Source organism: Chelonia mydas, chromosome 12 (assembly GCF_015237465.2).
Source record: "Chelonia mydas isolate rCheMyd1 chromosome 12, rCheMyd1.pri.v2, whole genome shotgun sequence".
Classification (NCBI taxonomy): Eukaryota; Metazoa; Chordata; order Testudines; family Cheloniidae; genus Chelonia; species Chelonia mydas.
The window spans coordinates 1,727,552-1,977,569 of record NC_051252.2 but is presented as its reverse complement, the minus strand read 5'-3'; the positions used below and the strand labels follow the sequence as shown (position 1 = coordinate 1,977,569).

The 250,018-nt window shown below is 51.7% G+C and overlaps 2 protein-coding genes across 13 annotated transcripts; one reads left to right on the top strand and one right to left on the bottom strand.

Moving 5' to 3' along the window:
• The first annotated feature begins 12,146 nt into the window (after positions 1 to 12,146).
• On the top strand, positions 12,147 to 158,726 carry CARMIL2 (capping protein regulator and myosin 1 linker 2). 7 transcript variants are annotated; one of them, XM_037877427.2, is made up of 40 exons: positions 12,147 to 12,299; positions 16,749 to 16,840; positions 17,103 to 17,153; positions 21,925 to 21,984; positions 25,143 to 25,264; positions 26,838 to 26,935; positions 27,900 to 27,970; positions 30,659 to 30,732; positions 46,635 to 46,710; positions 46,801 to 46,889; positions 48,537 to 48,631; positions 52,974 to 53,060; positions 58,541 to 58,650; positions 59,603 to 59,680; positions 61,961 to 62,037; positions 70,048 to 70,152; positions 71,343 to 71,412; positions 72,654 to 72,735; positions 75,527 to 75,623; positions 76,879 to 76,936; positions 80,509 to 80,681; positions 93,908 to 93,976; positions 97,555 to 97,648; positions 97,740 to 97,835; positions 98,805 to 98,933; positions 102,150 to 102,263; positions 104,579 to 104,754; positions 108,874 to 108,961; positions 109,931 to 110,059; positions 110,604 to 110,670; positions 120,441 to 120,709; positions 128,932 to 129,035; positions 133,126 to 133,531; positions 135,032 to 135,151; positions 143,054 to 143,090; positions 147,281 to 147,352; positions 148,476 to 148,796; positions 151,687 to 151,794; positions 154,249 to 154,365; positions 154,782 to 158,726. In XM_037877427.2, exons 1-40 carry the CDS (start codon positions 12,260 to 12,262, stop codon positions 154,934 to 154,936), a joined length of 4,476 nt encoding a protein of 1,491 aa, XP_037733355.1. In that variant the 5' UTR covers positions 12,147 to 12,259; the 3' UTR covers positions 154,937 to 158,726. The 7 variants fall into 7 exon arrangements, 5 of the variants coding, with proteins under 5 accessions (XP_037733355.1, XP_043382005.1, XP_043382006.1 ...); XM_043526070.1 differs by having other exon boundaries at positions 12,157 to 12,299; positions 104,636 to 104,754; XM_043526071.1 differs by having other exon boundaries at positions 12,157 to 12,299; positions 148,476 to 148,601; positions 154,782 to 154,988.
• LOC114021168 lies at positions 156,700 to 198,842 on the bottom strand. Of its 6 annotated transcripts, XM_043526075.1 has the most exons (16): positions 198,544 to 198,826; positions 197,549 to 197,646; positions 195,913 to 196,008; positions 193,676 to 193,805; positions 176,279 to 176,394; positions 174,169 to 174,259; positions 168,600 to 168,679; positions 165,577 to 165,621; positions 164,727 to 164,761; positions 163,238 to 163,401; positions 162,714 to 162,801; positions 162,030 to 162,107; positions 161,821 to 161,916; positions 159,611 to 160,461; positions 158,605 to 158,714; positions 156,700 to 157,636 (listed from the first exon to the last, which is right to left on the bottom strand). In XM_043526075.1, the coding sequence occupies exons 2-16, from the start codon at positions 197,575 to 197,577 to the stop codon at positions 157,576 to 157,578; spliced, it is 2,070 nt and encodes a 689-aa protein (XP_043382010.1). In that variant the 5' UTR covers positions 197,578 to 197,646; positions 198,544 to 198,826; the 3' UTR covers positions 156,700 to 157,575. The 6 variants fall into 6 exon arrangements, with proteins under 6 accessions (XP_043382010.1, XP_037733356.1, XP_043382009.1 ...); XM_037877428.2 differs by lacking the exon at positions 197,549 to 197,646 and having other exon boundaries at positions 158,605 to 158,684; positions 198,544 to 198,842; XM_043526074.1 differs by lacking the exon at positions 197,549 to 197,646.
• Between the last annotated feature and the right edge of the window lie 51,176 nt (positions 198,843 to 250,018).

Genomic DNA, 250,018 nt, shown 5'->3' with positions numbered 1-250,018 from the left:
AGTTCTGGTTTCACATCTTCTGTTTGTTCCAAGCATGATTTCAACACTGTCGTGAAGGCTATTAGTAGTAGGGCTGTAGATTAATAGCAGTTAACTCACTTGATTAACTCAAAAAAATTCATCACAATTAAAAAAAAAATTATCACGATTAATCACACTGTTAAACAACAGAATACCAATTGAAATTTACTAAATATTTTGGACTTTTTTCTACATTTTTGAATATATTGATTTCTATTACAACACAGAATACAATGTGTACAGTGCTCATTTTATATTATTTTTATTACAAATATCTGCACTATAAAAATGATAAACAAAATAGTATTTTTCAATTCACCTCATACAAGTTCTGTAGTGCAATCTCTTTATCATGACAGTATAACTTACAAATGTAGATTTTTTTTGTTACATAACTGCACTCAAAAATAAAACAATGTAAAACTTTGGAGCCTACAAGTCCACTCAGTCCTACTTCTTGTTCAGCCAATCGCTCAGACAAACAAGTTTGTTTACATTTACGAGAGATACTGCTGCCTGCTTCTTATTTACAATGTTACCTGAAAGTGAGAACACGGATTCACATGGCACTTTTATAGCTGGCGTTGCAAGGTATTTACATGCCAGATATGCTAAATGTTCATGTGCACATTCATGCTTCAGCCACCATTCTAGAGGACATGGTTCCATGCTGATGATGCTCGGTTAAAAGAAAAATGTGTTAATTAAATTTGTGACTGAACTCCTTGGGGGAGAATTGTGTGTCTCCTGTTCTGTTTTACCTGCATTCTGCCATATGTTTCATGTTATAGCCGTCCCTGATGATGACCGAAGACATGTTCGTTTTAAGAACACCTTCACAGCAGATTCAACAAAATGCAAAGAAGGTACCAATGTGAGATTTCTAAGGATAGATACATCACTCGACCCAAGGTTTAAGAATCTGAAGTGCCTTCCTAAATCTGAGAGGGACGAGGTGTGGAGCATGCTTTCAGATATCTTAAAGGAGCAACACTCCAATGTGGAAACTACAGAACCGAAACCACCAAAAAAGAAAATCAACCTTCTGCTGGTGGCATCCGACTCAGATGATGAAAATGAATGTGCGTCGGTCTGCTCTGCTTTGGATCATTATTGAACAGAACCCGTCATCAGCATGGACACATGTCCTGTGGAATGGTGGTTGAAGCATAAAGGGACATATGAATCTTTAGCACATCTGGCACATAAATATCTTGCGATGCTGGCTACAACAGTGCCATGCAAACATCTGTTCTCACTTTCAGGTGACACTGTAAACAAGATGAGGGCAGCATTATCTCCTGCAAATTGTAACCAAACGTGATTGACTGAGTGGCCGTGTAGGTTCTAAAGTTTTACATTGTTTTATTTTTGAATGCAGTTATTTTTCATACATAATTCTACATTTTGTAAGTTCAACTTTCATTATAAAGAGATTGCACTACAGTACTTGTATGAGTTGAATTGAAAAATACTATTTCTTTTGTTTTTTACAGTGCAAATATTTGTAATAAAAACAATGATATAAAGCGAGCACTGTACGCTTTGTATTCTGTGTTGTAATTGAAATCAATATATTTGAAAATGTAGACAACGTTCAAAAATATTTAAATAAATGGTATTCTATTATTATTTAACAGCGTGATTAATCTCGCAATTAATTTTTTTAATCACTTGACAGCCCTAATTAGTAGCCTTTTTGCATAGACTAAATCAGTTTTTCTGTCTGGTTTTTCTTGCACCTGTTTATAACATTTTTGATTTAAAAACAACTTGACCTACTTTTGGTGGTTAATTCCCAAGCAGGCAAAAAGTTACAAGCCCAATTGTCACAACAAGCCCTACATGGGGAAGATCTTTTGAGAGCAGAGGGCTCTTTACTCCAGCAGCAAGAGGCATATCGAAGTCCAATGGCTGAAAGCGGAGCTGAGCAAAATTTGGAATTTTTGCCTTGTGGGAAATTCCAATAGTTTCCAACAGTTGTTTGTCCCAAATCAGGAGGAAAAGTTGAAATATCAGGTGTTCTTTCCCCCAAAAAAACAAACAAAAAACCAAAATAGGCTAGAAAAAATCAGTTTGGAAATGTTTCATTTGGACATTCCCAAGATCAAACTGTTTCACTTCAGTGCATTGAACTGACCTGCTGTTCCAATCAGCGTGATAGTAACCTGTATTTCCCTAAAAGGCACTTTGCCTTATGGGAGTTGTAGTCTGGCCAGGGAGCCAAACTACATCTCCCATGATAAGAAAAGGAGGACTTGTGGCACCTTAGAGACTAAACAATTTATTTGAGCATAAGCTTTTGTGAGCTACAGCTCACTTCATCGGATGCATTCAGTGGAAAATACAGTGAGGAGATTTATATACACACAGACCATGAAAAAATACATATTGTAAGGAGAGTGATCACTTAAGATGAACTATTACCAGCAGGAGAATGGGGTGGGGGGAGAGAAAACCTTTTGAAGTGATAATCAAGGTGGGCCATTTCCAGAAGTTAACAAGAACATCTGAGGAACGAGGGGGGGGGGGAATAGTTTCACTTATTATAACGACTCAACCAGTCCCAGTCTCTATTCAAGCCTAAGTTAATTGTATCCAATTTGCAAATTAATTCCAATTCAGCAGTCTCTCGTTGGAGTCTGTTTTCAAAGTTTTTTTGTTGAAGGATAGTCACTTTGAGATCAGAAATTGAGTGACCAGAGAGATTGAAGTGTTCTCCGACTGGTTTATGAATGTTATAATTCTTGACATCTGATTTGTGTCCATTTATTCTTTTACGTATGCAAGGCACTGCATTTAGCCGTATGGAGTGGAAATCTACCAACTTCATGAAAAAACTCGTATAGATACAGACAGACATCATCTTCCTTTCCAAATGCAAAGAGATGGACATCGCACCGAAAGGGCTGAAGGTAAAAAATCCATTACAATCTACCTACCACACAGACTATGCTGACAGCTTGTGCCACACGCTCTCAAAGAAACTGCGGAACCACCTGATCAACATCCTCTACAGCAAACAGGGAAAGATTAAGAATGAGCTCTCAAAACTGGATACTCTCATAAAAAACCAACCTTCCACACAAACTTCCTCGTGGCTGGATTTTACTAAAACTGGACAAGCCATTTACAACACACACTTTGCTTCTCTACAAAAGAAAAAGGACACTAAACTTTCTAAACTACTACATGCCACAAGGGGCCACAGCAATGGTTCCCTCAACCCATCCAGCAATATTGTTAACCTATCCAACTATACTCTTAGCCCAGCAGAAGAATCTGTCCTATCTCGGGGCCTCTCCTTCTGCCCCTCCACCCCCATGAACATGATACAGTTCTATTTTTGACGTCTCTGACTCAAGGAATATTTCCAACACACCTCTGAACAACATACTAATCCACAGAGACCTTCCTACCAAGACTACAAAAAGAAGGATTCTAGGTGGACTCCTCCTGAAGGTTGAGACAGCAGACTGGACTTCTACATAGTGTGCTTCCACCGACGTGCACGGGCTGAAATTGTGGAAAAGCAGCATCACTTGCCCCATAACCTCAGCCGTGTAGAGCACAATGCCATCCACAGCCTCAGAAACAATTCTGACATCATAATCAAAAAGGCTGACAAAGGAGGTGCTGTTGTCATCATGAATAGGTCGGAATATGAACAAGAGGCTGCTCGGCAGCTCTCCAACACCACTTTCTACAAGCCATTACCCTCTGATCCCACTGAGGGTTACCAAAAGAAACTACAGCATTTGCTCAAGAAACTCCCTGAAAAAGCACAAGAACAAATCCGCACAGACACACCCCTGGAACCCCAACCTGGGACATTCTATCTACTACCCAAGATCCATAAACCTGGCAATCCTGGGCGCCCCATCATCTCAGGCATTGGCACCCTGACAGCAGGATTGTCTGGCTATGAAGACTCCCTCCTCAGGCCCTACGCTACCAGCACTCCTAGCTATCTTCGAGACACCACTGACTTCCTGAGGTCACTACAATCGGTGACCTTCCTGATAACACCATCCTGGCCACTATGGATGTAGAAGCCCCCTACACCAACATTCCACACAAAGATGGACTACAAGCCGTCAGGAACAGTATCCCCGATAATGTCACAGCAAACCTGGTGGCTGAACTTTGTGACTTTGTCCTCACCCATAACTATTTCACATTTGGGGACAATGTATAGCTTCAAATCAGCGGCACTGCTATGGGTACCCTCATGGCCCCACAGTATGCCAACATTTTTATGGCTGACTTAGAACAACGCTTCCTCAGCTCTTGTCCCCTAACGCTCCTACTCTACTTGCGCTACATTGATGACATCTTCATCATCTGGACCCATGGAAAAGAAGCCTGTCATAAATATAAAGGGAAGGGTAAACCCCTTTAAAATCCCTCCTGGCCAGAGGAAAAATCCTCTCACCTGTAAAGGGTTAAGAAGCTAAAGGTAACCTCGCTGGCACCTGACCAATGAGGAGACAAGATACTTTCAAAAGCTGGGAGGAGGGAGAGAAACAAAGGGTCTGTGTCTGTCGGTATGCTGCTTTTGCCGGGAATAGAACAGGAATGGAGTCTTAGAACTTTTAGTAAGTAATCTAGCTAGGTATGTGTTACATTATGATTTCTTTAAATGGCTGAGAAAAGAACTGTGCTGAATAGAATGACTATTTCTGTCTGTGTGTCTTTTTTGTAACTTAAGGTTTTGCCTAGAGGGATTCTCTATGTTTTGAATCTAATTACCCTGTAAGGTATCTACCATCCTGATTTTACAGAGGTGATTCCTTTACTTCTATTTACTTCTATTTCTATTAAAAGTCTTCTTGTAAGAAAACTGAATGCTTTTTCATTGTTCTCAGATCCAAGGGTTTGGGTCTGTGGTCACCTATGCAAATTGGTGAGGATTTTTACCAAACCTTTCCCAGGAAGTGGGGTGCAAGGGTTGGGAGGATTTTGGGGGGAAAGACGTGTCCAAGCTACATTTCCCAGTAAACCCAGTTAGAGGTTGGTGGTGGCAGTGCATATTCCAAGGACAAAGGATTAAATTAATCTGTACCTTGGGGAAGTTTTAACCTAAGCTGGTAAAAGTAAGCTCAGGAGGTTTTCATGCAGGTCCCCACATCTGTACCCTAGAGTTCAGAGTGGGGGAGGAACCTTGACAAAGGAATTCCACCATGATTTCAACAATTTCCATCCCACCATCAACCTCAGCCTGGACCAGTCCACACAAGAGATCCACTTCCTGGACACTACAGTGCTAATAAACGATGGTCACATAAACACCACCCTATACCGGAAACCTACTGACCGCTGTTCCTACCTACATGCCTCCAGCTTTCACCCTGACCACACCACACGATCCATCGTCTACAGCCAAGCTCTGCGATACAACCGCATTTCCTCCAACCCCTCAGAGAGAGACAAACACCTACAAGATCTCTATCAAGCATTCTTACAACCATAATACCCACCTGCTAAAGTGAAGAAAAAGATTGACAGAGCCAGAAGAGTACCCAGAAGTCACCTACTACAGGACAAGCCCAACAAAGAAAATAACAGAACGCCACTAGCCATCACTTTCAGCCCCCAACCAACCTCTCCAATGCATTATCAAGTATCTACAACCTATCCTGAAGGACGACCCATCACTCTCACAAATCTTGGGAGACAGGCCAGTCCTTGCCTACAGACAGCCCCCCAACCTGAAGCAAATACTCACCAGCAACCACACACCACACAACAAAACCACTAACCCAGGAACCTATCCTTGCAACAAAGCCCTTTGCCAACTGTGCCCACATATCTATTCAGGGGACACCATCATAGGGCCTAATCACATCAGCCACACTATCAGAGGCTCGTTCACATCTACCAATGCACATCTACCAATGTGATATATGCCATCATGTGCCAGCAATGCCCCTCTGCCATGTACATTGGGCAAACCGGACAGTCTCTACGTAAAAGAATAAATGGACACAAATCAGATGTCAAGAATTATAACATTCATAAACCAGTCGGAGAACACTTCAATCTCTCTGGTCACTCAATTTCTGATCTCAAAGTGACTATCCTTCAACAAAAAAAAACTTTGAAAACAGACTCCAACGAGAGACTGCTGAACTGGAATTAATTTGCAAATTGGATACAATTAACTTGGGCTTGAATAGAGACTGGGACTGGTTGAATCATTATACTAAGTAAAACTATTTCCCCTTGTTTATTCCCCCCTCCCCCTCACTGTTCCTCAGATGTTCTTGTTAACTCCTGGAAATGTGCTGGAAATGGCCCACCTTGATTATCACTTCAAAAGGTTTTCTCTCCCCCGACCCCACTCTCCTGCTGGTAATAGCTCATCTTAAGTGATCACTCTCCTTATAATGTGTATTTTTTCATGGTCTGTGTGTATATAAATCTCCTCACTGTATTTTCCACTGAATGCATCCGATGAAGTGAGCTGTAGCTCACGAAAGCTTATGCTCAAATAAATTGGTTAGTCTCTAAGGTGCCACAAGTACTCCTTTTCTTTTTGCGAATACAGACTAACATGGCTGCTACTCTGAAATCTCCCATGATGTGTCCACAGGTGATGCACCATTCAGCTTGGTGAGGGAGCAGCCGCATTGCTTCATGGAAAATGCAGTCCTCCAGAAGCTCAGCTCATAAGATAGACTGGGGGCCTGAACTACAACTCCTATGAGGCAATGTGCCACAATAGGGAAATGCAGTTTAACATTTGAACTGACCTGAAACAAAATATTCATCTTGATTTTTCCTGATGGAAAATGGAATTTATTTTGTCAAAATCTAAATTTTCGCACAGAAAAGTTTGATTTTGCAGAAACTGCATTTTCCATTGGCAAATCATTTCTATGAGAAATCCCTTACCAGCTCTATGCTTATGTTGGCAGCTGGACAGCTTATTCAGAATAAGGAGCCTGTTGGTAACAATTAAGGTAATTAACCACTGGGACAACACCCAGGGATATGGTGGATTGTCTATTGCTTGCAGCTCTAAACCCAGACAGGTGCCCTTGTCTCAAGGATCTGTCCTAGCTCAGCCAGAAGTAATGGGCTTGAGGCAAGCATCCCTGGGACAGGGTCTCTGGCCTGTGTGAGGTAGAAGCTCAGACTAGAGGGTCAGAATGCTTCTGTCAGGCTGTAAAATCACTGGATCTTGCTGAGGGTCCAATCCTGCCACCGAGCACCGGGGCCTCTGGGTGCCTTGCACCATGTAAACAGCAGCATGGAAAGCCTGGCTGGAGTCTCCAGCATTGTGCCCCTTTAGGGGTAGACACTCTGCTTGGGTTGACATCTGGGGGTTTGTTTGTATTCATGTTGGGTCTGTTTGCTAAGCTTGGTTTGCTCCAGCTGTTTGTCTGGCTGGTTTCTTGGGTAGAAGTGGGATCTGTGAAGGAACCAAATTCCAGAGCCAAGGGCTCCCCACGGCAACGATAGTGCCTGCCTGGCTGTTCCTCCTAGGACTGGCAGCTGGAGGGCCCAGCTGAGCGGAGCTGCCATGGTGGAACATGGGCAGAGGTAGCTGGGAACCAAAACACCCAGGGCTTTGCACATTGAAGGCACGCGATGTTGCCTGCAGAAGCAGCTAGTACATGTCTGTGTTTGCTGTGGTAATAACCTACCCACTGCCAGCCAGCAGGCAGGGCGTCAGCTTTGCAGCAGTGTGCCGGGGCTGGAGCCCGCTGCAGTGACCCAGTCTGGAAGTCATGGAGGGCTGGTTCCCTTGGGCAAGGTCTGGTGCCAAGCATGCAGGCCCCAGTCACCTCACACTGGAGGTGGCCCAAGGACTGTGAGTAACCAACACTCCCTCGGGCTTGGCGAAGGTGGCTGGCTGAGCTGCAGGGTTAGGATGTGCCCACCCCTTCCTGCCATGAGGGGCAGCAGATAGTGTTTGCCAGCCCATAGGGTATCACCTGGCCTCTGGCCCACAGAGGGGACAGGAAAGCCTGCAATAAGCTGCTGCAGCCATAGGCTTGGTGCCAGCTCCAGGGACTCCCCGTGACTGCACAGCCCCAAGGCCCAGGGCAGCTTGGGGCTCTTTGGGCATCAAGGGACGAGGACGTAGGGCAGGGGGCTGCAGAGCTGGTTTGCGGGGCCGTCAAGCTGGGAGGAGACCATGTGCGTCTCTCCAAGCGGGAAGAGCTGCATGCTCAGCTCCTTGGGCGGGGGCTGGGATACCCTCTGTGGAATAACAGTGCCCCAGAGGCTGTGGGGGATGCCCCAATGCCCCAGAGGCCCAGGTGGCCTCTCCCAGGGGCTGCGCTGGGCCTTTGCAGCAGTGGGACATGGGCAGAGATGCCTTGGGGTGGGGGTGGGGGCAGAGGGCTCAGGGCCTGCTCCCGGCCCATTGGGATTGCTGGGGACTGCTGGCCGTAGGGGTTGGGTGCCAGGCTGAGCTGGCCCTCGGGGATATGGCATGGCTCCGTTTGAGGCCTCAGTACATCTGTGAAATCCCAGCTTGCATTTAAAAGAACAATTCCTCTCCTGATGGGCGTGAAGCCCCCACTCCGCCTGGCTGAGCCTGCAGACGGGGGCCTGCAGGGGAGCCGGGGGCTTCAGGAGCCACCTGAGAGGGGAAGGAGGTTGCAGTGCAGCGGGTGGTGACAGGCCTGCCGGGGGAAGCTGGACGGAGAGCCAGGGAGGGTGGCCGCTCGGAGCGGGAAGGGGAGCGCCAGCCCCTGACGGGAGACCAGAGGGGAACGGAGAGGCTGGGTGGGCAGGGCACTGGTGCCCAGCGGAGCAGGCCAGGCTGCTCAGTACAGGGCCCTGGGCTGGAATCAGAGTGCGGGAGAGGAGGTTCCCCCATGGCCCCAAGGAAGGGGATGCACAAGCCTGTCACAAGGGTTATAGAGCCCAGCAGGGGGGCGGCAGGCTGAGGAATAGCCCCCACCAGGGCGGGAGGATTTGGTTTGTGTGAGGGACGGTTGGGGACTTTTAGCTGGGACAGTGGTGACCTGGAAGGGGTGGACGTAAGAGATCGACCTGGCCGGGCAGGGGTTGCTTGTATTGGCGGGAGGCAGGGCTCAGCAGCCCTGGGTCTCTATCCCGGTTTGTCCCAGGTTCCTGTAGCTCATGCTGCAGGGCTTCAGCTGGCCACCATCAGGGGTCAGGAAGGGGTTTTCCACGCCCCACCCCCAGTGTCTTCTGAGGGGGGGTTCAATCTCCTCCTCCTGAAGCAGCAGGTCTGGCCAGAGCTGGGGCTGGCATGCTGGGCGGGGGCAGGGCTCTGCGGTGGCACCCGGTGCTCTCTCCCTCGGGGGCTTGGCTGGCTGGTTCCTGCTCACAGGGTCGGGGCTCACTGTTGGCCATGTGTGGGGGCTGGCCGGAATTTCCCCCAGGTCAGGTTGGCAGGGATGTGGGGGTTTGTTGCCTGGCTTGGCAGCGGGTGGGGGTCACTTGGCAGGATTATTGGGGTGTAGCTCCCTTTGTTGTTTTCCGGCCATTGTGGGGCCTTGGGCACTGGTGACCCTCACTCCCCATTCTCTGCCTGGCACAGGGCAGTCCTCTCCTGAGGGCTGTAACGCTTGGTCTCAGTCCGGTTGTTGGGGTTACTGTGTGGGTGCTGGGGGCCTTTGCTATACAGGGGGTCAGCCAGGATGCTCTGCTGCTCCTTTCTGGCTTTGAACTCCATGACCACAGTCCCAGAGTGATCTTCAGGCGGGGGGCGCACTAGAGAAGTGAGAGCTGCTAGGCCATACCTGGCCACAAGGAGGTGCCTCACAGTAAGTAAACTCGTTTACAGGGAGAACTGCACCAGTCGGCCCAATGGGGATGTTAACTCTGAAACCTAACAATGCCCTCTTCACTGCTGATCAGGCATGTAGCAATGTCCAGCTATTCTGGGATTGTGGGCATGGCTTGTGGTTGGCGGTGGGGTTTGTGTGGAGAGCCTCCCCATTCTGACCCGTGCTAGGTTGATGGCATTATCCAATTTCAGAAACACATTCAAATCCCTTCTAAGAAGGTGCCAGCTCACCATCCCTGCCTTGGCCCTAGCCCCAATTTTCACAGCATCACCAAAAACGTTGCACTGAGATGTCTCACAACGTGCCCGGGGATGGCAAGGCTGGTGCCCAGCCGGACCCCTGCTGCAGTGGGCTCTGTGCCTTGGGACCTGCTGTTGAGGAAGCCCTGCTGCTGCCCCCACTTGCCATCCTGGGTGTGCAGACAACGCTGCTGAGCCGCAAGGCTCTTGGAAGGAGGGGCAACAGAGACAGCCCCTGCCCATGCAAAGGGCGCTGCACACCTTGCACGTTGGTGCAGCTGAGCTTCACCCTGGAGGGACTTGTGAGACAGAGTGTGTCCTTCACTGGCCCCAGCCCAGCTGGGGAGGGTTGTGCTTGGTTGATCGTCTATGCCATTGCACTACGAGCTGTGGTTTGAGTCTCCGGAGGCAGCAGTCCCTGTGGGGAGGTGACTTCCTGCAAAGGTGTGTCTGCTGCTTTCACATGTGAAAAGGGTGAGAAAAGGCCACCTTGCCTGCACAGCCCCACCAGCCCTCTGGGGAAGACCCTGACGTCGCTGCAACCTGGCACGGGTGGCCCTTCTCCAGCCGGCCCCGTGCTCAGGGCGCTGAGCGGCCAGAATCCTCCTTCCCTTTTCCTTTCAAGATGGCTCAGGCTTGGAAGATTCCTGCCCCTTGCTCGGGTGAGACTGTGACCCATGGAGGGCAGTGAACAATTCCAGACCCTGCCCTCATCTGCCCTTCTCTTTGCCTCCCACATCTGTGTGTCTCGTGAGGCCCCCTCCCTTGTGTTAGTGACATGGACGTGCCCCCTGAACACAAGCACCCCCACGCTTCCCAGCTGGCTGCTGCTCCACTGGCTCGGAGCTGGCTGCCCGTCGCTTGGGCTGAGGTTTGCAAAACTTGGCCAGTGACTCTGGGTGTCCTGTTCACACGCATGATGTGGCCCGATAGTCAGCAGTGCGTTAATGGCACCTGCAGCAGTTGAAATCAATAGGAGCTGTGGGTGCTCAGCATGCCTGAGTGGCGGGCCCAAAGCCCCTCCCATTGGCTACCCAAAAACTCAGGGTCCTTCTTTGAAACAGCCAACCTTGGCTTTCTCCTAGTGCAGAGCTGAGGGGAGTGAGGGACTGAGCCTGCCCATGCACCCCAGGACTCCAGCAGGGCGGGCGAAGGCAAATCAGCCACCATCCCCCTCTCATTCTTGTCCTGTCCGACTCCTGGCTGGCAGGAATCCACCAATAACCAGCTGAGGGGCTGGAGAGGGAGGCACGTGGGAGGAGCGGGGAGCAGATATCAGGGTGAACCCCAGGGGAAGAGGCTTGACGCTGGGCGTGTGATGAACAGATGCTGGTCCCCGGCTTGGGAAACGTGTTCCCTGTGCAGACTGTCCCAGCTGCCCTGGGAGATGCAGGTGCCCTTGGCGGGCTGAGCTGAGGCCAAGTCAAGGGGGAGCCGCTTTTTGTGTCCTGAGGTGTGAGTAGCAAAGCAGGAGTTAAGGAAACCCCCTCCACACCCCACTGGAGATCTCAGCCTGGGCTGTGGGGAGGGGGCCCATCAATAGGGGCTCGATATCTGGAAAAAACTCTGCTCAAAAAGCCCCAAGGGCTGGAATAGCAGGGAGCTGAGGGTGGGGCTGGAAGGTCACTGACAGAGCTGTGTGTGAGCGGAGCCCGGGAGCTGGGAGAGCCGGGATTCGGGGCAGCGGCAGGGTTATATGTGTGGGGAGCCCTGGAGTGGAATAGCAGGGGGGCTGTGGGTCAGGATTGAGGAGCGCTGGTAGAGCTGTGGTGTGGGAGAGCTCAGGGCTGGGACAGCAGGGTGAAGGGGGGAGATGGTGGATTAGGATTAAGGGGAAAGGAGAAATAACTGTTTCCGCACTTGTGTTGAGCTCCTCTTCCCTGCCAAGCCAGAGCAGTTTGTGGGCTGCTGTCCCCTGGCGTTTGTCTCCTCGGCAGGGCACTGTTGTTTCGGCGAATGCCGTCGCCGTCTCTGGGCCTGCGTGGGCTGCTAGCTTAGACGCTTTCATTTTGCTCCACTTGCTCTCTGGCTGAATCGTGGCTGAGGGGCAGGAAGAGGCAGCTTGAGGGAGGAGGGGTGCAAAGCGGCGGCACTACCGGTTGGTAAGTAACCTCATCGTTTCCTCTGAGCAGGGCCAGTTTCATTCTGACTGCAGGCTGGGCTGAAAGATGCTGCTCTGGTAGCCCGTGCAGCTACCTTGGCCAGTCTCCCAGGAGCCCCAGGATGGCTCTCTCCCCGGTAGGGATCCCATGCCACCTGCAAGGTAAGCAGCACCCTTTTCAGAGCTTCCCAGAGCCACTGAGGCCACGTGGAAGGTGGTGAGGCCTGGCTTGCTCTCTGTGCCTGCTTTGTCCTGGGGCCAACTGCACAGGGTGGGAGCTGAGTCTTTGTTTCTTTATTTCTCTAGATGTTGTAGAGGGGAAAGCGAGGGGCTGGGACTCAGGACTCCTGGGTTCTCTCCTGGCTCTGATGCTGATGTACTGAGTCTCTAGGAAAGTCTCTAGGACCAAAAATTTCCATTCATTTAGGGTGCCCAGCTTGGGACATGCTCTTCAGAGGAGCTGACGATCCTATTGGTGCTAACGTGATTCACCGGTGCCTAGCCCCGCTGCAGACTGGGCTCTGAGTCCCAGCAGAGTCCCCACAATCCACCCCTGAAGTGGCCGCTTTGGAAAACCTGGCCTTACCAGTATTTGGCTGAGCATGTGAGGGTCTCTCTCTGTTACGTGATAACTTTTGAACACCTCATCTGATCCAGGCCAAAGTTTCAGGGAATCTTCTCGGCATCTGTGGGCAGACCCCGACTGGTCCTCACCAAAATCAGAAGAATGGAAGGGGAAAATTAGACATCACAGGGTGGCTGGCCCCTTTAAATGAGCCAGGCCCAGTGCCCCTGTGCCATGCAGCTGCTCCCAGTTTGGCTAGCTGAAGGGACAGGGCAGCACCTGGGGCTGTGAAGGATCAGGGAAGATTGCAGAGGGAGGTGGTCCCTTGCCGAAGCTGTAGGAGGTTCAGGGGGAAGGGAGGAAGAAGATCAGCAAGAGGGGTTTGCTGGCTGACCTCCCCAGGCTGGAGAGCCGGGGCTGAAGGCCAGGGAGCAGCAAAGGGAGCTGCCTGTGAGGGCTGGAGAGGGCAGAGAGCCAGGGGAACAGTGTCAGGGCCACCTGTGGCTTATCTGAGATAAGGCTAATGGACTGGGGGGTGAGGGGTGCTCCCCTGGTGAGAGGCTGGGGGCTTCCCCCTGGGAAGAGTGGGATGGCACTCCAGCTGGGAGGGCAGGGGTAGCTGTCCTGGGGGAAGGTGGATGGTGCTGGAGTATGGTATGTGCTATATCTGCAAAGTAGATACCATGGGGTGGTAAAGGCTATATGTGCTGGGGATACGTGGACTTGGATTGGGGTTGGCGTGGATTACTTGCACTGCGTTTCTGTAATAAACCCTAACCCCCGTGCTCTGACCCCACTCCCCGGCAGGAGCACTGGGTGGAGGGAGGGAGGGAGACTGCAGGCCAAAGGGGTGGGGAGAAGCCCCCACTTGCTCTGATACAGAGCCCCATAAACTATAATCCGCCTCTGCCAGGGAGGGGCATTATGAAGGCAAGGCCTGCCTGAAGGGCCCTGGGATTAGGGCATCCGGGGAGGAGGGGGAACGGGGAACTGTTCACAAGGGGGCGCACGGAGCCCCTGGCATCTAGGTAGCAGACCCAGCTTCTGCTGCTGCCCCCGGGGTAATAGGGTGCAGATCAAAGGACTAGTTGATAGCAGCCATTAGCACCTTCTTGGTAAGTTACATACTCCTAGTTCCTGTTCATCTTAAAAAGACTATGAGGAGAGGAGTCCTTGTGGCACCTTAGAGACTAACAAATTTATTTGGGCATAAGCTTTTGTGAGCTACAGCTCACTTCATCGGATGCATGGAGTGAAAATATAGGAGCAGGTATAAATACATGAAAGGATGGGGGCTTGCTTTACCAAGCGTGAGGTCAGTCTAAATCAATTAACAGCAGGATACCAAGGGAGGAAAAATAACTTTTGAAGTGGTAAGTGAGTGGCCCATTACAGACAGTTGACAAGAAGGTGTGAGTAACAGTAGGGAGAAATTAGTAGTGGGGAAATTAAGTTTAGGTTTTGTAATGACCCAATCACTCCCAATCTCTATCCAGGCCTAATCTGATGGTATCCAGTTTGCAAATTACTGACACCCTAATCTCCCTAGCAGACAGAAAAGAATTATGAATGGTGCGAAGGATGGGTGGGGGTGGGGGAGTGACAAAACCCTGAGCTGGGGGAAAGAGGAACTGGGGAGCCACACAGAGATCTTTGTATGCAGGGGGGAGAACGGGGGACAGGCCATGGGGGACACAGCCCCTGGCATGGGGGAAAGGTGGAATGGGGACACACCCAGCCCCTGGCATGGGGGAGGACATAGAGGGCATGTGGTGGAGGGGAGAATAGGGGGAGAATAGGGCATTGTGGTATGGGGGGAGGAATGGAGGGCACACACAGAGCTTCTGGCAGGAGGGGTCTGTGCAGTGTGCTCGGATAAGGGAAGCTACAAAGCATCCCCCACTCTGGGGTTTCGGATCTGCACAGACAAAGGCCGTGGTTGCAGACAGTCAGTAGCCGGAGGAGCCATAGCTTAGACCAGCAAGAGCAAGAAGCTTAAACTCCACATCCCCCACGGCCACCAAGCCACGTACCTAAAACAGGGCACCCGCAGCCAGGAGTCTAACGGCAAGCCAGCCAGATCAGAACAAAACACTTGTGAACAGAGCCAGGTCTGATGTCCGCTCCTGCCACTGGAGGAGCTGGCTGTGTAACCCATGAGGCAGGGGTGCAATGGGTCTCTCTCTGGGCCGGGTCACGGAGGGCGTGTGTCTGTGCCAGCCCCCAGGCGGGGAGCCTGGCTCTCTAGTTCAGCCTGTGGATGTGGGTGGAGGCCCCTGGTTCAATCTCTGGTGTTGGCCAAGTTGGCGTCTGTCATAGCTGCAGCCCTTCCAAGTTTTCCTGGCAAAGAGAAATCAGCCAGTTAAGAGAGACCGGGAGGGAGCGGGAAAGGCTGGAAGGAGGGTCCAGAGAAGCCCAGGGTCTCAGAGAGGTGAGATCTCTTCTCCCCCGATCCCCACATGTCTGGGGAGAAGCAAATTCAGACATTATGGTAATATTAGGGTCACGGTGATCAACTGAGTTTCATGTGAGTGCAGCCAATTGGTACAGGAAGATGTGTCTACACAAGAACATTTTCTTTGTGATGTAAGCCAAGGTCTGACCAGACAGCTCAAAACTCTGCACCGCCAATGTCTCTTCGGGCAGATGTAGTGACCTCCCTCTGGGATTGTCTCAGCATCTGAAGTTGCCAAAGCATCTTGTCCCCGATCTTCGCGTATCTGGATGGAATGGACGTAATTGTTGACGATTTAGCAATTGGGGAAAAATGATCACAATGAGAGACTGTGTAGTGATCTGCAGTGTGACGAAGAAAAGGGCTTTAAACTGGACGGGAGCAAACTCCTGGTTGGTCTGAGCAAGATTCCTTACAAAGGACATACAGGGATGAAGGAGGTCGACTGGACACAAGAAAGGTGGAGGCAATTTCACAAATAGCCCCCAGACAAGGAGGCCTCAAAGATCCCAGGAGAGTCAGGGGTCCTCAGGCAACATATCTAAGCAATGCATCCTTGCCATGTTACAATGACATTCTGTGCTTGCGCACTGTCCAAAATGGCACTTGGGTGACCAGCAAGGGAAAAGCTTTTGGGAGTGAAAGAAAAATCCTCACAGAGGCACATTTACGGCAAGTCTGAGATGAAGAGCGAGCCTGAGGGGCTGTCTACCCAGGGTGTTAGCTCCTGGCAAGCCAGGGAGGGACTACAGCACACCAGCTTGCTGAGCAGTAACAGCCTGTGTGGACACTGCTACAATGCATTAACAGTTCTGTATTGCACTGGGACAAACGGCAATGTCCATGTGGGACATTACTTCATGACAAGCTATTGCTCTGTAGAGCTTCACCAGGGCTTCTCGTATGCTAATGTCCCATGTAGACAAGTCCTGAGATCTCCATGTGTTCGAAAACAAGAAGTGGGTGTGTGATCAGAAAGCCCTTGAGGTTCGGTGCTGGAAGGCTATTAATAGATGTCCAAGAAGAGGCAGAATGATCCTCTTGTGTGTCCTGGGTCAGACCATCTCCCCAGACCCCACCCTGGACATCTTCGGGTGTGTCAGCCATTTGTGGTGGTTATTATTGGTTTTGGAGGGTAAGATGTAACGATAGTTATTGCTATCAGTGGATACCAGCCGCTGTCATGTGACAAGGGAATTAATGTATTTCCATGCCATGTGACTGGCAGCAGGACATGAAGAAAAGGTTCAGATTGATACAATGGTTTAGGGGATTGAGATCCATTAAAATCAGCATGTCTAAATCCCCTAGACTGCTTTGAAAATCTCACCCCAGTCTCTCTTACCTGCACCCCCAGGTGTTATCCTCCTGTTACCCCCTCCATGAGCCCCCTGTAGGGGCATGGGGAATTCAGTTGCTGGCCAGACTCTGCTGAGAATGAAAAGCAGGGGTTAGCTAGTGCTGGCTCTGACGTAGATGGCATCTCACAGGGCGCTTTGGGGAGACCTCAGTTTCTTTCACATGGGCCACTGACAGGCTGATCAGTCTCCCTATCTCTGCCAGCTTGTTTGATTGGGTGTTGTCTTTTCAGACAGCATCACCGCCTTGCTGGGGCCGAAGGAAATAATCCTGGTGAAGCCTGTCCAGCTGCAGGTCAAATCCAAGTACGAAGACGACATCTTGGTACGTTCTGGTAACTCAGGAATTGCATCCCAGTGTTCTGGGTCTGAGCCTAGAATTCCCAGGCTTGAGTCTCTGAAATGTTCTGATGTCACCTAACACTCGGTAGTTTTACCCTCCTAAGGTAAAAATGTCCAAGCAGGGGGCTAGAATGGAAACAGTTATGTGCCCTGAACTCCTCCTCCAGGGTTAGTAGGGAGTATAAATGCACAGCACTTACCCTCTCAGTAATCACAGCTGTGACTCTGATTTCCCTCCTGTGCAGGTTTTAACCCCCTGGAGGGCATATGTGCTGCAGGTGATGCTCCCGGTCAGGGTAAGTGCTTTCTCTGCGTGCGACGCTTTGGAGGCTGACATAGAATCATAGAATATCAGGGTTGGAAGGGACCTCAGGAGGTCATCTAGTCCAACCCCCTGCTCAAAGCAGGACCAATCCCCAACTAAATCATCCCAGCCAGGGCTTTGTCAAGTCTGACCTTAAAAACCTCTAAGGAAGGAGATTGCACCACCTCCCTAGGTAACGCATTCCAGTGCTTCACCACCCTCCTAGTGAAAAAGTTTTTCCTAATATCCAACCTAAATCTCCCACACTGCAACTTGAGACCATTACTCCTTGTTCTGTCATCTGCTACCACTGAGAACAGTCTAGAGCCATCCTCTTTGGAACCCCCTTTCAGGTAGTTGAAAGCAGCTATCAAATCCCCCCTCATTCTTCTCTTCCGCAGACTAAACAATCCCAGTTCCCTCAGCCTCTCCTCATAAGTCATGTGTTCCAGTCCCCTCATCATTTTTGTTGCCCTCTGCTGGACTCTTTCTAATTTTTCCACCTCCTTCTTGTAGTGTGGGGCCCAAAACTGGACACAGTACTCCAGATGAGGCCTCACCAATGCTGAATAGAGGGGAACGATCATGTCCCTCGATCTGTTGGCAAAGCTCCTACTTACACATCCCAAAATGCCATTGGCCTTCTTGGCAACAAGGGCACACTGTTGACTCATATCCAGCTTCTTGTCCACTGTAACCCCTAGGTCCTTTTCTACAGAACTGCTGCCTAGCCATTCGGTCCCTAGTCTGTAGCGGTGCATGGGGTTCTTCCGTCCTAAGTGCAGGACTCTGCACTTGTCCTTGTTGAACCTCATCAGATTTCTTTTGGCCCAATCCTCTAATTTCTCGAGGGCCCTCTGTATCCTATCCCTACCCTCCAGCGTATCTACCTCTCCTCCCAGTTTAGTGTCATCTGGAAAGTTGCTGTGGGCGCAATCCATGCCATCATACAGATCATTAATGAAGATATTGAACAAAACCGGCCCGAGGACCGACCCTTGGGGCACTCCACTTGATACCGGCTGCCAACTAGACATAGAACCATTGATCACTACCCGTGGAGCCCGATGATCTAGTCAGCTTTCTATCCACCTTATACTCCATTCATCCAGCCCATACTTCTTTAACTTGCTGGCAAGAATACTGTGGGAGACCGTGTCCCACTAAAGTCAAGGAATAGCACGTCCACTGCTTTCTGTTCATCCACAGAGCCAGTTATCTCGTCATAGAAGGCAATTAGATTAGCCAGGCATGACTTGCCCTTGGTGAATCCATGCTGATTGTTCCTGATCACTTCCCTCTCCTCTAAGTGCTTCAGAATTGATTCCTTGAGGACCTGCTCCATGATTTTTCCAGGGACTGAGGTGAGGCTGACTGACCAGTAGTTCCATGAGCTGCACTTTTCCCGGGAGCATTAAGCTTTTCATGTATCTGGCATATGACCTTTAAAAGCAAAATGGATGGAAGGTGATCTCTAGTGTGGGGGTGGGTGGGGAAGTAGTGGGGCCATGGGGGGAGTTGGGGAGACAGGTAACCTCTTCCAAAGCTAGGAAACTGCGCAGGTACTAATTTTCCAAGCTACAGCCCAGTCAGCATTCAATCCCACAGGCAGAGTGTGGTGAGAAGGCACCTGGAACTAGTCCGTGTCTAGTCCAAACTCCCTCCCCCTGGGGCTTAGCTTTGTTAGGAGTAACACAACAGAAGCCTTGGTCTAAGCTGGGCTGTTCCTAGCATTTCCCTGCAGAACTCTTGATGTCTCTGACCCAGGTCACAGACTCAGAGACTCAGAGAATCTCAGGGTTGGAAGGGACCTCAGGAGGTCCCCTAGTCCCACCCCCTGCTCAAAGCAGGACCAATCCCCACCTAAATCATCCCAGCTAGGGGTTTGTTGAGCCTGACCTTAAAAACCTCTAAGGATGGAGATTCCACCTCCTCCCTAGGTAACCCATTCCAGTGCTTCACCACCCTCCTAGTGAAATAGTTTTTCCTAATATCCAACCTAAACCTTCCCCACTGCAACTTGAGACCATTACTCCTTGTTCTGTCATCTGCCACCACTGAGAACAGTCTAGATCCATCCTCTTTCGAACCCCCTTCAGGTAGTTGAAGGCTGCTATCAAATCACCCCTCGCTCTTCTCTTCTGCAGACTAAATAACCCCAGTTCCCTCAGCGCTCCTCGTAAGTCATTTGCCCGAGCCCCCTAATCATTTTCACTGCCCTCCGCTGGACTCTCTCCAATTTGTCCACATCCCTTTTGTAGCGGGGGGACCAAAACTGGACGCAATACTCCAGGTATGGCTTCACCAGTGCCGAATTGAAGGGAATAATCACGTCCCTTGATCTGCTGGCAATGCTCCTACTAATACGGCCCAATATGCCGCTGGCTTTCTTGGCAACAAGGGCACACTGTTGTCTAACCCAGATTCTCATCCACTGTGATCCCCAGGTCCTTTTCTGCAGAACTGCTGCTTAGCTAGTCGATCCCCAGCCTGTAGCGGTGCATGGGATTCTTCCATCCTAAGTGCAGGACTCTGCACTTGTCCTTGTTGAACCTCATCAGATTTCTTTTGGCCCAGTCCTCCAATTTCTCTAGGTCACTCTGGACCCTATCCCTACCCTCCAGCATATCTACCTCTCCCCCCAGCTTAGTGTCATCTGCAAACTTGCTGAGGGTGCAATCCACACCATCCTCCAGATCATTAATAAAGATGTTGAACAAAACCAGCCCCAGGATCGACCCCTGGGGCACTCCACTGGATATGAGAATGATTGGGAACAATTCTCCAACTTGTCAAGCTCGTTTTGAATTCGAATCCTGTCCTCCAGAGTGTGTGGAACCCCTCCCAGCTTGGTGTATCTGCTCATGATAAAAGCATACTCCACTCCGCTATCCAAGTCATTGATGAAAATACTGACTCGTACCAGACCCAGGGACCCCACTAGAGATGTTATGAGTGGTCAGGAGAAGCTGGTAGCAACAGTTATTGTGTCAAAGGGCTTTGGCCTAGGCCTGTTGAAGTCACTGGGAACTTTGCACAAGCCCATTACCTGAGTAGCCAGGCAGGCTTCTCATAAAGGCCCCCAACGGCTGAACCTTGCCCAGGAGCACGGGTGATATTGCTGGTCTTGCAATGCATTATGGGCTGGAAAAATCTCACCCTCATTGCTCAGCTGGGCCAAACCCACACTCAAGCCTGCTCCTGGCCCCTCTGTGAACACCCTTCATCCCTTGCCCCTTCCCAGAACCAGCATCCCCATGCCCAGCTCCCGCCTTGTCCCTCCCATAAACTACAGCCCCTTGCAGGTCCCAGTGCTTTGTGTAGAACTGACTGCTCCAGTAGTTGCATGACATTCCTGATCTCTGCTGCATCAGCAGGAAGAGCGGGAGTCCCAAGGGCAAGTTCTCAGTAGGAAAGTTCAAGGATTTAGACCCCGGCCTCGCCCTTTCAACTGCACGAGCACAATAAGGGTTTCCCAGTGAAAGCTCCATTGAGCCCCCAGAATTCTTCCTGCTAAAAGGGAGGAGCGGGGCAGCAGGGGAAGCCGCTCTAGGCACTAACACAGCTGGCCTCACATGAAGATGGGAGCTGCGGGAGATGGTCGCTCTCCTTGTCAGCCTGACAAATGCTAACAATGTGGCAGTGAGCAACTCCGCAAAGTTAGCTGTCTGTCAAGCAAAGCAGACAAGGAGGAAGTGCCTGCGGAAGCTGCAGCTGGGTATAAACAAGGGGGCCCTGGCCAGGTGGTGCATCTGTGTGCACTCGGGGTAAACTCATATGCGACTGGGGCGTGCAAACACAACCCCCTGTGTCCAAAGGGAGGGGAGCTGGGGCCAGGTTCCTGGAGCACAACACACGCAGAGCATTGTGTGCAGAGAGGGGCTGAAGAAGGATCTCGAGTTTCTTTTTTAAACTTTCCAAGTTTCCCACGCGCCCACTGAAATCGCCATCGCCTTTCCCCCGCGGAGGAAGTGTAGCAGGGAGCATAATGGAAAGCAAAGGGCTACAGCCTGAGTGATAGCTCTGAGTGGTGTGAACCGCCTGGGTCAGCTCGCTGGCCAGTGACGGGCAAAGCCGGTCATGCCAACGCTGTTCGCTATGTCTCCGCTATCAAAGTGTGTGTGAGGGGGGAGAACTGCTCCTGGCCGGTGTGTGCTCTGGTGGCTCCTTGGCATTGTCTCTGGCCCTCTCTCTGTGACGGGGCACAAAGGCCGGGGAGGGGGTGCTGGCTGGCTGAGGGAACCGAAAGGGCTCAGCATTGCTTGCCCTTGCTGAGATGGGGTTTTTGGGGTGTCCCAGAGGGAAGGTGGGGCATGGACACTGACACCCCGGGGTGTGGTGCACCCACCATGCCCATCAGCTGCTGCTGGATTGGTGGGTGCCTCTGGGAGCCGGGCCCTGGGCTCCAGCACACCACCCTGCATGGGAGACTGGCTCCGTGCTGTTGGGGTGGGTGGGTGGGGAGGGAGCTCAGGCTGGGAATTAGGCGTTCGGTTTGAGGTGACTGGGAGGGGGGTCAGGCTGGGGTTGGGGGCCAGGGTGCGGGGGGCCCAACAGGGAGAGTGGGCTGGTGCTGGGATGGATTTAGGACTGCTGGGGGTAGCTTATGTCCCACTGCTGGCAGGGGCAGGACTGGGTTGGACTCCGGCAGGTCGGGCAGCAGGGGCACTGTGGCACACTTGGCCCCTGGCAGCCCGTGTGGGTGGCAGCCCGTGTGGGGGCTGGGCAGGGGCCTGGCCATGGTCTGACTCTTTTCTCCCCAGGTGTGGAGCAGCTTCAGCTTCCTGGAGGTGAGAGAGATCGCGATCCAGGAGCCCAGCCTGGTGAGTGCAGCCAGGGGCCACCCCTCAGGACCCAAAGTGACAGCCCATCCCCCCCCATCGGGACAGCCCATCCCTGTCTCATCCCTGGCCGTCAGGACAACTCTCCCCCATCCACCTTACTGGGACACCCACCCCCATCAGGACAGCCCCAGGATACTCTCCTGCACCCATCCTGTTGGAACACCCCCACCCCCACCCCCGTCCAATCTTATGGGGACATCCCCAGAGACCCTGGCCTGGCAGGGACCTCCTGGGGAAGCCCCGAGTCCGGGCAGATGGAAGGCGCTGCTGCAGAGGGGGAGATCTGGCACTGGCCAGGTGCCCTCCCCAGGGGAGGGACCTGAGTCTGCCCAGGCCAGCGCCTCCCCTGGTGTCCCAGAGCACTGTGAGTTGAGTAGCGCCCTAGAGCCAGGGATGGGAAGGTGCAAAACATCCATCCCAAGAGAGCGTTCTCCCCACTGCTGCAAAAAGAACCAGTCCCTGCCCATGAGCAGCCCTTGGCAGCACCAGTGAGGAGCAACCTTCCTTCAGTGCTGGGGAGGCAGGACCCCATGGTGCCAGGTGCTGGACAAACGCAGAACACAGAGACAGTGGTGCTGGGGTAGGCTTGAGGTCTCTTGCCAACTGTGATGCTGTGGGTAGTTTCCTGCCTCTCCGTGACTCTGTTTTGGTGACATTAACTGAGCTCTAAGATCTAGACTAAATGTTCATTCCTATTTATTGGCTGGCAAACAAAGCCCCTTACTGAAATGCTATCCTTATATTTCCCAGTACCCTTGCCTCTAGGAGCCAGGGTACAGCCCAAATAAATCTAGAATCAGTCTGAACAGACCTGTGAGCTGCGAGGTCTGAGTCGCAAAGAGAGGGCTGGCTTTGTTTGTCTGAGTGATGCTACTTTCCAGTGGCACTGGAAAAGCTTCAGCTCCATTTGTACCTCTAACTTCAGTAGAACAAAAGGGGCTCGTGCATGTTGCAGGTCATGGCAGTGTAAAATGTTTGGCAGGAAAATAAGAGAGTTCATGTCGTTATTTTTTCTTGCGTCCACAGCTTCTCCTGTGTTGCAGGGTCTTGGTGTGTGTCATGTGTGTCTAGATTATCCAGGCCAATCCAAATTTAGCTGGAGGGTGTGTTAAAACCTGGTAAAGCCTCTTACAGAGGAGATTATGTATCTGGCAAACCTGAACGTTGCCTGACCTGTAAAACAGGCAACATAAGAAGACACCATTCTGAATGCTTTGAATGAAGCCCCAGTCAGACCGCAGCCGCTGTTAGCCAGCACAGTTTGCTATTTGTGTGATTGACGTAAATGTTGCTGCGGCTGTGGATAACCATAGTCTAGAAGTTGCTGCTGTTTGTTGGGAGTTACGTAGTCAGTCCCTTCAGCAATCCGGTTATGTGTTTCACTAGAACCTTGTTTGTGGAGTGGGAAATGGGAAGTCTATTACAAGAATCACACGTATCATTAACAAAGACATTGCTAGAGAGGATTTGCAAAGGATGGTCACAGGAGTAAAAGAAGGAAGGACTTGGGTGGACTGGAAATGTATATTAGAACTAGAAGAAGTACGTTAGTCAAACACGAGTTATTGGACTCGGTAAATGGGTGACATTTTGTGGCCTGTGTAACACAAGGAGTCAAACTAGTTGATCTAATGGTCCCGTCTGGCTTCACAAAGAATTTACTGGACAAAATTCAGATGCAATCTCAGAGTTCAAAGGCTCTGCTCCCTCTGCTATTGGCCTACTGCCCCTGGTGACCCCCCAGAAAAATAGCAATTGACTTGTCTTACAAAGCTGTGGTGAGAATTTGCCAGGCGTAAAATACTCATCATGCTTACCGTGATGACATGTGAAGAACAAATATTTTAGTCATCTGTCAGAAACGTGCGTCCCCAGAACAGCTAGACTTTGGCAAGGCTGGCCTATGAGAATTGTGCTTTTCCAGATTAAGTGCAAAGTATTCCTTTGTTTTTCATGTAGCTAATAATCCTCTGAAACAGATTAGCTACAGGAAGACTGGCTTGGGTGATTTGCTCCTGGCTTCCAGGGGTTACATTTTCCTGGGGATTCTCCAGGCACTTCCCCTGCCTTGGGGGTTTGCTCGGTGGGTGAGGTGCTGGAGCTGCGTCTAGAGGCCTGCAGAGAGCAGCAAGAGGTGAATTTATTGGATTTAGTGCAGTCTTGTGAAATCCTCCTGCCCTGCGGGGCCAGTGAGTTATTCTGATGGGCCAATAAAGCATGATTAATTGTTGTCTTTATTCTCATGGCAAGGGATGGGGGCAGAGTGAGAAGATTTTTATGCATGGGTTTGTACGTTTTCATGAGAAATTTGCCAAACTGCTGTAGCATAAGGATGATTTAGTTGTTTATTTCCTGATGATACGGCTGCTAGTTTATTTCTGACAGTTTGTTATGGAGGCCCCATTTGCAATCTCACCATTAAGACTGTGTTGAGTTCTCCACTGAAAGCCAGGATTCAGCCAGTTTGTTGTGTATGAAAAATCCTCGTCAAAATTACAGCCCTGGCTTGTTGAGTATGGAATGAATTTTCTCAGAATTTAGTGAATCCATTAATTATGTCAGGAGTTAACATTTAATCTAAAAACGGATCCTTTCATAAATGCGACACTCTGTACCTGACCTTTTTATTTAACCCTAATGCTTTTGGTATCAGGGTAACACTGACTGCAAGTAGTGAAGCCAGGAGGGGGGAAATCAAGTCAGGTGTGTCTTAAAATCAGTTTTATCCGGAACCACAAACCAATGGTTATGGCAAGGTGTCACAGCAGGGCAGAGTTAAGGTTGTTTGGGTGCCACAATTGCACATTTCTATCCCTGAACTGGTTTGCATTTCTTTTAAGTTTAGCCTTAACTGAGGATTTCCTGGGTTTATAATACTTTGGCTTTAGAGCACGTACAGCACCTGTAACATATTCTAGGCCAAATTGCTGATAAGTTTTCTCAAGCTTAGCGCCATTGAAACTTAGTCTTTGTCTGAGAATTATAAGTAATAACACTAAGGATATTTAGCACAGCAAGAGCTCGCCATCTTAGCACGCGGCTTCGCTCATTTGCTCCCTTTGTGGTAGCATCTGAGGGGTTTTATGAAATGTATTTTCTGCTTGCTGCCTCAAATGTCATTCATCTCATCCCCTCAGGTTGTCCTAGATACAGATACAGCCTCTTACACCTTCCGGCTTGTGTCGCTGGACGACTTGGAGCAGGTGGTCCGCCATGTCACCATGTCGCTTAAGAAGGTCTTTCCAGACTCTTCCCCTGGGTAAGGCTGTTCCTGAAACGTTTGCTTAGTGGTTATAATGGGACAGCCTGCCTTGTTGCTGGCGGAGCTCTGATGAGATCTCCGAGAGCTCCCCGACCCTATATTTTGCTTGTACAGTAACTCCTTGCTTAACGTTGTAGTTATGTTCCTGACAAATGCTACTTTAAGCGAAACAATGATGAGGAAATTGGATTCACTTAAAAGAATTAATGTAAATGAGGGGGGGGGTTAGGTTCCAGGGAAATGTTTGTACACAGCAATGATGATTGTGAAGCTTGGTTGAGGTGATGAAGTAAGAGGGTAGGATATTTCCCAGGGGATGCCTTACTGCTAAATGATGAACTAGCACTCAGCTGAGCCCTCAAGGGTTAACGCATTGTTGTTAATGTAGCCTCACACTCTACAAGGCAGCATGAATGGAGGGAGGGGAGACAGCATGGCAGAGAAAGACAGAGACATATACTGTGTATGTGAGAGAGACGTGCATTGCCCCTTTAAGTATGCTGACACCACTCTAAGTACATTGCCCTTTTAAGTAGATCAGCAAGTTGAGATAAAAAGAAAAGGAGGACTTGTGGCACCTTAGAGACTAACAAATTTATCTGAGCATAAGATTTCGTGAGCTACAGCTCACTTGAGATAGCAGCTGCTACCAGCAAGCTCCTTCTGTCCTGAGCCCTTTCCTGAACGAACCCCGGCTCTGTGGAGATGGGCTAAAGGAGCAGGGGGGGCAGGAGCAGGGGGGAGCGGGACACCCTGACATTAGCACCCTTCCCCTCCCAACTTCCACAGCAAGCAGGAGGCTCCCAGGAGTGGCTCCCAGGCAGAGGGCAGGAGCAGCACACAGCGGTGGGGGGAGGGACAGCTGAAGTGCCCGGCAATTGTTAGCCTGCTGGGTGGCTGCCGCACAGGGAACTTAGGGGAGCAGGGAGCTGCTGGGGGGCTGCCGGTCCACCCTGGTTCCAAGCCCCCCCAGCTCGCTGCAACGGGCTGCTCTTCCTGCCAGCAGTGGACAAAGCAGGCGGCTGCCAAACAACGTTCTAAGGGAGCATAGCGCAACTTTAAACGAGCATGTTCCCGAATTGATCAGCGAGGTAACAACGAAACAGCGTTAACCGGGACAACGTTAAGTGAGGTGTTACTGTACAGAATTTAAATTTGGGGCCAAATGTATGTGTGTTACAATGTCCCTCTAGTACAAAGGCAGTTGGGCTAGTAGATAGAGCTCTGGACTGGGTTCTATTCCTGGCTCCCCCACTGGCCTGTTGGGTGATCTTGGGCAACTCACTTCACCACTCTGCGTCTCAGTTTCCCCAACTATAAAATGGGGATAATGATACAGCTCTCCTCTGTAAAGTGCTTTGAGATCTGCTAATGGAAAAGTGCTAGATAGGAGCTAGGGATTATAAGAAAGAATGCATAAAGGGTATGCAGGATTACAAAGTAAATTCATATGAAGTGTTCCTAATAGAGTAAGCTCACCTGTTTCCAGTCAATATAGCCAATATGTAGGATTGAGAATGTTTCTACCTAGCACCCCATTTCTTTACTTACCCTGGATTATTTTTCATAGAAAACTGCTCAAAAACTATCCCCCCAGTTTGTTCGAGAGAATTCGAAGGATAACAGACTCCCTGGAGGAAATGCTGCAGAATAACCAAGGACCATGTGGTAATCAGACTGCGCTTTGTGCCCATACCTCGCAGAAAAGAGAAATACTGTGAAGAGCCCTCACACACCAAGGGTTGGGAGACTTAGTGGCTTGGGGTGGAGTTTTCAAAAGCTCTGTTGACATCAGTGGAAGCAGAGCTAGGGCAATGCAAAGTGCTTTTGGAAAAATCCCACCTTTGCTGTTCAGCAATTAACTTTCATCAGGAAGAAAATAAGTGATCGCTAACACCGGTGCCTGCAGCCATCTGCACGTTAGGCACGGTGCATACCCTTGGCAGGAATCTGACCATTTGGAGTAGCTCTGGCCATTGTCATAAGGTGGGAAAAATATTTACATGACATTGGCACCAGTCCTGCAAACACTTCCCTATGTATTGTATTCCCACGAGTAGCCCCATTGAAGTCAGTTGCGTGTCTGAGGCAGGGTTCCTGTGGGGAAAAAATTGTATGTGACCATGTAATTAAAGGTTACCCCATGATTACACACAAGGGGGCATCATTAATGTTGCCTGTGCATTTCCTAACTTTTCCAGGCTTAGCTTTGCAATCTTTTTTTTATATATATTGCAATATTTTCTCCTATAATTTATATAAGAAAAAGTTTGTAAATGGAATTCTGTGATCAAAACATTCTGATTTAAATAAAGGATCATTTAGCCTGAGAAGTTTGTGTATTACAAATAATGTCTAGGTCCAGTAAAAGAGATTAGATAACAATGAGAGAAAGAATCAAGATAAGTAATTAATGAGTCAGTCAGCACCAAACAGAGAGGCACCCAATCCATGATTCAGCATTGTGCTGGGAGAAGCGAGGGTTTAATTGGACTTTTAATTCTAGCCCTCTCTTTTCTGGATTCCAAACTGTATTAGTTTCTATCCTTCCCCAAATGTCCCTTTTTCTCTTTCTACATTCCCTCCATGAGCTGCTGCTAACGTTTCTGTCAATATAATCTTCCATTTGTAGGTGGGTTTTCGGAGACATATGCTGCTTTATGTGACTACAACGGCTTTACCTTCAGAGAGGAGATCCAGTGGGTAAGCCTGTATGGAAGCAATTTCAACAGATCATTTTAAGGTCATAACATTAGGGGAGTTATCAGATGGGTTTTGTACCTATCTGAAACAATACCTGCTGTCTCTCCAGTTGGTTATAAGCTATCCTTTGGGGGGCACAAGGGGGAGAGGGCTACGTTTTTGTTTAATTTAGGCAAATTTTGCCCCCTTTGCTTGTAGTGGAGTGTGCTTGCATGATTGTCAAGGAAATCTCAGCAGCAACACCAGTCACTAAATAATCAGCATTGGAAATTACATTGCACTGTTTGCACTGGAGAGATACAGCTGGACAAAGGGAGCCAAGCAGATGACAATGCTGTATAACAGCATTTGAGAGGATCTCATGAAACCTCCTGAAAATAACTTCATATTAGGTGGGATGTGAGCTCTGTCCAGGGGCTTGGGAACTGGCTGAAGAGCAGTAAATTCCCTGTAAGGAGCTGGGAGGAGGTGCCTAACGACATGGTGCCAAGATCCGTGGGAGGTCGTCTTTTTAGCATCTTTGTTAACTGTCTGGAAGCATGGAACCTTCACCCCACTCGAGATGATACTAAAGACGTTGCAAACAGCAATGTGGAAAGAGCAGTAATTCAAAGGGCTCTGAAATCCAGGAAGAAAATAGGCAAGTGAGATTGAAACCAAGAGAGATTTTTAACTGTTGCCCAAACTATCAAGGGATGCGGTGAACTCTCCATGTCTTGATGTCTTCAGTTCCAGGCTGGCCGCCTCTCTGGAAGATGTGCTTTAGTCCAACACAAAGACTCAATACTGGGGTAGCTGGGTGTTACACGGGGGGTCCAAGTAGATGATCTAATGGTCCCTCCTGGCTGTATGCATCATAATAGTTCTGGGGAAGAATTACATGGAACAGATCCTTGTGGGCAGGGAGGTCCATGGAAAGAGAGCTGGGTGTGATCAGGAAGAATCAGGTTAGACCCAGCTTTGTAAGACAACATGTTGGGTATAAAAGAACTGTGGCATGGCATTTAGGGCTGCGTGCCCTCCATCTAGGAGGGAGATGGCAGCCCTGCCCCTTGCGTGCTGTGTCCGTTTTCAAGCTACTTTGGGCCATCCAGCTAGCAGCAAGCTGATGCTCAGCGAAATGAGAGAACAGATGAAGGGGTTGATTTGATAAGAGATTAAATGAACTCCATCACAGTATTTCATAATGTGCTGACTAAGGGCGGAGGGTGAAGCCTTTGGGGTGAAATTGAACAAAGGGAAACTGAGGCTGACTATGAGGGGAAAGTGTCCGAGTGCTGTGAGATCGGTTGAAGTGTGGAGGAGCCATTCGAGGCCAGCAGGCAGCAGTGAGGAGTCCTCAGGCTTCAGCCTTTCTTTTTTGGGAACGTCTTCAGAGACATGTCCTCCTCCTTCTCCTTCTCCTTCTCATCCTTCCAGCCAGTCCAGGCAGCTTTCAGAGCAGCAATGCCCTGCGTGTCGTGGGGACATGGCTGGGCCCAATCCTTGGCAAGGCCCTGTCCCTAAAATGAATCCCCCAGTCACTGGGCATACTCCTGCCGTCCCCCTGCCCCAGCCCAGGAGGCTTATGGCCAGGGGTGAAAGTAAAACACAGGACTTACTGGTTTGGGGTCCGGTGTCTCTGGCGGAAGGGGCAGGGGTTGGGGGGTCAGCATCCCCCAGCCAGCCCATCTGCGCTGCCTGGCCCGCACCCCCCAGGGCTCCAGCAGCGGTTTAAAGAGCGGTGGCGAGGGGGTGTCAACGACGTTAAAGCGCTTCTGTGGTAGTGCTTTAAAGTCAGCTGGGTACGGGCCGGTACCGGTGGCCACTTTTTACTGGTACACCGTACTGGCCCGTACCGGCTTCCTTGCACCCCTGCTTACGGCACAGGCTAGGCCTCAAGTGGGCCTTGAAGAGTTTTATGGTGATCAGTGTCTGAGGCCTTCCCTCTTTGTGGCCAAGGCCAAACAGCTTCACGCCTAGACACCAGCGCCTGACCCGGGTCTCCCTCAGCAGCCAGATCTTCTCTTAGAGATTCAGGTGCCCACAAAGAAAGGGGCCCAACCTCACAGAGATCAGATGCCCTCATGTTGGCCAGCTCGACACGGTTGGTCTGTGGCAGGCGCATCCTTCAGGCTCCAAGCGGCTGATCTGTGACTTTTTTATGTTGGAGGGAGGTTGGTGGGGATAGTGGGTGTATCAGGGATGGGTTTCCCTTCCTTTGCTGTAACTTCTCACTGCTGGCTGCTTCCCCACTCAGGAGGGTCAGTGGATGGTCTTGTCCCCTGCAGAGAGCTACCTCTTCTCTCTGCTAATTCCTCTTCTCCTAGAAAGCCCAGCAGGTGATCCAGCCGTACTCTGGGACCTCTGCTCTCTTGCTCTGAAATAGCCCCGGTTTTTGTTCTCTCTCCTATGTTCCCATGAGTGTTAAATTCAGCTCTGGATGATGTGATTGTGGAGAGCTCGTGCAGCCCGGTTGATAGCTCTGCTGCTGCCCCCGAGCCTGCTCGGGTGAGGACTCCCCTCTTTCGAGGGGTGCTGGGTCAGCTTTCCAGGAGGAGGTCAAGAATGTCCTGTGGTGTGATGTCTGGCGAATGCAGACTATTCGAAGCTGACGCTCAGCATGTGTCCTGACCAGCGCCATGCTGCGCTGTAATCCGGCTTTGCAGCGTTTCTCTGAGCTAATATGCTAACCTGTCTGTCTGTTAGGATGTGGACAATATCTACCACAGCCAAGACTGCCGAGAGTTCAACCTGTTGGACTTCGCTCACCTAGAGAGCAGGTGAGTTGCTGCTGAAATCTGTGATCAAGATCATGCAAGACAAAGACGAGTAGCAAAATATGTTGTACTTGTAGCTACCCTGAGAATATCATTATACACAGTGGCCGGCGGCCCTTTTAGCTAAATGTGCCTGCAGAGCAGCATTTCCAAGTGGATTTGTACAGTACTCTGAAAAGTGACTCTCTATAAAACTGGCCTCTTCGTACTCCCAGGCTGGCTCCTCATGTGTATTGGAGTCCAGTCAGCTGGCTTTAGTGACTGAGGGCTGATCTACATGCAAACTGGCCTGGAAATAATGAAATGGGGTAATTCACCCCTTTGTATTTTCGCGTGATTCTGTCTGTGTGCACTCTTAGCTCAATCTGTGTGTGTCTTATTTGGATTTAGTTTTGTCAGTGGGGAAAAATAAGATTTAAAATCTTTTGGTTTTTTTCCACTGACAAACTAAATAAAAGGAAGACACTCGTCAGCTGAACTAAGAATGTCCACATGCAAAATTGCCCCAAAAGAACAAAAGCTGTGAGTTACTTTGAGTTATTCTGGTGCCAGTTTGTTTGTAAACAAGCCCTAAGATAAGTGTGTGTTGTTCTTTTTACTCTGGTTATCTCTACAGGGCCAGTCCAGCCATGGAAGAGTAGAAGTGTGAATGAGCATCATTAATTTGCCAAGGTGCCTGTTAGATTTTCAAGCGGCAATTTAACAAGCTCTGTTTACTAATTTGATAAATGCTGTGGCCGCTACTGGGATGGAATTGAAAAAGGATAACCCCTTTTCATAATAATAAGAAATGCTAGAGGAGCTCTTTCATTGGCAGGTCTCAAAGTGCTTTACAGAGGACTCAGGGCCACCATACTTATTTTAGCGATGGGGGAAGTCACAGTCTCACAAGGTCACCCAGCAAGCCAATAGCCCAGCCAGGAATAAAACCCAGGTCTCCCACGTCACAGTCTGTTGCTTTACCCATTAGGCAACACTGCTTAGCACAGTACTTTTACTGAGTTCAGGGAGCACTCATTTGCTAATGTTAGGTTCCTTTCCGTGCTACTTTTGATAGTACTTTTCAAATCAGGGCACTTGGTTGCTCTTAGCCAGTCAATATGATTTTTAATTCACCAAGAATCACTTAGGTCTGCAATTAGTAGGTTTATAGATCAAGTTGATGTACATAAAATATTTGAAGCCTGTACCATGTGCAAGATATACATGCACTCTAGTGAGCAATTAACACCGACCGGTGTCGAGGCCCAGGGGCCAGCAGCTATATACAGGAACAATACAAATCACTGGTCTTTCAGTTGTTCTGCTACTTCTGTTGATATCCAGTAGATGGCGCAGGTGTATAGTAGACTCCTTTGATCTTTTTGTTATCGGAGGCTTTTTATGTTTCATTCATCTCAAGGGTTGTATTATGTAAGTGGGGGAATAGTCCCGCTATTGTGGGGAACTTTTCTGTCTTACACACTACCCCGGTGAAGTGGGCTCGCAAAAGGATCCGAGTCCTCGCTCCCACTCCCTGTACCCAGAAGCCTGCCTGACCTCAAGGGCTCCCCTTCCACTCTCCTGTGTGGCCGAGTCCTCGTAACCCCAACAAGGCTGGGCCCAGGATTCCTGGGGGGCTCGACCCCCAATCTTGTCATGGTCACCTAGGACAGAGGCTAGGGTGTCCCCACTCCGGGATGCTCTCTCTGCACTGGACATTTCCCTGACCCACTGATCATTACATACAGTTCAAAGCAAATACCATTTATTAAACAGCAATCAATTAAAAAAAAAAAGGAAAAACTGGGAAATGTTAAAGGAAAACCCATCACCCTGCTCTTTGGCATGGGGACACCACAACCAGCATCTCTGGGATGTCAGGGAAGTTCAGTCTGTTCCTCACACGTCCCAGGCCTCCTTCTCAGGCCCTGGCTGTGTTGCAGAGATGCTATGGGTCGGACACTTGCTCTGGCAGTGGCCACACACCCTCAGGCTTTAGGTGGCAGGACCCTTCTTCCCAGTGTCAGCACCCCCGTCGGGGTTACGATCCCACTCCGAGTCTGGCCTGCCAGGCCTCTTGGCTGGGCTGTCTCCCTGCACTGAGCCCGCTGCCCAGGGTCCCCTTCGCTCTCCCCAGCTGCTCACTGCACCTGGCTCCAGGCTGCTCCAGCCTGAGCCTCAGCTCCACCACTCTGCCTCAGCACAGCAGCTGCTGCTGCTCTGCCTCCAGCTCCCTGGGCTGCTTCTCTGGCCCCTCTGGCTCTGGTTGCTGCAGCCCTGCTCCCAGCACACGTCTGCTCTGTGGGCTGCTTCTGTGACTGCTCCCAGCACTGAATCATAGAATCATAGGCACCACCAAAAAACCCCTGGGCAGGTCACCTCATCCTACCAAACCAAGCAGTGCTGGGTCTCAGAGAGGCTGACATGGAAGACCCCACTCCTTCATGGAGGTAAGATCCATTTACTAATAGACTCATAGAATCATAGACTTTAAGGTCAGAAGGGACCATTATGATCATCTAGTCTGACCTCCTGCACAACACAGGCCACAGAATCTCGCTCACCCATTCCTGTAACAAACTAATCTATGTCTGAGCTATTAAGTCCTCAAACTGTGGTTTAAAGACTTCAAGGTGCCAGAGAATCCTACAGCAAGCGACACATGCCCCTCGACTCAGGGGAAAGCGAAACCCCCCTGGGGCCTCTGCCAATCTGCCCTGGAGGAAAATTCCTTCCCGACTCCAAATATGGCGATCAGCTAAACCCTGAGCATATGGGCAAGATTCACCAGCCAGACACCCAGGAAAGAATTCTCTGTAGTAACTCAGATCCCACCCATCTAACATCCCATCACAGGCCATTGGGCATATCTACCGCTAATAGTCAAAAATCAATTAATTGCCAAAATTAGGCTATCCCATCATACCATCCCCTCCATAAACTTATCAAGCTTAGTCTTGAAGCCAGATATGTCTTTTGCCCCCACTGCTTCCCTTGGAAGGCTGTTCCAGAACTTCACTCCTCTGACGGTTAGAAACCTTCATCTAATTTCGAGTCTAAACTTCCTGATGGCCAGTTTATATCCATTTGTTCTTGTGTCCACATTGGTACTGAGCTTAAATAATTCTTCTCCCTCCATGGTATTTATCCCTCTGATATATTTATAGATAGCAATCATATCTCCCCTCAGCCTTCTTTTGGTTAGGCTAAACAAGCCAAGCTCTTCGAGTCTCCTTTCATAAGACAGGTTTTCCATTCCTCGGATCATCCTAGTAGCCCTTCTCTGTACCTGTTCCAGTTTGAATTCATCCTTCTTAAACATGGGAGACCAGAACTGCACACAGTATTCCAGATGAGGTCTCACCAGTGCCTTGTATAACGGTACTAACACCTCCTTATCTCTACTGGAAATACCTCACCTGATGCATCCCAAGACCGCATTAGCTTTTTTCATGGCCATATCACATTGGCAGCTCATAGTCATCCTGTGGTCAACCAATACTCCGAGGTCCTTCTCCTCCTCTGTTAATTCCAACTGATGCATCCCCAGTTTATAACAAAAATTCTTGTTATTAATCCCTAAATGCATGACCTTGCACTTTTCGCTATTAAATTTCATCCTATTACTATTACTCCAGTTTACAAGGTCATCCAGATCTTCTTGTATGATATCCTGGTCCATCTCTGTATTGGCAATACCTCCCAGCTTCGTGTCATCCGCAGACTTTAACAACACATTCCTGCTTTTTGTGCCAAGGTCAGTAATAAAAAGATTAAATAAGATTGGTCCCAAAACCGATCCCTGAGGAACTCCACTAGTAATCTCCTTCCAGTCTGACAGTTCACCTTTCAGTGTGACCCCTTGTAGTCTCCCATTTAACCAGTTCCTTATCCACCTTTCAATTTTCATATTGATCCCCATCTTTTCCAATTTAGCTAATAATTCCCCATGTGGAACCGTATCAAATGCCTTATTGAAATCGAGGTAAATTAGATCCACTGCATTTCCTTTGTCTAAAAAATCTGTTATCTTCTCAAAGAAGGAGATCAGGTTGGTTTGGCACGATCTACCTTTTGTAAAACCATGTTGTATTTTGTCCCAATTACCATTGACCTCAATGTCCTTAACTACTTTCTTTCTCAAATTTTTTTCCAAGACCTTGCATACTACAGATGTCAAACTATCAGGCCTGTAGTTACCTGGATCACTTTTTTTCCCTTTCCTAAAAATAGGAACTACATTAGCAATTCTCCAGTTGTATGGTACAACCCCTGAGTTACAGATTCATTAAAAATTCTTGCTAATGGGTTTGCAATTTCATGTGCCAGTTCCTTTAATATTCTTGGATGAAGATTATCTGGGCCCCCCGATTTAGTCCCATTAAGATGTTCGAGTTTGGGTTCTACCTCAGATGTGGTAGTATCTACCTCCATATCCTCATTCCCATTTGTCGCCCTACCATTATCCCTAAGCTCCTCATTAGCCTCATTAAAGACTGAGGCAAAGTATTTGTTTAGATATTGGGCCATGCCTAGATTATCCTTAACCGCCACTCCATCCTCAGTGTTTAGCGGTCCCACTTCTTCTTTCTTTGTTTTCTTCTTATTTATATGGCTTTAGAACCTTTTACTATTGGTTTTAATTCCCTTTGCAAGGTCCAACTCTTCATGGCTTTTGACCTTTCTCACTTTATCCCTACATGTTCTGGCCTCAATAAGGTAGCTTTCCTTGCTGATCCCTCCCATCTTCCACTCCCTGTATGCTTTCTGCTTTTCCTTAATCACCTCTCTGAGATGCTTGGTCTACAACTCCTGCCTCTGAATTTTTTCCCCTTTCTTGGGATGCAGGCTTCCGATAGTTTCTGCAACTTTGATTTGAAATAATTCCAGGCCTTCTCTGTCTTTAGATACACAAGTTCTTCAGTCCAATCCATTTCCCTAACTAATTTCCTTAATTTTTTAAAGTTAGCCCTTTTGAAATCAAAAATCCTAGTCACAGATCTGTTTTTGTTTATCCTTTCATTTTGTTTCAACTGAATTAGCTCATGATAGCTCAAACCAAGGTTGTCCCCTACAACCATTTCTTCTATGAGGTCCTCACTACTCACCAAAACCAAATCTAAAATGGCATCCCCTCTGTTGGTTCAGCAACTACTTGGTGAAAGAATCCATCGGCTACCGCATTCAGGAAAATCTGAGCCTAGTACTTGTCCTCCAGTCTGTATCTGGGAAGTTAAAGTCTCCCATGATCACGTAATTCTCATTAGTATTTACTTCATTAAAAACATTAAAGAGGTCTCTATCCATATCCAAATTAGATCCTGGCTGTCTGTAGCACACCCCAAGCACTATCCCAGGGCAGGCTCTAGTACCTTTCTTCCACAATGTGATTTTTGCCCAGACAGACTCTCTTATCCTTTCCATCACTTCTTATTTCTTTACCGTCTATCTCATCATTGATATACAATGCTACTCCACCACCTTTATTTCTGTCTTTCCTAAACAGCACATACCCTTCAATACCTGTAGTCCAGTCATGACTACTATTCCACCATGTTTCTGTTATCCCTATAATATCTGGTTTCACTTCATGCATCAGTAACTCTAGTTCATAGAATCATAGAATATCAGGGTTGGAAGGGACCTTAGGAGGTCATCTAGTCCAACCCCCTGCTCAAAGCAGGACCAATCCCCAACTAAATCATCCCAGCCAGGGCTTTGTCAAGCCTGACCTTAAAAACTTCAAAGGAAGGAGATTCCACCACCTCCCTAGATAATGCATTCCAGTGCTTCACCACCCTCCTAGTGAAAAAGTTTTTCCCTAAACCTCCCCCACTGCAACTTGAGACCATTTGTCCTTGTTCTGTCATCTGCTGCCACTGAGAACAGTCTAGATCCATCCTCTTTGGAACCCCCTTTCAGGTAGTTGAAAGCAGCTATCAAATCCCCCATCATTCTTCTCTTCCGCAGACTAAACAATCCCAGTTCCCTCAGCCTCTCCTCATAACTCATGTGTTCCAGTCCCCTCATCATTTTTGTTGCCCTCCGCTGGACGTTTTCCAATTTTGTCACATCCTTCTTGTAGTGTGGGGCCCAAAACTGGACATAGTGCTCCGGATGAGGCCTCACCAATGTCGAATAGAGGGGAACGATCATGTCCCTCGATCTGCTGGCAGTGCCCCTACTTATACATCCCAAAATGCCATTGGCCTTCTTGGCAACAAGGGCACAATGTTGACTCATATCCAGCTTCTCGTCCCCTGTAACCCCTAGGTCCTTTTCTGCAGAACTGCTGCCTAGCCATTTGGTCCCTAGTCTGTAGCGGTGCATTGGATTCTTCCGTCCTAAGTGCAGGACTCTGCACTTGTCCTTGTTGAACCTCATCAGATTTCTTTTGGCCCAATCCTCCAATTTGTCTAGGTCCTTCTGTATCCTATCCCTGCCCTCCAGCGTATCTACCTCTCCTCTCAGTTTAGTTCATCTGCAAACTTGCTGAGGGTGCAATCCACGCCATCCTCCAGATCATTAATGAAGATATTGAACAAAACCACCCCAGGACCGACCCTTGGGGCACTCCGCTAGATAGCAGCTGCCAACTAGACATGGAGCCATTGATCACTACCTGTTGAGCCCGACGATCTAGCCACCTTTCTATCCACCTTATAGTCCATTCATCCAGGACATACTTCTTTAATTTACTGGCAAGAATACTATGGGAGACAGTGTCAAAAGCTTTGCTAAAGTCAAGGAATAACACGTCCACTGCTTTCCCTTCATCCACAGAGCCAGTTATCTCATCATAGAAGGCAATTAGATTAGTTAGGCATGACTTGCCCTTGGTGAATCCATGCTGACTGTTCCTGATCACTTTCCTCTCATCTAAGTGCTTCAGAGTTGATTCCTTGAGGACCTGCTCCATGATTTTTCCAGGGACTGAGGTGAGGCTTACTGGCCTGTAGTTCCCCAGATAACGCCTTCTTCCCTTTTTTAAAAGATGGGCACTACATTAGCCTTTTTCCAGTTGTCCGGGACCTCCCCCAATCGCCATGAGTTTTCAAAGATAATGGCCAATGGCTCTGCAATCACATCCGCCAACTCCTTTAGCACTCTTGGATGCAGTGCATCCGGCCCCATGGATTTGTGCTCGTCCAGCTTTTCTAAATAGTCTCAAACCACTTCTTTCTCCACAGAGGGCTGGTCACCTCCTCCCCATGCTGTGCTGCCCAGTGCAGTAGTCTGGGAGCTGACCTTGTTTGTGAAGACAGAGGCAAAAAAAGCATCGAGTACATTAGCTTTCTCCACATCCTGTGTCATTAGGTTGCCTCCCTCATTCAGTGGGACAATCAGTGGATTCTTTCCTGCTCCCGTTAGGATCCTCTTCAGCCTCAGGTCCACATCCCGTATCTTAGCACCCAGCAGACAGCACACCCTTCTGTTCTCTGGATCAGCTCTGGTTACAGGCCTGTATATCCTTCTCAGTAAGGAGTCCCCAGTCATGTAGATCTGCCTTTTCCTGGTGATGGTGTGATTCTCTGGTCTATCCCCTGTTCCCTCTGGCTGCAAGTCCTCTTGATTCCTATTCTCCCTTGCAATCCTCTGCAACCCATCCCGTATCCTCCTGGGGCTCACATTTGGTGTTTTTATCTCCATTGACTCTTCCCCTCTTCCTATAGGACTAGCTGCTGTTCTCTTCTTCCTTGCCCTCTCACCTTCAGTGACCACCTGCTTCATTTTCCAACTCCACAAACCTGTTCCTGAGCTCTATTTCTCCTTCACTAGCCCTTCTTTTCCTCTGGTTCTCTTAGTCACATGCTTCCACTGTTCACTTTCCTCACCCAGCAGTCTCCTCTCAGAGTTCTTTGGTCCTGCTTCCATCTGCAAGTCTGAGCTTTTCCCTTCAGCCTCCTCATGTCTTTGCTCCATCATCCCCTCGAACCCCCTTCTAAACTCAACCAGAGTTTCCACCTGCATCTCCAATCCTCGGATCTTCTGTTCCATCAGCTCTATCAGGTGGCACTTCATGCAGACGAAACTCTTTTCAGGTCCCCCCTCCAGGATCATGGACATACCACAGCTTCCACATCCCATCATCTCCATTGTGTCTTCTACTGCCTGGGTCCCTCCCACTGCTGCCTCTGTGTCTGTCACAGCCTTCCCACCTAAGTCCTGTTAGTCCGGGAAACACAAACCAAACCAAACCAAACCACCACCACCCACAGCAGAACAAACCCCCAATGAGAACCACAACGCTGCCAGATCACCACCCCCACCTTCACTAGCCTGGCTGTTCCTCTGCCTGGCTCTCCTAGTCTTCCCCCCAAACTCCCCTGTTTACAGCTCTGTGTGCTGGCTCCTGGGCTGCTTTTCTAGTTCTCTCTGGCCAGCACGGCTCTGCTCCCCAGACCAGCTTGGGCCCCGGCTCTCTCCTTACCTCAGCCCCACTCTGTCTGGCCCAGGCAATAGCTCACACGGAGGACGGGACCCCCCTGGCCTCTTGACTCCCGCATTAGATAAATTAGATTATTTACCTATAGAGAGACAGATCTGATTAATAAGGCAGACAAATATGCAGTTTTTAACCTTTCACATTTGTCTTTTTCGGCTGTCACTTCTAAAGGATGTGAAATTTAAAGGTGTCTGATATATACACCAATAGTATAGTTCTGCTATACATATATGAATGACTTCTTTGTGGGATCCAGAAGTTTTGACCCCAGAGCCTACAGCTTTCTGGGTCATACAGTGAGCTATTTCTGACTTTCATCCCTCTCTAAAACCTGATGAAATCCTGGAACACAACGGGCCATATGCAGAGGCAAACAGGGCATAGCCTTCTTTGTCATCCTTTGGCTGGTTCTTTGGAGTCGGAGGGAAAGAGGCTATTGCTAGATTTAAAAAACCCACGTACAAGAATTAAGGTTCAAGAATAACCTTGAGGTCCAGTTTTAAAGGTTATAAGCAAAACAAAAGCATTTGGGGTTAGCACAGAGGAGTTCACAAGCTATAAACAAATAAAAGGGATAAACCTAATCCCATCTTCCTAGACATTTCCTGATCTACTTATATATCTGGGGGTTTCAAATGAGTAGTCTCTAGGTATGATTTAGATGATTTTTCATACCTGGCCCCAAGTTTCTTACAGCATAGTTCCAGCCCTGTCTCTGCTTCTCTCCGAGAACAACAACAGACAGACAAAGGGGAAGTTTTTTCCCTATTTTAAAAAGTTCTAGCCTTCCCATTGGCTCTTTTGGTCAGGTGCCCACTCCCTTCCTTCTACCTATGCAGGGAGACTTTTTAACCCTTTACAGGTAAAGCAAGTAGTGAACAACTACTAATAGGGATTTTATAGCTAACTGGCTGGCTGGGTGCCATAAAAGGGAGCTACCCCCTCTCCCCCGGTCATTTATCACTGCTGTCAAGCGATTAAAAACATTAAGTGCAATTAATCACGCTCTTAAACAATAATAGGTATACCTTTTATTTAAATATTTTTGAATGTTTTCTACATTTTCAAATATATTGATTTCAATTACAACACAGAATACAAAGTGCACAGTGCTCACTTTGTAATCAAAAATAAATATAAATATTTGCACTAAAAAAACCAAAAGAAATAGTATTTTTCAATTTTGCTAATACAAGTACTGTGGTACAATCTCTTTATCATGAAAGTTGAACTTACAAATGTAGAATTATGTATGAAAAATAACTGCATTCAACAATTAAACAATGTAAAACTTTAGTGCCTACATGGCCACTCAGTCCTACTTCAACCAATCACTCAGACAAACAAGTTTGGTCACAATTTGCAGGAGATAATGCTGCCCACGTCTTGTTTACAAAGTCACCTGAAAGTGAGAACAGGCATTCACATAGCACTTTTATAGCTGGCATTACAAGGTATGTACGTGCCAGCTATGCTAAACATTCATATGTTCCTTCAGGCTTCAGCCACCATTCCAGAGGATATGTGTCCATGCTGATGACGGGTTCTGCTCAATAACGATCCAAAGCAAAGCGGACCGACGCACATTCATTTTCATCATCTGAGTCAGATGCCACCAGTAGAAGGTTGATTTTCTTTTTCGGTGGTTCGGGTTCTGTAGTTCCCATATCTGAGTGTTGCTCTTTTGAGACTTCTGAAAGTATGCTCCATGCTTCGTCCCTCTCAGATTTTGGAGAACACTTCAGATTTTTAAACCTTGGGTCGACTGCTGTAGCTATTTTTAGAAATCTCACATTGGTACCTTCTTTGTGTTTTGTCCAATCTGCTGTGAAAGTTCTTAAAATGAACATGTGCTGGGTCATCATCCGGGATGGCTATAACATGAAACCTAGGGCAGAATGCGGGTAAAACCGAGCAGGAGGCACACAGTTCTCCCCCAAGAAGTTCAGTCACAAATTTAATTAACACATTTTTTTTTAATGAGCATCATCAGCATGGAAGCATGTCCTCTGGAATGGTGGATGAAGCATGAAGGGGCATATGAATGTTTAGCATATCTGGCACGTAAATACCTTGCAATGCCGGCTATAAAAGTGCCATGCAAATGCCTGTTCTCACTTTCAGGTGACACTGTAAATAAGAAGCAGGCAGCAGTATCTCCCGTATATGTAAATAAGCTTGTTTGTCTGAGCGATTGGCTGAACAAGAAGTAGGACTGAGTGGACTTGTAGGCTCCAAAGTTTTACATTGTTTTGTTTTTGAGTGCAGTTATGTAACAAAAAAAAATCTACATTTGTAAGTTACACTGTCATGATAAAGAGATTGCACTACAGAACTTGTATGAGGTGAATTGAAAAATACTATTTTGTTTATCATTTTTACAGTGCAGATATTTGTAATAAAAATAATATAAAGTGAGCACTGTACACATTGTATTCTGTAGTAGAAATCAATATATTTGAAAATGTAGAAAAACATCCAAAAATATTTAATAAATTTCAAGTGGTATTCTGTTGTTTAACAGTGCGATTCATTTTTCTGAGTTAATTGCATGAGTTAACTGCAATTCATCGACAGCCCTAGTATCTAGTCAAGGCATAGTTAAGATCTCTACCTCTCGCAAGGGGGAACTGGGTTCTGTTCCTGTGGGCCCTACAGGGCCAGCCCTGCCTCAGAGCAGGTGCTGGAGTCTGTTCTGGCCAACACATCATCACCAGAGCTGCTTACTAAGTTCCCTTGCAAACCTGCTGAAGAGAATGTGGCCACATGGAGTACGTCTACACTGCAATAAAAGACCGGCTGGCCTGGGTCAGTTGACATGTTGTGCGGGGCTATAAAATTGCAGTGTAGATATTCGGGCTCCAGCCGGAGCCTGGACTCTGTGACCTACCCCCTTAGCAGGGTCTGAGAGCCTGGATCCCAAACGTTTACACTACTATTTTTAGCCCTGCAGCCTGAGCCCTGTGAGCAGGGGTGAAAGTAAGTCAAGTGACTTACCTGTACACTGGGGCCAGCTCTGGCCCCTGGAAGGAGCGGAGCCTAGCGGAAGGGGCGGGGGCTGAGGGGGTCAGAGCCAGCCCCAGCCCACCCTGTAAGGTAAGTGCCCCCTCCCCTCCCACTGGGGTAGCAGTAGCAGCCCGGGGCTCCGGCGGCTATTTAAAGGGCCTGGGGCTCCCATGCTTCTACTGCCCCGGTCCTTTAAATAGCCCCTGGTGCCCTGGAGTAGCGGTGGCAGGGCTCCAGCGGCTATTTGAAGGGCTGGGACGGTAGAAGTAGGGGCGCCCTGGGCCCTTTAAATAGCCGCCGGAGCCCTGTAGCCGCTACCCCAGGGCTCCAGCAGCGGGGCTCTGGAGGCAATTTAAAGGGCCTGGGGCTCCAGCCACTCCTGGGAGCCCCAGGACCTTTAAATTGCCCCCTGGGGAAGCTGGGCTGCCCCAGTATGGTGCACTAGCTCTTGCCGGTACGTCATATCGGGACGAACAGGCTTACTTTCACCTCTGCCTGTGAGTCAATTGACTGCCCAGTAAATCCTCAGCAGGACCGGCCCACAACATTTTGGCACCTGAGGTAGGGAGTTCAAATGATGCCCCCTCTTTTGGGCCAAAACTTTGAAAGGTCTCAATTCTGCCTTCTTCCCGTTCTACTCCTCTAATGGTGCTGCTCTGCCACCTACCCCAATAAAGGAGAACTCACAACTTAAAATGCCTTGTTCAAAACACTTCACTTTCAAACCCCTGAACAGCAAACGTAACCTTTCTTGTCTGGCATGTTTATCTGTTTGAATAATCAAAGTGGGGCTTTCCGTGCCTTCTTGGTTGCAAAGATTTGAACTGCTTCTTGCTGAAGGTCCACAGTCTGGGCCAGCTCATGCTCTGTTGAGATGGTTGCAAGGCCGACCAGCCTCTCCTGTGTCATTGTGGAGCGTAGATGTGTTTTTCTTAACTTCAGCTTGGAGAAGCTGCGTTCTCCACTGGCAACTGTTACAGGAAGTGTTAGAAGTATGTGCAGAGCAACAAAAGCATTTGGAAAGAGGGTGGTCATCTTATTTGTGCACATATATTCCAGAACAGCCTTTGGAGTTGATCCTGCTGAAATGTATCTTGAAAGGGCTTTCAGTTCATCACCTAAATCACTCGCATCAATATCGCGCACGTCATCATGTGTCTCTAGTGCCCTGCATTGCTGCTGTAGGTCTTCTTCAGGTAGAGTGAGGAGTTTTGGAATATCCTACAACATCCCAAATATACTGCTGTGTTCCTTGAGCTGCATGAAACGTTCTTCAACAGACTGTATTGCACAATCTAGCACCTGGTTAAAGAATTCAACTTTGAATAGTTGTTTGGGGTCTCTTATGAGGCACGGGATAATCCCATAATCAAAATGTCTTCTTCGGTGACTCTTGTATTCTTGAACGGGTGGGAAAATAGCTTCAGTGTGGAGTTCCTCTGCCAACTTCTGTGCATTCTTCAGAACGTTTTGAAATCCCCCATCTGACCAGTAAGACTGTAGGTATGACTTTGCTTTGTCCAGTTGTTCCATTGCTCCAGATATATCAAGGTCAACACCTTGGAGTCTCTTGCTTACAACATTTATTTCAAACAGTCTGTCATGCCACAACACTAAGCCACACAGAAATGTGAAGTTATGTATGTTTCTGGTTTCAGAGTAACAGCCGTGTTAGTCTGTATTCGTAAAAAGAAAAGGAGTACTTGTGGCACCTTAGAGACTAACCAGTTTATTTGAGCATGAGCTTTCGTGAGCTACAGCTCACTTGCATCCGATGAAGTGAGCTGTAGCTCACGAAAGCTCATGCTCAAATAAACTGGTTAGTCTCTAAGGTGCTACAAGTACTCCTTTTCTTTGTATGTTTCTGGTGATTCCATTTCCCTCTGCCACTGTTCTCCCACAAACAGTTCCTGTCATAGCATTATCCTCCATAATGGCAACTATGGCATCATCTATCTTCCCAATTTGGTGTTTGATAGGCTTTATCGCCTCCACTCGACTTTCCCATTGTGTGGCACTCAGTGGTTTCAGTGTCAGGGAGGATGTTCCCAGATGTTCTCTAGAAGCTGATGCTGCATCACTGACCACCAAGTTCAATGAATGAGAACTGCATGGGACAAAAAAAGCTCGAGGGTTTAACTCTCGGATCCGTGTCTGCACTCCTCTGTTCTTTCCTCTCATGTTGGCACCATTATCATAGTCCTGACCTCTCATGTCAGCTATTGCAATTCCTGTATCTTCCAGCTTTTTAAGAAGCACATTTGTCATACCAGCTCCTGTAGTATCATCAATGCCAATAAATTCTAGAAAATGCTCTCTGACAGTCTCCGTTGCAGGGACATTTTCACTAGGTTCTGTTGTTGTTACAAAATGCACCATTAAAGTCATTTGTTCCATATGGCTGATGTCAGGTGTGCCGTCCAGAATAACAGAGTAATATCGTGCTGACTTCAGATCTGCCACAATCTTCTGTTTGACTTTTGTTGCCAGTAACTGTATGGTCTCATTTTGAATTGTTTTTCCAAGGTAGTGGTGTGTGTACCAGGACTTGGGTGGTGACTCTTCTTAGATGCTCCTGGAGCACAGCACCAAACTCAGCCATCAGCTCCACAGTTTTAAGGAAGTTTCCATTGTTTGGCACATACAGCTGATCTGCAGTGCCACGCAAGGCTAGGGTTTGGGTCGCAAGCATTGTCACAACGGCAATGAGCCTTTTCAGAACATTTTGCCAGTAAAGAGACTCTTGACGCAATCTTCTCTTGATGCTGATCATCCACGGTGGCCTTTAACCTTAGTCTCATCTCCAGCTCTTTCCACCTGTGGAATGCTGTCTGGTGATTTGCTGTCTTCTCATGGCATGCCAGATTTCTAGCCAGATTTTTCCAGTCCTTTGTTCCTGTAGAACCCAATGTGGCGGGAACATTAGACTGGAAGAGTTTGCAACAAAACCAGTATGCAGCTTCCTGGGTTTTGAGTACATAAGCCATGGCCTCTCCACTTTGTCACCATTGGGGATTTCACGCCAGTAACGTGCTGGATGGAAACTTCTATTTTCATTGTCTTTGGGGAACATGAAGTTTTTCACTTGCTGTGGCCCATGCAGTACAAGGAAGTCCCTCAGGCTACTGCTCAAGTGGGTCCACAGTCCTGGATCATCTGGTCTCAAGGAATTAAACTCAGCAGCAGCTGTTCCTTGTGCCTCCACCACACTCTTCTCTGATCTACACTTTTCTTCAGGAATGTGCATGGTTACAGCCACTTGAGATGGAGATATGGATGCTGCAGCAGCTGCCAGGTCACCTGCACTCTGACTGACTGGAAGATCAGGCATCTCCTCACCACTCACATCCTCACTGGGGCCGGAAGGCTCACCGTGAACATTTGTGTCTATGTATCTCGGGAGAGCTCCTTCCTGCTTAGATAGAAAAGCTTCCTTTGTTTTCTTTCTTTTTCTGAATGCTGCTCCAGGGGGGCGTTTTCTTCTTTCACTCCTGGCTGCTGTTCTGTGCCAGCTAGAGTGGCTCTCAACGCTCAGTTGAAGGGGAGAAATAAGCAGGCTGGTAGCAGGGCCTGAGTGAGGGAAGAGATCAGCGTCTTAGGCCCTAACTGGCTCCTACTACTCCAGTTGACGGCCTGCTCTCCTCAAGTGGGTTCAGGGAAGCAGCAGGACACAGGAAGCTCCCTGAGAAGCTGGGGTTAATCAGTCCAGACTCCTGGGGGGCTAGAGAGGGACATAAGAGGCTCCTCCTCCTCTCTCTCCCTGCAGCTCCTGCTGCTTTCTGTTATTCCCTCTCCCCTTTTCTCCTGCCTGCCTGTTCTGTCTCTCGTGCCCTCCTCCGTCCAGCACAGCACTCCCCCATCTCTGTGCATCTCGAGCAGAGAAGATACAGATGCACCAGCAGCAGACACCATTTTCTACACTCTGCCCCCCCCCACAGTCTGGCACCTGAGACTGCTGCCTCAGTTCGCCTCATGGTAAGGCCAGTCCTGATCCTTACCCACCTGGCACAGCAGAGCTTTCCCCCTTTGCCATCCTGGACTGGCACTTTCAGGTCGTGCACTCTCGGGGAGCACAAGCATAGCTGGATGTCCTGGTTGTTGAATTGCATACAGCTCCTCTGTGCTTAGCAATGCGGGGGATGTGTCCCACTGTGGATGGCTGGTTCATTAGGGCCATGCCTGGGCTCAACAAACAAACATAGAAGCACTGATGAACTAGGGAAGCACCTAGAGCGGTTGTGATGTGTGGCAGGATTTCACTTGGCTCTCAGCTTGCATCGCCAGGGATGTAGTAGGTCTAGTCCAGCTTTAAAGCAGTGGTCAGAGTGCAGCGTACTCCAGCTTCTATGGGTGAGTCGTGGCTTTAAAACAACATGTGCAGCCTGACTCAGGGGTTAGTCACCATGTCTCCAATCACAGTCAGTCTGTGCGTAACTCTTGCTAATTGTTTTGTTGTTGTGTCCCACTGCAGAGACGTAGCCCTTAGCATCACGGCGCTGTCGTTTAACCTGTGGTTCACGAAGCTGTACTGTAAGGACTTCAGGCTGGTGAGTACGAAGAGCCGTGGCCAGGACGCTAGTGAAATGCTGTCCCTTAAGTGATGACACAGCTTTCAAAGAGTCTTTCCTCTCTCCTAGAATCTGGAGATTTCCGAACAGCTTCTGTACATGCTCAGCAAATCGGTGAAACTGGAGGAGCTGGTGCTGGAAAACAGTGGGTTAAAATGGTAAGGAAAGGGCATTTGTACACGTTCTGCCTCTTGTAAAGGATTCTGGGTAGCATCATAAAAGCCTGCACAGGCAGCAGCTTGCTGCATGTTTTCACCAGCTGTTCTGTGCCTTGTCCATCGTCGGCTGGTAGAATAGCGGAAATGCAGGGCTGACACTGAATTATTGTCTGCATATTAAATTATCAACTGATGCTAAATCACCTGCCCTTGGCTTCTGGTCACCTTTTAAGGCAGGGGAGGGCAAACTACAGCCCGCGGCCTGGATCCTGCCTATCAGGACTTTCAATCCGGCCCGCGGGATTGCCAGTCCTGTGGTGCAGCGGGGCTAAGGCTGGCACCACGGGAACGGCTGGCACCACGTCCCAGAAGCAGCCGGCACCGGAGGGCTGGGGGGGGCGGGGCAGAGAGCTCTGTGCGCTGCCCTTGCCTGCAGGCATTGCACCCCACAGCTTCCATTGGCCGAGAATGGGGAATCGCGGCCAATGGGAGCTTCGGGGGTGGTACCTGCAGGCGAGGGCAGCACACGGCGGAGTTGCCTGCTGCACCCCACCCCCAGAAGCCATTGCCACGCGAGCCCAGAGCAGGGAGGGAGCCTGCCTTAGCCCTGCCCTGAGCCCCCTAACCCCCTGCCTTGAGCCCCCTCCTGCACCCCAACCCCCTGCCCTGAGCCCCTTCCTGCACACCGCACTCCCTCCCACACCCCAAACCCCTGCCACAGCCCTACATTCATGGCCCTGCATACAATTTCTCCACCCAGATGTGGCCCTCGGGCCAAAAAGTTTGCCCATCCCAGTTTTAAGGGGATGAATTTAAATATCCAAAAACTGGGAAAGGGGAAAAAAATTGTCATAATAAAGTAACAATAACTTGCACTGTAGGCATGGATGATGGCTAGATTATTATTATAGCTGGGAATTTCAGAGGTACCCAGCTCCCAGCAAAAATCCATGGGATTAGTGATTTAGGAGCATTTTCAAAAGCTATGTATGTGCTTTAGGTAATGTTAGCTCAGCTGTATGTCTGGATTCATCCATAGGGCTGCTTCGCGTTGGGAAGAGCTCATGGATGTGCCAGGGTGTGGCCCATGAAGGCAAACATCTTTGTTGTGTTCCTGCTGTTGAGTGTTTAAATTTGCAGCCCTGGTTTTGCAGTAATGTATTTGTTTAAATATAATTTTGAGAGAAGAGAGAAACTGCCCGTTCCTCGCAGGGTTCCCCCCTGCATGACTCAGCCAGGCTCTGAAGTTCACCTGACCAGGGAATGGCCCGAGCAGGGGAATTTCACACTTCTGCTACTCTTTGGCTGGAGACGACTTTCTGCTGTGTTACAGGAGAACTGCAGCCAGCATGGCAGAGAAGTGCCACCTCTGGGATGGCGGCACTGCTGAGAGAGCTGGCTGCCACCTTTGCTGCAGCATGAGCGATCGCTCAGCACCCTAGGGACCGATAGGTGTAATGCATCCGGCCTCCACCGCTTAGTGCCTCTCCTCCCCCACCCCCAGCCTGGCGCTGCCCCCGAGGCACCATGTGACCCCAGCGCTATTTTCCTGTGACGGGCTGTGAGACGTTTGGTGCCTGGCGCCTGGCCGTGTTGGGGATACTCGAACGCTGGATGTGTTGTAAAGTGAGATCCATTCCCTTGCAGTGAATTTGCCCAGAGGATGGCCCAGGCGTTAAGAGGAAACCCGGACTCAGCTCTAAGCGCCATCAGCCTGGCTGGCAACCAGCTGGAGGACAGAGGTACCTTACGCTTCCGTCCCAATAGACACGGCCCCTTCAGAGTGTCCCGGCTGCTTCTGACAGTGTGCAGGGTTTATGGCCCGTCCTTTTCAGCCCCTCTGGTTCCTGTCCCGTCTCTGCCCAGAGGCCAGTTGGAGCTGGCTGGGTTTGAAACACACCTCACCCCACATCCAGCCTCCCTCCCACCTTCGCTCTCCTCTTGAAAGCAGCGGCTGCACTTCCCAAGGCAGCGTGTGTGGCCCGTGAATCCCTGATCTCGTCCCCACGTGGAAGCGCTTCCAGCCATGGGCGGCGAGTTCTATAGGCCCATGGTGCCCGGGCACCAGGAATATTCCTGTCCCAGGGGCCCGGCTCCAGCAAAGTTTCCCACCTCCCCTCCCCAACACACACACACTCCCCCCGCGCTTCCCCCCGGCCCCACCTACTGCCCCCGGGCGATTTAAAACAGCCCGGGGGCTCCCGCCACCACCCACAGCGCAGCGGGGCTGAGTGGCTTCCTGTGCGCTCGCTCCATGTGGCTGTCAGCAGGTCCTTGCAGCCCGTGTGAGGGGGTGTGGCACGGCACGCTGCCCCCCCCCAAACACCCCTGCAGCCAATGGGAAGACAGCAGCGTGAGGAGACCCCCCGGCCTGCCCCGCCTAGGAGCTGCTGCCGGAGGGGGTGCCCCAGGTAAGCATCGAACCCCCCCATCCACTTCCAGAGCCTGCACCCACACCCCCTCCGCAAACACACCCTTCGGCCCCCAAATTTCCTCCTGCACTACCACCTCCTCTTGCCCCCAAACTCCCTCCCAGAGCCTGCATCCCTCACCCCCTCCTGCACCCTGCACCCCCTCCCCCCTAACTCCCTCTTGCACTCCCACCCCTCCCCTGCACCTACTTTTGTCCCCAAACTCCCTCCCAGAGCCTGCACACCCACCCCCCCTGCACCCCCGCCCCCTGCCCAGAGCCTGCACCCAGCACCCAAACTTGTTCCCAGAGCCTGCACTCCAGACCCCCTTCCCCACACAAACTCCCTCCCAGAACCCAACCTCTCACCCCTTCTGCACCCAAATTCCCTTCCAGAGTCTGCACCCTGCACCCCTCCTGCACCCCAATCCCCTGCCCCAGCCCAGAGCCTGCACCCAAACTCCATCCCAGAGCCTGCATCCCAGACCCCATCCCCCACCAAACTCCCTCCCAGAGCCTGACCTCTCACCCCTTCTGCACCCAAACTCCCTCTCAGAGCCTGCCTCCCCACCCCCTCGTGCACCCCAATCGCCTGAACCCCAGACGGCCCCCCCAAACTCCCTCCCAGAGCCTTAGGCAGGTGTGTGTGGGGAGTTTGGGGGGGGCATGTTTCTGGGCACCACCAAAATTTCTACAAACCTGCCTCCCCTGCTTCCAGCGAAGGGTTGGGTGTGTGGATAAAGCACAGTAGCTACGCCAGCAAGCCTGTAGCTTGGGGCGCGCGGTGAGGAGCACTGGGACCCACACTCACCCGCTAATGTCTCGCTCCCTGGCCCGCAGCCTCTTCGAGAGGGCAGATGTGTGAAGTGCGTCTTGAGAACAGTGGGCAGGCTCAGTCTGTGCTGCCCCTCACAGGGCTCTTGACCGCCTTCTGCTTCCGGCAGGCCCTCAGCTGAGCATCCCTGAACCAGCAGCCGTGGTGCCCACCCTCCCGTGGGAGCGCAAGGAGGGAGAGAGCGAGTGCTGCAGGCAGGGTCGCTGGGGGGCTGGGGGCTTGATAGATTGTGAGTTTTGTGTATTTAATTAGTGTCACCGCAGGAGAGAGGACCTAAATTCTAACCCTATTTAAAGATATAAATCCTAACGACTTGCTAGAAACCAAGAGATTCCTTTCTGGCTAGGCACGAACTCACATGTTCCTTACAACACAACTAGTGCATCTCCCTCTGAACTGTCCCCTCGCCCTCCCCCGCTGCAGCCTTTCGGCTGCTTGCTCCATTCCTTTTCGATGTGTGACGCCCCCCCTTCCATCACCAAGGCAGGGGTTTGGCTGGATCAGAGCCGGGCATTGCTTCATTGGGTTAGGTACCCTTGCTTTTGGCAAGTGCCTTGTACCTGATGCTTCCTAGGCAGGTAAACCCTCCTGGCGAGCTGCCAGCACTGACCAGTGGGTGGGGGAAGATGCCTTCCCCTCCTTCCCGGCCCTAGCACGAAGGGTAACATCCTCTGGCCTGTTTGACCTCTGGCTCATGTAGCTGCACTTGCATGAATCGACACCGGTTCTTTGCCTGTTACATTTTACTGCCTATTTATCACTTTCTTTGGGCTTGTCTGCATGGGGAATGCAGGGCAAGCTAGTGGGAAGTAATCAGAGTGGGAATTGAAGGCATACTGTCCCCAGCTTTATCCCTCCCTGTGTAGATGAGCCCTTAGTGTTGGCCCCCTAGTGGGGGCTGGTCTGCCCCACCACACTAGCTGTGCCGTGTCCTCGGGAAGAACTCTCTCTCTCTCTCTTTCCCTCTCTCTCAGAGAAGCGGGTGCTGTGAATAGGGGAAGGTGGGAACAAATTGATGAGCATGCCAACGTAACAAATCCCCCAGGTGCTGTGTATATGGGGCAGTCACGGACTGTATGTTGTGGCAGAGAAGGGGCTGGCAAGTGTCTGTTTAGTATGTACATAGATGGTGCACGTGATACTTCTCTGAGCGCTGCCTGCAGGGAATGCTCATGCCTCGGGTGTGGGAGCTGGTAGGGGTCTGGCAAGCAGCGTACATCGGGGCTGTGCATGCCCCTGCTGTGTCCAAGTGCCCTCCTGCCCTGCCCTAGGAACAGAAGACGACCCAGCTCTGGCTGCCCAGTAGCTCTTTCAGCATGTTTTCTGCAGCGCGCAGCACCTGTCCCTGGCCCCGTCAGCCCCTTGCTGGTTGATTTGTGTTTGTCATCCTGCGCGTTACTGTCAGGATCGCTCGGCTCTTGGTCAGACACCGGCTCAGGAGAGCAACCCTGTGAGCTGTACTGAGGCCTGTACTGGAGGCTGCGTCCCCAGTGCTGGCCGCAGGGCCTACGTGGCAATGCCGGGGGAGCCCCTCGCGGCAGTTGCTGCGGCTCTGTGAGACGACCGCCTGTGTGGATCCTGAGCTCACCGCGGCTTGCGGTGTGGTGATGAGGCCTTGCACCATATGCCCTGCTGTGGGGCAGGAGAGATACAGCCCCAAGTCCCTAACTCTCCTGGCCCTGGTGTGTGTGTCACCCAGAGATGCCATGGAAGGCAAGTGTTGGTTTCCCTGCAGCATGCGGAGTCGGGGGTAGCACGTGCCTTGGGCTCTAGGCTGCTGTCTGACCTGCTTTGTGTCTGATTTTAGGGCTGGATCCTGCAAACACATAGGCTTGCTCTACACATAAAACTTATACCAGGATAGCTGTGTTGATCAGGGGTGCAGGACCCCCGCCCCCAGCAAACCCCCGAGTGCAGATGCAGCTCTGCTGACAGAATGTCTCTGCTGACAGAATGTGCCCCCGTCGTTTGGGGCAGTTCCTTCACTGGCAGAGCTCTTCCTGGTGGCGTGTGCTGTGTCTAGACTAGGGAAGTGGCAGCTGGGAGCATGTCTAGCTGGGCTGAGAGACAGACTTGTGCTAGCTTCGCGCAAGCTCAAGTGCGAGCAATAGCAGTGTGGTGGTAGTGACGTGAGTGGTGGTTCGGGCTCGCCACCCAAGTCCAAGCCCACCTGACCCTCCTGGGTCTGAGCTCGGGTGCTAGCTAGCCTGAGCTGCCGCCTGCCACAGCACCTGCTCTGCTGTTTGTAGCATGCCAGCCCAGGCGAAGCCAGCCCAGGTCTGCCTAGCCAGGCTGGAGGCTCGCTTCCAGCTGCAGTGTAGCAAACCCTGAGTGGCCATGCTGACACGGGCTCTGCAGTGGAGAAGTGGCCTTACTCCTGGGCCTGAAGTGCCTGGGACTCGCACAACACCCAGGCTAAGGTGTTTGCAGGATTGATCCTTCTCTTAGAGCAGCAATGCTTGGGGGGCCACGCAGAGTCATGTGCCCCCCCAGATTTCTGCTAGCGTTTGCGGGCCAGGGCCTCTCCGTGTGCAGCAGCTCCTGGAACTGGTGAGCTGCAAGCTGCAGCCGCTGGGAGAGGCGGCAGCAAACAGCTGGGAGCTGCGGGTGGGGCTGCTGAGGGTAAGGGAGGAGTGTGACTCAAGCTTTAAATTGTGCCCCCCCCCATCAGCATGTACCAGTTGTCTCAACTTACAGGCCCCTTGGGATGGGGACTTGTGGCATCAGAGCCAGAAGCATGCAGCCGGTGGCTGACAAGCGATGATGCTCTATGGCTGTGGGTGCAATGGCTGAACCCCTGTCGCCTGTCTGCTCTCAGGCCCCTCTGCTCTCTCCTCAGGGATAACTGCATTCAGCCAGTACATTGAGAAACGCACCAAGGGCCTGCGCAGCCTGAACTTCTCTAGGACTTCGCTGACTGCCAAAGGTATATACAGATACAGAGAAGCATAGATCTGGAAGGGACCTCGAGGGGTCTCTAGTCCAGTCCCCTGCACTCATGGCAGGACCAAGTATTATCTAGACCATCCCTGAGAGGTGTTTGTCCAACCTGATCTTAAAAATCCCCAATGATGGAGATTCAACAACCTCCCTAGGAAATTTATTCCAGTGCTTCACCACCCTGACAGTTAAGAAGTTTTTCCTAATGTCCAACCTAAACCGCCTTTGCTGCAATGTAATCCCATTGCTTCTTGTCCTGTCCTCAGAAGAAATTTTTTTCTCCCTCCTCCTTGTAACAACTTTTTAGGTACTTGAAAACTGTTATCATGTCCCCCCTCAGTCTTCTTTTCTCCAGACTAACCAAACCCAGTTTTTTCAGTCTTCCCTCGTAGGTCATGTTTTCTAGACCTTTAATCATTTTTGTTGCTCTTCTCTGGACTTTCTCCAGTTTGTCCACATCTTTCCTAAAATGTGGTGCCCAGAACTGGACATAATATTCCAGCTGAGGCCTAATTACTTCCAGTGTCTTGCTTATAATACTCCTGCTAATGATGTTCGCTTGTTTTGCAACAGCGTTACACTGTTGACTCATATTGAGCTTGTGGTCCACTCTGACCCCCAGATCCCTTTCCACAGTACTCCTCGTAGGCAGTCATTGCCCATTGTGTATGTCTGCAACTGATCGTTCCTTCCTGTAGTAAGGTAGACACCCACTCCTGCCCTGAGGGGCTTACAACAGTCCTGGAGGGGGCTGAGGCTGTGGGCTAGAAGCTGGGCCGATTGGGGAAGTGGCCACAGCTGGGCCACGCCCCAATCAGGTCACAGCTGGCCTGTATAAGGAGGCCAGGGCAGCTAGGAGTAGACTCTCTCTTCCTCCCTTTAGAGGCAGAAAGGCCTGGTTGCTGGGGAGGGGGAGGGAGAACGAGAACGAACGAACCTGATGTGGAGCAGGGCTGGGGGAAGGCTGGAGGGGCTGGGGAGCTCCAGCCTGAAAACCCCCCAGGCTGCAGGCCAAGAGTAAGGCCAAATAGGTACTGGGGTTGCAGGGGGCAGCCCACGGGTAGGCAGAGGCAGCAGGTCCAAACCCCTTCCCCTGTGATGAGTGGCTGATACACTGCAGTCTGCCCAGGGAGTGGGGCTAAGTGAGGACTGGCAGTAGCCAAGACTGAGGTGAAGTGGGGATAGTGGGTGGGGGATTCCTCTGGGAGGGGAGACCCTGAGACTGAGGGGTTACTGCCAGCACCCCAGACAAAAGGGCACCAGGTCCGGGAGGGATATGGGGGGCCAGTGACAGGTGGGGCACCGACCTGCAGAGAGCGCTCCAGAGGCTGGTGAGCTAATTCCCAAGGATGACCAGCAGGAGGTGCCGCAGGGGTGAGTCCCACCTGCTTAGAAGTGGTGGAGAATGCTGGCAGAGACGGTCCACCCCTGATATAAGGGAAGGCAAGGACTAGGACTAGTGCCTTGAGGGACATTGGGTGGAGAAGATAGAACCCAGACATCCTGGGCTGTATTTTGTGGAGGCCCCAGGGGTTAATGTTGGTTGGAGTCCGGGGTCAGGGCCCGGGGCCAAAGGGGGTTGATGACCCACAGGGACTATGGGAGGAGCAGAAGGCCCTCTGTAGACAGTTGGGGCAGCTGGCGAGGAAGCAGCGGGCCCTAGTAAGACTCCTCCGCCAGGCGTTTCGAGGATGGTGGGGGATGCTGAGTGGCCGGGCCAGGAGGCCAGTGGCAGAACAAAGGACATGTTACGCCTGCAGAAAACAGGGACATTTGAAAAGGGATTGTCTCTACTGGGACGGGGGCAGGGCGCCTCGCCTGGAGGAGAGACAGGGACAATTCCTGCGGACAGTCGCTGGGTGAGGGAACGCGGGTAGCTGCCAACCTCTTGGGCCTGTGGGCAGAAGGGCCACTCGCGGTGGGCATGCCCAGGCCAGAGGGACACGGAAAGGTCCAGGGCAGCGAGGAGGCAGAGGGCCTGTTGGGGCTGCCGGACACTGGGCCACATAAGGATGCACTGCCTCAGGGGAACTGAGGAGAGGCTGGAGGAGGTGCCTGTGGGCCTGGAAGAACCAAAACTGAAGGAGGCGACAGCCCGGATGGAGGGAACCCTGCAGGAGGTGGGCACCCAGACTGTCAAAGGGCCAGTCGCCGAGGATGAGACCCAGACCATGTGGGCCCAGTGGGAGGCCAGGACTCAGGTGGGGGGAGCCCATGTAACAGTGGGAACGCAGACCCAGGGGGAAGAGGGTCTGGAAAACCCGGATGTACAGGCATGGCTGGAGACCGCAGATCGGGCCTGCCGGAGGGTGGAGACCCAGATCCAGGAGATGTCCCAAGCCTGGGAGGCTGCAGAGAAGAGATGCACAAGCCTGGAGGGGTGACCATGGAAGACTAATTTTGGGGAGCCCAGGCTGAGGGGCCCCTCTTCCCCCAGGGGTGGAGGTTTTGAGGGTGTGTGTGTAGCAGGGTAGACACCCGCTCCTGCCCTGAGGGGCTTACAACAGCCCCGGAGAGGCCTGGGGCTGTGGGCTAGAAGCTGGGCTGATTGGGGAAGTGGCCACAGCTGGGCCACACCCCAGTCAGGCCGCAGCTGGCCTGTATAAGAAGGCCAGGGCAGCCAGGAGTAGAGAGTCTCTCTCTGCCTTTAGCAGGAGAAGAGCCTGGTTGCTGGGGAGCTTGAGAGAGTACCTGAGGTGGAGCAGGGCTGGGGAAGGCCAGAGAGGCTGGGGAGCTCCAGCCTGGAAAACCCGCCCCCCAGGCTGCAGGCCAAGAGTAAGGCCAAATAGGTACTGGAGTTGCAGGGGGCAGCCCACGGGTAGGCAGAGGCAGCAGGTCCAAACCCCTTCCCCTGTGATGAGTGGCTGATACACTGCAGTCTGCCCAGGGAATGGGGCTAAGTGGGGACTGGCAGTAGCCAAGACTGAGGTGAAGTGGGGATAGTGGATGGTGGGTTCCCCTGGGTGGGGAGATCCTGAGACTGAGGGGTTACTGCCAGAGGGGCAGCACCCCAGACAAAAGGGCACTGGGTCTGGGAGGGACGCAGGGGGGCCAGTGACAGGCGGGACACCGACCTGCAGAGGGTGCTCTGGAGGCTGGTAAGCTAATTCCCAAGGACGACCAGCAGGAGGTGCCACAGGGGTGAGTCCCACCTGCTTACACTTCCGATGTGGAGTACTTTGCATTTGTCCTTATTGAATTTCATCCTATTTACTTAGACCATTTCTCCAGTTTGTCCAGATCATTTTGAATTTTAATCCTGTCCTCCAAAGCACTTGCAACCCCTCCCAGCTTGGTATCGTCCGCAAACTTTATAAGCGTACTCTCTACGCCATTACTTAAATCATTGATGAAGATATTGAACAGAACCAGAACCGATCCTTGCAGGACTTCACTTGTTATGCCCTTACAGCATGACTGTGAACCGCTGGTAACTACTCTCTGGGAACGATTTTACAACCAGTTATGTACCCACCTTATAGTAGCTCCATCTAGGTTGTATTTCTAAAGTCAAGATATACCACATCTATCGCTCCCCCGCACCCACCCACAAGGCTTGTTATCCTGTCAAAGAAAGCTATCAGGTTGGTTTGTCATGATTTGTTCTTGACAAATCCATGCTGACCATTATTTATCACCTTATTATCATCTAGGTGTTTGCAAATTGATTGCTTAGTTATTTTCTCCATTATCTTTCCTGGTACAGAAGTTAAGCTGGCTGGTCTGTAATTCCCCGGGTTGTCCTTATTTCCCTTTTTATAGATGGGCACTATATTTGCCCTTTTCCAGTCTTCTGGAACATCTTCCATGACTTTTCAAAGATAATTGCTAGTGGCTCAGATATCTCTTCAGTCAGCTCCTTGAGTGTTCTAGGATGCATTTCATCAGACCCTGATGATTTGAAGACATCTAACTTGCCTAAGTAATTTTTGACTTGTTCTTTCCCTGTTTTGGAAATGATCCTACCTCATTTTCACTGGCATTCACTATATTAGACGTTCGGTTTTCACCAAGAAGGTAAGGTTGCTGGTGATGGAAACAAAGAAGTCATTAAGCACCTCTGCCATTTCCACATTTTCTGTTATTGTCTCCCCCCCGCCCCTCCCCCGTGCCCATTGAGAACAGGCCTACTCTGACCTTGGTCTTTCTCTTGCTTCTAATGTATTTGTAGAATGTTTTCTTGTTTCCTTTTATGTCCCTAGCTAGTTTGATTTCATTTTGTGCCTTGGCTTTTCTAATTTTGTCCCTACATACTTGTGTTATTTGTTTATATTCATCCTTTGTATTTTGACTGAGTTTCCACCTTTTGTAGCACTCTTTTTTTGAGTTTTAGATCAATGAAGATCTCCTGGTTAAGCCAGGGTGGTCTCTTGCCGTACTTCTTATCTTTCCCACGCAGTGGAATAGTTTGCTCTTGTGCCCATAATAATGTTTCTTTGAAAAACCGCCAACTGTCTTCAGTTGTTTTTCCCCTTAGACTTGCTTCCCATGGGATTTTACCTACCATTTCCCTGACTTTGCTAAAGTCTGCCTTCTTGAAATCCATTGTCTTTATTGTGCTGTTATCCCTCCTACCATTTTAGAATCATGAACACCACCATTTCATGATCACTTTCACACAAGTTGCCTTCCACTTTCGAATTCTCAACCTGTTCCTCCCTATTCGTCAAAATCAAATCTAGAACAGTCTCCCCCATAGTAGCTTTCTCCACTTTCTGAAATAAAAAATTGTCTCCCATACATTCCAAGAACTCATTGGATGATCTGTGCCCTGCTGTGGTGGTTTCCCAACAGATGTTTGGGTAGTTGAAGTCCCCCATCACCACCAAGTCCTGTGCTTTGGATGTGTCTCCAGGGGGTTTGCGTTGATTTCTGGGATGGGGGCAGGGCTCACAAAACCTCCTCACTGCCTTTGGGACCCTTTACAGGAGCCAGAGGGCTCCAGGCTAACACGGAAAACCTTCCCACAAGAGTGTGAAAGAGGGTGGCGGGGCTACCTTGGCCTGCATTTCCCCTGGAGCCACCATGCTGGGCCCCAGGCCTCTTTGGGCAGTGTCCCTCTGCATTCCTCTTGCCAAGGGGCCAGCCCTCAACAGCCCAGTCTAGCCCTAACTGTGGAATGACTGATCTTGGTCCTGAGCTGGCTCTACCCCCTCTTGCTTGGGCGCTGCCCAAGTGCGTGTGCAGGGGGCCCCTTTTCAAAGTCAGGTGGCCAAAGAGCTCTGGTGGGTGCTGTGGACACTATGTGGGAAGGCTGGCTCTCAGAGTCCCAGCGGCTCCCAGGGGGGTTTAAGGAGAGAATTCTGGTGTGGGATGGTCCCTCTTCACCTGCCATGTCTCGGCAGTCTGAACCAAGCAGGGCTCTGGGATTGCAGGGTTTCTAACATGACAATGTCCTTCTCTGCTCTGCATCCACTCTTGGGTCCCCACCATGCTCACCGGCTTCTCCTCCCTTCCCTCGGGCAGGAGCGAGCACTTTATGCCAGTCCCTTGCATCTAATGGAATCTTCAGCGCCTCACTTCAGCACCTGGATCTCTCGGGGAATCCTGGCATCCTTACCACGGACGATGCCAGCGTACGTATAAATAGCTCCCTGCAGGTAGGAAGGTCCAAGCCAGAGAAACGCAACTAAAACCTGAGCTGCGTGTACAGTGAGCTGAGATGTCTCTTCTCTCTCCCTCTCGCTCCGGGCAATGGGAGGCGTGGCTGCAGCTCAGACATACCTGCTGGGGTGGGGCTAAAAGTAGCAGAGACCACATGGCAGCACAGGGCAGGGCAGGCTTGCTGCATGTGGGTGTGAACTCAGGTTGCTAGCTTCCAGACTTCCACTCCGGGGTCCATGCTGCTCTTGGTCCCCAAGCTAGCTAGGCTAACACTAGTGCAGATAAGCCTCCCCGAGCTGCAGTCACACCTCTGATGGGAGTGAAGACTCTCTCTAGCGTGTGTTGCATTTTCTGTAGGTTTAACGATTTAGGTCAGAAGAGTCTGGCCCATCAGCTGGGTCTATTGTTGGGGTTTGGTCAGGTTTTTGGGCTGCCCCCTTTGCCATTTGATGCCAAAATGTTCAGAAGGGGCTATTGCTTTTTGGGTGCCCAGCTGAGACCCTGTGCCCAGCCCCCACAGCTCCTGTGGACTCCTGTGGGAGCTCAGTGTCTTCAAAAGCCCCCAAATCAGAGGCCACTCTTGGCAAATCTATTGCAGGTCACTTTGGCCAAGCAGCCAACTCCATTTCTGCTTCCCCTGGCCTGGCGCTGCTGCCCAGGAGAAGGGGCTGAGTGGGGAGGAGGAGGTGCTTGGGGGGAAAGAGAGTCTGGGCTCACCCCCAGGCTGGTTTGTTTCCTTCTTGCTTTCTTGGGCTGAACGTTAACCCTGCCAAACCCCAGGAGAAAGGCTGTCTGCCTGTGAGCCAGGCTCGCTCCTGATCTTTGGGCAGGAATGTCCTGCAGTCGGCCCCAGGTGCGAGGAGACGCTGCCTCTAGAAAAACCCTTCCAGCAGACCCTTAAATCCACGTCTTCTCTCCCCACAGAGCTTGCACAGCTTCCTCAGCCACGCGAACTCGGTGTCTCACCTCAACCTGGCCGGCACAGACTGTGCTTTGGATGCAGTAAGTAGCAAGGGGCTGTTCTCCACTCATCTGTGCTGAGGGGTCCTTCCTTCTTGCCATCTGCGTCACTGCAGCCCCTGCCGTGTGCCTGGCCCTGCAAACCAGAGTCACTGTGCAGGGTGTGCAGCCCAAGAGGCAGACGAGTATATTTCTAAAAAAGAAAAGGAGGACTTGTGGCACCTTAGAGACTAACCAATTTATTTGAGCATGCTCATGCTCAAATAAATTGGTTAGTCTCTAAGGTGCCACAAGTCCTCCTTTTCTTTTTGCGAATACAGACTAACACGGCTGTTACTCTGAAACCTGAGTATATTTCTGCCTCCCAGGGCTGGCCCTTCCCATCCCCGGGCCTCGGGCCTCCTTAGGCAGAGGCAATTGAGCTGCTGGTGCCTGCAGAACTCCCAGGCCTGGTCCTAGCCCTAGCTGAGGCAGCATGAAATCGTAGTTTGCTGTGGTGTGCTGGAAGTCTCATGCGTTATTGATCAGGAACGAATGAATGCAGCAGGTACTTCCCCTTTGGATGTAAATCTTGGCACTGGCATCCAAGGTTGGAACAGCCTCGGTACTGTAATTTATGGCTGGACCTTAAATTACATCAGATATTGATGCTTTGGGATCGCTCCCTCTGCCAAAGTCTTGCTTCCAGATGAGCCTTCCAACTCCTTGCATTTCCCTCGCTGTCACTGCTGCACGTAGGTCTGGTTATTTACCTTGGAAAGGGGGCAGGATTGTAAAATGCTGTTCTGCTCTGGAAAGTGGAAAGAAAAGGAGTACTTGTGGCACCTTAGAGACTCTAGTCTTAGCCTCTAAGGTGCCACAAGTCCTCCTTTTCCTTTTGCGAATACAGACTAACACGGCTGCTACTCTGAAATCTGGAAAGTGGGTCTCTGTGATCAGCCAGTGTGCTTATTTAAACAGCCAGCCCTGCAGACTCCTTTGGGGTCTCAGTCAGCTGGTCTCATGTGCTGCCTTCTGCAGGCCAAAACACACCTTGTGGGACCCCTGCCCCATTGCCTCCAGCTGCATTGCACTTTGCACCCTCTAGGTGCGTAGGGCCTGGTTTTCAGTGGGAGCTGCAGGTGCCGATCTCTGAAAATCAGACCGTTAATCACCCATTCTGTGGCTGGCTCAGAGGGACTCTGGCTCCGGCTCCCTCTCCCTGGGCCGGACCTGCCCTGTAAGGCCTGTGGAGTAAAAAGCAGCAAACGTGTACCCAACTCACTCGAGTTGGCAGCTCTGCCCCTGCGATGTGCTGGGAGCCATTTTGGACCGCTGTCGCTTTCTATAGCAGAGCCGCATGTCCTAGCATGCAGGGACTTGTCTGTGTCAGACAACACGATCAGTGGATTGCAGAGAGTTAGTGACAGAGGAAGGCTGGCCTAATGGTGAGAGTGCTAGCCTGGGACTTGGCAACCTGTCTCAATTCCCTCCCCCGCCCCATCCTGCACCTAGGCTCTGTGCCACTATTTCCCCCTGTGTGCAGTGGGGGTAGTAGCCCTGCCCTACCTCACGGGGTGTGCTCAGATACTGTGGTGATGGGGGGGCTGTATAAATTGCTTAGCTGGATGGATAGAGACCACACATGGCCAGGCCTAGTGGTCAGGGTCCTTATCGCCCATCTGTGGTGTGTGATTGGTGCTGTCCAATACCCAGAGGCAGCCTCACCCCCCTTGCCATGACAGCAAGGCTTGTGCCCAGCAGCCTGGCTGAGCAGCAAATGGCTGGTTGAGCCAGGTGAGAGGGGAGCTCAGTTCTGCCAGGGCTAATGCAGCATTTCTGCCTTCGGAGAGTTAGCCCTGGTGGCCTTTGTGGGAGGAGTGGTCTGGGTGGAGAGGGAGGGAGACTCGCTTTGCATGGGAGAAATGACTGAGGAGGGACAGGGACAGCCAACGGGGGAAAGACTTGAAGGTGGGGGGAGCCAGGTGGCCCTTCCTGGTGTCCCCACTGAAGGGGGAGTAGCTGGGGAAAGGAAGCCCTGTAAACAGGGTAGTGTAGTCAGGGGTGGGGAGGACAGCTCCCAGCTGTGCATGGTGCTTGTCAGCAGGGGGCATGGTCCCAGAAACATGAGGATGGGGAGAGCTCAGGACGTCCTGTGGGGAGCAGGATGCCCCAGACCTGTTTTTCCTGCTGTGTTCCATCACTCTGCTGCATGACAGGGGTTGTGTCTAATGTGGGGAGGAGTGTTCATGGCCTGTGGAGCTATGCTGAACACTGCCTGGCTTAGAGCCCGTGCACTGGCCCGGCCTGTTGGTCTCATACACTTCTAATTTCCATTTCAAGCTGTTTGGTGCATTGGCCCTTGGATGCTGTGCCAACCTCGCCCACCTGGATCTCTCCAAAAACGTGTACTCGCACAAGTAAGCCTCAGATTCGCTCCCTCTGTTGTCCGTGTCTAGTGAAGTCTGGCCCCAGAGATTTTGTGTGTGTCTGCTGTAAGCCATTGTGTCTCTGGCTGGATGCAGTGGCTGCCCAGTGCAGTGACCGTGACCTCTTGGAGCAGTGAATCATAGAATATCAGGGTTGGAAGGGATCTCAGGAGATCATCTAGTCCAACCCCCTGCTCAAAGCAGGACCAATCTCCAATTTTTTTGCCCCAGATCCCTAAATGGCCCCCTCAAGGATTGAACTCACAACCCTGGGTTTAGCAGACCCATGCTCAAACCACTGAGCTATCCCTCCCCCCATGGGGGGAACTCCCTTTCCAGGCTGCTGTGGCCGTGCTTAGTAACCTGTTTGAAAATAGCAGGGGGAAAATAAATCCAATCCCTCCCTCTGCATGCACGGCAGCATGCGGTCCTGGGAGCAGACATAACATGCTAATGGGTGCAGCAAAATGACTGATTTCAGTTTAGCTTGAACCTCTTCCTGATCAGTTAAAGCCAAGCCAAAATCAGCCTCGCTAAACTCAAGTAAAAGCGTCCACACGGCCTTTTTGCATCGGCATAACTAAATGGGTTTAGACTCACCCCTTAAATTAAGCCGATGATGCTTCCTCCTGAAGAGCAGCCCATAGGTTGCAAGTCCTTTGGGGGACAGACCCCTGGGAATGTGCTGTGGGAAGAGCAATGTGCGGGACGGAAACGCAAAGGATCTTTGTGAACATTAATTTTGATGACCATCGAAGGGAATTTCAAAAATAATTTACCTATGCATTTTTATATATTCTAGTTTATATATTCCCCCCCAGCCCCCCGCTGGCACCTGCTTGCATTAGAGGGCGGCTTCTCTTGTCTTTTCGACCTTATTTGTGCCTCAGGAGTTGAAGGTTTTCATGCCGGTCTCAGTGTGGCAGCAGGTGTGGTTTGGGGCTGACCAGTGGGAGATGTAGGTTCATTTCCTACCCGGGCCGCCCACACCCTGAGTACGCTGCTGTTTGTAGACACAAATACTTCCCTCCCACGAAAGGTTTGTGCCCTTTTCAGCTTCTTCACATAGCTCCTTTTTCCCCAGGGTTTTTTTTAATCTTAGAACTATCCTGAGTATCAAGTCTTGTTGTCTGTATCTTTGCTGGAGGGCTACCTGGATAACCAGAGAACTGGGGTGGGATCTCTCTCAGCCCAATAATGAAGTGACTGGTCTGTTTGAACCTTTCACAAAGATTTTTTTTCTCCCAACAGTTCCGTGGGCATTTTAGTTCAATAGATATTAGCAAAAACGAGCAGAAAACAAAGCTCTAATGACTCAATTTCCTTGCCCTGCTCAATAGCTCTGCCTTTAGAGTCATAAAAGATTAGCAAAAAGAAAGGAAGACTTGTGGCACCTTAGAGACTAACCAATTTAGTTGAGCATGAGCTTTCGTGAGCTACAGCTCACTTCATCGGCTGCATACTGTGGAAATTACCACTATACATACAGACACCATAAACAATAGCTCCTCCCACCCCACTCTCCTGCTGGTAATAGTTTATCTAAAGTGATCATCAAGATGGGCCATTTCCAGCACAAATCCAGGTTTTCTCACTCTCTGCCCCCCCCCTCAGACAAACTTACTCTCTTGCTGGTAATAGCCCATCCAAAGTGATGCGAGTGGTCACTTTGGATGGGCTATTACCAGCAAGAGAGTAAGTTTGTCTGAGGGGGGGGCAGAGAGTGAGAAAACCTGGATTTGTGCTGGAAATGGCCCATCTTGATGATCACTTTAGATAAACTATTACCAGCAGGAGAGTGGGGTGGGAGGAGCTATTGTTTATGGTGTCTGTATGTATAGTGGTAATTTCCACAGTATGCAGCCGATGAAGTGAGCTGTAGCTCACAAAAGCTCATGCTCAAATAAATTGGTTAGTCTCTAAGGTGCCACAAGTCTTCCTTTCTTTTTGCGAATACAGACTAACATGGCTGTTACTCTGAAACTTGTCATAAAAGATTAGGGTTGCAAGAGACCTCAGGAGGTCATCTAGTCCAACCCCCTGCTCAAAGCAGGACCAACCCCAACTAAATCATCCCAGCCAAGGCTTTGTCAAGTTGGGCCTGTAACAGGGTGCGACTCACCTCTGCGGCGCCTCCTGCTGGTCATCCAGGAATTAGCTCTTTTTACCAGCTCTGGAGACCTCTGCCAATGTCTCACTGTCACTGGCCCCCATGTCCCTCCCAGACCCCGGTGCCCTTTTACCCAGGGTGCTGCCCCTCCAGGCAATACCCTGCAGATCTGGGTCTCCCCACCCCAGGGAACCCCCCACCCTCTATCCCCAACTTGCCTCAGCCTATGCTCTACTGCCAGTCACCATCTAGCCCCCTTTCACTGGGGCCGACTGCAGTCTGTATAAGCCAGTCATCATAGGCAAAAGGGGTTTGGACCTGCTGCCTCTGCCTACCCTTGGGCTGCCCTGATGCAACCCCAGTACCTTGTCTTAGGCTGTCTGCCAGGCCTGCAGGCTGGGGCTTTTCCAGTCTGGAGTCTCCCAGCTCCCATGGCCTTCCCCAGCCCTGCTTCACCTCAGGTACCCTGGTACACTCCCCAGCAGCCAAGCCCATCGCCCTCCACAGCTAGAGGAGACTCTGTGTGCTCCTAGCCCACTGCCCTCTTATAAGGGCCAGCTGGGCCCTGATTAAGCCAGCTTTGGCCTGATTGTGGCGTGGCCCCCAGCAGAGGCTGCTTCTCCCAATCAGCCCCGCTTTTCCTTCCCTGCCACAGCCCTCTCCCCGGGTTGTTTTAAGCCTTTTAAGGCAGGAGCGGGTGACCACCCCGCTACAGGGCCTTAAAAATCTCTGAGGATGGAGATTCCACTAGCTCCCTAGGAGACCCATTCCAGTGCTTCACCACCCTCCTAGTGAAAGTGTTTCCTAATATCCAACCTAAACCTCCCCCACTGCAACTTGAGACCATTGCTCCTTGTTCTGTCATCTGCCACCACTGAGAACAGCTGAGCTCCATCCTCTTTGCAACCCCCCGCCCCTTCAGGCAGTTGAAGGCTGCTATCAAATCCCCCCTCACTCTTCTCTTCTGCAGACTAAATAACCCCAGTTCCCTCAGCCTCTCCTCATAAATCATGTGCTCCAGCCCCCTGATCATTTTCATTGTCCTCCACTGGACTCTCTCTCCAATTTGTTCACATCCCTTCTGTAGTGGGGGGACCAAAACTGGACGCAATACTCCAGGTGTGGCCTCACCAATGCTGAATAGAGGGGAATAATCACGTCCTTCGATCTGCTGGCAACGCTCCTACTTATACAGCCCAATATGCCGTTAGCCTTCTTGGCAACAAGGGCACACTGCTGACTCACCCAGCCATAGGCAGAGTTATATGGGCCCGTGGTGCCCCACAAGCAGCTCCCTGTCCCCGGAGTCACCGCCTGCTGTGGAGAGGCCCCAGCGCTGACCGGCTCCCAGCCCCTAGGCCAGAAACCCCCGCCAATGGGAGCTGCAGGGGCCGACGCCAGAGCTGCCTGGCTGTGCCTCCAGGGCGTGGGGGAAAGGGAGCCGCAGGCAGAGAGAGCAGCAGGAGTCTGTCACTGTCCGACAGACGCAGCCAGGGGATTGTGGGGACAGACAGATGGAGCTGGGGGTGGGGGAAAGGAGCCTCGATGGGCACCCCAGGGCTGGCATAAAATACACAGTACAGAGGGGGCTTCCTGAGGGGGCTATAGCAACACCCCCCCACAGAGCAGACCCAGGCTGTGGCTGGCTCCATCCAAAGACCCCCACAACCCTCTGCCCCCCCTGAGAGGGCCCCAATGGCCTCTGTGCCCCTGTCACCCCTCACCAGAGAGCCCTCCCCTTTGTGCCAGACAACTCCCCTCCCCCACGGCCTCCCCTGCTCCAGAGCTCCCTACAATCTCCCCCTTTGCCTCCCCCCCACCTCCAGCCCATTGGCCGGCAGGCTCCCAGTCTAGTGGCCAGCGCCGCCAATGGGAGCTGCACCTGAGGCAGGGGGCCTGCTTCATAGGCGTGCCCAGCACATTTCATTAGGGTGCGCACCCAGGGAATTCGATTTATTTATTTTTAAGGCGAACATTTAGCACACACTTTTCCACACTGAAAAAAACCAGTAACCTAGTTAATAATTAATTATAATAATAATATCAACTCATAGAATTAATGAAAAATGTGTATACTGTATATGAGATTATTATATGAGAAATGAAAATGAGCTTGCTTTGGGATTCTACAAGGCACTTATCATTTAAATACTTTTGGTACCCTGAGTAATGATAACACTTATTGCAAATCACATAAATAGGGATCTCATGGTCCCCTTCCTTCACCCCATTGCAAAGGCGCAGGTGTTATTGCTGGCTGACCTAGGGCTGCCGAAAACCCTATGGGCAAAACATATGGAAAGAAGAGGATCAATTTATACAGAGGGCTGAAGGGGGACTCCCACAGTGCATTAATTAACACTTAATAAATTCATCAAAATTAAATACATTACTTAGATAAGAACCCATAATGACAACTTTACTTCATGAGAAGCTCCAGAAAAAGAAGACCTAGAGGGAGTAATGGTAGGGGGAATCCCAGGGAAACCAAAGGGGCTGGTAGAGGGAGCAGACAGAGAACAAGGCTGGAGGCAGAGTGGCTGCAGGGTTGGCCCAGTCTTCTGCGTCTCACCTGTGGGTGGAGACACCGATCTCTATCACTGTAAGAGGGAACAATAGAATGCAATGCCCAGAAGAATGAATGACTAGAGTACAATTTCCTGAGGGACCCATACCCCTTGCAGAGCTTTTCTAGCTCTGACATTTACATTTCTACATGGTTTGGCCCACAGAAATAAAAATCTGCACATCTTCCGTGTGTTTTTGGACCAATGGGAAAAAAATCAGTTACAATTCAAGTGACTTTTAAAAGATGCAGACCTGCCTGGCTGTGCCTCCAAAGCACCGGCAGGGGGAGTCACAGGTGAGCAAGCCCCAGTCATCATGACCACAGGCACAGCAATTCTCTGGGCATTTAATTTCACTGAGGCAAGTAATTCAATCTACTCTTCCTTTCCAGACAGTTTGTGGCTTTTCTTGTAAGAAAACTTACAATTTCTTTGCAAAGAAGTCCATTTATAGTTTTTTCACTTGAAGTATATTTTCTGGTTGTTCATAAGGTCATTTATTTTGTTAACTCGGTTTCTTAGACAATTTTAAAAGTCACTTGAATTGTACCTGTTTTTTTCCATTGGTCCAAAAACACATGGAAGATGTGCAGACTTCTCTGTCACTGCCATTTTAAAATGAAGATTGATGTCTTTCTAAGACCTGCTGTCGCTTAGCCAGCTGGTCTGGGCTTGGTGCAGAAGTCACTGGCTAAGGATCTCTGGGCTGGGCTGTGCTGTGCTGGAGGGCAGATTGGCTGGTCTCAAGGGTTCTCTCAAGCCCTAGCAGCTCGGAATGCTGCCAGTGTAGCACTGTTTTGCAGATGCTCCAAATAGGGTTGCCAACTTTCTACTTGCACAAAACCGAACACCCTTGCCCCATCCCTCCTCCAAGGGCCCGCCCCTTCTCTGAGGCCCTACCTCCGCTCACTCCATCCACCTTCACTAACTCGCTTATTTTCACTGGGCTGTGTGACAGGGTCGGGCCAGATGGCTATAGGAGAGTAATAGAAGGCAGATATATTAGCCCCAGATTAAGTATGTCCCTTTTCCCTGGGTAAGATAACAAGGAAGGTTCCAGAACAATCAGGAACCTTCTGGAGACCATTAAGATGACAGGCTGATTAGAACACCTGCAGCCAATCAAGAAGCTGCTAGAATCAATTAAGGCAGGCTAATCAGGGCACCTGGGTTTAAAAAGGAGCTCACTTCAGTTTGTGGTGCACGTGTAAGGAGCTGGGAGCAAGAGGCACTAGGAACTGAGAGTGAGAACGTGGACTGTTGGAGGGCTGAGGTGTACAAGCATTATCAGACACCAGGAGGAAGGTCCTATGGTGAGGATAAAGAAGGTGTTGGGAGGAGGCCATGGGGAAATAGCCCAGGGAGTTGTAGCTGTCGCCCAGCTGTTCCAGGAGGCACTCTAGACAGCTGCATTCCACAGGGCCCTGGGCTGGAACCCGGAGTAGAGGGCGGGCCCGGGTTCCCTCCAAACCTCCCAACTCCTGGTCAGACACAGGAGGAGTCGACCTGGACTGTGGGTTCATGAAAACAGCCAACCTGAGGGCTGCCGTGGAGCTCCAAGGCGAGCAAATCCTTGGCCAATAAGTGCAAGACCCACCAAGGTAGAGGAAGGACTTTGTCACAGCTGGGGCAGGGGGTTTGGGTGCGGGAGGGGGTGAGGGCTCTGGCTTGGGGAGCAAGCTCTAGGTTGAGGCCAGAAATGAGGAGTTCAGGGTGTGGGAGGATGCTCCAGGCTGAGGCTGTGAGTTGGGATGCGGGACAGGGTGAGGGCTCCAGCTGGGGTTGTGGGCTCTGGGTTGGGGCCAGGGATGAGGGATTTGGGGTGCAGGAGGGGGCTTCAGCTGGGGGGTGGAGCTGAGGGTTTCAGAGTATGGGAGGGGTCTCAGGCTGAGGCAGGGAGTTCGGGTATGGGAGGGGGTACAGGCTCTGAGCTGGGGATGTGGGTTCTGGAGTGGGGCCAGAAATGAGGGGTTCAGGGTATGGGAGGGGGATTGGGGCAGGGGGTTGGGGCTTGGGGGTGGGGTGAGGGCTCCAGCTTGGGGTGCAGGCTCTGGGGTGGGACTGGGGATGAGGGATTTGGGATGCAGGAGGGTGCTCTGGGATGGGACTGAGGGGTTCAGAGGGTGGGAGGGGGATCGGGGCTGGGACAGGGGGTTGGGACGTGGGAGGCAGTGAGGGGGACAGGCTCCAGGCAGTGCTTACCTCAGACAGCTCCCAGAAGTAGCTGCATGTACCCCCTCCGGCTTCTACACAGAGGCACGGCCAGGCACCACTGTGTGCTGCCCTGTCCGCAGGCGCCACCTCTGCAGCTCCCATTGGCTGTGGTTCCTGGCCAATGGGTGCTGTGGAGCTGGTGCTTGGGGGAGGGGGGGGGGGACAGTGCGCAGAGCCCCCTGGCTACCCCTAGGCATAAGAGCCGCAGGGGAGACATGCCACTGCTTCTGGGAGCAGCGTGGAGCCACGGCAGGCAGGGAGCCTGCCTTAGCCCTGCTGTGCTCCCAGCTGGACTTAGAATCATGGAAAATTAGGGTTGGAAGAGACCTCAGGAGACCTTCATCTAGCCCAACCCCCTGCTCAAATTAGGGCCAGGGCCAGGACCAACACCAACTAAACCATCCCAGCCAAGCCTTTATCAAACTGGGCCTTGAAAACCTCTAAGGATGGAGATTCTACCACCTCTCTAGGTAACCCATTCCAGTGCTTCAGCACCCTCCTAGTGAACTAGTGTTTCCTAATATCCAACCTAGAGCTCCCCCACTGCAACTTGAGACCATTGCTCCTTGTTCTCTCATCAGCTACCACTGAGAACATGTGACCTCCATTGTCTTTGGAACCACCCTTCAGGCAGTTAAAGGCTGCTATCAAATCCCCCCTCACTCTTCTCTTCTACAGACTAAATAACCCCAGTTCCCTCAGCCTCTCCTCATAAGTCATGTGCCCCAGCCCCCTGATCATTTTTGTTGCCCTCCCGCTGGACTCTCTCCAATTTGTCCACATCCCTTCTGTAGGGGAGCCCCCAAAACTGGACACGGTACTCCAGATGTGGCCTCACCAATGCCAAATAGAGGGGAATAATCACTTCCCTCGATCTGCTGGCAGCAGTGCTGCCCGGAGCTGCCAGGATCCCTTTTCGACCGGGTGTTCCGGTCCAAAACTGGACACCTGGCAACCCTAGCTCCAAACCGACGGACTCTGTGATTTGGGGCTGGTGTCCAGGCCGTGTTACTGTCGACAGAGGCCATGGCTGAGTTGGGGTTAATTGAAATGGCAGAAAGGGGGCTGAGATGATATGCTGGGGTCCGATGCCTCTTCTGTTTGTTTTAGAAAGCTGAGAGATGTCCCTCCGGCCATCAAACTGTTTTTCAGCAAGGCGGCTGCCCTCCGATACGTCGGCCTGGCGTGTACCAAGCTGCCGCCAGAGGCCGTAAGGTAAGGGGCCTGTTTTCCAACGCACTTAGGGACAGAATTGCAAGGGCTCGGCACCCGTAACTGGGGACGGAGGCTAGTCACCGCTGTAAATCTAACATCTCAGCCCTAGTGATGCTCAGCCTGTACTCTGCAAATGAACACAGGTGCGAATAGCAAGGTCCTCGAGAGGGCGCCTTCTGGTTGCTGGTTGCACACATGTATGTAGACAGCGGGTGGGAAAACCAAAGCTGCGGGTGTCCTGGGGAGTCTTAGAGGATTAAATTGCTGTGGTTTGCAGTCGGGGGGTGCCAGGGCCGGCTCTAGGTTTTTTGCCGCCCCAAGTCTGTGTGGTTTTAAAAAAAAAAAAAAGGGTGGCTGGAATGCTGCCCCTGGAATTGTGCCGCCCCACGGATGTGCTTGCTTTGCTGGTGCCTAGAGCTGGTCCTGGGCGGGGAGTGTGTAGGATCCGAGTTACTTGGGCCGGAGATAACCTGCCTGAAACCACAGTCAGAGGGGCTTAGCCGATAACAGGCTATTGATTTAGTAAATCCCTATTTATTAAGCCCAGCTAATACATCTAGCAGCCTCCTCTGGGGCAGGGAGTTCCCCAGACATCCAAGTGCAGGCCGCCGCTGGTTCCAGTCTGATTCACCCTCCCCCATCATTCAGCACTGCCTGTCCTTTCCCCAGCCCCTTCAGTCCTGCTGACAACAGGGCGAGTGAGCGTGCACGAGACAAAGGAACTGAACTGTACTTGTGTCAAGGGGCAGCGGGGGCCCGTAGTGTGACCCCAGACGGGAGTGGTGACAGAGACTCCCTGGAGTCCAGCAGGGCCATTGCAGGTGCTGTGGATTAGCCGCAGAAGGCGCTCAGGTGTCATGCTGGTGGATGGCAGGGGAGAACCTAGGATAGCTAGGGCGGCTGGTGGGATGCACCTTTGGTTCTCCTAGCACCCTGCAGTGTTCCAGAGGGGCTGCAGGGCCAGGGAGCAAGAGCCAAGGCTGCTTCTACCCCCAGCTGCCCCAAGTGACCCCATGTTGTAGCCCCAGTGTGCACCCTGCCCTGCAGGGTGAGTGAGAGGGGAGTCACTGACTGTTCCCGGGGGTGTTTCCATGGGGAGGCTGGCAGCATATCCAGCTCCCTCTGCCTGCTGATGTGAGTGCTGGGTTCACAGCCTCTCGAAACGCTGGTTACTTTCTGGTTCATTGCAGGGCCTTGCTGCAGGGGTTGGCGTATAACTCTCAGATCAGTGACCTGCACCTGGACCTCAGTAGCTGCGAGGTGAGGACATGGCACGTGACCCAGTAAAGCGGAGCGACAGCTGAGTTCCAGCTAAACCATGACACTGCATCTGAGCCCCACGGCCCCGGGTGAAGAACTCCCGGGGCCGGGCAGTAAGTGTAGCTCACCCACCAGAGCACAGAGGCTGGGCAGAGCAGTAGGACTTCATGGACTTGCAGCCTTCCACCAAGGCCGAATTTTCAGCCCATTATCGAGTAGTTTAATTGTTACGCGGATGTTCCGATCTAGGCATTTACGAGGAGTGCCTGGGCAGAAGCCAAGCCAGGGGGGAGAGCATCATCCTGTGTAAGCCCACTGACATGAACAGAGTTAACTGTCTGAAAGGAGCCCCTCCTGCAGTGCCTGTGAGATAGCCAGGGCTGAGCCAGTTTTCTGCTGCTTCTGAGCACTGCCCGGCGCTGGCACCAGGCTGGGGAGCACTGCAGCTACGTATTCTGATTACAAATGGGCACTCCCATGGCAGGTCCTGCGATCCCGAGCCTCTCCCACCTTCCCTCCCGTCTGTGGGCCTCTTTCTGAGGGTTTCCTAGCACTTCTGCAGTGTTCACGATTTCCCCCCAGCGCCTTCGGAGGCTGATGGGAATGAGGATCCTGGCTGCGCTAACGGGAGTGGGAGTCAGATTGGGGTTAATGTCTCAGCTCTGCTGCAGCCACCTTAGGCCCGTCACACAGGGTCAAAGTTTGAAAAGCACCTAGGTGGTTTAGGCACCCTAATTCCCATTGAAAGTCACTGGGATTTAGGCTCCTGAAGGACTTTTGAAAATGGCTCCTCGGTCGCTCCTAAACTGCTTTTTGGAAAGTTACCATGAATCTCTCTGGTCCAGCTCCTCAAAGATAGTTAGGCACCTAACTCCCCTGGATTTCCTGGGCCTCTAGGCCTCAGTTTCCCCATCTATAATAATGCCCACCCACCTTTGGCGACAGCTTTGTGCCCCATGGCTGAAAAGTGCAAAGGGTTTTTATTTATTCCTTCCTCCACATGCTGTGTCTCTGCCCTGTGCTGGCAGTGGTGGCTTTGGTTCTAACCTGAGCCCGGGGCACGCTGTGCGAAAAATCTGCAGGCAGTTCATGGTGGGGTTCTGGGTTAGAATGTTTGCTTTTATTGCAGGATGATCCCAGGGGCACTAAGCGCTGACTCGACTTTCCCAACTGTCATGTTCTTGGTTGTGAAAATCCGAATGTTCCCTTTACTCTTGTTCTGTTTTGTCTTTCATTTAAAGTTGAGATCGGCAGGTGCCCAGGTGATCCAAGATCTGATTTTTGATGCCAATTCAATTAGGAATTTGGATTTATCAGACAATGGTAGGTACATAGTTTCTTTGACTTACAGTGAGCTTTGTCACCGTGGCTGGAAGTGTCTTTTCCTCTTAACCTTGGCACGAGGCTGTGTGCTGCCATTCTACAGAAGCCAAGATAAGTCCCCTGCCAGAACAGTGACTGAGGAGGTCAAGATCCCATCAATTGTTGTTGAAATAACCATTTAAAAGATGAGACTTGTTTTGATGAGGGGTGACTAACTGAGGCTCTCTGAGGTGCCATGTGTGGTTATATACCAGGGGTGGACAAACTTTTTGGCCCGAGGGCCATATCTGGATATGGAAATTTTATGACGGGCCATGAATGCTCATGAAATTGGGATTTGGGTGCAGGAGGGGGTGAGGGCTCTGGCTGGGGGTGTGGGCTCTGGGGTGGGGCTAGAAATGAGGAGTTCAGGGTACAGGAGGGGGCTTCGGGCTGGGGCAGGGGCTTGGGGGGGTTGGATGAGGGCTCTGGCGTGGGGCTGGGAGGTTTGGGGTGCAGGAGGGGGCTCCAGACTGGGACTGAGGGGTTTGGAGGGTGGGAGGGGGATCAGGGCTGGGGCAGGGGTTGAGGTGCAGGGAGTGGTGGTGAGGGCTCCAGCTAGAGGTGCAGGCTGTGGGGTGGGGATGAGGGGTTTGGGGTGCAGGAGGGTGCTCCATGCTAGGACTGAGGTTCAGAGGGTTGGAGGGGGATCAGGGCTGGGACAGGGGGTTCAGGTGCGGAAGGGTTCAGGCGCAGGCTGTGGACAGCGCTTACCTCAAGCAGCTCCCGGAAGCAGCGGCATGTCCCCCCTCCGGCTCGTAGCCCAAGGCATGGCCAGGTGGCTCTGCTGCGCATTGCCCCTTCCTCAGGCGCCGCGCCTGCAGCTCCCATTGGCCGCAGTTCCTGGCCAATGGGAGGTGTGGGGATGGCGCTTGGGGCGGGGGCAGCACGCGGAGCCCCCTGGCTGCCCCTAAACGTAGGTGCCAGCGGGGAGACACGCTGCTGCTTCTGGGAGCTGCGCAGAGCTGCAGCACGTGCGCACGGAGCAGCCGCGGACCCCGCTCCCCGGTTGGAGCATGGTGAACCCCACACCCCGCCCCCCCGTGGGAGCTCGAGGGCCAGATTAAATTGGCACGCGGGCTGGATGTGGCCAGTGGGCCGCAGTTTGCACACCCCGTTATATACGGTATTGCTGCCATCCCTGCCCTTGCTTCTTTGTATCGCTATTCGTAGGCATGCTTCCCCGTTTCCATGGCGTACTTCTTCCATTACTCCAAGACTCCATTGCTTTTGTTTGGTGCTTCTCTTCTGCCCCTATTAGCACTTGTCAGTAACGGGTACAAGGAGCGGCAAGTGGCTGGCTGGCTGGCATGCTGTAGCTGCGTTGTAGCTAGACCTGGCACGTTTTGTCCCGATGGAGCATTTTTCCATCAGAAAATGCCATTTGGCTGAAATAGAAACTATCTGTGGGAACATGTCAATTTCAATGGAATTTTTGACATTCTCCAAATGCTTTGGGTTTTTTAATGAAATCAAAAGCAAAGGTTTCCATTGACCCCAAGTTCATGGGTTTTTTTTAAATTTCATTTCTCGGCAGATTTCTTAATTCTTCGGTTTTGTTTCAATTAGGAACAAAAACCATTTTTGACATGGCAGAATTTCTTGTGGTTCCTGCACTGCTCTGGGAACTCCCTTCTCAAAATTCCCTGTGGCACTTCCCTTTTTATTGTTTCTGATGGAAGATTTCCCAAGTCTCTGCATCTCTTGACCTGCTAATGGGACTTGGGCGAGTAGCGTGGTGACTGGGGCTGACTGGCTTTACCACTCGACATGCCTGTGGAGGGAACGCGTAGAACCCTGCTGGGCTTGTCACAAGGCAGTTGCTTTGGCTGTATTTTCTGTATCTGAATTCTGGCTGGCTGCTGTTTGTTGGTGTTTAAGGGATTCTGTTTTGGGCGGGGAGGCAGACAGCTTTCCCCGTGGGCAAGCCCTGCTTCTTGGTACTCTGAGGGCTCCTGTGCCACCCCGCCATGCTTCCGTTGTCAGAGCCCACCTTCTTGAGCAGACAGCCCTCTCTGAGCTAAGTAACAGTGCGTGTCTGGCGGCCAAGGCGGGGGGCCTGATCTCCTGGGTTGTAGATCCCTTCCCTGCAGTCAGAAGCATCATCTCATTTCACTTCAAGCCAGGAGGGGAAGCACTGGGAGAGAACTGGCACTGTAGGCCCCTCTGTCAGCAGCCAGGAATGCTCCCAGCTGCCAAGCAGCCCCCCCATGCATGATTATGCCCCCCCTCCCCCAGGCTTTATTCCGTCTGTTCAGCCAGGTGCCCTGGGAGGAGCAGAGGCAGGATTGTTCTGCTGGCTCTCTCCACTCCACACAGGAGCTTAACAACCTGCCCTGGAGAAACATGGCCGTCTGAAAGCAGAGCCTGGGATTGGTCAAGCTGCCTGGGGGAATAGCCCACCAGGATCCCCCACATACCCATCCACTCTGCAAGGGCACTACCCTCCTCGGGCCAGCGAGTCACCATCTGCCAAGGCTGTGGTGCCCTGAAGGTGGCCAAGGGCCAGACTGAGTAGTTTGTCCATCTCCGTGGGCCTGTTCAGGTAGGGATGCGCCCCTCAGCATAAGGTTTAGCAGCATCTGGTGCTACGATAGCAAAATCTGGGCTTTTCTCACAACCCTCCTGCTGCAGGTGTGGCCGGCAGTTGCCACGTCTAACTCCTCTCCTCCCTGTTCATGCCAAGTGTCCTTGGGGCATTGGCAGTCAGACACTGGTCACGGATTGTCATTGCTGCTTTTGTGTTTTGTAGGCTTTGATGCTGACATGGTCACGTTGGTGCTGGCGATTGGCCGAAGCAAATCCATTAGGCACGTCTCCTTAGGAAAGAATTTTAACATCAAATCCAAGTAAGTGTCATGTGACTCATGCATGTAATGAAGTGAACTTTAACAGGCCTGGGCCTAATCCCCAATTTTTATACACACTAGGTATGTTGCAGGTAGTCAGATTACATTTATTTACTGCAATGACCGCTCAGACTGTAGCTTTGCGTTGTTAATCACCATTTGGCTTTGTGTGTACTGGCCCTTTAAATTATAATGCTCTTGTAAATCAACAGTATCAAAGCCATGGAATCATCTCCTAGAAATGTGGGGCTGGAACAGACCTGGAAGTCAGCCAGGCCAGCCCCCTGTGCTAAGGCAGGGCCAAGGAAACCTAGACCAGCCCTGAGAGGGCTTTGGCCAATCTGTTCTTAAACACTTCCAGTGACAGGGATTCCACCACCTCCAGTCCAGTCACAGCGGTACTGAATTTCCATGGACTATCATGAGTCCCAAAGGCCTGCGGTGTTTGCCTCAGTACTCAGCCCGATGCAGGTTTAGGGATGAGCTCTTGCTGCCTGAATTCAGACTGGAACCAGGTGCAGAGAGAGGCTTCTGGGGTGATCAGGGGACTGGAGAGAGCCTGTTGTGAGAGGAAACTAAAAGAGCTTGGCTTGCTTAGCCATGAGAGATGGGCTGATTGCTCTCTGTAAATATTGAGAGGGGTGGGACGGGGGAGAAGAGCTGTTTAAGCTAAAGGACAATGTTGGAACCAGGATAAACTGGCCAGGTGTACATTTAGGCTGGAAATTAGAAGGTTTCTTACCATCAGAGGGGAGGCTGTTGCAGCACCTCACCCAGCAGGAGTAGTGGTGCAAAGGACCCAACTAGTTTGAAGATGGGACCTTGATACATTTATGAAGGGGATGATCTGACGGGGTTGCCTGTGATTAGCAGAGGACTGGATTCCATGGCCATCCCTGCCAGTCCTATGTTCTTGGGTTACCGCCCAGTTGACATAATGCAGAGGCGCTGGGGTCTCAGGGGCAGGGACACTGCAGTGTGGTCACCCCCTCTTAGGCCAGCCAACAGGGAGGTGTAATTGAATATCTCTGAGAATGTTGCGGCCTCTCGGGGAAGTGCTCATTGCCACAGGCTGACTGCCACTAGGGAAAGGCTGGTGGCTTGCAGGAGAGAGGGAGGTGCATAGGTGAGCCGTGCGGTCAGAGTAATGTGCAGCCGCAATGGAACACTTCCCCCTTGGTGCTGACTTGAGCCCACGTCAGGCTCTGCTGTGCGATGGGGAAACACAGATAACCCCTCTGTATCTCCTCTGCAGGGACAATCTGGCCGACGTTCTCCACCGGATTGTTCAGCTCACGCAGGAAGACGACTGCGTAAGTGCTTGCTGCGGTGCCTGCCCGGAGCCCCATAACTGAATCATTCGCGCTGTTTCCTCTGAATTATTACTCTTCATTTCAGAATCCCCAGGCCAGCTGTGAGACAACTGGCCATTTTGTGTTTCAGTTCAGATGCAGAACATGGGGGAGTTGCTGTCTCTCTCTTCCATGGAGTCTCTCCCTCTGTGGCTGGTGTTAATCTGAAGGGAATGGTTGGACTGAGAAACAAATGCTTTTCTCTCTGTGTTTGGGAGAATATAGGAAAGGAATCAACAGCTGAGGGAGCAGGAGAGATGTGTGTTGTACGTAGGGGGATGGATAACAGCCCAGAACAAAGGTGATGCCCCTCTGCCGTGTACATTGGTCAAACTGGACAGTCTCTATGTAAAAGAATAAATGGACACAAATCAGATGTCAAGAATTATAACATTCATAAACCAGTCGGAGAACACTTCAGTCTCTCTGGTCACTTGATTATAGACCTAAAAGTCGCAATATTACAACAAAAAGACTTCAAAAACAGACTCCAACAAGAGACTGCTGAATTGGAATTAATTTGCAAACTGGATACAATTAACTTAGGCTTGAATAGAGACTGGGAGTGGATGGGTCATTACACAAAGTAAAACTATTTCCCCATGTTTATCCACCCCCCCCCCCGCCTCGGAGGAGAGGGATAGGATACAGAGGGCCCTAGACAAATTAGAGGATTGGGCCAAAAGAAATCTGATGAGGTTCAACAAGGACAAGTGCAGAGTCCTGCACTTAGGACGGAAGAACCCCATGCACCGCTACAGACTAGGGACCGAATGGCTCAGCAGCAGTTCTGCAGAAAAGGACCTAGGGGTTACAGTAGACGAGAAGCTGGATATGAGTCAACAGTGTGACCTTGTTGCCAAGAAGGCCAATGGCATTTTGGGAGGTATAAGTAGGGGCATTGCCAGCAGATCGAGGGACGTGATCGTTCCCCTCTATTTTACATTGGTGAGGCCTCATCTGGAGTACTGTGTCCAGTTTTGGGCCCCACACTACAAGAAGGATGTGGAAAAATTGGAAAGAGTCCAGTGGAGGGCAACAAAAATGATGAGGGGACTGGAACACATGAGTTATGAGGAGAGGCTGAGGGAACTGGGGATGTTTAGTCTATGGAAGAGAAGAATGAGGGGGGATTTGATAGCTGCTTTCAACTACCTGAAAGGTGGATCCAAAGAGGATGGATCTAGACTGTTCTCAGTGGTAGCTCAGTGTTCTGATGACAGAACAAGGAGTAATGGTCTCAAGTTGCAGTGGGGGAGGTTTAGGTTGGATATTAGGAAAAACTTTTTCACTAGGAGGGTGATGAAACACTGGAATGCATTACCTAGGGAGGTGGTGGAATCTCTTTCCTGAGAGGTTTTCAAGATCAGGCTTGACAAAGCCCTGGCTGGGATGATTTAGTTGGGGATTGGTCCTGCTTTGAGCAGGGGTTGGACTAGATGACCTCCTGAGGTCCCTTCCAACCCTGATATTCTATGATTATCACTACAAAAGGTTTTCTCCCCCCCCCCCCCCGCTCTCCTGCTGGTAATAGCTCACCTTACCTGATCACTCTGGTTACAGTGTGTATGGTAACACCCATTGTTTCATGTTCTCTGTGTATATAAATCTCCCCATTGTATTTTCCACTGAATGCATCCGATGAAGTGAGCTGTAGCTCACGGAAGCGTATGCTCAAATAAATGTGTTAGTCTCTAAGGTGCCACAAGTCCTCCTTTTCTTTTTGCGAATACAGACTAACACGGCTACTACTCTGAAACTGGGCTTCTGAAAATGTCACCTGTTTGGAAGGGCCTAGTCTTTTTAGGACCTCTTCTCAGGGCATTGAAAAGGCAATGAAGATTCATCTAGGCCAGGCAGTGGGTTAATGACCTGGTGCTTCCCCCAACCCCGCCATAACTGGACTTTTGGTTCAGGTGCAAATTAGCATCGAAAACTGGGCACCTGGCAATCCTAAATGGCACCCGGATGCAGAAGCCAAAACCCGGCCTGTCTGGGTATAACCCGGACAGGTGGCAATGCTAGTGTAGACACTTACACAGTGAGACCGACGTAACCTGCCCTGTGACACCCTCACTCTGTAGTTAGCCCGGCCTCAGCTGCTTAGATTTCACTTTTGTTACTCCTCCTTGTCAGCCTGCTAGTCCTCCGGGCATCCATAGCGTCTTCCAGGGAATAGAGGCTAGGCCGGACCTGAATTTCTAATTTGAAGAAACCCCTTTCAGGCCTATCCCCTGTGAAAGAGACACAAAAGGGGCAAGGGCACTGATGTTGTTTAATCTTTGCAGGTCTCCTTTAAAGGAGAAAACCCACTGGTGCATTACAGAATTCCTGCCACAGGCGGAAAAGGTCTATGCAGCCCAAATCCCATTAAACAGGCCTTTCCTGTTAATGTGATTACCAGGCTGTTAGTAGGTAAACGACAGCTTTATCCTCTCGGATTGCCCCCTCCTCCTGCCGAGGTACAGCGGGATCGAGAGGCCAGGAGTGGCTCAGACCTGCCCTGTGTTGTCGTCTCTGCTTTCCTCCCCCGGCTCTTGCAGCTTTTCTGCCTGTGGTAGGGCCAAATGATGTCTGTCTGTCCGTCTATACTTGTCTGGCCCCCATCACAGGAGTATCTGAGTGCCTCACAATCAGGAGTGGGTTCACCCTCGCTGTACTCTGGGGAAGCAGGGCATGCCTAGTGCCCCACAATACAGATGGGAACCTGAGGCACAGAGAGGCTAAGTGACTCACCCAGGGTCACACATGAGTCAGTGGCAGAGCAGGGCTTACTTCACCATCCTTTCCCCTGGCACAGGGACACTGGAACAGGGAAGAGGGCGCACAAATTCCCCTCTCCTTGCCCCTCGGTGTCTTTGTCCAAGGGCAGCTCTGCTTTGGCTTTGTCCATTCCCCAAGCATAGAGAACGCTGGAGCTCCTGAGCAGAGGGCTCTTGGGCAGGGCTACCTGCAGGCCTCTCGCCGGCTCCTGGCCTCATGCAAACCGCTTCCAGGTGCCTCCCTCCATGTCCCACCCCATCTATGAGCCTTGGCCTGGCCCTAGCTTTGTATTCATTAGCTTGTCCCTGCACTGACTGGCTGCCAAGGACTGCAGGCCAACAGAGCTAGAGCACAGCACACGGACCCAGCCCAGAGAGGGCAAAGAGCTCGTGAGCCGCACACGGCACTCTGGGGGGCAGGGATTTCCCAGCTGGTCCCATTACGCAGGTGGCCCAGTCTGTGTAGTTAGATGCGGGGGAGGGCGACCTGCTTCCTGGTAAAAAGAAAAGGAGGACTTGTGGCATCTTAGAGACTAACACATATATTTGAGCATAAGGTTTCGTGAGCTACAGCTCACTTCATCGGATGCAGCTCACGAAAGCTTATGCTCAAATAAATTTGTTAGTCTCTAAGGTGCCACAAGTCCTCCTGTTCTTTCTGCGGATACAGACTAACACGGCTGTTACTCTGAAACCTGCTTCCTGGTAGAGCCCTAGGGCCCCTGCAGCACCAGCACCTGATCATTTCTCCCTCTGGCATTTGTCTTCCAGCCTCTTCAGTCCCTGTCCGTGGCCGAATCGCGACTGAAATTGGGAACCAACGTCCTGCTGAATGCGCTGGGCAGTAACACCAGCCTCAGCACGCTCGACATCAGTGGGAACACCATTGGCGACACTGGAGCCAAGATGCTGGCCAAAGCCTTGCAGATCAATACACAACTCAGGTAATGCGTGTGAGTGTGCACGCGCGTGTGCAAGAGAGAGGCAGGCAGGCGGATGCTGGTAAGTGCTGAGTCTCAGCACAGCATGCCGGCTCTTGTGGGGCGCTGCCGGGCAGCGTTTCCAGAGGAGAGGGGAGGCGTCTGCCTCAGGGGTTTTGCTGAGCAGGAGGAAGGTGCTGTGTAAAGGCCCTAGGAATGCGCGGGGCTTCCATTGAATAGGGCAGGTGGCTGGAGAAATTTCTACCACTTGTTTAATGAAAACATACTGAGACTGATCCTTCATGGCAGATGCTGTCTCCTTCCCGACCCCCAGCCTGCCTCGTACCCACCCTCTCCTCCCAGCACTGCCTTCCCAGCAAGCTCTCCTAGTTCTCATATGCTCCTTGGCTTTGTTTTCACCTCTCAGAGCTGCTCACCTGTCCACGCGGGCCACTTGGCCTCTCTGTCCCCCCGCATGGCTGTCCTGTGTGCTGGGCACTCCCTGGCTCTGAGCCATTGGCACCTCAGCTGCACTGGGACGTCTGCCACCCGCAGTGCCTCGAAGTACAGTGAGCTGTGACATGTGATTGACATGACGTCCCCCCACCCATCTCTTCTTCACCCCCTTCAATTCCTCCCACCCTCAGTGTACTCTCCCCAGCCCCACTCCCCTGAGGATCCCTATAGCCCCTGTCCGGTCACTGCATCTGTCTCATCTCCATCTGTGGTGCTTATCCGGTGCCCTTCACTGTAGTATCTGTGCAGCCTGTAATAGATTTATTCCCCTGCACCCCGGTGCTTTTACCCTCCGAGATAATGGAGAACCGAGGCCTAGAGAAGCTAAGTGACATGCGCAGGGTCACTCGGGATGTTTGAGGTGGACCAGGAATTGAACCTGGATAGCTCACAGCTGCTCTACCCCCTGGGCCGTCCTTTCCCTCTCAGCCATTGGGTGCCCCTCAGTCTCAGCCCTGCAAAGCATTCTCGCTCTCCTATTGTGAACAGCTGCATGACGTCTTCTGTACGCACATCAGTCCTGTGGGGTGTGGGTCTGATCCGGCTGCCCAGGAAGCACCCGTGAATGCTGCCCTTGGGGCAGGTTTACATGTTTGTAACCATCAGCTGGTGTTAAGAGGGTGTGCTGAGCCCCTAGTCTATGCCCATTTAGATGGACCGTTTGTACGTGCTCATGCAATACAAGCTGATTATTGGCAACGTACTCCAGAGGAATGAAGGACCGAGTAAAGGAAACGCCTGGATTATATAATAGCTAAGCCTCCATGCCAGGCGTCTGGCAGATCAGCCTTCTGGTACTCTGCAATTCAATGTCAAGCCAAGTGCCTGTCAGGGCTGATTACTCCATTACCTGGCAGCGCTCTGCACCCTCAGCGTCACAGAGCGGATGAGGCTCTTCGCTGCAAGCTTCAGCAACGTCTCCAAGAAGGAAAAACCAGGGCTGTGTATCCCGGGCTTGCAGGTGCAGGAAGGAAGCTGCACTGTCCTTGTCCCTCTCCAGCGCTGGCCGTGCAGTGATCTACGGTGGCTGGCAGGGAGGGCATGGCCAGCTGGGCTGGGAGGAGAAAGGGGCACTCACTCTCCCTTCTTGGGGTAGTGGTAACACCCGCTCTAGGGCTTCCCTCACTGCAGAGGAGGCTGGGGCCAGCCACAGTAGATCACTGCACGGCCAGTGCTGGAGAGGGACAAGGACAGTGCCTGGCTCTGCACTGCCATTTCCACAGATCTTTGACTTACGCGAAGAGTCCGGCCACGTCCCTCCCTGCATCTTCAGGGGGCGTCACATTGACCATATAGCTCTCCCAGCTGCCCAACTGTTCCTCACCTGTACCAGGGGAGTCTATGACCCCCAATGCCTAATAGGGAGTCAGTGCATGCCCCAGCAATGCCACGGCTTCCTTCCTGCACCTGCAAGCCCGGGATACACAGCCCTGGTTTTCTCTTCTTGGAGACGTTGCTGAAGCTTGCAGCGAAGAGCCTCATCCACACTGTGATACTGAGGGTGCAGAGCGCTGCCAGGTAATGGAGTAATCAGCAGGGCTGGCCTTACCATGAGGTGAACTGAGGCGGCCGCCTCAGGTGCCAGACTGGGCGGCGGGGGGGGCGCCATGAGGACCCAGAGTGTAGAAAATGGTGTCTGCTGCTGGTGCATCTGTATCCTCTCTACTCGAGATGCACAGAGATGTGGGAGTGCTGTGCTGGAGGGAGGAGGGCACAAGAGACAGAACAGGCAGGCAGGAGAAAAGGGGAGCGGGAATAACAGAAGGCAGCAGGAGCTGCAGGGAGAGAGAGGAGGAGGAGGAGCTTCTTATGTACCTCTCTAGCCCCCCAGGAGCCTGGACTGATTAGCCCCAGCTTCTCAGGGAGCTTCCTGTGTCCTGCTGCTTCCCTGAACCCACTTGAGGAGAGCAGGCCGTCAACTGGAGTAGTAGGAGCCAGTTAGGCCCTAAGACGCTGATATCTTCCCTCACTCAGGCCCTGCTACCAGCTTGCTTATTTCTCCCCTTCAACTGAGTGTTGAGAGCCACTCTAGCTGGCACAGAACAGCAGCCATGAGTGAAAGAAGAATACGCCCTCCTGGGGCAGCATTCAGAAAAAGAAAAAAAGCAAAGGAAGCTTTTCTATCTAAGCAGGAAGTAGCTCTCCCGAGATACATAGACACAAATGTTCACGGTGAGCCTTCCGGCCCCAGTGAGGATGTGAGTGGTGAGGAGATGCCTGATCTTCCAGTCAGAGTGCAGGTGACCTGGCAGCTGCTGCAGCATCCATATCTCCATCTCAAGTGGATGTAGCCATGCACATTCCTGAAGAAAAGTGAAGATCAAAGAAGAGTATGGTGGAGGTGCAAGAAACGGCTGCTGCTGAGTTTAGTTCCTTGAGTCCAGAGGATCCAGGACTGTGGACCCGCTTGAGCAGTAGCCTGAGGGACTTCCTTGTACTGCATGGGCCACAGCAAGTGAAAAACGTCATGTTCCCCAAAGACAATGAAAATAGAAGTTTCCATCCAGCACGTTACTGGCGTGAAATCCCCAATGGTGACAAAGTGGAGAGGCCATGGCTTATGTACTCAAAACCCAGGATGCTGCATACTGGTTTTGTTGCAAACTCTTCCAGTCTAATGTTCCAGCCACCTTGGGTTCTACAGGAACAAAGGACTGGAAAAATCTGGCTAGAAATCTGGCATGCCATGAGAAGACAGCAAATCACCAGAGAGCATTCCACAGGCGGAAAGAGCTGGAGATGAGACTAAGGTTAAAGGCCACCAGAGATGATCAGCATCAAGAGAAGATTGCGTCAGGAGTCTCTTTACTGGCAAAATGTTCTGAAAAGGCTCATTGCCGTTGTGACAATGCTTGCGACCGAAACCCTAGCCTTGCGTGGCACTGCAGATTAGCTGTATGTGCCAAACAATGGAAACTTCCTGAAAATTGCGGAGCTGATGGCTGAGTTTGATGCTGTTCTCCAGGAGCATCTAAGAAGAGTCACCACCCAAGTCGTGGTACACACACCACTACCTTGGAAAAACAATTCAAAATGAGATCATGCAGTTACTGGCAACAAAAAAGTCAAACAGAAGATTGTGGCAGATCTGAAGTCAGCACGATATTACTCTGTTATTCTGGACGGCACACCTGACATCAGCCATATGGAACAAATGACTTTAATGGTGCATTTTGTAACAACAACAGAATCTAGTGAAAATGTCCCTGCAACGGTGACTGTCAGAGCATTTTCCAGAATGTATTGACATTGATGATACTACAGGAGCTGGTATGACAATGTGCTTCTTAAAAAGCTGGAAGATACGGGAATTGCAATAGCTGACATGAGAGGTCAGGGCTACGATAATGGTGCCAACATGAGAGGAAAGAACAGAGGAGTGCAGACACGGATCCGAGAGTTAAACCCTCGAGCTTTTTTTGTCCCATGCAGTTCTCATTCATTGAACTTGGTGGTCAGTGATGCAGCATCAGCTTCTAGAGAACATCTGGGAACATCCTGCCTGATACTGAAACCACTGAGTGCCATAGGATGGGAAAGTCGAGTGGAGGCGATAAAGCCTATCAAACACCAAATTGGAAAGATAGATGATGTCACTGTTGCCATTATGGAGGATAATGGTATGACAGGAACTGTTAGTGGGAGAACAGTGGCAGAGGGAAATGGAATCACCAGAAACATACATAACTTCACGTTTCTGTGTGGCTTAGTGTTGTGGCATGACAGACTGTTTGAAATAAATGTTGTAAGCAAGAGACTCCAAGGTGTTGACCTTGATATATCTGGAGCAATGGAACAACTGGACAAAGCAAAGTCATACCTACAGTCTTACTGGTCAGATGGGGGATTTCAAAACGTTCTGAAGAGTGCACCGAAGTTGGCAGAGGAACTGGAGCTGCAGCTAGCAAGAGATGTCAAGAGTAACAAAAAGGGTTTCTTCAGGTATGTTGGCAACAAGAAGAAAGCCAAGGCAAGTGTGGGCCCCGTACTGAATGAGGGAGGCAACCTAGTGACAGAGGATGTGGAAAAAGCTAATGTGCTCAATGCTTTTTTTGCCTCTGTCTTCACTAACAAGGACAGCTCCCAGACTGCTGCGCTGGGCATCACAACATGGGGAGTAGATGGCCAGCCCTCTGTGGAGAAAGAGGTGGTTAGGGACTATTTAGAAAAGCTGGACGTGCACAAGTCCATGGGGCCGGACGAGTTGCATCCGAGAGTGCTAAAGGAATTGGCGGCTGTGATTGCAGAGCCATTGGCCATTATCTTTGAAAACTCATGGTGATCGGGGGAAGTCCCAGATGACTGGAAAAAGGCTAATGTAGTGCCCATCTTTAAAAAAGGGAAGGAGGAGGATCCTGGGAACTACAGGCCAGTCAGCCTCACCTCAGTCCCCGGAAAAATCATGGAGCAGGTCCTCAAGGAATCAATCCTGAAGCACTTACACGAGAGGAAAGTGATCAGGAACAGTCAGCATGGATTCACCAAGGGAAGGTCATGCCTGACTAATCTAATCGCCTTCTATGATGCGATTACTGGTTCTGTGGATGAAGGGAAAGCAGTGGATGTATTGTTTCTTGACTTTAGCAAAGCTTTTGACATGGTCTCCCACAGTTTTCTTGTCAGCAAGTTAAAGAAGTATGGGCTGGATGAATGCACTATAAGGTGGGTAGGAAGTTGGCTAGATTGTCGGGCTCAACGGGTAGTGATCAATAGCTCCATGTCTAGTTGGCAGCCGGTGTCAAGTGGAGTGCCCCAGGGGTCAGTCCTGGGACCGGTTTTGTTCAATATCTTCATAAATGATCTGGAGGATGGTGTGGATTGCACTCTCAGCAAATTTGCGGATGATACTAAACTAGGAGGAGTGGTAGATACGCTGGAGGGCAGGGATAGGATACAGAGGGACCTAGACAAATTGGAGGATTGGGCCAAAAGAAATCTGATGAGGTTCAATAAGGATAAGTGCAGGGTCCTGCACTTAGGACGGAAGAACCCAATGCACAGCTACAGACTAGGGACCGAATGGCTCGGCAGCAGTTCTGCGGAAAAGGACCTAGGGGTGACAGTGGACGAGAAGCTGGATATGAGTCATAGAATCATAGAATATCAGGGTTGGAAGGGACCCCAGAAGGTCATCTAGTCCAACCCCCTGCTCGAAGCAGGACCAAGTCCCAGTTAAATCATCCCAGCCAGGGCTTTGTCAAGCCTGACCTTAAAAACTTCTAAGGAAGGAGATTCTACCACCTCCCTAGGTAACGCATTCCAGTGTTTCACCACCCTCTTAGTGAAAAAATTTTTCCTAATATCCAATCTAATTGCATTGCAACTTGAGACCATTACTCCTCGTTCTGTCATCTGCTACCATTGAGAACAGTCTAGAGCCATCCTCTTTGGAACCCCCTTTCAGGTAGTTGAAAGCAGCTATCAAATCCCCCCCTCATTCTTCTCTTCTGCAGACTAAACAATCCCAGCTCCCTCAGCCTCTCCTCATAAGTCATGTGTTCTAGACCCCTAATCATTTTTGTTGCCCTTCGCTGGACTCTCTCCAATTTATCCACATCCTTCTTGTAGTGTGGGGCCCAAAACTGGACACAGTACTCCAGATGAGGCCTCACCAGTGTCGAATAGAGGGGAACGATCACGTCCCTCGATCTGCTCGCTATGCCCCTACTTATACATCCCAAAATGCCATTGGCCTTCTTGGCAACAAGGGCACACTGCTGACTCATATCCAGCTTCTCGTCCACTGTCACCCCTAGGTCCTTTTCCGCAGAACTGCTGCCTAGCCATTCGGTCCCTAGTCTGTAGCGGTGCATTGGGTTCTTCCGTCCTAAGTGCAGGACCCTGCACTTATCCTTATTGAACCTCATCAGATTTCTTTTGGCCCAATCCTCCAATTTGTCTAGGTCCTTCTGTATCCTATCCCTCCCCTCCAGCGTATCTACCACTCCTCCCAGTTTAGTATCATCCGCAAATTTGCTGAGAGTGCAATCCACACCATCCTCCAGATCATTTATGAAGACATTGAACAAAACCGACCCCTGGGGCACTCCACTTGACACCGGCTGCCAACTAGACATGGAGCCATTGATCACTACCCGTTGAGCCCGACAATCTAGCCAGCTTTCTACCCACCTTATAGTGCATTCATCCATCCCATACTTCCTTAACTTGCTGACAAGAATACTGTGGGAGACCGTGTCAAAAGCTTTGCTAAAGTCAAGAAACAATACATCCACTGCTTTCCCTTCATCCACAGAACCAGTAATCTCATCATAAAAGGCGACTAGATTAGTCAGGCATGACCTTCCCTTGGTGAATCCATGCTGACTGTTCCTGATCACTTTCCTCTCATGTAAGTGCTTCAGGATTGATTCTTTGAGGACCTGCTCCATGATTTTTCCAGGGACTGAGGTGAGGCTGACTGGCCTGTAGTTCCCAGGATCATCCTCCTTCCCTTTTTTAAAGATTGGCACTACATTAGCCTTTTTCCAGTCATCCGGGACTTCCCCCGTTCGCCACGAGTTTTCAAAGATAATGGCCAAGGGCTCTGCAATCACAGCCGCCAATTCCTTCAGCACTCTCGGATGCAACTCGTCCGGCCCCATGGACTTGTGCACGTCCAGCTTTTCTAAATAGTCCCTAACCACCTCTATCTCCACAGAGGGCTGGCCATCTCTTCCCCATTTTGTGATGCCCAGCGCAGCAGTCTGGGAGCTGACCTTGTTAGTGAAAACAGAGGCAAAAAAAGCATTGAGTACATTAGCTTTTTCCACATCCTCTGTCACTAGGTTGCCTCCCTCATTCAGTAAGGGGCCCACACTTTCCTTGGCTTTCTTCTTGTTGCCAACATACCTGAAGAAACCCTTTTTGTTACTCTTGACATCTCTTGCTAGCTGCAGCTCCAGGTGCGATTTGGCCCTCCTGATATCTTTCCTACATGCCCGAGCAATATTTTTATACTCTTCCCTGGTCATATGTCCAACCTTCCACTTCTTGTAAGCTTCTTTTTTATGTTTAAGATCCGCTAGGATTTCACCATTAAGCCAAGCTGGTCGCCTGCCATATTTACTATTCTTTCGACTCATCGGGATGGTTTGTCCCTGTAACCTCAACAGGGATTCCTTGAAATACAGCCAGCTCTCCTGGACTCCCTTCCCCTTCATGTTAGTCCCCCAGGGGATCCTGGCCATCTGTTCCCTGAGGGAGTCAAAGTCAGCAGTGTGCCCTTGTTGCCAAGAAGGCCAATGGCATTTTGGGATGTATAAGTAGGGGCATAGCCAGCAGATCGAGGGACGTGATCGTTCCCCTCTATTCGACATTGGTGAGGCCTCATCTGGAGTACTGTGTCCAGTTTTGGGCCCCACACTACAAGAAGGATGTGGATAAATTGGAGAGAGTCCAGCGAAGGGCAACAAAAATGATGAGGGGTCTGGAACACGTGACTTATGAGGAGAGGCTGAGGGAACTGGGATTGTTTAGTCTGCGAAGAGAAGAATGAGGGGGGATTTGATAGCTGCTTTCAACTACCTGAGAGGTGGTTCCAGAGAGGATGTTTCTAGACTATTCTCAGTGGTAGAAGAGGACAGGACAAGGAGTAATGGTCTCAAGTTGCAGTGGGGGAGGTTTAGGTTGGATATTAGGAAAAAAATTTTCACTAGGAGGGTGGTGAAACACTGGAATGCGTTACCTAGGGAGGTGGTAGAATCTCCTTCCTTAGAAGTTTTTAAGGTCAGGCTTGACAAAGCCCTGGCTGGGATGATTTGATTGGGGATTGGTCCTGCTTTGAGCAGGGGGTTGGACTAGATGACCTCCTGAGGTGCCTTCCAACCCTGATATTCTATGATTCTAACTCCACACTGAAGCTATTTTCCCACCCATTCAAGAATACAAGAGTCACCGAAGAAGACATTTTGATTATGGGATTATCCCGTGCCTCATAAGAGACCCCAAACAATAATTCAAAGTTGAATTCTTTAACCAGGTGCTAGATTGTGCAATACAGTCAGCTGAAGAACGTTTCATGCAGCTCAAGGAACACAGCAGTATATTTGGGATGTTGTAGGATATTCCAAAACTCCTCACTCTACCTGAAGAAGACCTACAGCAGCAATGCAGGGCACTAGAGACATTGTTGACACATGATGACATGCACGATATTGATGCGAGTGATTTAGGTGATGAACTGAAAGCCCTTTTAAGATACATTTCAGCAGGATCAACTCCAAAGGCTGTTCTGGAATATATGTGCACAAATAAGATGACCACCCTCTTTCCAAATGCTTTTGTTGCTCTGCACATACTTCTAACACTTCCTGTAACAGTTGCCAGTGGAGAACGCAGCTTCTCCAAGCTGAAGTTAAGAAAAACACATCTACGCTCCACAATGACACAGGAGAGGCTGGTCGGCCTTGCAACCATCTCAACAGAGCATGAGCTGGCCCAGACTGTGGACCTTCATCAGGAAGCAGTTCAAATCTTTGCAGCCAAGAAGGCACGGAAAGCCCCACTTTGATTATTCAAACAGATAAAAATGCCAGTGTTTACTGTGCAGAGAAGAAACGTTACATTTGCTGTTCAGGTGTTTGAAAGTAAAGTGTTACTTAAAATTTTTGAACAAGGCATTTTAAGTTGAGTTCTCCTTTATCGGGGTCGGTAGCAGAACAGCACCATGAGAGGAGTAGAACTGGCAGAAGGCAGAATTGAGACCTTTCAAAGTTTTGTCCCAGGCGAGGGGGTGTCATTTGAGCTCCCTACCTCAGGTTCCAAAATGTTGTGGGCCGGTCCTGCAGGTGCAGTGTTACTCTCACTGGAGGATGGCTACCAACTTTGGCTCCCCTCTATGCTGCGTGACAGAGGGGAGTGGGCTGGCCAAGTGGTGACAGCCAGCTTTGCTGCCTTCTCTCCGCTGCTTTGGTGCCTATGGGTCACTGGCTCTCTCACTGCAGGGCCACAGGGCTCCAAATCTCCTGTCCAGTGGAGCTGGGAGGTGAAAGACGTGCCTTTACCCAACAGTGGGGCAGAGATTGGGGAGCCTCCCTGATCCAGAGCAGGACCCGTTAGTGATCTCATTGCATTCATTCCTGCATTTCTTCTCTGAGGAGAGCATTGCAAACCTCTGTGGCTGGTCACGTTCTCCAGGCCCGGCAGAGCAACGTGGGAGCTCGGCCTTATGCGTAGATCCCTCATTAGAGTGAGGCAGCTTAATAACCAGCTTCGCTAGCCACAGCGCGAGGCTGGGACTGCTGATCCCTATCTAGCCACCAATAGTTCTGTGTGCCCATTTCTGGCTCTCCAGTTCTCTGGCATGCAGCTCGCTAGCTGTGCCTCCTGGGCCCCGGTCCCTTGAGCGTTCACTCCTTGCCTGGCACCGGCTGACAGACATCCCTTGCCGAAGCAATAGGAACGGTGTCCTGAGCTATATAGCCCAGCCTCAGAGGGGTGGAGCTGGGAGACTACAGGCCCTGCAGGCAGGTGGTGGGAGGGGCTAGGTGGCCAGTGGAGAGCCATTTCCCCCCCAGAGGGGTTCTGGGATTAAGCACCTGGCATTCAGCAGCAGAGTGATCTCCCCTGGGGAGCGGGGTCACCTCTCGCTGCTGTTGCAAGATGAAGTTTGCACATCAAAACAAGGCAAACCTGGGGCTGGCGGGTCTCTCTGAGCTCATGTGCCGCGCTGTATGTCACTGTCTTGTGACCGGCATGGCCATGTCTGCCTGCCTCAGGGGTTAGCCCGGCCCCCAGAACAACTGACAAAAACTCTCCTGGCTGAATCCTGAGCCCCTGGCGAGGGAAGGGAAAGTCACAGCTCCCTCTGTTCAGATCCTTCCCGAGAAGGAAACTCCTGTGGGATGCCTGGGGGTTACAGGGAAAAGATCCTTCTTCATCCCGTGATGTTCGTCCCCCCGCTCTGAAATCTGCATTGGGAGCCTGTAGCCAGCCCACAGCTAGGGCTGGGGCATTCGCAAACTGGCAGCAAGAGAACTCCGTGGGGTTTAATTCACACCTGTCACTTCAGGCTCTGTGTGGGCGCGCTCTGATTGCAGTTTTTCTGTTTCCATTTTGCTCAAGGCAGTGAAAAATCCCAGCCTCTCAGCCCTGTTCTTTAACCCTCTGGTGCCTGGAGCTTACTCACTGCAGTATTGCCAAAGACCTGTCAAAATCAGGGGTCAGGCCCCCAGAATCACAAGATTGGCTTTAAAATCATGAGATTTTGAACTTGTGGGTTTGGTTTCTTTGGTGCCTGGTGTCCAGGCCTGTAGGTGGCATGCAGGCCGCGTTTCCATGCTTTTCTCCACAACCACCAATGCTAGAGTCTTTTAAAAAAAATGTATTTTTAATGCAAGGTGAGATTGTCTATGTAATCGCATGACTCCAGGAGCTGGGGGCTTTAAGAAAGACACCAAAGCTCACAGGATTCATGATGCATCCCACGAATTGGTGACGCTGCTCTTGTGCGATTTGGGCTCTCTTCTCTGCAGTGGGCGATTGGTGAAGCTAACAACCCCAGGCCAGGGATACCTGCTTAGCCCATTGCACATGCCAGCTGAAGGGTCCGAGCTTTCAAAAAGCCACGACCTGAGTTTGGCTTCACCACTTGTGCAGGGCAGCTCATCCGGCCTGTGATATAGTCCCCTGCTTGTGGCTGAGCTGCGGCAATCGCCACAGAGTCTGCCACAGGGCAGGCCTCCCTGACCCAGCCCCTCCAGCGTGGTGAGTGATCACACCAGAGCCCAACAGGGTTGCCTCCTGGGGACGTGCTGTATGGGCAGTTGCAGCAGCTGCCCGGCTCTCCAAGCCCTTGGTGAGATCGTGCTGTGCTGCCGGCACGACAGAGAAGATGCATGTTGCCCTTCTCACTTTCCCGCCTGGCAGGGCAGTGGTGGTGGTTTCACTGCAGCATCCCTTGCTCCCTGGGTGCATTGTCCTTTTACAGCCTCTGCAGGCGACTGGTGGTGGGTTCTCACTGGAAACGGACACAGCAGCCACGCGCTGTGGAGCAAAGAGATCTCAGTGAGACCCCACTCAGCACCCTGCAGCCAGCATGGATGATAACTCACCGGAAAGTCCCTGAATGGGTTGGGCTGCTCCATTTCCCAGAATCACTCCACTTTTCATTTTAGAGGTACTGGGATACTGCAGGGAGGGGCCAGATAAGTCCCCAGAGAGAGATTTGCCAAAGGGATGCGTTCAGCCAGTCCAATAACACCATTCTAAACCCCAGCCAAAACCCTGCTCTCAGCCCCCCAAAACTTGAGGGCAGTTCAGGTCTTTAGTGTCCCTCATGCTGGAGAAGAGACAGGCCTGTGCTCTGTATAAGGAGAATTCCTCATTGACTCAGCCAGCCCCTGGAGTTTTCCAGCTCCCAGACTAACACAGCCTATGGGCCATACAGGATCTCCTTAAACCTTGGCCTGGATTTAGCAGCTCAGGAAGGAGCTGCTCATTACACTAGAGCTGTGGTTCTCAGCCAAGGGTACGCATACCCCTTGGGGTACACAGAGGTCATCCAGAGGGTACAGCATCTCATCTAGTGTGACAGGGTCAGGCCAGATGGCTATAGGAGAGTAATAGAAGGCAGATATATTAGCCCCAGGCTAAGTAGGTCCCTTTTCCCTGGGTAAGGGAACAGAGAAGGTTCCAGAACAATCAGGAACCTTCTGGAGACAATTAAGACTGGCTGCAGATGTTCTAATCAGCCTATTAAGAAGCTGCTAGAATCAATTTAGGCAGGCTAATCAGGGCACCTGGGTTTTAAAAAGGAGCTCACTTCAGTTTGGTGTGTGTGTGTGTGTGAGGAACTGGGAGCAAGAGGCACTAGGAGCTGAGAGTGAGAACGCGGACTGTTGGAGGACTGAGGAGTACAAGCGTCATCAGACACCAGGAGGAAGGTCCTGTGGTGAGGACAAAGAAGGGGTTGGGAGGAGGCAATGGGGAAGTAGCCCAGGGAGTTGTAGCTGTCGCACAGTTGTTCCAGGAGGCACTCTAGACAGCTGCATTCCACAGGGCCCTGGGCTGGAACCCGGAGTAGAGGATGGGCCCGGATTCCCCCCAAATCCTCCCAACTCCTGGTCAGACACGGGAGGAGTCGACCTGGACTGTGGGTTCAGAAAAACGGCCAAGCTGAGGGTTGCCTTGAAGCTCCAAGGCGAGCAAATCCGCCAATAAGCGCAAGACCCACCAAGGTAGAGCAGGAACTTTGTCACACTAGATATTTGCCTAGTTTGACAACAGGCAACATAAAAAGCACTAGTGAAATCAGTACAAACTAAAATTTCATACAGTGGCTTGTTTATACTGCTCTATATACTATACGCTGACATGTAAGTACAGTATTTGTATTCCAATCGATTTATAATTATATAGTAACAATAAGAAACTCAGCAATTTGTCAGTAACAGTGTGCTGTGACCCTTTTGTATGTTTATGTCTGATTGTGTAAGCAAGGAGTTTTTAAGTGAGGTGAAACTTGGGGCTACACAAGACAAATCAACCTGCTGAAAGGCGTATATGGTCTTGAAAGGTTAAGAGCTGCTGGACTAGAGGATCTGACCCAATCTGTGCAGTGAGCCCCCCTCTCTGGAGTGGGCTGAGCCAATCCCCTGCTGAATGTTGGAGAACTTTGTATCTGGAGTGCAACCTCCTGGCTCAGACAAATCTGTACTTCTAATATGCTGAAAGCAAGTGCCTTGCAAGGGGGAATTGTTCATTGGGGTTCACCCTCTTTCTTCTCTTCCCAGGACAGTAATTTGGGACAGAAACAACACCACGGCCCATGGATTCCTTGATGTTGCCCGTGCTTTGGAAAGGTAGGGACGGTGTAAAGCATGTGCTTTAACTCCTCAGTGACATGCAGATTTCATTGCCTAGCAGGGAGTTCTATGTTGGGACCCTGGGATCATTCACGGAAGGGATTCCCGCTAGCCCCTAACCCTGTGAAACTAGACAGGTGATACTAACAGAACCAGCAGGGTCTAAGTCAGATGCCAGGAGGCTAGAGCACAGGTGGGTTCGCCCTTGGGATGAGGGTCGGCCTGTTGGCTTTTCTACCATCAAGGCAGTGGGGACAGGCTGTGTCGAGTGTGTTGCTTCTGGCGAGCAAGGTGCTGGCTGTGGTGGAGTGAAGCCTCGTTAATTGCATGTGGGAAGAGGGTGGGCAGGCAGCTGGTTGGATGCAGGACATGAGCCAGATGCGAGAGGCAACTGAGATGTGCAAGGTGCTGTAGCTAGAAGGCAGGCCTGGGAAGAGCCCGTGTAACCGAGTGCTATGCCCCACCCTTCTCTACCATCTTGCAGCCACAGATCTCAGAGTGCTGCTTGACCATTAATGAGCTAAGCTTCAGCCCGTCCCCTGTTTGGCAGAGAGGATGATCTGAGGGGCTGAGAGTCCGAGCTCCAGCCCCAGCTGGAATTGCTTCATGGCTATTTTTAGCACCACCGTGCAAGCCTGAATCTGTAGGGCTGTACTCTGAGATTGGCAGGCGTGGGGTTTTTGGCAGTGTAGACGTACCCTATGTGTCCGTGTGGACCTGTTGCTGCTTTGCACTAGATGCTCTGCAGTGCGCTTTGATCTGCCTAGCTTTGAAATGGGCATAGATTAAAGCACACTAGGACATTGTTCATGTGCGAGGCAGCGTGGTTCACACTGACAGCTAGTGTGTGACAGGTTAGCACATGGTGGATTTACCTGCCAGCTTGCCGTGAATTAAGTGTTCATGCGGACAAACCCCGAGGTGCTAGTGACGGTGGAGTGCCTCTATCTTTAGATTTCCCAAGACGAGACACCTTAAAAGGTTCTAATTTGCAGCCCTAAAAAGTGGGGCCCTTCAAAGTGTCACAAGCTGGGTGCCCAGTATCACGAGTCACTTGTGAGAATGTGGGCTGATCCGGATGAGGCCTGCAGTCTTGTGCTCCGTGGCTCATGGTGTCAATAACATGTGGCTCTGACACAGTGCGTTTTATCAGTAGCTCTCCCAGCAGCCCTGTGGGCAGGGCACTATTATCCCCATTGCACAGATGGAGAACTCGGGGCTCAGTGACTTGCTGGGGTCATCCTGGCAGTCTGTGATGAGCAGGGACCCTCCGTCTCCCAGGGCCTCAGTTAGTGCGTTACCCACTGGACCAGCCTTCCTGCAAACAATACTGCTGCCTGCATACAGCATGACAGTGAGGTGCCTCCAAAGCTTTACAGAAAAAATGCCCACTTAGACCGTGAAAGGATTTCTTCTCCCACGAGCACTTTGGTCGTGGTGCAGAGCTGGGAAGTGATAACGCATTGGAGAGTGGGGAGGAAGCAAGATCATACAGGCGCTGGGAATCTGAAGTCCTCTACCTTTTTCCTTTGGATTTCTCTGCCTATTACAGTGGGTTTCAACCTTTTTTCATTTACTTCCCCCTAAAAAATTTGGAATGGAGGTGCAGACCCATCTGGAAATGTTAGACATAGTCTGCAGACCCTTGGGGATCTGCGGATCCCCAGGTTGAAAACCACCGCTCTATTACAATGAATAGCACACACTGGAGATGGGGCGGAAGCTGGATCAGAGATTTCTGATCCAAGCCTGGATCCAAAGTTGTGACCCTAAACCATCTATAACCCAAATGCACACAAAGTTGTGATGCCGTCTCACGGCTTCACAGCATAATGTAGTCGGTGCATCCAATCACAGTCTCTCTTTTACATGGGGGAAAGACAGACGTAGTCTGGGTTTGCTTCACTGTCCATTTTTGAGCATTGTGTCCGTGCAATAGAAAATTGGCAGCATTGTGGAGATTTAGGAGAGAGTGGGTCTTGCGGCCAGAGGAGATTCAGGGGTGTATGCCCAGCTCTGACGTTGTCAGGGTTCCTTCCCCGCTCTGAACTCTAGGGTACAGATGAGGGAACCCACATGAAAGACCCCCTAAGCTTATTTCTACCAGTTTAGGTTAAAAATTCCCCAAGGCACAAAGTCTTTGCCCTTGGATTAGGTAAACGCTGCCACCACCAAGTGATTTAACAAATAATCAGGGAAAGGACCACTTGGAGTTCCTATTTCCCCAAAATATCCCCCCAAGCCCTTACACCCCCTTTCCTGGGGAGGCTTGAAAATAAACAAGATGAGCACAAACCAGTCTTGGATTTTTAAGACCCCAAAAACCCAATCAGATTCTTAAACAGAACTTTATTAGAAGAACAAAAAAAGATAAGAGAACAACTCTGTCAAGATCCGAATGGAAGATAATCTTACAGGCAGATTCAAAACAGAGAATCCCTCTAGGCAAAACCTTAAGTTATAAAAAGACACAAAACCAGGAATACACATTTCCTCCAGCACAGTAAATTTCACAAGCCAAAACAAAGAAAACCTAACGCATTTTCTAGCTAGATTACTTACTAACTTTACAGGAGTTGGAGGGCTTGCATCCTTGATCTGTTCCCGGCAAAGGTATCACACAGACAGACAAAAGCCTTTCCCCCGCCTCAGATTTGAAAGTATCTTGTCCCCTCATTGGTCATTTTGGGTCAGGTGCCAGCCAGGTTACCTGAGCTTCTTAACCCTTTACAGCTGAAAGGACTTTGCCTCTGGCCAGGAGGGATTTTCTAGCACTGTATACAGAAAGGTGGTTACCCTTCCCTTTATAGTTATGACAGATGCTGTGTGAACTCAGGTGTGGCGCTGCCCCTCAGATCTAGTCCTGCGAGATGGGGATAAGAATTTCACTCCACGGTGAAGACGCTCTCCCACATGCTTCCTGTGAGACCTTTGGCAAATCACTGAACCGTCCCCCTCACAGTCCAGTCTGCCAATAACTTTCTCCCTGCAGGGACGACTAGGAGCTAACCTCCTTGTTGAGAGGCACTCAGACCGCCTGGGGATGGTGGCCATTTGGGTGCCGAGGCCAATAAAATGGGCAAGCCCCCTGAGAGGGAGAAGGGCTCTGAGCTCCTCAGCGGCCAGGTGCTATAGGAGTGCAGCGTGTCGCTGTTATTTACCCAGGCAATTCTGCAAGACTTTGGAACCAAGTCAGTTTGTTTTCCAGAGGCGAAGTTCACCCTGCGTGGGGCTGCAGCTGAAAGGGGCACAGACGGAGCCATTGTGGGTTGGTGGGGAAATCTCTCTGCCCTTAGTACTGGCCCTTCAGGCTGAAGTTTGCCAAGTGGCCTGTAGGTGTCTGCAAAGGTGCTGAGGGCTCTCTGCCTGGTGGGGGATGAATGCAGCAAGGACCCCCGTCCCCTGTGGGTGGGACGGCAGCACAAGGTGTCGTGGGGATGCAGTGGGCTCAGAATGGACGGGGGCAGGGTGCCCGCCGGACCCATCCCAGCTCTGTTCTCGTTGTGGAGCTGGGGCACGCACAGCCAAGTCCAGGTTGTTCCAGTGACGCTAACTCCAGCTGTGTCACCCCCCAGGAATTACACCCTGCGGTCCATGCCTTTGCCAATGAGCGACATGACTCAGGCTTATCGGAGCAATCCGGAGAAGACGGAGGAGGCTGTCCACAAGGTAGATCTCTGGGGCCGGCATGGGGTGGGAACTGGTCCTTTCAGCCCAGCCTCCAACCCTTCCTGCTAACTGGGCCTCTTGCCTGCTGCAGATACAGTCTTTCCTGGCGAGGAATCAGATGCGGCGGACCCTGCCTAAGCAAACCTTCCGGCTGCAGCAGGGAATTGTCACCAGCTCCTCGGAACAGGTCAGAAGGATTCCGGGCCAGTCACACCTGCCTGCCCCTCTGTAAGGGGTCGGCCAGAGGGTGTGGGCGTTGCCAGCCAAGGCAATGAGCCGTCAAGTCCAGTACCTGCCCGCGCACTGGACATCTGTGCACATGCAGGGCCTGCTGGAAGCCCACGGCAGTGGTGGAAAGCTTCCCCATGGGCTCCAGCGTGCTTTTGACGCTCTGTGTGCATTTCCTTGCAGTCCCTCCAGTGGCCGGGGCTGAGTGCTGTCCCTGCATGTCTGCCATCCTAGTGGCGGTAGTGAGCACACTCCCTGCTGCAGACTTGCCTGGCCAGGGGAGAGTCAGGGACTGGGGTGGGAGGAGGAGGATCGCTGCAGGGTTGGGCGGGGAAAGCAGGCGTGGGAGGTGGCACTAAGGAGGGGTGGGGGAAGAAGGCAGACAGGGCTCTAAGGAAGATCAGGGAAGAGTGGCCCATTGGGAGGGATGGAGGGAAGAGAGTCAGGCCAAGGCTGGGTGAGGCACGAAGCAGGGGAGAGCCTGGAGAAGCCAGGCCAGAGGAGGGACAGCATGGTCTGGGAGAACGGGAAGAACGAGGGATCCCGGCCGGACGAAGAGAGAACTGTGGAATCCCAGGGGTAACTCACGGACACCCCTGCTGATTCTGAGCCTGCTTCCTGCCCATATGCTGGGGCCCCAGCCTGTCTGATCCCGGTTGGAGGGTTCATAGGCTGTCCCATCCAGGCTCTCGGCATGCATTGCACACTAACAAAGGACCATGCCCAGCCTCGGGGCGAGTGCCATGAACCCCATTTTCTGATGGGGAAACTGAGGCACAGAGGGGTTAACTGGCCTTGCCAAGGTCACAGAGCTAGGGAGAGTCTGGGTCTGCTTCCGCCCAGCCCTGTGCCCTGCCACCAAGGCTGGCTTTCCTCAGGGCCTGCGGGTGTGCGTGAGCCACACACTGACGCTAGTGCTGTGCTCTAGATGGTGAATGAGATGTGCACCAGCCTACAGAAGCACGTTGACATCCTGAGTGCCTGTCTGGGCCGAGAGGTGGAAGCCAGTGTCTTCTGTGCAGAAGAAGCAATTCGGGAAGCAAACCTGTCCATCGGCGTGAGTCTCCAAGCTGTGCCTGCTGCTCTGTGTGCTCTGTCCTCCCGCTGCCCAGGCCCAGCCCAGCTGCTCCTTAGCTGCAGGCTGCAGCCAGGCCCAGCCACGCTATTGTCAGCGCAGTCAAATCCTTCCACTACAAACCCCAGACTGGCTCCTTGGCTCTGGTGCCACAGACAAAGGACCATTGGGACGTTAGCTCTGGGGCGGAGGCTGAGTCATTGTTCCAGCTGTGCCATGACCTGGACGATGGCCACCCTCAAAACAGAGAATTTCTCAAGTCTTTGGCCGCAGCCCAGAACCAGCAAGGGATTACCCTAGCCGAGTTCTCCGCAGGGGGCCAAAAGATTAACTCTGATTTAAAAAGCCAGTAAGATTGTGACCAGTAACATGAGCCTGGCTCACAGCTGGTTCAAATAGGATGGCTGCGGGAGAGCAAAACTTTCCTTTGCTTTTAAAGGGAATGGTTAGAGTTAAAGGGAAGGGGAAGGGTTAGGGTTAAAGGGAAGGGTTTATTGGGCTTTTCCCAGGGGGTGCAGGGCTAGAAATGTGACTGGATCAGGGAGGGGGACGGCACAAATCGAGCATAAATGATGATTGGGGGCAATCAGGCAAGCTGCTGGTAAATGAGCCCACTGAGATGAAAGTGCTCGCTACCCGTAACCAGGAGGAGGAGAATTTTCTTTGGCAGATCTTAGCCTGGGCATGGAGAGTGGGGAGCAAATCAAGTTAATTGGATTCATGTATTAATGGGGGAGAGGAGCTTCATGGCTCTTGAGCCCCTGAAGGCCCCTGCCAATCTCAGTACCCGCTCTGCTGGGCCTGCTACGGGGCTGCTTTGTTGGGCTGGAAGCGGGGGAGAGTTTGGGGACAGGGGAAGGACAGATGGGGGGGGGGGGGGGAAGAGCAGAATCCTGGCATTGCACCCCTCCTACGACCCATGCACTGCTCATTAGGGACTCTCTGTGGCGCGGAGGGGGCAAGCCTCCATATCTCTTTGACGCAGCCCCATGCTTACGGGGAGTGGCAGATCCCGAGGAGCCTACAGGGGGTCATTTGGAGGCTGGCGTTCTTCCCAGGCTCGCTGGGTGGCTGGTGGCCCAGGGGGAGGGGCAGCCAGAGAGAGGCTTGTGGGTGGTCCTGGGGTGCACTGGCCTCCTGACTCTCTCACGAGGGGCCCCACCAGCCTCCCTTTATTGTCAAGGACAGACTGGAGGCCCCAGCAAGCTTCTGAAGGCTCATCAGGCGCCGGGTGCCCTATGCAGGGAGTGCCTGCTTCTGTGCGCCCCTGGGATCTGCAGGGACGGGGCTCCCCTCCCACGCAGGGGCTGCCTGTTTCTGTGCGCTGCTGGGATCTGCAGGGACGGGGCTCCCCTCGCACGCAGGGGCTGCCTGCTTCTGTGCGCTGCTGGGATCTGCAGAGATGGGGATCTTCTCATCTGCACCTCAGGAGAGCCACAGAAAGGGCCAGGGGATGCCCGGTATGTGCTGCTCCCCACGGTCACCGTCCGTCCGCCTGCCTCCCTTCCTGCAGACCTTGTCATATCCCTAGGGAGGGACCTTCCTCTCCTGGGCTGGTCCTAAGGAGAGTGACACCACCAGGGGCTTTGCCCCTGCACCCCTTGGGCAGGCAGCTGTGCCCCACAACCCCCCCCGCCATGTTGAAACTACCGAAAAAATGAAGGAAATTCTCGAACTTTGAAGGCTGATCTCAGCAATGGGTGGCGAAAATCCTTCTAAGAATCTTGCCACTAGTAAGACAAACCCCCTTGCTCGGCCAGGAAACCATCGGCGTAACAAACACCAACCAGGACACTCCCATGGCCAGGGCCTTGCCTCTGCCCCCTGCGAGAGGAGTTTGTCAGGGTGGCTGCTCTGGGCCCCTGGCTCCGCAGTGGGGAGCTACCCACCCTGGTTTCCTGGGCTGGAGCAGTGTCTGCACTCTCCTTCAGCTGCACACCGTAATGCAGGAGAGAGGGATCCTAGCTGACATGCTGGCGTGTGTGAACTTCCGGCGCCGTCTGTAGCTTCCCACCTGAGGGGAACTGGCGGGGATTGTTCCTAAGAGGGAAACCCTCCGCTCCGGCTCAGAGTGAGCACAGGGGTCCGTGCAACTCCTGGGGAAGAGCCCCAGAGGTGTCTTTTGGACCTTGTTCCTTGGAGCCAGTCTCGCTCCTGGATAGGCCCATGCAGCAGCATCTCCAGTTCCTGCCTGCTTTACAGTCAGCCCCTTGTACCGTCTGAGAAACAAATTATTGGGAGCTGTAGAAAAACCTCTCGCAGTTCCCGCAGCGAGTCGGACCATCCATTGCCTACAGCAGACACCGGAAGGGGGCCCCGCAGGGAACGGTCCCTGTGTTGGTTCCCACCTGTTTCTGTGGCGGTGATAGTTTTTTCTCTCTGCCTCTCCTGGCACTAAGCCCCCTCTGCTGAGGGCTGGTACTACCCAGGCAGGTTCTCAAACCCCAAGGGATTAATGGCTGTACTCAGTGCCTAGATGTCTCTGCAGTGGGATAATCACAAGAGGATTCTTGTTGGCTTCCGGGGGCAGGCGACGATGAAGGGCTCCAGTGAGACTTAATCCAAGATGATGTTGTCAACGCTGTGAAGAGGCCAGAAGGGATAAGGAGGGGATCAGCATCCAGGGAGCAACGTGGCCTGCCCTCGCGCTATCTGTTAGGGGAAGAGGAATAGGCAGCAGCCAGGAAATAAAGAGCGATCAGCAAAGAGCCAAGAGGGAGTCAGGGATTAAAGAGAGAGCTCAAGACGCAAGAGATGCCGGGAGCGTCTGGAGCGGCAGGTTCAGCTCCCAGCTCAGGGTGACAAGTGGAGATTGCAGGGCACGCCGTGAAGCCGCCCCACCCTTTGACCTTGGGTAGCGCTCCGTGCTTCAGGGAGCCCCACAACCTGCAGCCGCGAGCAGAGCCATGGGAAGCCCAGGGCTGCCACAGCAGGAGGCTGGGGGTCAGGAGTGACAGGTGTTGGCAGAGCCGTGGGAAGCCCAGGACTGGGACAGCAGGGCAGGATTGAGGGCATACTCAGAGCTGTGGGGGAGGGGGAGACCCTGGCTAAGGCTTGCTTACGTGAAGTGGCAAATACTATTGCAGTGAAGGGCTAAGGGTTCAGAGGGTTCTGCTAAATCCCTGATGGGGAAAGCTTCCCGGAGAGAGTGGGGGCTGTCTGTGTCCATTCACCTCTGGGATTTCTCCCCCACCGCAGCTTTTGCCGCTCCTGTATGAGACCGGGAACGCCCCGTACCAGAACTGCCAACTGCAGCACAAGCTGGAATGTCTGACTGAAGCAGCCTTGCAGGCCTGCAGCCGGGAGATCCAGGTGGGTGGCTGGACTGCAGGGGGTGCCGTGGTTCTTGCCCATCAGCCACAAGGTGTTGTACTGGGTGATGCCACCTGCCTTGGCGTGATCAGATGCAACAGGCTGAGCAATGCTTGTAAAGCGGGAGGGCAGCAGCGCGGCTGGTTCCTGGTGCCTCTGCTAGGCTGGAGGAGCTCCTATTGGGAGGGACAATCTCCCTCACCTCACCCCCTTCTCGCACCTTTTGGCCATGCAGAGGGGTGCTGAGCACTCGTCTTTTGCCTCCACGTCACTGCTCGCTTCCCTTCTCCAGGGTGCCTTGAATTAGCCGTGCAGTGAAGGGGGTGAGGCCAGGTGTGAGGGCAGCTGAGTCCATCGGTCTGCCCCTGACTGGGTGCTCAGTGGTGCAGCTGGCAGGCAGAGCTGTGAACACATAGGGGAGCGAGGCTGGGAGCCCGAGGCGGGAGCACTTGCCAGTGCTGGGGGTGATGATGCATTTACTTGGTGCCGTCGCCCATGTCCCCTCAGGATGAAGGGGTTTAGCTCCAGGCTTTTCCTTTATTTTTCTAGCTCCCCCCAGACTTTGTGCTGTATCTATTGTTCTTCCTGTGCCTCCCACCTGCTGTGCGATTGATCCATTTCACCAGCTCCCTGGATCTACGGTGCTGTGAACTCCTGGGCATGAATCTGAAATAATCCCACCGCCCTCCGTAGAGGCTTGCGGATTTACCTGGGCTTTTCAGTGGCATAACAGAGAGAAGAGCCTGGCCCAGGAGACATGCAAGGGCAATTCTGGAGCTAGCCAGAACAGGGCAGGCTCTCAGCCAGCGCTCCCTTCTGCAAGGCTGTCCTGCTGTAGAGGCCGCTGCCTGCTCCCTCCTGCCCTAGGGCTCAGCTCTGGCTAAAAGCACTGAGAGGTGCTATGTAGCAGGGGCTTACCCAGCTGGGGATCAGGCCTGTCTGCTGCCTCTGTTTCTCCTGCTTAAGATCCCCAAGAACCTCACCTAGGCTCATGTGTCCAATAACATCTCCCTGGGGGCTGGTGTATTAACACAGTTCGAAATGAAACACACAAACTCACCCCCGTTGGCTGCAGCTCTCCACAGGCCCTCAGCCAGAGAGCCTAGAGAGAGTCTCTGATCAAACTCCCCAGCAGGCCTGGCTGTGAGTCGCATGCTCCCATCACGTGACCCCTGGACTCACACCCTGCATATGGGAGGTGGGCTACAGCTTGTACAGGTGAGGCTGAGCTCCAGCCTGTGTTGTGACGCCCTATACATTTTACAGAGCCTTTGGCATTGAGGGAAGTGTTAGTTCCGGCTCAAACGGACCTGCTGCTATGCAATCAAATCCACTCTTTGCAGCTGTAGGTGGGGAAGAGCTGACAGAGGGCACATCTGGGGGGGATTTCTTCCTGCAGTAGAAGTGCAAAAATGTGTTGTTCAGGGGTTAAAGCCAGGCCTACAGTACCCATCTGAGGGCACCCTTAGCTTTCCCCCCAACACCCAGGAAAGGAATGAAATGACTCATTCTTTTAAATTCTGAGATCTTGGGCATGGGGGGTGGGGGGGCATGAGGAACAGGCCTGAGCTACAGATACATTTCCTGCACCACGACCTGTTTTATTTAAAAAACCCTCCCCTCTTCGGTGGGCAGGGGATCCACCCATGCTTTGGTCAGCTTGGGGCCATGTGGCAACTTGTTAGCCCAAGGGCCACCTTTTGGCTCCCTTGGAATGGAGATTTCCCCCTCCTCTTTAGGGGTCATTGTGCTTGGGCCCTTTTTGATTGGCTCCTTTATGGCACAGGAAGATGGATTTCTTTCTCTTTAAAGAAGGGTTTTTTGAGCTGTGATGTCATAAACCACTTAGTTCTCCAGACCTCCAGAGAGTCCTCCAGGATAAACAGGAGGACAACACCTGAATTTCAAACAAACAAAAACCCTTCCATTCTGCCCTCAGCCCTCAGAAAGAAGGCACAAGCTCTGTTGGTTTCCTTTGCAGGTCACCTGTAATACAGCAGTATGGAGGGTAGAGGGTACGGGTCCAGCATGCATTGTTCTGTCTTGGACTTGCTGGGAGGCCATTCAAATCAAGATGGAGCATTGCATGATGGGACATGTGGTCTCCATATTAAAAATGAGGAGAGCCCACAATTCAGAACTCAGCGGCTCCTCTGGCTGCTCTTGACACGTTTGCTGTAGAGGACTATTCCTTCGTGGAGTAATGTTTGCATGCAGTGGGTTAGGCACATAGCAGGTGCATAGGCCATTGACCAAGCTGTGTTCGAGAGTGACCCTCCTTCAGTGCCGCTCCTCTGCTTTGATTTATGGCCCAGGCTATTATGCAGGCCGTGCTGGATACCACCCAGAATCTGTGTCCTACAATTCTGCAGAAGAGTGGCCTTCGGGACCGGCTGGTCCACATGATCTGTGAGCGAATCATCCTTCAGGACCACCTCAGCCTGAGCGCTGTCCTGGACCAGCTGGTCACTGATGTGTTCAGCAAGCTAACGTGAGTGAGAGAGTCTCTAGCTTTTGTCACGCATTTGAAATATAACCCACAAAACCAGCCGGGTTAGCCAGGCGCAGCGGCTGCTCCGCTATTGCTTGGGAGCAGCTATGGCACGTAGCTGAGATAAATTATTTCAGCTGGCACCTGGCCTTTGCTTCACTTCTATCCTAGATAGCCGCACCAGAGGAACAAGCTGATACGAAGCATTTCTGGCGTGCTGTGAATTTATGCAGCACTTTACAAAGGTAGATCCGGCCAGTTCCTCGCAGCGTGGGGGCAGGTCGACGCTTACAATGCTGCATTGGCACAGCTCTGCTGCCGAAGTGCTTCAGTGAAGAGGCTCTGTGCCGACCGGCTCAAGGGGGCAGATTTCTCACAGCCCTGAACGACGTCGTTATGCCAGAGTAATTCGTAGTGTAGACCTGCCCTAAATAAGGCAAGCCAAGGCCTGGGGCAGCAAGGGTGTGGGGACTGCTGAAGAGGCAGAGGGAGAGAGCAGGGAAGAGCAGGGAGGGTGTTGGTGCATGCCCTGAAGAGGGAAAAGGAGGCAGAAGGCCAGTCTCTACGCTCACGTGCATGTGTAAATCCAGAGTAGCTCCCTTGTCCTAACTGGGCGCAGGATCGTTGAGTGAGGAGCCTGGGAAGCGCGTGGGGCCAGAGCGGAGCTGTAGAGCGGGCCGATGATGAGGTGGGGCGAGGAGATCGGTGGGAAAGACGTGGAGTTTAATAGTGATTCCCTGGGTGTGCTGCCACCTCCGCTTTTCTCCGGCTGCCTGAGGCCTGGCAGCCGCCCCGAGCCCGGGGAACGTCCTCCACCAGAATCACAGCAGGGCAGCGGGGGCAGCTCCTGCTGCTGCTGAGCTGTAACTAGCCAGGCCTGCTCTCCGGGGCCAGCCTGGCAGCACAGCGAGCGGGCCGCCAGCCAAGCTGTGGCTCTAGGACCTTCCTCTCCGTGGGATTCCCGTCCGGCCCTGTGCTGTCCAGAGCCCTGCCCATTCTGGCTCGGCTCTGCACCAGGTGTCACCCAGCGCTGCCCTGTCTCGCCTCCCCAGGGCAAACCAGGGCCACTGGGAGCAGTGACCCGGCTGGCGGGGCGAGTTGGCACTCGCGTGGGTAACGTTTCATCGCAGTTTTACATCAGCCTGGCCAAAGAGTAGTAGCCCGTGCCTCCGATCTGCTTGCCCGCCTTCCCCCAGGAAGAGAGGGGAGCTGGTGTTTTATTTGTCTGGCAGAAGCGCAGGCTCGCTCCGCGGTGTAGTGAGCAAGTCCAGTGTAGCAGGGACCCCCATGCAGCTCCCTGCCTGGGCCAGCATTCGTTGGCCTCCACTGGGATTTGCAGCTGAAGTCACAGCTGGCTGCCGAAGTAGCATGTTGTATTGGGCAGGCTGCTCCCTGGCACCAGTCTCTCCCCTCTCTGCACGTCAGGGCGTGGGCATCACGGAGGCTCTGCACCGTGCATGTGGGGCAGTCTGTGATGTAGGACTAGTCCCTTCTTCGCACCCTCCACCCCAGCCTCCTGGCCTCGGGACTAGCCCGGTCAGCACCCATCAGAGCAGAGTTCTCAGGCCGGGGCTGCTGCTTCACGGATGAGGTAGCAGGGAAACTGGGTGCGTGAATTCTGTCTGGGAGTCCGACTCCATCAGGCCCTGTGTGGTTGATAACTCACTTCCACCGTAACCTTGGGGGTGGGGGAGAGGGTTGTCTGTTTGCAGGACTAAATCGCTCGGCAGCAGTTCTCAGCTACAGTCATTGGCTCCCCAGCGCCTACAGGGAGGCTGGGCTGCCCTCTCTAGTTTGCTCTCTCTGAGCAAATGTATTTCATGTCCCCTGTGCAAATTTAAAATGCAGGCCCATTCCCCTCTAGCAGGTGTTCCTGGGCATCCTTCTTACAGGATAGCTGGGCCAGGCCCAGGCCTGGGCTTCGCACTCATGCCAGCCTTTGATCTTCCTTTAAGGAACTAGGGGCTTGCTCCTGAAAGGAGTAAAGCATCTACCCCTCAGCACCCTGCAGGGTCGCATCTCAGATCCAAACAGAGAATAACAGCGTCCCTCATGGGGCAGATGTAGCTTCCCAATTCAAGGGGTGCATTATACCACATCTAGCCCTGCTTCCCCCCTCCCCAGTGTCTGTAGGGGGAAACTGCCCTGGCTGGGATGATTTAGTTGGGGATCGGCCCTGCTTTGAGCAGGGGGTTGGACTAGATACCTCCTGAGGTCCCTTCCAGCCCTGATAGTCTGTGATCGCAGCCCAGAGTGGGCAAAGCAAGTGGACGGGGCATCCCTGCCCAAATGGCGGTGGCACAGGCTCCTTGTCCCTCCCCTCGCACCACAGCTCCCTGCCAGATGGACCAGAACAGCCTGGCTTGCACTTCCCCGCCCTGCCCAAATCCTTACCCCTCCCTGCTGGCTCAAGGCTTCCTGCCAGGCCCCAGTGCAGACTCTGGATCTGGGCTCCCAGCCACTTGTGATGCATGTCTGGGAGTTTCCAGGTGAGTGCTAACCAATCGAATAATCCTTGGCGCTCACAATCCTCTCTCCTTGGCAGTCCATACCTGTGTTTCAAAAACTGCTGGAGCTGAGCCCCTGACAAAGGAGTGCAGCATTGTTGTCCCCATTTTATAGAAGGGGAAACAGAGGCAGGGAGGTGCAGTCACATGGTGACCGTGTGGCAGAGTTGGGCCTAGAACCCGGGACTCATAGGTCCCAGTCCTCTGCTCAATGCCGTAGACCAGGCCAGGGTCAAGGTGTCTAGGCCTCAGTTACGGTGTCAGATTGAGACAAGATTGATGCTGGGCCCGCAGTTCACGTTCCCTCCTTGGTTTAATTGCACGGAGGGTCTTGTGGGAGCTGCTTCCTGGGAACCCGTCCCTTCACTTTCCTGCTGTACAGAAGGCTAAGCTGTTCCTCTGCCACAGGGCCTGGGCTGGGGGGGGGTGACTCTGATTCCCCCCTTTTTGCCTGTGCCCCATTGCCTAGGAACCAAGTGCAGGTGATGTGAGGGCAGCAGCTTTGGCACGAGCAGATTGTGTTCAGGCAGCCTCCGCATGGGTCTGCTCGCTCCCAGCGGCTCAGCGGAGCGGTGCCTGGTGCCACTTTCCCTTTGGCGGGGCTGGGGGTCTGTGCTCGGGCCGTATCCTGGTCTTGTGGGTGCCTGTTGTACGGACCCCACATGCCCTTAGGCTGCTTGTCGAATCTGCAAGCTGCTGGAATGGTCTGTTAGCTCTGCGGCTCCTGGCTCACTATCAAAGGTATTTGGGTCTGGAGAGCAGCTGTCCCCCGCTCAGCCCAGCTTGAGCTTGCATATGGGGCAGTACAAGGTCTAGGGCCCTCAGTCCCCTGGCCACCCAAGCGAGGGCAGGATGCGGCGGGGCTCTGGCCTTGTCCTTCCCCCCCTCAGATTAGCCCATGGTGCAGGGCTCCCCTTTGGATGGGGTCGTAAACCTTCCTCCTCCGGCACCCCAGGGGCTCCCTCAGGGTGATGCACCGCCCCCGGCATGGCTGGGGAGCTCTGACCCCCTCCTGTGGGGCTGCCTAGGCAAGGGACTCTGGGCCCCTTGGAGTAATTAGTGCATGCAGAAGAGGCCGGTGTCGCTATCCCCATGATAGGGAGGCTGAGAGGTGCTGGGAGTCTACGGCAGGGCTGGGGACGGATCCCAGGGGCCATGTTCAGCCTGTCAGGGCATTTCCTCTCCGCTTTCCTGGCTTCCTGTCCCGTGCCCTCGCCCCAGCGCCAGCCTTGCCCTCCACACTGCCTGGCAGGCTCTCTCCCAGCACCGGCTGCAGTGGCTAGAGGCTAGCTCGGCTTGTACTTCGATGTGAGCTCTGCGGGGCAGGGGCTGTATGTGCAGCACCTGGTACCACAGGGCCCGGCTCACGATTCCGGCTCCTTAGCATGAGCGCGATGCAGGTGGGGGCCTGGTTAGCCCTGCTTCCTGGCCTGTTCTCTTGCATCTTCCCCGGCTGCAGCACTGGCTTACTGGGATGGGAACTGGCTTCTGTGGCCTTCCCTCTCCCCTCCACTGCTCCCATGGGATGGGGGGCTCAGCCATGCCGAGGGTCGTCGCCCCCCCCCCCCCCCCCCCCCCCGCCGCACACTAACCGCCCTGTCTCTTCTCGCAGCGAAATCAGGCTGTCTGTCATTGCGGCTGTGGCCGACGGGCTGATCCACGAGGTGCTAGAAAACCTGACAAGTATTCAGTGCAGGCTGGTGAGTAGCTATGTTTGTTCTCTCCTCCCTCCGGGGCTCTGCCAGGCAGAGAGGTGCCAGCTTGAGCACACAGCCTCTGCCTTCTGCTCCTAGTGCCGGCGGCCACATGGATGGCCCACTTCCTGGCGCGGCCCAGGGGTCTGAGGGTGCCCACTGTACTGGTGGGGCTAGACTGGGCTTTGCCCGGCATGGGGCAGCTGACTGCAAAGACTCTCCCCTGCTGCAGCCCTAGGCAGCTGCCAGGGCTAGCACCCGCAGCTGAGCCAGCCTTCAAAGAGGGCAAGACTGGAGCTCTGGCTCTTGCCTCCTCTCCAGGGCAGTGGCACACCGTGGTCTGCACAGGGTGAGGCAGCTGTGCCCTTCCAAGGGCCCCGGAGGCACCGGGCCTGCCTCCGACCTGAGTCACTGCTCCACCACACTCCTCACCAAGGGCTCTGATTTAAAGCCACAATTAATCCCTGGCGTGCCAAGGCCATTGACCTCGGGCATTGCCCAGTCTAGTGACGGGGAGCAGCTGTTGTGCAGCCCCTGTTCAGAACTTCCGCTCGCTGCTTTTCTCCTAGGCCGGATTCTCCCCCAGGTATTCCCCTTCCCCAGCAGAGCAGCTGGGCTTGTTGGCCTCCCCTTGCTATGGCACCATCCTGGGATTGACTCTTTGGTGCTATTTGTCTCCTGCCCCTTTTGGTGCGAGGGCCAGGAGCCACCCTGTGGCTGAGAGCAGTAAGGAATCGCCGGGGAAAACCAACACCAGCTGGATTTTTGTGCCAGGTCTCCGTGTCTGAAGTGGTCTTTGCTGGCACCACACCTGGTCTGTGAGGGGGAAGTTTTGGCAGGCCAGAAGCCTGCTAGCAATAGAAACATGGATGGCACGTTACTGGAGCTCATAAGGAGCAGGGCATTATTATACATAAATTATTCCCCCTGATGAAGCACGGCAGGGCACATTCAAGGGCTACCTAATGGTTTTAGGCAGAAGATCTCCCCAAGCAACCTCCAGATCTTCATGTGCTACAGGCAGACAATATTGAGGAAGACTATTTTCAGCTAAAGAGCAGGAATCTGCTGGATGTTGCTGAGAAAAGCTTTGCAGCTGAGGAGGTATGGCTTGGGTTCCTTTTCTCCCCTTCATGCTAATGTCCAGGCTGACACAGTGGGTTAAAGATATTAAATCAAGATCCAATAGAAGGAGATGTTAAACCTTTCCCTGAGCTGTGAGCAATATTAATTGTGCTCAAGGGGTGCTGATCTGTCCAGACAAAGACAATTAAAATAACTGCCGGTACAATCGTTCATAGATTTGGGTGGTTCTCTGGGAGTGTTTGGATTTTTGTAGCCTTCCTGATTTAGTAGGGGTTGGTCCTGCTCTGAGCAGGGGGTTGGACTAGATGACCTCCTAAGGTCCCTTCCAACCCTGAGATTCTATGATTTGGAGCCCATTTTAAAATGCAAATGTATCAGGCCCAAAGCCTGTAATGCAGCTGCCAGATTTTGTTTTGTAATCTTGGCTTTTGCCATCTCAGCCCCTCCAAGGACTGGTTATTCAAGGAAAGCGAATGGAATTGCTCTCCACTTGCAATTAGCCCTGTGTACGTTTTGCAGAGCACTGCACACTGAAAAGCAACATCTCCCCCTCTCTCTGCAGTATAAGATGGCTCTGAGGAGGAAGAACAAGCACTTCAGGAGCATCCGGCCCATGCCTGCCATGAGAAGTAAGGCTGATGCAGAGATGTTCTCTGCTTACAACTGTGTGTCGCTGTGAGTCAGTGGCTACTCTGACATCTGCAGGGTTGGTCATTTTTAGGTGTCTATTGTGGCATCACAGATGATATCCAGGTGTCTCTCATCAATCCCTGGTAGTGCAGGTGTCAGATGACTTAAATTCTGGGATGGGGGTGGAGGGAGGGGCCACAGAACCTATGAGGACAGGAGACAGACTCTCTCCAAAGAGGGATGGGGGTGCAGGTCAGATGGTCAAAATACAGGGACGCTGAGCAGAGAGGCCTGGAGAGTGCCCGCTGCCCTAAGTAGGAGTCCCAGGGGGCAGTGAACTTTGCCCAGCGAAACTCTGCCAGGGTATGCACATGGGAACGAGACAAGGTCCCAGCCCCTGGCCAGCCGCGGAGCAGTCCTAAGGTGGTGGTGACAGTCCTCCCACCCAGTGTGGCTAGTTTTCAGCTCTCCGTCTCCTCGGTGGGGTTCGTGGTGGTGCGTTTCAGTTATGGACTCTAGAGACTGGCCTAAGACTGCAGGTTTGTTTCCCGCGGGCAGCCAAATAGATACGGGGTGGGCCTGACTTTTGATATAGTCTGGTTGGCGCAGACGTTGCCCGGCCCCTGAACTGGACACAGGCTGCCTCTCCATTGAAGAGCTTTATGGTGACTTACTGCATCTGGAGCGAATCCTTCTCCAATAGAAGTCAATTGTAAAACTCCCATTGACTCCAGTAGGAGCATCTTGGGGCTTTGGCATTACCGGTTTCACTGATCGCCTCACACCAGGTGTTGCTTTTGAGTCACGTTGCTATAAGTCAGCCAGGCGATGTCAGAATTACGCACAAGGCTGCTGGCACCATGTGGATGCAGATCTGGGAAGGGATCTCGCTTGAAATTTGCCTTTCCACCAGCTTGCACAGCTCTCCTGGTTCCGGAGAGCCAAACTCCAGAGCTTCTGCGGGACAGAGTTAACCTGGTATCTCTCTTTTATGAGAACAAACCCAGCAGATCAAAGCCGTGCTTCTGTGACTGATATACAAATGTCTTGTTGCCTGGATATATTCGTCTGCATTGTCCCCAAAGTCTTCCTCCTTCTCTAGTGGTTTTAGCACCCTGTGGCCACAGCCCCATATTTTAGCATGGTTTAGCTTCCAGGCCTCCGGATCAGCAGCAGGCTTGGTGCCAGTCAGCCTGGGACAGTGCTGGTATCACCGCTCATGTGGGGTCCCGCTGGCCCAGTTGGTTCACCTGTCTCATGTTGTGAGGCATGGTTTTAAGTTCCCCTCGAGTCCATGGGGAGGCGTAATAGGAAGTGCCGGCCCCTTGTTTAGCATAAAGTGCCTGAGGCCAGTGACTGGAGCCATTGTAAGGAATTGTGACATGAAATGAAACACCTGCTTTCCCAAGATGCCCTGGGGCAGCCCCATGAATATCTGTTTAGAAACGTGCACATGCGGTTTTCAGCTCTCTGGGTAATAACCCTGTGTGAGGCATTTGTGACTCAATTGCGTAGGGGACAATTTCCTGGTGCAAGTGCTAGACGAGCCAACTGGGGGGGAGCTTTTCTTGACCTGCTGCTCACAAACAGGGAAGAATTAGTGGGAGAAGCAAAAGTGGACGGGAATCTGGGAGGCAGTGACCATGAGTTGGTTGAGTTCAGGATCCTGACACAGGGAAGAAAGGTGAGCAGCAGGATACGGACCCTGGACTTCAGGAAAGCAGACTTCGACTCCCTCAGGGAGCGGATGGGTGGGATCCATTGGGGGACTAACATGAAGGGGAAAGGAGTCCAGGAGAGCTGGCTGTATTTCAAGGAATCCCTGTTGAGGTTACAGTGACAAACCATCCCGATGAGTCGAAAGAATAGTAAATATGGCAGGCGAACAGCTTGGCTTAACGGTGAAATCCTAGCGGATCTTAAACATAAAAAAGAAGCTTACAAGAAGTGGAAGGTTGGACATACGACCAGGGAAGAGTATAAAAATATTGCTCGGGCATGTAGGAATGAAATCAGGAGGGCCAAATCGCACCTGGAGCTGCAGCTAGCAAGAGATGTCAAGAGTAACAAGAAGGGTTTCTTCAGGTATGCTGGCAACAAGAAGAAAGCCAAGGAAAGTGTGGGCCCCTTACTGAATGAGGGAGGCAACCTAGTGACAGAGGATGTGGAAAAAGCTAATGTGCTCAATGCTTTTTTTGCCTCTGTCTTCACTAACAAGGACAGCTCCCAGACTGCTGCGCTGGGCATCACAACATGGGGAGTAGATGGCCAGCCCTCTGTGGAGAAAGAGGTGGTTAGGGACTATTTAGAAAAGCTGGACATGCACAAGTCCATGGGGCCGGACGAGTTGCATCCGAGAGTGTTAAAGGAATTGGCGGCTGTGATTGCAGAGCCATTGGCCATTATCTTTGAAAACTCATGGCGATCGGGGGAAGTCCCAGATGACTGGAAAAAGGCTAATGTAGTGCCAATCTTTAAAAAAGAGAAAAAGGAGGATCCTGGGAACTACAGGCCAGTCAGCCTCACCTCAGTCCCTGGAAAAATCATGGAGCAGGTCCTCAAAGAGTCAATCCTGAAGCACTTACATGAGAGGAAAGTGATCAGGAACAGTCAGCATGGATTCACCAAGATGAGATTAGTCAGGCATGACCTACCCGCCTTCTATGATGAGATTACTGGTTCTGTGGATGAAGGGAAAGCAGTGGATGTATTGTTTCTTGACTTTAGCAAAGCTTTTGACACGGTCTCCCACAGTATTCTTGTCAGCAAGTTAAAGAAGTATGGGCTGGATGAATGCACTATAAGGTGGGTAGAAAGTTGGCTAGATTGTCGGGCTCAACGGGCAGTGATCAATGGCTCCATGTCTAGTTGTCAGCCGGTGTCAAGTGGAGTGCCCCAGGGGTTGGTCCTGGGGCTGGTTTTGTTCAATATCTTCATAAATGATCTGGAGGATGGTGTGGATTGCACTCTCAGCAAATTTGCGGATGATACTAAACTAGGAGGAGTGGTAGATACGCTGGAGGGCAGGGATAGGATACAGAGGGACCTAGACAAATTGGAGGATTGGGCCAAAAGAAATCTGATGAGGTTCAATAAGGATAAGTGCAGGGTCCTGCACTTAGGACGGAAGAACCCAATGCATAGCTACAGTCTAGGGACCGAATGGCTAGGCAGCAGTTCTGCGGAAAAGGACCTAGGGGTGACAGTGGACGAGAAGCTGGATATGAGTCAGCAGTGTGCCCTTGTTGCCAAGAAGGCCAATGGCATTTTGGGATGTATAAGTAGGGGCATAGCGAGTAGATCGAGGGACGTGATCGTTCCCCTCTATTCAACATTGGTGAGGCCTCATCTGGAGTACTGTGTCCAGTTTTGGGCCCCACACTACAAGAAGGATGTGGATAAATTGGAGAGAGTGCAGCGAAGGGCAACAAAAATGATTAGGGGTCTGGAACACATGACTTATGAGGAGAGGCTGAGGGAACTGGGATTGTTTAGTCTGCAGAAGAGAAGAATGAGGGGGGATTTGATAGCTGCTTTCAACTACCTGAGAGGTGGTTCCAGAGAGGATGGTTCTAGACTATTCTCAGTGGTAGCAGATGACAGAACAAGGAGTAATGGTCTCAAGTTGCAGTGGGGGAGGTTTAGGTTGGATATTAGGAAAAAAATTTTCACTAGGAGGGTGGTGAAACACTGGAATGCGTTACCTAGGGAGGTGGTAGAATCTCCTTCCTTAGAAGTTTTTAAGGTCAGGCTTGACAAAGCCCTGGCTGGGATGATTTAATTGGGGATTGGCCCTGCTTTGAGCAGGGGGTTGGACTAGATGACCTCCTGAGGTCCCTTCCAACCCTGATATTCTATGATTCTATGGCTCTGCTCTGGGGTGAGGAGAGAGACTTCTCGAGCCACTCAGCCCTACCGCTGAGCCCCAGATCTATTCAGGGCTTGTGGGAATCTGAAAATCACTGCTAGTGCTTTGTCCCATGTGGGGAGCATTTCCCATTGGCTGGGTCTGTAGAAATAAGCTTTATCTGATTTAGTCCACAGGCAGTTGCAGGGAGATGTTACTACTTCCCTGCTCCGAGGGGAAGGTCTGTCCGGTGCGCAGCGTAGGTCAGGCGGATGAGTATCAAACGATGATGGTAGAACACACGCTGAGAATCGGCAGTGCTCGGGAGAGGCGGGCGCGGCTGCCATCTCTCCATGGTGATGCTGGCAGAGCAGCTTTTGTCAGCTCCAGGTGTCGCCCTCCGACTGCAGCGCAGAGAGGGCACAGGGAGGTTTGTAGCAGTCGGCCCCAGGCGTTCTTGTCACAGAATCTGGCCAGTTGGAAAAATGGATTTGCTTAAAGGGAAGCTTTCAACAGGCAAAACATCCTGTACGAATATCCTTACCCAACAGCTTTGTGTGCTGGAGTCGCCGTCTGCTACAATGGAACAGGAGCAGAACCTCCCCTAGGGCTCTTAGAGCTAGAGGGAGGAAGGACTGGGCTGGGCTCCCCTGTGAAGCTCTGATATGTTGCTTTTGCAGTGAAAGGAGAAGGTTTGGCTGTGCCAGGATTGCAAACGTCTAGGGCTCGAGCTGCATGTTTCCCTCTCCAAGGAGTGGAATCCCCTGTGTGTGAAGGGCTCTCTGCAGCCTATGCCCCAAGCTGCTGGTCCTTCAGGATCCTGCCGCCCTCAGCTCCCTGATGTGGGCCTGATGGGGGAGGGGGGTTAACCTGAGCCCCGGTTATTGGTGTCCTGCCCACAGGACAGTGTCCATCATTTATTCTGCCCATGTGGAAGGTTGGGTGCATGTGAATCTCTCTCACTCACACACCTTAGTGAACTCAAGGGGTTTCATTGCAAATCCAGCAGCTGAGAATATGCCCTGCGTATGGGACCATTCCTGGGGCTATCCGCTGAGTGCGTGGCACTCTGTCTTTTGGGGCAGCTGTCAAACAGCTGTGGTTCCTTGTTTCGTGGTGACGCAAGGATAAATCCAGGAATTGTTTGTAGAAGATTCCACATTCTGCCTTCACTCCAGCGGTTTTCCGCGCTTGTATGGGCGAGCAAACCCAGTGGAGATGGCTTCTGAAAATGTCAGCGAAGGAGGCACTGTCTGATGGCATATGGCCTGCCTTCCCCTTCCCTGCATGCTGTGCCTTGCCATGGGATGCTTCAGGTCTTACAGTCTGTGCTGGGAAGCCAGCCTCCTGGTGACAGTATCGCTTGACAGGAGCTCACTGGAGGAATGAGGGGGAGGATGTGGGCTGTTTCACATTAACCATCGGGACCTGGGTGTTCGGCAGAAGCAGGGTCCGATCCTGGTGTGATTCTGAGTCCAGCTCTGGAGGGATTCGCTGGCCATGTATCACCGAGCCCAGTGACAGCGTCATGGGCCCCACCTTGGGAGAGAGTGTTGACCATCGGGGCCCTGAATAGGCCCCAGCGCACAGTGAGGAAATCCAGAGCCAGCAGCAGCCTCTGTAATGCAAATAAAAGTAGCCGGAATGCCGCCTAGCCCGCGCTGCTCTAACAGGCACCGACTCTGGCAAAAATAGAAGCAGCCCCTGGATTTCCACTCCGCTTTATGCCTGGGTCTCTGCGGCAAGGCAGTCATGCTGCAGGGTGTTTATTCCCACTCCGGCTCGGGCGTTTCCATGTCAGATTTCCAAGGTTTCTGCTTGCATTTTTTCCCACAAACCTTTTGTTACTTGAGTTACTTTGGCCTGTGAGAGGGAAAACTCTGCAAAGGACCAGATCATTCCATATCTGTTAGCATCGCCCCTGGAGCTGCGGGCCATATCCAGGGCTGGCCAGTTGGCTAACAAGCTTCCTTGCAGTACAGTGGGTCTAACCCCTTCCGCTCCAGAGTGGGGGGCTGTACTTGGGGAGTGGGGTTGGCTGCCCCGGCAGCTTGTAGACTCCTGGGGTATGTGCTGCAAAGGGGCAGCATAGCTAGGCCATGTACCATTTCTAGCTCGTGGGGTCTTGGTGTTACCACAACCAGCTAGAGGACAGCAGTCATGGAGGAGCACCGGTGGCTTCTCTTACTGCCCACTTACCTGGGAGACCGGGGTCTGGTGTTCAAGCGTTCACGGGTATAATCCTGCCTCTAAAAACAAGGAGCTGACCAAGCTCACTGCACCTTCCGTTCTCTCCCAAAGGGCAGAGGGTGCCTTTCGCCGGTGAGTGGGACACAACGGGGCGCAGGAGTTAAACTCATCTCAGTAGGGCTGCTGGGTGGGGGTGCTGGTCCCTGCTCTGTGGGGAACGGGGTTCTTTTTGCATCTCCCTGCTTGGGCTGGCAAAGGTTGGGAGCAGTCGTGGAGGCAGCGTGCCCAGCCTGCAGGAGAGGGAGTGAAGAGAGGCCCTTGCCATTTGGGAAGATGCAACCTGCCAACTGGAGGGTGGAACCTGGGATGTTAAAGGAGGAGATAGAGGTCGCTTGGGCCTGTGAGCTCCATGAGCCCCTTAAACGTACACCTGCCAGTTCTAGGGAGTATTAGAACGGCTGCACTGGGTCAGATCAATGGTCCGTCGAGCCCGGTGTCCTGTCTTCCGATGCCAGGTGCTTCAGGGGGCATGAACAGAACAGGAAACACGGAGCGATCCATCCACTGTTGTCTGCTCCCAGCTTCTGGCAGTTGCAGGCTAGGGACATCCAGAGCATGGGGTAGCATCCCTGACCATCTTTGCTCATGGCCACTGATCCTCCATGAACTTACTTAATTCTTTTTAGAACCCAGTTATACTTTTGGCCTTTACAACATCCCCACAAGTTCCATAGGTTGATGCTGCAATGTGTGAAGAGGAACTTCCCTTTGTTTGTTTTAAATCTGCTGCCTGTTAATTTCAGTGGGTGACCCCTGGGTTCTGGTGTTGTGTGAAGGGGTAAATAACACTTCCTGATCCACTTTCTCCACACCAGTCATGATTTTATAGACCTCTCTCATCCCCCCCTTAGTTGTCTCGTTTCCAAGATGAACATTCCCAGTCTTATTAATCTCTCCTCCTATTGAGGCTGTTCTGTACACTGAATCATTTTTGTTGCCCTTCTCTGTATCTTTTCCAATTCTAATATAGCTCTTTTGAGATGGGGTGACCAGAACTGCACGCGATATCAAAATATGGGTATACCACGGATTTATATATCAGCATTATGATATTTTCTGTCGTCTTATCTATCCCTTTCTTAATGGTTCCTCACATTCTGTTCGCTTTTTTGACTGCCGCTGCACATTGAGTGGATGTTTTCAGAGAACTACCCACAATGACGCCAAGATCTCTTTTGAGTGCTAATAGCTAATTCAGACCCCATCATTTTAAATGTATAGTTGGGATTGTTTTCCAATGTGCATCACTTTTCATTTATCAACATTGAATTTCATCTACCATTTTGTTGCCCAGTCACCCAGTTTTGTGAGATCCTTTTGTAGCTCTTCACAGTCTGCCTGGGACTTAACTCTCTTGTAGTTTTGCAGCATCTGCAAACTTTGTCACCTCCCTGTTTACCCCTTTTTCCAGATCATTTATGAATATGTTGAATAGGACTGGTCCCAGAATACACCCTGGGGGATACCACTATTTACCTCTGTCCATTCTGAAAACTGACCATTTATTCCTACCCTTTGTTTTCTGTCTTTTAACCAGTTACAGATCCATGCAAGGACCTTCCCTCTTATCCCCGTCTTGTGCCAGAATCCATCGCTCCACGTTCCTAGCCCCGAGGGGCTCTTTGTACATAATGCACCACGTGGGACTGCAGGTTCAGGCAGGGGGAGGCGGCCGCTGGGGCAGAGAAGGTTCTTCCCACATGGAGCATTCTCAGTGTAGCATCAGCCACTCAACAGCAAACCGTTCCCACTGGGGGACCCAGACATGCACTCTGTTCCTGCCCGTGCTGGGCCCCTGAACGGGCTGCCCTAAGGCAGCAGGCCGGTCTGTGGTGTTGCTGGAGCCCCCACAGGTGGCACTGGATTAGAAGATGTGTCCTGTACCCCAGGGCCTGCAGTGCCAGCTCTTTGCACTGGCATGGCAGCCACGTTGGGCACGGCCACTCTCTACCCTGCTCATGAGAGCTGCTGGCTCATTTGGGAATGGTTCTGATGGCCCCAGCAGCGGGATTTGGAGGGAGTCCAACCCCAGCTCCTGCTCCTCTCCTGGAAACGGTCTCTCTCTCCTTCCCCACCAGCTGGCTACAGGTGAGGAAGGGACTGACTTAAGAAAGCAAACGCCGTTGAGCCCAGCGAGGAAGTGCCCTGCCTGCTAGTAGCACCCCCTTCTAGCTGCACTAGGCCCTGATCTCCCGCTTAGCGCTGCGTCAGCACAGAGCTGATCGCGGACAGCCACACGTCGGTGTTTAACTGCATGTAGCAAGGAGGGCCAAGCAGGAGAGTCTGAGCAATGTGGACTCTCTGGAACAGGTGTGGTCAGGTCAGTAGAAATACTAGTCGTTGTGCAGCCACCCTCCTGAGGTCTGTCTGTCGGTCTGCATGTGATGGGGGTGTGTAATGCGCAGCACTCCAGGTTGGTTGCCTGTTGCCTCTCAGAGAGACACTCACCCTGGTACCTTGCTTATGCTGCTGAACAGATGCAGGCCCTGATCCTGCAGTTGGATCAGTGTGGTGGGCCCCAGCACTGCATGGGGTCTGATCGGAGTCATTGGTCTCTGTGTGGGCACAGGGTTTGCCCTTGTGGCTCTGATGGCTGGTTCCGGAGCAGCCGTTTTTGAGTGGTATCGATCCTACCCGGGCCACTGCCAGCTGCAAGGGTGATGGGAACCTCTTCACCGCCAGCAGGAATACAGGCTCCAGAGAAAAGGTACTGGTCCAGGCCGCCAAAGGGCAGTGCTGACCTGACCCGCCCTCCGCTATAGAAGGTCCTTTGTGGGAGCATAACCATTGCATCTCCCCAACAGAACCCCTAGGGGTGGGAGGCAGGGGCATCCCCTCTAGCCCTTCCGGGGGTGAATTCCCCTAGAGCACAGGCAGGTGAGTGGGAGCAGGGAAGTGGGACTCGGCTGATCTGCCCCACCCATTGTAGCTCCCCCCTTGGGTACTCTGCTGGGATGTGATTAATCTCTATTGGCGTGTGTGCTGTTTCAGGGTAATACAGTATCACAGATTAAAACTATAGTTAATTATTATTTTATTATCGGTTGTGTTTGTCAGAGTGCCTGGGAGCCCTAGCCAGGACCTCACTGTGCCAGGCGCTGTACAGCCACAGAACAAGGAAACAGCCCCTGTCCCAAGACCTTATGTCTAACACACTAGCCTGTTCGACCAAGCTTATTGGAACTGAATGCATGACATCTGTTATCAGTCCAAGTGCCACCTGGCTAAACTGGGCTCTGTTTGATCGATTCTTGCTAGTTTTGTCCACTTAAAAGAGCAGCAGTTTCTCCCCGGCAGCTCTTCAGCTGCCTGTGCCCAGAGCAGGAGCGAGCCCTGACCGGTGCCCTACTGACATGCACAAAAGTCTGCCCAGATGCTGCCAGCCCTCTGTGCATGAGCTCTCACCGATCCCCAGGGAAGTTCTGTGCATGGAAGGCCAGGCCCCAAGACCGTTCCAAGAGATTGATGCACAAGCTACTCCCACTGTCTGTGGCATTTTTGCAAACTGTGGAAAGGTTTATTTTTCCCCCGTGGTGCTGGGAGCACTGAACGTGCTAGCCATGATCTGCAAGGCTGTCTGAGCTGCTTGTGTAATAATCTCCCTGCACAGGGACAGCATTCTGCCTGTGCCAGATTTTCAAAGGTTTTCTCCACCTTCTTTCCCCCCCGCAGGTCTGTCGGAGCTCGATCTTCAGGCAGAGGCAGAAGATAACAAGATTGGAACTCACCAGGCTCTGCTGTCAGTCAGCTGTGCCTCTCTGAAGTCACGCCCTGCCTCCACAAAGGATGCTGAGACTGGAAGCAGTTTGCTTCCTTTCCCAGAGCCTGCACCCATACAGCCCCTCATGGACCTGCCAACTGAGGGAGAGAAGCTGGAGCACTGCACCCGAGCTAGGCCCCGACCCCACCGCAGGAACAAGCGGCCTCCAAGCAAGCCGAGCGTAAGCCTGCTTTTCCTTCTTCGTCAGGCAGGGCTTAATTATGTCACGGGGAAATATCTTTAACCAGCAGTTATTCCAGCCCTGAAAGATGAAAGATACTGAGCAGACACAGCTGTTTTGTTTTGCAGTCATCAGCTGGGCTTCGGCTGCTGCTGGTTTTTACCTTAGAGGAGAAGGTTTTAGCTGAGGGTATGTGGTGGCTTTATATTGCCGGTGGATTGCTAAAATCTTTCTTGAGATGCTGCAGCAATGTTGTAGATGTGACACAAGCAGAGAAGCTGCAGTTTGCATGCAGGGGCTTTGCCCATTTGCAGTGTCGTTTTCTATCTGAGTATATTGATTTGAAACCTTTCTGGCTGGCTTGAAGGTCTCTGGTGGGGGTGTATTTCCTACCTACCGGAGCCTTCAGCAAAACTGGGAAATTTGCTTTAACTCTTAGATGCTTGTTTGCCCCAAGGATGCACTGGCCTGGTGAGACGGCCCTTATCCTTTTGAACAGATTTGGAATTAACCGTGTATCTTTTCCACAGTAGAAAAGCTCACTGACTGGTATACGGCTCTCTGATACTTCTGACTCATTTGATTAGTTTCAAAAGTGACAGGATCTGCCCCCTTTCTGTCAATCAGTTCATTTATAACTCAGCCTTAGGCCTCGGGGGAAGGCAACATAACTTTGGGGGGCTGTGGAGTTAGAGCCTAAATAAAGCGAGAGATCACCATTCCTGGGGGAGGTGGGTAGTCATTTAGGCCAGACTAGCCCATCTCACAGCGGGATGGTTTTAAAAAGCTGAGGAGCAGAGTTTGGTTCCCTTGTCAAGCTGTTTCTGTTAATTGATCATTGGCTGCCTTCATTTTCAAAGCAGGGGATTCTGTCTCTATGCAGAATGAACCCAGGGTTTGCCCAGCACACAGGGAGAGTCTGGTGCTCCCCAGCCCTTCCTGGGAGCAAGCATCAGCTCTCGGTGCAGGCAGGCTGCAGCTCCCCTACGCTGATGTGGCAGGGCTCAGACTCCCGTACGCGGGCTTTGTTCTGAGCAAGGGTAATGGGGGTGTTGCCCCCCCCCCAGGCTCCCAGTGGTAGAGGTCTGGCCCGCTCCAGGTTCATGTCCAAGGAGGTGCGGCCCACCCTCCGAACCCCACTCGGCACCAGTGCCACCTCCCTGGCATGTAGGGGGCACAGAGGCTCCCTTTGCGCAGCCTACCCTCTGCCAAGGGTGAATTCCGCCCTGGGACCTGCATGGCATCAAACCTGGCACCTGCATTCCAAGCTCTGCGGAGCTGCCACCTGGCACGGGCATTGGGAGAGTCCCTGGCTGAGGACCACGTCGTGCACTGGGAATCGCACTGGGCTGGCCTCTCATAGCATGCTTGCATCTACCCCCTTCTTTAGGCATCTCCTGTGGGCCAAAGGGGTTTGATGGGATTTTACCAGACGGCTCAGCAGGCTGCTGCTGATTTTGCGTCTCTCCAGTGTCAGGGTTAGCGGCTGTGTCCCTGCTCTGCAGCTGTTCTGGCAGACAGGGTGCCCCTCTGACCTCGCTTCTCGCCTTCCCTCTCTTCCATTGGGGCCCAGCAGACACAGCCAGAGGGAGGTAACTCTGGCATCAAGCAGGGGCTGTGTGTTTACACACAGTGCAGGGGGGTGGTCAGCCAGGCATGCAAGGTCTAACACCGTGAACTGGAAGGGAGAATTGCTTTGATTGGAGAGAAACCGTTCCTGCTCCTTATTGAGCCTGAGACGATAAAAGTCTTAACGGCCTCTTCCCAGCAACACAGTTCCTTGAGTCGATGAGAGCAGGGTAACCTCCAGCCTCCAAAGAGGAAAGGCTCTTTAGGGTCTCTCCTTTCTCCCTGCACCACCGAGACCCAGGAACCTCCCCTGGCGCGTCCCCCCAAGATTTCACTGGGCTCAGACCTCGCATGTGCAGAGCATTGCCGCTGCTGTGCTGGCATCCAGGACCGGCAGTAAGAGAGCTGCAGCCTGTACCGGGGCTCACCCCTTAGGGGACTGGGGCTTGCCAGCCCTGATTATAGAGTGAGGTACCCCTGGGGTGGCTCAGGTAATTCCCTAGAAAGGGCAGCAGGGGGCTGCACAAATGGCAACGCTCCAGAAGCTGTGGTTGAATCTGCAGAGTGAGGAATGGCTCCTGCGGGGAAGACTGGAGACCAGGGGAGTTGCCCTAGGCAGGGAGGCCTGGGAGAGACCCTGACCCAGGGAAGAGCCTGCAAAGGCCCCAGCCAGGAAGGCCTGGGAGGAGAAAGAGGAAGCTTGGGTTGGGTGGCCTTAGGACTAGACTTGGTCTGAGGAGTGGAGGGTTTTGAGGGCTTATTTTACATTAATAAGCCCAGGCCCTAGGGAGGGGTATTTTTGCCCGAGAAAAAACTTGAAGGGAAGTTTTATTTGAAAAGTCCAAGAGGGGAAATGGAGGCAGGCTGCCTCTAGCGTGAGCCCAGGCCACGGGGGTGCATGGGAGGCAGCCGGCCTGATTCCACTGCCTCACTAACTAGCAAGCTATGCTAGCGGGACAGTCAGGCCCTGGGTTTGCACGGCGGCTGAGAGCATGAGGGTGATCGTCTTGACACATCTCCTCTACACAAGAGAGGACGAGTTCCCTCCCATGCTGGCCAGTCTAGCAGCAAGTTGCTCCTACAGACAGGGACAGGCCCAAGGGACTGGCATGGCACTGCCTTTGGACTGTAGGGTTTTCTAGTCCGATCCAGGCAGGAGAGAGTCCTCACGGGTTAGTATTGCCTGAGCGTTTGGCTAGGGCCGTATCTGACAGATGTGATGTGCAAGTGGATGCTTAACACTGGCACTGCTCTCCAGAGACACAAATAATGGTGGAATGAAAAGCTGGTATGGATTTAAATGTCAGCAAAGAAGAAATAGCCTTGCGCCTGTCAATTGCAAGCCATCGACCCTGTGCAACTCATGGGACCGGACCAGGGTCGGACTCCTGAGGAGAATATCTAGCGCTGATGTAGCTTGTTTCTGTCTGTCCCTTGGAGACGGTGGGCCAAGGTCTGCACTTGGAGCGGTAGGCACCCTTCTAACGGAGTCACTACAGCTCGTCTGTGTGCGCCAGGGATTTGACCTAACTTTGGGGCAAACACTGTTCATCCTTTCCCAGGCTGCCCACCCTCGCCTTGGCTCCGGGACGAGGTGCTTCAGCATCTGCCCCTTACAACGTCTGGTTTTGTTGTGCAGTGCCCTCCTTGCTCTGCAGCTGCTGCTCACTAGCCAGGTTCTCTGCATGGTGCCTTCGACATCTGGGGCTGCTCAGACATGCCTGAAATGGTTAGCAGAGAACCCCAGCGTGCTAAGGGCACCTTTGTGCCCCACGGCCGTTGCTCGGGTGCCTCGGGCTGGTTGTAGGTAGCCATTGAGGTAGCGCACTCTATCAGGAGCCAGTCCCAGTTCGCTTTACTGGCTATGGCCCAAAGGTCAGCTTTTACAGGTGCGTATTTAAGGTTTATACACCTGCTTAAGTACTTTGCTGAGTCGGAGAATGAGCATCCCAAGGATAATTAAGCCACTGAACTGTGGCTACCTCTGGGATGCAGAGCGGTGGCTAGCAGGTGTACAGGCATTCTTCAAAAGACACGCTCTGAGGCAAACACTTAGCAGTGAAGAAGAAGAGACCCTGGTTGAGACCTCATTAGCATTTCCTGCAAGCACCAGTTTGGCCCAGTAGGAAGAGAAATCAAAATGTTGGCTCCATCCCAGCCAACGCTTGGAGCTCCTGTGAGCTCGCAGGGCTTGGGAGTGCTGCAGAGCTGCTGCAATTTGAAAGTACTTTTTAATTCATGGCATTGGTGGGACAAAACGTCTGAGGTAACTGACCTAGAACTAGGGACGAACATGAGCCAGACACCCCCAGACGCTGGGGCAGTTTGCATCTGCAGACAATGCTGGGAAAGAATCCTGACTACTCCACACAGGCCCATGCGAAGGGCTCTGCAAAAGTTTTGCCTCGTGAGAGGCCTGTGCGTCTGCACGGTGGGAACAGGAGCAGATGGCTCTGAGAAGATAGGACTGTGCTTAAAGCTTTTGCCACCTCCTGTAAGTAACCCCATTAGAAGGGGCTTTGTAGCCCAGTCCTCCCTTTGTACGTTGTATTTAGACTGGGGGTGGGGTGGGGGCTCCTGTGGCTTTTGACGGAGCCGTGGAAAATCCCCAGAAGGGAGCATTCAGTTCACAAGGCAACAGATCCCATTTTAGCGCTCAGTAACTCCAGCCCTCCATAAACATGCTTGAATTCTGCCAGAGTGGGCTGCTGCAGGTGAGTGGGGAGGAGAAAGTGTGGGAGGATGAGAGCCCTTCCAGGTGTTTAGCTGGGATTATTACAAACTAGCAGCTGCTCTGTGTCTGACTGCACCCCCAGGGAGTCCGTGGCCCTCCTAGCAGTCGGGGAGGGGGCTCAGGGGGGCAGTGTTCCATTCCACGGCCCTGTCAATAGGACTAAACATATAAAATTATGATAACACTTTGCACTTGGTGCTTTTACATTTTCTTTCCAAAGGGCCTTAAACACAGTAATTAGTTCATCCCTGCAGCCTTCCTGGGAGTTGGGTAACCCCATGTGACTAACCCCATCTTCAGCTGGGGAAACTGAGGCACTCAGCAGGCTGCACCCAGATCTAGGGGAAAAGGGTGCAGTTCTCCTGGGCCAAAGTGAATGGGGCTGTAAATGGTGGTGTAAGTTGCTTATTGCATATACATGCCCCTGAAAATGGGGCTCGTGGTACTAGTGCTTTGGCCGTAGCCTTGGTTGGACAGTGCTGTTGTTGCACCATGTTGGCATTCAGTGTGTGTGCGCAAAATGAGCATGAGAGGTGCCGGCTCAGCAGGCAGGGGTTGCACAGGGGTTAAGATCGCATAGCTCTCCTGCCCTGCTTTATGTTACACCCCACTGGTTAGCTGTCCATCTGGCTAGTACCCCTTCTGCCTGGGCAACACGTAGCGTGACACCCTCCTGGCAAGCAGTTATCCGACCGGCACTGTGAAGGGGCAGGAGGGTACAGGCTCCTGTATGCCAGGCTTGGTCTGAGCGTTGGCCTCCCCCTGCCTTTTTAGTTCCTTGCAAAGCTCCTGTCCGCTCCCTGTCTCTGGAGGCGGGAGCTGGCTGGGGTCTGCAGCCCTCAATAACGGAGTGTCGCTTGCTTGTTGATGTCACCTATTCCGCTCGCCAGTCTCCACTCTACCCCTCGAGGGGTGGCTAGAGCTGGTCGCCACCCGGAGGCAGCTGGATGCTCTGAGCTCACCTCCCTCACTCTGGGATGCAGTTACCTGGCTAGTTTCCAGCCCCCGCCCTCCCCGCTGGAGCCCTTGAGCACGCTTGCCCCAGCCTTGTTGCTCAAACTGCTAAGCCATAGAGACCTTCTGCAAGAGCAGAGATCGTGTTGGGTGGGGGAATCAGAGGGGTCCCATTCTGAGAACCACAAGTGATTATCCTCCGAGTGCACACATCCTGCTGGGTTCCTCTCTTGTAGCTGCGGAGGGCTTTTGTCTGCCATGCAAAATGCTCCCTAGACTCGGAAAACAGCCTCTAGAAATCGACTCAGCGGAGAGCTGTGTGCGCTGCAGGCATTGCTGTGCACAGGGGCGCATGCCTATAGCACCGCCTTGGTACGACACAAACACTGCCTGGGTTGGGAGTGAACCTCCAAGGCTTCCCGCCAGGGGAATATCCCAAGCACCCTAGAGTTCCTCAGAAGGCCGGTCTTTTGTGTTTCTCCTGTCAATCAAAGCACATGGTTGGGCTTGGGTGTGAACGCGACCTCAGGGTTGAAAAGGAACTGCTGGATGGCACAGGCCAATGCCCCATGTGTTTAGCTGGGGGAGCCCCCATGGGACAGGGCCCTTCTGATTGATCACACTTAACCCAGTCCTCACCTTTGCAGGCGAGGCTGCACAGGGGGAGGTGGGAGTGAGACGAACAAGAAGGGCAGAGAAACCCTAGAGAGACCAGTGGGATCCAACACAGGAGCAGAGAATAGCAAATTGGACCTGGGAGAACAAGCGGTGTTTGTCTGGGGGAACCTCTCCGCTTCCTATGGCCATGGGGTGACAGACAGTGGGGGAGCAGCCAGCCAGTCAGTGTGAGGGGAATGTGGTTTGGGGGTGGACCCAGGCCTGTTACAAGATAGCGGGTTGTGGCCCAGGCTGTTGAGTGAGTGACACATTTGGGACACGATGCTCGGATCTGGGCTCTGCCATAAAGTAAAGATAGAGGCTCACTGGAGCAGCGTGTGAGGAGAGCAGTGAAAGGGCCAGACGTGGAGGAGGTGAGGAGTCCTTCGTGGGATGAAATGAAGAAACTTGGGCAGGAGATCTGGGCTAGCAGCTGGCCAGCAGGGGCCTGCTCCCACACACAGGAGTAGTGGTGTTTCCAGGGGGACAGGATCAGACCCATAGCACGTGGAATAGTTTCCTAAGGGAAATGATGAAATTCCTTCCCCCAACCCTGGCTGCATAGATCATTTAGAAGCCACTGGGGCAAAACCCTGGCAAAGGATCTGTGGAGAGCAATCTGGCACCAGGGCAAGTACTCAGAGTGAGGGATGGGTTTTGCTGACCAGAAATTGGAGACTATACGGCCTACAAATGGTCTGACTCCTCACAGCTCTGACGTCACCCAGTTTTGGCCTAGAATTTTCCCCATATTTGCAATCTGTATTCGGTGGGGTGTTTTCTTAGGGTGTTAAAAACTGGGCGCCTTGTCCTGGAGCTTTTCCAGTAAGTCGAAAGTGAAATGGAACACACACAGTCTCCCGCTGTCCAGGGGAAAGCGTTTGAGGCCGCTCCTGAGTCTGTCGCTTGGGACACGGGCCCCAAGGATGTTGCTGGGAAGAGGAAGACTGGGCTGCTCTTGGCCATCTCCCTGGAACCGGGTGCAATCTCTTTACTTGGTAACATCACCAAGCATGAGCGGGCAGCAAGTTCTAAAAGCACCACATGGGCAATTTTCCGACCTAGTGCTGAGCAGCTGGAAATGCTGCACAATAATGGCAGGGGGAGCTTAGCCATAGCACAGGCTTTGGCTTCAAGCATCAGCTCTTGGGAAGGCGCAGAAGAAAACACACTGGTGCAAAGTACACTGGGGAAGCTAGGCATCACCCCAGCCCGGCCAGGCTGTTTCTTGGAGCTGGGTGTATGTCTGAGCCTGTCTCTGAGCCTGCAGGCAGGGTTGTTTGGGGACAGCCGGGAGGTGCTCCAAGGCTGTGGAGGGTTTGAATTCACTGTCAGGCCTGCAGCTGTGCACCCTATCACAGGGAAGAAACCGTTTAGATGATGGAAGCAGCGCTTGGCTTGTGATCTTATTCTGGAGTGGTTTTTTCTTTGTCCCTTCTGATGCACAGCCATGTGGTATTGAAGGGAGGCCGTGTGAGCTACTGCAGTGGCTCTTGTCCTTTCCAGACCACAGTACTCCTTTCAGGAGGCTGATTTGTCTTGTGTACCCCAAATTTCACCTCACTTAAAAACTACTTGATTCCAGAATCATACATAAAAATACAGAAGTGTCACAGCACAGTAATACTGACAAATCACTGACTTTCTCACCGTTACCATATAATTAAAAATAAATCCATTGGAATATAAATACTGTACTTACATTTCAGTGTATAGTATATAGAGCAGTATAAACAAGTCATTGTTTGTATGACATTTTAGTTTGTACTGACTTTGCTAGTGCTTTTGTGTCACCTGTTGGCAAAGTGGGCAAATATCTAGATGAGTTGATGTACCCCCTGGAAGAGCTCTGCTACCCCCGGGTACACATACCCCTGGCTGAGAACCACTGCACTAGTGGATAGAGCGCTGTCCTGGGATTCAGGAGACCAGGGTTATATTCCCGGCTCTGCCACTGGCCTGCTGAGAGACCTTGGGCAAGTCTCTGTACCTCAGTTTCCCTCCCTGTGAAACAGGGATAGTGTTGCCCTCCTTTATAAAGAGCTTTGAGATCTGCTGATGACGAGTGCTAGGTAAGAGCTGGTTGCTAGTACTGTTGTTTTATTATTATTCAACAGCAAATTTATACAAAGGTGTGTACGTGCACGTGCAATTAAAAAGCAGCTGCATCAGTAGGAACGTCAGGGAGTGATTTCTCACTTTCTCCTGGGAGCGTCCCCCTGAATTCAGCTTTTCCCCCGGCGTCTCGCCTCCCCTCTTCCCTGCTTCTGCAGCACTGAGCTCTTCTGACTGTGGCACTTGCTCGTAGGTCCAGCCAGCCCCGACTGAGAATGACGAGGACAGAAGCATTACTTGCGTGGATGAAGGGCTAGAGGAGTTCTTTACCAAGAAGCTGATCCAAGAGGAACCGCTGTAAGTAAACGAGGTGTATTCAGTACTGTAGCTGCTACTGGGCCGTGCCCGCTGTGTGTCCGCTCTCTGGCAACACAAGCCCTGCCTTCTGGACCTCCGTGGGCCTCGCTGTCTGTGTACAGGCAGCGACGCACATGTACCAACCCACAAGTCCTTGGAGCGACCAGTCCCTGATCCACTGACCATGCACAGAATTACCTGCCGTTCCCACAGGGACGGGACTCCGCAGCTCATGAGTTACACCTTAGAACACAGCTCTGCTAAACATAACATCACGCTCGCATGATTCCAGAACACTGGAGAATTGGGGTCATGCCGGAGGGGGCAAAGCGGCGTGCTCTTCATAAAGGGCATCCTCCGTCCGCTACCAGACAGAGCCACATCTGGTTTGTCCCAGTACCAGACGGGGGACAAACCACCCCAACAGAGGACTGTCCAGGCCAAAACTGGACAAGGGACCCCCTTAGCTTAAACACACAGCACTTTGATCTAGTTATAGTGAAAACAAGAATCAGTTTATTATCAAAGAGATTCAAGTGAGTGTGAATGAGAATATTGGAAATGGTTACAAATAAAATCAATAACACACTTTCTAGAGACCAAACTTAGTTCACAAGTTCTCCTCCTGTCTAAAGAAGCTGGTCTTACCCAAAGATTTCTCCAGTGTTTTCAACCAAGCCTGGCTGGAATCCCTTTTCATGAAGCAAACTTCCTGCCCATTCACTTCCTTGCTGAGGGAGTCCTCTTTGCACCCCCAAACTAGACAAAAACAAGCCTTTGATATTTACATCAAGACAGGGTTCCTCTCCCCCATCCTGCCCCACATCTGCCTCTTCCTGCTCCTTTCCTTCTAACGTCCCCTCTGCTCTTCGTTAGCTTAGAATGCCAGTGGCTGCTCCTTGTGAACCAGACAGTGCTCAATTTACATGTACACAGATCAGATGGACAAACCGCTCCCGTCTGACAGCTAACCTGCTTTTCCCATTGGATGCAGGCTGTAAGGATGTAACTGTCAGTGTATATACAGAACTCCTTACACGACAGCTGTACGTGCATTTCACAACAGTATCCATGACCAGTGTGACACAGGCTTTGAGCCCTCACATGGCATTCTTTGAACTAGAATGTGCATACTAAGCCCAGGGGAGTCCTGTAACCCTTAGGCCATGTGCCAGCTGGCATCAAGAGGTGCCTGGGTCACAAGCTAGTACTAAACTGGGGGATCGCCCTCAGTCATTCCTTGGGGCAAAATTACCTTGCATGGTTTGAAATTCAGGTCACTACTAATTAATAGTCATTAATGCTTTTAAACACCATTCATCTAGCACTCCGAGTGCCTTGTGAACATATTAGCAAATTCTCACAGTACACTATCTGTGTTTGGGTGTGGGATGTTATAGGGATCATTTCACCCACTGCAGAAATGCACTCATGTCTGGGGTGCGACACAGCAACTGTTTAACAGCACACAGAAATGGTACACCGCAGTTTTGGTCAGGGACTGAGTAAGAATCTGGTTCAGAGCTTTAGCTGGTCTGACTTCAGTGGCACTCTACCATCTGATGCCAGCTGAGGACCTGGCCCACCAAGTCCAGTGGGCCTGGAAGTGCAAGGGGGCATTTAGGATGTTAGAATGCCATTCCCTGAACTAGAATGAGCCCAGGACACTGGGGTTCGCACTATTACACTTAACAATGAGTGTAGTGGGCTCTGCAGCTAGTGGGCATCTCCCTTTGGGGTCCCGGCCAGAAGGTGGCCTTTGAGAAGTGAGGCAAGGTCGGCTGATGCACCAGACTGGGCGCTGGGATTTGAAACTAGCTCTTCCAAGCCCATGGCCCTTTGGGAGGAAATCAGTGTACAAGGGCAGTGGGAGCTAATGCAGTCAGTTGGGACCTGGAAGCCAAAAACGTGTGGGTTGTCCTTCCAGACTCGCTGCGTGTCCTCGGGCAGCTCACTCCCGGCATCCGTTTCCACCTCCACAAAGGGGCTGACAGGCTCTGGGAGGGCTTGTTCACTGGGGCTGGGAAGGCAGGAAGCACTGAATGTGGGCTGAGCATTGCTGGGGCAGACCTTAGAAACCAGGCAGCATGGCCTGTGCAGGGCTTAGCTCAGGTGTGTTCGCAAACAAAACTCTGGCCCTGCCCCTCCCCGCACAGGAGGAGTCAAAATTGAGCTAGATTTTCTCTCCTTTGCTCCCTCTCCTTTCTTATCCTTCTCCGGTCTCTGTTTTCCTCATTGTCCCTTGCTCTGTCACCCCTCCCACAAGCAGCCTCCCGCTGAGCGGGACTCTCTTCCCTGTCGTTGTGTCGATCTATATTTCCTACCACTTGTCACTTGGGCTTTCCTTCCAGCTAGCGATAGTGATCCCTGTTGATGAAACTAGTGTTGAGATCTGCCCCCGCCCCAGTCTTGGTGTAAAACTCTACTCGTGCATCCTGCTGCACTGGGAGCTGGAGGTGCTCCCTGACCGAGACATCCCCAGAACTTGGCAGAAGCCCGGCTCTGAAATGCACGACCCTTCCTGGTAAGAACGAGAGCCAGGCACAGCCTCATGCAGTACAGTAGTTAGGTTTTCGTACCCAGCCAGCTGTTGTCCTGGCCAATTGAAGTTGTCCCCATCCTGGGGGAAGAGAGCACTAGTGTTACAGGGTGGAACCTGCCCTGCAGGGAAGAGGGAATTGTAAAGGGCTGGGCTGTATCTAGCAGCCTGTGCTGGGGAAGTAGAGAAGGATGTCTTCTGTGATCTGGGTACTCATCATGAACAGTGGTGCTGAAAGCAGCAGTGCCCAGAGAGGAGCTGGCAGGGTTCTTACAGAACCAGCTGTCGGCCCTTGCACCTGAGGCTATGTAAAGCCAAGGAAGAGCCAGCTTGTGTCTGCTACTAGCTGGAGTAATGGTGTGGCCACCCCAGGCTACCTTCACGGGCCGCCTAGACACACCCCTATTTACTGCTGGCCTCTAGGGAGTGTGGCCATCTCTACACTCTGGGACCATGTCAGCCATGGAGGAAAATTGCCATCACGCCTGCCCAAGTGGGAGGCCTTGGGAAGTCCCCCCCGTGTTCCCGGCCAGGAGAGGAGGGTACCACTGAGCTTGCGTCCTGGTGCAGGTTGAGACAGGACACTGGAGCTGACACTGGTGCAGCCTGGATCTCCACCCAGGGCTGCTGCGGTCAGTGACGGCTCCTGGTTCTCCACCTCCGTCTCGCGCGGTCCCTGGGACCTGGCAGCCCCTGTGGCGCAGGGAATGGTGGTGTCAGGAGCCGGGCCTAGTCAGGGTGGTTCTGGGACTAGCCATGCCTCTCGAAGCCGCCTGACCTACTGTGTATGAAACGTCTTCAATTATGGACTTGCTAGGGCAGAAATCCTGGCCAATTAGTGTGAGACTGCAGAGCGGTGCAGCCCCGGGGAGTGGCTGAGTGCTGGGGGGAAGTCCGGCCCGTCCTTGTGGAGGGCCGGCTGCTTGGTGCAGGCCGGGGCATTGTTAGCACAGGAGCCTTTGCGCTGGAGAATGCTAACAGCACAGGCTGTCCCCAGGGCCAGGGGCCCCGACCTGGCTAGCTACGGTCCAGAGCTGAGAGGCGGCTGCACCTCTGCAGCCGAAGCTCCTGGAGGGGAGACGGTGAAATGTGCAGCCAAGTGTGTCTGCAATGAATCTCCCAGGTGGGGATCCTCTCGTGCCAACCCCCATTTCCCAGCCCCTTCCCAGAGCCCCGCATCCTGCTGCCCGCTGGGCACCCTCCAAGGGCTAGGACTGGGGCTAGGCTGTGCTCCACCATGCCTCCCCCCCCACCCCCCCACTGATTTTTCTAATCCCAGTAGCCAGGGGGAAGTTCAAAGACAAGGAAACAGTAAAGAGGCCACCGAGCCAGCTGCCTTTCCAAGGGTGTGGTGAGTCCCCTCTGCCGTGAAGATGTTCCTTTCCTGCCCCTTCCCTGTGGACTGGCTCCCCAGGCTGCAGGCTGGCAGCAGAGAAGTGCTTGACACAGTTCTTGGCATTGGGGCACAGTGATTCTGGTACCTGCTCTCAGTTCATGTCTCCGATCAGCACCTGTGCTAACTCTTTTCCTGGCTTCCTCCTCTTGCTCCAGCCCAGCCCCCCGGGGGATCTCTCCTGGCTCAGCCCGCCTCGTGCCGTCTGGCACCCGGACCTTCAAAAAGAAAATAGGAAACTTCTTTGCGTTCAAGAAGCCGAAGTCCAGCAGGGGCTGGAAGTGCGAGAAGGAGCCAGAGGGCAGCCCCTCGGCAGCCAAGGGCAGGAAGTCCACTCGCAGTGACATTTCAAAGCCTCCCAGTAAGGCAGGGGAGCCTGGGAAGGCGCTGAGCAAATCCGAAGAGGGTGGACTTGCCGTGGAGCCCAGGGCCAATGCAGAGCCCAGCCAGACCCCCGATGCCGCCCACAGGATCAGGCCCAAGTACTCCCGAGAGGGCAAGTCACAGTCCCTCATACTCCTGTCTGGTGAGGATGAAGAGGTTCTAGGAGCGAAACATGAAAAGGTAACAGCCCCCTTCCCCCACCGCCCCAATCCTAGTCCCCGGGAGCCTGTGCTCCTGGCATTTGCCCCAGTTTAGGGGTGTCCTGAGTGTAGGGGCCCAGTTCATCCCTGGAGTCAGCACAGGGGAACTTGGCCCTCGGGTGTAGCAGGTGCTTTGCTAAGTAGCTGCGCAGCAGAGAGCAGGAGCCCGGAGGCTCTGTGTTGTGTGAGGTTTGTATCCCCCCTGGCTGGCCTGAGCTGCAGCCAATGTAAAGGGGACTGTTCATGGAGGCTGGTTCTCCAGCTCTCAGACTGCCTGGCCCAGCCTGTGTGGCCTGGTGTCTCCAGCCAGGGGCACCCTAGGAGTGATTCAGGGTTCACAGGGATCTGTGGGATGACTCCCATTGACCTCAGGCGCGTTTGGATCAGGCTCCAAATCCTGGCCTGACCTAGCCAGTCTTGGCTGCTGGCTGCACTACAGATGGGCTTGGGCGTGGGGCTGTCTCCCTGCTCCATGCCTGGGAAGCGGCAGGGGACTTTGGGGGCATGGATGGCCCCAACCAATCTAGCACTGTGGGGTCTATTGTTGTTGGGCCCCTCCCTGCTCCTGGCCACGTCCCTGGGGGATGATGGGGGAATTTGAGGCCTGCCCCAGTAACAGAGGATCAGAAAGAGCCCGGAGCAGCCAAGGACTGGGGCTAGCTGCTGTGATACAGCTGGGTGGGGGAACTGATCTTAGGCAAACACGCCAGAGGGAGCTCCAAGGGTAGGGTGACCAGATGTCCTGATTTTATAGGGACAGTCTCGATGTTCGGGGCTTTGTCTTATAGGCGCCTATTACCCCCCACCCCCGTCCTGATTTTTCACACTTGCTGTCTGGTCGCCCTGTCCGGGGGGGCTGTAGCACCTGCTGCAGTTGTGGGGCAGGAGATCTGGAAGAGGACTGTGGCTGCAGCCCAGCAGCGACGTACAAACCTTGTGTCCCGAGCCAGACTCGCCTGGTGCCGTCAGTTACTGCCAGGGGGCAGGCGTGTCTCTTGGCAAACCTGCCCTCGGCCTGGGCAACGTGAGGGGAGGGATGGATCTTGCTTCGCCCCCTGGGGTACTCTCTCCCCCTCCCGCTGGCCCTTGTACCCAGGTGGAAGGGGCTGAGTGTCATAAAGGAGCCTGGTTCTGGACGGGGGGAGGATCCCTGGAGCAGGCCTTGAAGAAGGCTGCAGTGGGGTTGGGGGCAAGGCACAAGGCCATGCAGCGGTCGGGGCAGGCATGGCATATGGGGCAGAGCTGCAGCATGCAGCACCATGGGGAACTCTCGCAGGACAGCCTGCCAAGGTGCCATGGCATAGCCCGGCTCCCCACGGCTCTACAGGGCTGCTGGGGGCCAGGAAGCAGCCCATACCTGGGAGGGCTCAAAGGTGGTTGAAAGCCATGGGGCCTGCCCAGCACAATGGGTGTGGGAGGCCCTGGTGACTGTAATGCAGCCACTGGGCATGCCCCCAGCTTTGTCCTGTTTGCCCTTCAGAGGCAGCCCTTTGAGAAGAGTGACGGGGAGATCCCCAACTCCTTTGAGCAGCGCGTCCATGTTATGCTGCACCGGATCGGGGTCACCAAAGTCCTGTCCTCTGAGGGGAAGAAGAAGCAGGTGAGAGGAGACGCACACACCCCCACCCTGGTTTTGCTGAGTCACCTTCCCCCGCTCCTTGTCCTGCCCCACGGAGGATGGCTCTTGAGGTTTGTGTTCCTCGCCTACAGGGGAAGAGTCGGCATTGCATGGAATAACCAGCAGGAAGGTGCTGCTCGGAACCCAGTCCCCATCGCCCCAGCCTTATTGCTGCCCCCCCTCCCCATTTACATGAGGGGAATGGGTCCCCAATAGGCAAATATCACCAGTATGCAGAACCCTTCACATCCCAGCATTAGAATTTAAACTATGGCAGACTGGCCAAGTGCTCAGAGTACTGCAATGGCCTGGCACGTGTGTGTACACTGCTGCCTTCTATTGGGTGTAATCGGAACTACAGCTGTGTGACATAGGCCCTCCACTGCCAACAGCTAGTGGTGATTCTCCATTAACTGAGATGGCAGGCAAGCGGGAAGGTGTGAGTTCTGTGCCCTCTGTCACAGTGATGTGGTTACATGCAGCGTAGGGGTAGCTGTTTGCTACAGCATACTCTCTTCTCAGTGCAAAGGCTTAACCCGCCCATTCGTGAAAACAGAAGTGTGGGGACACTGAGAAAGGGATGTGCCAGCAGTGTGACAACTGCTCCAGCTGGCAAAATAATCTAGTGATCCTTTCTGGTCTGAATAAAAACAAGGAGGAGTCCTTGTGGCACCTTAGAGACTAACAAATTTATTTGGGCATAAGCTTTCATGGGCTAAAGCCCACTTCATCAGATGCATGGAGTGAAAAATACAGTAAGCTGGTATAAATATACAGCATATGAAAAGATGGGAGTTTTCCAGTAAGTGGGGGGTCAGTGCTAATGAGGCCAATTCAATTAGGGTGGATGTGGCCCATTCTCAACAGTTGACAAGAAGGTGTGAGTATCAAGAGAGGGAAAATTATTTTTTGTAGTGACCCAGCCACTCCCAGTCTCTGCTCCTTCTGAGATGAGCCCTTTACATGAGCAGTAAATCTCCCAGAGCGTGGTGTGCCCCAGGCAGGCACGAACTCACTGATTCAGCTAGTAAGTTGTTTGACAGAGCATTTGCTCCATGGCAAACCTGTGGCATGTTAACAGATGGGGACGTTGATACAGCAACAGCTTTTGGGACCTCATCTAATGCAGAGAGCTGGCACGGGTAAAGCGTTTTGCCACGGAATGAATAATCCTGATGGCTGGTTGTGAGGCTTTGGGGGTTCACCCAGCCCAGTGAGGGGTTGTGTCACCACCTGCCCTGGAGCCCTGGGTGTGTCTGTGCTGGGAAGCGTTGGTTCAGAGCCCCACCACCAGCAGCATGCTCACAGCACAATGGGGTCCCCTTGGCTTCCACCAGCCTGGTTGCTCCTTGCAGGGTGACCCCAACAGCCCTTCTGGTCTCAAGTGCCCCCAAAACTGACTCCCCTGCAGGGGCCCATCTCTCTGACTGTACACTGTCATGGACTCACAGGACTCGTGCTCTCTCTCGGCTCCGTACAGTCCCTGGGAGGAACCCCCTTCAGTGCGACAGCCCTTCTCGGAGGTCCACTCTCTCTCGGGGGTTAAGCCGTAGGCTCCTCCACCTTCTGGAACCACAGCTCTCTGAGCCCTCAGCATGCCTGTCTCTGCCCTGGGCCCCCTCAGGGAGTCCACTCACTCTGGAACTCTGGGGCCTCCAAACCCAGAGGAAATAATGCGACCCCGATCTCTAGACCGGAGTGACTCTCAGCCAGTGTAAAACAGGAGGGTTTATTGAGCGTCTGAACACAGCATAGGAGACTCTCAGGGCCTCAGGCCTAGCAATACTCAGGACAGTATATCTAGGTCTCTCCAGCCTCTAGGTGGGCTCTGGATGCTCTCTGCTCCCAGCCCTGAGACCCCCTCCTTCCAGCTGGGCATCTGATATCACCATCCCCCAAGTCCCGCTTCTGTCCCAGATAAACAGGATGCCTGGGCCTCCTCTCCTCTCATCCGACCTTTGTTTTCCCTCTGGCTGGAACCGTCTGGTAGGGTCACCAGGGTTCTCTCTCCGCAGCCCATTGTCTTCACACTAGCTGTGATTCCCAAGCGGGGTCTCCCGGTCACTAGTCGCTGGGGTATCCATTCTCCGGCCCATTTCCTGGCCCTCTATAACAACAAATTCCCACTCCCACCATCTCATTAAACCAGTAACACACAGGGAAGTGGAGTCCCATGCCCTCTTCATGCAAACCATTGAAAACAACAAGAAAACTCCCTGCTTCGTCACACACTCTCAGAGCTGATCCCAAGCTCGCTGCCTCCAAAGAGCCAGTGCACAGACCAGCTTGGTAGCTCAGCTGGAGTTACGTGCTCAGCCTGGAGATGGCTTGTAATCAAACGAATATGTATGTTTAACAGAGACCCTAGATTGAAGTGATTTCCGGCTTCGAAAGGGTTATAAACAAAACAGAACAACACACTTTCTAGGGTCTAAAACTGAATTCAGTAAGATGTAGCTTTGCCTAACATTGTTTCTTCCTTACCCCAAGTTGTCAGCAGTCTCCAGTTTGACGGGATTTTCCAGCCAGGACCCAGCCCTCACAGAATCCATGTACTGGTTTCTTTGTTCCCTCAGGAGATGAATGACTTGAAATCCCTTTGCCCCTGCTCCTATTACCCCATTGTCTCTGTTTCAAGAGCCAGGATGGCTTCTTGGGGTGCAGACTCCAGTCCCTGTCATGATCATTAAGCAGTCATCTCCCCCACTTGCTCGCTTTGTTTACCTTCTATGTAAATGTACCTTTCATTGTTCTATGTGGTCAAGCCGGTCAGACAAGTAAATCCCTCTTCCTTTTGTCTAGGGCAAGCTGGGCTTTCTGAACGTATTCCCAGCATGCATCTCTAGCTGTTTGTACGCAGCCTGTCCATACATTGCACAGTGATTATCAGGACCAGCGTGTCACCAGTCAGTGTATGAGACTTCACACGACACCTTTTAAGTACAGATGATGACAGTGTGCAGGGCAATGAGTGGGTCAGGCCTGATGTGTCAAGGGATGGTGTGCCCTTTGGTGTCCAGGTGGATAGCTGAGTGCTGCCTTTTATATGTGCGGTTTGTTATGGGCATGGGTTACCTAGGGAGATGGCGGAATCTCCATCATTAGAGGTTTATAAGATCCAGCTTGACAAACACAGATGGGATGATTTAGCTGGGGCTGGTCCTGCTTTGAGCAGGGGGTGGGACTAGATGACCTCCTGAGGTCTCTTCAAACCCTAATCTTCTATAATTCTATGAGTCTATGACCTGTGAGCACAAATTAAGAGGCTGCATCTCAACTTTGTCCCATGAAAATCTGCAACACCATGTGCCGATATTGACAAGGAAGGTGCCAGCCTACAGGGTTGCCTTGAAAGGCCACAGGGGCCAAGAGCAAAAGGTGAATGGAAGCCTTCTGTGAGCAGAGCCGGTGGGCATCCCCTTGGAAAGGAAATATCCTGTGAGGAGGAGCAGAGAAGCTGTGGGAGCTATGGGGACTCGGCATTGCATTGGCTCAAATGCACAGAATGCTTAATGTGTTTTTCCCCAGCTCTTCCGTGAATATTTCCAACTCTGCTGGGAAAGGCAGGGGATTGTGGGAACAGCTCTCCCTTCCTCCCTCTGGAATTGAGAGAAGCCCTTCATTAAGCATCTGCATTGCTGCTCCTCATTACCACCAAGTACGTATGTGTTGGACAGCCCTATAGGGGATGGAGTGGGGCTGCTTGCTGCAGAGTCATGAGGGCATAAGTGCACAAAATTACAGCTGTGTTCTTTGATGTGAGGTCTTTGGGCAGAGAGGGTGTCTCCCTGCGTGCATCCAGCATGGTGATCCCAATGGGGACCTGTGGGTGCTGCCCCAATATACATGTTAAATGGCACGTCAGCAGCATGTCCTGACACTGCCCACAAGCAGGAAGAATGAGTGCATCTTGTGCAGGTTCCATGAGGCAGATTCACATCAGACCTGCTCTCTGCACTGGCTTCCCATAGGAAAAAGAATCCGATTCGAGGTTTCAGTCCTTATCTTCAAGTGGTCCATGCCCAGGATATCGGCTAACATTGTGGGATGAAGATGTCATGGTCAACAACCCTGCTCCTCAGGCACTGTGGAACTCTGCCACAAGGGGGAAGCTCGTCTGTGCAGGAGGCAGAACTTTCTTGGGCTTGGTCCTGGAACACCCCCAGGAGCTAAGGGTCATCGCAAATCTTCCCACCTTCTCCTCCAGTGCCAGCCATGTTTCTTGAACCTTGCATTTGCCAACATAAACTCAGAGCAACGTATAACATCAAAATGGCCCGACTGAAACAAGGCCCTCCATGGTGCACCTGCCACAGGCCGAGGCTGGGTGAACGAACATGGGACCGATCATAGTCGTGTTGCTCAATGCACTACTGGAAGGTGCTCAGGTACCCCTGTGTAGAATGGTGAATGCTGTTTTGCATATGATGCTTAGGAAACACACGTTTGATCGGCCTAGGACCAGCAGATAGAAGTGACTAGTCAGATCTCTGTCCTGGAGCCCATCTAGACCGGTCTGCTGAGGTGTCACGTCTTTGTCTAACCCTTGTATGTGCCCAGGATTTTCCTGAGAGTCTTTAGAGCAACAGTAGGTCGTCCTGCTAGCTAACTGCCTCCCATGGCTGGCTTCCTCTTTAATATGGCAGCACAGCCATGGTCCTGCTGAGATCATGCACGAATGCCAGCGGTGCCATGCCGACTGCCTCGATCACATTCAGGTTCAGCCATAGGCGCCAACTTCCCCTCTGCCCCTGTCCACCCCTGCACCACCCTTGCCCCACCCCAATTCCACCCCCTTCTCCCAAGTCCCTGCCCCTGCCCCGCCTCTTTTCTGCCTCCTCCCCCGAGCGTGCCCCGTCCCCATTCCTCCCCCTCCCTCCTGGAAAGTCCTAAGTGCCGCCAAACAGCTGTTAGGCGGTGCGCGGGAAGCGCTGAGAGGGGGAGGAGCAGGGACGCAGTGCGCTTGGGGGAGGAGGAGGAGATGGGGGAGCTTGGCTGACAGTGGGTGCGGCGCACCTGCTAATTTTTCCCCATGGGTGCTGCAGCCCTGCAGCACCCATGGAGTTGGTGCCCATGGGTTCAGCCCTCAGCCTCCTGGCATGTTGGCAGCATGGCCTGTGGCTGGGGAGAGGTTAGGCAACCCTGACTTCTCATGAGCTGATGATCTGCTGCAGAGCTGGAGGGGCCGGGAGCAGCAGGGGCTACTCTTCCCTCCTTTCCTGTGTGCCCAGGGGGAGGCAGGCCCCGGCGCTGGTTGCTTGAACGTTCCCAAGGCTGATCTTTCCGGATGCCTGATTCCCATAAGCGCATCAGCTCCCTTTCTGTAGAGATACCTGCACCTCCCCGAGAGCTGCCCCTGTGTTTTTGCTATGGAATTCTCTCTTCGGGAGCACTAGTATTGCCCTTGTGTCGGAAGGCCTCGTTATGTAGCATGGGCTGCCGCAGGGCCAATGCCCATAGAGTGGATGGTCCCATGAGAACACACAGACAGCTGGGAAAGGCTAGTCCATGCCAGCCGCCAGGGTAGAATTGTTCCCTGTGGTCCATTCTCCAGGTCTTTGCGCTACCCAGTTCTAGATGACTCAAGCAATGGAGTTTCCACCTCTCCTCGTAGGAGATCATTTCGCAGCTTGTTTTTCCTTTGCTCCATCTCATGCCCTCGCTCTCTGCAGTGCCCCCTCGGGCCAGCCCATGAACTCCTCTGCTGTCGCGGGGCCTGATTCAGAGCTGGAGGAAGTTGGCCGGAAGAATCCCATTGGGATGATTGCGTTCCCGGTGTAGAAATGCCTCTCATGGGCAGTTCTTAGGCCCTCCCACTCACAGCTACAGTCAGTGACTTTACAGTGATGGTTGTTCCTTCACCTTGCCTCCTCCCTCGCTCCCCTTTCCTGGCCGCTTAGCTCTTTGGGATTGCCTGGTGGCGTGACCAAGGCCAGTATTCTCAGAGCAGCCACACCAGTGTCCCATGCTGACAGACTGTTGCCTCACTGCTCCTGGGTGGCGATGCCCCTGCACTGGGTTTTGATGTTACCCTGAGCACATTGCAAACCTGCCTCTGCCCACAGTCGCTGCCAGGTCTCATGGGCTGTGGCTGCTGCCCTGCTCTGTGCATCAGCCTGTCCCCTCACTGTGGGTTGAACTGCACTGGCCCAGACTGGCCTCTTTTATTTCCTACTTGTGTTTCTAATCCTCCTAAATCCCTCCGCCCTATTTCGGCCCTACCCCCAGTCAAGCAGTACTGTCCGCAGGTGTCGTTGATGGGCTGTCAGCTCACTCTGATGGCAGCACTTCCCCCGTCTCAGTGCCTTGCGCAGAGCACCATCCTCCTCTGGTTCCCCGTCCGTGGGCCCGGTCTCTTCTCCCCCCTCTCTGGCGTCGCAGTCTAGTAAGCACTCGCCAGGCGATGCAGCAACTGCTCCTGTATAGCCCAGTTGTGCTAGCTCCGCCGCACTCCCTTCAACCGCTGAGGGCCTGACCCACTGATGGTGCCATGGGGTGCTCAACACCTCTCGCGAGCCGGCCCTCGGGCGGGTGCTCAGGGTGTGTTGCCCTGTAACAAACGCACATTCTTCGTCGAGTGATTGCTCATGTGCATTCCACAGTAGGTGTGGGTGCTCGCCACGTGCGCCAGTGCCGGAAGTTTTCCCCTGGCAGTACCCATAGGGGGGGAGCTCCCCAGCGACTCCTGGAGTGGCGCCTCCATGGCGCTCCCCCCACCCTCCCTTCCTTCTTGCCGCCCGTGAAGGTGCGTTGGAACTGTGCAGCTCCAGCTTTGCTGTAGCTCGTCCCCAGAACTTTTCGTTCGTTCTGTGCTAGTACCTGTCGTTAGTTCGCAGTCACAGTTAGTTCATTTAGTTAGAGTACCCAGGCCGGGGCATGCCCTGCGCCCCGGCTTTCAGGGCGGGCGACACTTGTAGGCGATCTGTGCCAAGGAGTGATCCACACGCAGACTGTTTACGCTGTTTGGGTGAGACCCATGTCAGTGATCGTTGCAATATTTGCAAGTTGTTTAAACCTCGGACTGAGAGAGAAAGAGACATTGGGCTCCGGGCCATTCTCATGGAGTTGGCGCTGACCCCGGCTCCGGCGCTCCGCTCCGAGTCGGCACCGCGGCATCGGTGTGCGGCGACCTCCCGGTGCCTTCGACTAGTCAGCACCGCTCCTCATCTACGGGGCATAAGAAGGTTAAGAAAGTGCCTTCTTCACAGCAGCACCGAGGTAAACCAGGGGCAGAGACTAGACCCATGTCAGGCAGTCCTTGATCCCCTCTGGCCTCTAGGGCTCTGATTCATCTAGTCCAACCCCCTGCTCAAAGCAGGACCAATCCCCAACTAAATCATCCCAGCCAGGGCTTTGTCAAGCCTTAAAAATATCTAAGGAAGGAGATTCCACCAGCTGCCTAGGTGACGCATTCCAGCGCTTCCCTACTCCCTGGAAAGTCGCCGCCTCCTGCATGCTTGGCTGGTGGGCCAGATTCTTGCACCCGGACTGAGTGGAGTTGGGGGAGGCTGTGGCTGGATGGAGAGTTTGGCTTCTTCCATCCCAACAACATTTCAGGTGAAGATCATGGAAATGAGCTGCTGGGGAAAGTTCCCCTGGTCCCATCCGGCCTGCATCCCCAGGCTCAGGAAGGATGGCTTCCTAGGGGGGGTTTGCTGATGCTTTGGCCGGTTCCGTTGGAAATATCCCAGCCAGTGTGGTGTCCAGGAAGTCTCTGCTACAGCCATGGGGGATTTCCATCCCGTTCAGCCTCAGCTGTCCCTTTCTTCGTTTCCTCCCTGTAGTTCAGACCCCGGTTAGCAGTATCAGCAGTCCCGGGCGGGAGGGCGTGTTTTAGCAGGAGGTTCTACCTGTGATGGGGTTTTCTTTCTGTTTGTTTTGCAGAATAAAGAAGGAGAGATCAAAAAAGCTGGTTCAGATGGTAAGTGACATCGGACGCATCTTACCTCTTGCCAGTCTTCATCAGGGCCGCTGGGTCTCAGGCCAAGGCTATAGGAGCCCAGAGAAGGTGTCAGGGCCCGGACGATCTCTGGCAGGGGTTGGTGCAGAGAAATGCTAAACACTCCGTAAAGACATTAAAACATATGCAAGCAGCATTTCTCTCACTGGGGAAGAGCTGCCATTATTTGCCTTGCCTGGCATTGCAAGCCCTTTTTCCTGCAAGGTCTTGGCCAGTTGAATATCCTAGGGCAGAGGTGGGCAAACTACGGCCTGTGGACCACATCCGGCCCGCGGAACCCTCCTGCCCAGCCCCTGAGCTCCTGGCCCGGGAGGCTAGCCCCCGACCCCTCCCCTGCTGTTCCCCCTCCCCCACAGCCTCAGCGTGCTGCACCGCCAGCACAATGCTGTGGGCAGCCGGGCAGCGCAGTTGCAGAGCCACGGCCTGACTCGGTGCTCTGGGCGGTGTGGCTGTAGCGCCTCCAGGCAGGGGGGTTGGAGTGGTGGTCGGGGGGCATGGATAGAGGTCGGGGCAGTCAGAGGGCGGGGAACAGGGGGGCGGATGGGGCAGGGGTTCTGGGGGGGCAGTCAGGAAGGAGAAGGGAGGTTGGATAGGGCAGCAGGGGGTAGTCGGGTGGGGAGTCTGGGGGTGGTCAGGGGACAGGGAGCAGGGCGGGGTTTGGATGGGGCAGGAGTCCTGGGGGAGCTGTCAAGGCGCGAGAAGTGGGGGGCTTGGATAGGAGGCAGGGGCCGGGCCACGCCTGGCTGTTTGGGGAGACACAGCCTCCCCTAACCGGCCCTCCATACAATTTTGGAAATCCGATGTGGGACTCAGGCCAAAAAGTTTGCCCGTCCCTGTCCTAGGGCAAGCCCCACCATTCATGCCTGAACATCCCACTGACCTGGTCTGCACTGGGATTTCATCCCTAAAGTTGCCCTCCCTTGCTCCAGTCACTGCTACGCTGGAGCGGGCGGGGTGGTGCTAGGATAGGTTCTGGTGCCCAGTGGGCACTGGTGTGGTAACCCCCGCGTTGGGTAGCCCTCCTCCAAGACAACCTGCTGCTTCAGACAGCAGTGGCGGCCTGGGCTAGCGCTCTGGGGAGCTGCACAGTGGAGTAGCAGAGATGAAATGGGGGAGATCCCTTCTGTAAGTGCTACTCCCGCCAGGTATGCTGCGCTCTCTAATCCCAGCACAGAAGCAGGCTAGGTCCATAGGTGAGTCCTCTACCAATACTCTGGGGCTCTAGCTCTGGAGGCGATTCCTGTAGAGGTCTAGGCTCAGGCTCACTCTCCCTGTCCCGCTACCGTCAGCCTCGCTGGAGTCCGCCTGCGTAGTGCTGGGCAGATCAGCTCTCCAGCTGGAGACAGGCCAGAATTCCCCCTTCTCTGCAATAGGCCTGGGGCGTTCCTGGGGGAAGGGGCTTCCACTTCCTGACATCTCCAGTACTGGCCAGAGCCAGCGTGGCAGACTCTGGTCCCAGGGCAACACGAATTTGGGTTCAAAACTTTTTTTTTGGACAATTAATTTTTTTGGAAACGATTGCATTTTTGACCAACACAAAAGCGTTTGCATTTTCCACCTCGAACCAGGGCTGGAAAAATGACCAGCTCTCTGGCGAATTGTGTCCTGGGCCTCAGAATTTACAAACAGCCGGAAAGGACATGAGATCCTGAAGGGCCACTGCCAGCTAAGGGCCAGAGCCTGCTCCCTCCGAAGCCAGGGGCAGAACTCCTCTTGACCTGCCCAGCAACAGGAGCGGGCCCTGAGCAGTCATTTCACGCCCCCCCTCCCCGAGCCTCAGTTCACCAACTTCAAAATGGAGCTAATGATACTGAGCTCCTGTGTAAACATGCTTTGAGAGCAAACGCTGAGAAGTGCCTGGGGTAGAGTGACCAGAAGTCCTGATTTGATAGGGACAGTCCCAATTTGTGGCTGTTTTTCTTATATGGGCTCTTATTACCCCCCACCCCCATCCTGATTTTTCACACCTGATGTCTGGTCACCCTAGCTTAAAAGTGCCAGAGACGAGCCCGTGCCCGTAACTTTGTGCCCAGCCAGGGTAAGCCCTAGGGGCCAGCTGGGAATGACCCAGTGCGCCGGCCCCTAGGGCATCCCACGGGAAGAAGCGCACACCTGCTATCTCAACATTCCCAAGCTGAGCAGCTGGTAACTCCCCTGTGCAGGAGGAGGCAAGAGTGCACATAAGCCTAGGGAGGCGAATTTCACAAGTAGCCCGTCCCCCAGAGGCGGGAGGGTTCACATGCCGGGCTCCAGCAGTGCCAGCCAGGCGGGGGGAGATCCCTGGCTCTGCACCAAGGCCTGATGTCATGAGTCTGAACTACCAGCTGGGAGAGCGTGCAGCCACGTGCGACCAGTAATGTCGTCGCACCAGTTGAATGGCCCATGTGGACACACTTACACCGGCGTAAGGCTTGGGTTTGGTGTGGCTTTTCCAAGTGCCATAAACTAAACCAACAAAAAGGCCCCTTACACCAGACACTGTCCCCACGGGGGGGGGGGGGGGGGGGTGGTTATACCGTGTAACTGAAGTGGTTTCAAGTCACTGTGTAGCATATGCCCATGTAAGGGCCCAGTGCAGGCCTCAGCCGAACTATGAGGCGCTTGCAGGGGGCCAGTCCCACGCTCCCCGTGGCGGCTCCGGTGCCTGATCACAGCAGACCCCTGAGCGCACACAGCTCCAGCCAAAGCCAGTGAGCACTGGGCTGCTCAGGGCTTCTGAAAACCAGGCCCCGAGTTCCCCCCGACCCCAGTATCTAAGGTCAATGTTTCCCTGCAGCTAGGTAAACCCGTTTCTCAGTTATCCCCCTGCGCTCAGGCTCCCGGGCTCAGGAGGGGCACTACCTCCTGGGTTGATTTTCCAGGGGGTCCGGCACCTGAGCGCTCCTATAGGCAGCGTGGCTGTGGTGCTGCATTATTGGGGTCAGCCCCCTGGCCCTTGCTAAGGAGCAGGGTAAGGTTGGAAGGGAAGGGTTTGCAATCCATGGAGCGGGGTTCTCAAACTGGGGGTCAGGACTCCTCGGGGTCACAAGGCTATTATGGGGGGGGGGCGTGTCACGAGCTGATAGCCTCCACCCCAAACCCTGCTTTGCCTCCAGCATTTATAATGGTGTTAAATATAGTAAAAAGTGTTTTTAATTGGAGGGGGTCACACTCAGAGGCTTGCTATGTAAAAGGGGTTGCCAGTAAAAAAAAGTTTGAGTACCACTGCCATAGAGAGTGTAAAGTGCAGTTCTGCTTTCAGCAATGCCTGTGTCTGAAAACCCCCAAAGCTCTTCCTTACAGCCCAGATCTGCTCCCCCAGGTCCCAGTCCCAGCTGCTGTGTCTAAGGGCTTGTCTGCATGGGAAGTTCGTGAGCAGCAAGCAAGGGGGTGTCTGCGTGAGATTGGGTGGGGGGGGGGTCAGCTCACGCTAGTGGGGCGTAGCTAGTGCTGTCTGGTGACATCAGAGCTTGCTGCCCCAACTGCTCAAGTGCTCAGATTACGTGTGTCAGCCCAGCCAAGGGAGGCCATTTCCTTTCCTGCAGCAAGAACAGAATTGTTTGGTACCCTGCAGTTACCTCTTTGCAAATCCACTGAAGACCAAGCGTGGGGGGGTGTAGAGAGAGAGAGAGAGAGTGTGCGTGCGTGGGTGCGTGCGTGTGCGCGGAGTGGGGGGGCACTGCAGGATCTTTGTTGCTGGGAACAATGTGTGAGAGGCAAGAGCCTGGCTTGGCTCACATCTAGGGTTGCCAACTCTGACTAACTAGGCCAGGAGATATTTTTTTTTTTCCCCCAACATAACAGAATATCATTTTCTTAAAATATCCTATTAAAATCTCCCAGATTGCTTTCAATAGTCACCGGGAGATCGATGCCGATTCCAGGAGACTCCAGGCCAAACCCTATTCACACCCCAGGGGAGCCTGTAGGGCTGGCAGCAAAGGGACCCTCACATCTTACCTATAGACAGGCTGCGGGGCTCCTGGTGGCCATTAAGCACAGAGCCCATTTCTGGAGGCCCTGTCAGAGCAGGGCAGTCAGTTGCTTTCAGCCCAGCGGCTTCACAGCTCCTTCCTTGGGCTCAACCCTACAAGTGTGTGGTTGGGGGGGCCAGGGGAAGGTCCCCTGAGCGTTCAGTGCTGCTCCCTGAATGCAGATGTTTGTGTTTCCAGGAGACATCATGGACAGCTCGGCTGGCTCCCCTCCCCTCGCCTTGAAATCTCGCGCACACTCCATGTCCACAGGTAGGTCTCTCCTCGCGGGCACCTTCCGGAGCTGGATGGGGGTGGCCATGGGCACAGGCATGGGGACCTCAAGGGGAGAGCTGTGTGGGCCGAGCAGGGGCAGCATGCTCAGTGCCAGCCATCCCAGTGGTAGCACCAGGTGGGGGGATGCGGGGGAGCCTGCCCTGCCCTGCCAGGCGCAGACAGGTCCTTGGGCACAACGTGACCTGTTCTGCCGGGACAGGCTGGAAGCCCAGCCTTGCTCCTGTCCTGCACAGCTCCCTGGGACTGTACCCACAGCTCCCACGGGCTGGGGGATGAGAGGCTAAAGCCACCCTTTGGAAAATAGGGCCCTCCCATTGCCCCTCCCCAGCCATGCACCGTGGGGCTGTGCGTGGACTGCAGCCCAGCCCTACAGGACATGCCCAGCCACATTTGTTGGGAGCACTCGGCTGATTGCCCCCAGGCCAGAGTACTTAGCTTGTGGCACTAGCTTGTACTTAGCTTGTGGCACAGGGGTTGGTGTCTGTCCCGTGGGGACGCCTTCTCCGCCTCCCAGACTAACTTGGCTGTAGTGATGGTGCATGAAACCCAGGAAGGCCATTTCACTCGTCACTAGCACTAGAGGCCACACTACTGAAATCTCTCCTCCCAGTAAAGAGACGTTAAAGAACAGGTCCTGTGTAGAATAGGCTTGTGAGATGTCGGGGGGGGTGGGGGTGGGCAGGACTTGGCCCAGGCTATGCCCCTTGGCGCGTGTCCCTTCTCTCGGCAAGCACAGCCTGCTGGGCGGAGCGTGTGCTGCCGTCACGCTGGGCACAGCAGGGTAACGACTTCAAGTGGTGACTGGGTGCTAGAAGGGGGCGGGGGTTTCCAGTGGCTCGAGACACCTGGGTCTCCCTCCAGCCTCTCGGGAAGAATCATGCACTGGTTCCTACAGGCTGGGATGACGTGCTCCAGGGCTCCTCCTGGAGGAGTGTATTCCTCCCGATGGGTTGTGAGGGGTAGTGAGGCTGGTGTTACTGGGATGACAGCCAGGGCTGGAACTGGGCCAGGGCATGAAAAGCAGGGCCTGCCTCCCTCTGCTGATCCACTGAGCCAGGAGTGGGGCCAACTTACGTCTCTCCCTTGCTTTCCCCTTCAGACCCGTCTGCGCGAAGTGGCCCTGCTGACGCAGCGGGCCGAGCGGCGGCCGAGCCCAGCCGCGGGCCCAGCGACGTGCGGCTCTCCTGGAAGGCCCTGGGGAAGCAGCTGAATGCCGAGCTCAAGGGCAAGTGTTCTGAACTCCATTCTTCCCCCAGGCGCTCCTTTGTCATTCAAGAGCAGAGCAGCCCCACGGAGCAGCAGGTCCGAGAGAGCTGGAGCAGCAGCTTGCCCAGGACTGGGAGGAGCACGCCTGCCCCTGCACCAAGGAGAACGAGCAACGCGGGCGCTAGCAGGGACAGCGTAGAGGCAGTCGCTGCCGGTATGGGATGTGGGAGCGGCGGGGGGCTCAGTGAAGGATGTAATTCTGCATCTGTTGAGGGCCCGCGTTGAGAAGTTCAGGGAGTGGGAGCTGGCTGGGGTGCCGGAGCAGGCAGCGCCATCCTGGGATTTTCCTGGGTCCTGCCCGCGCTGCGGTCGAGGGCTGCACTGAAGCAGAGCCCGAGGCAGAGTGGGACCGAGCAAGCCCTTGGACAGTGGCGGGGGTGAATAAAAAGTGCATGGTTCTAGTGTCTGAGATCTCGCTCTTGGGCTTCCAGACCCTGGAAAAGGGTTTGCCAGACTTCCTGCCCCTGAGCAGCACAGAGCTGAGGGCTCCCCCGGGGGCCCTGTCACAGGTCCGGTTCAGGAGAGCCCCACGACCTCTGGCTTCGCTCCCACTCGCTCAGTAAACACACAAACTGAGATGTTGGCGCACGGACACCCAGCTGTGTCCAGCAGCCAGCGGGGAGAGGCTGACGCAGGGCTGGGGCGCGCCGTGTGGCTGACTAGTGTGGGGGGGCACAGCGAGACTGACAGAGGGGAAGCCCACACCCAAAGGAGCGTGAGTGCTGGGTGCGTTTGGTGAGGAGGGAGGTGCCTGGGCTGGGAGGGGGGAGAGTTCCTGTCAACCTGGCATTCCAGATGCTCCCTGGCTGACGTGCAACTGGGCCCCACAGTGGGACTGTGGCCCGTCCTGCTCTGCTTTCAGCCAGTGCTTCCAGTGGGCAGGTAACCATCACTGCTTTTGTTCCAGCTGGGCAAGCAAATGACTTTCCAGCAATAACGGCCCCTGTAAATTCTTCCCTCAGCGTGACCGTGGAAGTTTCACCACCACCAAATTGGATCCAGATTCCTCCTGGTCACAGTTCTCTTCTCCCATCGACCTGCCAAGAGGCAGGATAGCCTGGGGCTAGGACATGGGATTTAGTACTCCTCTTTCCCTATACCCCTCTCCCCTGGGCTGTGTCTGGTTCTCTCGCTTGTGCCAGGCCTCGGGTTGGCCAAGGACAGAGCCCCGTGACTAAAAGGAGACAAGCTTTTGCCCTGCTCCTGCTCCCCCCTACCCCACCCGCCATTCGAACAGTGCCATGCAGTGCCTACAGGATGCTTATTCCCCTCCCTGGCTATGCTCCGGGGCCTGTAGCAGTAACTCCCCTAGTGCAGAGACAGCTTATGGCTCTGGAGAGCCACCGCCTCGAGCAATGGTAGTGAGGTTGACAGAAGCAATTGTCCATCAACCTCGCATGCAGAGTGTTCTCACCCCTGAGCCAGGTAGCTCTGGTGAGGGTGACCCACATTTTAAGCACAGACCAGGCCCCAAAGTGTGCTACTCTGGCCTCCTGAGCCAGAAACGCTTAACCAGCCAATGCATCTTGCCTCAGCCTTGGCATCGAAACAGGGGAGTTCAGTGCTGCTCTGGGCTGCTGGGCTTGGTGTGGCATTGGCTCCAGGGCCCGGGTGTTCAGTTAATAAGGAGAATGATGGGTTTGGTGACTGCTGGCCCATCAGCTGCAGCATGGGAGCAGAGAGTCCAGTTCCCTCTCAGTGTCCCTAGTGATACCCCAGCCAGTCCCATTGACCGTCAGTGACGCTATAGACTCTAGCTCCCTCGGCTGGGACTGGGTGGGCCCTGCAGAGACCGTGGACGTGAAAAGCAGCAACCCCTTCTTGTAGGCCCTGCCCACGCACAGTGCTGGCACTGGTTCCAGTGATGTTGGATATATGGCAGGGGTGGGCAAACTTTTTGGCCCGAGGGCCACATCAGGGTTGTGAAACGGTATGGAGGGCCGGGTAGGGAAGGCTGTGCCTCCACAAACAGCCTGGCCCCTGCCCCCTAACCGCCTTCTCCCCCAGAACCCCCGACCCATCCAAACCCCCCTGACCCCCCTCTCCCGGGACCCCCACACCCTTATCCGCTCCCCTGGGATCCCAACCCATCCAACCCCGCTGCTCCCTGTCCCCTGACTACCCCGACACTTATCCACACCCCCGCCCCCTGACAGGCCCCCAGCCCAATCCAACCCCCCCCAAGACCCCACCCCCATCCAACCCCCCCCATCTCCTGACCGCCCCCCTGAACCTCTGCCCCATCCAACTACCCCCCTGACTGCCCCCCTCCCCCTTACCATGCCATTCAGAGCGGCAGGACAGGCTTATTGGAAAGCCTGGGAGGTGGGTGGGCACAAGCGGCATGGCTGGCGCAGCTGCGGAGAAGGAGAGACAGCGGGGGAGGGGCCGGGGGCTAGCCTCCCTGGCCGGGAGCTCAGGGGCTGGGCAGGATGGTCCCATGGGCCGTAGTTCACCCACCTCTGATATAGGGCAAGCCCCTGTATGGCCACTTCTACTCCTGTTAAGTGAAGTTAGGTAAATTAACCTGAAACCTGATTTACCTGGTGCCAGTCGTGTGTGTAGAGCAGCTGCTAGGCCTGCAGGCGGCAGGGCTGGGCTCCGTCCCTGGCTGTATGCGGAGTAGCCGAGAGCCACGTGTTGCCAGCAGGGGCATTCCAAACCCTTTCGCAGTGGGTGCCTGGGGACTGGCTGGTGGCAGGGCGGCTCGGGCTGTGTCCTGGCTGTTTCTCCCTTTGCACTGGTCCCAGAAAGGCCTCAGCAGCAGCCCTGCCAGCTGGATTCCGTTCTGCTTTGCAGGCATTGGAGTGGGCGGGTTCCCTAGTTGCTCCCACCCCTGCGCAGGGGCGGCTTGTTCATGCAGCCGGAGTGGGCTCAGAAGGGGTTAATGTTTGTGGCACAGCAAAAAGAAAGCCAGGATGCCAGGTTAGCGTGACCCAGGCGGTGAATCCCCCCGAGCAGGGGGGGACTGGCAGCAGCAGAGTGACCGAGCAGGCTCCACTCGAGGCAGCTGCTTCTCTGTGACAGTCTCCTCTTCTTTTCAGACAATCGCCTGAAACCCAAGCCTCGGCTGAAAAACGTGGCCACCAGGCGCGCCGTTTCCGTTCACGAAGAACAGCTGAGGGAGCAGGGCTGCACGGCTTCTCTGGAGAGTAAGTGGGGGAGCGCCCTGGGGCCCGAGCTCCTCCCGGTGCGGGTGTGTCCAGGGCATGCCAGCACCACCTGCGAGCTGCTGCTCAGCCAGCTCCCTACACGAGGGCAGGCCAAGAAGCAGTGGGGTTAAATTGCGGCAAGGGCCGTTTAGATTGGACATTGGGCGGTTCAGCACTGGAACAAATTGCCTAGGGAGGTTGTTGCATCTCCTTCATTGGAGATTTTTAGGAGCCGGTTAGACAAACCGCAGTCAGGGATGGTCTAGGGAATACTTAGTCCTGCCAGGAGGGCAGGGGCCTGGACTAGAGACCTCTCGAGGTCCCTTCCAGTCCATGGTTCTGACCTGGTGTAATTCCTGCGCACCTAAATGAAACGCTCCTGAACTGGCAGAGGCATGCTGGGCCTGAAACAACAGGGGCTGATTTTCCCACAGCGTAGCAGTGCCCATGGGTACCTAGCTGTGCGAATGCCCCATGACCCAGCAGAGCACGCATTTACCCCGCTCCCCCCGGGTACAGTGACAGTCACGAGAGCAGCAGAGCTGCTACCCAAGCGTCTGTGCCTTTGTGCCCTGAGCCAGCAGCCGCCAGCGCAAACAACAAAAACTGCACAGGTTTCAGAGCTGTTGTTGGGCTTTTTTTAAAAAGGCAGGTCACTCAACGGAGCTCAGAAACGCGCCAGGTAAGGGCCCAGCCTAGGGGACGTTTTGCTCGCGCCCAGCAGCGACACTCACTTGGTTTGTAACTAGTATTAGAGGGGCAGCCGTGTTAGTCTGGATCTGTAAAAGCCACAGAGACTCCTATGGCATCTAATAGACTAACAGACGTACTGGAGCATAAGCTTTCGTGGGTGAACACCCACTTCGTCGGATGAAGTCTATAAGGTGCCCCAGGCCTCTTTGTTGGTTTGTAACTGCGCTCTGAAACCTTGTGTGTGTAACCCATGGGCTTAATAGGGCGATATCTCTTTACGAGACGCATTGGGGGAGGCAGGAGTGAGCTGTGTCTGGGTCATTGTTGCTAGGCAGATTAAGCATGCCACATCCAGAAGCTTCTGGAATTGGGGGTGGTAGTTTTGGGTCTGCTCCCATAGGGTCCCTGTTGTGGGGTCAGACTCCCTGCGGGCGAGCGATTTGTAACCTTTGGTGAGCTAGAGTTCACTTCATTATCCTCCTCCAGTGCCAACAAAAACCCCCACTCCCCCAGAAAGTAGCTGGAGCCCCAGAGGTCAGTCTAGAAGGATTTTCAGCAAGGACTGCACAGGGTCAACCTCCCCACATTCAAGTCCCAAAAGGAACTAAAGAGGAATTTAATTAAGTAACTTTATATAATCTTATGATAAACAAATCTATTTTTTATGACATGACATGGCTATGTTATAACCCACAGACATTACCTTCACAGTTATACATAAATAAAAACAACAAATTAAAATCTGAACAGTTTAGTCCCCACAGAAATACAGCGAGAAGAACCTGAAAGTTCCCGAAAGCTTAGGTTTTGTTCACCTAAGCCTCAGAGTCTTTGATAACCAAATCTAGACAGTTTGCTGAGTCTAAAACATATTCCCTCCCCTTGCTTGTAGGAATCTTCAGTTGGAATCCAGGCAGACTCGTCCCCTGCAAAAAGCACTGCGAGCCAGTCAGCTGACTGATTAAATCTAGACACGTAACTGAGTGGTTGGTTAAGGAAAACCCTGTTACAAGAAAATACAAAGCTGAGAATAGCAAAATAGGAATGATTCTTTCCCGCATCACATTTAAAGAAAAGCTGGTGACTCAGACTAGTTGAGACAAGTTAATGGGAACAGTTTGACTAAAATCAAAACAACATTCCACGCGGACAATTAAAACAGAAGTGATTTTTCCCTCCCAGTTTCCCCGGCTATAATGTGCCTTGTCCAGGCTTCCCTGTTAGAGGGGTCACAAGACCACGAACCGGCTACAAAACGCTTCAGCGTTTGGGACACCAGCCTGCTTCCTGCTCAGCTTCTCCCAACTCACCCGGGGCCCATGGCCTTCTGCAAAGCCGCCGTCCGGACCGCTCGCCCGCAGGGAGCCTGACCCTGCACCAGGGACCCTGTGGGAGCGGACCCAAAACTACCACCCCCTTTCCAGAAGCTTCTGGATGTGGCATGCTTAATCCGCCTAGCAACAGTGACCGAGACACAGCTCACTCCTGCCTCCCCCAATGGGTCTCGTAAAGAGAGATCGCCCTATTAGGCCCATGGGTTACATGCGCGCGCGCACACCCCGTGCACCCCTTCAAGCCTGCCAGACCCCACCTGCGAGCTCCACGAAGAAAGGGGCCAGAGCCAACTTCAAATCTGCTTTAGTGCTGTTGACATTGGTGCTGCAACAGCAGGAATAGAGGTGCCTAGACTCCTGCACAGGCCCCGTGCCCCGCCAGTGGGCCCCCCCAGCTGGTAACATCACACTGCTGTATTTCCTTCAGGTGTAAAAATCCCCCTGCGCCTGCAGCGCTCGCCAGTCCTGAAACGGAAGCCTCAACCCAACTCCCTGGTGGATGTGGCAGGGAGCAGCACACCCAGCCCCCCGGCAGCACTGAAGGGTAAGGATGGGCTAGCCCTACAGCATGGGCACAGGGCATGGCACCCGCACCAACTCAGAGCCCTTTCCCCTTCCGCATTGCCCCGGCACCTCCTGCTGGTGCTTGCCTAGCCTCCCCCCAGGCCCGGTCCGCTCCTCTTCCCTACACCTGCGTGCTGCCCCCTGCCTGATCCTGCTCTCCCCCCTACTAATGTGAGGTGGGAGTGGCCACCCTGAGGCCAGTGCAGTTACACTGGTGTAAAGGGGAGAATCTGGTCCTGTGGGGGCAGGTGCACAGAGGCTAAAGCAGCCAGACAGGCCCCTCCCCTCCTACTGAGCTGCAGCTCCCGGCTCCCTTTGTTGCTCTACGGAGGCACGGCACCATTAGTAATGCTGTTGTGACCCTCGCTCATGCTGTGTTTGTGGCCCCTTCCCCAGATTCTCTGCCACAGGACGAGCACAGGGCCACAGCTGAACAGCAGGGGGAGCGGCCGCAAGCCGTGGAACAACTGGTTGAAAATGCACAGAACAGCCATACACCAAAGAGCAGCGGCTCCAGACCTGCCAGCAGCCCCCCAGGGACAATGAGTTAGTGGGGGCTGCCGCCCGCTGTCATTTCCAATAAACCACTGCGACCGAGTGCAAGCTGAAGGGTTATAATTTGCAATAGCAGCTCAAGCACCTGTGCAGTGTAGGGCACCATGGCCCAGGCAGCGGGGAGATGGGGGAGGAGGCCCCCAGCCTGCTCCCCATCCCTTCGTGCTCCCAGGTGTAGATCATCAGCGCTGCCTATGGAAATGGGGACAGACCAGAGCCTGGCCCCACTGGAGGGGCTGCTAACAATTCCTGAACGATCTACAAGAGGACCCCCTTTCCAGCTCCCACTACCCTCTGCTAGTCTCATACCGCGCACAGCTGGCTTTACACAAGCTCCAGCTGCCTAAAACAGAGATGCCAAAAGCCAGTAGCTGAGTTTGCCACCAGCCTAAGCTTTTCCTGGAGCATCTGGCTCTGTGGATGCATGCACAGCTATGGGCCAGTGGCTTGTGTGTGTTTGCCATACATGGGAACTTGCCTTGTATTGTACAGCCCCAGAACAACAGGGCTGTGCAATGCTGTGTTAGGTGGTTTTCAGGCAGGGTGTGATACTCACATCCAAACCTACTCAATACAGAGCAATCTGTCTCTTCTGGGGCCCAGAACGGGTCGTTCCCCTCCAACCATTAGTCTGGGTGCATGCCGTCAGTTTGATTTAACCTGTCTGCACGATCCTGCCATTCTTACTCAAGCAGATCCTCCACTTCCAGCAACAGGGGTTTGGGCTGAAGGCACAGCCCATGTGCTCTGTACACGCTGGTTCTGCGTTCTGCTCCGCTCCACCATGGCAGGCTGGAAATTCTGTGGCACTGCTCAGTCAGTCGAAAAAACAAACCTGGAGGGTTTGATTAAAATGTGAACATGACTAATCCCAGATGTGTAGCTCCCTGTGTTTCTCCTGCCGGTGCATTTATTTCAGGTGCCCCATCATTTCAGCGTAGTGCAGAACTGGGCACAGAAACTGAGCAACTGCTCTGAAGCAGCAGCAGGTTTAGGCAGCTGGACAGGTGTGGCGGGGGAGGGAGAGGGGGGTTGATAAGCACAGGAACTCAGGGTCTGCAAAGATGAGCTGCTGGGAAATAGTTAAATTGAAGCTGCTGCAAGGAAAGGAGCTCTTCAGACCTGTCCCGCTCTTGGTTCCGGCTGGCTGCGGGCTTGACAAGTCAGTCACATCTGGGTCTCGGCTAAAGTTTTTGTCATCAGCACAACGGCTAGAATTTATTTAATTTAGAGTCTGGATCAAAATTCTGCAGCCAAAAATACAAGTAATTCTGTCCCCAGGCTCACAGCCTAAGGCAGTGGTCCCCAAACATTTTACATCAGCCCCCCCCCCGGGTCCATGTTGTCCCCAGAGCCATGGTCAGAGCTGGGGGTGGGGCTGGCAATCAGGGTGCTGCCAGGGGCTGAGACCAGAGCTGCAGCTGGGGGTGGGGCATTCACTCTCTGCATCCCCCCGCCCACGTTCCTCCACACCTCTCCCCCCACCCCCCTCCCTGTTTGGGAACCACTATCCTAAGGCAACAAGACTTCCCTTAGCCCTGCTATTTCACATACACAGCTGTTCCCAGTCCTCTGACAGACGGTACCTGCCTGTAGCTCAGCTAGGCCCACAGCCTCCGCCCGCACAAAGCAGAGCGAAGGACGCTGTATTTGCGTTGTGAACAGAGGTCCCTTTGCTTCCCCCTCCAGCTGCGCAGCATGCCCCTTGCTGCACCTGATGTGCATGAGGGGGATGAGGATATTCTATCAGAGCCATGTATTTAAAAACAGACAACTTTTTATTTTTCATTTCCAAAGCATAAACCATGTGAAATATTTTATAACAAACGGAGCAGGAACCTAATCAAACAAAGCATTAAAAGACCAAACTACTGCATTGACTCCAGAGTTGCAACTGGTAGAGGGGTGCACTGCTGCGGATAAGGAACGCTACCACAGTGCTTTCCTAACCTCTGCTACAACATGGGAACTCCTCTGGCTGGAGCCTAGGGCTGGGGCATTAGCCCAGTTAAGGGATGCTGCAGGTTGTAAGGAGATGTAGCAAGCCCCTTGCTCATAGGCATCTCAAAAGCACACGCAGAGCACCTGCTCCTATCCCCGCTCATTGCATTCCTTGACAAATAACAGACCGGGTGGGTGTGCGGGACAGGCAGAGCGCTGAAGGGCATTGCTTTCCAGCTGGGGTTTAACATGCTGAAGAGGTGATTGTAGGGAGGAGGGAGAGCAGAATATCCCACAGCAAGGTATCCTGTCTACCTGACGTTCCCTACACCAGCCCTTCTCCGTGGAGCACAGGAAAAAAACCAGTTGCCCCTCCCAGCCATAGCTAAGCCTGAAATTCAGCAGTGTCACACCATGCCAGTAAAGGGTCACGCATGCTGCTTCCCTGCAGCAACCACAGCCCTTCGACTGCCCCCACTGTGGCAGGGGACTCCCAGCATATGGCACAGTAGCTATTCCAAGAGTCTGGGCCGGAGTTGTGGGGACTTGGAGTGCCTTTTGGGTAACTTGAGTGCCAACGGACCTTCCTTTTGGCCCCAGAGAGCCTACTCTGTAGGGATATCGAGTCATGCTCTTCCCTTCGGGAACAGGAGAACCTCTGAATAGCACGTTGGAACTCCACCAGGGCCTCTGCTCAGGGCTGCTCAGCTTTGGTGATCACCCAGCAGGCCCACCGCAGCATCGCCTTCGAGATCCTGTCAACCAAAACATGAGCACGAGTGAGAATGGGACGGCTGCTCTGCAACTGCCGTGCTTACCTACCGCAGGGCTCGGCTGCCATCCAGAACAATGCTGTACTCTGCCGAGGGAGCCCCTGAGCGAGACCCCAGAGCAGCTGTGCCCAAGCTGTGCTCCACACAGCAGTGACTGGTAATCCCCAAAGAGGCTGGTCACATGGTGCCGCTGCTTCTCTTCAGCTGCTTTGACAAGGGTCCAAGCACTCATTGCCAAGGACTGTAAGAGCAGCTCAAAGCAGGAGTCAACCTGGCTGCCTTTATTAGAGCTGGCCAAGAGCTGGGACTGCCAGCTGCCAATGAGAGGAGAAAGGAACAAGGTACTGACAGTATGTCCAGGGTGGAAGGGAACCAGTGGGCAGGGGAACACTGCAGGTGGGAGGAATTAAGCTGTGTAACGAAGAGACAAATCAAGTGTGATTAGTGTTCTCAGAGAGGGAACATGGGTTAGCGCTCCAGTTCTATGCCCCACAGGCGAGAACTGCCATACTTACCACCCACATGTTTGATAACCGCAACTGGGAGGGGAGAGGGCCATGAGTCAATCTCTGTATTACAGTGTGAACCACACTGGCTTGGTTTGAGAGCCCACCGCCTAGTGAAGCAGTGGGGACCCAGCTCACAGCAGTGTCAGTCACTGCATGGCCAGAGACCCACAGGTTGGGTTTGTAGGGGCTATGCAAGTGCAGCTCCCCGACAGCAGCATGGCACTGCGGCCCAAGCTGTTGTCAGAGGGAGCTGGTGGATGGGAGTGAAATCTAAGGGGGACCGGCGCAGCTCTCTCCTCAGCTGTACCGGCAATAGGGTCTCTGGAGCCGTGCCAGCTGCTTTGGACAGGATGCAGAGCAGCTTATGAGGTGCAAAGGGAATTTGAGAAGCCCACTTAGCTGGGGTGTGTCCCGTCTGGGAGATCCACGCACCGCACTGACCTGGTGAAGTTCACTCGGGCACAGAGATCTGGCGTTGGTGCCTTGTAGGTGTATTGAAACGGGGTTGTTTTCACATACTTCTGGAGGGAAGGAAGACAATTTGGTTCAATCTATGTTAAACATCACAGCTGAAAAATACCCCCAGCCCATGCAGAGCTCCGGGCATAGCTTTCTTCCCCACCAGCTCTCCTGGCTCAGGAGCTGGTTTCATGCACATTTACCCAGTGGAACCATGACACTAGATGTCCCCAGGGAAAGACAAGAGTTCTGGGCAAGCCAGCATGCAGGAGCAGGGGATTCTCTTGGAAATCTGAGTTACCCTGAGTGCTTGGCGCAGCCTTGGAGTGAAAGCCTCCCGGAACAGACACCAACCTTAAGGAGAGGTCCCCTGAAAAGACTGATCCCCTCCAAGGAGGGGGCCTTGTGCTGTAAGATTGAGCCTACTTCAGCATGTGCAGCATGGCAGGGCCTCTTTCACACGTTACTGGGTTAGTTACTTAGAGAGCTGGAGGATTTCCTTGGTTGTTTAGGACCCCGTCTCCATCTGGGAGCCCAGGAGGTGACTTGTAGCAAGTGCTGGAGTGTGTTCTCTGTACTCTCACCCCTGCGCTCTGACGAACTCCTCCAAATCCTGCTGCATGTGGCTTCTGCCGCCCCCTTCCCCAACCACATGGTCACAACAGGCTCTTCCCACCTTCCCACCATGGACATGGCTGTCTGCTGTCTGGCACAGGAGTGATGGCTACTATTGGGAATGCCTGGCAGAGGGCAGTTCCCTGGCAGACGTGGGCTGACACAGACCCCTTGCTCCTGGAGCAGAACTGTTGCAGGGGAAGAAAGCTCAGGCCCAGCAAGGGAGAGGCAGACAGCCTCAGAGGGAGCCCTTCCCTTTTCTTCTCAGCTGGAAGGCTGGTGGCTACAAGGCAGGGCCTTGGGGCTGGGAGACAGGAGACTGTGGGACACTAAGACAAAACTAAGAAGTGACAATGAGCCTCCGAATCTTTACCTGTAGCTGGCCTGGCCCGGATGCAGCCATGCTCCCGACTGCAGCTGTCTCATTCCCTCTTCCTGGCAGCCCCTCCGGGTCCCCAGGCAGTGCAGGCTCCTGAGCTGGCCCGGCCTGCTCCTGCCTGCTCTTCTTGGCTCTCTGAGCACTCACCAACTCCATACCTGGGTTCTGGCCCACTATGTTCATGTCCATGCAGCGCGTGTCCCCCATGGGCACATCCGCATGGGGAGGTTTCCTCTGTGCTCTCTGATGGGTTTTGCCTGGGCTGGGCAAAACCTGGCCATGGACCTTATCGTCATCCACCAGCAGCTTTCTCTTAGTCACCCTGTGCTGCCTGCTCCTGCACCGATCTTTTCCCCCAGCTCCACTCCCCAGCTCAGTGTCCCCTTCAGAGCTTGTCAGACCACTGTTCCCCACATCTGGGAGGGAAGCCACGCCACCACGATCAGCCTGCCCTCCATTTGCAGGGGGTGCTGCTCTGCTGCCCAAAATAGGAAGAGCAGGAGAGAAAGGGCACAGATTGGTTTGGAAAGCCCCAGGTGGCTGGCCGCAGGGGATGTCATGGCTGGCATCACGGTTTTTGTCCACATGTGGTGCCCTCTGGAATGTGGCAGCAGCTGTTCCTTGACTGGCAACCTCTGGGGCACATGTACTGCTGTAGGACAGCAGTGATGGGGATACAGTCTTCACTGGTTCACCCTGGGATAAGGTACAAGGGGACTTCTGGCTGGAAGGCTCCAAGAAATCTGGGGTGTTGCTGTCAGGCTGCGTGATGGCCGCCTCCTCTGCAGAGCTGGCCAGCTGGGCCTCTTGTGTGCTTGGCAGGCTGGGCTGGATAATGGACTTCTCTGACAAAAGAGAACAAAACACAACTTTCTCTGTGGACGAGGGCAGGAGACAGCAGCATGGGCAGAGCCTGTCCCACCTCTCTGGGGCTGGGAAGGCAGCTGGGGAAGGACAATTCCAAAGGGGAACTATCCACAGGGGCCAATCATGGCAAAGTTGGCAGGAGAAGGTTAGGCCTGAATAAAGACTGGGAGTGGATGGGTTATTACAAAAACTAAATTTCCCCCTACTGTTACTCACACCTTCTTGTCAGCTGTTTGAAATTGGCCACCCTCATTACCACTATAAAAGTGATTTTTCCTCCCTTGATATTCTACTGTTAATTGAATTGTCTCGTTAGACTGACCCCCGACTTGGTAAGGCAACTCCCATCTTTTCATGTAGTATGTATATATACCAGCTACTGTCTTTTCCACTCCATGCATCTGATGAAGTGGGTTCTAACCCATGAAAGCTTATGCCCAAATAAACGTGTTAGTCTCTAAGGTGCCACAAGGACTCCTCGTTGGTTCTGCTACAGCAACTTTTGGCTACCGGAGGGGTCCTTCAAGTGTCTTATCCAGGTTCTATTGGGCATTTTCTCCTCCGTGCTGACTGGCTGTTTGCACCAACACCCTCCCTCACAGAGTCTCTCCCTGCTGTACAGGCTGCCCCGCCCTGACTCATTCCACATCCCCTCTCCCTTCTGGTGTTTTTCCGTTTAGCTGATCCTGTCCCAGCACAGCCCCTCCCAGAACATTAAAACAAACCCAAGTGGTGGCACTACTACAGCTTCTGTCACTGATCCCGTCGTTCACTCTGCCCGTTATCCTCCGTCCCCCAGCCGGTGTCTGTCTAGTTGAGTTAGCTCTTCAAGACAGGGGCTGTCTATTACTCTGTCTGTACAGCACCTAGCACAATGGGGTGCTGATCTCCGGTGGTTCCTAGGCACTACCATGATACAGGTACCACCAATATTGTGCAAGGGCATCAGCCATTTATGCGGGGAGAGAAAGTCTATCACCCTTGGTGCATGCAGATGGGTGGACTGGCAAACGCTATCACACACACAAACAGGCACCTGAATATATCAAAGAGATTCAGGCTGCACCTTCCTGAAAACCATCCCCATCCCCTGCACATGCTCACATCATGGGCCACATTTTAAGAACTGCGTGTGCAAAAGTGAGTGTGCAGTTTCAAGTGTGATGGTGGTAACAAGGCTTATAAATTGCGTGCATGTGCACGTTATTACACAATTCTTCCTGTCTGACCCTGTATCTCCAGAAGGTGTAAGATACCGGGTGTACAGACACACAGAGAGAAGGAAAGACGCTCTCCACTTGCAACAGGAGATGCTGTAGGGAGATGTGTGCACTCACCTTCCAAGGAGGATGACAGAGTCACGGACACTGACTGAAGCTTGTCCCAGGGATTATCCAGGGATACGTCCAAACTTCGGGACATCGCACCAGGGTCTGCCAAAAGCAAGAATGAAATTAGACTGCAGCCCTACAGATTGGAGAACTGCAGGCCAGGCAAAAGGCCTCAGCAAGGAACAGTGGCCACTGGCTCAGGCTCCTCTACTCACCATTGGGGCATGACACTACGCTACTGTCATCCGGGTCCCTGTCAAGGCAGCTACTCCCAGGAACGGTGTGAGGAGCTCCTGCAGGAAAAGGGGGGTTGCCGTCACACTCTGGGTGCCTCTCGCTGACTCAGCTCATGCCCTGAGCGCACCCTAAAGCCCCACCCTCAGAACCACAGCGACCCGTCAGGGCAGAGCTCCACTGGGGATGATTACAGGGTTCACAAATCCCCTGGCGAGAGGCAGCATCTCATTCTAGCTGCATCTGTGAAGGGCCAGGCCAGGGACTGGAATGCCAGTTGCCATCCCACGCCACGTGGACCAACATCCCCAGAGAGTGCAGCCCTGCAGGCAGGGCCTGACTGAACCATGCGGCTCAGGAGCCCTGCCCCCATTCCAGAGCCACCCCTGAGAGGCAGACCCAGTTGGTGCAGAAAGCTCTTGGTGCAGAAAGCTCGTGAGGGATGGGAGCGGAGAGAGTGTCAGGCAGAGGGTGCCTCACTGAGACCTGGGCACGCTCCTGGAGAGCCCCAGCCAGCAGGGAGCCTGCTAACACGCAGGGAGCTCTGACTGAGAGCCTGCAGCTCTCAAAATCAGGTCTGCAAGGAGCTCAGGCAGAGCCCAAGCCCAGACATAGCAGACTGTTGCGCACAGTCTGTGTCCTGTAGGTACGGCTGTGGCACTGACCTGCCAGGCAGGCATCATGAATCGCCTCCTTCTCCTCTGGGCTGATCACCAGGAAGTTGGCTGGTACTGTAAAGACGTCCTTACTCAGCTGAAAAGAGAATTGTTAGCCAGCTTCTACTCCACAGACAGAGGGACAGGGAGTCCAGGCAGCCCGGCACACTGACCCATCCCTGGGGCTCTTAGCATCACTGGGAAAACCAGCAGCTCTTCCCCAGACCAGGAGAGTGAGCCCGGAAGAGCTGATTTTAGCTCTTAGGTCTGAGCATCCCGCGTGAGCTCTGGGAACCCGACGCAATGCAGTACTATCCCAAGAAATGCCAAAAGCCTGTATGCCACAGCAAGAGCCACCCTCGCTCCCTCCAACTCGAAACCTCTCCTGCACTGGGTCCTTCCCTCCCAAGGTCAAAGGATTTACCTCTTTCTTCTGCGAGAAGAGCCCCACCATCGGCCCTCAACCCCGCCTGGCCCCGAAACAAATCATTGGACACACACACAGCCAGGACAGGCTGGCAGCCAGGACTGACCTCCTCTCTCTTGCGCTCTGCCTCCCAGTTGGTGACAGGGAGCCTCTCCCCTATGACTGGCACCTCACTTGGGTCCAGTAAATCCAGGCAATCCTCGACATTCTGCTTCAAAACCTTGAGCCGTCTCTGCCCTATGTCGATCATTAACTGAGACACCGAGATCCCTATAGGGAGACAGACGCGCCCACGTCAACAAGCCTGAGGCCGCGAGCCCAGAGCCTAGTTGTGACACGCACAGAGAGCCTGGAGAAGCTATTTTGTACCAACAGCTCTCAGTACTTCCTTTCTGCTCCTAGCAACAAACTTGTCTTACATTCCCACAGCACCTTCCATCACACAGGATCACCAAAGCACTTTGCAAAGGATGTACCGCTCAAGAATTACTGAGCACGAAATGCCGCTGGCTCTGGGGCAGAAGGGGGCAACCCAAAGGCACTGGGGAAGGCAAGAAGAGTTTGGATGGGGTCTGCTCCGAGCCCTCAGCTGTGTGTTAGTTTTGGCTCCAGGAAGACCCAGGACTGGAACAGCAGGGGTGCTAAGAGCCAAGATGGGGGCGTCTCAGTGCAGTTCCTGACGGACAGGCACCCACAGCACACCACGGCCTCCTGCCAGCCGCTTTGCTGCCTGTCACAGAGAGGCAAGGGGCTGATTCATTAGAATGCAGACGAGTCAGAGGCTGCCCAACGGGAGCAGAGTTATAACCAGTGCAGTGACATGGCACTCCTGTGTAGGAGCGAGGTAGAAGGGGGCACTGCCCATGCTCTGTGAAGGCATACAGGATGGCCAGTGCCAGGGCTGTTGATCAGGCCCCTTTCACCAGCAAGGACATCACTTCTGGGCCGGGGGAGTTAATATGAATCTGGGCTCTTTATTAACCAAACTCTTAAGACCATTTTGTGCTGCTGAGAGTTCCACAGGCAGCCACCCAGGGCCAGAGGGAAGGCTGGGCAGAGCAGGCTGACCTCAGGGAAAACACACCTCCTTTGGATACCAGTGTAGAGTGGCCAAATGCGGCAAGCAAATCCTCAGGCCGAACTCCCTGCGCTTAGTGAAGACTGAGGGCCTCCCGCTGGCCTGACTGCGTTTACAGCCCTTTGCTCCAGAGTGGTTCTCTGACTGCAGCACAGATGAGGGCAAGGATCCCGGGCTCCGTGTTTTCAGTGGGTTTAGTAGCTGCACGGACAGCCCCAAAGCCCTCAGTCCTGTTTATCCACCGAGAGCCCTGGCAGCATCAGGGCGCACTGCCCATGCCGTTCAGCCAGCGCGCCTCAGCCCTGCCCAGAGCAGACAGCTCCGGAGCACAGGTCAGTCTTTAAACCACATCCAACTCCTTGCCGGGATGGCCGACGAGGCGGGCAGTTAGTGCCATTGTGGCAGAGGTCTGTGTAAGGTGGACTGAGAACTGAGATCCACCAACTAATTTCACACAGGTCAACAACACCGCCCCCCCCGCACCCCCCAGCCTCTCCGATCACCATGCCCACCGTACCTGAGGAGGAAATGGTCTTCAGGGTGAGGCCTCTCCTGCAACAGTCAAACAACACAGATCCCAGGGTCAGGCTCCAGACATCTTCCCTGGCCAGCACATGACAGAAAACCTTACAAAGCTCATGCAGTGCCCCCCGGCCCAACAGGGAAACCAGAGCCGGGGGGGTGCCCCAAGACTGAGCCCCTGTGGGAATCAGAGCCAGCCCCTGGCCTCTCTCTCTCTGAGCAATTTCACTCTGGCAGGCTCACTATACCAATTTGCTACAAGCAAAGCACTGCACTTCTTTGAGGAGAGGGGCCTTTCCAGGAATGCGCTAGCCCTACACTTCCGGGTGCGACGCTTGCACTGAGACACGGGGAGCTAACCCTAATGTTTCAGCCCAACTCCCTCCTCGGGGATATGAAGCGGGGAGCGTGCTGCTCTTCAGCAACAAACCCCGAACAGGAGGTGAGCAGTGGAAGTTGTAAGGCATGGTCTCAGCAGAGCAGGAGCTGCCTTCCTGCGCCCTAAGGGAGCCATTCACAAGCAAGGCAATGGTCCCTCTACCCCGCCGAGCCACTGCTCACTCAGGCAGAATACATGGCCAGTAGGGGAAGTTTCCTCACGCCCTGAAGCACGAGGGCTCACACCTTAACATTTCATCCCAACTATGAACACGCTCAGCCATGAAAACCAGCTTTTTTTGGTGACTCCTGCCAAGCTCAATCACAGCCTGTGACACAGGAGTCCCACACACTGGAAGCTGTGTAAACATGCACCTCCTTTCACTAGTCAGCACTACCCATGCCCTGATTTAGCACAGATCTCGGCAAGTCGGGAAAATGGTGCCATAACTGGGCCATGTACTCACTGCCACAGTTCCTTTATCTTCTGGAGGATCGAGGGCTCCTGATTACTGGAACAACAAAGAGTCTTGATTACCAGTGCAGCAGCCTACCCCACACGCCCACACAAGGCGCTGCCCTCGCTGTAGTAAGCAGCGCTATTTCCTTGAAGGCTTCATCTCCCCCTTCCCTCATCCCCTCCCCAAAAGAGCAGATGAGCTAGAACACCTGGGATGGTCATAAAGACAACCACATCTAACTTGCACAGTATCTCCCTCTGGCAGACTGGCTCATATCAGTGCAGTTCCTCCAAGGGGGATGTGATTAAAGCCAGGGGGAGAACAGCAGTTTAGAGCTACAGAGAGCCCCCAGGGAAAAACAGGGACACGGGGCATATAAGGGGTTTAGAGAACCATCACACAGGGGGCTAGTGAAAGCCTCAATGACTGACTACATGCCTTCAACCTCTGCAGTGCCCAAGCAGCTGGGCCAGAGAAGTACTAAGGGGTTCTGCAGGGAGCGCAGAATGGCCAGCCCTGCAGGTTCAAAACCCATGAGTCAGACACCCCAAAAAGGGTTAGAACACCTGGCCTGTGAGGAAAGGTTAGAACAACTGGGCATCTTTAGCCTGGAGAAAAGACTGAGTGAGGCCCTCATTACAGTCTTCACGATGTTAAGGAGTGTTATAAAGAGGATGGTGATCAATTGCTCTCCATGCCCAGTGAAGTGATGGGCTTAATCTGCAGCCAGAGAGATGTAGGTTAGATATTAGAAAAACTTTCTAACTCTCAGGGTAGTTAAGTTCTGCAATATGCCCAAGGGAGGTTGTGCAATCCCTGTCGCTGGAGGTTTAAGAACAGGTTGGACTAGGTTTGCTTGGTCCTGCCTCAGGGCAGGGGGCTGGCCTAGGTGATCCCCTTGAAGTCCCTTCCAGCCTGTTTCTATGATTCTATAAAATTAGCCCCAAAATCATGAGTTTTAACATTCAATTGTGATTTTTAATCTGTCTTCTAAATTCTGCCGTCTGTGCGCACCCCACTGTGCGCGAGCGCGCCACCCTATGGCCAACTCTCTCAAATAGCGAATGAGGCGGTTTTAGCCTCTTGGGCGGGAGCTTGCAATAGAGAACCCAACTGAGATCAGAGCCCCGTTGGGCTAGGCACTGTACAGCCACAAAGTAAGACACAGTGCCTGCCCTGAAGAGCTAACAAGCTATGGACCGGCCCATCATATATTGCTAGCAGGGTACACAAATCGTAGTGTTCTGGAGTTCAAAGCCAGAGGGGACCATCTTCTAGACCCATCTCCTCTCTATCATAGGCCACCAACACAGCCAGCCACTTGCACAGTAAATCCAACAACCATAATTACATCAAAGTATTACAGTCATCAGGAGACTCAACTACTGGGGGCCACAGGCAGAGAACAGGACGGACCCAGGTGAATCAATATCTGAGGCCCCGGCAGCGGCAGGAGATTAAGTGAGATATGACCAGATGATCTCCACTTCTCATGCTGCAGAGGAAGTTAAAAAGATCGCAACCCAAGTCTGACTCCAAGTATTTGAGGGACTGCAAGGGGACACTAGGCATTCAGGCTGAGATCCCCAAAAGGTATTTAGGTGCCTAGCTCCCATTGAAATAAATGGATGTTCGGTGCCTAAAAACACTTTGAGAACCTGGCCCTAGGATTCTAAGTTTCTGTTTCCAGCCTCAGAGAAGATTGTGGTGAGAGAGCCCAGCCCAGCGCCACTGCTCAGGTGCTCTGTGAGGAATGGACCTGGGATCGCTGGATGTAAAAATAAGAGGCTCACCCACTTGACCTGAAGGACCACATCTCTTAGCATGGAAGTAGTAGTAGACTCAGCCCTCTGTACATGGTCTACTTGCTAAAGGGTGACCCAGCCCTGTACTGTGTTAGTGTGGGTCACAAAGGCATCTCACTGGAGAAGTTCCTTATGGAAGGTTGTGTGGCAAAGTGGTTGAAACTTAACTCTGCTCTGTTAGAGACCTGGGCTCTATGCCCCGCTCTGCTTAAAGTGATCTTCTGCAAGCACGTAGCTTATCTGTGAAAATGGTGAATGATAGTTACTCCTTTCAAGACCATAGCAAAGGCACAAAAATATCATCCCTGGAAGAGCTAGGAGTTTGAGCATGCAGTTTAGCAAACCTGCCCTCCGGCCAGAGCCTTGTCTGGGAAGAGTTTCTCATATATTTATTTTGCTTTCCAAAAAGCATACGATGGGTGAAGCTTTTCACAGCATCTGCAGCCAGGGCCTCAATTCCATGACCCACCACAAATTTGCAAGAAATGGCCATGCCGTGAGCTACATGGAGACTGAGTGAGGGGCGCTGCCACAGGGCCTCTGAGGGGTAAAGAGGGAGATGGGATCCCAGACCCATCAACTCTATGCAGTTCCCACACAGAGGGTGGTTTTCTGCCTCTGTGACAGGCCTGCAGGGAAAAACCCTGCTCTCCAGGGAAATCCCCAGCTATAGGCTGCCCTCCCCCATTCCCTGTCTCCTGCAGGCGGGGGAAGAAGAGTCAATCAGAGCTGCTGGATATGCTGGGAACAACCTGATCCCTCAGCCCAAGCAAGAGGCCTAACCTCTTCTCCTGTAAGCAGACGGCTGGTGCACCCCTGCAGCTCTCACCCCAGTACACCGAGAGCTGCACTACCCCCCTGCTTCCTCTGTGTGTGTGAGAGAGTGTGTGTGTGTGAGTGTGTGAGAGAGTGAGAGAGAGTGTGTGTGAGTGTGTGAGAGAGAGAGAGAAGAGAAGAGAAGCTGGCTGCTGCTAACCCCACAAGCTCCTAGAGGTAGGGGTGGGGGGATGATAAAATTAAAAGTCGGAGGGTGTGATACTAGGGTCTTTCTGGCATCATCCCCGTGCACAGCCATGCAACACACAGGCCAGTTGATGCACCGTTTGCAATCTCTTGGCTTTGCCTTGGGGGTGTGGGATCCCCATGGGGCCCCCATCCTCAGCTGCCAACTCAGCGAGGGGGGAAGTGCGCGCTGGCAGCTGCCACACAAGCAGAGGGCCTTACCAGTTCAGCGCCTCCATCCTCTGCCTCTGCAAGGGCAACACGATGAACTGATGGACGGACAGGTAGAACTCGCACTCCTCCTGGAAGGGACGGACAGGCAGTGTCAGGCGGGGGGCGCACAGCAAAGCCACCTGCTCCCCCCGGCACCGGCTCTGGGCTGCTCCTCAGCCCCCCCAGGGCACTGGAGGGTAGGAGCCTAGGGAGCAATGGGAGTGTCTCCACCAGGCCCCTCAGCAAATGAGGGGTACGCGAAGGGTGGGGGGCCGTGGCCGCTGCAGGTCACAGGCTGGAGGGGGCCCTCTCGCCTCAGGCCTCTCTGGGGCTCCCCCTCGCTCTGCGGGATAACAGCCTGCCCCCAGTGGATGGGCGCCCCACAGCCCCGGCCCAGCCGCCTCCCGCCTGGTTGCCAGGGCGCCTGATGGCACAGAGACCTCTAGTGGCTGAACGACATACCGAAAGCTAGCACCCCCCCCCCCCGTATCTGAACAGCGGCCACAAAGACAAACCCCACCCCGTCCCGATTTTTCACACTTGCTGTCTGGTCACCCTAAGGCTCAGGCCAGTTTGACAAGCCAGGCTGGAGCAAGCCGATGCACTCCCTGGCCAGCCCCTCGCCGAGGGACGGACCCCACGGGGGAGACAGGCCAAGGAGTGCCTAGAAAGCTCTTGGGCAACTGCTGCAAAGGATTCTGGGAAAGCTCCTGGGCTGCAAATGGAGGAGCAGGGGACAAGCAGTCACCTCATCATGGGACGGGCATTGTGCCACAGGCACCAAGGAACTGAGGGTGTAATGGGATTGGGAGTGCCTGCTTCCTCCAGCCACCACATCCTCCCTCCCCGCACAAACCCCATTTTCTGAGGGGCAGTTCTCCAGAGCCTGGCACTGCCCCTACCTATTGGGGAGAGGGATAGCTCAGTGGTTTAAGCATTGGCCTGTTAAACCCAGGGTTGTGAGTTCAATCCTTGAGGGGGCCATTTAGGGATTTGGGGCAAAAATTGGGGATTGGTCCTGCTTTGAGCAGGGGGTTGGACTAGATGACCTCCTGAGGTCCCTTCCAATCCTGATATTCTATGATTCCCTAAGTCACTGGACCCTTGCCTTTCATCCCCACAAGCAAGGCATGGGTGTGCATGGGGAGCTTGGAGTCAGGCTCCCGCGACACCAGGACGCAGACCTCTCCAGAGATCTCAACCCTCCCAGGTACCCAGTCCCTCAGGTCTGGAATGCACAAAAAATTTCTGTAAAACAGACGAAGGACCCCCCCCCCCCCCAACGTGCCATGCCCCACCTGCCGATCCCCCATGTGACCTGCCCCATCCCTTCCCCCACCCCCACGCCACCCCCCCACATTCCGTGCCCCATCCCCCACGTTCCATGCCTCATCCCACCGCATCCATAATGATCTATGCTGTCTCCTCATTCCAAATGTTCTCTGATACTCACTGGTTCTTTCCCACATCCATCCATAATGTAACACACCCGCCACTGTCTCTCCACATCCCATCGAGGCCCGTTCCATATCAGACATGCTGCGTTGCCATGCCCTCCACCCCCCTCACCCTTCCCAGGACTTTCGGTGCCCAGGTGGCACCCCAGAACAGTCTATGTGAGGAAGCCCCTAATCCCATCCAGAATGGTCAGCAACTGGGGGCTGCACTCCCATCTCCATCCCATGCCCTCCAGAATATTCCATACCCAGGGGGTGCATCCACAACAAACTGTCCCCATGTCTACCCCCGGGGCATAGGAGGGCCTCATTTGCATCCTGGCATGTCAGCAGAGGCTGTTTTGCATAAAAGATGTTTGACAGGCCCCAGGGACCCATAGCAGACATGGCCCTCTGGGCAGCAAAGAAGACATCTGGGGAGCAAAGACCCAGACCAGGAGCAGGCATGGGCCTGAAGATCTGGAGGCAGCCTGGGGAGAGGCAACGCAGGGCTGCAGTGCCAGGCGCCGACCATACATAAGGTAGAGGGTGGGGTGTAGGACTGGAGGCACCATGAGAGGTGAGTCCCGGCTGAAAGGCAGAGCCAGAGCGACAGCAGTGTGCTGCCGAGCCAGGCCCAAGGAAGGGCCTGCTGCTGAAGGACAGGGAGCTGGGGAGGGTTGTATTCCCTTGGGAAGGTGGGGGGACCCTTCAGGAGGAAGACACTCAGGGGGTGGGGTGGGGTGAGAGGGAGCTCTCCGCAGTACTTCAGCCATCAGTCAGTGAGCCTCACAAGGCTGGCTGCCCAGAGCAAGCTGGAAGAGGAGGCCCAGCAGGCGATGAAATATCAGGAGGCTGCTTGCCTGCATGCCCAGAGAGCGGAGGCCGTTGTTGACCACACAGCTAGGAGCTGGTTCCCTAGCGAAGGAGCACCAGCCCTTCAGGAGAGGTCATACTGGGAAGGCCCACACCATCCGCCTGCCCGCGCAGGGGCTGCATTGGAGGCACTAGTTCTGGAGCTCCATCTAGTGCTAGGCAAAAAGAGTCATGGCTTAAGGCACCAGCTCCACTCTCTAGCCCAGGGGTGGCCAACCTAAGCCTGAAAAGGAGCCAGGATTTACCAATGTACATTGCCAAAGAGCCATTGCAGCAGCCACCAATCCGCTCCCAGCGCCTCCCACCCACTGGCAGCCCCGCCGATCAACACCTCCCAATCAGCTGTTTTGTGGTGTGCAGGAGGCTCTGTGGAAGAGGGGGGAGGAGTGAGCGCATGGCAGGCTCAGGGAAGGGGGCGGGAAGGGGTGGAATGGTGGTAGGGCCTGTGGCAGAGCCAGGAGTTGAACAGTGAGCCCCCCGCAGGCACATTGGAAAGTTGACGTCTGTAGCTCCAGCCCCGGAGTCGGTGTCTGTACAAGGAGCCGCATATTAACTTCTGAAGAGCCGCATGTGGCTCCGGAGCCAGAGGTAGGCCACCCCTGTTCTAGCCCAAAGCAAGCGTTAAGCCTTGTAAACATGGCTGGAGACCCTGGCAGGCAGCAGCTACTGGGGGTCACTCAACGTGTTGCTTGAGCAGAATGAGTTTACATGTGCACCATCCGTCTCTGCTGTGAACATGGGGTGAACCAGAGGCTGTGTGTGGATGTGTGGAGAGGCTCATGTTCCCTCCCTTGAGGATCCAGATTCCATTCCTTTCCCAGATAGCTCAATTCCCCTCCTCAAGATCCCCTCCTTCCCCCAAGCATTCTCCTCCTCACTATTTTGCTATCAGGTCTATGACACCCTGGCACTCCAGTGCGTTCCTTAGGAACTGGGAGGTGCCTTAGCTTTGCCTTCCCATAGAATATCAGGGTTGGAAGGGACCTCAGGAGGTCATCTAGTCCAACCCCCGGCTCAAAGCAGGACCGATCCCCGACTAAATCATCCCAGCCAGGGCTTTGTCAAGCCTGACCTTAAAAACTTCTAGGGAAGGAGATTCCACCACCTCCCTAGGTAACGCATTCCAGTGTTTCACCACCCTCCTAGTGAAAACGTTTTTCCTAATATCCAACCTAAATCTCCCCCACTGCAACTTGAGACCATTACTCCTTGTTCTGTCATCTGCTACCACTGAGAACAGTCTAGAGCCATCCTCTTTGGAACCCCCTTTCAGGTAGTTGAAAGCAGCTATCAAATCCCCCCTCATTCTTCTCTTCTGAAGACTAAACATCCCCAGTTCCCTCAGCCTCTCCTCATAAGTCATGTGTTCCAGGCCCCTCATCATTTTTGTTGCCCTCCGCTGGACTCTTTCCAATTTTTCCACATCCTTCTTGTAGTGTGGGGCCCAAAACTGGACACAGTACTCCAGATGAGGCCTCATCAGTGTCAAATAGAGGGGGACGATCACATCCCTCGATCTGCTGGCAAATGCCCCTACTTATACATCCCAAAATGCCATTGGCCTTCTTGGCAACAAGGGCACACTGTTGACTCATATCCAACTTCTCGTCCACTGTAATCCCAAGGTCCTTTTCTGCAGAACTGCTGCCTAGTCATTCGGTCCCTAGTCTGTAGCGGTGCATTGGAATCTTCTGTCCTAAGTGCAGGACTCTGCACTTGTCCTTGTTGAACTTCATCAGATTTCTTTTGGCCCAATCCTCCAATTTGTCTAGGTCCCTCTGTATCCTATCCCTACCCTCCAGCGTATCTACCACTCCTCCCAGTTTAGTGTCATCCGCAAACTTGCTGAGGGTGCAATCCACACCATCCTCCAGATCATTTATGAAGATATTGAACAAAACCGGCCCCAGGACCGACCCCTGGGGCACTCCACTTGATATCGGCTGCCAACTAGACATGGTGCCATTGATCACTACCCGTTGAGCCCGACAATCTAGCCAGCTTTCTATCCACCTTATAGTCCATTCATCCAGCCCATACTTCTTTAACTTGCTGGCAAGAATACTGTGGGAGACCGTGTCTAAAACTTTGCTAAAGTCAAGGAACAACACGTCCACTGCTTTCCCTTCATCCACAGAGCCAGTTATCTCGTCATAGAAGGCAATTAGATTAGTCAGGCATGACTTGCCCTTGGTGAATCCATGCTGACTGTTCCTGATCACTTTCCTCTCCTTTAAGTGTTTCAAAATTGATTCCTTGAGGACCTGCTCCATGATTTTTCCAGGGACTGAGGTGAGGCTGACTGGCCTGTAGTTCCCAGGATCCTCCTTCTTCCCTTTTTTAAAGATGGGCACTACATTAGCCTTTTTCCAGTCATCTGGGACCTCCCCCGATCGCCATGAGTTTTCAAAGATAATGGCCAATGGCTCTGCAATCACATCCGCTAACTCCTTTAGCACTCTCGGATGCAGCGCATCCGGCCCCATGGACTTGTGCTCATCCAGCTTTTCTAAATAGTCCCGAACCACTTCTTTCTCCACAGAGGGCTGGTCACCTCCTCCCCATGCTGTGCTGCCCAGTGCAGTAGTCTGGGAGCTGACCTTGTTCATGAAGACAGAGGCAAAGAAAGCATTGAGTACATTAGCTTTTTCCATATCCTCTGTCACTAGGTTGCCTCCCTCATTCAGTAAGGGGCCCACACTTTCCTTAACTTTCTTCTTGTTGCTAACGTACCTGAAGAAACCCTTCTTGTTACTCTTAACATCTCTTGCTAGCTGCAACTCCAGGTGTGATTTGGCCTTCCTGATTTCACTCCTGCAGGGGCTGGCTAAAGATCCTGTGTGTGTAGTGCTGCAGTTGAGTGTATCCCTACTTGCATGCACGCTGGAGGGGGCTTGAGAGCTTGTCACAGCAGTACAATGTAAAGTGAGCCCAGGCTGGTGGGTCAGGTGGGCTCAATGGTACCCCATTCCAGGTGGCACCCCGGAGGGAACCCATCACAATGTTGTAATATTTACTGAACACCTCAGCCACACAACAAAGCGAGTCAAACGGCTTCCAGCTGCACAAGGGGAGCTACGCCCAGCTTACGTTTGATTCTGGACCCTTGGTGAGGGCAGCTGCCTGTTCCACACAAGGCATCTCAACGGGATCCAAGAGCATTAGAATATCCAGAGATCAGGGCAGAGGGTCAACCCTAGAATATGACCCCCATCACTTTGCTCAGCTGGTGGATCCCATGGCTGCTGAGATAGACAGAGCCTTACCGCTTTGGTCTCCTCCTGGAAGCACACCATGTATTTCTGCAAGATGATAATCCTGCCAATGATGTTGGAGAACCCAGACTGCAGCTGAACACTAGAAAACAGAGAGCAGCAAAACAAGTTAGTGAGTGACAAATGGTCTCAAACATGCATGAGCCGTCAGGTGATGGCCTGCGAGGGGACTCGAACCGCTGCTCCAACTCAGTGGCGCTGTTAGAAATCGGCCTGTTGGGCGACCATCGAACAAAGCGATCCCAAGCGCAGCACCACAGTGCTTAGAGCTGCGCGGCCTGCATGCTATTCGCGACTCTGCTACTGACAACAGGCATGGCATTCTTCCCATCTGTAAAATGGGGCATTATAACACGTACCCACCTTTGATGGGGAAGCTGAGGCAGACAGGTTAAGTAACTTGGCTCAAGGCCGTGGCATGACTCCCTGGTGGAGCCAGGATTAAAATGTGCATGTTCCAGTCCCATGTTTGAAACAGGAGACTTTGCTCCCAAGAGTTTTCCAACAGTCACTGCTGCAGAGCTCAGCCTGGTGCATGCCTGAAAAGAGGGAGGCTGAGCAGTGACTCATCGGCAGCAACAGAGTCGGGACACAGAACTGGCAGGCACTGGCTGATGATGCGAGAGGCAGAATCCTGCAGTAGATGAGCTGCTTTATATCAGCAAGGGATGAATTGCTGCCTGCATGACTGAGGAGTTCAGGCTAAGCCACAGTGGCAGCCTCAAGTCTGACCCTAACACAAACCTGTGGTTTGCCCCAGTGCTGTTACCTAATGTCCAGCACACAGATAGCCAGGCAACACCCAGTGTCACAGGAGCAATCATCCTTCACGCTTACATAAAGCTTTTCCTGCCTTGCTCTCAAACCCCTTTACCAAGGCTGGTAGTATCCCCATTTTACAGATGAGGAGATGAAGGATCGGAGGGGAAGTAACCTGCCCCAGGACACAGAGAGACAGCGACGGAATTGGAACCAGAACTCAAATCTTGCGACTCCAATGTCTAGCGACTGGCTGCTGCTGCCTCCCTGCGAGGAGATTGCAGGGAAGGCGGGACTGGGAGACAGAGATGCCAGTGGGAGACTCCGTCAACTGTGAGAATGGGAACTACGGGGGAAACCCTGTTGGAAGACAGCAAGGGACACTCCAGCGGAGCCTCAGAAGCACCACTAGCTCTGATGAGTGTATATCAGACTAAGGCTTCTAACAGGAGGCTCATAAATGTTCACTTAATTCCACCTACGCTCACAGAGATCTTCTGCTGGCTGGGGATGCGAGTATTTCTGGCACGAACATCCAGTTCTCTAAGCGAGGAGGAACCCCCGGCTTGGAAAATGATCATGAGGGGCAATGTCTGTCTCTGGAAGCGAGACACTGAGAACATCAGCAGGACGTTTGCTGCCATGTCTTCTCTTCCACCAGCAGACAGACATTTAGCTTAGAGCTAGTGGATAAGTAGAAAGGAAACACTGCAGAAATGGTAGAAGTGTTTTCCTTCCATTGTTTTTCCTAACGGTCCAATTCCACCTTTGAAAATGAAATTGAAGAATAGGGCAACTTTCAAACCTTCTGCTGAGCAAAATGAACCCAGCTCCTTACACCTCATAACAGCTTGTAGCCAGCAGAGTCCCAAGGAGGGTTATAGACCAATATAATCCCTTTACCCACGTTGGGGTGGCACATACAGCAGCCCTACACAGACTGTTTAGGACAGGAAGTGAAGGACACCAGATCCAACTGAAACCGCGGAGGGAGGTTAGAGAGGCAGAATGGAACCCCCCGAAGTTACCATTAGCCTTGGTGTCCTAGCCAAACTTTGTGACTCCTGTGTAAAGTGCCACTGGACCTTTAACAATTCCAAATAAGCGGGACCTCAGTCGAAATCTCAACTCAAAGGCAACACAGTTTGCACCACAGCACCTCCAGGCATCGTGCTGGGACAGTAGATAAGTTACTTCCAGCAGCACCTGGGCTTTCCACATAGGCCTCCCACCCAGCTACTGATTTAGCCCAACCCAACTTTCAATGAAATCTGCTGAGAGCCTGGCCAGCAGCTGCAATGCAGTTACCCCAGCAGGGGTCGACAGATGAGGTGAAACCCACCATTCCGCCATCTCCACGGCTTCCAGGGAAACAACCACCCGGATGTAGTAGGACCCATCTGAGACGTGCAGGACGGCGGCACTGCCTTGGTCTGCAGCCTTCAAGTCACTCACAACCTATCGAGAGATTGGGGAGAAAACAAACATGGGCTTGACTCTTCCATCATCCCTGAGGAACAGAGCTAGTGTTCAACACCCCACCCAGCAAGACAGCCAGGGCGGGGGATGCTGCAGACACTCGGGCCTCCTTTACAATCACTCACCATGAAGTCACTGAATTAAATTCACCCCTGAAGTCACAGGAACTCTGCATCTGCCCATGCCTTCCCGTCAGGGAATCACACTTAGGGGAGCAGCAGGTGGAAACAGCGGGGGTCATGTGAGTGCTACTCCATAGGCTGGGTAACAGCAGGAGTTTCCAGCAGGGAGGAGAGGGAACCAGGCGAGGGACAAAGGAGGGATGGCCCCACCACCCAGAGACTTGGAGAACGTTGGCAGCAGGAAGCCAGGCAGGAGGGGGCCAGGGAAAGCTGTGGGCAGGAGCCCTGCAGGGAAGCAGAGTGAGACACAAGGCAGCCTTAGGGCAGGGCTGCTGCCCTGGCTCTAAGGAAGTTCGCGATGCTTTGCCATGGTCACATGACACAAACCCTACCCCCTGCAAGTCCCAGGTTGGGTCAGAAAGGCCCCTTGAGAGGAAGCAGCCAGAGCTGGGAAGTATTGCACGGAGGCCTGTACTCTAAGCTGTCCAGGGTTACAAGGATCCAGCGAGGCCTGTTACATGAAATTGTTTATAAAAGTCAGCAAACGTTAAAGACGGCCAGACTGGGTTAGCATACACACAGAGGTCTGATACCGCCCAGGGACTGTGTTACGGTAATGACTGGTAATCGCAAGAACAGAACCGGAAATTAACAGACCAAAATTGGTATGTTGGAAAATAAGCCTCACCAGTAGCCAAAGTAATGAGGGGATAGGCTATTGTGCACCACTCCCTTTTGGGGTCCCTAACAATAGGCTTTGGAGGGGATCAGAGCACCAAAGATGGCTAGACTGGAAGGAACACGCTTTACCCTCCTGGCTGGGACCTTGGGATCTGCTATGACACCAATGGGCCTTCATCATTCTGGTCCTGAAAGGCATTCTGACCAGCCCGGGCCAGAGAGGGGGAACTGGCAAAGTCAGGCTCCAGCTAAACCCTGAACAGCACCTGGAATGGGAGACATGGGTTCCTGTTCTCACCCCCACCCTTAAGTGTCTTTTTCCTTCCCATCTCTCACTTTTTCTATCTTCTGTCTAGAGTCAGGCTTAAACACCATTTTTTGCAACACTGCTCTGAGACTGTGACCAGAAAGGCAGCTGAAATCAAGTCCTAAACAGACCGACATTGGTATGAGTTTGCCAGGTCTCAGTGTGGCTGATCAGACCACGTGCCAGGCCCATGTTTCTCCAGCAATAAGGTTGCAAGTGAAAGTCAGCACCAAAGACAGAGCTGCATATTCTATCTTTGCTGTTCTCGTCACCATCTTTTGTCTTGTTTTATCTTAAGGAAGCAAGACTGAACTTCCACCAAAACAGCTGCAGCTCATCTCAACTCATCTTTTTAATTTTTCCCAAAAAGGACACCTATCATCTTTAACACGATTTAAAAACTGTCAGGTCGTCTTCCCTATAAGAAACTTTCTACAGCTAAAGGGAAAGGGAGTAAGAGATACTGTTAAAATGAAAGCCTTACTTCATACACTCCTTTCTAAATGCGCTTGCTGTTTTTCCTTCTTTTTCTGTATCTTTAATAAAAGGTTTAAAACAATTTACTGGTTGTTGTTGTTGCCCTGGTACTAAACAGGTATCTGTGCTCAAAACCCCAAGCCATTCTTAATGGTTTAGTGTCGGACAGTGACAGTCATGTTAATGCCTTTGACTTGCTGGGCTCATTTATTCCATCGAAATTAACACAGCAGAGGGAAGACTGGTTGTAGAGGAAAAGAGGGAGTGCAGAAGAGAGGCAGGGGAATGGGGGCCCCATTCAGGAGAGGAAAGGGGGCTAATTCAGGACAGATGGCAAGAGGGAGCAGCTGACTGGCGCAAGTGAAGAAAAAGATGTTTGGAATTTCTAAGGCAGGCGGCAAACTCCCCTGCAATCAGTTTGCATGAGAGCAGCTCAGGGGTGTACATAGGCAGGTGAAGGGGAGTCACTCGAGCTGGGAAGGAAACAGTTTTTCATCCGACAAACAATTTTGAGATTACCACCGTTCAGTAATAATGACCATAGTGGAATTAAATTTAACATCCCTGTAGAGGGGAAAATACCAAAGAAACCCACCACAGTAGCATTTAACTTCAAAAAGGGGAACTACACACAAATGAGGAAGCTAATTAAATGGAAGTTAAAAGGTACAGTCACAGGAGTGAAATGCCTGCAAGCCGCATGGAGACAACATAATAGAGGCTCAAACTAAATGAACATCACAAATAAAGAAAACAAAAACAGCAAGACCATCAAAAGAAATGCCACCATGGCTAAAGAACAGAATAAAAGAGGCAGTTAGAGACAAAAAGACATTGCTTAAAAATTGGAAGTTAAATCCTACTGAGGAAAATAGAAAGGAGCATAAAATCTGGCAAGTCAAGTTTAAGAGTATAACTAGGCAGGCCAAAAAAAGAATTAAGAGCAACTAGCAAAAGACACACACACACACACAAAAAGAGGAAAAGAAAATTTAAGTACATCAGAAGCAGGAAGCTTGCCAAACAGTCAGTGGGGCCACTGGACAGTCGAGATGCTAAAGGAGCACTCAGGGAAAACAAGGCCATTGTGGAGAAATTAAATGAATTATTTCCATCTGAAGAGGATGGGAGGGAGATTCCCACACCTGAGCCATTCTTTTGTGGTGACAAATCTAAGGGTATGTCTACACTACGAAATTAGGTCGATTTTTAGGAAGCGATTTTATACAGTTGGTTGTGTGTGTCCCCACTAGCGCATTCAGTTGGCAGAGTGCGTCCACAGTACTGTGGCTAGCGTCGACTTTTGGAGCGTTGCACTGTAGGTAGCTATCCCACAGTTCCTGCAGTCTCCACTGCCCACTGGAATTCTGGGTTGAGCTCCCAATGCCTGCTGGGGCAAAAACATTGTCACAGGTGGTTTTGGGTACATGTCATCAGTTGCCCCTCCCTCCGTGAAAGCAATGGCAAACAATCGTTTTGCGCCTTTTTTCCATGCAGACGCCATACTGCTGTCAGCAGATAGTGCAGTAGGATTGATAACCATCATTGTCATCCATCGCTTCCACTGCAACTCTGCTCTCCTGGTGCCATGAATCCACCTTGCAGGTCCTCTCATCGTTCTGTATAAATATCTATTCTCGTGGCATCCGTCGTCATCCACCACTTCCGCTGCAACTCTGCTCTCCTGCAGATGCCATACCACGGCAAGCATGGAGCCTGCTCAGCTCACCATGGCCGTTGTGAACATCGTAAACACCTTGTGCATTATCCTGACGTATGTGCAAAACTAGGCAAGGAGGCGACGGCAGCACAGTGATGAGAGTGATGAGGACATGGACAGACTTCTCTCAAAGTAAGAGCCCTGGCAATTTGGACATCGTGGGGCAGGTTCATGCCGTGGAATGCCGATTCTGGGCCCAGGAAACAAGCACAGACTGGTGGGATCGCATAGTTTGCAGGTCTGGGATGACTCCCAGTGGCTGCGAAACTTTCATATGCATAAGAGCACTTTCATGGAACTTTGACTTGCTTTCCCCTGCCCTGAAGCGCAAGAATACCAAGATGAGAGCAGCCCTCACAGTTCACAAGCAAGTGGCGATAGCCCTCTTGAAGCTTGCAAAGCCAGACAGCTACCGGTCAGTTGGGAATCAATTTGGAGTGGGCAAATCTACTGTGGAGGCTGCTGTGGTCCAAGTAGCCAACGCAATCACTGAGCTGCTGCTATCAAGAGTAGTGACTCTGGGAAATGTGCAGGTCATAGTGGTTGGCTTTCCTGCAATGGGGTTCCCTAACTGTGGTGGGGCGATAGACGGAACACATATCCCTATCTTGGGACCGGACCACCTTGGCAGCCGGTACATAAACCGCAATGGGTACTTTTCAGTGGTGCTGCAAGCACTGGTGGATCACAAGGGACGTTTCACCGACATCAGTGTGGGATGGCTGGGAAAGGTGCATGACGCTCACATCTTCAGGAACTCTGGTCTGTTTGAACAGCTGCAGGAAGGAACTTACTTTCCAGACCAGAAAATTACCGCTGGGGATGTTGAAATGCCTATAGTTATCCTTGGGGACCCAGCCTACCCCTTAATGCCATGGCTCATGAAGCCGTACACAGGCACCCTGGAAGTAGCAAGGAGCAGTTCAACTATAGGCTGAGCAAGTGCAGAATGGTGGTAAATGTGCATTTGGACATTTAAAAGCGCGCTGGTGCAGTTAACTGACTAGGTTAGACCTCAGCAAAACCAATATTCCCATTGTTATTGCTGCTTGCTGTGTGCTCCACAATATTGATGAGAGTAAGGGGGAGATGTTTATGGTGGTGTGGGAGGTTGAGACAAATCGCCTGGCGGCCGATTATGCACAGCCAGACACCAGGCGATTAGAAGAGCACAGCTGGGTGCCCTGCGCATCAGAGAAGCTTTGAAAACCAGTTTCATGACTGGCCAGGCTATGGTGTGATAGTTCTGTTTGTTTCTCCTTGATGAAAACCTGCCCCCTTGGTTGACTCTACTTCCCTGTAAGCCAACTGACCCCCCTGCTTCGATCACTGCTTTCAGAGGCAATAAAGTCATTGTTTCAAAATCATGCATTCTTTATTAATTCATCACACAAAGAGGGGGAAAACTCGCAAGGTAGCCCGGGAGGGGTGGGTGAGGAGGGAAGCACCGGGTGGGGTGGTGGATGAGGGAAGGACAAGGCCACACTAAAGTTCAAAACTTATTGAATACCAGCCTTCTGTTGCTTGGGCAATCCCCTGGGGTGGAGTGGCTGGCTGCCCGTAGTCTCCCCACCTGCGTCCTTGGGCGTCTGGGTGAGGAGGATATGGAACTTGGGGAGGAGGGCAGGCAGTTATACAGGGGCTGCAGCAGCGGTCTGTGCTCCTGCTGTCTTTCCTGCAGCTCCACCAGATGCCTGAGCATGTCAGTTTGCTCCTGCATTAAGCTCAGCATTGCACCCTGCTGCCTCTCAGAGTGCTCCTCCCTCCTCTCATCGCATATATTTAACACTTTCCTGGACTCTGCAATTGTTTGCCTCTACGCATTCTGCTGAGCTCTTTCAGTGTGGGAGGACTGCATGAGCTCTGAGAACAGGTCACCGCAAGTGTGTTTTTTTCACCTTCTAATCTCCGCTAGCCTCTGGGATGGAGATGATAGGAGGAGCGTAGAAACATTTGCAACTGTGGGAGGAAAAAAAGGGAGAGTAGTATTTAAAAAGATGCATTTGAGAGAACAAAGGGAAGACTATTTCACACTGAATCAAGCGATTCACATTACATAGCACATGTGCTTCACCACCCCCCACCCATGGCTAGTATCAGAGAAGACCCCTCTCAACCAAACGCAAACAGCTCAGCATGAATGGGCCTCCCCCCATCACGTGCCAAAGGCTTTTAGAGTACCTCCAGGAGAGAATCATAGAATATCAGGGTTGGAAGGGATCTCAGGAGGTCATCTAGTCCAACCCCCTGCTCAAAGCAGGACCAATCCCCAGTTTTTGCCCCAGATCCCTAAATGGCCCCCTCAAGGATTGAACTCACAACCCTGAGTTTAGCAGGCCAATGCTCAAACCACTGAGCTATTCCTCCCCACCCTAATTTCCCTAGAGGATTTCCGCTCCACCCCCAGACACTTTAACAGACTTTTCCAGTAGCTATACTGGCTGCAAATGCATCTCAAGTCTTCAGGGCAAATTAAACATTAAGCACACTTGCTTTTAAACCCTGTATTATATTTAAAAAGGTACACTCACCACAGGTGCCTTCTCCGGCTTCATGGTCCGGGAGCCTGTCTTGGGAGGGTATTGGCTCCAGGGTGATGAACAGTTCCTGGCTGCCGGGGAAAAGGGATTCTCCGCTTGCCTGCTGTGTGCTATCCTCAACCTCCTCCTCATCTTCCTCATCCACAAAATCCTCATCCCTGCTGCGTGAGACTCCCCCCTTGCAGGTGCCCATGGACAGTGATGGGGTAGTGGTAGGGGCCCCCCCTAGAATTGCATGCAGCTCATTATGGAAACGGCATGTATGGGACTCTGACCCGGAGTGACTGTTTGCATCCTTTGTTCTTTGGTAGGCTTGCTTCAGCTCCTTAACTTTCATGCGGCATTGTTGTGTGTCCCTGTTGTAGCCTCTGTCCATCATGCCCTTGGAGATTTTGGCAAATATACTGGCATTTTGTCTTTTGGAATGGAGTTCTGCCTGCACGGATTCTTCTCCCCATATAGCGATCAGATCCAGTACCTTCCATTCGGTCCATGCTGGAGCTCTTTTGTGATTCTGGGACTCCATGGTCACCTGTGCTGATGAGCTCTGCATGGTAACCTGTGCTGATCAGCTTGCCACGCTGGCCAAACAGGAAATGAAATTCAAAAGTTCCCGGGGCTTTTCCTGTCTACCTGGCCAGTGCATCTGAGCAGAGAGTGCTGTCCAGAGCGGTCACAATGGAGCACTGTGGGATAGCTCCTGGAGGCCAATACCATCGCATTGTGTCCACAGTACCCCAAATTCGACCCAGTGAGGTCGATTTTAGTGCTAAACCGCTTGCCGGGGAGAAGTACAGAAATCAATTTTAAGAGCCCTTTAAGTCGACAAAACAGGCTTGGTCGTGTGGACGGGTGCAGGGTTAAATCGACCTAACGCTGCTAAATTCGACCTAAACCCGTAGTGTAGACCAGGGCTAAGAAACTGTCCAGAATGAGATGTCAGTAGAGGAGATTTTGGAACAAAACCATTAAACAAACAGTAGTAAGTGCCCATGACCAGATGATATTCACCCAAGAGTTCCCAAAGAATTCAAATATAAAATTGTAGAACTACTAACTATGGTATGTAATCTCTTGCTTAAATAAGCCTCTGTACCTGATGACTGGAGGGTAGCTAATGTAATGCTGATTTCTTAAAAAGTCTTCAGAGGCAACCCTGGCAGTTACAAGCTGCTTCGCGTAACTTCAGTACCAGGCAAATTGATTACAGTAAAGAACAGAATGATCAGACACAGAGATGAACAGCATATGCTGGGGAACAGTCAACATGGCTTTTGTGAAGGAAAATTATGTCTCGCAAATCGGTTAGAATTCTTTGAGGTATCAACACACAGGTGGACAAGGCTGATCTAGCCCAGCGCTTCTCAAGCTATCTGATGTGGGGGACCAGCCATTTGTTTTTCCAATGTGCACGCAGACCGGCAGCTGATGGCTCTGGACAACCACTTTGAGTAGCACTGCTCTAGTGGATATAGTGTACTTGGACTTTCAGAATGCCTTTGACAAGGTCCCTCCCCAAAGGCTCATAAGCAAAGTAAGCTGTCATGGGATCATAGAATATCAGGGTTGGAAGGGACCTCAGGAGGTCATCTAGTCCCTCCCCCTGCTCAAAGCAGGACCAATCCCCAACTAAATCATCCCAGCCAGGGCTTTGTCAAGCCTGACCTTAAAAACCTCTAACAAAGGAGATTCCACCACCTCCCTAGGTAACCCACTCCAGTGCTTCACCACCTTCCTAGTGAAAATGTTTTTCCTAATATCCAACCTAAACCTCCCCCACTGCAACTTGAGACCATTACTCCTTGTTCTGTCATCTGCTACCACTGAGAACAGTCTAGAGCCATCCTCTTTGGAACCCCCTTTTCAGGTAGTTGAAAGCAGTTATCAAATCCCCCCTCATTCTTCTCTTCCGCAGACTAAACAATCCCAGTTCCCTCAGCCTCTCCTCATAAGTCATGTGTTCCAGTCCCCTCATCATTTTTGTTGCCCTCCGCTGGACTCTTTCCAATTTTTCCACATCCTTCTTGTAACGTAGGGCCCAAAACTGGACACAGTACTCCAGATGAGGCCTCACCAATGTTGAATAGAGGGGAACGATCAGGTCCCTCGATCTGCTGGCAATTGAACTCACAACCCTGGGTTTAGCAGGCCAATGCTCAAACCACTGAGCTATCCCTCCCCGCTAAGATACATAACTGCACTCAAAAACAAAACAGTATAAAACTTTGGAGCCTACAAGTCCACTCAGTCCTACTTCTTGTTCAGCCAATCACTAAGACAAACACATTTGATTACATTTACAGGAGATGCCGCTGCCTACTCCTTATTTACAATATCACCTGAAAGTGAGAACAGGAGTTTGCATGGCGTTGCAAGGTATTTACATGCCAGATATATTAAACATTCGTGTGCCCCTTCATGCTTTGGCCACCATTCCAGAGGACATGCTTCCATGCTGATGATGCTCCTTAAAAAATAATGCATTAATTAAATTTGTGACTGAACTCCTTGGGGGAGAACTGTTATGTCTCCTGCTCTGTTTTACCCACATTCTGCCATATTTCATGTTCTAGCAGTCTCGGATGATAACCCAGCACACGTTCATTTTAAGAACACTTTCACAGCAGATTTCACAGAATGCAAAGAAGGTACCAATGTGAGATTTCTAAAAATAGCTACAGCACTCGACCCAAGGTTTAAGAATCTGAAGTGCCGTCCAAAATCTGAGAGGGACGAGGTGTGGAGCATGCTTTCAGAAGTCTTAAAAGAGCAACACGCCAATGTGAAAACTATAGAACCCGAACCACCAAAAAAGAAAATCAACCTTCTGCTGGAGGCATTTGACTCAGACGATGAAAATGAACATCCGTCAGTCCGCACTGTTTTGGATCGTTATCCAGCAGAGCCCATTATCAGCATGGATGCATGTCCTATGGAATGGTGGTTGAAGTTGAAGGGACATGAGAATTTTTAGAGCATCTGGCATGTAAATATGCCACGTGAACACCAGTTCTCACTTTCAGGTGACTTTGTAAACAAGAAGCAGGCACAGTATCTCCTGTAAATTGTAACCAAATTTGGTTGTCTGAGCAATTGGCTGAAGTAGGACTGAATGGACTTGTAGGCTCTAAAGTTTTACATTGAAAAATAAAACAATGCAGGCATTTTTTGTATATAATTCTACATTTGTTAAGTTCAACTTTCATGATAAAGAGATTGTATTATAGTACTTGTATGAGGTGAATTGAAAAATATTATTTTGTTTTTTACAGTGCAAATAATTGTAATTAAAAATAAATATGAAGTGAGCACTATACATTTTGTATTCTGAGCTGTAATTGTAATCAATATATTTGAAAATGTAGAAAACATCCAAAAATATTTAAATAAATGGTATTCCATGATTGTTTAATCATGCGATTAATCTTTTTAATTGCTTGACAACCCTAATTAGAACTAGAAAAAGTACAGAGAAGGGCAACAAAAATTACTAGAGAGATTAAAAAGCCTGGGACTGTTCAGTTTAGAAAAGAGACGACTGAGGGCAGATATACTGGAGGTCTACGAAATCACAAATGGTCTGGAGAGACTATAAACAACACTTCCTTTTCACATAACACAAGAACCAGCAGTCACCATATGAAATTAATACGCACCAGGTTTAAAACAAACAAAATAAGTACTTATTCACACAGTCAACCTGTGGAACTTTGCCAAAGGATGCTGTGAAGGCCAAAGTATAAGTGGTTTCAAAAAATAATAAGGTAAGTTCATTGGGGATAAGTCCATCGATGGCTATTAGCAAGATGGTCAGGGATGCAACCCCATGCTCTGGGTGTCCCTAAGCCTCTGACTGCCAGAAGCTGGGAAGGGGCAACAAAGGATGGATCATTTGATAATTGCTCTGTTCTGTTCATTCCCTCTGTTAGGATATAGATATTCAGGCCTGTCTGTAAAGGCCTAGACTCTACGAATTTAGGTGTATTCTTATCACTTGGCTAGTTATAGAGGTATAAAAGAAAGAATCAAAATCACTGTCTGCTGGTGTAAGGGCCTTCTCTTACTGTGACAGTCTGAGGCCCTGTTCTCAGGCTAAGGCCTTTGGCTAAGCAGCAGAGGCAGCCATAAGCTGGGACGCGAACGGTCACATCCTCACATTCCAAACTAGTCATATTGACATAAGGTGCTATTGGGCAGTCAGGAATACAATCCTGTCCTGATAATGCCTATCGCCTCCAGAGAAAGGGAAGTGCCTAGAAGATGTAAAAGGAAACTTAGTTTGATAGCATCCTGTCTGGCAAGAACTCACTTATCTACAGCTGGGATGTGAAATCTGTATTTCTGTGTTTGTTCTATTACTGTAGTCCCCATTTCCCTATTGTTTGTCTGTATAATCTCTGTCTGGTTCTGTGATTGTTCCCGTCTGCTGTATAATTAATTTTGCTGGGTGTAAACTAATTAAGGCGGTGGGATATAACTGGTTAAATAATCATGTTACAATATGTTAGGATAGGTTAGTTAAATTTCAGTAAAATGATTGGTTAAGGTATAGCTAAGCAGAACTCAAGTTTTACTATGTAGTCTGCAGTCAATCAGGAAGTAAGGGCGGGGGGAATGGGAACAGGGAATGGGGGTGGGGAAATTGGAATCATGTTTTGCTAAGGGGGGGAATGGGAACAGGGACACAGGTAAGGCTCTGTGGTGTCAGAGCTGGGAAGGGGGACACTAAGGAAGGAAACTGGAATCATGCTTGCTGGAAGTTCACCCCAATAAACATTGAATTGTTTGCACCTTTGGACTTCGGGTATTGTTGCTCTCTGTTCATGCAAGAAGGACCAGGGAAGTAAGCGGGTGAAGGAATAAGCCCCTAACATCTTGGTGCCGTGACTCGGATGCATCGCATCGGATAGGTGAGTGGCAGCCTGTAAGTCCCCCTCCTCAACAGTCCGCGTAGCTGCTTGGAGGGGGTATAGCGAACTCTTGTGATGGTAGTTGCGGGTTCTGGCAAGCCAGGGTAAAGGATTTTTTTGATAAATGGATAAGGAAGAACCAGGGCCCACACCAGGTGCAGAGGTCAACCTGGGGTGAGATTAAAAAGGAAACGGAGGAAGTGTTAGGGGACCCAGAGGGATGGGGGGCGGCTGAGGAGCCCACCCTCCTTTGGTATATGGGCAGTGGAAGAAGGTCCCTGCCCACTGGGACTGAATGCCTTCCAGGGAAAGGAGACACCAGTCCACTTATGAGAGGTTTGAAGTAAGGGCAGCATTATGGGAAGCTGCCAGGAATCTTTCAAGTTTGGTGCTGCTTCAGCAAGGGCTGCTGAAGGGTTGTAAATTAGTTAGGGGTGGTTAAAGATGATTTGGCGCAACAGGGTTTAAAGTCAAAAGCAGAGTTAACTGACTACCTTTAGAGACTGGAGCTGGGACTTGGTCCTGGGGGAGTGGAGAGAAAGAAGGGGAGGAAAAAATGTTTCGAAGTGCAAAATGGCAGGGTTTGCAGGAGCAGGTAACAACCCCCACTCTTCTCCCAGAGCCAGAATGAGAACCTGCGGATAAGGGTTCCCAACTGTTTCAACCCAGGGAGCCTACTCTTGGCTCAGAGCTAGCTATGTCCTTTTCTTCTTTTCCTCGGTTTACTTAATTTGCTGCTGGTAGCCTATACTTTAAACTGACCGGACAGGCTTAAGTGGTTTCTTTCCACCTCTTCCCCCTGTATTTCCACACACTTTTGTTTTTCTGAAGTTTTAATGGAGGGTACTTTCGATACTTATGTGAAATGTTTTTGGTTATTTTGGACAAAGTATGAGGGAGGTCTGCTGTATTCCACTGGAATTTTTGGAGTAAAAGATCCATGGGCATCCATGGAGACAAATGTTTTACTGCCTCTTTGAACAGTCTCAGGGTAAAGACAGCACAGGTTAAGGCAGCTGTGTGGCAATAATTGTGCTTGGTGGCTAAGTTGTTACAGACAAATTGTGCTACCTTAAAGAACTAAATGTAGGAGTAAGTGATTTAAAGAAGTGAGTGAAAAGTTACCAATAGCTTTTGCAAAAATTGATAATACAGGGTTTGGAGGAAAGTAAACATTTGGGAGTTGTGGAAAGGGTAAAAGGTAACTGTGAAGATGTTAAAAGAGTAACAGTTGTGGTGTTACAAGAAGGAAGTTTTTGTTTAATGATAAAACCCAGTTATATAAATGTAACTGTATGTGCAACTCTGTGCAGACACATTGGATGGAAGCTTGGTAATTAAATTATCCAAGGGGGTCAGGTAGAGTGGCCACTATGCTTCTGTCCCCAAAAGCCTTTACAGCTATTCTGAGGGGAAATGGGCCCTTTTCCCACAGTAATGGTCTATAAGGGACTGCTGCAGGCAGCAGGAGGAGAGATAATCTGATCAAAATTATTTGACTATTGGGTAATGTAATCAAAATCACTAAAGGAATGTAAGGGGTTTCTATTGGAACGTAACTTGGCTGCCCCTGGTTGTGTCTAGTTGTACAAGATGGAAGTGTAATCGAGTACCGTTGTGTAAAAGAATAATCACAGTGCAAGAAATGTTAGGCAAAAGAGAATTTTGTGTGCGCGCACAGGTAAAAGAAAAGGAAAAGGGGAGGAATGATGGGAACACTGAGCCTTGGGGTGGCTCTGGGGGATCAGACTGTCGCTTTGGTGGGTGTGCATGAAAACTCTGTGGGCACGGGGGAGGCAGTTACACCTTGTGTAAAATTAATATGGCTAATATAATGTTATGGAGATTAAACTATGGAAGGAATGTGCATTTTCCCAGGTGTGCAGTGTATATTGGAGAAGGGAAAAAAAAAATGCAAACAAAACATGGTACTTAATTAAAATCCTATTAGGGCTCCAAAAAGGGCCACAATAGGTTGTGCTTTCTTTTTCAGGTCTGTGTGTGTTTTGAAGCAGGAGATGAAAGTGGAAAGTAATCAGAACTCTAGTGGAAGTGGAATGTGTCCCTTTTAAGACAGTCTCTGAGCTGCTAATAGCTTTGGATCCAAAAGCAAGCTAGAAAGCCTCTGTGTAAACGCAAATTACCTAGCTGATGGGCACAAAGAAGCTGCAAATAATGAATACATCTGGTCAGCAAACAATTTACTAGAAAACTCAGATTATGGCCCTCCAGGAAAGGGAGGTGAAAAAACCAAGTCACGCTTGAAAACAAGGGGAACAGGTTAACCCTAAGGGGGGGGGGGGGGGTGCGCGCGTACAGTGCTAAAATCTAAAGCTGTCTCTTAGCTATTACCTGAGAATAAACTTAATGCTTGGTACAGCAGAGAAACTATTGCAAACATGGTCTGTTGTACAAGAGGGGAAACTGAGGTACACCACCTCATGAATTTCATAAATGACCAGTGAGTGGGGTAATTCACTAGCCTGACTATAGAACAAAATAAGGACAGCCTGAAGGTAATTATTCTGTTTTTCCTGCAATTAGCAAGGAAATTTGTAAAAGGAAGTGGTATTATTAAGCAATAATCTGTCCCCACTAGGGGGTGGTGGAAATTGTTTCTTTTGTTTTTCAGACACTCTACAAGCAAGCTGGCGCCAGCGGAAGAATAACCCACAATACCATGAATCTATGTTTTGTGTTGTTTGTCTGTGGTGTTTGTCTTGTTGCTAGCATTGTTGTGTATCAATGAGCAGAAAATCTCATGACATGGGTGGGGGATGGCTTCAAAAGGCTGACCAAGGGTGGCGTGGGGGGCGGGGGGGGGGAGGGAGAATGTGTATGGGAATGCAAAATTCTCAACTAGGAGGCCAGCACCTGTGTAATAGCTACCATGGTACCTGGAAAGGAAATGGTACTGGCAACTAAGGTGGTCCCCACAAGCCCTATGGAAATAACGAGAAGGGGAGGAGCTCACTGGGAATCAATGGAGGGGTGTGTAAAATAGTGTAAATCAACAGAAGATGTTTGGATGTGCCCCTCTCCTATGACTATGGAGAAGCAGGATCAATGGCCTATGCAAGGGGTGGACAATTGGGTGTTCTGTGTATAAGGTGTTTTGCTGGGAATGTACATATTACTGGGGACACAATTACAACAGCCCATTACCAAACTACACCCATCTACATGCTTATATCTGGACTTTGGTGCACAAATGGATCTATGAATCTTATTGCTGTAAATAATCAAACCAGGGCATACGGCCTGATTCCAAACCAAGTGGTTAAGCTGGTTTGGACAATAACCCATTTCTCTGTGAACGTTCAATGGACTTATGATATGGACAAAAGCACACAAAACCTGCAGGGGCAGCTTGTTGCAACTGCCAGTAACTGGACACATAAGATTGTGACCCTGTCGAAGGAGGAGAGGCAGTGTTTTGGTGGTGGCTCGGCTGTTGGACGATACTGCAGTGGTCAGGACTCGGTGTTGCTGTGGATTTTGTATTGTTAACTGTACTTGTATTACATTGCATATGGAGATTACTTATAGGTTATGTAGTAAGCCCTCCAAACTCTCCAGTGTACTAGACAACCCAGACCCAACCTTCTCGGGCCCACTATAATGGGAAGTCTGGAACACTAATTGCAATAGGTGCGGTATGCCCATACGAGAGAAGGTGCAGGGCACTATACTACACAAGGGGCAGTGGGACAAATGGAATATCGACTCCTTCTACCTTGATGCCTGGCCCTATCAGGAAATGTGTCACCACATGTCCTATGCTTTTCCAGGGATACCTGGGCAGGAGGATCCCAAAAGAAAAGGAAAAAAAAGGGGTGGAGTGTTAGGATATAGATATTCAGGCCTGTCTGTAAAGGCCTAGACTCTACGAATTTAGGTGTATTCTTATCACTTGGCTAGTTATAGAGGTATAAAAGAAAGAATCAAAATCACTGTCTGCTGGTGTAAGGACCTTCTCTTACTGTGGCAGTCTGAGGCCCTGTTCTTAGGCTAAGGCCTTTGGCTAAGCAGCAAAGGCAGCCATAAGCTGGGAAGCGACCGGTCAGATCCTCACATTCCAACCTACTCACATTGAAATAAGGTGCTATTCAGCAGTCAGGAATACAATCCTGTCCTGATAATGCCTATCGCCTCCAGAGAAAGGGAAGTGCCTAGAAGATGTAAAAGGAAACTTAGTTTGATAGCATCCTGTCTGGCAAGAACTCACTTATCAATAGCTGGGATGTGAAATCCGCATTTCTGTGTTTGTTCTACCACTGTAGTCCCCATTTCCCTATTGTTTGTCTGTATAATCTCTGTCTGGTTCTGTGATTGTTCCCGTCTGCTGTATAATTAATTTTGCTGAGTGTAAACTAATTAAGGTGGTGGGATATAACTGGTTAAATAATCATGTTACAATATGTTAGGATAGGTTAGTTAAATTTCAGTAAAATGACTGGTTAAGGTATAGCTAAGCAGAACTCAAGTTTTACTATATAGTCTGCAGTCAATCAGGAAGTAAGGGCGGGGGGAATGGGAACAGGGAATGGGGGTGGGGAAATTGGAATCATGTTTTGCTAAAGGGGGGAATGGGAACAGGGACACAGGTAAGGCTGTGTGGTGTCAGAGCTGGGAAGGGGGACACTAAGGAAGGAAACTGGAATCATGCTTGCTGAAAGTTCACCCCAATAAACATTGAATTGTTAGCACCTTTGGACTTCGGGTACTGTTGCTCTCTGTTCATGCGAGAAGGACCAGGGAAGTAAGCGGGTGAAGGAATAAGCCCCTAATACCCTCTGAAGCACCTGGCATTGGCTGCTATCAGAAGACAGAATACTAGGCTACAAGGACATTGGTCTGATCCAATACGGCCGTTCCTATGTTGATTTAAAAAGTCAAAATCTCAAAAATATTTGTAAATTGAGCATCCAAAAATAATAAATCAGTTTGGGTCAATTCATAGAATCATAGAATATCAGGGTTGGAAGGGAACTCAGGAGCTCATCTAGTCCAACCCCCTCCTCAAAGCAGGGCCAATCCCAACTAAATCATCCCAGCCAGGGCTTTGTGGCTTCTAACTGAAAAACTGAACTTTTTGTTTCGAAAATGTCAAAATGAAACATGAGAGACAAGGTGGGTGAAGTTTTATTGGACCAATGTCTGATGGTGAGAGACAAGCTTTTGATCTTACGCAGAGCCCATCTTCAGGTCTGTGGGGCTCAAGAGCTTGTCTCTTTCACCAACAGAAGTTGGTCCAATGAAAGATATTCCCTTGCCCACCTTGTCTCTGAAACCCTGGGACCAACACAGCTACAACAATCCTGTATAAAACGAAATGTGGACAAATCTGAAACTTTTTTCTGAAATGAGATCTTTGTCAAAAATGACCCTTTCCCACGACAAGTTTTGGTTTAGATGAATTGACGTTTTCCAAAGAAAAAAGTTTTATCGAAAAATTCCCAACCAGCCTCAGACATCAGAGCTTCCATCTTCCCTTATGACATTAATGACACAAACTACGCTCACCTCACACACTTTTTCCTCTGGTCTTATTGAGGCCAAGGCACTGCCTTCCTGCCCCATTCTCCACCAGCGATGCCTCTGTAGGCTGTGGGTTTGTCTACACTGTGACTGCAGCATGTGCAGACATACCAAGTTAAGCTAGCTCTTCAAGTAACAATAGCAATGAAGACACAGCAGCACGGGAGGCAGCCACTCGGGGTCCCACCGTGACTTCACTGCTATTCTTACTAGAGCTAGCTTTGATCTAGCTGGGTACAGCTACATGTGTTGCGATCATACTCCTGATTGCAAGATAGACATACCCTGCAAGCCCATCAGGGCAGGGACCTGTCTCTATCCTGTGTTCAAACAGCAACAGAGTGGGACAAGACCCAGGTCCAGGAAGGGAAGTGGCAGCACCCCAGAGGCCATCCCATTGCAGCAGGTGTGGGAGTGCTATGGAAAAGGGCTGCCTTGCCCAGCTGTCTAGCGACCACCTCAGGCTTATGGAAAGAGCAGCAGCATCATGGGCTTCAGGGCTTAGACACTGTAGGGTGTGTATGTGGTGTGTTGTGTATGTGGTGTGGTGTGATATGTTGCCCACTAGGGGCAAAGAGAGAGCTCTCAGCCCACCCCCACCCAACAAAGCTGAGAGAGAAACACCACAGGGGCGGGGAGAGAACCAGACAAAGAACTGGCAGGCAAGTGGGTTCTAGGGAGAGAAAACTGCACAACATCCCAGGAGGGGAGTTCAATTTTAGAGCGAGAGGGTGTGTAGGGAGTTGGAAAGACCAGCCCTCTAATGGGTCTCAGTTCCCAACCCCCTTCGGGGGAGGGGCACTGAACCTGCACTGTGCCCTCTTAGTTAGCCCTCGGGGAGCAGAGTGAGTGGAGTCCTGCAGAAACGCTCCAGCCACGGGGGCATCCCGCAGCAGAGGGTCCCCCGCCCAGCAGGGCGCTGGGAAGGGGCAAGTGGCGCACAGCAAGCCCCAGTCACTTACGTTCAGGATGTGCCCAGGCACCTGTGTATTTCTGGGTTCCACCTGTTCGTATTTCATCAAAAGGTTCAAAATCCAAGGCTGGAGGACGTAGACTCTGGGGACAGCCAGCCACCTCTGCTCATCCTCCAACCTGAGAGAGGAGAGGCAGGGGTCAGCTCTGAAGACAGGGAAGTGTGAAGTCTGCAGCTTCAGCCCAGAGTTCAGAGACACGTTCCAAGCAGCAGAAAGGCCAGCAGCTACCTCCAGCGCTCACTGGCAAACAGCTCAGCGCCCATTAGAAAAGATGGATCAGGTCCCTTCCCTGGGCAGGACACTCCACGTGGATCTCACCAGCATTCCTTCTCTGGCTGTCTGGGCAAGTCATTTCCCCGTTGCATCTTTAATGCATACAGCTATTTGCATGGCTGCTATTTAAATCCCACCGTAAAGGTCTGGTGACCCCTCGCAGTATAGCCGAACAGAAACAGCTACCCATGCTTACCCCAAAGTGTCCATCCTTCTAGTAGGGAAGGCCATAGATCTCGCCCAGCTGAAGAAAACATCTGACCTTGGGACTGTATCTCAAAAGCTGTGTTTTTTGACTGAGAATAGGTACCCTGCAGTAATTGACTGCAATGGGAGTATTAATTCCTCATTGTTTATGATGAATTAATTTATTATTGGTATTGGCACAGCACCTGGGAGCCCCAGTCATGGCCCCAGACCCCGCTGTGCCGGCATTGGGCAGGCACAGAACAAAATGAGCTTACAGTTTCAACATTAAAAATAAAGTAACTCTTCTAGAGCTGCTGTGGCAATTCTCTCATTCAGGGACTGATCCACAACTTCCCACGCCTTGCCCAACAGGCCCGGTTCTGGGCTCCAGGCAGGCTGGAGACCCACTGGAGGGGATTTGCAGAGCTTCCTGCTAGAAGAAAGGGGATTTGCAGGTAAGCATAGATGACTTCCCTGTGTCTAAGCCCCTTTTTATTCTACAGTAAGTATTTCTATGGCCCCCATTCTATGGTATTGGAGTACTTCCCAGGCTTTGATGTATTTCTTCCCCCAATACCCCTGTGAGACAGGGTGCAGCTACTATCCACAATGGACAGAAACTGCAGCACCAAGAGGCTGGCCCATGGGAAGTCTGTGCAGGAGAAGAGAACTCAAGCCAGGTCTCCCAAGGCCCAGTCTAGAGCCTACTAGGCCATCTTTCCTGTCACGTTTTACGGCAATCACTGCGTGCAGCTCTATGACCGGCTGCATCACTCAGCAACGGGCAGTGCTGTGGGTCTTTCATTGTGCGGCTTCAAGGGACAGTACCACACTGAGATCCCTCCCCTCCTTCTCCCAGACACCCCTTCCCAGAACGCGGCAGCCATAACCCAGGCTATCACAGCCCAGCTGTTTCACAGCACAGCCAGAAGGAAAAGGTTGCTAGCAGCTGCCATAGGGGCTTGTGACCGCTCTCCCATTCCCTACCTCCAGTCTCTGCTGAAAGGCATTTACTCAGAAACGACAAGAGCCACACACCAACATGCCTCCCCTAGGTTCCTTGCTCAGGAAGAAGTGCCGTGCTCCTATCTGATGGAGGTACCTCAGTACTGCCCCTTTGACAGGAATTCCTGTCCAGCTGGTCCCCTCTCTGCAGGGCAGCACTAGTCTGAAACTCCCATGAGTCCCTACAGCTACTCAGCCCAAAGTGCCACTCAAAGCCCCTCAGCCCCCCCCGAGGGCAGAAATGAAGGATTTTCAGCCCTTTGCTCCCTGGGCTCTAAGCTGAGCTGGGTTTGAGAGCCTGGCGTGTGAGGAGGGACAGAAAGAGACCAAATCCCAATGTCACCTTGGCATTCGCCTGGATAACAGGTGAGCAAGTAGCTCAGGTCGGCCCACTGTTTGTCCTGCACACAAAAGGCCATTTACCCCACTCCCCATTCAGGGCCTGAGCCTACCTGGCGCTACAGGCATTCCACACCTCCTAGGATCAGGCCTCGCAATCCCACGGAGTAGCCAGTTCTCCACATGCAGCAGACACAGAGCCAGCGTGTCTTTGTAGGTAAACGTCGCCGGCTGAGATTGTGAGGGGAGAGCTCCTTGTGAAGGAAGGCCAGCATGGCGATAAAGCAGCATGCTCAGTAGCGGAGACATGGGCATACAGCACACATGTTCTGCACGCAAAGACAGGAAGTGGGAGCTGACCTCTCTACAAGGGCATGGGGGAGGTAGCTGGGTGCCTGGCGTGGGATGTACAATCTTACCGCTGCATTCCTTCGCACTCGGGAATTCGGTCAGGGTTCTTTGCTTGGAAGATCGTAGACCTCTGAAGGTAACACACACTCAAACCGCTGACCTGCCTGCAACCACAAGGAGAGAGACAAAGTGGGTAAAGCAATGTCAGTTATGAATCAACTTGTGTTGGAGGAAAGGACAGCTTTTGAGCTTCAGGGAGCTCTCCTCTTCGGGTCTGGGAAAGGTAGCCAGAGTGTCCAAGCTAAATACATGGTGGGATAGCATGTCTGAACCACTTATGTTTAACAATCTGTCCCACCATGTATTTAACTTGGACACTCTGGTCACCTTCCCAAGACGTGAAGACGACTCAAAAGATTGCCTCTTCCACCAACAGAAGTTGTCCCAATAAGAGGTATCACCTCCCCCACCTTGTCTCTTTAATATCCTGGGACCAACATGGCTACAACAACCCTGCAATTAACCATGTCACCCCGTTAGCTGTGTGTGGGAATTTCCTTCATTTCCCCACACCCTGTTGGAGAACAGCTCGATTCCTGTAACCCGCCCTAGGAGGCCCACAAGAGGGAAGGCCTGCTCTAGCACACCATAGGGAGCATGAGTGGGGGAGAAATGAGTTGATTAATGCAAAGATACCAAGATGTTGGGATAACATGCAACACTCTGAACCATTTTATACCTTCCCACAAACTTGGTCACCTGAAGGCTGGCATTTGGGGGGATAGAAAAGGAAAGGACGTAGAGATATTCCAGCCGCAGATGAAGATTTCTTCAAATGCCTTGAAAAGGAAAGTGTACTCTAAAGCTGCTAGCTCAGAGGTTCTCAGACTTTTCTACTGGTGACCCCTTTCACACAGCAAGCCTCTGAGTGCGACCCCCCCTTATACATTCAAAACACTTTTATATATTTAACACCATTATAAATGCTGGAGGCAAAGAGGGGTTTGGGGTGGAGGCTGACAGCTCGTAACCCCCCATGTAATAACCTCACAACCCCCTGAGGAATCCCAACCCCCAGTTTGAGAACCCTGGTGCTAGCTGGTTCATCTAATTGCAGTGTACAGGAATTAGGTAGAATATTTTACAGCAGTTTGCGAATCTTCTAGTGGCGCTGTGTTCTTTGCGTTAGATTTGAGCTTAGCATTAAGTGCTAAGCCTCAAACATTAAGCCAGAGCATTAAGCTAGGTCTTAGGTGTTTGTCTCTAGGTAATTAACATGGTTATTTGGGAGCTTGCTGTGCCCAATTTCTTCATTTTTGTTGTGTTCATGGAAAGAGACAAGACTAATCATAACAAATATTTTTATATCTGTGACAATTAAACACATTTAGCCATTTGTCCTGTTCTTAATCAGTCGAAGAACAAGCCTGGCTTGCCAGAGAGAGACTTGGCAGAATCTGCCGTTTTTCCCCTTATAATTTCAACAGATAATATTGATGCTGATTTTTAAGCATTGTTTTAGATTTTTATCTATTTAAATTCTGCTGGTTATGGGAAATTACTGGGGGTGTATGTGTCACTTATTTAATGACACCAGATGTTGAGATTCAGAAAGTTAAAGCTATATAAACCGTTAAACCACAAATTGTCAATTTCGCCCGTGAAAATACACAAAGTAAATATCCTTAAATCAACAAACCCTACCTGCTTTTACAATTCATTCGCGAGTCCATTTGGGACAAGCCTAAATCACTGGATTTGGTCTCTTAGTTCTCAAGAAGCATTTTTCTCACGTTGCCTATCTGTAAATGTCATTGATTATCGATGGAAATATTTTTTCATGGGTTTGTGCGTGTCCGGTGAAATGGACATGTACTGGTAAAACTCTAGCCGCTCCACGCCTGGCGAGGACTCGCTGCGAAAGGGCCGCAGCTGGGCTGCGGCAGCGGCTGGCGGCCGGGTTCGGCCGGCCGGAGGCTCCGGAACATCGCGCACGGGGGAGAGCGGGGGACGCCGCACGGGGCCCACGGGAAGACCCGAGCGCGGACTGGCCGCCCGGACTCCGGGCTCTGGCCGGGCCCTGGGAGCGCAGGCGGGGAGTCCTGCGCCTCCGGGAGGCGGCTGTAAAATCGGGGTGAGGCTTTTACCCACCTCCCGGCTTAAATCGCTGACTGCGGAGATCCCCCCCGAAAGACAGGCCCCAGGGCCGGGTACGCGGGGGGGGGGGGGGGGGCAGGGCCGGGTATGCGGGGGGGCCCCAGGGCTGCCCCCCCCAGCAGCCCCGGGTATGCGGGGGGGCCCCAGGGCCGGGTACGCGGGGGGGGGGGCAGGGCCGGGTATGCGGGGGGGCCCCAGGGCTGCCCCCCCCAGCAGCCCCGGGTATGCGGGGGGGCCCCAGGGCTGCCCCCCCCAGCAGCCCCGGGTATGCGGGGGGGCCCCAGGGCTGCCCCCCCCAGCAGCCCCGGGTATGCGGGGGGGCCCCAGGGCTGCCCCCCCCAGCAGCCCCGGGTATGCGGGGGGGGGGGGCCCCAGGGCCGGGTACGCGGGGGGGGGGGGCCCCAGGGCCGGGTACGCGGGGGGGGGCCAGGGCTGCCCCCCCCAGCAGCCCCGGGTATGCGGGGGGGCCCCAGGGCCGGGTACGCGGGGGGGCCCCAGGGCTGCCCCCCCCCAGCAGCCCCCGTTTCATTCGCTCGCTTCACCTTCCAGCCAGTCCGGGGGGTGCCAAATCGCGCGGCGGCTTTTCCTGGCCCTCGGCCTCTCGCATCCCGGCGGCGGGGGCCCGGGGCGCTCAGTGCGGCTCGGCGGCGGGGCGCGGGGGCCGGGAGGCCGGGTGCCCTCGGCCGCCGGGAGCAGCAGGCAGCGCGTGCGCGGCGCTGCGCATGGCCGGAGAGGTTAGCGGGGGGCTCTGCACAGCCCCCAGCTTACAACAGCTGCAAAGCCCTCTGCGAAAACGCGCCCGCCCGCCGGGGGAGGGGGTGGAGCTGGGGCGAGGGGAAGGAAACGACCGGGAGCCCGCCCACAAGAAAGATGTCGGAGCGGGCGGGGCCCGGCGGCGCCGGCCGTGCCCCGTGGGGGGCGGCCATCGCTGTGTGGGGACGGGGCCCGGCGGCGCCGGCCGTGCCCTGTGGGGGGCGGCCATCGCTGTGTGGGGACGGGGCCCGGCGGCGCCGGCCGTGCCCTGTGGGGGGCGGCCATCGCTGTGTGGGGACGGGGCCCGGCGGCGCCGGCCGTGCCCTGTGGGGGGCGGCCATCGCTGTGTGGGGACGGGGCCCGGCGGCGCCGGCCGTGCCCTGTGGGGGGCGGCCATCGCTGTGTGGGGACGGGGCCCGGCGGCGCCAGCCGTGCCCAGTGAGGGGCGGCCATCGCTGTGTGGGGACGGGGCCCGGCGGCGCCGGCCGTGCCCTGTGGGGGCGGCCATCGCTGTGTGGGGATGGGGGGCGGCCATCGCTGTGTGGGGACGGGGCCCGGCGGCGGCGCGGGGTTCCCGGCGCTCCCCGCGGGCCGCGCCAGCAGCGTTTCCCGCGCGCGGGCTCCGGGGTGACCGGCCGGGGGCGCTCACTGGGCGCGGGGCGAGCGTTGACCGGCCGCAGGCGGTGGGTGGGGGACCCGGGCGCGCCCCCCGGGCTCTCGCAGCGCGGTCGCCCCCGCCCAGTACAGCGCCGAGCTCGCACGGCCCCCGAGCGGGCAGCATTTCCGCGCCGTAAGCGTCCGTAAGCGTAAGGGGCTCCCTGCCTGCCCTGGCCCCACGCCGCTCCTGGCCAGCACCGCATCCCTGCGGCCGGGGGCGGAGAGCTCGGCGTGCTGCCCTCCCCGGAGGGTACCTCCCCTGGGCCACGGTTCCCTATTCCCAGCCCCTAGGAGCTGCAGGGGGAAGCGCCTGCGGGAAGGGCAGCAGGCAGAGCCCTGTGCCCCCCCGCCCACACACACCCTCTCCCCTGAGGGGCCTGGTGCTGGCTGCTTCCAGGAGCAGTGTGGGGCCAGGGCAGGCTAGAGTCTGGACCCCAAACACCTGCACCCCAACCCCCTGCCACACCTTGCCCCAGCGTTACATTCATGGCCCTGCGTGCAATTTCCCCACCCAGATGTAGCCTTTGAGCCAAAATGTTTGCCCACCCCTGGTCTAAGGTCAGTCTAGCCATGCACCTGGCAGGTAGGAACTGAAACAAGTCTCCCAACAAACTGTTGCTTTCTCCATACAGTGGTTTACCCTGAGTTAATTCAATCAAATCACTTCCACATCCATCAGCTGCAGCAAACTGCCTGCAAAAACTACCACGAAGATTTTTGTCTTCAGGGACTTTGGCTATGTTTGGTATCTCTTTAAAACAGAATCCAGTCTCCAAGTTGGTGGTGGTGGTAGATCCAAAAGCAAGTATCCAGAACAGTGTGTGTGCAGAGGCTCATAGGGCAGAGGGGCTGCAGTTGGTGGACACACCTAGGCAGCAAAGGGAGTCCTGTAAGCAAGGAGGTTCAGATTTCAACCCTCTAGGAGAAAGGAGCGGGAGGAAAGGGGACCAGATCCTGCTGATGGGAAGAATGAGTGTCCAGCCTTGAAATTGGTAGCAGATGAAAATTTGAAAGCTAGTGTCTGGGTTGATACAATCTACCTGGCTGATAAGGGAGGGGGAATATTTGCCCATAGCTGTTAGCACAGAGGACACACCTGGCCAGCCAAAAGATTCAAGTGAAACAAGAGGTATGATATAACCAAGATACTTATAAACATTCACATTTGTAACAAATTTGGTGTTACTGTTAAGTTTTAAGCCCTCTGAGGTATTTGATTTTGATGTTAACCCTGGTAAAAAGGTACAATGTGTATGACTGATAAAAAGCCTGTAAACATATTGGGAATAATACCTAAAAATACACTGTATGCTAGAGAGCTTAATGATAGTGAAATGTTACAACTGATACCTGTAAGCAATTTTGGACCTTGGCACAGCGGAGAAACCTTAACAAATCCAGTCTGCTGTATAGAAAGGGAAGCTGAGGCACACCACCACATTGCTCTCATGGCTAAATGCCAATGTGATTACACCATTGAAAGCATTAGTGTCTATATTAGAGTAACATCAGAGGAAAAATAACTTCAGAAAATGAAGGAAGCGTTAATAAAGAGCCTGATTTAGATGTGATTTTGATAAACCATTTCTGCTGTACACTAATACTTGTTTCAGAGTAACAGCCGTGTTAGTCCGTATTCGCAGAAAGAAAAGGAGGACTTGTGGCACCTTAGAGACTAACCAATTTATTTGAGCATGAGCTTTCATGAGCTACAGCTCACTTCATCGGATGCACTAATACTTGTGATATTAAACTGAAAGCTGTAATACAGGAACAAGAATGGAAAATTCCTGTGATACATTCAGCAGTGCCTAGGGACACTCCTTTCTGCATCAATTTTGCAGGGGGGCTGTGACGCTGTATGGAATCTGGGGGACACTTCAGGATATCATGAATACCGATATTGTAAAATTGCAATGAGTTGTGCCAGTATGCCCTGTAAGGTATCTGCGGAAATGTTAGGTTTCAGAGTAGCAGCTGTGTTAGTCTGTATCCGCAAAAAGAAAAGGAGGACTTGTGGCACCTTAGAGACTAACAAATTTATTAGAGCTCAAGCTTTCATGAGCTACAGCTCACTTCGTCGGATGCATGCAGTGGAAAATACAGTGGGGAGATTTATATACACAGAGAACATGAAACAATGAGTGTTACCATACACACTGTAACGAGAGTGATCAGGTAAGGTGAGCTATTTCCAGCAGTTGACAAGAACGTCTGAGGAACAGCGGGGGGCGGGGGGGGGAGGGAATAAACAAGGGGAAATAGTTTTACTTTGTGTAATGACACATCCACTCCCAGTCTTTATTCAAGCCTAAGTTAATTGTATCCAGTTTGCAAATTAATTCCAATTCAGCAGTCTCTCATTGGAGTCTGTTTTTGAAGTTTTTTTGTTGAAGAATTGCCACTTTTAGGTCTGTAAAGGAGTGACCAAGGAGATTGAAGTGTTCTCCGACTGGTTTTTGAATGTTATAATTCTTGACGTCTGATTTGTTACATTTATTCTTTTATGTAGAGACTGTCCAGTTTGACCAATGTACATGGCAGAGGGACATTGCTGGCACATGATGGCATATATCACGTTGATAGATGTGCAGGTGAACGAGCCTCTGATAGTGTGGCTGATGTGATTAGGCCCTGTGATGGTGTCCCCTGAATAGATATGTGGACACAGTTGGCAACGAGCTTTGTTGCAAGGAAATGGCCCACCTTGATTATCATTACAAAAGTTTCCCCCCCGCTCTCCCCCTGGTAACAGCTCATCTTACCTGATCACTCTTGTTACTGTGTGTATGGTAACACCCATTGTTTCATGTTCTCTGTGTATATAAATCTCCCCACAGTATTTTCCATTGCATGCATCCGATGAAGTGAGCTGTAGCTCATGAAAGCTTATGCTCAAATAAATTTGTTAGTCTCTGTCAAGGTTCCTTCCCCACTCTGAACTCTAGGGTACAGATGTGGGGACCTGCATGAAAACCCCCTAAGCTTATTTTTACCAGTTTAGGTTAAAACTTCCCCAAGGTACAAACTATTTTACCTTTTGCCCTTGTACTTTATCGCTGCCACCACCAAACATCTAACAGATATATAACCGGGAAAGAGCCCGCTTGGAAACGTCTTTCCCCCCCAAATCCTCCCAAACCCTACACCCCCTTTCCTGGGGAAGGCTTGATAAAAATCCTCACCAATTTGCATAGGTGAACACAGACCCAAACCCTTGGATCTTAAAAACAATGAAAAAGCAATCAGGTTCTTAAAACAAGAATTTTAATAGAAGAAAAAGTAAAAGAATCACCTCTGTAAAATCAGGATGGTAAATACCTTACAGGGTAATCAGATTCAAAACATAGAGAATCCCTCTAAGCAAAACCTTAAGTTACAAAAAGACACAAAAACAGGAATCTACATTCCATTCAGCACAGCTTATTTACTCAGCCATTTAAAAAAACAGAATCTAACGCATATCTAGCTAGATTACTTACTAAGTTCTAAGACTCCATTCCTTTTCTGTTCCCGGCAAAAGCATCACACAGAGAGAGCCTTTGTTTCTCCCCCCTCCAGCTTTTGAAAGTATCTTGTCTCCTCATTGGTCAGGTGCCAGCGAGGTTATCCTAACTTCTTAACCCTTTACAGGTGAAAGGGTTTTATCTCTGGCCAGGAGGGATTTTAAAGGTGTTTACCCTTCCCTTTATATTTATGACAGTCTCTAAGGTGCCACAAGTACTCTTTTTCTTTTTGCGGAAATGTTGTAGTTTCCCAAGTATGATAATCTTGCTTATATGTTTGTATCATCTTTGTAAAACGAGTTATAGATATGTAGGGTATGTCTGTATTTCCAAACTTGTGCTGTGTTTCTGGGTGGCACCCCCAGACAGATTGGCATTAGTACTAGGCCTGCTTGATGACCCATCAAGGGACATCAACTGTACAATGAACTCATTGAAAGGAACAAGGACTACACCTGATGACTCAGCAAGCCATATAGGGGCTGCTATGGACACAACTCTAAGGGGTAGTCTGCACTGGCAATGTTAAAGCATAGTGTGTCGTCCCTGCAGAGCTCTGAGAGAGAGCTCTCCCAGCGCTCTACGCGGGGTGCGGCTTCCAGCGCTGGTGCACTGTCTACACTGGCGCTTTACAGCACTGAAACTTGCTGTGCTCGGGGGGGTGTTTTTTCACACCCAAGTGAGAAAGTTGCAGCGCTGTAAAGTGCCAGTGTAGACAAGCCCTAAGGTTTTTCCATACCATGTGCTGGACAGCTTGTGTTTGGGATACAAGAAGTACAAGCCACATGGCAAAAGGAATATAAAAGGCAGCTGCATCATCTCCATTTTGTCTTCAATCCTGCTTCTTACCTCTGGAGCAACTTCTCTACACACTGAAGCTCTGAATGACCCATCCAAGCTGTGGATGTGTTCCAGAGGGACTTTCAAGCCAGCAAACTCACCAATACTGCTAAAAACCTGATATATGGACTTCGAAGTCTTTGTGTATACGTTACTGCTTTACCATTTAACATCTCTCTTCTTGTTCTTTCTTTATAATAGTTCTTTAGTTTTTGATGCTACAGAATTGGCTGGCGGCGTGGTATTTTGGGTCAGATCAAAACCTATACTGACCTGGTAACATGGCTGACCCTTTAGGGTCAGAAGGATATTTTGTGTAATTTTGTATATGTGAGCAGAGTTTTTTAAATAACTTCTCACTGTACTGGGCCTAGGTGCTGATTGGAAGCCAGAGAACTGGAATGCAATAAAGGGGACTGTGTGTTTCCTTTTTTTTTTTTTTTTTTTTTTTTGCTTCTTGATAAACTCTTCAGCAGTCACCCTGGTTAACTTCAGTGTTACCCACCAGTCTTTGGGGAGAATCTGCTCTCCCTTTTGTAGCCTGCCCTGACCTTGCCATTATCAGGCACCATGGGTCACAACTCTCATAGGGATTTCTGGAAGGATTCTGTGGAAAACAGCCCTTTCCTTTGCTCCAATCAAGGCTCTGCTGTTCTGATTCTGCAGAGCTGATATGGAAGGCCTTAGGATTCCTGGAGAGCATGCAGCAAAGCCAGCATTCCATGCTGCCATAGCCCTGGGGACACGTCTTCTCTCACTGCACCTTCCAGTGGAGGGAAGAACGTGACACGCAAGTTGGAGTCTCTCCTTGGCTTACAGATAACCTATCTGGCTGTAACACAAGTGTGGACTCAGGGGAATGCTGTGCTGCAGGGTATATGCCCTGCAAGATACTCACTCGTGAAGGGAAGCAACAGTGCTCTTAGCAGTGGAGTCTGGGCAATAAGGAAGAGGAGCTGGAAATTCTCATTGAGGAGGAGAACCAGGGAAACCTAGTGGGACAATGTGTGTGACTGGAATGTGCATGTCGCTGGTTACAACCCATGTAGGAAGGCCCATGGAACGGTGGGAAAATCTACTTACCCCAGTACCTGGGGAAATCACTACACACGGCTTAACACAAGAATGGATTTTAACTCTAATCAAACATGTGAAACAAGTACAGCAGGCGGTGGCCTGGCGAGATGAGCAAGGAGCAGCAAGAGTCAAAGCATGGTATGACCTGCCTGGGGAGCGTGATCTACCCATGGTGGGAGACCTAGTGATGTACAAGATTCCAGGTCAACACCATCCATTCCCAACTCCTAAATGGAAGGGCCCCTATCTTGTCCTTGACCAATTAGGGCCCAGTCTGCTATTACTGGGTACAGAGAATGGAGGACAGGAGTGGGTTCACTGCACACAAATAAAAAGGTACAAACGGGATTGGGAAAGGGGATGTGTAAATTTTGTTATTTGTGTATTACAGGTTAATTCAAAAAGGAGAAAAGGATGAAAATTCTCTGGCCCTGGATGGAACAATTACTAGTGCTTATCACAATTGTCACATTTACAAATTCTATTCAGATACCACGATGTGAAGTGTCAAAAGGAGGAAACACATGGACGGCTACACATGGAACCTGTGGTAATAAAACTAATGAAGACTATGAGAATCTCCCTATAGAAAGATGTACCACTAATACTCCAACAGGAATTTGGCAGTGTCGGGTTTATGGATTAGATGGGGGAATCCCAACCAGGTGGAGAATATCAAATTTATCAGGAAATATTGCATGGTACACCCTGGGTGCTGCCATGATTAACGATAGTGGAAAACACAGTTACCCAGCTACGTGGTTTGTTACAGAGGGTCCAAAGAATATAACTCTCTGGTCTCCTGGAGCAAATGAATCCTCTTGGGAAAATAGGGCCCCACATTTAGGGTGTGATGTTACCATATGTAACCACAATGGTACCTCCATGGAAGATAATCCCCGAAGGTGTGATTGTTATGTACATATTACATTAGGCGTAAAATCCCCTTTGGCACGCTGGGTGTATGATGAATTAACCATTTTACAGAATGTAACCCTACAGGTGATATGGATGCGAAGTTGGAAGAATCCAAATTTAAAGTGGCCACAGCCTGGAGCCAGGAATATTCCCCGACGAGCAAATTGCGGGAGCAGGTGCAGCCAGCACTTTTTAACGTGTCCTTTCACTCTATTACATGGGTGGGATGCCCCAAGGAATAGTGGGTGGACCAAATTCATCCTAATTGTAGTATGTACATAAAAGGATTGAAACAACAATTCAATGGGTGGGTGAGGGGACACACCTGGAATCATCGTCGGAAAAGGGGATTGTGGGCAGTGGGGAACACTATCCTGGGTACATGGAATCTGGGGGACGAGTGGGTAACCAAACAATTAGTAAGCGAAAATGTGAAATTTCAACAACAAATTAATCAGTTAATGGCACAGCAACTATCAGCAGTTGCCACAGGGTGGAGGACAGCAGTGGAGGTAAACTTGCAGTTAACTCATTGGGCAGGGGACCTGGTGACATGGGTGCGGGATGGCTTCAGAAGACTAACATGGGGAGAAGTGTGCATAGGTATTCAAAATGCTCAGTTAATAATGTTAATGGATATTATGAGAGATACTTGGTCAAAACAATGGCCATCAGTATTAAATTGGGAGGCTAGCCCATATTTATCCACAATTGCAAAAACATACCCATCTACCTGGAAAATAACATCCCCGACCTGTGGGGACAGTTCTTGTGTAATTGTTACTATGATACCATGGGAAGGAAATGCAAATAAGGTTGTTCCCTTGAACCCTATGGGAGTAAATGGGGAAGGGGGAGCACATTGGGAGCCACTAGCAAATAGGTGGGGGTAGAATGGGGTAAATTGAACTGTCATCACATTAAGCAGTTGTATATCCAGAGGAGGAATATGGATGTGCCCCTCTCCTATGACTATGGAGGAGCAGGATCAATGGCCTATTGCAAAGGGGGGGCATTTAGGGGTAATGTATATGGGGTATGGTGTATTCTGTTGGGAATGTATGCAATCCTGCCATATAACACTAGGAGGCAAAATCCTTCCAGTGTATGACCAAATTATGAACTTCTATACACTGCCACCTGGCCTATGGTGCACCAATGGATCAGTGGACTTAATCGTTGTAAACAATTGAACCAGCACCTACTACCCCATACCGTACAAGTAGTTGAATTGGTTTGGACAATACCAAATTTCACTGTGGATATTCAATGGACACACAATATGGACAAAAGTACACAAAGATTACAAGAGCAACTTGCTGCAAGCACCAACAGTTGGACACACTTACAATACACACTACAGGATGGTGCTGACAAAATTTTAACCTTATCAAAGGAGGAGAAGCACCGTTTTTGGTGGTGGCCAGGATGTTGGACCATACTGTAGTGGTCAGGACTCTCGGTGTTGCTGTGGATTATCATAGCAGCTGGTGTATTGTTAACTATATTTGTGTTACATTGCATATGGAAACGATCAAAGGGGGCACAGCCTCCTAGAGAACAGCCACTAATTATAACTTATAAGTAAGGTAGTAAGCCCTCCACCGCCAGTGTACTAGACAACCCGGACCCAACCTTCTCAGGCCCACTCTAATGGGAAGTCTGGAACACTAATTGGAATAGGTGTAGTATGCCCGTACGAGAGAAGGTGCAGGGCACTATACTACCCAAGGGGCAGTGGGGCAGACGGAGCATCGACACCTTCCACCTTGATGCCTGGCCCTATCAGGAAATGTGTCGCCATACGTCCTATGCTTTTCCAGGGAAACCTGGGCAGGAGGATCCCAAAAGAAAAAAAAAAAGAAAAAAAGGGGTGGAGTGTTAGGATATAGATATTCAGGCCTGTCTGTAAAGGTCTATACTTTAAGAATGTAGGTATATGTTTATCATTTAGCTAGTAATAGAGGTATACAAAAAAGAATCTGTGGAAGGGCCTTCTCTCCCTGTGACAGTCTGAGGCCCTGTTCTTAGGCCAAGGCCTTTGGCTAAGCAGCAGAGGCAGCCATAAGCTGGGAAGTGTCTGGTCACATCCTAGTCAATCTGGGGCTGTTAGGAAGGTGATCCGATCTATCACCTCCAGAGAAAGGGAAGAGCCTAGAAGATGTAAAAGGAAATTTAGGTTGATAGTTTTCTGTCTGGTAAGAACTCACTTATCAATAGACACAGCTGGGAAACCCTCATGTCTTTATAGATGTAGTTGTGAAATCCTCACTTCTGTATTGTTTTGTCATTATAGGTCCCACTTTGCTATTGTTTATTTGCATGGTCGCTGTCTGGTTCTGTGATTGTTTCTGTCTGCTGTATAATTAATTTTTCTGGGTGTAAACTAATTAAGGTGGTGGGATATAATTGGTTAGCTAATCATGTTACAATATGTTAGGATTGGTTAGGTAAATTTCAGTAGAATGATTGGTGAAGGTATAGCTAAGAATATTACTATATAAATTAGGGGCAAACAGGAAGTAAGTTGGGATTTGAAAATAAGGAAAAAGGAACTTGGATTTAAGCTTGCTGGAAGTTCACTCCAATAAACATCAAATTGTTTGCACCTTTGGACTTCGGGTATTGTTGCTCTCTGTTCATGCGAGAAAGACCAGGGAAGTGGGAGAGTGAAGGAATAAGCTCTCTAACATAGCCCAGCTGTGGAAGCAGTGGGGGGCTGGTACCTTTCACTGAATCCAAACCAGAGAGCAGGGGATGTTTCTCCTTTAGCACCTGTCTGTGTCTTGTGGAAAGACAATTGTGTTCAGGGGTGGTGAGTTATATGGGCCCATGGTGCCCAGGCTCTAGCAAAAGGAGGGCCCGGCTCCACCAACATTCAGGCCCCAGCTGCACCTGCCACCCCCGAATGCCTCCCCCCGAGCATCCACCTGCTCCTGCGTGCCTTCCCTGGAGCGTCCCCCAGGCCGCCTGTTGCCCCTGCACACCTCCTCCCCAGGTGTCGCTGCCTGCTCTGGGCAGCAGGCAGCTGCTCCCTGCAGCTCCGCACTGCGCTCCCTTCCCAGCTGTTGCTGCGGCCAGCTACAAGGGAGCAGTGCCAGGGACAGGCTGAGGTGGCTGCTGTGCCTCCGGAGGTGCATGACAGCCCCCACCCCACCCCCGGCAGGGACTCTGAATCAACTTGGGGGAGCAGGGAGCTTATCCTGGCTGGACCTCCTGAGCAGCAGCCTGGCGGGGCTTGGGTGATTGTCATGCTGGGGGGGCCAGGGAGGGTCCCCCCTCCCCTGGAGCTCGCTGCTGCCAGTGGGGAGAGGGCTGGGGGGAGTCCTCCTCTCTGGTCCCCTGCCCTAGCCCCAGGGCAGCCTGCCTGCTGCACCCCAAACACCTCATCCCCAGCCCCACACCCTGCACCCCAGCCTTCTGTCCCAGCCCAGAGCCCGCACCCAGCACCCAAACCCCCTCCCGTACGCCCTCCTGCACCCCAACCCTAGCCCAGAACCTGGACCCAGCACCCAAACTCCAACCCAGAGCCTGCACCCACTCCTGCACCCACACCCAAACACCCTCCCAGAGCTTTAGCCAGGTTGGGGGTGGGGGGCAGCAGGACTTGGACCTGTTCTAGGCACCACCAAAAATTATACAAATCTGCAGCCCCTGATTGGGTTAGCATGGGGCACTTCCTATTGCGAGACAGATGGAGGAGGTCTCACATAGCCAGTAGTAAATCATCCTTGGAGATTTTAAAAAATGATAGATACTTTTCTAACACAAAGTTTGGGACCCAACTTGGATGACTCTACTCTGGGCCTCATTGTGGGGGATAAAGATGAATTGATCATTGGACTGGATGTTAGTGGTTGCCATGGGGCCAGTGATCATGACTTGACTGTATTCAGTAAGGACCAGTAAGGAGGTTTTGGAACAAATTGATCAATTAAACAGCAATAAGTCACCAGGACTGGATGGGATTCACCCAAGAGTTCTGAACGAAGTCAAATGTGAAATTGGAGAATTAGTAACTGTTGTCTGTAACCTATCATTTAAATCAGCTTCTGTACCAGATGACTGGAGGATAGATAATGTGACGCCAATTTTTAAAGACGCCTCCTGAAGCAATCACAGCAATTACAGGGCAGTAAACTTAACTTCATTATCAGGCAAACTGGTTGAAACTATAGTAAAGAACAGAATTATCAGACACAGAGATGAACATGATTTGTTGTGGAAGAGTGAAGATGGTATTTGTAAAGGGAAATCATGCCTCATCAACCTACTAGAATTCTTTGAGGGGGTCAATAAGCATGTGGACAAGAGTGATTCCCCATGGGTTTGTACTGAGACCAGTACTGTTCATCATATTCAGAAATGATCTGGAAAAAGGGGTAAACAGTGTGGCGGCAAAATTTGCAGATGATACAAAACTACTCAAGAGAGTTAAGTCCAAAGCAGACTGTGAAGAGTTAAAAAGGGATCTCACAAAACTGAGTGACTGGGCAACAAAATGGGAGATGAAATTCAATGTTGATAAATGCAAAGTAATGCACTTTGGAAAACATAATCCCAACTCTACATATAAAACGATGGGGTCTAAATAAAAAAGATGTTGGAATCATCGTGGATAGTTCTCTGAAAAAATCCACCCAATGTGCGACAGCAGTCAAAAGAACGAACAATGTTGGGCATCATTAGGAAAGGGATAGATAATAAGACTGAAAATATATTGCCTCTCTATAAATCCATGGTACGCCCACATCTTGAATACTACAGGCAGATCTGGTCGCCCCATCTCAAAAAAGATAGATTGGAATTGGAAAAGGTACAGAGAAGGGCAACCAAAATGATTAGGGGTATGGAACAGCGTCCATGTGAAGCTGACTTAGAACAACGCTTCCTCAGCTCTCGTCCCCTAACGCCCCTACTCTACTTGCGCTACATTGACGACATCTTCATCATCTGGACCCATGGAAAAGAAGCCCTTGAGGAATTCCACCAGGATTTCAACAATTTCCATCCCACTATCGACCTCAGCCTGGACCAGTCCACACAAGAGATCCACTTCCTGGACACTACAGTGCTAATAAACGATGGTCACATAAACACCACCCTATACCGGAAACCTACTGACCGCTATTCCTACCTACATGCCTCCAGCTTTCACCCTGACCACACCACACGATCCATTGTCTACAGCCAAGCTCTGCGATACAATCGCATTTGCTCCAACCCCTCAGAGACAGAGACAAACACCTACAAGATCTCTATCAAGCATTCTTAAAACTACAATACCCACCTGCGGAAGTGAAGAAACAGATTGATAGAGCCAGAAGAGTGCCCAGAAGTCACCTACTACAGGACAGGCCTAACAAAGAAAATAACGGAACGCCACTAGCCGTCACCTTCAGCCCCCAACTAAAACCTCTCCAACGCATCATCAAGGATCTACAACCTATCCTGAAGGACAACCCAACACTCTCACAAATCTTGGGAGACAGGCCAGTCCTTGCCTACAGACAGCCCCCCAACCTGAAGTGAATACTCACCAGCAACCACATACCACACAACAAAACCACTAACCCAGGAACCTATCCTTGCAACAAAGCCCATTGCCAACTGTGCCCACATATCTATTCAGGGGACACCATCACAGGGCCTAATAACATCAGCCACACTATCAGAGGCTCGTTCATCTGCACATCTACCAATGTGATATATGCCATCATGCGCCAGCAATGCCCCTTTGCCATGTACGTTGGGCAAACTGGACAGTCTCTACGTAAAAGAATAAATGGACACAAATCAGATGTCAAGAATTATAACATTCATAAACCAGTCGGAGAACACTTCAATCTCTCTGGTCACTCAATTTCTGATCTCAAAGTGACTATCCTTCAACAAAAAAACTTCAAAAACAGACTCCAACGAGAGACTGCTGAATTGGAATTAATTTGCAAATTGGATACAATTAATACAATTAACTTAGGCTTGAATAGAGCCTGGGAATGGTTGATTCATTATTAAAAGTAACCTATTTCCCCTTGTTTATTCCCCCCCCCCCCCCCACTGTTCCTCAGACGTTCTTGTTAAACCCTGGATTTGTGCTGGAAATGGCCCACCTTGATTATCATACTCATTGTAAGGAGAGTGATCACTTTAGATAAGCAATTACCAACAGGAGAGTGGGGGGGGGAACCTGGATTTGTGCTGGTAATGGCCCACCTTGATTATCATACACATTGTAAGGAGAGTGATCACTTTAGATAAGCTATTACCAGCAGGAGAGTGGGGTGGGGGGAGAGAAAACCTTTTGTAGTGATAAACACCCATTTTTTCATGGTCTGTGTGTATAAAAACATCTTCTGTATTTTCCACAGTATGCATCCAATGAAGTGAGCTGTAGCTCACGAAAGCTTATGCTCAAATAAATTGGTTAGTCTCTAAGGTGCCACAAGTACTCCTTTTCTTTTTGTGAGTACAGACTAACACGACTGTTGCTCTGAAACCTGTCATTAATAAGACTGAGACTTTTCAGCTCGGAAAAGAGATGGCTAAGGGGGGATATGATAGAGGTCTATAAAATCATCACTGGTGTTGAGTGAGTAAATAAGGAAGTGTTATATACTCTGTCCCATAACACAAGAAGTAGGGGTCACCAAATCAAATTAACAGGTAGCAGGTTTAAAAATAAACAAAAGGAAGTATTTTTTCACACAACACAGTCAACCTGTGGAACTCTGCCAGGGATGCTGTGAAGGCCAAAACTATAACAGGGTTCAACAAAGAACTAGGTACGTTCATGGAGGATGAGTCCATCAATGGCTATTAGCCAGGATAGGCAGGGATGCAAAACCATTCTCTGAAGTGTCCCTCGCCTCTGTTTGCCAGTAGCTGGGAATGGGTGACAGGGGATTGATCGCTTGATGATTATCTGTTCTGTACATTCCCTCTGGGGCACTGTTAGAGGATAGGATACTGGGCTGGATGAACCATTGGTTTGACCCAGTATGGCCGTTCTTATGAACGATAGAGGACAGCCCCACCCAGAAATATTTAGATTTAGTGCACTGAAAGAGCTAACTTTCAAAAGCTGACAAAATTAGTGAAACTGTTTGGAGGAAAAACAGTAAACAGAACAATGTGAATGAAAATTGGGAGCTGTTGTTTAAGAAGCTTGTTAGATGGGGATACAAGCCACATTGCATAATTAGCTGAGCTTGCAATGGCCTTCCACTCAAGGCGCAGGCATTTCTCAGTCTGTAAATGCAGTAACAGTTTTAAATTCTAGATCTGACCAATCAAAAAATTTCAGGTCTCGCTCCCTCCCCCAGGAGCCACCCTCATCCTCTGTCCCCTTTCTGTCCCCGCATCCTCTGCAAACTTTCAAAGATGGATGCCTGTGATGGTCAAGGTTTTGGCCCTTCAATGTGCAGGGGAGGGGATGGATGGTACAGGAGTCCAGGGACTCCCATTCCAACCCAGGCCCCTCTGAGGGCAACACAAGGGTCTGATGCCCAGGAGCACCATAAAGCCACCCTCCCTGGGCCACTTCCTATCACCCTGCTATTGTCCAAAGTTCACAGTCTATCACAGGTTGGCACCTCTTCACAGCCAAGCATGGCATGGCAGCTCTCTCCCTCTTAGGATGACAGCTGCCTGCCCTGATGACATGGCCCTCCAGCCAGGTCAGTTCCAAGCTTCTCCCCTTCCAGGATAGTCAATAAAAAGAAGCCAGGGATTCAATACCCAAAAAACTGGTTAGTAGGCATGAGGGGGAAATGCCTCCCTCTCTGGGTATAAAAGAAGCAGGTCCTCCCTTCTCTCAGGGAGGGACATTCAGGCAGTTGCTAAGATCCTGCCTTCTCTCAGGGCCTTCAAGATAGAAGTCCTTTCTCTTGCCTGGTCTGCCCACAAGTGGGCTGTTCTGCTCCCTTTTAAATTCTCCCCCAGTCTGTGCATCCCCTGCAGGTGTGTTGGGGTGGGGCTGGATGAGGCCAGAGCAGCTCCTTAACCCTTTGTTGCCCAGTGTGGGGTTTGTATTCCACATCACAAGTCCAAATAGAGGGGAAAGAAACTTGGAGTTATAGCTTCCCATACTGTTAACGGCTACCAAGCCTCAATCAGATCCAGCTTCTTATTTTTATTATTGATTTAAAGTAAAAATCAGTGTTACACACCTGCACAGGGTGTGTGTGTACGTCTGTGAATCTTTCAAGGGCAGAAATGAGATTGAGTGTACATGAGAATTTATGAAAGAGTGATATAGAAGCATTCCAAAATGGTGCAAAGTGTGGCCTTGTGGACAGACAGAAAGCAAAGTGGGGAATTCTTTCTCTGATCCCTCCCCGATGGCAATACAATCATAGAATCTCAGGGTTGGAAGGGACCCCAGGAGGTCATCTAGTCCAACCCCCTGCTCAAAGTAGGACCAGTCCCCAACTAAATCATCCCAGCCAGGGCTTTGTCAAGCCTGACCTTGAAAACCTCTAAGGAAGGAGATTCCACCACCTCCCTGGGTAACCCATTTCAGTGCTTCACCACCCTCCTAGTGAAATAGTGTTTCCTAATATCCAACCTAGACCTCCCCCACTGCAACTTGAGACTATTGCTTCTTGTTCAGTCATCTGCCACCGCTGAGAACAGCCGAGCTCCATCCTCTTTGAAACGCCCCTTCAGGTGTTTGAAGGCTGCTATCAAATCCCCCTTCATTCTTCTCTTCTGCAGACTAAATAACCCCAGTTCCCTCAGGCTCTCCTCGTAAGTCGTGTGCCCCAGTCCTCTAATCATTTTCCTTGCCCTCCGCTGGACTCTCTCCAATTTGTCCATGTCCCTTCTGTAGTGGGGGGACCAAAACTGGACGCAGTACTCCAGGTGTGGTCTCACCAGTGCTGAATAGAGGGGAATAGTCACTTCACTCTGTCAGGAAAGAGTTAAAATTTATCTAACAGCTAAAACAAAAACTGCAGAACAAGCAGAAATGTTTCAATAAGCATTCAGTAGCAAGGACACTGACAACTGTAAACAACTGATATGCTTGTATGGTCATGTCTGCCCAGTAACTCAGTTCTTAAAACAGGACAAACTCTCCCTTCACAGCCCACCAGATATCTATTAGCACTCATCCCTATCCCGCCCCACCCCGACTCCTTCCCCTGCAAGGTAGCCATAGATGTTTAATGCAATTAGGATGACCTCTGTATGTACGTACTGCTCTTATTTTTATCTTTGTTTAGGGTTCTCTCTTGACTTGTAACAATGTCTGTCTCTGTATATTCAAATAAATGCAAATCAATTAATAAAAGAATGTATATAACTGGCCACTATGGCACCATATTTTTGAAGCTGCTTGTCAGTCTTCCCGGTGCCGTGAATAAACCCCCTTCAGTATTGTCTGTGCTTGCCTGATTCTTGGGGAAAAGAATCTTTTTGCCTAACACCTTGATCAGCTGGCAGTGCTCCTACTAATACAGCCCAATATTCCGTTGGCCTTCTTGGCAACAAGGGCATGCTGCTGACTCATATCCAGCTTCTTGTCCACTATAATCCCCAGGTCCTTTTCTGCAGAACTGCTGCTTAGCCAGTTGGTCCCCAGCCTATAGCGGTGCATGGGATTCTTCCGTCCTAAGTGCAGAACTCTTGTCCTTGTTGAACCTCATATGATTTCTTTTGGCCCAATCCTCCAATTTGTCTAGGTCACTCTGGACTCTATCCCTACCCTTCAGTGTATCTACCTCTCCCCCCAGCGTAGTGTCATCTGCGAACTTGCTGAGGGCGCAATCCATCCCATCATCCAGATCATTGATAAAGATGTTGAACAAAACCGGCCTCAGGACCGACCCCTGCGGCACTCCACTTGATACTGGCTGCCAACTAGACATGGAGCCATTGATCACTACCCATTGAGCCCAACAATCAGCCAGCTTTCTATCCACCTTATAGTGCATTCATCCAATCCAAACTTTTTTATCTTGCTGGCAAGAATACGGTGGGAGACTGTATCAAAAGCTTTGCTAAAGTCAAGATATATCACTTTCCCCATATCCAATACAATGAATATACCCTCTGTTTCATTTAATTGGGAGACACTTCCACACCTGCTGGGCCAAGCCTGCTGCCTGGGAGTGAGGGTGCTACGAGTGGCCAGCAGTGGGCCCAAAGGAGTATGAGGAGCTTTTGGAGATATGGGGAAGGAGGTGCAAAGAGCACCTTGCTTTCAAAAGAGCCAAAGAAGAGAGGGACACGGTCCATGTAGAGAGACTCCTTTAGGGTCTCCTGGATGAAGAGAGAGGAGCAGGGAGCAGGATATGTGGGCCAGTAGGGTGGTTCATCCAGCTCACGTCACAGTGCCAGCACCAATGCATGTGCCAGTGGCAATGTGCAGGTGGACAGGTCCATGTAGACATGACATTGGGATGGCGTTCCTGGTCCTGGCTCACAATGGTTGAAGGGTGGAGTTTGTGGCAGGGTCAGTGAGCAAAATTACAGAGTGGGTTTCTGTTCCAAACTACTGACAGTTTTGTGTCTGAGAGAAAGATCCTCTAACCTCTGTCCAAGAGACATACCCCTGACTCCAAGAGCAGTGAGGTAGCAGAGCACATACTGGTTTATGCCATGTACTACACCTTTTCTCGTCAGGCCTAAACTCTCCAATTCCCTGAAGAATGGTCTTCTGACACTTAATAGCTTTTATATTTTCACTGTAGCGATTATTCAGACTCTCAGCCAAATTGGCCAGGTCCCACGCACACGCAGTGCTTCACTTTCCCCCTCTCTAAAGGGGGAATGTGCCTTGGTTCCAGGTCTCTGTCATCTCTAGCAGCTTGTCTGTTCCATACCCTGCTGTGCACCAGGCCCTCTGCAGAGAGCTGCTCTGGGCAAGGAATGCAGAGCCAGCTGTCACCCTGGCAGGCATAGACCCAGGTTCCATAACCCTGACCCATAGTCTGCCTCCACTGGCAGGCTCTTAACAAGGCCTGTGCAGAGAACATGGATGCCATGCTGAAGAGCCTGCTTAAAGCAACCCCCAGCACAGACAAACTCCAGCACATCTTGGAAGTGAGCATAATGCGGAGGAGCAGCAGGGGTTTTATCTTAGCCCTGGGGACTCCTAGAAGTGGAGACTGGAAAATCCATGTTTCCACTGTACCCTTCCAAGTATGCATTTGTGATACAAACTCACTGGGTGACCTTGGGGTTCACTCACTTCCCGCTTACAGCATCAGTTTTCTCCACTATTAAATCTGTCCTGGGGAAGAAGGACATCAGCCCCGACAATCACCTTCACCTGTGGGTGTCTGGCCCTGGGCCCCTAAATGAATTGGACTCTCTGCCCCATTACCTACACCTCCCTGTCTTTCCCTCTTCGGGCCTTATCCTATGTGCTCAGGGTAGCCCCTTCCTGACGTGTCCCTGACCGTTAAAGGACTATCCAAGCCCCTCCAAGGCCTGCTCCCACTGGGGTTTCTCTCCTGGCTGAGCACAGGCTGCCCTTATATCTCCCAGCAGGCCTGGGTCCTAGTCACATGCTGCTCCTTGTCATGCGACCCCTGCAATTATTCCCTTCACCTGGGGAATTGCATAACCTGGGCTAGGTGCAGTTGAATTCCAACCCCTTGAATAGCCATAGAATAAACAAACAAATTTATTAACTATAAAAGATAGATTTTAAGTGATTATAAGTCAAAGCTGTTAAGGAAAAGTTAGCACATGTGACTCCATTTTGGTTTGGGGCCCACCATTGTCTAAAAGCAAGTACATCATGCACCAGGAGGAGTGTTCCTTAGATACTGCATTCCTGTGAAAATCCTCCTCCTTGTCTCCAGCCTGCCTTGACTCCCGGTATCTGTTCTTTGTCTGTCCCTAACTCCCTATCTCCTGGCCTTTGATGTGAGGCCTCCCATCCTGATAATAAAAGTTACTGATGCATTGCTTTAGGACCATGCTGTGTAATTAACATACTAATTTAGCACGAGGAATGCACCAAGCAGGGATAGGTGGTAGATAAGAAAAGGGTTTGTTTATTGGCTAAGGTTTCCAATGCACGAGGGCAACATGCTTTGCTAAGAGGTATATAACGTTTGTATAATCTGTATCCGGGGTCCCCTCCTGGCTAGCAAGGGGGCACCATGCTCGAGCGTAATAAACTTGGTGTTTTTTTGGGAACTCTGCAGTTGTGGACTTTGTTCATGTGCCTCAGCCTAGATTCGAACTGTGCGTGACCTATCAGGTATAATTCGCAGCATTTGTGTGCGTGACCTATCAGGTATAATTCGCAGCAGTTGTGTGCGTGTCCTATCAGGTATAATTTGTAACAAAGCACAACAAGTCAGATTTGGTCAAATGAAATAAAAGCAAAATACATTCTAAGCTGATCTTAACACTTTCAGTGCCCTTACAAACTTAGATGCTTCTCACCACAGGCTGGCTGATTGCCCTTCAGCCAGGCTCTCCCCTTTGATCAGCCCTGCAGTTGCTTGGTGGTGATGTCTGTAGATGGAGGTGGAAGAGAGAGAGAGCATAGCAAACGTCTCTCCCTTTTATCATGTCCTTTATTCCCTCTTGGCTTTGCCACCCCCCTGCCCCCGCACCTTCAGAGTCAGGTGAGCATTACCTCATCGTAGTCCCAAACTGACCAAGGGAAGGAGGGTGACTCACTCGAGAGTCCAACAGATCCTTTGTTGCTGCCTAAGCCAGTGTCCTTTGTTCTGTGGGGCTGGGCTGGGTTTGTCCCATACATGCCCTGATGAGGTGTGAACTGCCCCTCTGCTCTTGGAGAGTTTTGCCTGGGCCGCTGCTCCTGCAGAGTTTTGATTGGGCATGTTTTAAGCCATGGGGACACATTTTCAGCCTCATAACTATATACATGAAATTACAGCCTATAACATTACAATAACAACAATGCTCAGTGCGTCATGAGCCTTCCGAAGACACCCGCCATGACAAACTTTGCATATAACACAATCATATTATAAGGATGAACTTGGGGGTGCAGGGTGTTCCCCTGAGGTACAGAGCATCTCAGAGACTGAGACACAGTTGGGGCCTGTCTACACTCTAGGTCTGTAGCCCATTTGTAAGCTGCTGACTTCCACATGTTGTTCAGAGCCTATGGACAACACTACTCCTAAGCATGTGTTTGTTCTGTGCTTAGCCCCTTATGATGGGTTGGGTCACAGAAACTCCCTCAGGACTGTCACTAGATGTGCTGGGATACCACTGAGAACAAACCCCTCTGCCAGAAAAGGCTTCCCTCCACTTCTGTCTTGCTGAGCTAGTCACACCAGCCGGCTTCAGCACAGACCAAGGGGTTGGGCCATGCCCCCCTGCAGTACACAAAAACTAAGATTCACTTAGCCAAAGGGCTTCTCAGTTAACAGGAACTTTCCCAGCACCCAGTATTCAGTCTTTCTGGGAGCCTAAACCCCAAATAAATCCGTTTTACTCTGTATAAAGCTTATACAGGGTAAACTCATAAATTGTCTGCCCTTTATAACACTGATGGAGAGATATGCGCAGCTGTTTGCTCCCCCAGGTATTAATTACTTACTCTGGGTTAATTAATAAGAAAAAGTGATTTTATTAAGTATAAAAAGTAGGATTTAACTGATTCCAAGTAATAACAGACAGAACAAAGTAAGTTACCAAGCAAAATAAAACAAAACACACAAGTCTAAGCCTAATACAGTAGGAAACTGAATAGAGGTAAATCTCACCTTCTGAGCTGTTCCAATCAGCTTCTTTAACAGACTGGACTCCTTCCTAGTCTGGGCCCAATCCTTTTCAGACCAACATTGTAGTTTATGGCCTGGGTCCAGCAATCACTCCCACCCCTGTAGTTACTGTCCTTTGTTCCAGTTTGTTTCAAGCATCTCTTTGGGGTGGAGAGGCCATCTCTTGAGCCAGATGAAGATAAAATGGAGGGGCTTCCAGGGCCTTTTATAGTCTCTCTCTTGTGGGCGGAAACCCCTTTGTTCTTGTTTGCAAAATCACAGCAACAAGATGGAGTTTGTAGCCACCTAGGCAAGTCACATGTCCATGAATCATTCAGCTTTTTGCAGGCCGATGCCATTGTTTATGTTAGTTTGAATGTTCCCAGGAAAGCTCGGATGTGGATTGGCGTCTCCCAAAGTCCATTGTCTGTTAACTGTTTCTTGATTAGACACTTACTGAGACTAGTCCTTTCTCAAGAAGCTGACCAAATGCTTCACTGATGCTACTTAGAATCAAACACATTGAGATACAAGTACATAGCCAATATTCATAACTTCAAATACAAAAATGACACACACATACAGATAGTATAATCATAACAAGCAAATTACAACCTTTCCATAGACACCTTACTTGACCTTCTTTGTACAAGATTTGGTGCAACTATAGGACCTTGGTTGCAACAATGAGCTATATGGTCACAGTTCATGTCAATAACAACACACCCCTATGTAACAGCTGGGCTGGATGGCCTTTTCTCGCTGTGCTGTGGGGAGCAGGTACTGGGCACTAGGGATCTGAAGAGGCTGTCAAGGACTTTTTCTTGAAAACAATCACTATCAATGAACTGGAAGCCAATATAAAATCACTGCTGATAACATTGGTGCCTGACAAAATACTGGCAGAGTGGTAATTAATGATGGGGACAGGGCAGTGATACAGAGCGATCCGGATCCCTTGGTAAGCTGGACCCATTCAAACAAAACAAGTTTGAACAGAGCCAAATGCAAGGTCCTATACCTATCAATAAAGCATGCAGGTCACACCTACAGAATGGGGAAGTGTATCCAGGAAAGCAGTGAGTCTGAAGGGGATTTAGGGACCATACTGGGCAAGCCCTTCAACATGAGTTCCCAGTGTGATGCTGTGGAGAACAGGGCTATCATTAGATGTAGGAGCAGAGCCATGAGTAGGACAGGGAGGTGACACAGCATCAGTGAGACTGAGATCAGAAGACTGCCTCCAGTTTTGGTGTCCAAGTTTGAAAAAGTTGTTGAAAAATTGGAGATGGGGCAGCAAAGAGCCACAAAATGTTTTGAGGGCTGGAGAAAAATGCCTTCTAGTGAGCAATTGAAAGAGCTCAATCTGTTTAGTTTAGAAAAAGAAGGTGACTTCCTTGAAGCGTTGATGTGCCTTAATGGAGAGAAAATATCAGGTATATTTAAATATCAGGTAAATATCAGGTAAATATCAGGGCTCTTTAATATATCAAAGAAAGGCATAACAAGACCCAATGACTGGAAGCTGAAAAGAGACCAATTCATATTAGAAATAAGGCACAAATATTCAACAGTGAGGATGAGTCAGAAAAGGAACAAACTACAAGGGGAAGTGGTGGATTCTCCACCATCTCCTGATGTCTTCTAATGAAGACTACATGCGTTTCTGGAAGATGCTTTAGTCAAGAAAACAGCTATTCTGATATACAGGATCCCTGTGAAATGCAGGGGGGTCAGGTTAGATGCTCTAATTGTCTTTTCTGGCCATAAAGTCTACTAATTTATGAAAAACTGAGTGGGCCTGGGGAACAGCTTCTGATGTTTTACTGTGTAGCCGGCTTATTTCCTAGAACAAACAGTCATTAAGTGGGTTGATCCACAGGGAGTAGCTCAAGCATCCAAAGTGGCTAGCCAGGGGCAGGACATCAGCCCTGCCAGGGAGGGGTGGGTGTGGCAGTGACATCACAAGGGCCTTTGGCAGGACCTCAGCCTATTGGTCAAAGGTGATGGGGAGGTGATGACCTCACAGAGAGACTCTGACATCAGCCAGGCAGGACAGGGGTGCAGGACGAGGGCAACCTCAGAGACCCCTGTGGTTTTGCCTCAGCAAGTCTCCTTCTTGAGGTCTCTCCTTGAGGACTGAGAGAGAATTCACTTTCACGTACATGAGCATGAGGAGGACCCTCTTCGGAGTTTTTTCCTTTCTTTTTACTGATTTCATTAAAAAACAGCCATCCCTGTTCAGAAGGTAAGAGTCTCGGAGAGGTTTATCCCCTCCGGTGCTGACCTTGGCCATCTTTTGGGGCATATGGTGAGAACCCTCAGCCTCCCCCTCTCAGAGTCTCATCGCTGATTGGGTGAGCACGGGGCTATTGACAGGGAGGAGACTCAAGTCCTTTTTTTCTCTTTTAAGACCAAGGAAATAAGTCATAACCAAGCATGTATTTGATTACTCTTGCTGCTTCTTTCCATTCATTGTCTCTGAGCAGTTTATGATTCTTTCTCTAATGGTCTAGTTCTTCTAAAATACTTACTAAATAATTAGGTGTTAATAAAGCCATATGCACACCCATACATCTGGGAACAAAGGAGTCAGGCCGCACTTACAGAATGGGGGACTCTGCCCTGGAAAGTAGTGACTTTCAAATAGGGTGACCAGATGTCCCGATTTTATAGGGACAGTCCTGATTTTTGGGGGCTTTGCCTTATATAGGTGCCTAGTACCTCCCACCCCGACCCGATTTTTCACACTTGCTGACTGGTCACCCTACTTCCAAAAGGATTTAGGGGCCAGAGTGGATAAGTGGCTCAACAGGAGCTGTCAGTGAGAAGCTGTGGTACAAAGTTAAAGCCATCCTGGGATGGATAGAGCAGTGAGAATGGAAAGGGAGGGGACCCAGCATTGGTGAGACTGATACTGGAATATTGAATCCAGTTCTTGTGTCCACGTTTTGAAAATTAAGTTAGAAAACTGGAGAGGGTACAGAAAAGGGAAGCAGTGGGGGCAAAAGACCTATCTGGCTTTAAGATTAAACTTGATAAGTTTATGGAGGAGATGGTATGATGGGATAACATGATTTTGGTAATTAATTGATCTTTAAATATTCATGGTAAATAGGCCCAATGGCCTGTGATGGGATGTTAGATGGGGTGGGATCTGAGTTACTACAGAGAATTCTTTCCTGGGTATCTGGCTGGTGAATCTTGCCCATATGCTCAGGGTTTAGCTGATCGCCATATTTGGGGTTGGGAAGGAATTTTCCTCAGGGGCAGATTGGAAGAGGCCCTGGAGGTTTTTCGCCTACCTCTGTAGCATGGGGCACGGGTCACTTGCTGGAGGATTCTCTGCTCCTTGAAGTCTTTAAACCACGACTTGAGGACTTCAGTAGCTCAGACATAGCTGAGAGGTTTTTCGCGGGAGTGGGTGGGTGAGATTCTGTGGCCTGCGTTGTGCAGGAGGTCAGACTAGATGATCATAATGGTCCCTTCTGACCTTAGTATCTATGAATCTATGGAAAGATTCATCTTTGAGTGATGGAGATGCTGCCTTATAGTGAGTCATTGAAAAAGCTCAATCTGGTTAGTTTATACAAAAGAAGATTGAGAGGTGAGTTGCTTGACGTCATGGAGAGAAAATGCTGAGTAGGAAAGGGGTCTTTTGTCAAGCAGAGAGAGGCAATAACAAGACCCTATAGCTGAAAGCAGAAATAAGAAAAATTCTCATTAGAATAAGATCCAGATTTGTAAGTGGGTGATTCATCATTGGAACAAACTACCAAGAGAACTGATGGATTCTCCACCATCTCCTGGTGTCTCCTAATGAAGACTACATGCCTTTCTGGAAGATGCTTTAGTCAAGAAAACAGCTATTCTGACATACAGGAGGCCTAGGATATGCAGGGGTCAGATTAGATGCTGTAATGGTCCCTTCTGGTCATAAAGTCGACGAATATATGAAAAACTGAGTGTGGCCTGGGGAGCAGCCTCTGATGTTTTACTGCGTAGCCTGCTTGATCCCCAGAATGAACAGTCATTGAGTGGGGTGATCCAGGGGGAGCAGCTCAAACATCCAAACGGGCTGGCCAGGGGCAGGACATCAGCCCTGCAGGGGAAGGGTGGGTGTGGCAGTGACATCACAAAGGCCTTTGGCAGGCCCTCAGGCTATTGGGCAAAGGTGGTGGGGAGGTGATGACCTCACACAAGACCCTGACATCAGCCAGGCAGGACAGGGGTGCAGGACGGGCAACCTCAGAGACCCCTGTGGCTCTGCCGCAGCAAGTCTCCTTCTCGAGGTCTCTCCTTGAGGCCTGAGAGAGAATTCACTTTCACGTATGTGAGCGTGAGGAGGAAATTCTTCGGCGTTTTCTCCTTTCCTTTTACTGATTTTACTAGAAAATAGATGTCCCTGTTTAGAAGGTAAGAGCCTCCGAGAGGTTTGGAACCTGTTTAGTGTGATCCGTCTCGTGCCAGCTGAATTCTAGGCATGGAAAACACTAGACTGAGGTGGCAGAATTTTATTCCCCACCTAGGACTTTGTCCCTTAGAATCACTGAGGACATTGGGGTTTCTCCTTTTAGTTTTCCCTTGTCCTCTGTCCCACCCGCCTTTCTCTTCTTTTCTTGCTTCTTTTGTTCTTTTCTCCTGCTTCCTTCCCACCACCAGGAAGGGGTGTGTGGGGGGGTGTCCTCTCCAACTCACAAAGAGGTGAGGCTGGAATAGTGCTCTGAGAGATTCCCTCCAATGACCTGGGACATTCTTTGAGCTATTTGAGAACCCTCAGCTTCCTGACCCTTAAAATCTCAATCATAGAATCATAGAATATCAGGGTTGGAAGGGACCTCAGGAGGTCATCTAGTCCAACCCCCTGCTCAAAGCAGGACCAATCCCCAATTTTTGCCCCAGATCCCTAAATGGCCCCCTCAAGGATTGAGCTCACAACCTTAGGTTTAGCAGGCCAAAGCTCAAACCACTGAGCTATCCCTCCCTCCCAACTCTGATTGGCTGAGCAGGGGGCTATTGACATGGAGGAGACAGGTCCTTGTTGTTCTCTTTTTAGACCAAGCAAATAAGTCATAACCAATGAGATGTTTGACTAATTTTCATTCTTTTCTCCAATCATTGTCTCTGAGCAGTTCATGATTCTCGCTACCATTCCAGTTCACCTCCAATACTTGCTGAATAATTACTATGAACCGTGGTTGGTCTATAGCTCATTTGAGAGCACTTTCTTCTCATCATTCAATGTATGAAAGTCAAGATGTGATGGTTAGTTTGAAAGTCAGAACTCCTGGGTCCTGTTCCCAACTCTGGTACTGACTGGCTGTATGACCTAAGACAAGTCAATTTTCCTTCCTCAGCCTTGGTTTCTCCCGCTGTCAAGTAGGGATAATAACGGTCCTCTCCCCCTTACCTCACAGTGGGTGGAGGATGGGGATCCATTGGGGAGTGTCACTGGTAGCAGAGCAGAATATGAGGTGTTTTATCACACTGAGTTGTATCAGATTATGACACAATAGAATAGCTGAAAGATTCTATTTTATTTGTATTTTATTATTTTGAAATTGCTAAGAGCAGCAGCTACTTAGCTCAGACTGGCGCACCTCATCTAATTTTCTAGATCACAGTGTCTCCTCTTTGCGTACGACGGAGACAATTTAACACACTGTGACAAACAGGGGATGCTTTTGTTTTGCAACTACATATTTTTGCAAAAAATTTTCTTCCAACTTGTTATGATTTCAAGAAACAAACCAGTTTAGCCTCAATTGGCTTTTCTGACAGAAAACTGTTTCCATGAAAATTTTCCCCGCATCTGGATTCCTGGGCTCTCTCCCTGCCTCTTGGGGGTTTGTTGTCTGTTAGTTAGAACGGGAGTCAGGACTGGTGGCTTCTCTTTCTGGCTCTGCCACCGCCTTGGGTGTAGGACCTTGGGTAGGTCACCTCCCTTCTCTGTACCTCAGGATCCCATCTGTCCAATGGGAACAGGGACCATTCTCTAACTCCGGGCAGTGGTGAGCCTGGGCGAGATGAGGGGCGTTAAAGCCCTCTGCGAAGGAGATAGGGGTGTTTCAAGGTGTTGAGCACGAAGGAATTCTAAATTTTGCTAAAATGAAAACAAGAAATGGTCGGAACCAAATTTTAACCATTGTCTTTTTTTAAAGCCCATCCAGGGATGTGAGTCCCACTGAGCCATAGAGAGGGGGAGCAATTTGCCGAAGTCCCACAGGTCAGTAGGAAAACCAGCAATGGAACCCAGGAGACCAACGCCCTGGTCCGGTCACTGCAGCAAAGCACCGTCCTTCTCAAAGGCAGGGGGAACCGGACATGAAGGCCTGGTTGTAATTGCCAGCTGTGGGAGGCAGTGTGCAGCAGTGGCTAGTGAAGGGGCCTGGAAGTAAGGACTGCTGGGTCCCATTCCTGGCTCTGACACATGGGGTGACCCTGAGCCAGGAGCTTCCCCTCCCAAGGCCTTCCCCTTTCCCATCAGTAGGGTTGGGGTCCCAGTCCCCACAGCCCAGGGGGGTGGGAGGCTTCATGCAGGTGTGTAAAGTGGCAGGATGGCAGGAGCTGGGAGGCACTGTCACCCCCGCACGAGGGCAGTGTTCTGCACCCCCTCCTGCTGGCCAAGTTTCTCCGTCCCGTGGCTATAAGACAGACTCTTCTTTTCACAGCCAGTCGATCGCCCAGTGTCATCACCCTGCCGGCTGGCTGGGCGGGGTAACTCTTCAGGTCACCACCCTCTCCAGCCTGCCTTGGGCTTGGGGAGTGCAGAGGAGGGTGAGCAGAGGACAGCTGGCAACCCTGAACATCTGCCATCCATCTCTCCATCACCTAGAGCAAGTGAGTGACATTAGGGTTCCTCGGTGGCGTCCCCTGTCTGTCTGGGGAGAGGCAGAAACAGGGGGAGAGAATCTCTCCCAAAGGAGATTGGATTTGCAAACAGCTCCCAGGAGCCCCTCGCCTTCAGACCGAGCAGGGGCTTCTCCAGAGCCATCTCCAGTGTTTGGAAATGTTCCAGCCATGGGGCGCCCAGCCCTTCCCTTGTGGAGGACTGCTCCCCAGGCTGACAGTCTCTGAGCTGGGCCAGACCCTGTGAGCAGCTGAGCATGGGAATCAATGGGAAACGAGGGGGTCCTGGGCTTCCTATGCCTAGGGACTTTGTGACCTTGACTTGGGGAATGGTTTCCTGGAGAAGTCCGGACTCCTGGGATCTGGTCCTTCTCTAGCCTGGGCAGGATAATGGCCTGGGACGGCATGAGGGGTCTGCTTGTCCAAAGTGATGGATGGTCTTTGTGACTGACCCCACTGCTCTAAAAGGAGGAGACTCCCCGGGCATTGCAGCACCAGGGATGATGAGGGGGAACGTTGGGAGCAGATCGTGCAATGAACTCCTGCCAGTGTGTGTAGCTTACATTCCCTGCACCCCTGTGGGGGGAGGAGGAGCTGCTCTGGCTGGGGTAGGGATGGGGAGGGACCAAAAAGGGTCATTAGTGAGAGGCTGCCTTGACCCCAGACTCACGCCTGCTCCCCGCTCGGGTCCAGGATGGCCAGGATCCTGAGGATGTTCAGGAAGAAGGCTCTGCAGGTGGCCCCAGAGCCTGAGGGAAGCAGCTGCCATTTTCCCCAGGAGCAGAGCGGCCCCTCCATCCCCGCTGGCGGGGAAGCAGCTCCCGGCCAGGCCGGGAGGTGGAAGTGCCCAGCCTTCTGGCAGAGGAAACCCGCTCGCGGTGCAGGCAGCTCAGGGCCCAGTGGAGCTGGCCCAGGATGCGGCTGGGCAGGTGGGACTCCGCCCAGGAGGGGAGCTGGGCAGGGTGGCTCTGGGGCTTCTTGTGTGGGAAGCACCAGCCCCAGGAGCCAAGCCCCGATTTCCAGCAGGAGGCATCGTCGTGCCCGATCACTGAGGACCTTCCAGCCTCCCCAGGGCAGGAGGTGGAGGATCCCTGTCCCAGTCCCAGCAGCTCCTGGGACTCTGGCAGCAGGGAGGCCGATGGGCGCCGCTGCTTTGTGCCAGGTGAGGAGCCAGGCTGAGCTCAGGCAGGGGTGAGGACAGGACTGTGAGCACCCTGGGTCCAGGCGCCCTACCAGAGCTATGTGGGTTGGGTCCCCAGCCCAGGTGTCTGGTCTGAGCCATGTGAACCCTACTGACACCAGCAGCAGCAAGGGGAGCTGGGGGGGTGGCGTAGAGGGAGCTGCTTCCAATTTGGGCCCTGATGCTCCAGGGAGGCAGGCACCTTCCAGGGAGTCCAAGACAGTGGAGGGGGGGACTATCTGCTAGGGGCTCCTGAAGCTGCTGGGGGCTGAAGGCATCCGTGAGAGGGGGGAGTGCAGGGCCTGATCTGTCCTGGATCCCTGAGGGAGGACATTAACCCTGCTGTCCCCACCACACCCCTTCCTTCCCCCAAGTGGCAGCTGGGGTCATCCTGTCCCCTCCTCTCCCTGGTGCAGGGACCCACAGGGATTCAGAGGAGGAGGAGGAATAGGTGGACATGGCCACAGGAGGCTGCTCTCAAGATCATCTGAGAGCAGCTCCAGTGCAGAGGAAAGGTACAAATGTTCCCCAGCTGGGCTGAAACCGAGATTGTCCTGCCCCTTCCCAGAATCTCATCCCGCTGCAGAGGGTCTTGTCCCTGATGATCCACCACCCCTAATGGGGACCTTTCTCCTCCATGATCTGAGACCCCCCAAGATGGGGGTGTTTGTCACACACCAGCAGGGGGGTCTCCTCCCCCCCACAGGCAGTGTCCCAGTTCTGACCCTGCTTATGTCGGAGTAGTGGGTGATTGGGACAATGGGCGGATCCCCAATATGCCTCACCGGGGCCTGAGCCCTGCAGCTGGTGTGGCTGGGGCAGGGGGGTCCGTGGCTAACTGGCTCTCTCTCCCCTAATCCCACTCCTGGTGGGTGCAGGACGAGGTCCAGCAGCTCAGGTTCCTGCCCGCCATCCACCCCGCGTGTCTTGCTGCACAGCAGAGAGGGCAGGACACACTGGAGCCGCCCTGCTGCAAGGTGGCTGTGGTGGAGAGGACTGCGGTGAGCGAGACACGGTGCCCAGCGGCTGGAGAGAGGAGAGAGACATGGGAAGGGCAGGGGGTTTCCTCGGGCCAATGGATGGGGGCTGGGTGGTGCTGGAGGGGGAGCTGATGGCAGGGATTGCTGGGACTGAGGATTGGGAGAAATTTTGAGATTGGTCACTAGTGGGCAGTGAGGGAATCGTGGGGCTGGAGGGGCAGCTGAGGCTGGGGGGACAAGGAATCAGATGGTCTCAGCTCGGTAGTCGGGATGGTTTTGGATGTGGGTTTTGACGGGGAGGAGGGAAGAAGGGGAGTGGGACCGAGCTGGGCAGGAATCCTGGGAGGGGGCCAAGTTTGATGGGCAGGAAGGAATCGGAGGAGTGGGGGAGGCAGGTGGGGGGATCCTGCTGGCTGTGTGGAGCGCTGGCTGTGTAATCTCTGTATTGGGAAGTGTCAGTTGGGCCCGAATCTCAAATGCTCCTTTGTTTCCTTCGGGTCTCACAGGAGCTCATTGAGGAGCTGCCTGATGACTCTCCACCCGGCGCTGTCCTTGCCAACTCCCTGATCACTGTGGGCAACCCCAGGTACCGAGACCCTCCCGCCCGGCTCCCCTAATCCCGGTGCTGCTTAGGCCCAGGGCTGGGAGTCATTCCCCCTCCCACTCCCCGGTCACCTCCCAAGGGTGGCTCCTCCGGCAGAGGTGGGGGAGAGGTTCACTCTCTCCTGGCTGGGCTGTTCTTTTCACTCCACTAACATTAGAGGGGCCTTGGGGAGAGGCTGACTCCCAGGGTCAGATACAGGAGGGGCAGCAGCATCCAGGGAATAGGTGCTGTTTCTGCCCTGCCACTGTCTGTCTGGGAAACCTTGGCCTTGTCGTTCCCTGGCTTGGTGCCTCAGTTTCCATTCTCACCAGCCTGTGCCTATTTCCTGCAGTTTCACATCCATATTAGTGCCACTCCCATCCCTGCACTGCACAGTCTAATACCTGCTCCTCTCTCTTGCCAGCACAATGAAACCTGCTCTGGAGCCAGAACTGGAGACCCACCTCCTGCGAGCTGCCCTGCACTCTGTCTTCACCCTGGGCACGGAGAAGGGCACCACCCAAGTCCAGGTAGATCATCCTCCTACTCCTCCCTGCCAGGAGCAGGAGTGGCCTCTGGTCCCTGCACCCTGGATTTGCTGGAGCTCCAGAGATAGGGGTGGGATGGTCAGAGATGGAATAAGCTGCAGGGTGGGATCCTTCCCTTTGGGGATGACGTTACCCCTCCATGGGGGATTCCTTCCTTCCACATGCCGTGTTTTGCTCAGCAGCCCAGCTTCCATCCATAGCAGCTTGGCTGTTCCACACTCTGCTGCCTACGAGGCCCTCCGCAGAGACTTGCCAAGGTCATGGATTGAGGATGCAGCTGTCATCCTGCCATGAATCCTTGCTAATTACCTGCACTTGGATGTGAATGAGAGAGGCCAGGATATGTGTTTGGGGGGCTCACCAGTGCTTCCCAGAGACCCTTCTTCCCATCCTGTGGTAGGCGTAGCCCCAATTTTCCTCAGTCTGACCCATGGCTCTCCCTTGCTTTGCAGCCTCTGCACAAGGTCATGCCAGAGCTCCTGGACACCATGCTGGGGAACCTGCTGGCAGAGTCCCCAGACAGGCCCCACTATAGCTTGAAGGTGAGCCTGAGGAGGGCAGGGGGCAATTTTACCTTAACTCGTAGGAGGACTGGTAAGGAGAGACTGGAAGATCCATTTTCCAGTCTGTCCTCCTAGCTGGGTCCCAGTGAGCTGCCCTTGCTTGGGGCAGTTGGTTCAATGCAGCCTCAGGCCCTTCCTCCTTGAAGGACAGAGGAAGGAGCTGGGACTTCAAGCCAGAGGTCTGCCTGGTTCTGTTGAGCACTAACCACAGGGCCCCTGGCTGGTTCGGGGTGTGAAAGTCTGAACCCTCCCTTCCCCCTGTGAGATCCAGGATATGGTCCTCCGAAAAGAGGCACAGGCTCCTCCCTATAGAAACAGGAGGACCCCAGGAAATCAGCCGTTCTCTGCGACGGGCCCTGAGATTTCTGTGGGGATTGTGCTCACATTCAGGCCCTTCATCCCACCAAGGACTTGAGAGCTGGGGAGGGGCAAGGGATCTGTCTCTTTCCCGGTGAGCTGTTCAGGAATCAGGATTTCAGGGAGGATGGGACCAGCCCCGACCCCGAACATTGTCCCAATCTAGAGAGACAATGACACGTTGTGACCTGCAGGATACCAGCATCGTCCTGGGGGCAATAATCCCCTTCTAAAGCTCTGCAATCAATGACTCAGATATTCCCCCCTGAGCACAATGTCTCAGCCCCCTGGGGATGGGGAGGGGCTCATTGGCACAACTCATTGATCTTGACCTGCCTCCTTCCCCCACAGCCATCAACTTCTGGATCACGTCCAGGATGTCCCAGGAGAGAGCCAGGGCCATAAGGAGCAGCACGGCCCTGCTCAGATTCACCATCACCCTCCCTGAGTTTGACGTAAGTGACCTCTGACCCCAGCTTCCTGACTCCCGGCATAGGCGGGCTGGCTCCGACGGGCTGTAGGATCTGCTGCTGTAGGGGATGTGGATTAGGAGTGTTCCCCTTGGGGCGGCAGAGTCAGAGCAGGGAAGGAGCTAAGCTTGAGTCAAGTTCTTCTTTTCCTGGTTGGTGGTGATCCTGGGCCTTTAAGGGGACCATGCTCCAGCCCCTGCTCCAGCCAGGTTCGTGCATGGCCTTGGGTCCCTTCTTGGCATCCTGGAGCAGCTCTAGGCTCCCTTGGCAATGGAGAAAATTAAGGGTCTATCTCTAGTTTCTCTCCCCCAGCATCTCCTGCAAAGGGGCCAAGGGGAAGGAGACTCCTGACCCAGGGGAGATGGGGAACTGTCAGGAAAATGCTGATGGAGTCCCCTCTCTTCTCCCTTCCATTAGAATTCAGCAGAGTTCCCTAGAATCGGTCACCATGTGGCACAGCTGGGTCTATTCGTCAGTGACCCAGCCAAGGACATCAGCCAGTGGGCCAGGGAGGGGATTTACCAGCTCTACCAGTTGCTGCTGCACAAGAGGGGTAAGGAACCCAGCTGGGTAATGAGACCCCAGCCAATTTCTCTGAGACTGACCCCAGCTGGAAGACGAGTCTCTCTCTGTCTTGTTCTCTGTTCTTCTCCACCCCCCCAACCCTGCAATTCTACTGGGCCAGGCATGCAGCGAGGACTCTGCCCTCTGTGCAGCCAGCACTGGGGTTGGAAGGACACAGACTAGAATGCAGCTAGAATGACAAATGTGTGTGTCTCTCTAGCTCCCAGGGCTGACCATCCATGAGTTGGAAGATCTGTGGTGCTGGGACTGGCACCAGGACAGCAGGCTCCTGGGCTACAGGAACACAGCTAGGCTGGGGGATTTAAGGACACTCTGTCAGGGCATGACACAGCTTAGGGAGTGGGGCTGGCTGGGTTCCCTGCAGTGGCTGCCTCCTGGAGAGAGGAGAGGAGCCCGCTCCTTATTTCCAGCTCAGAGTTCCCTATCCAGCCCCCAGTGGGAGAGGCTGATACTAAAGGTCCCACATTGGAACCTCGCTAGTTGCAATGATTTGTGTGTCTGACATGGATCCATTGCTAGTGACATCAGGAGAATCCCTGGGTGGGTGAGTTAATGTAGGATTATGGCTCTGGGTGTCCCGCCACTCTTTGTCTTCCTGGCTGATACCCAAGGGTCTGAGAGGAGAGCACTGGGTCAGCGAGTCACTATTGGCTGGCCAGACCCTTGCTAGATTCCCGGCTCCCTGGAGAAGCAGAGAAAGGAGGTGGGGTTTGCTCAATGCCATCACCAGTCAGGAAGCATGTCAAGGCTGATTCCCCACTCTGGCACTTCGAGTGCAGAAGGTGGGAGGCCCACAAGGATTCCAAAAATTAATACTGGCCACTCCAGGCTTGTATTAAACTCCCAGGTTTATAGCTTTACTCTGAGCTTGCCTTGGTAAACGCTGCCACCACCCAAGTGAAAAACTGCCTCTCGCAAATCCTGGAAAAAACTCACTTGGGAAGTTTTCCCTGAGGCCCCCTTGGCTTTTCCACCCCTCTTTTGGGGAAGCCGAGAAAGAAAACAACAAAAGGGAAACCCAGCTTTTGCTACCAGCTAATTGAAAAACATGTGCACAGACCTTTTAAGACACAAAACCAATCAGGTTCTTTAAAAAGGTAAATTTTATTAAAAAACAAAAAGGAAGAAAATCCATCTGGAACTTAGGCTTTTGCTAGATTTTAAAAGAGCAATTCCAAAAATTAAGCACCCAAAATAGCTATCTTGGGGATTCAGCTTAACGGTTACAAGCAAACAAAAGCATCGGGGGTAGCACAGAGGAGATCCACAAGCCAAAATAAAAAATAAACCTGATTGTGTCTAATTAAACATTCCCTATTGTGACATTATTGACATAATCTGGGACCATACAGATCATCGTTGCAACCAAGGTCCTGTATCGGCACCAAATCTTATATAAAGGGGGTCAAATGAGAAAACTTTCTTCCCTCTACAGGGAATAAGGCTCCCTTCTAACACTCTCCTGCTGCCCCCTGGCTATGCTGAATCACAGTAGGAAAGATGAATTTTCATACCTGGTTCAAGCCTTACACACCATTGCTGCCCCGTATCTCCTTCTCCAGAGAACAACAGACAAAGGGAAAGTTTCTTTCCCAAATTTAAAAGTTCTACCTTCCCATTGGCTCTTTTGGTCAGGTACCCACTCATTTTCTTTTACCTGTGGGCCTGTTAACCTTGACAGGTAAAGCAAGCAGAGAACAGACACCAAGAGGGATTTTACAGCTAACTGGTTGGCTGGGTGTTCATAAACGGGGGCTACCCCGCCCCCCCCCCCCCTTAATTTATCACAAAGCAGAGTGCCCCAGCCTGGGAACTGGGTAGGAGACTCAGTGAGCTCCAAAACCACTAGAGATCACATGCGCCCACCTCACATCTCCGAACCTGTCCCGGGAATGGCAGAGTGTCTGGACCTCAGCCACCATTCCAAAGAAGCCCACTGTCACTGACCCATGTTGCAGCTACTCGATGCACAGTTAGAAAATCAAAGCCTCCCCTTCGCACGACTGCGGTGAGAACATCCGAACCCTCGAACACCCCATAACACAGTGTTCCGGAATTGGAGTCCAAGGTGAAATGGGGGATCTGCACAAAGTCATGGAGGAGGCCTAGGAATGGCTCCTGGACCTACAAGAGCATCTACAGACTTGCTCTGCAGACTTGACATGAGAGAGACTGTGAGCTTGTCCCCCCTCCCACAAACTGAATTGCTGCCCCAGAACAAAAGGTTCATAGGCACATCTGTGTGGTGGGAACAGGGGCCTGAGTCTCCTTGTCTGTGTCATGTTGCAGTTTGGATTCCCCTTGGAAGAAGCCCAGGAGCTGCAGACACCAGACCCAGCTACTAGAGAAATCACTAAACTGGGGGGACTAGACCTTTGGTCTGCCAGCTCCAACCCCTCCGCCCCATGCCTCTAGCCACTGAGGTGCAGGAGATCTCTCTGCTGGAGCAATGCAGGGTCCCCTGTCACTGCTGTGAGCTGCACACCAGAATGTGCCTGTTCCCATGCACCGAGAGCCGTTTCGAACCCAGCCCTGCCCCTGCGATAAATTGCCCTCCGTAAAGAGCCACTACCGGCTTTGGATCCCTAAGTGCTGGCCACCTTTTACTAAGAGGGCTTCCCTGAGCCAGGGGCCCCTGAAACCCTCCAGGGAATGAGCTGCCCGTGCTGCAGCAGCTCTGCCCCTGGGCCACTAGAGGGTGATGCCGTCCCAGCCCCAGGACGTGGAGCCTGGAGCTGGGCAACCTGCTAACGCCGCACGTCCTGATGGTTTTAGGTCTTTGGAAAGTTCTTCCTGGAGGGGTGTTAGGGGCTTATTCCTTCACCCACTCACTTCCCTGCTCCTTCTCGCATGAACAGAGAGCAACAATACCCGAAGTCCAAAGGTGCAAACAATTCGATGTTTATTGGGGTGAACTTCCAGCAAGCAGTTTCCTTCCTTAGTGTCCCCCTTCCCAGCTCTGACACCACACAGCCTTACCTGTGTCCCTGTTCCCATTTGCCCCTTTAGCTAAACATGATTCCAATTCCCCCACCCCCATTCCCTGTTCCCATTCCCCCCCTTTCTTCCTGATTGACTGCAGACGATATAGTAAAACTTGAGTTCTGCCTAGCTATACCTTAACCAATCATTTTATTGAAATTTAACTAACCAATCCTAACATATTGTAACATGATTATTTAACCAATTATATTCCACCACCTTAATTAGTTTACACCCAGCAAAATTAATTATACAGCAGAGAGAAACAATCACAGAACCAGACACAGATTATACAGACAAACAATAGGGAAATGCTGCTGGTAATAACTCACCTCACGTGATCACTCTGGTTACAGTGTGTATGGTAACACCCATTGTTTCATGTTCTCTGTGTATATAAATCTCCCCACTGTATTTTCCACTGAATGCATCCGATGAAGTGAGCTGTAGCTCACGAAAGCTTATGCTCAAATAAATTGGTTAGTCTCTAAGGTGCCACAAGTCCTCCTTTTCTTTTTGCGGATACAGACTAAGACGGCTGCTACTCTGAAATAGGGAGATGGGGACTACAGTGATAGAACAAACACAGAAATGAGGATTTCTCATCCCAGTTATTGGTAAGTGAGTTCTTGCCAGACAGGATGCTATCAAACTAAGTTTCCTTTTACATCTTCTAGGCTCTTCCCTTTCTCTGGAGGTGACAGGCATTATCACCTGTGAGGGGGAGGGATAGCTCAGTGGTTTGAGCATTGGCCTGCTAAACCCAGGGTTGTGAGTTCAATCCTTGAGGGGGCCATTTAAGGATATGGGGCAAAAATTGGGGATTGGTCCTGCTTTGAGCAGGGGGTTGGACTAGATGACCTCCTGAGGTCTCTTCCAACCCTGATATTCTATGATTATCAGGACAGGACTGTATTCCTAACAGCCCAATAGCACCTTATTTCAATGTGACTAGGTTGAAATGTGAGGATGTGACCAGTCGCTTCCCAGCTTATGGCTGCCTCTGTTGCTTAGCCAAAGGCCTTAGCCTAACAAGAGGGACTCAGACTGTCACAGTGAGAAAAGGCCTTATATGGGCAGACAGTGATTTTGATTCTTTCTTTTATACCTCTATAACTAGCCAAGTGATAAGAATACACCTAAATTCTTAGAGTACAGGCCTTTACAGACAGGCCTGAATATCTATATTCTAACAAAGGGCAGAGAAGATTCTTCCTCCGGACGGCAGTGCTGGCCATCCACGACCCCCTGCTGCGTGTCAGCCAGGCTGGGCTGGTCCTGGCCTACTGCCTCCTGGGGGAAGCCCAGCAGCTGATGGGGGACACGGTAAGCAGCTGCATTAGACTCAGGAGATTGGAGCAGGGCCTGGGGCCTAATTCCCATCTTATGGCCATTCGCTGGCCTGGGAGCAAGGAGCCTGGTGGGGAGTGAGAGTCAGAGCAGGTGCTCCTGGGAAGGGGGATGAATTGACCTCCATGAGCAGGAGGGAGCCAGCTTGTCGCCTGAGCAGCTGCAGCCCAGCTCTTTAGCAAGGCTAATTAATGACAAGTGTTACCTCATAATGTACTTATGTTCTTAGGACGGTAAGCAGAGTCAGGATGAGCTCCACCCTGACATCTGGTGGTGAGGTGTGGCAAGTTGTGGAAAAGAACTTCAGGGGCCAATCTCATTTGCATAGACACACCCACCCCGCCTAGAATGAGGCCATAGCTACCCAAATGGTCACTTTGGCTGCTGTGGGATCCCCAGTGTCTCTGTTATTGGGGCAGGAAGAATAAATTGTTATTACCCTGATTATGGGAATCAAGGACAGTGGAACTGTACTTGGCCTTTTGTTATGATGGAGGGATTCGCCATCAACGAAGTAGCACTCGCTAGGCAAGGGACTTGGGTTCCAAAACTCTGAATGGAGAGAGGTTGGGGATAGGTATTAATACTTGGTGGTGTGGGCCCCCTTGTGAGGGCCTTACCTGCTAATTGCACTTTCTCCTCTCTCCACTGTGGAATATCAGAGCTAATTTTGACTCCATTAGGAGTTTAGTTACAGGCTGCTGAGCTGAATTCGCTTTGGGCCAATGGTGGACCAGCACTGAGGCTCCCCTACAAGCTGAAATCACAAAAGAGCTGAACTTACTAAGAGCTGAAATCACTGAGTGTTGTGTTAAGTAGTGGGGGAGCCTGAAGCTCTATGGTGGAGCAGTTTGTGGGACGGCGAGTAGAGCAGCTTGTGGAGCAGAGCGGTTTGTTGGATTCCTAGAGCAGCTCATGGGGCAGTTGGCAGAGCGCAGCCCCATGGAGAGGTGGGGCCATCAGCTTTGGACCACGTAAGGTGCCCCTTAAACCCCCCCTCCCCCAATCTCCACCCAGGTTGGGAGGTAAAACTCTGCAGATGAACTTTCGAACTCTGGGGCTGCCCTGACCCGAGACAGAGACTTTTGGGTCGTTGGACTTTTGGGATTTTGGGTTGCTGGACTCAAGAACCAAAGGGAAAGGACACGCCCCAATATGCTTGGGGTGGGTTTTTTTGCTCGTGGGCTGTGTTATGAATTCTGTTGGTGGTGTTTCCCCAACATAATGCCACATTGTTTCTCTCTGTTATGAAAAGGCTTTTTGCTACACTCAGACTCTGTGCTTGCGAGAGGGGAAGTATCGCCTCTTAGAGGCGCCCAGCGGGGGTGGTATATATTTGTCCCAGGTCACTGGGTGGGGGCTCGAGCCGGTTTTGCATTGTGTTATTGGAATGGATCCCCTAGATACTGAATCCGGCCCTTGTTGCTGCCAGCTCTGACAGGCAGAAGGGTTACAGGACAGTACTATTGCTCCTGGGAAGGGCAGGAGAGTCCCCTAAGTGCCCTCTGTGAGCCTTTCCTGCCCCACAATTCCCAGTGGCCTTGTGTCCATGTCACCCACGTGACCATCCAGAGCTGCTCCCATTACTGGCAGCCTGGGAGGCCAAGGACTGACCGGTGATGGTGACTGACCAGGCAGGGCTGAGGCACATGGGCGGGGGAAGCATGTCCCGCTGCTGGCAGGGCTGGACCCGCTCTAGGGAGAACGGGAGGATTCAGTCAGCAGGGGCTGCGGCTCTGCCCCATTCACCAGGGCTGCCATCCTGTGGCTTCAGCTTTAGTCACTGGGGTGACTTGGGGAAAGGTCAACCTCCCCGCAACCCACTTCACTGCTGCCAGCATCCCTTCTGCCCCACCCGCTAGCGTCCCCTCCCTGCCCTGAGAACTTGAGCTGTGTCCCCAGGTGGGTTGGAGGTGGAACAGCTGTTAGAGGCACTGAGGGGGAGGTGACAGGACACCCGACACCGAATGACCACTGACCCTTTACACCCTCACCCGACAAGGAGCAGGGTTGGCACTGGAGGTCACTACAGGGGACAAGACTCCATCCTGGGGGTCAGGAGGGTGAATCCATCCCTCAGAGGTGGGCAGGGGCTGGGTGGAAATGCTGCTGGTTCCAGGTGCCGTTAATCCCCCCTGATTCCTGCGGGCACCTGAGTCTCTGACAGGTTCTCGTTCCCTTGCAGCAGGAGGACGTCACGGCCAACGTGATGCGCCAACTCTGCATCATCTGGCACTTGCGCCAAGGTCTCAGATCCTCCTCCCCAGCTGTCTTCCAGGCCCTGGGATCTGTCACAGCCTCCCAGATGGGCGCAGCCTGCAGCTGAGCCACCTCAGGGAGCACTGGGGACAGATCCAGGGGCTGCGAGTTGTATGGGCCTGTGGTGCCTGGCTTCAGCAAATTCAGGGCCCAGGGGGCCTGGCTCCACCAGTGTATGGTGCTGGGTCTCTTCTCGGCCCTGTCTGCCACCCCCGCGTTCCTCCCCTGGAGCGTCCCCCGGCCGCTGCCCCCACGCATCTCCTTCCCGAGCGTCCCTGCCTGCCCTGAGGGAGCTGCACTCCCTCACTGGCCGCTGCCGGCTACAAGGGAGCGGCTCCAGGGGCAGGCTGAGGCGGCTGCTGCGCCAGTGGAGGGAGGGGGGACCTGGCAGCCCACCCCACCCCCCATGGCAGGTGACTCCAAGTCGACTCGGGGGGGGGGTGGGCATTCTGGCTGGACCTCCTGAGAAGCAGCCTGGGGGGCTTGGGTGAGTGTTGTGCTGGAAGGGCCCCCCCCAGAGCTCGCTGCTGCCAGCGGAGAGAGGGCTGGCAGGAGTCCTCTCTGGTCCCCAGCCCCAGGGCAGCCTGCCTGCTGCACCCCAACCCTCTGTCCCAGCCCAGAGCCTGCACCCAGCACCCAAGCTCAGTCCCAGAGCCTGCACCCCAAACCCACTCCCACAACCAAACTCCTTCCCAGAGCCTTAGACCTGTTCTGGGCACCACCAAAAATCATACAATCTGCCACCCCTGGGCAGGTCACCTCATCCTACCAAACCAAGCAGTGCTGTGTCTCAGAGAGCTTACATGGAAGGAACCCCACTCCTTCATGGAGGTAAGATCCATTTACTAATAGACTCATAGAATCATAAAAAGAAAAGGAGTACTAGTGGCACCTTAGAGACTAACCAATTTATTTGAGCATAAGCTTTCGTGAGCTACAGCTCACTTCATCGGATGCTGTAGCTCACGAAAGCTTATGCTCAAATAAATTGGTGAGTCTCTAAGCTGCCACAAGTCCTCCTGTTCTTTTTGCGGATACAGACTAACACGGTGCTACTCTGAAACCTGTCATAGAATCATAGACTTTAAAGTCAGAAGGGACAATTATGATCATCTAGTCTGATATCCTGCACGATGCAGGCCACAGAATCTCACCTACCCACTCCTATAACAAACCTCTAACCTATGTCAGAGCTATTGAAGTCTTCAAATCGTGGTTTAAAGACTTCAAGGTGCAGAGAATCCTCCAGCAACTGACCCGTGCCCCACGCTGCAGAGGAAGGTGAAAAACCTCCAGGGCCTCTGCCAATCTGCCCTGGAGGAAAATTCCTTCCCGACCCCAAATATGGTGATCAGCTAAACCCTGAGCATGTGGGGAAGACTCACCAGCCAGACACCCAGGAAAGAATTCTCTGTAGTAACTCAGATCCCACCCATCTAACATCCCATCACAGGCCATTGGGCATATCTACCACTAATAGTCAAAAATCAATTAATTGCCAAAATTAGGCTATCCCATCATACCATCCCCTCCATAAACTTATCAAGCTTAGTCTTGAAACCAGATAGGTCTTTTGCCCCAACTGCTCTCCTTGGAAGGCTGTTCCAGAACTTCACTCCTCTGATGGTTAGAAACCTTCGTCTAATTTCAAGTCTAAACTTCCTGATGGCCAGTTTATATCCATTCATTCTTGTGTCCACATTGGTACTGAGCTTAAATAATTCCTCTCCCTCCCTGGTATTTATCCCTCTGATATATTTATAGATAGCAATCATATCTCCCCTCAGTCTTCTTTTGGTTAGGCTAAACAAGCCAAGCTCTTTGAGTCTCCTTTCATAAGACAGATTTTCTGTTCCTCGGATCATCCTAGTAGCCCTTCTCTGTACCTGTTCCAGTTTGAATTCATCCTTCTTAAACATGGGAGACCAGAACTGCACACAGTATTCCAGATGAGGTCTCACCAGTATCTTGTATAACGGTACTAACACCTCCTTATCTCTACTGGAAACACCTTTCCTGATGCATCCCAAGACCACATTAGCTTTTTTCATGGCCATATCACATTGGCGGTTCATAGTCATCCTGTGGTCAACCAATATGCCGAGGTCCTTCTCCTCCTCTGTTAGTTCCAACTGATTCATCCCCAGTTTATAATAAAAATTCTTGTTATTAATCCCTAAATGCATGACCTTGCACTTTTCACTATTAAATTTCATCCTATTACTATTACTCCAGTTTACAAGGTCATCCAGATCTTCCTGTATGATATCCCGGTCCTTCTCTGTATTGGCAATACCTCCCAGCTTCGTGTCATCCGCAAACTTTAACAACACATTCCTGCTTTTTGTGCCAAGGTCAGTAATAAAAAGATTAAATAAGATTGGTCCCAAAACCGATCCCTGAGGAACTCCACTAGTAACCTCCTTCCAGTCTGACAGTTCACCTTTCAGTGTGACCCCTTGTAGTCTCCCCTTTAACCAGTTCCTTATCCACCTTTCAATTTTCATACTGATCCCCATCTTTTCCAATTTACCTTATAATTCCCCATGTGGAACCATATCAGATGCCTTACTGAAATCGAGGTAAATTAGATCCACTGCGTTTCCTTTGTCTAAAAAATCTGTTACTTTCTCAAAGAAGGAGATCAGGTTGGTTTGGCATGATCTACCTTTTGTAAAACCATGTTGTATCTTGTCCCAATTACCATTGACCTCAATGTCCTTAACTACCTTCTCCTTCAAATTTTTTTCCAAGACCTTGCATACTACAGATGTCAAACTATCAGGCCTGTAGTTACCCGGATCACATTTTTTTCCTTTCTTAAAAATAGGACCTATATTAGCAATTCTCCAGTTGTACGGTACAACCCCTGAGTTTACAGATTCATTAAATTTTTTTGCTAATGGGCTTACAATGTCATGTGCCAGTTCCTTTAATATTCTTGGATGAAGATTATCTGGGCCCCCCAATTTAGTCCCATTAAGGTGTCCGAGTTTGGTTTCTACCTCGGATGTGGTAGTATCTACCTCCATATCCTCATTCCCATTTGTCGCCCTACCATTATCCCTAAGCTCCTCATTAGCCTTATTAAAGACTGAGGCAAAGTATTTGTTTAGATATCGGGCCATGCCTAGATTATCCTTAACCGCCACTCCATCCTCAGTGTTTAGCGGTCCCACTTCTTCTTTCTTTGTTTTCTTCTTATTTATATGGCTATAGAACCTTTTACTATTGGTTTTAATTCCCTTTGCAAGGTCCAACTCTACTTGACTTTTAGCCTGTCTCACTTTATCCTTACATGTTCTGACCTCAATAAGGTAGCTTTCCTTGATAATCCCTCCCATCTTCCACTCCTTGTAGGCTTTCTGCTTTTTCTTAATCATCTCTCTGAGATGCTTGCTCATCCAGCTTGGTCTACAACTCCTGCCTCTGAATTTTTTCCCCTTTCTTTGGATGCAGGCTTCCGATAGCTTCTGCAACTTTGACTTGAAGTAATTCCAGGCCTTCTCCACCTTTAGATCCACAAGTTCTTCAGTCCAATCCACTTCCCTAACTAATTTCCTTGATTTTTTTTTAAAGTTACTCTACCTGTGGTACTTATGTGGCCCCATCACCGCAGTATCTGAGCGCCTCACAGTGTCTAATCTATTTCTCCTCATAGCCCCCCGTGAGGTAGAACAGGGCTGTTATCCCCATTATACAGATGGGGCACTGAGACACAGAGAGACTAAAGGCCAGATTTTCAAAAGTATTTAAGCACCTAGAGAGATTTTCAAAACTGCTTAGAAGGTTAGGTGCTTTGTAAACCCCACTGGATGCATAGCTGCATCTTTGGGTGCCTAAAAACCATTGAAACTGTCTCTAAGGCACTGGCCTGAGGTCATACTGGAAGTCCATGGGGGAAGTAGGGAAATGAACCCAGGTCTCTCAGGGTTAGCACCCTATCTACTGGACCAGCCTCTCTCTGCTGCAAAAAAAAAAAAGGAACACCGCTAGATGGGAGTAAAACCAAGGTGGCCAGTTCTCTTAGACACCAGCAAGCGGTCCCAGGCAATTGGGAAGGATGTCAGGGCTGACAGCATGCAAAGCAGCACAGAGGTCAGGTAGATGAAGTAAGAGAGAGAATGAGAGTCAGCTGCGAGAAGATCACTTAACTCCCAAGGGATGGCAGGTTCTGCCCCATGCTGGGTTGTAGAGTTTTACATTTTAACTGAAAACCATCTTGTTTTGTCATTTTTTGTTCTGAGTTTGAGAAAAGGAAAGAATGAGAAAGTGTCGTCTGAGGATCAGATGTGTTTACGCCTCAAATTCTTAGGGTTTCAGCTATATCCAGGCCAATTCCAGACAAAAGAACAGAAATTGCATCCATAGAGTCCGTAAAGTAGATGGTTACTGTCATGATTTGTATTATTCACTGGGCACCCTCTGTGTGGTCAGCACTGTTCACAAGATGCCAGAAAATATACTCCCTGAGCCAATGTGTATAAAACATGTAACCCTGGATAAGATGGCTCAGACAGTTAAGTATGAGGTGCATAGCTATTGAGCACATGTGAATATTTATGAGTGGAGGCACTGTCAGCAATAGAAGTTTTACATGATTAAGGACTGGAAAATTTGACCCTCTAACTTTTTTTCAAGAAGAAGAGCTGCCCAGAGCTCCTGTGCCTGTTTATTTTCCTTACTGCCTGCAGTGGCCCTGAGAGACCTCAGAAGACTCCATTTTTTTTCAGCTTTAATATGTGGAATTTTCTTGGTGTTTGGTTTTAAATATTCTCCTGTGAGACCTGCAACTCAGTCGCTGGAGTGTTGTGTTTAAGCCCCTTCTGGAAAGGAACGAGCCTTTAAACAGGAGTGAAGCCGTGCTGTCAACATCATCATTTTGTCAGGAGTCTCATGATAATTATTGTTTTCCTTAAATCCCCAGCTCCTGGAGTCAAGTGGAGATGTGATGATTTCAGCCTTCCTTCTGAAAGAAAAATGTCAGGTTTCCAGCCCTCGTGGCTTTGGAGAAAGCTTTAAAATGTGACCCCAGTGCCCCCTTAAGGCTCAAAACGCAGAAGGCAAATGAAAAGAGCCCCCCCCATCTGTTATTTTTACATAATCTCATTTTTAAGCCAATCGCATGATTTTTGGTGAGTCTGACTCATGAGTGTGAAATGGTTCTGGGTGAGGACAAAGTTCAGCCACCAGGAACAGTGTCCCCGATAATGTCACAGCGAACTGGTGGCTGAACTTTGTCCTCACCATAACTATTTCACATTTGGGGACAATGTATACCTTCAAACCAGTGGCACTGCGATGGGTACCCGCGTGGCCCCACAGTATGCCAACATTTTTATGGCTGACTTAGAACAACGCTTCCTCAGCTCTCGTCCCCTAACGCCCCTACTCTACTTGCGCTACATTGATGACATCTTCATCATCTGGACCCATGGAAAAGAAGCCCTTGAGGAACTCCACCATGATTTCAACAATTTCCATCCCACCATCAACCTCAGCCTGGACCAGTCCACACAAGAGATCCACTTCCTGGACACTATGGTGCTAATAAGCAATGGTCACATAAACACCACCCTATACCGGAAACCTACTGACCACTATTCCTACCTGCATGCCTCCAGCTTTCACCCAGACCATACCACACGATCCATCATCTACAGCCAAGCTCTACGATACAACTGCATTTGCTCCAATCCCTCAGAGACAAACATCTATAGGATCTCTATCAAGCATTCTTAAAACTATAATACCCACCTGCTGAAGTGAAGAAACAGATTGACAGAGCCAGAAGAGTATCCAGAAGTCACCTACTACAGGACAGGCCCAACAAAGAAAATAACAGAACGCCACTAGCCATCACCTTCAGCCCCCAACTAAAACCTCTCCAACGCATCATCAAGGATCTACAACCTACCCTGAAGGACGACCCGTCACTCTCACAGACCTCGGGAGACAGGCCAGTCCTCGATTACAGACAGCCCCCTGCCCAACCTGAAGCAAATACTCACCATACAACAAAAACACTAACCCAGGAACCTATCCTTGCAACAAAGCCCGTTGCCAACTGTGTCCACATATCTCTATTCAGGGGACACCATCATAGGACCTAATCACATCAGCCACACTATCAGAGGCTCGTTCACCTGCACATTTACCAATGTGATGTATGCCATCAAGTGTCAGCAATGCCCTTCTGCCATGTACATTGGCCAAACCGGACAGTCTCTCCACAAAAGAATAAATGGGCACAAATCAGACATCAAGAATTGTAACATTCAAAAACCAGTAGGAGAGTACTTCAACCTCCCTGGACACTCAATAACAGACTTAAAAGTCACCATTCTTCAACAACAAAAAGTCAAAAACAGACTTCAATGAGAAACTGCAGAACTGGAATTAATTTGAAAACTTGACGCCACCAAATTAGGCCTGAATAAAGATTAGGAATGACTGGGGCACTACAAAAAGTAATTTTCCCTCTATTGATATTTAACCCTTCTTGTCAACTGTTGGGAATGGGCCACTTCCACCTTGATTGAATTGGCCTCGTTTAGCACTGACCCCCCCACTTGGTAAGGCAACTCCCATCTTTTCATGTACTGTGTATATATATCTTCCTACTGTATTTTCCACTCCATGCATCTGATGAAGTGGGTTTTAGCCCATGAAAGCTTACGCCAAAATAAATTTGTTAGTTTCTAAGGTGCCACAAGAACTTCTCATTGTTTTTGCTGACTCAGACTAAACACAACGACCACTCTGAAACTTGATAGATCAGAGGTTCTCAAAACTTCTTTTGTTGATGGACCCCTTTTCAAATGCAATGTTAATCATGGACCCCTGACTAAGAAATTGATTGACAAAATAAGTTTTGGATGTTTGGCTGTGTGTGTGTGTTCTCTCTGCATGCTGTACTGACTCTGGCCAGATAGCCCGTACAGCAGGCTCCGATCGAACTGCCCAATAAATCCACAGAATCGATTTTCACCGAAAGAACTTGGTCAGGTTTATTGCTGACAAAGCATGGTGTTAATGCCCTGGCTCAATGGTTACAGGTACGCTAACAGATGTATGCTCATGAGAATGGACCAGCTCAGTGAATGGCGGGACTTTCCATTCTCCCCTCAGCCAGACAAAGACATTGCCTCTGAGAGACATCTTTTTACATTGATACAAACAAATTACATATCACCCCTCTGATGTAGCTAACCACCACCCATTACCTTGTACCTGGTGGTTTGATCAAAACATTTCTATCCATCATGCTGTCATCCTGACCTTATCTTTAAGATGGGTTAGTGTGTTTATTATCTTTGGGGAATGTGCTAGTATCAAGGTGTTCTGGTACCACCATTTTGGAATATGTTTGCATATATATTCTAATGCCTAGCATCACTTAGGAATGTATGTTTCTGAAATATTAGCCCTCTTCTTGCCAGATTTTGTGAGCAGTGCCTGCCTCTTGCTCACAGCTTAACTTTGCTTTATATCAGCAAAGTTTTGTCTACTTTAGCCTAGGCCTCAGGCCTCATACCATGCCTCTGATACAAGGCCTTATGTTTTAGGCCCTCTTCCTACTACATTCCCCCCCTTTTTTTCTTTTTATGGGAAAGATGTTTACCCATCGTCCCGGAAAAACATAATGCATGGACTGAAGATGACCCGGTGGGCTAAACACTGTTATGTGGTCACCTCACCTTACTGGTCATACATTCATGCCCCATCTCTCCCTTAGTCTGCACACGCCCCTGTGCAACCGATGGACAGGTTTTATTTTTCAATTATATATTTAGTTCCTCATGGTGGGCCTGGGACTTTGAGTGAGGAATGTAATTTTATGATTGAGCCTTGGTGGCATTCCCAAATAATTAATATATATATGAGTAATATGGATACGGTGCATATATCTGTAGTAGAGAGAAAGAATGTGTCTGTACATGTGACACCACCTTATATTCAAGCCTAACCATCTTTTTTCTAATCTGGTGTTGTGACTGGGCCCTTATGGTACTGTAGGTAGCAACACACTCCTCTTAGAGCCATTACAGTTACCTGCTGGGGTAGTGGTGGTAGTGGGCTAAGTGGTTTGTAAGATTGTATTACAGCGTGTCCCACAGCGCTACGTGTATGAGAAGTAAAACAGAAATTTGGAGCAGTGACATTACAAATGAGGCCTTTATATATAAATGTTCTGTAATTCGTTACTATATCGTACTGTCCATCCGCGTTATAGGTTACTCTTACGGCTGGTTGTCACCCTCTAGTAAGCTTTACTGGGCAGGACTAGTCGTTCCATTGGCTGCAGGGCTGTGTGATACACCAGTAGCTGACGTAAAGCCAGGTGTTTCTCAGGGAGGCGGTCTTCCAGGTAACCCACTGGAGGGGCAGTCACTAATTTTTTTTAATATTGGTGTGTCAGGATGGAGTATTGGTACCCAGACACTGAACAAGATTGTTTTGAATAACATATGCCTCAGGTTAGGATGTAGTATCACTAACCCACATTATGACTGGTGCGAACAGGGACTTGGTTTACCCAATTTGTAGTTACTGTGTAACAATATTTTTTACCATTTTGTTTTTTCCTTGCCTTCATGTTGTTTGCTGCCCTGCACGTGTTGGTTAAAGAGGTTAGCACACGGTAAATGGCGTACAGCAGTAATGCCAATCATACAGTTGTTTTTACAGAGTAGCCAAGTTTCAGTTAACGGACAGTGATTATTAGTGGATTGCCAACTTAATTGTCCATATATGGCAGATTGAGGAGTATTTGACCAGTCTCTTATTTATAAAGCATTTCATTTTTCTTTTCTTGATGCTTGGGTGTTCCTTCACTGCATACTGATATCTTCTGCTGTTTTTGTGGTATGATATCTTTTGGTCTGTAGGATGCAACCTTAAACAGCTTAAGTTAGTTAACATAATAAAGATTTTTGTTCGTTTGTTTTACATTTCTCTTGTTTTCAGTAACGCAAATGTAACACACAGATTAATTTAGGGGCTGGATCTGGGCCCGGGTGGGTCAGGGCCATGTGGTGTGGTCTGATGTCCCCAGGAGAGAAGGGACTTGGGGCCTGTCTCAGTGGTGTGAATGGCCTGTCTGTGCCCAGCACACGAAGACACTGCTGTGCTCATGGCGATGGGAGCGGGCTTGGGAGGGATCAGGATAGGGGTGAGGGATGGGCCAGGCTCTCCTGGGATTGCCCCAGGATGGGGCTCAAGACTGGAACTCAGCTGGGGGGAACACGACTTCCAGCTCAGATGGGTCTGACCATTCCCTCGTCCCCTTGAGTCTGGGACCATGGCTCTGTCCCTCCCCAGCTGACCAGCTGCACCTAGAGCGACAGTGACAGACAGTGGTGGGTGGTGAATTGGGGCAAGTGGGGTGAAGAATGGGGAGGAGCTGGGAGGAAGATGGGGCAGTAAGGGAGCAGGGGGAGGCCTAGGGGAGCAGGGGCTGACGCCCCATAGAGCCCAGCACAGACCCGCCTCCCCCTATCTGTGCCCGGTTCCCGCTCCCTCCGAGATGCTCTATTGTCCAGCTGTCCTTCTACCAGAGTTCTGACATCACTTCAGCTCTGCCCTGGGCTTCCAGTAGCTTCAGCCCCTGCGCTCCCCTTCCTGGCCACAGCATCCTGGCTTCCTCCATGCTTACCCACTGCTGAGCACCTCACAGCACTGGAGGGGAGAGGTGTGGGCATCCCCAGTGGGACAGGGAAAGGCTCCCAGCTCCCCTCCCCTCTCCTGGGACTGGCCAGGACCTCTCCCACCTCCACTCCCATTATGGCCGAGAGGGGAGCCTGCCCCCGCCCTTCATTCTGCCCTTAGACCTACCCAGGCCGTGGAGTTTGTGCCAGGGACTGGAGATGAAAGCTGGAGCACCCTCTGAAGTGCTGTGCTCTAACTGCCGTATGTAGACCCTGCTTTTGCACTCTAAAAGGTCTCTAACTGCTGCTCGTGGACTCTGCGGGCGTGCTCTAAAACAGGGGGTCTCACACTGCTTTTACTGGGCCCCCTCTGAACATATTTCAGGCTGTAATGACCCCCCCCCTTACTTCTGTGGTGCTGCTGGTGGTGGCACTGCCTTTGGGGCTGGGCACCCAGCCAGCAGCCGCTGCTCTCACGACCGCCCGCCCAATAGTCTTGCAAGCCCCAGTCTGAGAAACAGTGCTCTGAAAGGTCCCTGGTTCTCTAACGGCCACACATCAATCCTGCTGGTGTGCTGTAACCGGCCCCTGTTCTCTTACTGCCACGTGCAGGCCCTGTTGCCGTGCTCTGAAAGGTCCCTAGTTCGCCAGCAGGGTTTACAAGGGGCAGTTAGATGCAAAACGTTAGAGCATCCTACAGCCACCACAGCCTGGGGCTTGTAGGTTGAATCCAGCATCCCAAACCCCTTAGGAAACCTCCACTGCTTCACCTACTGCCAGACATTCTCAGAAAGCCTTTGACAAGATCCCTCACCAAAGGCTCTTAGGCAAAGTAAGCCCTCGAGGATAAGAGGGAAGATTCTCTCATAGATCAGTAACTGGTTCAGAGATAGGAAACAAAGGGTAGGTATAAATGGTCCGTTTTCAGAATGGAGAGAGGTAAATAGTGGTGCCCCCCAGGGCTCTGTTCTGGGACCAGTGCTGTTCAACATATTCTTAAATGATCTGGAGAAAGGGGTAAACAGTGAGGTGGCAAAATTTGTAGATGATACAAAACTACTCAAGAGAGTTAAGTCCCAGGCAGACTGCGAAGAGTTGCAAAGGGATCTCACAAAACTGGGTGACTGGGTAACAAAATGGCAGATGAAATTCAATGTTGATAAATGCAAAGTGATGCACATTGGAAAACATAATCCCAACTATACATATAAAATGATGGGGTCTGAATTTAGCTGTTACTACTCAAGAAAGATCTTGGAGGCATTGTGGAGAGTACTCTGAAGACATCGACAACGTGCAGCAGCAGTCAAAAAAGCGAACAGAATGTCAGGAATCGTTAGGAAAGGGAGAGAGAATATGACAGAAAATTGCCGCTATATAAAGCCATGGGATGCCCACAGCTTGAACACTGCGTGCAGATGTGGTCGCCCCATCTTGGAATTGGAAAATGTTCAGAAAAGGGCAAAAAAAATGATGGGGGGGACGGAACAGCTGCCTTGTGAGGAGCGATTTATCAGACTAGGACTTCTCAGCTTGGAAAAGAGATGACTAAGGGGGATATGACAGAGGTCTATAAAATCATGACTGGTGTGGAGGAAGTAAATAAGGAAGTGTTATTTACTCCTTCACATAACACATGAACGAGGGGTCACCCAATGAAATTAATAGGCAGTGGGTTTAAAACAAACAAAAGGAAGTATTTCTTCACAGAACGCACAAACTATGGATCTCTTTGCCAGAGGATGTTGTGAAAGCCAAGACTGTAACGGGGTTCAAAAAAGAACTAGCTAAATTCACGGCGGCTCAGTCCATCAATGGCTATTAGCCAGGATGGGCAGGGATGGTGTCCCCAGCCTCTGTTTGTCAGAAGCTGGGAATGGGCGACAGGGGATGGATCGCTTGATGATTCCCTGTTCTGTTCATTCCCTCCGGGGCACCTGGCATTTACCACTGTCAGAAGACAGGACACTGGGCTAGATGGCCCTTTGGTCTGACCCAGTATGGCCGTTCTTATGCTCTTATGACCTAACTGCGCAGTCTGTGCATGGGCTTGGGGTGTGTGTGGGGGGGGTGGGGTGGGGGGGAGATGCCCTGCTGCTAAATACGAATTGCAAACATAGCAGCCTGTGATAGATTTGCTACAGACCTGCTGTGTTGAGATTCATATTTAGTGACACACACTTGTGTGCTCGTCTAATTTGGTGGGG

What these genes read in the sequence shown, in the direction of transcription:
- CARMIL2 (XM_037877427.2), top strand. Translation starts at nt 12,260, where the DNA reads ATGGCTCTCTCCCCGGTAGGGATCCCATGCCACCTGCAAG. An exon ending in TTTGGATTTATCAGACAATG is followed by an intron (nt 72,736 to 75,526) that starts GTAGGTACATAG and finishes TGTGTTTTGTAG; the next exon opens with GCTTTGATGCTGACATGGTC. An exon ending in CTGATCCAAGAGGAACCGCT is followed by an intron (nt 129,036 to 133,125) that starts GTAAGTAAACGA and finishes CTCTTGCTCCAG; the next exon opens with CCCAGCCCCCCGGGGGATCT.
- LOC114021168 (XM_043526074.1), bottom strand. Translation starts at nt 198,608, where the DNA reads ATGCGAGAGGCCGAGGGCCAGGAAAAGCCGCCGCGCGATTTGGCACCC. An exon ending in AGGATGGAGGCGCTGAACTG is followed by an intron (nt 165,622 to 168,599) that starts GTAAGGCCCTCT and finishes TTGTTGTTCCAG; the next exon opens with TAATCAGGAGCCCTCGATCC. An exon ending in CGTAGTGTCATGCCCCAATG is followed by an intron (nt 161,917 to 162,029) that starts GTGAGTAGAGGA and finishes TGCTTTTGGCAG; the next exon opens with ACCCTGGTGCGATGTCCCGA.